General features: G+C 42.1%; 33 protein-coding genes and 2 long non-coding RNA genes across 50 annotated transcripts; 20 read left to right on the top strand and 15 right to left on the bottom strand.

The window, feature by feature from the left end:
• The first annotated feature begins 606 nt into the window (after positions 1-606).
• On the top strand, positions 607-3,149 carry LOC108054442 (uncharacterized). Its single transcript, XM_017137411.3, has 5 exons — positions 607-842; positions 1,175-1,490; positions 1,903-1,979; positions 2,041-2,470; positions 2,528-3,149. Exons 1-5 carry the CDS (start codon positions 622-624, stop codon positions 2,864-2,866), a joined length of 1,383 nt encoding a protein of 460 aa, XP_016992900.2. The 5' UTR covers positions 607-621; the 3' UTR covers positions 2,867-3,149.
• A 6,259-nt stretch (positions 3,150-9,408) lies between these two features.
• Positions 9,409-39,025, bottom strand: Tbh (Tyramine beta hydroxylase). 4 transcript variants are annotated; one of them, XM_017137410.3, is made up of 8 exons: positions 38,890-39,025; positions 34,929-35,264; positions 13,315-13,673; positions 13,106-13,257; positions 12,659-13,050; positions 11,624-11,973; positions 11,019-11,206; positions 9,409-9,879 (listed from the first exon to the last, which is right to left on the bottom strand). In XM_017137410.3, exons 2-8 carry the CDS (start codon positions 35,146-35,148, stop codon positions 9,576-9,578), a joined length of 1,965 nt encoding a protein of 654 aa, XP_016992899.2. In that variant the 5' UTR covers positions 35,149-35,264; positions 38,890-39,025; the 3' UTR covers positions 9,409-9,575. The 4 variants fall into 4 exon arrangements, with proteins under 4 accessions (XP_016992899.2, XP_070074790.1, XP_070074791.1 ...); XM_070218689.1 differs by having other exon boundaries at positions 38,819-39,017; XM_070218690.1 differs by lacking the exon at positions 38,890-39,025 and adding an exon at positions 38,235-38,252.
• A 21,424-nt stretch (positions 39,026-60,449) lies between these two features.
• On the bottom strand, positions 60,450-77,994 carry sn (fascin domain-containing protein singed). Of its 2 annotated transcripts, none has more exons than XM_017142134.3 (6): positions 77,372-77,994; positions 64,288-64,568; positions 62,686-63,106; positions 62,050-62,619; positions 61,738-61,986; positions 60,450-61,640 (listed from the first exon to the last, which is right to left on the bottom strand). In XM_017142134.3, the coding sequence occupies exons 2-6, from the start codon at positions 64,490-64,492 to the stop codon at positions 61,547-61,549; spliced, it is 1,539 nt and encodes a 512-aa protein (XP_016997623.1). In that variant the 5' UTR covers positions 64,493-64,568; positions 77,372-77,994; the 3' UTR covers positions 60,450-61,546. The 2 variants fall into 2 exon arrangements, with proteins under 2 accessions (XP_016997623.1, XP_070074803.1); XM_070218702.1 differs by lacking the exon at positions 77,372-77,994 and adding an exon at positions 64,609-64,752 and having other exon boundaries at positions 64,288-64,537.
• A 1,319-nt stretch (positions 77,995-79,313) lies between these two features.
• On the top strand, positions 79,314-92,074 carry sws (patatin like phospholipase domain containing sws). 3 transcript variants are annotated; one of them, XM_017142127.3, is made up of 11 exons: positions 79,314-80,110; positions 82,788-83,522; positions 83,775-84,661; positions 84,722-85,293; positions 85,571-85,989; positions 86,890-87,165; positions 87,299-87,485; positions 89,638-89,754; positions 90,374-90,585; positions 90,684-91,028; positions 91,087-92,074. In XM_017142127.3, exons 1-11 carry the CDS (start codon positions 80,009-80,011, stop codon positions 91,477-91,479), a joined length of 4,245 nt encoding a protein of 1,414 aa, XP_016997616.2. In that variant the 5' UTR covers positions 79,314-80,008; the 3' UTR covers positions 91,480-92,074. The 3 variants fall into 3 exon arrangements, with proteins under 3 accessions (XP_016997616.2, XP_016997615.2, XP_070074336.1); XM_017142126.3 differs by lacking the exon at positions 89,638-89,754 and adding an exon at positions 88,652-88,768; XM_070218235.1 differs by lacking the exons at positions 79,314-80,110; positions 89,638-89,754 and adding exons at positions 82,698-82,727; positions 88,652-88,768.
• Positions 92,075-92,903: 829 nt separating this feature from the next.
• Positions 92,904-95,679, top strand: LOC108057724 (DM7 family protein GG17593). Its single transcript, XM_017142118.3, has 2 exons — positions 92,904-93,099; positions 93,665-95,679. The coding sequence occupies exons 1-2, from the start codon at positions 93,075-93,077 to the stop codon at positions 95,632-95,634; spliced, it is 1,995 nt and encodes a 664-aa protein (XP_016997607.2). The 5' UTR covers positions 92,904-93,074; the 3' UTR covers positions 95,635-95,679.
• A 723-nt stretch (positions 95,680-96,402) lies between these two features.
• On the bottom strand, positions 96,403-114,245 carry Ubr3 (Ubr3 ubiquitin ligase). 2 transcript variants are annotated; one of them, XM_017142116.3, is made up of 11 exons: positions 112,643-114,245; positions 109,744-110,480; positions 109,016-109,244; positions 108,545-108,957; positions 108,331-108,489; positions 99,359-102,274; positions 98,675-99,098; positions 97,853-98,613; positions 97,655-97,786; positions 97,452-97,591; positions 96,403-97,387 (listed from the first exon to the last, which is right to left on the bottom strand). In XM_017142116.3, the coding sequence occupies exons 1-11, from the start codon at positions 113,283-113,285 to the stop codon at positions 97,270-97,272; spliced, it is 6,672 nt and encodes a 2,223-aa protein (XP_016997605.2). In that variant the 5' UTR covers positions 113,286-114,245; the 3' UTR covers positions 96,403-97,269. The 2 variants fall into 2 exon arrangements, with proteins under 2 accessions (XP_016997605.2, XP_016997606.2); XM_017142117.3 differs by having other exon boundaries at positions 98,675-99,095.
• Positions 102,884-108,291, top strand: orion. 2 transcript variants are annotated; one of them, XM_017142119.3, is made up of 5 exons: positions 102,884-103,484; positions 103,652-103,975; positions 106,353-107,071; positions 107,336-107,722; positions 107,785-108,291. In XM_017142119.3, the coding sequence occupies exons 1-5, from the start codon at positions 103,215-103,217 to the stop codon at positions 108,077-108,079; spliced, it is 1,995 nt and encodes a 664-aa protein (XP_016997608.1). In that variant the 5' UTR covers positions 102,884-103,214; the 3' UTR covers positions 108,080-108,291. The 2 variants fall into 2 exon arrangements, with proteins under 2 accessions (XP_016997608.1, XP_016997609.2); XM_017142120.3 differs by lacking the exons at positions 102,884-103,484; positions 103,652-103,975 and adding exons at positions 105,019-105,756; positions 105,825-105,989.
• Positions 114,246-114,529: 284 nt separating the features above from the next.
• LOC108057726 (small ribosomal subunit protein uS11A-like) lies at positions 114,530-115,491 on the bottom strand. The gene is made up of 3 exons (XM_017142121.3): positions 115,411-115,491; positions 114,897-115,161; positions 114,530-114,835 (listed from the first exon to the last, which is right to left on the bottom strand). The coding sequence occupies exons 2-3, from the start codon at positions 115,131-115,133 to the stop codon at positions 114,617-114,619; spliced, it is 456 nt and encodes a 151-aa protein (XP_016997610.1). The 5' UTR covers positions 115,134-115,161; positions 115,411-115,491; the 3' UTR covers positions 114,530-114,616.
• Positions 115,492-115,655: 164 nt separating this feature from the next.
• LOC108057715 (small ribosomal subunit protein uS11A) lies at positions 115,656-116,719 on the bottom strand. Its single transcript, XM_017142107.3, has 3 exons — positions 116,578-116,719; positions 116,074-116,338; positions 115,656-116,011 (listed from the first exon to the last, which is right to left on the bottom strand). Exons 2-3 carry the CDS (start codon positions 116,308-116,310, stop codon positions 115,793-115,795), a joined length of 456 nt encoding a protein of 151 aa, XP_016997596.1. The 5' UTR covers positions 116,311-116,338; positions 116,578-116,719; the 3' UTR covers positions 115,656-115,792.
• Positions 116,720-116,991: 272 nt separating this feature from the next.
• Dhdds (Dehydrodolichyl diphosphate synthase subunit) lies at positions 116,992-118,803 on the top strand. The gene is made up of 2 exons (XM_017142109.3): positions 116,992-117,784; positions 118,256-118,803. Exons 1-2 carry the CDS (start codon positions 117,128-117,130, stop codon positions 118,499-118,501), a joined length of 903 nt encoding a protein of 300 aa, XP_016997598.2. The 5' UTR covers positions 116,992-117,127; the 3' UTR covers positions 118,502-118,803.
• A 471-nt stretch (positions 118,804-119,274) lies between these two features.
• mahe (maheshvara) lies at positions 119,275-128,848 on the top strand. Of its 2 annotated transcripts, none has more exons than XM_017142125.3 (5): positions 119,275-119,403; positions 119,496-119,815; positions 120,427-121,961; positions 122,145-123,867; positions 123,929-128,848. In XM_017142125.3, exons 3-4 carry the CDS (start codon positions 120,444-120,446, stop codon positions 123,456-123,458), a joined length of 2,832 nt encoding a protein of 943 aa, XP_016997614.2. In that variant the 5' UTR covers positions 119,275-119,403; positions 119,496-119,815; positions 120,427-120,443; the 3' UTR covers positions 123,459-123,867; positions 123,929-128,848. The 2 variants fall into 2 exon arrangements, with proteins under 2 accessions (XP_016997614.2, XP_016997613.2); XM_017142124.3 differs by having other exon boundaries at positions 119,333-119,407.
• An 868-nt stretch (positions 128,849-129,716) lies between these two features.
• On the bottom strand, positions 129,717-131,018 carry Ykt6 (YKT6 v-SNARE). The gene is made up of 2 exons (XM_017142108.3): positions 130,655-131,018; positions 129,717-130,579 (listed from the first exon to the last, which is right to left on the bottom strand). Exons 1-2 carry the CDS (start codon positions 130,777-130,779, stop codon positions 130,105-130,107), a joined length of 600 nt encoding a protein of 199 aa, XP_016997597.1. The 5' UTR covers positions 130,780-131,018; the 3' UTR covers positions 129,717-130,104.
• A 387-nt stretch (positions 131,019-131,405) lies between these two features.
• Positions 131,406-133,065, top strand: hdm (meiosis specific with OB domains hold'em). Its single transcript, XM_017142133.3, has 3 exons — positions 131,406-132,344; positions 132,403-132,559; positions 132,621-133,065. The coding sequence occupies exons 1-3, from the start codon at positions 131,444-131,446 to the stop codon at positions 133,006-133,008; spliced, it is 1,446 nt and encodes a 481-aa protein (XP_016997622.2). The 5' UTR covers positions 131,406-131,443; the 3' UTR covers positions 133,009-133,065.
• A 302-nt stretch (positions 133,066-133,367) lies between these two features.
• Positions 133,368-139,910, bottom strand: snz (sorting nexin snazarus). The gene is made up of 12 exons (XM_017142131.3): positions 139,051-139,910; positions 138,854-138,993; positions 138,629-138,725; positions 138,425-138,559; positions 138,192-138,368; positions 137,421-137,593; positions 136,953-137,359; positions 136,154-136,894; positions 135,911-136,090; positions 135,708-135,845; positions 134,962-135,648; positions 133,368-134,493 (listed from the first exon to the last, which is right to left on the bottom strand). The coding sequence occupies exons 1-12, from the start codon at positions 139,164-139,166 to the stop codon at positions 134,167-134,169; spliced, it is 3,318 nt and encodes a 1,105-aa protein (XP_016997620.2). The 5' UTR covers positions 139,167-139,910; the 3' UTR covers positions 133,368-134,166.
• A 316-nt stretch (positions 139,911-140,226) lies between these two features.
• spidey (hydroxysteroid 17-beta dehydrogenase 12 spidey) lies at positions 140,227-143,585 on the bottom strand. Its single transcript, XM_017142143.3, has 5 exons — positions 143,037-143,585; positions 142,344-142,390; positions 141,287-141,362; positions 140,886-141,226; positions 140,227-140,829 (listed from the first exon to the last, which is right to left on the bottom strand). Exons 1-5 carry the CDS (start codon positions 143,200-143,202, stop codon positions 140,494-140,496), a joined length of 966 nt encoding a protein of 321 aa, XP_016997632.2. The 5' UTR covers positions 143,203-143,585; the 3' UTR covers positions 140,227-140,493.
• Positions 143,586-144,378: 793 nt separating this feature from the next.
• Positions 144,379-149,781, top strand: dpr14 (defective proboscis extension response 14). Of its 2 annotated transcripts, XM_070218881.1 has the most exons (6): positions 144,379-144,466; positions 145,244-145,638; positions 146,361-146,807; positions 146,864-147,041; positions 147,468-147,604; positions 147,663-149,781. In XM_070218881.1, exons 2-6 carry the CDS (start codon positions 145,557-145,559, stop codon positions 147,827-147,829), a joined length of 1,011 nt encoding a protein of 336 aa, XP_070074982.1. In that variant the 5' UTR covers positions 144,379-144,466; positions 145,244-145,556; the 3' UTR covers positions 147,830-149,781. The 2 variants fall into 2 exon arrangements, with proteins under 2 accessions (XP_070074982.1, XP_016997630.2); XM_017142141.3 differs by lacking the exon at positions 144,379-144,466 and having other exon boundaries at positions 145,165-145,638.
• A 41-nt stretch (positions 149,782-149,822) lies between these two features.
• Positions 149,823-152,103, bottom strand: bys (Bystin). The gene is made up of 5 exons (XM_017142140.3): positions 151,880-152,103; positions 151,696-151,813; positions 150,317-151,109; positions 150,131-150,250; positions 149,823-150,076 (listed from the first exon to the last, which is right to left on the bottom strand). Exons 1-5 carry the CDS (start codon positions 152,006-152,008, stop codon positions 149,926-149,928), a joined length of 1,311 nt encoding a protein of 436 aa, XP_016997629.2. The 5' UTR covers positions 152,009-152,103; the 3' UTR covers positions 149,823-149,925.
• A 604-nt stretch (positions 152,104-152,707) lies between these two features.
• On the top strand, positions 152,708-154,604 carry RpS6 (ribosomal protein S6). Its single transcript, XM_017142130.3, has 3 exons — positions 152,708-152,847; positions 153,071-153,275; positions 153,935-154,604. Exons 1-3 carry the CDS (start codon positions 152,842-152,844, stop codon positions 154,468-154,470), a joined length of 747 nt encoding a protein of 248 aa, XP_016997619.1. The 5' UTR covers positions 152,708-152,841; the 3' UTR covers positions 154,471-154,604.
• Positions 154,605-155,494: 890 nt separating this feature from the next.
• p115 (General vesicular transport factor p115) lies at positions 155,495-158,196 on the bottom strand. The gene has a single exon (XM_017142129.3). The coding sequence runs from the start codon at positions 158,105-158,107 to the stop codon at positions 155,624-155,626; it is 2,484 nt and encodes an 827-aa protein (XP_016997618.2). The 5' UTR covers positions 158,108-158,196; the 3' UTR covers positions 155,495-155,623.
• Positions 158,197-158,678: 482 nt separating this feature from the next.
• LOC108057719 (uncharacterized) lies at positions 158,679-159,172 on the top strand. Of its 3 annotated transcripts, none has more exons than XM_017142111.3 (2): positions 158,679-158,773; positions 159,004-159,172. In XM_017142111.3, the coding sequence occupies exon 2, from the start codon at positions 159,008-159,010 to the stop codon at positions 159,170-159,172; it is 165 nt and encodes a 54-aa protein (XP_016997600.1). In that variant the 5' UTR covers positions 158,679-158,773; positions 159,004-159,007. The 3 variants fall into 3 exon arrangements, with proteins under 3 accessions (XP_016997600.1, XP_016997601.1, XP_016997602.1); XM_017142112.3 differs by having other exon boundaries at positions 158,743-158,865; XM_017142113.3 differs by lacking the exon at positions 158,679-158,773 and adding an exon at positions 158,800-158,935.
• Positions 159,173-159,202: 30 nt separating this feature from the next.
• Positions 159,203-159,459, top strand: ND-MNLL (NADH dehydrogenase (ubiquinone) MNLL subunit). The gene has a single exon (XM_017142110.3). The coding sequence runs from the start codon at positions 159,203-159,205 to the stop codon at positions 159,371-159,373; it is 171 nt and encodes a 56-aa protein (XP_016997599.1). The 3' UTR covers positions 159,374-159,459.
• A 1,641-nt stretch (positions 159,460-161,100) lies between these two features.
• Nek2 lies at positions 161,101-163,631 on the top strand. Its single transcript, XM_017142146.3, has one exon. It carries the CDS (start codon positions 161,256-161,258, stop codon positions 163,407-163,409), a length of 2,154 nt encoding a protein of 717 aa, XP_016997635.2. The 5' UTR covers positions 161,101-161,255; the 3' UTR covers positions 163,410-163,631.
• A 388-nt stretch (positions 163,632-164,019) lies between these two features.
• Positions 164,020-165,530, top strand: Acat1 (Acetyl-CoA acetyltransferase 1). Its single transcript, XM_017142145.3, has one exon. It carries the CDS (start codon positions 164,144-164,146, stop codon positions 165,374-165,376), a length of 1,233 nt encoding a protein of 410 aa, XP_016997634.1. The 5' UTR covers positions 164,020-164,143; the 3' UTR covers positions 165,377-165,530.
• A 1,359-nt stretch (positions 165,531-166,889) lies between these two features.
• Ir7g (Ionotropic receptor 7g) lies at positions 166,890-170,123 on the bottom strand. Its single transcript, XM_070218536.1, is given in 3 exon segments — positions 166,890-167,891; positions 168,460-168,967; positions 169,520-170,123. Coding segments are annotated over 3 exon segments (1,938 nt in total). The 5' UTR covers positions 169,948-170,123.
• A 597-nt stretch (positions 170,124-170,720) lies between these two features.
• Ir7f (Ionotropic receptor 7f) lies at positions 170,721-173,387 on the top strand. Its single transcript, XM_017142105.3, has 3 exons — positions 170,721-171,091; positions 171,146-171,671; positions 172,389-173,387. The coding sequence occupies exons 1-3, from the start codon at positions 170,736-170,738 to the stop codon at positions 173,385-173,387; spliced, it is 1,881 nt and encodes a 626-aa protein (XP_016997594.2). The 5' UTR covers positions 170,721-170,735.
• A 1,607-nt stretch (positions 173,388-174,994) lies between these two features.
• Positions 174,995-177,389, top strand: Ir7e (Ionotropic receptor 7e). The gene is made up of 2 exons (XM_017142104.2): positions 174,995-175,795; positions 176,373-177,389. Exons 1-2 carry the CDS (start codon positions 174,995-174,997, stop codon positions 177,387-177,389), a joined length of 1,818 nt encoding a protein of 605 aa, XP_016997593.2.
• A 1,144-nt stretch (positions 177,390-178,533) lies between these two features.
• Ir7d (Ionotropic receptor 7d) lies at positions 178,534-180,636 on the top strand. Its single transcript, XM_017142139.2, has 2 exons — positions 178,534-178,880; positions 179,196-180,636. The coding sequence occupies exons 1-2, from the start codon at positions 178,534-178,536 to the stop codon at positions 180,634-180,636; spliced, it is 1,788 nt and encodes a 595-aa protein (XP_016997628.2).
• Positions 180,637-181,186: 550 nt separating this feature from the next.
• Positions 181,187-184,258, bottom strand: Ir7c (Ionotropic receptor 7c). Its single transcript, XM_017142138.3, has 3 exons — positions 184,222-184,258; positions 182,813-183,752; positions 181,187-182,291 (listed from the first exon to the last, which is right to left on the bottom strand). The coding sequence occupies exons 2-3, from the start codon at positions 183,665-183,667 to the stop codon at positions 181,269-181,271; spliced, it is 1,878 nt and encodes a 625-aa protein (XP_016997627.2). The 5' UTR covers positions 183,668-183,752; positions 184,222-184,258; the 3' UTR covers positions 181,187-181,268.
• Positions 184,259-185,674: 1,416 nt separating this feature from the next.
• Positions 185,675-191,500, top strand: dec (defective chorion). Of its 3 annotated transcripts, none has more exons than XR_011419723.1 (5): positions 185,677-185,907; positions 186,159-188,241; positions 188,305-188,582; positions 188,814-188,958; positions 190,771-190,788. XR_011419723.1 is itself a non-coding variant. In XM_017142136.3 (5 exons), exons 1-5 carry the CDS (start codon positions 185,752-185,754, stop codon positions 191,438-191,440), a joined length of 3,318 nt encoding a protein of 1,105 aa, XP_016997625.2. In that variant the 5' UTR covers positions 185,677-185,751; the 3' UTR covers positions 191,441-191,500. The 3 variants fall into 3 exon arrangements, 2 of the variants coding, with proteins under 2 accessions (XP_044252248.1, XP_016997625.2); XM_017142136.3 differs by having other exon boundaries at positions 188,828-188,958; positions 190,771-191,500; XM_044396313.2 differs by lacking the exon at positions 190,771-190,788 and having other exon boundaries at positions 185,675-185,907; positions 188,828-190,729.
• A 198-nt stretch (positions 191,501-191,698) lies between these two features.
• On the top strand, positions 191,699-194,026 carry Ir7b (Ionotropic receptor 7b). Its single transcript, XM_017142103.2, has 2 exons — positions 191,699-192,523; positions 192,869-194,026. Exons 1-2 carry the CDS (start codon positions 191,699-191,701, stop codon positions 194,024-194,026), a joined length of 1,983 nt encoding a protein of 660 aa, XP_016997592.2.
• A 6,638-nt stretch (positions 194,027-200,664) lies between these two features.
• LOC108057720 (uncharacterized) lies at positions 200,665-201,811 on the bottom strand. 2 transcript variants are annotated; one of them, XR_006412612.2, is made up of 4 exons: positions 201,675-201,689; positions 201,179-201,612; positions 201,047-201,116; positions 200,665-200,975 (listed from the first exon to the last, which is right to left on the bottom strand). It is a non-coding gene; the product is annotated as an uncharacterized lncRNA (long non-coding RNA). The 2 variants fall into 2 exon arrangements; XR_011419788.1 differs by having other exon boundaries at positions 200,666-200,975; positions 201,179-201,622; positions 201,675-201,811.
• A 284-nt stretch (positions 201,812-202,095) lies between these two features.
• Positions 202,096-202,783, bottom strand: LOC108057721 (mitochondrial import inner membrane translocase subunit TIM16). The gene has a single exon (XM_017142114.3). It carries the CDS (start codon positions 202,687-202,689, stop codon positions 202,252-202,254), a length of 438 nt encoding a protein of 145 aa, XP_016997603.2. The 5' UTR covers positions 202,690-202,783; the 3' UTR covers positions 202,096-202,251.
• A 4,463-nt stretch (positions 202,784-207,246) lies between these two features.
• Positions 207,247-208,921, top strand: LOC108057722 (mitochondrial carrier homolog 2). Its single transcript, XM_017142115.3, has one exon. The coding sequence runs from the start codon at positions 207,349-207,351 to the stop codon at positions 208,480-208,482; it is 1,134 nt and encodes a 377-aa protein (XP_016997604.2). The 5' UTR covers positions 207,247-207,348; the 3' UTR covers positions 208,483-208,921.
• A 7,643-nt stretch (positions 208,922-216,564) lies between these two features.
• LOC138913849 (uncharacterized) lies at positions 216,565-219,959 on the top strand. The gene is made up of 3 exons (XR_011419716.1): positions 216,565-216,680; positions 217,243-217,496; positions 219,845-219,959. It is a non-coding gene; the product is annotated as an uncharacterized lncRNA (long non-coding RNA).
• Positions 219,809-236,506, bottom strand: CARPA (Carbonic anhydrase-related protein A). The gene is made up of 8 exons (XM_017142142.3): positions 235,820-236,506; positions 226,544-226,591; positions 223,935-224,071; positions 223,654-223,845; positions 223,046-223,208; positions 221,489-221,643; positions 220,495-220,626; positions 219,809-219,948 (listed from the first exon to the last, which is right to left on the bottom strand). The coding sequence occupies exons 1-8, from the start codon at positions 235,905-235,907 to the stop codon at positions 219,862-219,864; spliced, it is 1,002 nt and encodes a 333-aa protein (XP_016997631.1). The 5' UTR covers positions 235,908-236,506; the 3' UTR covers positions 219,809-219,861.
• Between the last annotated feature and the right edge of the window lie 41,656 nt (positions 236,507-278,162).

Below are 278,162 nucleotides of genomic sequence, written 5' to 3'. Positions count from 1 at the left end.
AGATATGTCAGAAAAATTAAATAAGAAAGCGGTCTACGCCATCTAGACATAAGGAACTAAATTGATTGGGTGACTATATTATTTGAAATCTTAGAAACTTATAATGTTTTCTTAAAAACATAAGTTACTAAGTTCCTTAATAAATAGTTAAATAGTTTAATAGAAATGAAGTAAAAAATTGGGAAATGTTAAATTCAGATAATGTTAATGTATTTATTCTGTATTTCTTTTTTGAAATGATTGATCAATACAATGTCTATTAATAACCTTCACTCAGACAATTATTTGCCTTGAATTTAAGACATTTTGAGTCAATGGTGATTTGTATTTAATTTTAAGAACACATTTTATTCATTTAGTAAGTTTACTTTAGTTGTAAAAATTTTTTTAGGAGTAGATATATTTTCCAATGTCTTTAAAAATGCCATATTTTTTTCTAAAATTCAGAGCGAATACTTTTGTGAGTGTCGGGTTATCATTTCGAGAGCTCTACTCGGCGGAGATCTGTTTACAACAGCAAGTCTAAAAATGCGATAAGCCTTTTGCAGCGTCGGCAAAAGCTGCCTATAAAAAGGCTCCCCATCGAGGTTCCCATATCAGTTGAATTTTAAAGTCGTCGCGATGTGGCCGATCTACACTGTGTTCCTGGGCCTCTCAGTTCTCTTTATACTGCCCCAGGATGTAATAGGAACTTGTTCAATAAGTACAGAACCCAACGCTCCGATCGTTGTTACGCGATTCGGGTCCAAATTAATATTGTCCGATTCTGGTGGATCGTATACACGGGAAGAGGGCGAAACTATTGAATTGTTCTGCGGCAGTGGATTTTCGCGACGAAGCAGGTATTTACATTTATTACTAATCTTATCGGCGTTCTTTGGTTAAAATTAGAAACCCAATAATAATATATTCAATTACAAATTTTTATCAAACAAATGCAAAATGAAATTATCAAAAATATTTAGGTACACTGAGAAAAGTACTCAAGTATTCTGCATTGAAAAAATTGTACTCATAAAATAACTATGTACAAAAATTCTTATCTTGTCCAAACTGCACTAATTTCAAGAGAAATAATGTAGCTTGTATTTTTGATACGAGTATTCAAATACTTAATTTGAGAATGTTAGAATTTTCTTCGTGTAATTATATTTATATATTTATTTGGTTTTAGGAACCACTACGGCTCGCAAATGAACTTAATTTCCGGTGTTAAGCTTACAATGTACTGCGGTTCCAATGGTTATTTTCAAGATGAAAGGACTGGCGAAGCCATCATGAACATAAAGTGTCAGAAAGGCGTGTTGCAGATGTTCGAGAGTAGGACGAGTTTACAAAACTGTAAGACTGATATGACACTCGTTTTGGGTCAAGAATTCAATGAGACAGGTTCAATAAAAAGTGCGGCCTTGTGCTATGATATTGTAGCCTCCCAGTTGAAGTACATCGGCTACACTACATTTCCAACAAAGAACCGAATACTGGCCAAGGTGGGTTTTGCTAACTCCTTCTAACAGTGATCTTTGCATAAAAGTACATATCGGATTTCCTATAATGATAAAAAACGTCGTAATTCAATAGATTTAATATTAAATTGAAATATCTTTTGCTATGTTTTTTATTCATTTCTTTTTTAGTTTTTTTAAATATGAAAATATTTACTTAAACTATACTAGTATATTTAAAAATTGTAAACTTTAATTTTAAAGTGAAATTATTTTTTTAAAGACGTTAAATATGTGCAGTAAATATTGTTTTTCTACCTTTTACTCAAATATTTTAAAACTAATTCAAGCAATTTAATAACTTTTGTATTAAATATTACGTGTTTTATTTAATTTAATTTATTATTACGAATTTATGAATTCAATATCCAGAAACGTATTCATTTTCTGTTTATAGACCCAATTGGGCCAGCTGAATGACATCGGATTCGACATTAATGCTAGCTACCAAAAAGATCTCATAAAAGCCGTTAGGTAAGTTCCTTACGGAGAACCCATGGAAAAGCTACTTAAAAAATTATGTATTTTCGAGCAGCCAGGCGGAGATCGACGCCTACATGACGAAGGATAAGCAGCTGACGCAGTTGTTCGTGGGTGAAACCTTCCAGACGGCCAGTCTGGTTCAGGACGAGGCTATTGGAAGGCAGTTGGCCGGCTACGAGGACATGATGTCCACCATCTGGATGCGAACGCTGCGCTCGGGCAACTGGAAGAACTGGGTTGCGGCGATGCGCGATGCCACCGCATCCGGTGCCCATTTCGACGTCCGGCTGGGCGTCTCCGGAGTTCTGGAGCTGCCGATGGCCGTGGGACGACCCTGCAACGCCAGCCGCTCGCTGAGGATCGAACTGGCCGACGACAGCTCCTACCCGATTCCCGCCCACATTTGGGCCCATGTCCACGCCCTGGAGAAGACGGGCGGCGTCCAGGACGAGTTCGTCATCATTGGCCACAACTCGCCCTTTGTAAGTAGATCTGAGTACTCCCCTTATACATTTTAATCGGGACGGTGATCTCTGCAGTTCCGCGGCGACAACTTGAGCGACTTTTGCCCCTCGATGTGCGACCAGGTGTCCTGGCTGAGGAACAGCCTGTTCGCCGGCCTCCACGAGTTCCCCGCCTACGGACTGGTGCAGTGCTGCCGGGTCGAGGATGTGGCCAGCAAGCTGGACAACTTCCCGGGTGCCTTTGCGAAGGCAAGTGCGACTGCCACCGGGAACACCGCGAAGGTGAAGCTCCTGGACTTGTTCATTCCTTCCAGCGGTCCTTCCATCGATCCTTCCAGCGAGCCTTCTAGCGATCCTTCCATCGATCCTTCCAGCGATCCTTCCAGCGATCCTGATTATAAAATATATGATTAGCTTTATAAAAAAGTTCCAACAAAACATTTGCTGAAACAATTTCGCACTTGAAACAGCGTAATTTCCTTTTGACTATAAACATTTTTATACTCAAGAGTAAATACCGCTGTTTTTTTTAATAAATAGCTTACAGCGAAATTCCAGGTTTTGCATTCCAAATAGTTAGGTGCAAAAACCGACATTCGAAACATAATATGTGTTTACTTAGTCCCTTGTTTAACTGCAATCCCTTACTATATACGTGGTTTCAAAAATAAAGTGGATTATTGTGCACATTTTAAAACTTTTTTTTTGCTTTGGGATTGGTACCTCTGGGCTAGAACTCAATGATCTATTGACAAGACTTGCCTTAAAATATCCGTAACAAAAGAGTTCGTCCTGTGGGATCGACCTCCTTTCGCTGTCGCCACAGTCGACAGGTCAAATGAGCTTTGGCTTATCCCGTTCTGTGACCGCGTTTATTGCGAATTCCTGCCGGTGGTAGCCCCCGCCCTCCCCGAAAAGGGCAGGGGGCACGAGGTCAGTAGCGAGTACAACTAGAAGCCACCAGGGGGCGGAATGTCAAGTCACTTTCATTATCAACAAAACAAAAGAAGGATGGTCGAAGGAAGAAATCCAGCACCGAATCTGGAATACACTTCACAAACTCCATTTATCTGTGATTTAACAAATATTTTTATTTTTTATTGTAATTATATTATCACAAAATCAGGGAACCGAATAAAATCACAAATTTCCGATAATTTAATGAATATTATTCCTGCCTTAATTTCGTGCGAATTTATCGAGCCATAATCAAAGCCCTAATAAATGTGGAATTTCGGTTTTAATTATATGTATTTACAGACGAAATTAAAGTAATTAAATATTTTGCATAAATAATAAAAAATCGAATGAAAAACTCGAAAGTGGTGGCCCCTTGACTTCGCAAATACCCTTTTTGGCCCACAAACAAAGGCCACAAAGGCCATTAACGCTGGGCGGTGGGTGGTTTTTTTTTTTGTTTTTTTTGGGGTGGCAGAAAGCAAAGTCAAAGGCAAAAGGAATTTCTTGATTAAGTAATAGGAATGTTGGGTCCGTACAATGCGGAGCACACCAGAAATGTCAGCGGCCATGAGTGCCGTTATATCTCGACGCTGACATTCCACCAATTCTCCCAATGGGTGTGAGCTTCGGTGCGAGGATAAGCTTATCCTGGCAAAAAGTAATGGCGAAAGTCCTGCGAAGGACCAGCGACCATTCGACGGGCGAGTCAATAAAGCATACTGATTAATGTCAATTTGTACTTGGATATTTTGCATAAATTATGCATAAAACAAAGCGGCAAACAGCAAAAAAAGAGTGCTCACAATACGCAATTGGTCCCCAAAGTCCCATCCCGCTGCCACGCCCCCTAGCCTCCTGCGCCCCCAAATCATTGGGCGGCTCAGGGGCATTTAAGCCTACTTCAGCCGCCAAGTCCCAGCACACACAATAAATACTCACCAATTACCAGCAAAAATCACAGAATAGACAAATAAACAATCTTGAAAAATAGGATCTGTAAAAATTAATCTTATAAGTAATTTTATGGCATTATATTTCTAGTATTAAATGCCTTTTTGAATGAGTTTATAAAAGGGAAAGTTTTGTTAATATTTGATTAATGTAGAAAAAAAAGTATGACATTTTATAATAAATACAAAATACATTTTAAACTTGCTGTGCTAGGATAATAATAATAATAAAATAAAAATAAAAAAATAAATATCGACAGTTTGCTATTTCCCTTGAAAACATCTATATTGTGAAATAATCGACAAATATCAATAATTTAATTCGGTAATAAATTAATAAAAAAAATCAAATCCCTTACATACTGGGCATTTTAAAGTCGAACCTCTCGCAATACCTGATTTTATGTTCTCCTTAATGCCAAAAATGCGGAAAAGCCTTCATAAAAGGGAATGAAATTACCACAGGCTCCGCCGTTCCTCGTGCAACAACAGTGACAACAACAGCAACAATCAGCCACCACCGAAAATGAAAAATAAAATAAATGAAAGGACAAAAAGTGAATCTGTGTACAAATTTAATTTGCCCTTTTTTTGTTTCGCCTTTGCTCCCTTTATGCTCCCCACAAAAGCTGAACGAAAATGTCACATAATCAAATTTTTAAACGCAAGCGATTTAAGAGTTGTGGCCGCTTACAGGGAAATTCCGTGAGGTGGAATTTCGGGAGGTGTATGGGTATGCTGGGTATGACGGCGAACAAGAAAAAAAGTGTGTGTGAGGAGTGGAGTGAAGTGGCGTTTCTGGGACTCCTTGCGATGACATATGAAATATTAACAAGAGCACCGCTCGCTCGAGAAATTTCCAATGCAAGGCAAAAGCTGCGTGGGGGAAAAAGTGGCAAAATCTGGCTAAAAAATAGGGAACGAGTGCCGGGGGGTAGGGACTGCGGGGGGCGGGGTGTGGGAAGATCAAGCAAGTCGCACAATTCGCCATCAAGCGTGAAAACAAATTTACTTTAACGATTCTCCGGCAGAGACGGGGTGAATTAGGCAGCCCCACGGGTATGCTGATATTTGCATACCTTAAATAAAATTAAACAAGTATTTATTTAGCTTTTTGTACTCTACCAATTTTTGTATAAATATTTTAAAAATTTATTGATTACCGTTTCAAATTTTGTCAACATTACAATGGTTAAATAAATGATTAAACTAGTTTTTACTATTCCTAAAAATAGTCAAGAACCTTATGGTTTAATAAAGGGTATAGGGAGAAGATAAAGAAGCCGCGCTGTCGTCTACACGTCTGTCTATTTGTCTGTTTGTATATAAATTAGAACACATCAAAAGTTTGTGACATTAAATTTGGCAACCCTCCTCCGTTGCCCGAATTCCCAGAAACTCGTTCACACACGCCAGCGATTGGGCCGCAGATAAATGTTTTAGCAGAATGAGTCTGCGGTTGGCAACGAGAATGGGAACGGGAATGGAAATGCCGATGCCGATGACAGTAATGATGCTACGCGGGCGCGAGAATCCGGGTCTAAGCCTCAACCTCAGACCCAAAAAAAAAAAATAACATCCACCTTAACCGTAACCCCAACATTTACAGTTGAACTTGTGAAACTCGAATTTGCTTTGGTGAAACTATAAGGAACTCAACTACAATTCATTTTATGTATAGTATATGATTTAAAAGTGAGCTATCAAGTTAAGTGGCACTCTATAGGAACAAATATATTTTCTTATACTAAAATAATATGTTTAACTGATAAATAAAACATCCAACGTAAGGTTTCATTACTTATTTTTAACTAATGACGATTATCGGTTATTTTATATAAAATATTTCGACATCCAATAATTTGTTTGGCTTTAATAAATTTAGAAATATATTAAAGCTTGCTATAATTTTAGGATCTTAGTGTTAGATGAATAGATGCCCTAGTAATCACTTGTTCTTCTTTTAGAAGCTTCACTGTATCTTACAGGTTGTGCCACTAACCAGAACAAGGCGGTCACGATGAAGGTTGGGTTGATTAAATGTTCTGCTCCTGCCGCTGCGATTGTATGTGTGCGGGTGTGTAGTGTGTGTGCGAGCGTGAAAATGCAATGACAACAACCCGAAAAAGGCGATTACGCACACAGACACACACGCACACAAGATTTTTCGGGGGCGATGCCTTCACGTACGCCATTACGTTAGGTTACGTTACGCATACGCCGCGTACGCCGCGACCACTTGACTTTTCGCAGTCCCCAGAATCGGGAATCTGCCGCTGACTTCACTTGGCTTCAACGAACCACTCTGCCCGAGTGACACTGTCCCCAAAAAGCCCATAAAATAAAAACAAAAAATATTATAAATATGAATACAGCCTCGGATATTTTAAATGCATTTAATGCATTTATTTTTAATGAAATTATGTTATGTTCAGAAGGAATAAAATATTATTAAACCGTTTCTTGAATTTTTTTTTAAATAAAAACATTTTTAAATTTAAATATAATTATTGGCTTTACAAAGAATATATTTAATTTTAATTTACAGTCCACTCGAAGGCATTTCATTGTAATCCAGTGTCGTGAAAGTGTAAGCCTGAATTCCATTTCCCCACCTCCTTCGATTTTCATTCTTATCGTTCATTCTGTCTGACTTTTTCCTCCCTTCCTTTTACTTCTTATTTTTGCTAGCTTTTCCGGTGGAAAAGAATGGGGCTGTATGGAATGTACATATGTAAGAAGTCTGTCATCTGCTCGAAGGCTTCCACGTCTGATGAAATAATGCTAATGGAATGGAAGCTGTTATATTTTGTCTCCAAAAATAATCCATGCAAAAAATGGACTTTACGAGTGCCGCAAAAAGGAAAAAGTGCAATTTACCAGAATACAATTTATAATGTTTAAAGCCAATATGCTTGATTTTAAATATATATTTTTTGCTGTGTGGTGTGCTACTCTTTACGCATCTTCTCAAACCCCTTCTTTTTTTATAATGTAGTTTGTCTCATTCCCTTCACTTTTTTTTGTTCACCGCCCCCAAAAGTTTCGTTGTGTGCGTGTACGCCCGGCGCCAATGAATATTAAAATATTTGTTGTTTCGTTAAAAACTTTTAATTGGATTGCAGCGTTTTTAATACTCTCATGACTTTCCATCACCATCAGCACGTCGTGCCCTTCGATGCCCTTACCCCTTTTCACGTTGGTCACACGAAAACTGTGCACAAAACTGAAAAATCAATTAAAATGGCCGGTCGTCAGTCGACGCGTTGAAGGATCAAATCTGCAATGAGGACAATAAAAGGCGAGAGTCCGTCACTGGACGGGTTAAGCCCTCGAATAATGTCAAACACTCGGGGATTTCCGTGGTGCCAGAAATTAAACCAATTTAAGGGAAACTCGACTTGAATATGATATATGATGTGAGTTACTTTCGAGTAGTATTTTCGTAAGATTTTAATTAATTGATTTCCAGTTCCCCTACAATTACAAAATACATCATTATTTTTTCTGGTATGGTGGTCAGTTTTTATTAGATAAATTATACATTTTACTTTTTTTTTGGTTTCGCTTTCGATTCGTTTTTGTTTTTTATAAATATTTCATCTACATAGTTTATATATTCATGTGTATATATATTTCATCTATAGCCATAGAACAATTATCACATCTTACATATGTATGTTGGCTACACTTAAACGTATCCATTACATGTTTACTCAAATGTATGTTTGTGTGTGTGTTGGTGTGAGGGTGCCTTTCAGATAAGAAAAATATGAAACTGAGAGAAAAGCGTGAAGGAGTGATACAGATATGGAGGGGAAGTGCGAAAAACACATGGGTGCATGTGGAAAAGCTCCTGGCTGCTGGTAGCCCATCGACCATGTCCCATGATATCCCCCCCCTTCCCGTATATCCCACCCACTTGCCACATTTCCAATAAGATCCCATACCAATATTGTTTTCTTTTCCTCGTTTTTTTTTTCCAGATTTTTGTCCGTTTCTCTTCGGGCTTCTTGGTAATTAGACTTGGCAACGTCGGGTTGCATCAAAAGTTTGCTCATTTATATTGTATAAACAGTTGCCCCCTCTTCGCATTCTTGGCCTTCTTGGTTCCGGCCACTTCGTCCATTTAAGACCGTTCTGTTCCGTTCCGTTCCATTCAGTCAGTTGGCCATTTAATTTTTCAGCTGGCGCTGAGAAGTATGCTACAATTTCGTCGTCAGCCAAGTTCAGTGCGAGTGTGTGTGCGTGTGCAGGCGAGTGTGTGTGTAAGCTGCTTTGTGTTAAACGTTTTAGCCTGGCGGCGCTGTCAGTCGGCAAATTTCAAAGGCTGGCCAAGACAACAAGGGCAAAGGGCACAAAAACACGAGGGCACAAACAAAAGCAGGCCAAAAGCCAAGAGCCAAGGCGAAAGGAAAGTGAAAGTAAAAGTAAAAGGGGAAAAAAACATGGGCGGGATTGGTAAATGCATTAGTTATTTAAAGAGTGAAAACATTTGTTTTGGCCTGTTGCCCCTACGTTGCCTTCACTTTGGCCAATACACAAACACACACTTTCACATTAACACGCAGAAAAAAGACGATGATAATGCTAATGGCGATGCAGATGAAGAGGCAAATACAAAGCGACTACAGTCGAACTTCCCTAAAGCATAAGTTTGGCCACTCAGATCAAAGCTTATAAAATGTAAATGAATTTTTAAGAAATTTACTAATGAATCTGTAATTTTTTTATCCCTTTCGTATTACTCGTATAGTGTAAATATATTAAAGGAGCTTAAATTTATGGTAACTAAACAAATAAACATAAAATAACTTTTTTTAATATTTAAATTTAAATACAATATTTTCTAATTCAGTTTTTTTGCAAAATATTTAAATTTGAATAACAAATCTTCAATTTTAGCTTAATAATACAAATTCAGTTTTTTTTTCAAAATATTTTGAGTTTAAATAAAATATTTCATAATTCTATTACTTTCTATTATATTTAAATTTTAAAAAAATCTCAGAAAAATTCCATATAACAAAAAGAGTTCGGGCTATGGAAGTACGACTGTTGAAATCAAAATCCCCGTATAATCCATTTCGTTTGCAGGTGTGTGCGTGTGCCGTGTACTATGTGTGTGTGTTGTGCTTGTGCCTGTGTCATGCCACGCCCCCTTGCCAGGCCACGGCGATTACGCCCTCCGCCTAATGCCTAATGCATAATGCCTAATAGATGCACTCGCCGAGCAAATCGCACTCGCCCTTCTCCAGCGGCTTCAGCCACAGCGGATTGTAGTTGGGGCACAGTTTGCGGTGTATGGGTATGCGGATTTGCACGGGCGTCGCCGCCACGCCCTCCCAGCTGGCACGCCCCTCGAAGCGGCTGCCGTCCGACCTGTTGCACTGCATGCTCAGCGGCTCCTGCATGTACATGGTGTACAGCTGGTCGACGCGCGGCTGACTCCACTCGATGCTCCGGTAGTTGGACGACCTGGCTCCGTTCAGATGGACGCCGTGCTGGTGCTCCGTGCTGCGAAAATTAAAATAATAATATTTAATATGGAAGTATATAAAATTTTGAATTTTATTTAGTTTCAAAAAGTTCTCTTTCAATGATCGCTAGACAGAGTTCCTTTTCGATAAGTCCTAACGGTGCCTCGTCCTAGGTGCTATCGTACATTTATCGATAAACTAAACAAGAGTGACCCTGGTGTTGGGCTATTACAATAGGTATTTCACCATATAATAAATTTATAATATTAAATGGGGCCTTTTAAAAAATAAAGAATTTCCTTAGTGAACACTTAAGGTCTATTCCCTGCACAAGAAATATAATATAATAATGATTTGAGCTTAGCCAAGCGCTTGTGGAAAGGGCGAAAGTGTAACCGCAACAATAACTTGAGCTTCTGCCAGCAATTTCCCTTTCCTTTCCTTTTTGTTTTCCACCTTCCACCTGGCGGATACGGATACACAATGCTCCCTGCCAAGGCCGCATTCCAAGTTTCCCCATTTCCCCATTTTCCCATTGCGGTGGCCCTAATCTAATGCAAACTTTGCCATCAACCGATGCTCAACTGCTTAAACTTGGCAATTAGCGAACACCTTTTGGGGGCCAGACGCAGGAAATGGGTTGGGAAACTAGGGGATGGGGTGGGAAAATGGGGTGGGAAGTGAGGGAACAAAAAGCATTTCGCCGTTATGAATGCGCCAAGGAATCGGGCCTCGCAAAAGGAATGCCGAAAAGTTTCCCTTTGATGCACAAGGAGCCGAGCGGAAGAGCACCCTTAATGAAAGCCCATAATGCCCCTCGGAATCCCGAGCTATAGCCCCCCCTCGAAACCCCTAAATCCCCGCCCATTGTGACGTCGCCTGTCGTCGGTTTCGCTGCGTAGATTAAAAAATATTTCTTCCATTAACGCCGCAAACGCCCGCGGGACGGATGGATAGAATGCCATGAATGTGAATGTGAATGTGCATGGGCGTTATAATTGTTGAATAAAGACGGGGCAGAAAAAAAAAGGAATACGCAAAAGAACGAGCAAGTCAGGAATTCGCCTGAAGCGCTTTTCAAAATCAAAGGGCTTTCGGTGGTTTTTCTCAGACTCAGCGATCAACTCTAATCTAATCAATCTAAAGTGATTGTATTATCTTTAAGGTATCCCTCACCGCTTCATGTAGATAAAGTAGTTCTCGAGCGTCTCCTCGGAAACGGAGCTCTTGCAGACCTCCAGTTTGGTGGCCGGATAGTAGTGGATGTAGTTCACGCACATCTCGTCGCTGATGGAGAATCCCCCCAAAGCGGCGGTCTTGTCCTCCTTCGTGTTGTAGTAGCAAGTGGTCACCAAGGCGTCGCCCTAGGAACGAAAGAAATATATTATATATATGAAAGTCAGAAATAATGATAGTTTGCTTTTCAGAAAGGTTAAAGTTATATTATAGTTTGCTTATATTGTTCATGATGTTCAGGAGAAATCAGTTCCTAACTAAAACATGCACTGTAGTAAGAATATTTGGTAAAAATATAAATATAGGTTTTGTAGACATAATATATTTATTTTAATAGGTTTAGTATATAATATTTTCTTTAAAGTATAAAATAGGTTATTTTTTGGTTACTAATTTAAAAATGATCGATACTTTCGATATTTACACAATTTCGATACTATAATTTCGATGATTTTAAGGGAAAACTCCTTTAAAATTTTTAAGAAATACGAAACTGTCGATCTATTACTAAACCCCCTTAGAATTCAAGGATTTGGCTCACTCACCGGCAGGACGCGTGGCTTGTAGTGCAGGGTGCGCATCTCCTGGAAGTGGTTCGAGTAGAAATCGTCGCGGTTCACCTCCCGCAGTTCCTGTTCGCCGCGGAAGTGCCGGGTGAGGACGCGCACGCCGCGCAGGTGAGTGTGCAGCTGGGAGCCAAAGATGATGATGCCCGTCGCCGGGAGGGCGGCCCGCGTGCAGTCCGCCACGCAGTAGCCGCTCAGCGGGAAGGCGGTCTGGCCAGGAGGAATGGCCATCTTGTCGGTGTACTCCAGTCCCAGTTCCATGACGGCGGCATCGTACTGACGCAGCTTCTTCGACAGCTTGATGCGGAAGCCCGAGTTGTCCACCAGACCTGTGAAACAACGGGGCGGATGATTAATATTGATTGACACTAATGGCCTGGGTTCATTGCGTTTCTTAATAGCTCCCATTAACAACCTGCAACTGAGTAGGGATATTTAATTGAGCCCATTAATCTGCACTCTTAACAATTTTATAAAAATACTTTACTTTTAGCTGAAGGGATTACTTAATTATTTAGCACATTGCGTATACGTCTAGTTGGCTACCTTTTTGGCCGGGTTTGATAAATAAAAGTAATTTGGGGATTATCATTTTATTTTTATAGACTTTTTAGTCAAGTGTAAAATAAATGAAATTTTCCTTTTGGAATAAAAATCAAACTATTACTTTTAGTTACGTTTTTGTCGATTAAAAAATACAATTTATTTGGGGATTATCAATATATTTTTATAGACTTTTTAGTCAAGTGTAAAAAAAATGGAATTTTTCTAGTTCCTGAAAAATATATATATTTTTATTTTGATTGATAAACCCCGGTTATCATGCCATAGCCCAGACTAAGTGGCTTCCAATTGAGCTCCAATTAAAATAAATACATACAAAGAGTGTAATAAGCTTAAAGTTTGTGCAAAATCCCTTTACTGCGCCACGTGTGGCGATGCAGCTCATCACTTAACCAAATCGGGTTGGGGTAATCCTCTTTGGTCCACCCACTACCCTTCCCCATCACTCACCCGCCTGCTTCTCGGGATTATTAAAGTGAACCTCCAGCCGGACGTAGGGATTGAAGCCGGCTCCTCCGATGGGCAGGCCGGCCTCCGGGGGATAGGTGAAGGTGCCGGCGCCCATGGCCCACAGCACCATGACCTTGGAGCAGACCTTGGCCCGCGGCGGCATCTGCTCGCAGTCGCCGTTGTACAGGGGGATCTCTTCGTGCTCGGGGGCCTCGCAGTGGAAGACCTCCATGTGGTGGACGATACCCGGCGTCCGGATGAGCGGCTCGAACTGGACGATGTGGTGGCGCCGCCGCAGATCGCCCTCCAGTCGCTGGACGTGGCACCAGTAGGTGGTCTCCTGGCTGGGAATGGGCGCCTCCAGCAGCGTGATCTCCATATGGTCCAGTTCGCTGGGAATATCGATGATATTTATGCAAATTTATCTGTAGAAGTTCCTCCACTTACGTTTCGGGAATGAGTATCTTGTCGGCGCGGAGCAACTGCAGCATCTTGACGCCCGCCTCGTGCGGAGCCGTCACATTGGGCAGGGCGAACTGGTGATCCTCCAGAGCCAGCTCCGTTTCGCCACGGGCCCAGACCACGTACATGGTGCCCTCCTGGAAGGATCAAGGGTAAGTTATTTGGCAGAATCTCTACGCAACAGGTTCACCCACATGAAGTCGCAGATCCAAAGGATCGCAGGTGTCGAACTTGCGCCGGAAGGCCAGCGTAAACTCGTCCATCTTGAAGACCTCGCAGTCCTGCTGATAGTCCCGCCTCACCCACCGTCCATCCGGACTGGTGTACGTGTCGGTCACCGCGTTGAAGAAGCCGTTCTGGTTCTCGAAGAAGCAAATATCCGCATCCGCCAGGCCGCCGCGCTTCGAGAAGCCCAGATAGAACCAGCGGTGCTGCTCGTTGAACGCGTTCTGCAGGTGGAACAGCACCTCCTGCTTGTACCAGTCGACCATCCAGCTGAGCTTGATCTCCTTGTCGTCCAGATAGATCTCGTGCAGCTTCGTGTCCGACAGTCCTGGGCAAGATGGTCAGGGAAATGGTACAAAATTAAACGATTTCTTAATTGGGATTCATATGAATGGGAAGATAGATATATTATATTATACATTAGTTACATTTTTTGTAAAAAATTTTAACCCTACTGATATTTTTTTGCAAAAAAAAACACGGTTATGATTTTTGGCAAAAATTTGGATTATATCTGCGTGTTTTTCTTCGTAGCTTGGCCAAAAACGGTCCCAAAGTGGAAAGAATAACTGATTTGAACAACTGAGGTCCTTAGCTAACTTTCCTCATAATTTTCTGGCTGATTTTCGAAAATAAATGGTTTGGCTAATTTTTGCGTTTTTTTATAAGGGGTAAGGTAACAATTTTTTACAAAAAATTTAAAAAAGTTAAAATTTGCATATTTAAATGCCAATCGATAGGGAATTTAATTACGAGTTCAGAAAGGCATGGCATTATATACTGGGATTATTATTTGTATTGTTTTGATTATTTTTGGGTTAAAAATGAGTGTTTTATAATTTATAATTTTGAAGTTTTGAAAATGACACTTTTTACCTAATAAAGTATATATATTCTCAATTTCTTACAATTTCTTCGCTATAAAGCTTAGTTTCCTTTTATTATTTTCAGTAAAATGAGTATAATTTAGATTCAGGTTGCTGTAACTCCAGGGTTTCCGCCAGATTAATGGGTTGGGTCTTCGGTTGGTTAGAGCAAACGCCCCGTGGAAATGTGCTAGTTCAATTTATTAATTAGGGCAGCTCAGATTGAACGTGGCTCCTTGCGTTTGAATGCGATTGGATGGCCCAGCTGCAGGGCCAATTTCCCGCGGGACCCGATGGCTGTCAGTGTTATCCGACCTGTTACTCAGTGTCCTGGATGTCCTGGGTGTCCTATCCTCCTGGACAGTCCACGTCCGCCGACAAGCCGAGTTATTGCTGGCCATTAAGCCGGCTCGTCTGCTTTGGTTACCAATCTCGAATCTCGAATCCCGGCAACTGAGCACTGAGCATCCGTGGAGATGGCGCGATAATCAAGTTGCCTCGCACTAATTACCCAAATAAAAGCAGGCCACGCGACTTCAATTCATCCACTCGCCGGTCCATAAGCCCTCATAACCCTCAGGAACTTGTGTTGTTTCGGGGGAATAAAGGGAGTACAGGGAGTACTGGGAATAAAGGCACTTGGCAACCGAGGGGACAGCGTGGATTTATGTTGGCAGCGACTTGGTCGAAACGGCAGCACATCAGGCACATCAATTACGGCAACAATATCAACAACAACAGCGGCAATCGTGGATCCAGTGGAGCGGCAGTAACGAGAGCGAAGGAAAACCCAATAAAATGTCAAATCCAATTGGCAAACACACGCCGAGATCGAGGACGACAAGGATGAGGATGAGGAGGAGGCGGAGGAGGAGGCGGAGGACCATGGCCAGGACTCTGTATGTGGATGTGGCTTTGCAGCGCAGTTCGTGAAGTATATCAAACTGTTTGTCAGTGCGCAAACACTGGGAAAAACATTTGAAATAAATAGTACATTTATTTCCACAAATAAATATAAAATAATAAATCTATTAAATTATTGCTTTTTTGAAGATTCAAGAAAATATTTCAACCAAAATGATTAAAAGAAATCAAAAATTATAATAATAGGTCCAACAAATTAATTATGTTTTTAGACACAAATTTTTTGTTTTTACCAAAATGATTAAAAGAAAAAAATATAAAATAATTAGGTATTTCATTTGGCTCATAAATAAACATAATTAAATACCCTCCTTGGGTACTAATTATATTAAATTTAGCTAAATGAACTTTAAATTTTTTCCAGTGCAGCTAGATGAAGACACAGAAGGCAGAGCAACAGTGAGAGCGAGAGAGCGACAATAAAAACACTCGATTACAATCAAAAGTGACAGGGGTCCGTGGTTTTTTTTACACGGCTCGGGGGATGGCAGAAGGGGCTTTGACATGGGTGCGGGTGGAAGGGTGAAAGGGGGGGAAAGGGGGGTCCCTGGGATTTCGGGCAATGGTGCGTTGATGAATTTCGCTTTCCGCTCGCTCGCTGTCCGTAGCAGAGCAGTTCAATCAAGTTCGGCGGAAGTAATATGCCCCAAAAACGAGTTTGAGCTTCACGAGCTTCACTTGCGGCACCACCCACCTACAAACAACCGCCCACCGCCCCATTACCTACCAATTTTCCACCCACTTTCCCAGACCCTTGTGTGTGTTTGCCACTAAAATTGATTTGTTACTGTACATATGTCTCACTTCACTTTTACAAGCGGCCCACATCGACCCAACCGCAAGGACCCCCAACGAACCGGAACTGGAAAACCGTAACCCAAAGGCCCCCCTCCTTCTCCGCCGAAAGTTTGGTAATACGAAACAAATCGGTTTTGCCCTTCCGCTCCCACCATTTTGGTCATTTCGCAATTGTTTCGGTGGAATGGAGTTCAAACGAAACGAGTTCAACTCATAATTGGCTGGCTGATCGTTAATTACCCGCCATGTGTGTTTATTTTTGAATTTATTTGGAATTTAGGGCACAAAATAAATTTAAATTTTCTACACCCTTTTTGAGGAATATTTTACTTAAAAAAATTTTTTTTTTCTATTTTACAACCCAATTTTCTTGGAATTCCAATTGAGTTATCCCTAAACCTTCCGCCCCTTTAATAGTCGTATTATACGGGTAAGTATAACCATATCCACCTAAGTAATTCAATTTGTATCGCTTTTTTTTTGTAGGTTGAAATGGGTTCGTGGCTCATAGCTGCGAGTTCATTGTAGATTCAGTTGGTGGAACTGACCCAGTTGATTTGATTTGATTTGGCATTGATTGGGCCGCCGCTCCCCATCGCATCTTCGGAATTTACACTTTTCCCTTGGTCTTTTGGCCATTTGATTCCCGCCAAACAATTGACAGTCCACACATAGAGTATGAGTGTGATAAAATTTAATAAACTCGAAGTTTATTGCATTTGCTCGACTGCACCTCGGTCGTGTTCTCGGCTCTTATCCAATCGAAAACTTTTCCGATTTTTCCGACCCGCTTGAACTTGAAATGCCACTTTGACGCTCCTCCGCTCCTCCTGCGAATGGATGATGTTCTTTGTTTTTGTTTCCGATGGAGGAACTACTATGGCAGATCCTTTGGGGATGCGCCGCATAGTTTTGTGTCTCCGGACTGATGACGGGAATGATGAGGATGTTGGCGCGGAAATGCCAAAGCGCACAGGAATTTTCTTATTATTTACTGGATGCGAACGAGCGGCACTCGAAGGCATGTCCAATTTCTCTCCACCCCCATTACTTTGAATCTGGCAAGTCCCCATCGAACATACCAAAGTGCTTGTCAAAACTACACTGGGGAAAAAGGTTTTCGGGTCTGATAAATATTATTATTATTGTAAAACCACTCTATCTGCATGGAAAATATTCATTAAATATTGAAATTATTCAAAATATATTAAAGTGGGAAAACAAAATTTGGCACAGTGTTAAATTTTTAATTTTAAAAATAGTTTTCGTTTCTTTTTAAGATTGTAGTGATGTATAATCTATAATCATAATCTATTCCTGAGATTACATGGCTTTATCGCTAGAAAGCTCTATAAGAAAATCCGGAAACTATTTTTTTGGGCAGTGTAATTTTTGCATTTGGACCATTGGCTGCCACAGGCGCTTTGGGATGATGTCATTATAATAATGTTATATGCACAAATCGTCAATTGGTTTGGCCCGGGGACGATTTAGCTTGGCTTTAGTCGTCCGTCGTTTTAGCCAACCCCTCCCCCTCTCCTGCCCCCTCTCATTTGTCGCATTGCCAGCATTTCCCTTTCCCATTCGCATTCCGATTCCCATTCGTTCATTCAAATTGCCGCTCAAGTGACGCAAAAGCATCTGGGGAATGAAATGTTCGTGCTTTCTCCGGACTTTCCCCTTTCTCCGTTCTCCATTCTCCGCCTCTTTTTGGCTGGCCCACTTAACACTTTATTGGATTCCTTTTGTGCATGCCCGTTGGTTGTTGTTCTTGTTCGCCAGTCCCGTTACTCTTATCACCTATCATTATCCGCGCTCTCATCTGTCCAGTTCGATTGCCATGTCCAGGACATTGGCTCATAATATAAATTGACTGCGTCCTTGGGTCCTTTTGGGTTGTCCGTTTGAGTTATGAAATGGTTCGACATGAGCACTTGACAATATCCATTATCCATGTTGGTATTTCAAATCATAACCATAAACAAAACGTTTAAATACATCTGGAAAAGGGTTAGTTCTACTGAACTTCCCCCTATTTATTTTAACGAACTCCTCAAAAGTCTTGTCTACTTATCTGCGATGAACCACTGTGATATTGTCGCGCCTCCTCTTTGATTGAGACAAATATTTGAACAAATTTCGCTTTCGCCTAGACAACACCCACACACATTCCCTCCCCCTACATCCACACCCGTCCCGCCCTTTCCAAAAACCTCGGAAATGCGGTCGGGGCTCTATATAAATTATTGCGGATTTATTGGGTGCACTGCTTACTCGCTCACACTTACACAATATTGGCATTTTGATAGACATCCTATCGCACCCACGAAACACACACACTCAAACGCCTAGAGATGGGAGATGTCTAGGCAGGTGTACCTGTACCTTTAAGTAAAGTATGTAGGTACTCTAGGTATTCTTGATATTATATAATATATTTTATACTGATTTCCCATCCCAGCAATCACGAAACCATTAAAACATTTTAAAAATCAAAAGGAAATAATATGAAGTAAAAATATTAAAAAATAAATAATAAAACCTTGTATTTAAAAGATAATAATACCACTGATAATAGATTTTTAATTTTATTAAATATTTTTCATTACCTTAAAGAGAAAAGAAAATAGTACCGCTCCCTTCACTAAATCACAACCAATTCGCACATTGTCTAGAACAAACGAGCGCACGTTTAGTTTATCATAAAGCTTATTTATGGCAACCACTTTGCGCCACCTTTCGATGATGATTCCCATAGTGATTATGATGACGAACGATCTTGGGAAAGGTGGCTGCATGTATATAGTATACACTACATACACTTATGTATAAACAGTGGCTTGATTAGGGGATGTAGGCAGTGGCGGGGGAGGGGGCGGTTCACCAACTGCCGTGACACATTGAGTAATGACACTCTCAAGTCGATAATCCATTAGGATGTCCAGCACTAAGCCCTATGAATCGTTAATGCCTCCGGGGAGAGGGGTTTTTCTTTCATTTTTTTGTTCTGGGATGAGTGGCAAGGAATTAAAACCGATGTCCGACCAGCGTTTTCCTCATAACTCGAAGGAAAGTTAAATGGCCAACTGTCAAACTTTTCAAAAGCAAACAAAAACAATTTTTTCCCCAAAGCTTATAGTTTGTAAATGCACAGAAAATAATATATTATTTAGATATTATATATTATAATATATTTAGATTTAGATTTAAATGAACCTGAATAAAAATTTATAAAATGCAATAAGAAATTCTATTAAAATTCTTTTACTTTAAAATATTCTTATACAAAAGCTATTTGGCACTTAAAATATTAAAATATTTCAAATATTTTCTTTTGAAGTGTAAGTTTGTAAATAAGCCATCCGAAAACTGCTTTGGATTAGTTTGTCATCTTCAAGGAACTTTTGAATCCTTGGCAAATTCACCATCGATGTGAAGGGAACCACACCAGGATGGCTTCAATCTTTTTCCTTTTTTTTTGTGTGTTAATTTAGTTTGCATTTTAGTGGGCTTTTCGCGTGGCATATGGACGGCCCCCAAAGGCGACATTTGGCGTCCAATATAGCGAAGGAAGCGGAAAACGGGAAAACGGGAGCTGCATATGTTAGAAGGGGGAAAACGTGGCCAAAACGCACGTGAATGTAAACTGCCGCAGGCTGTTGCATAAATAACAAAGCCGCCAAATTGCCACGGCCACGTTCTGGCCAAATGACGCTTTGACCACTAGAAAAAAAAAAAACCAAAAAAAGAACCATAAACCAAAAACGAGAAAAAAAGAGAAAGCCCAAAACTGCGGCGGAGAATGCGGCCTCTGATAAATAAATTAAAAGGCACACGCAAAACAGCGGGAATAGCCCAAAGTTCCCCATGCAACTGGAACCTAATAAAGCCGACCACGCACCACGGGCGTAGAGGGAGGGGGCAGGGTGTGAGGGGTCAGGGGTCAAGGGGGTGGGTGGCACATGTGTGGCCACATCCAGGCAGCCGACAAAAAACCGCCAACGCGTGGCCACACAACGGCCCAAAGCGGCAAAAACGCTCCAAAAGCGAAGCTGCAAAGCCACAGCCCTAAACAAAATTGATAAAACCGAAAAAAATAGCCAAACAATGGGGTATACTCGAATTAAGAAATACTCTTACCTTTTTAGGGCGCATTTAGTTAAGATTATAATTTAGTAAAATATATAGTTCTAGGGTTTAAAGAGCTTAAAGGTTTTAAAAACCAATACAACAAAATAATTAATGGTTCTTAACTTGAATAAAATACAACATAAATTAAAATTAAATAATATTTGTTATTTGTTGTTATTTGTTGTTGTTTATACATACTCATAATAAATAAATTGAATAGATTTAAATCCTCAACTTTTAAAGATAAAAAAGGATCCTAACATACAAGTTCATATAGGCAATTAAAAAAGTATTTCAGTGTGTAACTAAATAAACATTTTTTATATTTATTTTATATGTAGACACCTGGTATATTTTGAATATCAAAGTTATTTAATTGAACAAATTGAATAAAACGATCAACTTTGTGATCTGGTGGTAGTAATGAATTGGCAAAGTTTATCCTAGCTGTTGATGCAAATGAAAAAAGGTTTTTGTAAATACTTTTGCGCTGTTGCAAACTTTCTATCCGCAACAAAACAACCAATTTATATAGTAAATGCCCACTCCAAGGGGATAACAGCGATGTCCGAACGAGTGCAGTTGGCAAAAAGGGGCAGTGGCTGTGGATGTGGAGGTGAAGGGTTCCGAAAGGAGTGAGGAACGGCCAAGGACCACGTTTTCATTTGGTTATTTGACGCCACCAGCAAAAGCGGCTAAATCGGCTGAGGAGCTAAGGGCAAAAGCGAAAAAAACAAGCCAAAGTGATCAGAAATCCCACTGGCAGAGATGAAAGGACTCATAAAGAAAGTATATTGGATTTCGAAATTCGAAAGGTTCTACAACCAAGACTAAAGGATAATTTGGGTTTGCTCTTGAAAGAAGATTTATAAAAAAAAATCCATTTTTAAAGGACGTGATTATAAATTTACTTATAGAAAATATAATTGCATCATTATAAAAATGCAAATTATAGATGGCATAAATGATGATTAAATAATATTTTTTAATACTATTAATCTAGTCTGTAAGTAAAATGTTGTATTTGCATAACGTTGATCTATAAAAATATGTTATTAATAAATCATTATATTACTTTTCAAGTTATAAAGGATAAACAACTTATTTAAATATTTTTAGAGGCCAGTTAGGAATATATTTTTAAAAATGTCACAAAATTATACCACAAAATACCCCAAACGTAACATAGATTTTCCATTCTTTATGTTACCACAGATGGAGAACCTTTAGTCAAGTTCCTGAGAGTTAATCTTGAGATCCTTAAGTCAGCTTCTTGAGAGTTTATCTGTCCACCCAACTGGTTTTGGGTTTTATGAAGTACGTAAAGTCCCCTCGACGTACATGGCTACATGCCACTTGTCCCCTAAACTTCAGGATCAGGGAAGTGGCAAGCCAAAAAAAATAAAGAAAAGGGGGAGTGGCACACCAAGTGGACGGTGTGTTAGTGGCAAGGCAGAAGCCTTATCAATGTGCCTGAGTGAGTGTGTGAGTGACTGTGTGTGCGTGTTGGGTAAATTAGGTTTCATCTTTGGCCAATTTTCCTTTTGCTATTTTGCTGCCTTTTTTGCACTCTGTTTGCAAACTAATTTACCGTTAGTTATTACTCGGCATCTGTGCGTGTGTGTGTGTGTTAGTGAGAGTGTCTATCTCAGCATGCATATGCCGGCCATTTGTCTGCCACGCCTTGACCATAAATAACACGTTCTTTAGGGTCCTGGATCCTGGATACACGGAGATACACATACAGAGAGACTGGAGCACGCACACAGCGACAAAGTTGTCACTTATAAATGTGCAGCTATTTCCATTAAGTTGTTGTCATCACTAACATTCCTGCGAGCCTCATTTGGCCATCGCCAAAGGCAAAAGGCAACGGCACTTGGCCCAAACGAAATTTCAAACTGCCAAATACCCTTTAATTTTTGTGAGGGAATTTGCATTCGAATTGGGAAAATTATAGTATTTAAACCAAGGAAATGTGGTATTCAAAAAGTAGGCAGCGAAGAATTTGTTCAGAAATCTTCCCCTACAACATACAATTTTTGCTAATTTAAAACCTTTTAAAGTAAATAAAAAATAGTAGTATTTTATTTATAGAACATTTTTGAATTCTATATATTTTTAAAAAAATTAATTCCTTAGGTCAAAAAAGTTAGGAAAGAGTATCTGCTCCGTTGACAATTCGGTTTTGGTTTTTTTGACTCTTCATTTTGTTTTAGGTTTGTTTAGGCCGGGCCAAGAGAAGGAGAAAGGTCAGGGGAACAAGTCAGTAGGTAATCTACGGCTAAACGGCAAATGGTCGGGGGAATGGGAATGGAAATGGGATTCGAATGGGTGGCAGGGGGAGGGGGAGGGGGAGGCGACTCGTGGGTAACCGACTTAATCACAAGAAAAGGACGTCACAGTCTTAACTTGGCCCTCTCCTTCTACACTCCCTCCCTTTCTGTCTCTGTTTCTATCTCTGTTTCTCCCGTTCCACTCATTCGAATCTGCAGTGTCAGCCATTCATTTGGTTAATGACATTGTGGCGGTTGCTGCGCCAAAAGCCACAGAGGGCCAAGTGAAAGGGGGGCGGGGGGATTCATGGCTAAGAAGGAGGCAAGAAAGTATCTCCAAGATACTTTTCAACTGACACATAAAGTTTTCGGTCGGCCCACCGCCATATGAACACGTAGAAAAAAAACTTTAAAGGGTACTTTATAAGAAAATAAATATATATTTTTGTAAATTGTTAGAATTAAATATTTGTTGTAATAGAATATAAATATTCTATTGTTGAAGAACACTTTAAAAACTGAGTATAATATTTTAAATAAATGTTTTAGAAAATTTGGAAAGAAGGCACAATATTATAATCAGATATTTATTTTGTTCAAATTAAAAATCAAGTTATGCACACAGTAATTCAGGTCTCAGGAGTCCATTTCCAATATCATTTGTCATCTAACCATTTTTTAAGAAGTGATTTTTAAGAAATGATTTACGATATAGAAACCCAGATTTGTGTCCTGCACTTAGGCGTGCAATTTGCAAGTGTGTCAATGGAGCGCGTTAAAAATGTATGATGTATCATACAAATATGAACAAAAACAAACTGTGATTTTTTCCTCAGTGCATGCCGACATGTGTGGGCTTCGTGTTGTTCATGCTGCCGCTTGTCTGTGCATATGAAAGTGGTCCGAGCTCTGGTTGAATTATTTTAGCAGCAACTGTTGTCTGCCGATGTTGTTGCCTTTGTGCTAATGCAGCAGCCCATTCACATCTGCACCACCTCCCCCTCTGAACCCTGCAACATCTACCCTCTTGGGAAGAAGCAGCAAGAAATGGAAATGAAATATAAATTAAAAAAAGAGAAAAAATTAAAATAGACAAACGGACGAGAATGTATGGAATGTAACTGAATTGAATTAAATGTACAAATGTCGGGGGCTGAGCCATACATATATATATTTGCATTTGCATAACAGTTTTGTCTATATTTCAGTTGGTTTTCCCACTACAATCGAGGGTTTTCAATTGAATTTGGGGTTTCCCATTCTATTTTTCTATGAAGAGGGAAGTATTCTTTCTAAAACCATTCCTAAAATGATGTAAATGTATAATATTATATTATTTCAAGAAGAATAAAATGAATATTAATAAAATAATAGGACAAACAAGAACCTATTTACTTATAATATAAATAAATAAATATATAATATTTGCCTATGAAGAGGAAAATAATATAATAATATTACAATTTTCCAAAAGAATAAAATGAATCCTATTATTAAGAACCTATTTACTTATTAAAAAATCCTTGAAAGGGCATTTAAGCTTCGGTTTGTATGGAACCACTGAAAAAAATGTCACTAATTAATGCGCTGCTGTTAATGAAATGTAGGCCAGCAGCAGAAGAAGAAGCGAAATTGCCGAGTTCTGGCGGGGTCTTGACCAATATAGCCGCCCCTTGCAGAGCGCTTTAGTGACTTAATAATGGCTCAACATTTGCATGGCTAACACACACACACATGCAGCTGCACTTGGCTAAAACACACACACACACATGTTTGATTCAATTTGGCTGAAACGAAGACATTGACACGCCCCCAGGCTCACATGCCAATCCCCCCTTTCCCCTCCACAACATTCCTCACATCCTCCTCCACTTGGAAACTCCCACTTTCGACCCAGCTGAACTCTCACTAATGAGTTTCAAATGGAAAGTACTCAATGAAAGTGTACCCCTTGTGCTCCAGCCACGCCCCCTTCCCGGCAGAACCGCCCTACCGCCCTCGATTTGGAATTTTTTTCCATTCTTCGATGCCGGACGACCGGAGGACGACCCTTTTGGGCACTTGGGCACTTGATGCATTGCACTCGAACGCCTGGCGATGCGATAATGGCAGGAATGGAAAATGTTGAAAATCTAGAAAACGTGGATTGTATGCAGAATGGTGGATGTGGGGATATGGGATGTGGAGTAGAGGATGCAGGATGGATCGGCTGATGATTCCCGATTTCCAAATGGTTTTCCTTTTAATGTGCGCCACATACCATAGTTGACCCAAATCAGGGGAGTGGTTGCTTGGTTGCTTCGTTGGTTCATCGCTGGTTTGTAAACCAGCCAACGTTCCAACCTCCCAGCAACCCAACCCCCCAACAATCCAACCTCCCAACTATACTAGCCGCCCCCCAAAAATGACAGACTGAAACGAATTTTCAATTTTGCATAGAAAATTTTGAAGCCAAAATAAATCCGCACAAATGCTGATGCTGCTACACAGAGAAAAATTTAATTAGACACTAAAATTATACCAAAAATAAAACCAACTATACCAACATTTTGACAGTATTTTAAACCTTGATATTAAAAAATATTTAATAGTAGTCAGCACTTTTCAAAAGGATTTTAGTCGTATTTAATAGATATTGTCAAAATATCGATCAGTTGTAATCTGTAATTTATACATCTACTTCGAAATCTTTGAAAACAAATTGAAATATTTATTGCAAAGCGATGTATCCAAAATTCAAAAATATAAAAAAATACAGTCAAAATTCTTGGAACTTCAAAGGCCTAATTTTTGATTCAAATACCGAATCGTTATCAATTTGCTCTCAGCGCAACGATTCCTCATTCCTCCTCTTTGGCGACTTTAATGAGTTGCGAAATGTTCCACATGGAAAAATTTGAGAACGGAATGAAGCCCGCCAGCATTTTGTAATTGGCTAAAAGAGCGCGCGGGTTTTGCTGGTAGAGGGGGTGGTGGATTCAAAAATGAAATTATATACCGCAAGGACAAGCCCCGAAAGGATAAAAGGGGGCTGAAGGCAGGGGCAGACTCAATTTAATCAGGCAGCGAAAAATCAATTTAAAATAGATTTACTTCGCCACGCTAATTGAGGCGCCGCCAAGTCGCTTTCAAGGGGTTGGGAATTAACAAATATTTGCCGAAAACTAAACGCGGCTATATGGGTAGCAGTTAGTTAATTAAACGCTTTTCAACGCCCCAGAAATAACAACAACAAAGAAAGCAACCACAACAACAACAGCGGCAGAAACAACGCGTTAACAAGCAGAGTAACGGCAACAACAATAAAAGTTGTTTAGACATAAGTAAATTACTTGGAAGCGCCATTTTGACACTTGGCTGGCGGCGGCAATTCCGCAGTCCGTCGCCTCACCCCCCTTTCCGCCCCTCACCCCTTTTCCCGGAAAATCCCCCCTTCGTTTGCCACGCCCCCTCGCCGACCACGCTTCTCTGATGGATTTAAGTTCCCAGCGTAAACTGTAAACAAGAAAGTGGGCTTTTAACTACCAGATACCCTGTAAGTTTGGGTTCTTTTTTAAGGGATTTTATTTGAGAAAATCCCAAAATATTATGATAAGTTCAAAGGTGAAGATCATTCTAATTTTAAGTAATACCAGATACCAAAAAAATAAAAACGCATTATAATAAAAAGCTTTAATTGAAATAACTCATACGCAGCGTTGGCACTTTATAAATTTTTAAACTATTTTACCGCTTTATGAAAATAATTATCATACGCTGCTTGGGACTTGCGAATGCATATTATGCATCAAAATACATCAATATAAAAAAGCACACATTTATAAAAAGGCAATAAATTATAAGGGCAAATGGAAAATTATCAATCATACGCAGTGTTGTACATGGCTTTAGAATTAAAATATATTTAAATTCAAATATTTCACGAATTGCACTTTAAAGTGCTTAAAAATAATATACCCAATAATTTTCGTAATACCTTTTAGGCAAGGAGAAGATGAAGAAGCGCCTTCGCGAAGCGGCTAAGAAAAAGACATGGCCAGAAGGGGGGAAAGCAGGGGAAAGCGCGGGGAAAGCAAAGAAAAAGCAGCAGCCAAGTGCCCACAAATACATTCAAATTTAATTGAAATACAAATTGGCAGCTTTTGTTGCCAATCGTCCGCATAAAGCTCAAGCAGAAGTGGAAGCCGAAGCGAAATAACAAAGCAAATAAACAAACAAAACGGAACGGAACGGGCAAGGAAAGGACTAAGGACTAAGGACTTCGAAGGACGAAGGACAGCAGCGAATTTCTGCAAGTGGAAAGCAATTTGAATTGAATCTAAATATTTATGCAGCAGTTGGATGAAAAGAAATGAAAAGTTGCTTATGAAACGAAGCCCAAAAAGAGCCGCAGAAAAAGGAAACGCAGGAAAGTGCGCAGGAAAACTTCGAGTAAATAAAGGAAAGGCGGCGCATTAACCGATCCGTGTTACCCGGTAAATATTAAGGTCAAAGGTATCAAATGCCCGCTCTCCATTTAAATCGAAATTCAATCAAGTGCACACACTTCAGTCGTAAAAGAAAATCCGATTTTACTTGCGGAACTGCACATTTATATATTTAAAAAGGAGCAGAGAATATTCTTTGACTGCACAATGTAGCATAAATATGCCAAAGTAAATTTGCATTCAGCTTTTAACTTTTAACTAGCATTGCAGGGCAAACTATCAAAATGACTACGAAATCAATAATTCTTATATTAATATTTAATCGACTTCTCTTCTGCGGACTGTGTTATTAAGGATTATTTATTTACGACCTAGTGCTGTCAAGTATTTGTTATTAATTAATGCACTGTGAGCGCTGGGAATATGGCAAATATGGAAATAGCAAAGAATAAAATAGTTGAAAAACCAACAGAAACCATTTAAATGCCTTTAAGCCCCATCACTCATACGCAGTGTGAGGTTTTGAAATTCTAAATTCTGCTAAAAGCCGTTGGAGAATATATTACACTAGATTTACTCTCAACTAAATTCCCGTTCTTTTCAAATTGATGAAAACAATTTTCCAAGTCAGTGATAAGCCCATCCAAATGGCCGCAAACAGGATAAAGTCATCCTCCGAATATGTACCTTAAAATAACATTGAAATAAATACTTTTTCAATATCCAAAGACCCCGTTTATCCCCACTACATTTTTTGCTACCCAGCTTTGGCTTCTTCATCTTCTCGATGTTTGTATACAAATAAGATCAAGTGGGATTCGGCCCTGGAGCGTAGTATCTAGTGGGTTGCATTCCGTGAAGGTCTCGCGGTCGGGTTGCCACCCACCGCAAAAGCCCCTGCTCATCCCATCCCGCTGGTCATCTTAAATCGCATTAAACTTTCCCCGCCACCATCGAAGTCGGCCAATCGTGGTCTCTTAAGAATCACATCGACATCCTCACGTCCGCACACATATGTAGGGATTAAGCTGCATCAAATGATTTGCCCAATTTAAATTGCTGACATAAGTATCTACGCTCGGGGTTGAGATAGTAGCAGTCTTAGTCTTTCTTGGTATTAAAAAAAAATATTAAAAAATTACAATGAGTATAATTCAAAGGTAGATCGAGTATTTATTGTGTTTCACACTTTTTAAATACCACATTTCCTTTTATTATTCACCCTAGTGGAAGGTATCCGCATTTACTATTAATTTTAAGTTTATTAAAATTATAGGGTATTCTAAAAAAATAAATATCGAAGAACCTTAATGATCTTCGGTTATAAATGATACTTATACTATTTTTTTGACCACCGCTGTGGATCTGTATGCACACAGACTTAGCCTGGATTTTTTCCTTTTCGGCGAGGTGGGTCTGGGGGGCAACAAAACATTTCGATTTCTTCGCTAACTGGAGCAAATTCAAAGAAAATTTCCCTCAACGGGTTTGGCTTGCTTGAGCGCACTTCAAGTGGCAAACACACACTCGAGCACTCACCACACACACACACACACACACACACGTGTTGCAGGAAAAATTCAGGGAAATGGGAAGCGGAAAAAGTGAGAACGGAAAATGCAACAGAAAAACTAGCGACGCTTAATAAAGCCACGCGAAGCGGAAATGAGCGTGTAATGTAAACGGAAATGCGTCGAATGACGCCATATTTGTTTGGGCTGCGAATGGCTTGGGGATGGGGATTGGGATTGGTTTCGCAATTGAAACGCTCCTCTAGCTTCGGGGGACACCAACAGTCGCACTCGCACCCGTCCAGTTATCCTAGTTATCCCCCCGAGCGGCGACAAAGTGTTAAATTGTGTTCGCCAAAGAATGACAGAATGCCGGGAAGACAACAGAGATCGGGGGAATACCCGTTTTATGTCACTGCTCGCACTGCAGGCAATCCCCGCGGCACAGTGGGTCCTGATTATATTTACTTTATAATTTTAATCATAGTTTTAATAGATTAATTCTCTTATTCCCCATCTAAGAAATTTTCATAATTTGTATTTCTAATTGAAAAACATTTACAAATTTTATTTGTATTAAATATTTAAGAAAATTAGTTAAAATATAATGGTATATAACAGTAAACCAGTATTTAGCAAATTAATTTAACATTTAAACTTAATATTATTAATTAATATAATATTGGCTAAAATTATAATTTATATATATTTTTTTTTACAAATTTCCCATAATGAAAAAGTTGACTATATTATATGTTGACTTAATTAAAAAGTCAAAGCTATCCAACTTTTTCGGTAGTTTTTCGCCACTGTGCCCACTGCACTCGGGGGACCCAGTTGTGCCAGTGTGTGAGCAGGACATACAACATTGGTTATTTATTGGTTTCCACTAAATAAATCGAACTGGAATTGGCAAACGTCGCAGAATGGCCATCATTGGCCTCTCCTGACCCCCTGACCTGTGCCATCCCACAACCCACGTGCTACATACATTCCCACATAGTTATAGTAGTACTCCTCACGTAAGCCCCGAATCCCGGACATATTAGGGTTGCCACCGAAAGGCGACACGAGGAGCCCAAAGTTTTCCCTTTGGCCGGCCAGCGAACGCAACGCAACTCAACTCAAGTCAAGTCACTCCAATAAATGTTGGCCAAAGTTTTTGGCCCGCTTTGGTTCGAGTTTATTATTTATTCAGTCAAGTTTTCACTCTGACACCGAATCCCAATACATGTCCCCCGTTTATTGGGTCCATATGGGCCAAAGTATTTTATATACAATACATATATACTACATATATAGAGGAGCGTATCTCATTAGCTGTTTGGGTTGCTCTTAGTTAGCGGATGATTTGCCCGATTGTCAACTGATTGCAGTGGCCCAAAAGGTCCCGAGTTCGAGTCCCGAGTACCGAATCCCGAATCCGGATGAGTGGGCCAAAAAAGGCGCCCAGATTTAAAGGCACCTGCTGTTAGCCGGCAAATTTGCTGTCAAGGGGATTCGTGAACAAGGGGGGGGGGGGGGGGGGGACAAACGATGCCGGCGATAAGAAAGGTAATAACTTTTAAAATCGCTTTGGGCCACCTTGAAAGTGACGGAAAAAGCTGGGGTAAATGGGGTGGCCGCTTCGCTTTTGGGCAAATCATCTGACATTATTTTCGGGCCGGATTAGATAACTGTTTTGTAATTTTCACAATCTGCCGCAATGATAAATGAAACATTTTAGCATAAATAATAAAGTCACATTCAGCCGGCTGACATAATCGGAAAATGTGTTTTATTGATCTTAAATCAATAGAAATTTAAATATATAAATCAACTGAAATTTCGGTTCAATGATCTTGAATCAACATCGGTTGGATTTTATTTTTTGCTTATTTAAATAAATAAACACGGCAATGTTGGCTACTTAATCCTTCTATGTGGATACATACATATGACCAAAATGCCAACAGAATTTCCCAAAAATCGATGTATAATTCGCATGCAGTCGTGCTAATTAAATTTTCATAGCATACTTTATCGGGCGTTTGCTTTGGCCATTTTGGCTCTTGATTAAAATTAATGACAAGTTTAGCTACCATTGAATTTTTGCTAACGAAAACGAATGAAATAGCACTAACACTTTTGTTTTGCATTTTAATTATAAACTCTGTTGATAAGTGTTGAAACTATTTCGTTTGATGTGAATTATGGGCTATACTATTTATTTAGCATAATCTTAAAAAAGAGATGATAATAAATAAGTCTCATTTTTATACAAAAGATCGATTTCTAAGCAGTTTACATTGATTGTCTTGAAGATATTTAAATTTATTTAGACTATAAGATAATTATAATAATTTTTTTAGGTATTTAAACTTTTGGAAAAAATCTCAGTCGGAGAAAATCTCGCGCTCTCCTTCCAGTCTCTTAATTTTCCAGTCAAGTCCAGTCAGCTTAGTGCCAAGCAGTCTCGGAACAACAATAAGAACAACAAAAGTTCGCCGGGACATTAACAACAACAACAACGACGACGACGGAAAACAACAACAAACATAAACGCGAGCACTTTGCACACAACAAAAGTCTCCAAACAATAACAACAACTAAATCAACACTAAAAACAGAGCAGAGCATAAAGAACAACAACAACAACGACAAAGACGAAAGTCAAGCGGCGAGAGCAAAAGAAGGAGACAGCAAGAGTGGGAGAGCGCAGAAGGACAGGGGAGAGGGAGAGGTGAAAGAAGAAAGCGAGCAAGAACTGCAGCTGAGCACATAAAACAAAAACAATACGGCTAGAGAAATACAAAAAAATATAAAAAACAACAACAAAGTTAAGCTCAAACAAAGGCGCCGCTTGCAAAGAAGGGGGGCTACAAAGGGGAGAAAGGGGAGGCCAAAAGCCTCAAAGCGCACAGCTAAACGCTCGTAAAGCTTTCAATTAAAATTAATAAAAATGTACGCGAATTAAATAAACACCGACTGGGCTCAGAGGCAGTTGGTCAGGACAGGTGCCACAAAAGGTAGGAGCTGCCAGGTAAGCAGGTAAATCAACAGACGGGAAAAGGGGGGCCAAGGGGTGAGCGAAATGTTAAAGTATTTAATTGTTCCTCCACGTCAATCGATTTGATTGCAATTTTTGCAATAAAATATAGGTTTTTCATCAGCGTCTAGCGATAAAAAAATATTAAAAATCATTATTTTATCAGACATTTATTTTTATTTGTGCTTTGATCACAAAAGTGTAAAATATTATAAATATCCTATATCTCCTATAGCAATAACCATGTAAAATATAATAACATTTGACATACAATCTTCTAGTCTTGGAAATATAATATTTTAGAATTTCGAGTAAAATTTTTTTAAAAATGGCAGAAATTTATCATATATTTGCCATAGGCATAAAATGGTACATTCTTTAATTATAATCTGTACTTTTATATGAAATAGCTGTCATAAGAACGATCCTTTCTTGATTTCTTACATTTTTATCGAGCTGTTATATTTATAATTTTTTTTCATTTTTACCACATGTAAACTTCCGTGTTAATTGCGCATAACAAACTACAAAGTTGTATAAAACGTTTAAAATACAAATGAGTATATTTCATTATGAGAACTGTTAAACCTATTTGCGAGCTATAATTCAATTGGTCATATTTCTGTGACACAATGAGGCATTATCTTTGGCGACACGTGCCGAATGCTGAATTGATTTTGCAATTAAGAATAGTTTTTAGTTGTATTAAATTGAAAATCTCTTGGGGCAACGATTAAAGCTTTAATTGCCAGATTTTAGCTGTTGAATAAATGTTACATTTTTTTGTTATTCCAACCGAAATTCAATCAAATCTGCGTTTGCATAAATGGGGTTACACAAGTCAAATGCAACACGGAGAGCTCAAAGGATGAAAAGAAAAAAATATATAAAGGGAGCAAAGCAATATGTAACACGCATCCGGTTACGTGATACGTTTAACGTGACATTCGCATCCTCCGTGGATGGGATGTCTGTCGGTGACACATTAACCTGGAATGGAGGAGGAGCAGCGGCACCAGAACCACACCACACCATCACCCACTGTCCACCGGATTATATAAATTGAATTGTTTGGTACAACATGGCCCTGGCCATTAAGCAGGAAGCTAGAAGAGCGGAACCGAGAGCCGAGAATACGAGTGAGTGCGTGTGTCTGGCGTATAGAAAATGGCCAAGGGTTTACGTTTATAGGGGGGGAACTCCCGACTCCGGACTCCTGGCGCCCCGCTGATCCAAAGCCCTCGTAAGCCGGGCAATCGGCAGACATAAAAAAACACACACAAGATATACACAAAAAGATATACAAAAAGGGAAGCAAAGTGATTTCACTCGAGCTTCCTTCGGTTTTGTCAGTTCCTTATGGATTTATGAGGCCCACCCGTCTCGAAGGTAAATAAGTGGAGTGGCGAAGCCCTCTCGCACTAATCAGACACTTATGTCGGATTTCGGATTTTGGATTTCGGATTTCGGATGTCCGACGCGTCGGCTTGGGATTTCCAAGGTCCGAGGAGCGTCCACACGTCGTATGCGTAATTTGAGCAAAAGGACGACATAAAAATAACAAATTATTTTGCTTATTCCGATGTTTACGGTTCGCATTCAAATTTTGTTTTATGGACATTCAATGGCCAATACGAAGGAACATATAAAGTTTCATCTGCATACACACACAGGCACTTACACTGGGAAAAATAACAAGGTTAATTTAAATTAAGAAACAAAAATATAGGATTCGCTTGAATGATTATTTTTAATACTTGAATATGTATTTTATTTTATTTTCTTTTCTTTCTAAATCATAGGAATATCTTTTTTTTAGCAGTGCAAGCATGTGGAGCCCCAGCTAGGATGGCCATTAAGAATGTTTGTCCCATTTATGATTCATGAATGCTCTTTGTTGCTGCCATCGGACCAATGAACTGTCATCAAATAGCCGGCGTAACTTGAGCATCAATTTGGACTTGTTGCCTTCGATGCTCGGCCATTCCAAGAGTTTACTTAGCATCGCCACAAGAGTATCGACCAAATGGATTTACTTTAAGGCATAGAAATGTTTTCGATGTAAGCGAAGCCAAATTTAAGGTGTATGCTTAAACAAGAGATTTTAATTAGCAAATTAGGTATATTAAATTGCCAAATTAAAGGATAATTAAGAGCAAGAATCTGTAAAAATGTTCAAAAGTAAGCTATCTATCTTTTATCGTGCTTACACCTTTTTTTTGGCTTTCTAAACTAAACTACTACACTAATCGATCTTTAATCGCTTCGATAGTCGGGCAATCGATCACTTATCGCTGACTTGCAAAGTTTTTATCGTTTCCACGCCGGGCGGATACATTCAATCCCATTCCATTGGACCATTGTGGCTGGGGATCTGCAAAATCAGTCGTCCGATGACGTTGGCGCACCTGCATGGTCCATAGTTCCCACCCCCGGAACACCTTTAACCCTTGTAGCGTCCGCCGTTGAGGTCGTGGGCAGTGGAGCATCGAAGCAGTAAGGCAGTCGACCAGTCGACCAGTCAGTTAGTCAGTCAGTCAGGCTGTCAGCGCACAAATGGCGCCACAAATGTTTTGCCCTTTTTTCCCAATGGAAGGATACATTTGTAACTTCTATTGATTTTTAATGCACGCTTTCTGTTCTGCCAGCCAAGGCGTCGTCGTAGTCGTCGTCTCACTCGGTGCTCGGAACAAGCCACCAAGCCATGAACTTTACGAGGAAGCCACCTACTCGGGCCCAGACTCCGTCCTTCGTCCTGGTACGTCTCAATTTTACCCTCTCCGGCGCTCCTTACGACTGTGAATGGGTGTGCGGGTGGGTGTGAATTTTAATGCTTGTAGCTGAGAAACAAACAAACATGTCACAGTCGAGAGAACTGGCCGCAAATCCGCCATCTTCTTTGGCGATGCCAATGCCATCGCTCCACTTGATAACTTAATGCCCCACGCATGCTTCCATATCCACGTCCACATCCACATCCACTTCCACATCCACCCAGCCAGCATCCACTGGCACAAACTGGCACTCTCTCTCGCACACACACATACGCAATTACCCGTACACAGGGACTGACACTCACGCAGACGGACAGCCATACGGACAGGCATCCATCCGGACGGACAGCTTTATAAACAAGTAGGCAAACAAGCAACTGAACTTGCCCTGCCGGAATGCCGCCTATGCATTTGCGTTTTGGAGATGGGCGCGTGAGAATGTCTATCGAGGATCGAGAATTAATCGACGGAATTTGATGATCGATAACATAATTTGAAAGTGAGTAAATAGCCAAGGCCACCTAAATTATTTTTCTAATTATATTATTTTGAGAGATAATTTTACAGATATTTCGGTTGGATGACATTAGGGAACGAATCGACAGAATTTACCAATCGATTAGTGATCGATAACTTGATATAGGGATAATCAAAGTGTTTTAAGGCAGAACTAACTACTTTTGGGCTTTAACCAGAGAATGTTGATAACTTGATGCATTTTTTAAATTTAATAAACTAAGTTTAAGGTAATACTGTGAATTATCGATGGACTTTGGCTACCGATATCATTGTTTTGTTATTAGGATATGAATACATACTATTAAGAATACATTTAGGGCTCTACTTACGGTTGGAGAATGCGCTGAGTGGACGCGTGAGGAGCGTGGCCATCAGGAGGAGCAGCATCACTGGCAGCAATGCCGGCGAACGTCCTTGAAGCACTTGTTTTTGCTTTTGCTGTTGCTCCCGATGATGATAAGTCAGCCGCTGTTGTTTTTGTTGTTGCTGCCGATGTCGGGGTGGTAAATTCCCATCTTGACTGCTCAACTGCAGCCGCATTTTCAGCATTTTAAGCGGATTGCTCGGCCTGCTGATCGATTCTTGATTATTGTTCCTCAGATGTCGGATATCGTTTATCGGTAATAGCTAATCGCTTGCAATTTCGGTGTATCGGTGTTGTGTTGCTGCAAATGTTGATGTTGCAAAATCATTGATACGGGGAAACAAACCCATTTATTTGGAAATCAAATTGGTGATGTGTTCACATAAAATCACACTCCACTCCAAACGAAATCGAAAATAAAGCAAACAGGCGCTTGAAACTTTTAGACTAAGTGGACTGAGAGATACCCATTACTTATAAAAGATATATATAACTTTCTACTAGTCAAGAATATTTATTTAGAATCACTTTTTCAAAATCCTAGTTATAAATTTAAATATTTTTAAAACTTCATAACCAAAATGCTCTTTATTCTAACATTCCCTCATTCCCTTTCGAACAGCGGGTATAATAAAACAAATCCGTGTACAATTTAAATCAGACAATTGACAGATTTGAGCATTGACAACAACAAAATTGTAAGCACATAATAAATGTTTACACGTTCATTGTATTGTATTTACATGACAAATTTATCTGGCACCATCTACGGCGAATGGTTTGGGGGTATTATATTGTGGGTCGTTGAGTGGGTGGGTGGTAATGGTAATGTACCGATGGGATGGCCGCTGGGCGAATTTCAGGAGGCCACCCGCCTGCATTAAGAATTTTCGAATTTTTGTGGCAGCGCACTTTACTTTACAGCATCGCCGTCGTTTTACGAGTTGCCACACTCCTTCAACTTACTCCGAAAAAGTTTTCAACGTGCCAGCATCACAGCGGCGACGTGTAACTCACTTTCCTCGCAGCCTTGGAAATCTGGCTACATAACGCCGGATTTGTCAGGCATAAATGGCATTAATCAGTTTGCGGTTTACTTTCCCAAGTCATCCAACTTCCTGTTGGGAAAGTAAAAGTGTCAAAGTGTAACTTTATCGTTTAGCAAAGTTGCATATCGAAATCAGCGAGCTTTCGCTGAGGAAATGTTTTACTTTCCCATTAAGTCGGAATCATTTTGAGACTATTACTACAGAAAAGGTTTCCCAAATGCACTTCGAATCAGCGTCAGTAATAAACAAGTGCGGGATAACAACTTGAACTAAACTTTCCTTTGCATGGAAATTCTGAGAAAATAGTTTCAATTTCAAAAGCTTGGTATTTATTCAAGATTAAATTGCACACAGGAATTTCCAACGCCTCGTGTGCTCGACCATCCGCCTTTGCTCTGAAATTTCCAATTAAACGTATGTCGATATAAAGCCAGACTTGGGAAAATACAACGTGTCCTGCTTAAGGGAGATGGCAAAGAAATAAGAGGATTTCAGCAACTGAATTGCAGGGCAAATCATGTTATGCTTTCATAGTTGAAAGAGAAAATAATATGAATTACATGTCAGGCGAGCGGAAATTTAGCACTTTAATGATTTATGCGACGAAGACTTATTAAGTATTTTCTCTGAAATTAAATTGTTTTCGGTATATTTGCATAGAGACAACAAGTCAAACGGGCCGAAATTGCCAGAAAGCCAATTTAATTTGCTTGTTTTAAATTAAAAACCATATAATATGAAAAGCAATTTCTTCTTTCCCATTTAATGTCATTTCTTGTTAGATTGTTAGAATCTAAATGGTAAATAATGGAAATGCCTGACTTGCACGAAGTTTGGCTTTATAAACATTGATTTGAAAATATCAGAGCTGAATAAACACAATTAATTTCCATCTATCGTTTTATATTGCTGAACGTATTGTGGTTGGGGCATCCGCCAAATTAGCTTCTGTGAATGAACTTTGGCCAATGAATACCCATGGAGTGGCCCAAACCCAAACCCAAACCCAAACCCAAACCCAAACCCTAACACAAAACCGTGCCAAGTTTAATCGCCTTGCGGGGGATCTGCGTATTTGCTGTCAACTCGGGCATGAGTTAAGCAATCCTCGAGGCATTAAGTCTGCCCTGCGGTTGGTTAGACCAAATTGAAAACGAATTAAAATGAAATTTCAAACGCTTTGTGCCAAAAGTTTTAGCCAGCTTCTCTGCATCGCGCCACACGCCGAAATACTTTGGCAAAGTACTTAAATTCCTACTTTTTTTTTAACAAAAAAAGGTTGCAAAGTTTTGTACGAGTATATTCTCAGGTTTTTTCATTGCGCTCCATCACTAGAGAATGCAATTTCCATTTTGATTGGTTTATCAAATGGAGGAGCTCAACTATTCCAAGGGATTTAAAAAGTTTGAGCCTGGGTGTGATCATACTTTGATCAGATTTATTACAATAGTAATATTAAACTGCTTAAAGCGAAAGACACATTTTTGTCTTAAATTTAAAGACCTTAAGCGAAAAACCTCTCTCATTTTATAATAAAAACGCATCTAGCATAAAACCCCGAGTTTAAAAGTTTACTACGCGCAGGATTTGGCCAAAAAATAAGATTTTAAAGAAGCGTATAAAGAGTTCCAGTTCCAGACGTGCCTTTAATTTTCATCTGCTTCGCTGGAGTTTCAGACGTTTTACGAGTTTCCCCACTTTGCATTGTTAAGTGCAGGAGTGTCAAATTGACAGCAGAAAGTGCTAAAAACATAAATGTTTAACGCAGGTGTTTTCCCCCTGTCCAGTTGTTTGAAATATGCTTGTGAAAAAGAATGAAAAACATTTTTCCCGTTTTTCGTTTTTTTTTTGGGTGGGGGAGGCGGTGCTAACATGGCTGATAATGGTGAATTTTATATTGATATCACGAACTGCACTAAATCATCAATTAAATGATTTTATGATGCCATTTTGGGTATTTTCCCCCGAGGCAATTTCGACTGTGGTTTCTGTTCTATATCTCTGGCCCCGTCCCCTTTGTTTCCGTTCGGATCTGTTTTTTGTGCTTTTACGCTACAGTTTACATTCGCTTTAACGAACATTTCTAAGATGATTATGATTATTTGGTACAGAGATCGGTGATATGTACTAACATTTTTGCCCATTTCTTTCTAACTTACACGACACAATTCTTTTGAAACTGAAGACAAATCTTTAATGATTTAGGGACAGGATATACATACATTTGTACATAGGTACGTATACTTAATATTCAGAATGGGAAAACTTTTTTTTTTCAAATCGATTGTAATAATTCTTCATTTTATAATCATTTTCTCAACAAAAAACAGAACCATTTTTCCAGATCTAAAACATTTGCGTTTTAGTCTGCACATTTTTTAAACTCTTTCCCATAATCAAAACCAAAAGTTTATACATTTTTTCAAAACTTTTCGCCATATTTGCAATGAAAGTTCCACTTAAATTAGTTCGCCTGTACTCATTTTTTTTTAGCCAACACCTGCGGCCATTTTGCCGCGGCCAAGATGCTAACGGTAATGGAGAGACCAACGGCAACGGGCAACGGCAACGGCAGCAACAACACCAACGATCCACTCGGCGGAGCGACGGAAATGCAACACTTTTCCTTTTACGCTTCCGCTTTGCGAATTCCCGTTTGTTTTACTAGCTTTTGTTCCTGTTATTTCTTGGCCACTGTTTGAACAACGACAAAAACAACAACACAACAAAAAAAATGGAAATAATGTGGAGCGCACAGGAGCGCAACAACAACGGCGCAAAAAAAAGGGGGAACACAAGGAATTACCAACATCAACACAAACACAAACACAAACAAAGCGCCCGCCGGATTTATAATGGCAAAGTAAACAAGCTTACGAGTCGCGCGCGACTTTTGTCCCGTTAGTTGGCTTTTTGTTTTTGCGCGCGCTTTTTTGGCGCGCTTCTACGCCTTCGCCAGAGAAATCGCGTGGAGAGAGCGAGCAGCAAGTGGAGAGCGCGTCCTACGCCAGCCGAACGCAGAATGCAGCCGACAGCGCGGCCAGCAGCGGCTTTTATACGCGGCCTTTGAGCCGAACGCTCGTCGTCCTTCGGCTCGGGCTTCGGCTCCAGCGAAGAGGTGGCAGTGGGTGGGTGGCTGGCATGCTGGCGGCGGGGGACGGGGGGCGGCGGCTTCGGCTCGTTTAGCATATGTCTGCTGCCATCGACATGGGCATGGTGAAACTATACAAGGTGGTCTCGTCAGCTCTGCTGAGGACGTTAAATATGTTTACCTCTCTGTCTCTCTTAAGCGATAGAATGAGAAAGCTAGATAGAGACTGGCTCAAATAACGTCCTCAAAAGAGGGCAGCTCTCGCGACGAGATCACCTTGTATAGTTCCACCATGGACATGGGCATCACTGGCACACGTGTGCGTGTGTGTGTGCACAATGGAGTCCAGGATAATAGTGCTGTCCGCATACCGATCTAAAACCACTCGATGTCCATTCGGCTTAACAAAAATATATTTTAATTTTATATTTTAGTTCTGATGCTATGAATAACTGCAAATTGATTTAAAATATCCTTAAACTATTGGAGTAAAAAGTAAGTTAGAACATAAACTCCAGATACTTCTTGGAATTCTTTATGGTGTTAATTTAATTGAATATAAAATTTTATAAAAATGTTTTTATATATTATAAATATTCAAATGTAGTGCACCTAAAAATATTCTATATCGCGACTCTAAGTCCTCTCCTATTTGCCTATCCCCGGCTGTGGGTGAGTGTTTGCATATTTGCTTTATGAATGTGTTTACCAGCAAACTTTGGCGCGGAAAAGAGACAGGCGACGGGAGCGAGCGAGAGGTGCGTGCGAAAGTGCCAACACTCGCATTAATGACGCCAGCAACAAAGGCAACAATTTGAATTGTAAGCCAGCCAACAGCTCAATTAACTATCCGTCCGGCGGATCGTCCGTCTCCGTCCGTCGTTTGTAGGCTGTCCCCCCTGTTTGGCATCGTGTCCGTGTTGACTTTCTCATACGCATAATTCCCATTATTTTGGCAATTACAAGGATGTAATGGCAATTGCACATGCTTGATATTATTTAACCTGTAAGTACGCCATCTCTTTCCGGCGCCAGTGCGATGCGGAGGTAAATATGAAAAATGCATTGCAACGCTGGCATTGTCAGGATCTCAATTATTAATATGCAGCATTGCATGTGCACAGGTTTTATTCCCAGTGTGGAACTCTTCAGGCTTCCATTTCTAAAGTGGGAAGCAATGATTTACTCTATTTACATACCCTGAATCAATACGGTTTTGTAACTCAAACAATAAACAAACTGAAAAACATCAAAAAAGAAAGCAGAAAATCAAAAAGGGCGAATAAACAGTTAAAGTTTTTTAAAAAGAAATAGCAAATGCGTAGAAAATGTAATATTCTTGTGATTGGCACCAAGCTGAATTTAATTCGTTCGACTTCATTTGTTTATAAATGTTAACCATTTAAAAAAAATTAAACTTTTTTTTTTAAATGGTTATATATTATAAGAGCTTCATGATACCAACGTTTCACTGTACTTTGTGTGTTTTCCTGCTGTGCATCCGATTGTTTGTAAGTTTTCGGAGCACAACATAAAATGAGCAGCAAGTAATTTACATGTAAACAGGTTAAGGGATAAAGTTCATCACATGTAAATGGATATGCCTGATTAATGGCAAATATAAACGACATACAGGGACCTCTGCATATGTATGCGGTTGCTCCTTTCCCTGTGTTTACCCTTTATTGCATCCGATGGGATGCTCCATATTCCGGCATTCAAGTGCCACCATAACAATCAGGATTGTATTTATTTATTTATGATTAAATATGCGGAGTTAAGAAATACTTTTTTATGTTAGCATCTAATTATTTGTATAATAACAACTAACAAAGGCTTGTCAACACATTTAATCCAAAGTTTTTAACCTGTTAGTTATTAAGAGAATCTAATCCCTACTCTCAGCACTCAACCCACTCTGCTAAAAATGTGTAGAAATTACTTGTAATTGCTTCAACTTTTCACCAGGTCCTCCGAACATTAGGAACTCGAATCGAAGTCCCCTTCAAAGGCGAACCACTCAAACTTGAACTTCCGTGCAAGGACTGCATATGCGGGCCAAATTCGATGCCAAGTTCTGGCCAAGTTGGTAGTTTCATAAGCGACCTCAAGCTGAACAGCTCAAACTTGAACTGCTTTCCTCTCCTGGCAAGATGGTGAGATGCTGAGATGGCAAGGTAATTGAGATGGATCTGGGCTGGTTGGCCTCGCATCCCGCGGCTTCACGCAACAAACACTCCGCACCAGCCGCACTTTCCCGGTTCCACCTGCATTCCGTCCGGAGAATCTCGTGTCACCTGGTCGGAGTGCGGGAAAGTTCGGGGAGGTGGGGGTTTCTGACAGGCCCCGACATTCCTTCGATACCTCAAATTGGGTTGGCCCGTATGGGTGCACTGGAAGATAAATAATAAATACTATAATAATACAGTAAATAAGAATGAAGTTTTTCATCACATAAAATAAATATTTTTTATTTTATTTATTTATATAATATTATGTTAGTTTCCCTTATTATGATTAAATTTATGTACCTCTCAACTTTCGAATCATTTTAGAACATCATTTATTCATCATTATATTATTTTCCGACCGCTGTTTGAATACATCACATATGTACCTACTATATATCAACACAAACCAAACTCGCCGACTAAATAGTTTAAAAAGTATCACAACATTGCAGTGCCAAAAAAAGGGGGAAAACGATACTTTTTTGCGAGTGTGCATAGCTTGTGCAGTTTGCGTATATTTTGCATGGCTGGGATAACTTTTGGGTTCATTGACAATGGCCACCACCCATCAGAAGCCCCCGCATACCTCGCAGCCTCAAGGATTTTCGGGGAACATGTCTCGCATTTCACTTTCACAACTTGCCAACTGGCAAAGCAAGCAGATGGAGATAAAGAATTCATGAATACATCCCGAGAAATGCAAGAGGGAGGTATATCTATACCTTATACCGTATACCATATATATATATATGTATATATACTCGTATAGCCAGAGACTGGGGAGGACATCGAGGAGTCAGCGAACAATTTGTATTCAAACGATTTGAGAGCTCTCCTGAAAGTAACATCATTAAAAAATTCCCCATCGCCTTGAGTAGCTTGACTCGGCTTCATTCTCAGGACCTTTCTTTTTTTTATTTCTTATTTTTGAAACCGGGAAAATCGCACCCCAGAGGCCTCCATCATCCGTCCCGAATGGCGCCCACTTTCACTCCCGTTCCCGCGAGAGTCGTGCGAACTTCATTCAAATGCAATATCTCGTAAGCGGGCGAATTGTTGTAGAAATACATACCTACAAGCGTATATGGTATGTGACATTCCAGCGCAAATACCGCGTTTATGCTTTAGCGTATTATGATTTCTGAAATATGCGGCGGGGAAATTTTTGGCTGATGAATTCCATATGCAAATTTGTGAACTAGCTAAAATGATTTAATTTATGTTTAACGAGAAAGACTGTAACTTTAAGTACTACGAAAAGTAGATAAATGTAGATAAAATGTACATAAAATGTAGATAGTGTAGATATATCAAAATTTGGGACTTTGAAATATTTTTAATAAAAATACTATAGCATACATTTATGGGCCGCATAAACTTGGCTGCAGAAAACGAAACAGAAACCAATCCAATCCAATCCGACCCCAATCGAATCCAATCCAATCGAACGCTCGTTACCTTTCCGCTGCCATTCCGATTCTCGCTGCAGGCTGTCAATCGAAGTTTACACGGGATATCGATACCTATGCCAGCTGCCCTAACGGGACGGGAATCAATTGGTAAGTAGTGGTGGTAGTATGGCATGGGCCATGAGGCACAGGAATCCCGAACTGAACCCAGAATCCAATAGAAAGTTTCACCTGCACCGCAGCAGCGGCAGCCAAAAAGCCGTTGACTGGCAGTTCGGTTAGCTCGGTTCAGAGGGCTCAGAGGTTCACTGAGGATACTGGGGATGCTGAGGATTCAGGGGTCAGGTTGCCATCGCTGCCAGGCAAATAGCTAAAACATTTTTGCCCAGGTAACTTTTTAATTAAAGCTGGCAACGAGGTGGTCGTGGGCAGGGGGTTCTTGTGCAACAAGCTTCTTTTCCTTCCTCTTCATCGTCATTATCATCATCGTCGTAGTCGTCATCTCATCGGGCAACAGTTAACAACAGCTTCCTCGATGGCCACAATAAAATGCTTCTGCAGCAGCAACAACCACAAATCCCCCATTTCCCCCTTGCGGTTTCCATCTCGATTATTACAGTGGAAATTGGTTATATAAAAATCCCATTATTGTGCAGTTCATAAAAGTTGCCAGTTTCAATTTCAGGCTCTCACTTTCCGATCGAATTCTCGAGTGCAATTTGCATACATCGGGCTATCTGGTTAAAAGGCCAGCTCGTTGGGTTGAAATGTGAAGAAAATATGTATAATTCACTCCATTCTATCCCTCTTAGCTAGGCCCACTGTAGGCCATCCAGCTCGTTATTGTTATTGGGATTTTTGCATTTTATTCATAAGCTCAGAATCTGGCCGACTGTGTTGAAACCAATTTCAGTTTATACAAATAAAATCAATTTCATTTATGGCCGGCTGCATCTCCCCCCTTTTATTTTTTATGGCTCTGCAGCTGCAGTAAGCAATTTTTAATTGAAAAAAAAAATGAGAGAAAACGCACAACACATGTTCGGGTGAAATATTCCCACAGCTAGCCGATCTCCTCACTCTCACGCTTCGGCAACTCCCATTGCGATCTCCCACTCTCTCGCCGTCCCTTTTCGTTGGCCAAAGTGCTGAATTATGAAAAGTCACAGGTTACCGTTACCTTTACCGTTGCCCTGCTGCCAGCAAAATAATCAAACTGCACAAACAACTCGACCTCGTAAATAGTTAAGAGACAGAGAATACGGAAAAATAAAAATGTTATTCCTAGTCCCACATCCTGAGGCCTGGAGGCGTCTATGTCCAAAGTCCACTGGACTGGCCATCGTCCTTTCTCTCCCTTTCTCCCCTGCGTCTGTGTGCGTGCGTCTGCACTTGTGTGAGCACCGGATCGTTGTTATGCCGGATGAGCTATTTTCCCGCCAAAACTATGAGCAAATACTGATTCAAAGTATCGTTATTAAATTTCCTAACGATTGACATTTAAACCTTGACAATTTATTTATTTTTAATTTTTCGAAAAAAATCATGGGGTACCCCCTTATAAAAAAATTAAAAATTGGCGAAAATTTTATTTTTCCAAAATCATACGGAAAGTTTTATGGATTTATAACAAATTTTGTTATCTGTTCAAAACAGTATGAATTTTTGGTGTAGGACCATTTTTGGCCAAGTTACAGCAAAAAAACCAAAAGAAAAAATTCCAATTTTTTTCAAAAACTGAAATCCCGAATTTCCAAAAAAAAAACCAAACCCGTTTTTTTGCTAAAACGAACCAGTTTTTTCGCTATAACAAAGCAAATACTGATTCAAAGTATGGATTGTCATACCTTTCTGAACTCGTTATTAAATTTCCTAACGATTGACATTTAAACCTTGACAATTTATTTATTTTTAATTTTTCGAAAAAAATCATGGGGTACCCCCTTATAAAAAAAATTAAAAATTGGCGAAAATTTTATTTTTCCAAAATCATACGGAAAGTTTTATGGATTTATAACAAATTTTGTTATCTGTTCAAAACAGTATGAATTTTTGGTGTAGGACCATTTTTGGCCAAGTTACAGCAAAAAAAACCAAAAGAAAAAATTCCAATTTTTTTCAAAAACTGAAATCCCGAATTTCCAACAAAAAAACCAAACCCGTTTTTTTGCTAAAACGAACCAGTTTTTTCGCTATAACAAGGCAAATACTGATTCAAAGTATGGATTGTCATACCTTTCTGAACTCGTTATTAAATTTCCTAACGATTGGCATTTAAACCTTGACAATTTATTTATTTTTAATTTTTCGAAAAAAATCATGGGGTACCCCCTTATAAAAAAATTAAAAATTGGCGAAAATTTTATTTTTCCAAAATCATACGGAAAGTTTTATGGATTTATAACAAATTTTGTTATCTGTTCAAAACAGTATGAATTTTTGGTGTAGGACCATTTTTGGCCAAGTTACAGCAAAAAAACCAAAAGAAAAATTCCAATTTTTGTCAAAAACTGAAATCCCGAATTTCCAAAAAAAAAAAACAAACCCGTTTTTTCGCTAAAACGAAGCAGTTTTTTCGCTATAACAAAGCAAATACTGATTCAAAGTATGGATTGTCATACCTTTCCGAACTCGTTATTAAATTTCCTAACGATTGGCATTTAAACCTTGACAATTTATTTATTTTTAATTTTTCGAAAAAAATCATGGGGTACCCCCTTATAAAAAAATTAAAAATTGGCGAAAATTTTATTTTTCCAAAATCATACGGAAAGTTTTATGGATATATAACAAATTTTGTTATCTGTTCAAAACAGTATGAATTTTTGGTGTAGGACCATTTTTGGCCAAGTTACAGCAAAAAAACCAAAAGAAAAATTCCAATTTTTGTCAAAAACTGAAATCCCGAATTTCCAAAAAAAAAAAACAAACCCGTTTTTTCGCTAAAACGAACCAGTTTTTTCGCTATAACAAAGCAAATACTGATTCAAAGTATGGATTGTCATACCTTTCTGAACTCGTTATTAAATTTCCTAACGATTGGCATTTAAACCTTGACAATTTATTTATTTTTAATTTTTCGAAAAAAATCATGGGGTACCCCCTTATAAAAAAATTAAAAATTGGAGAAAATTTTATTTTTCCAAAATCATACGGAAAGTTTTATGGATTTATAACAAATTTTGTTATCTGTTCAAAACAGTATGAATTTTTGGTGTAGGACCATTTTTGGCCAAGTTACAGCAAAAAAACCAAAAGAAAAATTCAAATTTTTGTCAAAAACTGAAATCCCGAATTTCCAAAAAAAAAAAACAAACCCGTTTTTTCGCTAAAACGAAGCAGTTTTTTCGCTATAACAAAGCAAATACTGATTCAAAGTATGGATTGTCATACCTTTCCGAACTCGTTATTAAATTTCCTAACGATTGGCATTTAAACCTTGACAATTTATTTATTTTTAATTTTTCGAAAAAAATCATGGGGTACCCCCTTATAAAAAAATTAAAAATTGGCGAAAATTTTATTTTTCCAAAATCATACGGAAAGTTTTATGGATTTATAACAAATTTTGTTATCTGTTCAAAACAGTATGAATTTTTGGTGTAGGACCATTTTTGGCCAAGTTACAGCAAAAAAACCAAAAGAAAAAATTCCAATTTTTTTCAAAAACTGAAATCCCGAATTTCCAAAAAAAAACCAAACCCGTTTTTTTGCTAAAACGAACCAGTTTTTTCGCTATAACAAAGCAAATACTGATTCAAAGTATGGATTGTCATACCTTTCTGAACTCGTTATTAAATTTCCTAACGATTGGCATTTAAACCTTGACAATTTATTTATTTTTAATTTTTCGAAAAAAATCATGGGGTACCCCCTTAAAAAAAAATTTAAAATTGGCGAAAATTTTGTTTTTCCAAAATCATACGGAAAGTTTTATGGATTTATAACAAATTTTGTTATCTGTTCAAAACAGTATGAATTTTTGGTGTAGGACCATTTTTGGCCAAGTTACAGCAAAAAAACCAAAAGAAAAATTCCAATTTTTGTCAAAAACTGAAATCCCGAATTTCCAAAAAAAAAAAACAAACCCGTTTTTTTCGCTAAAACGAACCAGTTTTTTCGCTATAACAAAGCAAATACTGATTCAAAGTATGGATTGTCATACCTTTCTGAACTCGTTATTAAATTTCCTAACGATTGGCATTTAAACCTTGACAATTTATTTATTTTTAATTTTTCGAAAAAAATCATGGGGTACCCCCTTATAAAAAAATTAAAAATTGGAGAAAATTTTATTTTTCCAAAATCATACGGAAAGTTTTATGGATTTATAACAAATTTTGTTATCTGTTCAAAACAGTATGAATTTTTGGTGTAGGACCATTTTTGGCCAAGTTACAGCAAAAAAACCAAAAGAAAAATTCAAATTTTTGTCAAAAACTGAAATCCCGAATTTCCAAAAAAAAAAAAACAAACCCGTTTTTTCGCTAAAACGAAGCAGTTTTTTCGCTATAACAAAGCAAATACTGATTCAAAGTATGGATTGTCATACCTTTCCGAACTCGTTATTAAATTTCCTAACGATTGGCATTTAAACCTTGACAATTTATTTATTTTTAATTTTTCGAAAAAAATCATGGGGTACCCCCTTATAAAAAAATTAAAAATTGGCGAAAATTTTATTTTTCCAAAATCATACGGAAAGTTTTATGGATTTATAACAAATTTTGTTATCTGTTCAAAACAGTATGAATTTTTGGTGTAGGACCATTTTTGGCCAAGTTACAGCAAAAAAACCAAAAGAAAAAATTCCAATTTTTTTCAAAAACTGAAATCCCGAATTTCCAAAAAAAAACCAAACCCGTTTTTTTGCTAAAACGAACCAGTTTTTTCGCTATAACAAAGCAAATACTGATTCAAAGTATGGATTGTCATACCTTTCTGAACTCGTTATTAAATTTCCTAACGATTGGCATTTAAACCTTGACAATTTATTTATTTTTAATTTTTCGAAAAAAATCATGGGGTACCCCCTTAAAAAAAAATTTAAAATTGGCGAAAATTTTGTTTTTCCAAAATCATACGGAAAGTTTTATGGATTTATAACAAATTTTGTTATCTGTTCAAAACAGTATGAATTTTTGGTGTAGGACCATTTTTGGCCAAGTTACAGCAAAAAAACCAAAAGAAAAAATTCCAATTTTTTTCAAAAACTGAAATCCCGAATTTCCAAAAAAAAACCAAACCCGTTTTTTCGCTAAAACGAAGCAGTTTTTTCGCTATAACAAAGCAAATACTGATTCAAAGTATGGATTGTCATACCTTTCTGAACTCGTTATTAAATTTCCTAACGATTGGCATTTAAACCTTGACAATTTATTTATTTTTAATTTTTCGAAAAAAATCATGGGGTACCCCCTTATAAAAAAATTAAAAATTGGCGAAAATTTTATTTTTCCAAAATCATACGGAAAGTTTTGTGGATTTATAACAAATTTTGTTATCTGTTCAAAACAGTATGAATTTTTGGTGTAGGACCATTTTTGGCCAAGTTACAGCAAAAAAACCAAAAGAAAAAATTCCAATTTTTTTCAAAAACTGAAATCCCGAATTTCCAAAAAAAAAACCAAACCCGTTTTTTTGCTAAAACGAACCAGTTTTTTCGCTATAACAAAGCAAATACTGATTCAAAGTATGGATTGTCATACCTTTCTGAACTCGTTATTAAATTTCCTAACGATTGGCATTTAAACCTTGACAATTTATTTATTTTTAATTTTTCGAAAAAAATCATGGGGTACCCCCTTATAAAAAAATTAAAAATTGGCGAAAATTTTATTTTTCCAAAATCATACGGAAAGTTTTATGGATTTATAACAAATTTTGTTATCTGTTCAAAACAGTATGAATTTTTGGTGTAGGACCATTTTTGGCCAAGTTACAGCAAAAAAACCAAAAGAAAAATTCCAATTTTTGTCAAAAACTGAAATCCCGAATTTCCAAAAAAAAAAAACAAACCCGTTTTTTCGCTAAAACGAAGCAGTTTTTTCGCTATAACAAAGCAAATACTGATTCAAAGTATGGATTGTCATACCTTTCCGAACTCGTTATTAAATTTCCTAACGATTGGCATTTAAACCTTGACAATTTATTTATTTTTAATTTTTCGAAAAAAATCATGGGGTACCCCCTTATAAAAAAATTAAAAATTGGCGAAAATTTTATTTTTCCAAAATCATACGGAAAGTTTTATGGATATATAACAAATTTTGTTATCTGTTCAAAACAGTATGAATTTTTGGTGTAGGACCATTTTTGGCCAAGTTACAGCAAAAAAACCAAAAGAAAAATTCCAATTTTTGTCAAAAACTGAAATCCCGAATTTCCAAAAAAAAAAAACAAACCCGTTTTTTCGCTAAAACGAACCAGTTTTTTCGCTATAACAAAGCAAATACTGATTCAAAGTATGGATTGTCATACCTTTCTGAACTCGTTATTAAATTTCCTAACGATTGGCATTTAAACCTTGACAATTTATTTATTTTTAATTTTTCGAAAAAAATCATGGGGTACCCCCTTATAAAAAAATTAAAAATTGGAGAAAATTTTATTTTTCCAAAATCATACGGAAAGTTTTATGGATTTATAACAAATTTTGTTATCTGTTCAAAACAGTATGAATTTTTGGTGTAGGACCATTTTTGGCCAAGTTACAGCAAAAAAACCAAAAGAAAAATTCAAATTTTTGTCAAAAACTGAAATCCCGAATTTCCAAAAAAAAAAAACAAACCCGTTTTTTCGCTAAAACGAAGCAGTTTTTTCGCTATAACAAAGCAAATACTGATTCAAAGTATGGATTGTCATACCTTTCCGAACTCGTTATTAAATTTCCTAACGATTGGCATTTAAACCTTGACAATTTATTTATTTTTAATTTTTCGAAAAAAATCATGGGGTACCCCCTTATAAAAAAATTAAAAATTGGCGAAAATTTTATTTTTCCAAAATCATACGGAAAGTTTTATGGATTTATAACAAATTTTGTTATCTGTTCAAAACAGTATGAATTTTTGGTGTAGGACCATTTTTGGCCAAGTTACAGCAAAAAAACCAAAAGAAAAAATTCCAATTTTTTTCAAAAACTGAAATCCCGAATTTCCAAAAAAAAACCAAACCCGTTTTTTTGCTAAAACGAACCAGTTTTTTCGCTATAACAAAGCAAATACTGATTCAAAGTATGGATTGTCATACCTTTCTGAACTCGTTATTAAATTTCCTAACGATTGGCATTTAAACCTTGACAATTTATTTATTTTTAATTTTTCGAAAAAAATCATGGGGTACCCCCTTAAAAAAAAATTTAAAATTGGCGAAAATTTTGTTTTTCCAAAATCATACGGAAAGTTTTATGGATTTATAACAAATTTTGTTATCTGTTCAAAACAGTATGAATTTTTGGTGTAGGACCATTTTTGGCCAAGTTACAGCAAAAAAACCAAAAGAAAAATTCCAATTTTTGTCAAAAACTGAAATCCCGAATTTCCAAAAAAAAAAAACAAACCCGTTTTTTCGCTAAAACGAACCAGTTTTTTCGCTATAACAAAGCAAATACTGATTCAAAGTATGGATTGTCATACCTTTCTGAACTCGTTATTAAATTTCCTAACGATTGGCATTTAAACCTTGACAATTTATTTATTTTTAATTTTTCGAAAAAAATCATGGGGTACCCCCTTATAAAAAAATTAAAAATTGGAGAAAATTTTATTTTTCCAAAATCATACGGAAAGTTTTATGGATTTATAACAAATTTTGTTATCTGTTCAAAACAGTATGAATTTTTGGTGTAGGACCATTTTTGGCCAAGTTACAGCAAAAAAAACCAAAAGAAAAATTCAAATTTTTGTCAAAAACTGAAATCCCGAATTTCCAAAAAAAAAAAACAAACCCGTTTTTTCGCTAAAACGAAGCAGTTTTTTCGCTATAACAAAGCAAATACTGATTCAAAGTATGGATTGTCATACCTTTCCGAACTCGTTATTAAATTTCCTAACGATTGGCATTTAAACCTTGACAATTTATTTATTTTTAATTTTTCGAAAAAAATCATGGGGTACCCCCTTATAAAAAAATTAAAAATTGGCGAAAATTTTATTTTTCCAAAATCATACGGAAAGTTTTATGGATTTATAACAAATTTTGTTATCTGTTCAAAACAGTATGAATTTTTGGTGTAGGACCATTTTTGGCCAAGTTACAGCAAAAAAACCAAAAGAAAAAATTCCAATTTTTTTCAAAAACTGAAATCCCGAATTTCCAAAAAAAAACCAAACCCGTTTTTTTGCTAAAACGAACCAGTTTTTTCGCTATAACAAAGCAAATACTGATTCAAAGTATGGATTGTCATACCTTTCTGAACTCGTTATTAAATTTCCTAACGATTGGCATTTAAACCTTGACAATTTATTTATTTTTAATTTTTCGAAAAAAATCATGGGGTACCCCCTTAAAAAAAAATTTAAAATTGGCGAAAATTTTGTTTTTCCAAAATCATACGGAAAGTTTTATGGATTTATAACAAATTTTGTTATCTGTTCAAAACAGTATGAATTTTTGGTGTAGGACCATTTTTGGCCAAGTTACAGCAAAAAAACCAAAAGAAAAAATTCCAATTTTTTTCAAAAACTGAAATCCCGAATTTCCAAAAAAAAACCAAACCCGTTTTTTCGCTAAAACGAAGCAGTTTTTTCGCTATAACAAAGCAAATACTGATTCAAAGTATGGATTGTCATACCTTTCTGAACTCGTTATTAAATTTCCTAACGATTGGCATTTAAACCTTGACAATTTATTTATTTTTAATTTTTCGAAAAAAATCATGGGGTACCCCCTTATAAAAAAATTAAAAATTGGCGAAAATTTTATTTTTCCAAAATCATACGGAAAGTTTTGTGGATTTATAACAAATTTTGTTATCTGTTCAAAACAGTATGAATTTTTGGTGTAGGACCATTTTTGGCCAAGTTACAGCAAAAAAACCAAAAGAAAAAATTCCAATTTTTTTCAAAAACTGAAATCCCGAATTTCCAAAAAAAAACCAAACCCGTTTTTTTGCTAAAACGAACCAGTTTTTTCGCTATAACAAAGCAAATACTGATTCAAAGTATGGATTGTCATACCTTTCTGAACTCGTTATTAAATTTCCTAACGATTGGCATTTAAACCTTGACAATTTATTTATTTTTAATTTTTCAAAAAAAATCATGGGGTACCCCCTTATAAAAAAATTAAAAATTGGCGAAAATTTTATTTTTCCAAAATCATACGGAAAGTTTTATGGATTTATAACAAATTTTGTTATCTGTTCAAAACAGTATGAATTTTTGGTGTAGGACCATTTTTGGCCAAGTTACAGCAAAAAAACCAAAAGAAAAATTCCAATTTTTGTCAAAAACTGAAATCCCGAATTTCCAAAAAAAAAAAACAAACCCGTTTTTTCGCTAAAACGAAGCAGTTTTTTCGCTATAACAAAGCAAATACTGATTCAAAGTATGGATTGTCATACCTTTCTGAACTCGTTATTAAATTTCCTAACGATTGGCATTTAAACCTTGACAATTTATTTATTTTTAATTTTTCGAAAAAAATCATGGGGTACCCCCTTATAAAAAAATTAAAAATTGGCGAAAATTTTATTTTTCCAAAATCATACGGAAAGTTTTGTGGATTTATAACAAATTTTGTTATCTGTTCAAAACAGTATGAATTTTTGGTGTAGGACCATTTTTGGCCAAGTTACAGCAAAAAAACCAAAAGAAAAAATTCCAATTTTTTTCAAAAACTGAAATCCCGAATTTCCAAAAAAAAAACCAAACCCGTTTTTTTGCTAAAACGAACCAGTTTTTTCGCTATAACAAAGCAAATACTGATTCAAAGTATGGATTGTCATACCTTTCTGAACTCGTTATTAAATTTCCTAACGATTGGCATTTAAACCTTGACAATTTATTTATTTTTAATTTTTCGAAAAAAATCATGGGGTACCCCCTTATAAAAAAATTAAAAATTGGCGAAAATTTTATTTTTCCAAAATCATACGGAAAGTTTTATGGATTTATAACAAATTTTGTTATCTGTTCAAAACAGTATGAATTTTTGGTGTAGGACCATTTTTGGCCAAGTTACAGCAAAAAAACCAAAAGAAAAAATTCCAATTTTTTTCAAAAACTGAAATCCCGAATTTCCAAAAAAAAACCAAACCCGTTTTTTTGCTAAAACGAACCAGTTTTTTCGCTATAACAAAGCAAATACTGATTCAAAGTATGGATTGTCATACCTTTCTGAACTCGTTATTAAATTTCCTAACGATTGGCATTTAAACCTTGACAATTTATTTATTTTTAATTTTTCAAAAAAAATCATGGGGTACCCCCTTATAAAAAAATTAAAAATTGGCGAAAATTTTATTTTTCCAAAATCATACGGAAAGTTTTATGGATTTATAACAAATTTTGTTATCTGTTCAAAACAGTATGAATTTTTGGTGTAGGACCATTTTTGGCCAAGTTACAGCAAAAAAACCAAAAGAAAAATTCCAATTTTTGTCAAAAACTGAAATCCCGAATTTCCAAAAAAAAAAAACAAACCCGTTTTTTCGCTAAAACGAAGCAGTTTTTTCGCTATAACAAAGCAAATACTGATTCAAAGTATGGATTGTCATACCTTTCTGAACTCGTTATTAAATTTCCTAACGATTGGCATTTAAACCTTGACAATTTATTTATTTTTAATTTTTCGAAAAAAATCATGGGGTACCCCCTTATAAAAAAATTAAAAATTGGCGAAAATTTTATTTTTCCAAAATCATACGGAAAGTTTTATGAATTTATAACAAATTTTGTTATCTGTTCAAAACAGTATGAATTTTTGGTGTAGGACCATTTTTGGCCAAGTTACAGCAAAAAAACCAAAAGAAAAAATTCCAATTTTTTTCAAAAACTGAAATCCCGAATTTCCAAAAAAAAACCAAACCCGTTTTTTTGCTAAAACGAACCAGTTTTTTCGCTATAACAAAGCAAATACTGATTCAAAGTATGGATTGTCATACCTTTCTGAACTCGTTATTAAATTTCCTAACGATTGGCATTTAAACCTTGACAATTTATTTATTTTTAATTTTTCAAAAAAAATCATGGGGTACCCCCTTATAAAAAAATTAAAAATTGGCGAAAATTTTATTTTTCCAAAATCATACGGAAAGTTTTATGGATTTATAACAAATTTTGTTATCTGTTCAAAACAGATCGAATTTTTGGTGTAGGACCATTTTTGGCCAAGTTACAGCAAAAAAACCAAAAGAAAAATTCCAATTTTTGTCAAAAACTGAAATCCCGAATTTCCAAAAAAAAAAAACAAACCCGTTTTTTCGCTAAAACGAAGCAGTTTTTTCGCTATAACAAAGCAAATACTGATTCAAAGTATGGATTGTCATACCTTTCTGAACTCGTTATTAAATTTCCTAACGATTGGCATTTAAACCTTGACAATTTATTTATTTTTAATTTTTCGAAAAAAATCATGGGGTACCCCCTTATAAAAAAATTAAAAATTGGCGAAAATTTTATTTTTCCAAAATCATACGGAAAGTTTTGTGGATTTATAACAAATTTTGTTATCTGTTCAAAACAGTATGAATTTTTGGTGTAGGACCATTTTTGGCCAAGTTACAGCAAAAAAACCAAAAGAAAAAATTCCAATTTTTTTCAAAAACTGAAATCGCGAATTTCCAAAAAAAAAACCAAACCCGTTTTTTTGCTAAAACGAACCAGTTTTTTCGCTATAACAAAGCAAATACTGATTCAAAGTATGGATTGTCATACCTTTCTGAACTCGTTATTAAATTTCCTAACGATTGGCATTTAAACCTTGACAATTTATTTATTTTTAATTTTTCGAAAAAAATCATGGGGTACCCCCTTATAAAAAAATTAAAAATTGGCGAAAATTTTATTTTTCCAAAATCATACGGAAAGTTTTATGGATTTATAACAAATTTTGTTATCTGTTCAAAACAGTATGAATTTTTGGTGTAGGACCATTTTTGGCCAAGTTACAGCAAAAAAACCAAAAGAAAAAATTCCAATTTTTTTCAAAAACTGAAATCCCGAATTTCCAAAAAAAAACCAAACCCGTTTTTTTGCTAAAACGAACCAGTTTTTTCGCTATAACAAAGCAAATACTGATTCAAAGTATGGATTGTCATACCTTTCTGAACTCGTTATTAAATTTCCTAACGATTGGCATTTAAACCTTGACAATTTATTTATTTTTAATTTTTCGAAAAAAATCATGGGGTACCCCCTTAAAAAAAAATTTAAAATTGGCGAAAATTTTGTTTTTCCAAAATCATACGGAAAGTTTTATGGATTTATAACAAATTTTGTTATCTGTTCAAAACAGTATGAATTTTTGGTGTAGGACCATTTTTGGCCAAGTTACAGCAAAAAAACCAAAAGAAAAAATTCCAATTTTTTTCAAAAACTGAAATCCCGAATTTCCAAAAAAAAACCAAACCCGTTTTTTTGCTAAAACGAACCAGTTTTTTCGCTATAACAAAGCAAATACTGATTCAAAGTATGGATTGTCATACCTTTCTGAACTCGTTATTAAATTTCCTAACGATTGGCATTTAAACCTTGACAATTTATTTATTTTTAATTTTTCAAAAAAAATCATGGGGTACCCCCTTATAAAAAAATTAAAAATTGGCGAAAATTTTATTTTTCCAAAATCATACGGAAAGTTTTATGGATTTATAACAAATTTTGTTATCTGTTCAAAACAGTATGAATTTTTGGTGTAGGACCATTTTTGGCCAAGTTACAGCAAAAAAACCAAAAGAAAAATTCCAATTTTTGTCAAAAACTGAAATCCCGAATTTCCAAAAAAAAAAACAAACCCGTTTTTTCGCTAAAACGAAGCAGTTTTTTCGCTATAACAAAGCAAATACTGATTCAAAGTATGGATTGTCATACCTTTCTGAACTCGTTATTAAATTTCCTAACGATTGGCATTTAAACCTTGACAATTTATTTATTTTTAATTTTTCGAAAAAAATCATGGGGTACCCCCTTATAAAAAAATTAAAAATTGGCGAAAATTTTATTTTTCCAAAATCATACGGAAAGTTTTATGGATTTATAACAAATTTTGTTATCTGTTCAAAACAGTATGAATTTTTGGTGTAGGACCATTTTTGGCCAAGTTACAGCAAAAAAACCAAAAGAAAAAATTCCAATTTTTGTCAAAAACTGAAATCGCGAATTTCCAAAAAAAAACCAAACCCGTTTTTTCGCTAAAACGTTGCAGTTTTTTCGCTATAACGAAGCAAATACTGATTCAAAGTATGGATTGTCATACCTTTTTGAACTCGTTATTAAATTTCCTAACGGTTGGCATTTAAACCTTGACAATTTATTCATTTTTAATTTTTCGCAAAAAATCATGGGGTACCCCCTTATAAAAAAATTAAAAATTGGCAAAAATTTTATTTTTCCAAAATTACACGGAAAGTTTTATGCATTTATAGCAAATTTTGTTATATGTTCAAAACAGTATGAATTTTTGGTGTAGGACCATTTTTGGCCATTTTGGCAAAAAAACAAAAGAAAAAATTCAAATTTTTACCAAAAAACCAGATCCCGATTTTTCCACGTAAAAATAATTGCAAAATTACTTTCCGATTTTTCCAAAAGTGTTTGACATTTTTTTTTGTTTGGGCTTTAATGTCCTATATAATTTTAAATCGTTTTATAACCAACAACAATCATATTCTTCTCCTAGAAAGCTGACAGCACTGACCATTGCTGTGCTCCCTTGGCAGTTGTTGTTGTTGATATATTGTTGCTGTTTTTGTTGCCTGTGCTGCTTCCATTTTTATTGCCCGGTGGCCACATGCGAGTGGAGCCCAAGCTCCTTGTTTACACTGTCCAAACTAATTGGATTGGCAGCTCGCAACGCAAGAAGGAACCGACGATATATTACTATTGCCCCTGCCTCGTGTTTGCCTTCCACGTTAGTCCTACTCAGATGATCACCGATTGCGTCGAAATGACAGAGTTTGATCGGAGGACCGTCCGGATGAAGGATTTCAAAGAGCTCAGAGCCTCACTCATTATGTGGGAATGCCGCTTCATCGTTGTCTTTCCCGTTAAAACATTCTTTCAAACCTAACGTCAACACATAAACATCTTCCTAACGAATCACCACAAAGATGATAGACAGGATGAATCCACGTTTAAGCCTGAAATTCACACTGCAGTGCCCTTACACAAAAAATGTGCCCTTTGAACTTCTAATGTAATTAGTTAATGACTTACTTACTTGTCGCAACTGGAGTAACTCTAATTAATTCTGTAAGTATTGTCACCAAAAAAGTGAGCTGAATGAAATGTAACTAACATTTAATGATATTTTTTGTAAGCTTAAATATGATTTTTTATTAAGAAGAGTTAACAGTCCCTAATTATTAGCCAAAGAAGTGCAAATGTATTAAATAATCCACTTAAATTGTTAGGACCTGAGGAATCGTATATTTTTTAATTAAGTGAACATTTTGTGAAACTTTCGGTTAAGGCGCCTCAGACGGCAATTTAGCAAATTAGACCATCCACAGGGCGGGTCCCTGGCACCACCTCCACTACCACCTCCTCCTCCACTCACTTTTTCTGCTAACGAGCGACGTTTGGCGGGGTCAGGTCATCCACATCCACGCCATCCACTTGTTGGGCCCAGGACCTGGAACTGGCCTGGTCCGTTGCAGCCGCTTTCAGTTGTCCTTACACATTTCGCTAAACAATAAAAATGCAAAAAGGAAATTGAAAGCCCCGAGTTGGAGCAATGGAGCCATAAAGTTGGTGACTTTGGCAAACCGTTTTTCCGCCTTCAACAAGGAGAAAAGTTTTGGGGTTTCTTAAATAATATTATCCTAAAATATTTGGATTAAAAATATAAAAAGATAAATGTTTTTTAAATAGAACCATGATTATAAAAAAAACTTGATATGAAACGCTGATCAATTTGATATTATTTGGTATCCATTTTGATATGCGGCTTGTCAGATTGATGTGCTCGAAATAAATTTAAGAAAATTTATCCTTAAATGTGGTTTGGAATTTTCCCTCCGTGTACCACTGCTGTTGCTACTTTGCTGCTGGCAACTTTGTTGCGAAATGTGCAGCAAGTAAGAGGGCAAAAAATGCGACGGAGAAAGTTGCAGACCGGGATTGAGATTGAGTCCGGGGGGCAGTACGTTTCATTTCGTTCTGTTTCGTTTCTTTTCGTTTCGTCACAAACATTTCGCAACGTCGCTCCGTTTTAATGGCGACCCGTAGCCGGAGTCGCGGCCCTTTTGTTGCTTAATTGGCGGCCGGCCGAGGAGAGCCACCAGCCACCGTCTGCACTGCCACAAATTGCCGGGCCAGTTGGCTACGTGCTGCCCCGGATCCGGTGGGTCCCTGCTCCTCGGATCCCTCGAATGCCTCAGATCCCCGGCTGCTGCGCCTGATTGCACAAGTCCGATGGCCAAAGTTGCATATAAATTTTCGCGCCGTGTTCATCTATCCCACGTCCGTGTGCCATTTGCATTCCGCCATTGTCCTGCGCCAAGTCGTTTTGCCGGGTGGGTTTCGATGGGGTTACGGGGTGTTTGGGCTCAATTGGGTGGACTTGTGGGTGGAGAAGGAGAAGGCTAAGGGGCAGGGAAAGGCGCAGGCGGAGGTCGAGGTGCCAGCGTGGGCGTGTGCTGGAGTTCCTCTACGTGTGTGCCATATAACTTGGCCGGCGTCATTGTCATCGTAGCTGTCCATTGTGCACCAAGTGCAGTACGTAATCACAACAGCACAGTGGTCTGAAGGCGACAGTAAATCAAAGAGTTAATTGGATTTTATTCAAGTACTAAAGATTTAGCTATCTCTCAAATATCATTCCTGAAGAACTCGCGGATGCTGTTAAATAAACAATGGAACCAATTTAGACAGTAAATCAAAGAGATAATTTGATTTTATTCAAGTACTAAAGATTAGATCTCTTAAATATGATTCCTGAAGAATTCGCGGTTGCTGTTAAATAAACAACGGAACCAATTTAGACAGTAAATCAAAGAGTTAATTTGATTTTATTCAAGTACTAAAGATTAGATCTCTTAAATATGATTCCTGAAGAATTCGCGGTTGCTTTAAAATAATCAATATAATCAATGAACATAGCTTATATTATTTAGTTTGAAATGGACAAAAATCTTCAAAAAGACCTTGCCAAATAATCCTTTTTTACTATAGAAGGAGGTACATTTTAAACGGGAAAATAGATTAATCTTCAAAACGGTGTGACAAAAAAATCTTAAGACAAAACCGAAATTCTGAAATAATTTTAAGATATGTAAACACTTTCTTTTTTGGTAATTTTTTAAATAAAAATAAACACAATATGAGGAATGCTAGAACCACAGTGCGGCGGCCAGAAGAATGACAGCTACGAAACAATGTGGCAAATGTGCAGGGTTGGCTTTCGGTGGCAATGGTGGTGCCTACTTTTGCTGTCGTGGCAGAGGCTCCTGCTTCGCCCTGCCTTCTCAGGGAGGATCTGGGTTCGGGTTCGGGTCTGGGTCCTGGTCCTGGCCATTGCAGTTATGTCACATGGCTGACTTAATTCATTCATTTAGACGACGCTGACAATTGTAGGTGTCGGATGCGCGCCCTCTGTCATTTCGTTTTTGTCAACGTCGCAGCGACGCAGTGCACCAAAGGGCAGTCGGAGGAGGAGGAGGGGGAGGGGGAGGAGGTGGGATAATGGCTTGGCCCCCAATGCAGAATAGTGGGAGTGGAGAGCCATTATGGCACCGACATTGTCAATGACTGGCGAATTATTATTGCCTGACGGAGGCAGTTGGACGCCAACAAAGTGCCCGCCCACCGCCTACCGCCACGCCCCCACTGCCACCGATTGCATACATATAAGTACAGGTATATGGGTGTGTGTGTGTGCTCCATCTTGTTATGACAGTTGGCACCAATTTCCGCACACGTTGCAGGTGGCCCCGTGGCCCGTGGCAACGTGGGCGTTGCAAAGTTCCGAAGAGGGGCCAACCATTTGTCAGCCAGTCAATCAGAAGCTGGCGACCCTCAGACTTATTGCATTACGCGGCTTTCCTTTATTCCGGTTGGCCAAATTGATTGCTCTTTAATATTTACTATTGGGAATTAATTAATGTAATGTAATGTCTGAATTGGTATAAATATCCACTTGTAATATAACATACTACTTAAATAAAATATAGTTTCAGTAGCAGTACTGTTTTAATGGTATTACAAAAAACAATGGTAATGATTATCGGCGCAATTCTCGTAATAAGTTTATAAAACAAATATATTGAAATTTTAATTTAAATACTTGGCGCCATATAGAATAGCGGTTCATGCAGAGTTGCTTTGGGCGTAGAGTTGCCCACGCTTGGAAACAGTGATGCCAGATGTATGTATTTAGATTTCAAATTTAAAACTTTCCGCAAACTGTACCGTTAAACCTGACGAAGAAAAGCCATGAATTGAGAGTTTGTTTCTAAAACACTTTAACCAACTTTCATCGCGTAATACCCCCAGAACTCAATTTTAAGGCTAACAACCCCAAACCCATAATAATAATCAAGAGTCTTGTATATATGTATATATTTCATATGTATCATACAAAATTTCCATTTTAAGATTTAGCAACTAAATTGGTTTGAGTTTTTTGTTTCGATTTGAAGTGCACAAATTAAAAAAAAAAAGATTACTAATTAATTAAGAAATCGACGCAAATAAATAACAAAAAACTAATTCAATATATGCATATGTTAGATATAGTGGAGATGATTCCATTGCAAAATCGCCGTACGGAGAGATTTGATGTTTAATTTTTGACTTTGTTTTTATTACAGATTAATTTTTAAGGTTTGCTTAGTGGCTAAATTTTGTTTTGCGTATTAAAATTGCTTGCTTGGGTTTGTGGGTTTGTGGGTGTGTGGGTACATGTGGGTACGTGTGCGTGTGTGGGGTCGTGTGTATGTGTATGTGTGTGTCCGTGTGTTATCGTTTATATCAATATGTATATAAATATATAAATAAATTTATAGGAATATGTGTTGATTTATTTTTATTTTTTTTCTTTTTTCATTTATTTATGTTTTCTTGCTCTTATTTCCCTTATCTTTTTTTCCGGTTTTTTATTCCGCTAAGCTTTACGAATCAAATATGTATATTTAGGTGTATATATGATGTGCTTGTATAACCATTATGTCTTTCTTCATTTTTGCTGGCCTAGTTGCTGATATATATTTGATAAAACGGAAGGACTCGCGACAGAAGTTTCGTTTCGTAGTCTACGCTAAAAAATTTGTTTCTTGTTCTTGTTTCGTAGATATTCTCATCTCATATAAAACGTATAAAAAGCTAAATAGGTTGTTTAAAAAAAATCTCTCTTTCTATGTATACGTAGATCTTTATATATAAATATATAAGTTTTTGTTTGTTGTTGTTTAAGTTTTCATTTTCTCCATTCACTCGCATCTCTCCTTTTCTCCTTCTTTTCTCGTTTCAATGTTGCAATTGCTGTTTAGGATCTCAAATTCATTGTGCGACGACTTCTCTCGGCGCTTCAGTTGCGCGGATCGATAATTAGGGAATCCCCGCCTGGATGGGAAGTGTGTGTGTGATTGTGATACTGATGACGCGTGCAGCAGCCCGTTCGGGAGTGGGCGTGGTCCCGCCCTAGAACTCCCACTGGGTGGCCGAATCGGTGCCATCGTCCAGCAGCTTGAACGCCCCGTTCTTCGTAGCGCCCAGATACTTGCCCTGCTGCGATCTGTAAAAAGTATATATAAAACCAGCATTAGTAACAAATAATAATTCAAAATAGAAGCACAGAAGTTTCCAATTCAATTATTCCGATTTCCTCGAACCTTATGCAGATCCTGGTCGGCTCGCGAAGCTCCAGGAAGAATCCATCGCTGGGCGCATCGGCGTCCACCGAGATGCTCTCGCCCTCGATGCGCCAGTACTTGCCGCTGTGCGCCTTCAGGTGAACCAGCCCCTTTTGGGCGCGCTCCACCAGGATGGTCTCGTAGGTGGCCTTGTTGCACTCCAGCTTCAGGTTGCCGGGCGTGCGATAGCCCACGAATCCCTGCTCGCACTTCAGCACGAGAATTGGTCTGTGAATTAAAGGATAGAATCCAAATGAGTACAGAAACCGTAAGAATATATAAGCTACCAACCTATTGATCAAGTAAAAGTAGAACTTGGCTATCTCCTCGATGGACTCCGAGGTGGCGAACAGATGGCCCGAGCGCTTGGTGGCCAAGAACTTGCCGTTGTTGGCCCGGAACGACAGTGATCCGTCGCCGTGCCAAATGAGCTCGAAGAGGGCGTCGGCGCAGCGGCGATTGCCGGTGGCCTGGATGCCGCCGCCGGCCGAGAGGCACCAGTAGCGATCCTGGGTGGTGCGCAGGGCCCAGCGGTGCGCCGACCAGTCGTACTCCAGCTGGAACGTCTCGTTCTCGCCCACCTCATCCTGGTTGGCCGTCACATCGACGCCCTGCTTCACGCTCACATATCGCAAATTGAGGCCCGCGATGAACGAGGCCTGGGGCAGCGAGTCCTCCAGCGAGAAGAGCTCGTCCCGCGTCACCGACGACGAGCGCGACTTGAGTACCGCCTTGGAGCCAATGGGCGACAAGTATTGACCGCTGCGATCGCGCAGCGCCAGATGACCGCCATGATATTCGGCGCTGAACAGGCAATCCTCGTTGCAAACCACCTGCAGTTTGCCATTGGCGTTCAGATATCTAAAGGGAAATTGAGGAAATAGGTTAGATCGATAGTACTTTTTTAATTCCGATTGAACTACTCACTTGTTGTTGCACGTGTGCAGGGCATATCGACCGCCCTCCTCGGCACGAAACTCGAGCGTAAAGAGCGTATCCTCGCCCCACGGAATGTTGGCGTCCACATGGATCTCGTCCTGCGACTCGGAGAGATGGGCGAACCGCTTGCGTCCGATGGAGCGCAGATTCACCTGCGGCCGGGCAGCCAAATGTACCGTCCAGAACTCACTGGCGCCGGGCGTCTTGGCCGTGCAGACCAGTTTGTCCGGAGTGCCGCCGAGGAAATAGCCGCGCGACTCGTTCTTCAGCGCCCAGCGGCCGCTGCCGTCCTCGCTGATGCTGATCTGGAAGCGGCTGCCCGCGTCCCGCTCCTCGCTCTCGCACAGCACGTTGCCAAACTGATCGACCGAAAGGTACTTGTTCAGATGAGATCGTAAGTAGATAATACCTGGAAGGAATAGGGCGAATTTAAATCGAATTTTCATAATAATAAATGCGACTAGAAATATACAACAGCTATCGATTTCGATTCGGCTCGCTTTCCAAACATTTTGAATGCTATCATCTATTAAGCCATTTGGGAACTCTGCGCCAGGAGCCAACGCAAGCAAGAAATTTTCAATTTGGATGAGCTATTTTAATGGCCACTGCGAATACCGGCTGACTTATGGCTTTGGTATTATAGAAAATGTTTATTAATTGCCAGTGGCAACGACCAGAGTGGCGGCGAATAAAAAACCAGTTGCTGGCCAGCTTTAATTGTAATTGCTGGCCACGGACACAACGGACAGCGGACACGGACAACGGACAAGTGCAAGTCCGACTCCAAAGCCAACTCCAAATCCAATTCCAATTCCAATGCAGCCGACGCTTGATAAATGATGCCAAATTCGTGAGGCGCTTTGTTTTCTACTCTCCAGCACGTCAAATTAGTGCAACTGGAATTATATCGGCCTCTGCCAGACGGGCCCCAAATGATTTATGTTGTAAATAAAGAAAGAAAAGAAAAAGACCCCACTAACTGGCCGCGATGATAGTGATTACGGTTGGCAAATGGTTTCGACTCTGCCACTTAAGCCCCAGAGTCGTCGGGGTAACTGGTTCGAAGTAATGCCACCACCACTCCCCAGCTGAGCAAAAACAAAAAATGAAACAAAAATCACTTGCAGCCAGGGGATTAACATGCTTATCGCCAACTGCAGATAACGGGCACATGGATATTGTTTGCCATTTAAATGTTAAGGTGTGCCATCGATTAGCCAGAAACCGAATGGCCAATAGCGTGTGGAAAGCCACAGCTGTGATTGAAAATATAGAGTCTAGTAAAAATCAAGGCGAATTTCTCCTTATTTTGAATTAAAAAATCCCAAAACAACTAGAGCTTTTTTAAAGGCGACCCTGAACTGACCTATTCATATCCTATTTTATTCTATGGTGACCCCGAAACATAGTTTTCTACTCACTTTTACTGTGATTGAAAAAGATCAGTAAAAATCAAGGCGAATTTTTCCTTATTTTGAATTAAAAATTCCCACAAAACAAGAACTTTTTTAAAGGTGACCCAGACCTGACCTATTCATATCCTATTTTGTTATGTGGTGACCCCAAAGTTTATTATTTTTCACTCACTTTCACCGGTGTTCGAGGGTTCCAGCGTCCACAGCTGCTTCTTCTTCAGACTGGCGCCATTGGCGTTGAGCTTGAACCCAAAGGTCTCCGCGGTCATGTACTTGTGCTGGCCGTTGATCAGGCCGATGGTCCACCATCCCTTCTGTTGGTTCTGTGAGATGATGTCCCCGTTGCTGTGGCCCAGCTCGCAGCCCTGGCCGTTCATGGTGCTGATGGGAGCAATCTTGGGGCTGTCTCCGGATTCCGGCTTCTTTTCAGAGGAAGAACAAACTTTACTATGTCTGCAATGAAAGAGCGGGAGAGGCGGGTGAATATACTTACAGTGGCGTAGGCAAAAAGTATCAACAATATCAACATAACTGAGTCATATACAATAATCGAAAAGGTTTTAAGATTTTATACAACCAGACGTGACATTTAAGATTAAGATGAATTGATAACTTTATTTGTTGTTTTCATCAGAACAATTGTTCATAATAATTCGTCATTCAAGATTATCCTTTTGTTTTTCAACACAGAAATAAAATGAATATATTGGAGATATTATGAGAATATATTATATTATTCTCAATTCGAAATTCCATAAAAAGCAATCTTTCATTTTAATGACTAATCATAATAATGGTTCATAATAATTCAGAATACATGAAAAGGAAATGCTTGAGATATCATTAAACAATATTTAATATTTAATTTAATGACATAAGCTCTGGAGTAAAAATGATCTATCAATTTCCCCTCCTTGCCTTTTTATTCATAATAATTTTGCAATTCGATCCCCTCCCGTGACGCCACTGGGTGAAAACATTGATTATGCGTTTAATTATGTAAAACTATCCGCTTGATTGATGAACACTTTGTCGAGGGACGAAAGGGGGGGAGGGAAAAGGGGGCTGCGTGCAAGATTTATGGGTCGTCTACTCGACTCTCGACTACCACTGGCTGTCAAACAGGGTCTCCACTGTCTCGGTGTCTTTAGTGTCTTCACTGTCTGCCATGTGTGCTGCATGCATGTTGAATAGCAGTCGGTTCTCGGGAGGGAGGGGGTTTCCAGTGGGGAAGAGGAGCTCTCGGGACAGGGATCTCGATTCGACGGCCTGGCTTTGCCATTCATCCCAACAGGAAATGCAGATAACATTTGCATTACATGGCGACACATGTCGCTGATCCACAGCTCCAACTCCTTTCTGTGCCTCCCATTTTTGTTCTCCACTCTTTGTATTTTTTTCTTATTTTATTTGTATTCTCCACATCCAAGTCGGCTCCAATAAATTCAAACTCAACAGGCAGCAGTCAGCTGTCAAAGCTTCGATGACACTTCTATCGTGCCATCGATAAAACCGCATTAGATTCAATTCGTAGCAGGTGTTTGGTGGTTGGCACTCGAAAACGGGTATCAACACCTACTGGGAATTCCCGCAGATCCAATTAATAAATCTGGAGCAGAGCGACTAATCCCCGGCAATCAATTACCGGTTGGAATTAATCAGCTTTTAATGAACAAAACACACCAGCTGAAAGATAGAGTGGAGTAACACGGAGGTTTTGGATTAAAAAACTACTGTTTTTGTCACTTGTTGTCAGCTGCTTTTGTCCGCCTTAAAGAGATTTAAAATCTCGGACTAAAATAAATAAAACAATCCCCGTTACTATTAGATTAAAAGGATTTATTTTATCCTTACTTATTTTGTAAAAGTGTAAATGCCATCTTGTTGTGTTTCTCAAAACCTATCGAAATGTAAAAGAATTTTTTTAATCGAACCATTCATTAAGAAGTTATGAGAACATTTATAGTAATACTCCATTATGGAATGCAAGCAGTGCAAGCAGTCCCTTGCATTCCTTTTGTCTTACGTTAATAGTCGATAGTCGTGTTTTTACTTTCCAATTGAATCATTCAAACAACTGATCTAAAAACCGTTCCTGCAACCGTTAGCCTCTCCACTGATAACCAAGTGTTTCGAACCAGCTGCAACATTAAGGCCATTAGCAGTTGCAAAAGATAAATAAGCAGAATCATAAACGTAAACAGAATCGGAATCGGAATCAAGAACAAGAACAACTCATTAGCGTGACGCGTGCCTGCTAATCAGAGCTTATGAATCGCCGGGCCCCGGATGAGTCAACAACTCCGACCAGCCGACAATAAAAAGCCGCAGCCAGTAACGCTAAACATAAATTAAGAACATCATGAAAAAACTATAAAGAGAAAAAAGAATAAAATATATAAAAAAAAAGTATGGTAAAGCAGAGACACTAAAAAAAAAGGGAGGAGAGAAAAACAGTCACGGGGGCACAATAATCATAATAAATAAGCAGGGGAACAGAAACAGAAACGGAAAAGGCAAAAGAAACAGTTGATGGCACAAAAGGTGTGTGTGTGTGTGAGCGGCAGAGGGGGGGCAGATTTTGCATTCTAATTTCTCAAAAAGGCAAACGCAAAGGGGCGTTAAAGGAGTTGAAGACAAAAGCGTGACAGCGACTCCTACATTTCCCTGTTTTTTATTTCATTTTTCATTTCTAGGCGTTGGCTCCTGGGCAGAGAAAAAAATACATTTTCCCGAGGACGATGGCCTGGGCGTTGGCTAAAAAGCAAATCGCAGATGGCAGATTATCATCAAATAAAATGCAAACGAAAATGAAAACGAAAATCCAAATAAAAACGAATGGCCGAAAATTAAACGAAGTTTGCACAGTAAAATATAAGATCATCTTTAATCAGATACAAAATGTTATTAAAATAAGTAATTAACAAAAGTGAAGTAATGTCAAATGGATATTAGTTTTCTTGAGATGGAATGGATTTATATCTAGTATATTAGCTAGTAATTATATGGTAATAAAAAGAAAACTAATAAATAAATACCATATTTTAATATGATTTATAATGATTTATAGATCTTTTAATATTATGTTAATATTTCCTCATATCTTATTTATATTTCTTCATATCTGCGGGGTTTTCGGAGTCAACGATCGCTATATGAGCCGCGTCAGCTTAAAGCTCTTCAACTGCACAACTACACCTCTCACCTTTCGCCGCTTGTTTTTTGGCCAACTCCCTCCTCTTAACGTCTTTCGACATTTATTTTCAGGTTAAATGCAATTCGATAGGCGAAAATGTTTGGACAATTTCGCTGGAAAATTAATTATTGCCATTTACAAGACGATTTCCACACACTTGAGCAGTGCAAATCATAATTAATTATGCAAACGAGTCGAGTGTGTTGGTGGTGGGGGGTTTTCCTCGATTTTGTCAGTTTTATACGGAGGTCAGACTGCGGATCTCCGGCGAAGATACACAGAGAGACGTCCTCAAGCAATTAGACAAAGCAATGTTGGCCGGCGCAAAACACAACAGTTAGGCGGCAGGCACCGTTGCAGCAGCGGCAGCATCATCAGCTGCAACATCATCAGCTGCAACAGCGTCCCCATCATCATCATTACCATTATCATCATTATCGGGGGCCTTGGAGGCACAAGCAGCGCCAATTACTGCAAATGGAGTGCCGGGCATCGCCAAGCGGAACAAATGCAGCCACACTGCCTCCACATCCACATCCATGCCACATTATCTAGCCAAACATCCACATCCATGTTCGTGTCCATCTCGATGCCAAAAGGCCCAGAAGCTGTTGCCAAGTGGCCCTGATTCGCTCTTTGTCTGCTTTTACTACCCTGCCCTTGAAAAGGGGCTATTAACTTGGCTTTAAGGCAGGGAAAGTATTTTTTAGAGTCTGTTTAAGGGAATCATTTAAGAAATGAGCCACTATAATATCAGAAATCTATATTAGAGATATTATTGAATCTTTTTTTTTGTTGTGTTGTTTAAGGGAATATCCTAAGGCCTTTAAAGGTCGGCAAGGTTTCAAAAGAACATTTCTTTTAAATAACTAGAGCTAATGTAACAAATTTCTGTATACTAATATGTTTAACCATTATATATAAATTTGCAAAATTTCCCAATAATCGTAGGAGAATTTAGTATTAAATCCAAAGAAAATGGGGTTTTCCCAGGGTATTTCGTAGCTCGATCTTTATAGGCGACGCATCTTCTTGTCTGCTCATTATTATTCTGTTGTTGCTGTGACTTTTTCTTCTTGCTGCTCTGCTCTGCTGGCAAATCAATTAAATTACACTATCAATATCGGCGATTGAATGTTGTATGTTCCCATGTGCGATTGTGTGCGAATTTTAGCTGATGTATCTGTATCTTTTATCTTTCCCTTGATGAGTATTTCTTTGTGTGTGTGTGGCATTATTAAAACGCAATCTAATTAAATGAAATTGCACACGCACACTATGTTGTGTTTGTGTGCTCTTTTTTGTGTGTATGTGTGTTTTCTGTGTGCTTTTAGCAAATTACGAAAATGTAAAATATGATGGAAGCTTTATCGCATCCAGCGCACCTTTCACCAATTGACGTGTTGCTCTGCCCGGCTCTCCACCTCCTCTTCTTCTTTCTCCTTGCTCTTGCTCCTACTCCCCTTTCTTCTCTTCTTCCATCTCCCCCTTTTGGAACGCCCAACCTGCTTTTATTTTGCGTGTGTTTCGCTCTCATGCGTGCTCTGCCGGCGTCGCTGCCTCTGCTTCTGCCTCTGCTTCTGTGCTTTGGCTTTGGCTGGTTAATGATAACGGTAAAGCTGGCTAGCTGATAAACGCAGTCGCATTCAAACAATGCGAACAGATCTAAAATGCGAGATCTAAAAGCCGAGCTTCATTTTCGCAGCCAGGTTGCTTTTCCAGTGCAGCTGTTTGGCCGTTCAGCTGTTGCCACTTCATCTTCATCATTGTCGCTGGATCTTCTTCTTCTCCTTCTTTCACATGCAAGCACAGTGAACCCTCGAAATACAGGACTTGAAAAAACAAGGACAAGCCACAGTTTCTAGACTAAATCCTCAAATGAATTTCCATATTAGTTTAATATATAATTTTAAATAAAACAAGTAAAGAATTTCTTAACTCTTTAAACTAACTTTGAAATGTAACATCTAAAACTGGAAAACATTTAAAAATGATTGATCGATAGTTATGATTCTGATCAGTTATGATATTTAAATAGATTTATTTTCTCAGTTATTAGGATAGATCATGGTGCAATGAAATAATATTATACAATATCTATTTAAAGTGTTATATAAATTAGATTTGCCCTTGTCATCGAATGGTCTTAAAAAGTAATAAGCTTGACTCTTTCTTTATCAGCGCTCTATTTGCACAATATAGTTAAACTTGCAGCCATCACTAATGGGTGTTGCGTAAAAAAGCTAATGGCCTTTTCATCAACGAGCTTCCACTGTGGTTGGCCAATTTCCATGCTTTATATTTTTTTTTCGCCGAATTAAAGAGCTGACATGGTTTCGGCAATTTTTCTCATAAGCGCAATAATAAATCAGCGACAAAAGACCCAGACATCGATTGTGCGATTGTGGATTTTCTTTCTTTCTTTCTCTTGCTGGGGGCTCTTTTATAACATTTTATAAACAGCCTTAAATGAGGCGGACAAGGGGGGAGGGGAGGAGGGGTGGTGGGAGAAATATGCTGCAGCATACGGTATATTTTACTGTAATGCAGCAGCAAATGGAGCAGCATCGGTGTTCTAAAAATACGAACACAAGCACAGATCATCTACGCCTAACAAGACATTAACAGGGGGCCTTGAAGCCCCGGGTTCTAAAGACTCTCTTCTTCTGGCCAAAGAACTAGAAGACTGCTACAGTTAACGAGTCTCCCCTTCTCTTCTCTAAACTTAACTCACTCCACCTGTCTCTGTTGCACTTTCTTCTTTCTAGCTATCAAGTGGCAGGCAGCAAGCAGCGAGTAGTGCCCTCCCTTTCCCACTCGCCTCTGACGCACGCGCGCACGCGCTCTCAAGCGTTGCAGCATTGCATTGTGATCGTGTTCGTGTTGCGACTTTTATGGCTGTCAAGAATGCGACGCAACAGACTCAAGGAGCCAGCAAGAAATGGGGGTTCCAAAAACCCGAATACCCTTTAGATAACTGGGGCAAACTAATCGGAAATTTGAATATACTAAGGTATTTTGAAGTTGTTGTTCTAGAAACCGTTAGTTCCTTCAGAACCCCTTGAAAACTACGATGAAAATTAAGTAGCATGATCAGATCTATGAGTATTACGTGAATCTTTGAATAATTACTTAAAGTTTGTATAAATTTAAAAATTTTATTCCGTAAAACCTCAGATTTTTTTCAAATTTTAATATATTAAAATTATTTCGATAATGCGAGTATAGAGTTTTTATGAATCACTTGAATCTTTCTTAAATATGTAACTAGCCTCAATAGTTTAATCATAAAGAAAACATCTGAAAACCAGTAAGCTACCAACTTCCAACTACAAGTTACTTTATTTCAAATCTTTGAGGTCCCTGAAAATATTACAATACCCCCACTGCTTCAGGGTAGCATGGACATGGATGGCAGCGGCCCAAGTGGAGATACTCGAAAAGTGAATAGTGAATAGTGAGATGCAAAAGCGTTTACACCGCGCACACACTCTTGAGCTTGATGAGTTGCCTTGGGCCTGTTATTTATAAAACATTTTGCGGTGGTTTATTGTTTTTCCCCAGCGCAGTCGATGAAAACAAAAGAAAACAGCTTTCTTCGTGTTTTTATTTTTTATTTTTTTTTTTGGCGAATTGGAGAATTTACATGCTGCTCTCGCTTGCAGATGAAATTTCGCCAAACAGAAGAAACAGCATTTTTGCAGGCGAGAGATGAGATGGGAATCGAATCGAATAGAATCGATGGAGCGATAGAAACCATTATATGGCCATGATCAGTTACGATAATTGCGGACATGTCGTGATGGCACACATTTGTTTGCCCGCTGCTGTGCCCGCCAGCAAATTGTTACATATCCATAATGAAGCCTTACAAGAGCCACAGCGACCACAATTCAATTAACAACGAATTCAATAGCAGATCTGGTCTATAACCGGCGATCGTTTGTCACGGCAACCACTCGCACTCAACTAAAATCAACTCAACAGGTCACCTTTCCAATTGTTTTATAATTACCCACCGCAAAGCTTTTCTTTTCTCTTCTTCTTTACTTTGCCTCACTTTACACTATCTTTTGGTTTTTTTATATTTTTTTGCAGAGTTTGCATTTTAGAAAGCGCCAAAACAAGTGCAGCAATCAATTATTACGAGGCAAAAGATCGACGGCTTTAAAAGTAAAAGTCCCCAACGACGGACGACCAGACAAAAGATTAACAATTTGTTGTATTTCGGTTTTCGGCGGTTTGCCAAAAACCGTTAGAACTTAAAGTTTGGGGCCATTGTTATGCAAATTCGGGGCCCCAGATGATGATAGTGGCAAACGGCATCCCCAACGGCGCTACCTAAAAATAACAAACCGAGCTCGGATTTAACGATGTGCACAGCAAGAAAAAGGGGAGATATAATCATAAATTTATGGTAAAATTATATAAGGATCTATCTTACAGTTTACCCATCATATATGATATTCGGATATGATCTATTTGAACTTTTACTGAAATATTTCAGATCAAATTATAAAAAAACTTAAGAAAATATTTCTCTCTGTGTATTCCATCTAAACAGATACAATCCACTGCAATTTACAGTTGAAACGAGACGATCGATCGGATGGACGGCAATCAAAAAATCAAAATCAATAATGAAATGGAGTGATTTCAAATAGAGAAATCAATGAAAGCCACCAAAAAGCCAGACCAAACTGAACGAAACAAGACAAAACGGTTTTGGGTTTTGGGTTTGGGTTCGGGTTTTGGTTTTGCTTTTTCCTCTCTCTCTCTTTCTTTGGGAGATTAGAGCGAATGATGGGGGGATGGGAAATGGAGAGGGATCAAATAGACGGGGGATGGTATGGGTCTGCAATTAAGTCGAGGTTTGGTTTATTGAACGCATCTGTGTATATGAAAACATCTGTGGCATGAGATACAAATGTATCTGAGGCAAAACAGTTAACGGTCTTCTTCGTTTCGTTTGCCGCTTCGTTCGTTGTTGTGGCAACACTGAAATTACCGCTGTGCTCTCGGCGAAGCAGGTAAAATGATTTATGCGCCAATTATATATGAACGCCGACAGCAGAGAGCGCGGGAAAGTCGCTTGGAAAATCTTCGAAGCGTTCGAGCCACCGTCTACCACATTTAAGCCCCCTGCCCCACCCCCTTTGCACATTAATAATTTGTTCGCATTTTCAATACATAATAACAATGCGCATAAATATCACGGAGTCGAGCAAATTGCATAGAGCAGATGCCTCTGGCAGGCATGAAAAAATGCATTTTACCCTGGATAAATGATCAATATTTTTCCATCTTTCACAAAGAATTCCGGGCCATGGATTTAATCGAATTAAAGGGGCTGGCTTGGCGGAGGCCATTCAATTCTAATTTATTATTTATTATTATTGCCATGAATTATTCGCAGAGCTTGGGATCTGCATGTTTTAGAGAAAATAAAAAAAAAGCAGCCAAGAAGTTTATAATTTCTGTGATATCTGTACCAATATTATTCCATATTTTACAGAGAGCTAAATACTTTATGATTTAAAGATTATGCTAAGATCAAAACGGCAGAAGTACCGAAAAGTCTTAGAAAATGGTGTTCAATTTTGTTAGTTCAACTGCCTTACAAATCTTTTCGTTTTGGCTAACCTCAAACTGAACCTGAAGATGAAGTTGAAGATGAAGTCTGGGGCCAACGCCGTGGCATTTATGTCTCACTTGACAACCAGCTGGACCAGTTGCATTGGGACTCGGATTCGCATTCACACTCGCATTCGGATTCGGAGTTGCAATGGCCTCCAGTCACTGCTGCACTTCACCCAAAAGCATCTTTGGCATCTGGTTGCGGTTTTTTTTTTCAGCTCAACAAGTTTATCAGCCACTGCAACTTGCACTTGTGTGGCATGCGCCAGTGTTGCCACGCCCCCAAGTCTGGCGCCCTCTTAGTTTCCCGCCCCACAGGTAAATGCAAAAAGAAATAGATTGCACAAAATGAATTTGCGGCGACACCTCTGGGTAAAACCCCAACGCCATTTACCATTTACCACCCGTGGGTGAAAAAATTAACATAAATCGCTCAAAGACGCAAACATAGTTGGGCCTTTCAAAACATAACTATTTAGTTTTATGAGGTTGAGAACCCAAATTTTCATTTAAAAACTTTAAAGTGCCACATAAAGAAATCAAATTATTTTAAAAATATTTTTGACTATTAAAACTCTGACTAATGGAAGTAGTTTTATTTTTTACAATTTAAAAATATAAATTTGGGAAATAATAAAGGTAGTTTTATTTGTTTACTATTTTAAAATTTAAAAATATAAATTTAAGAATTTTACTCTAATTAATCCGGCTAATCAAAGAGTTCTTCTTGGGGCGCAGAAGTCAAGTTTGTTGATAATACCGCATTATATTTATGCATTTCGCTTTATCGAACGGCAGCGCTGATATGTTTGGGCCTGCGATGCCAAAAGGCCGATGAACCCGTAAAATATCAACGGCTGAAAAATCGGAAAAAGGCTGACGGCAAAGACCCGAGAGCATATCAATTATTTGTACTGCAATCGCAGGCAGGGAGAGGAATACGGAATACTGAATACGGATGGAAGTGCAGCGAAGACGCGAAGACGACAGGCGGGCGCCTTCGTAGCCCCCGTCCAAGATTTCAGAATACCATGCCCATTTGCATTGATAATGCCCACAAGTCGGGGAGTCAACGCGGGCCATTGATATATGGGCCTTAAGTGAGTTTTTTAAGTTGGCAGGAAAGGCAAAACACAAGAGGCCGTCTGAATCACAAGTAGTCGGGAAGTCGGGAGGTTGGGAAGTTGGAAACTTGGGTATTCGGGGAGGTACGGGCAGTAAGGGCGTGCCGTTGAAAGCGAAACCAGTCAAGAAGAAAAAAAACCGAAAAATAAAAGGAGTAAAGAACAAGAATAGCAATGCAAGGGGACATGACTCAGCAGCAGCAACAGATATACGGGAGTACCGACAATAAAACCTAGAAAACTTGGGGGAGTTGCTGCTGCGTTGCCCAAGAAACTAACAAAGAGCCGATATCAGACGGAACTGAAACCCTTTTGTACCCCGCAGGGATTACGATTATTGCCAGAAAACGCACAAAGAAGTGCCAACTAAATGGGAAGTAAGTAAGAGAGAGGCGATAATGAAAGGGAAATGTACTTGCAGGCGGTATAAATTTAAATAGACGGGCTGATATAAAGTTCAAGTCACACAAAGAAATTCGAGTTACATATGGAAATGCTGAGTCAAATATAAAGATTATTAAAATCCAGAAATATGGCTCATCGAAGAAATAAATGCAAAATCGAACAAAGAAATGTGAGTTAAATGCAAGAAGTGCCCCTTGGGGAATCTTTCTGCAGGGGATATAAATAGCTTATCCAGTGGCTGGCATTCCGTTCAACCCTAGACACACCCATCCCGCCCCCACCCCCTCAACATCCCTTCCAGCCCTTCCACCCCCCTTGACAATGAGTGCGTAAAGTGCGTTCAAGGACGGGCGACAGCTGCAATTGATGACAGATACAAAGGGGAAGGGGTTGGGGTTGGGGTTGGCGGTGGAAATGGGGGTGGGGAGGCGACACAAGACGGGGGTGTAATGCGAGCATATGCAGCCGAAATACAGAAACAAGTACATAGGCACACTTCCATAAATAAGCGCATACATACAGTGGCGGGCACAATTGTAGGAGGTATTTAAAAAAAAAATTCTGAAAAAATAGGTTTCAATAATACATGTTTTTATTTTAAAATCCAATTCACCTAATTTCTTTCATAGAAAAATGTCAACTGAATATTAAATAAAGTAGAAAGGTAGACTTTATAGCTTTCAAATATTTTCAATATTTAATAAAATTATTTTAAAAAAAATTTTAAATTTGGTTGTATTGAGCACACTTTTTGAGTAACTTCTTTTTTTAATATCCATTTTAATTTATCGTTCAGATATTTTTTTGGAACTACAATTTCTTATCAGAAACTACAGCTGTTTTTCATGTACTTGGTCTTCGGCAGACTGTTGCGACAATGGCTTCTGCGGGCGAAAACTTCAAGAAGCGAAAAAGTGAAGAAGCAGCTCGATGGGTGGGATGAATGAAGGTGGTGTGAGGGTGGAGATGGGGGGTTGTCATTGTCGGTGTACCTGATTTCCGGCGAGCAGCGGAAGCATTCGATTGCCATTCCACATAAGCAGCCGAAAAAGGAGCGGGGAGACTATATATTATACAAAGGTACCAATACATATATACATAAGATATGGGAGACGTTGCCATTAGCCCAAGCCAAGTCACACAAACAAAATGTGACTCAGTGGGTGGGGTTTTATGTGCTGCCAGTCTACCTTCCCACCATCACCATCCGTTTTCAGGGGAATTTCGCTCCTGGCATACTAATTGATCCCGAGAACCCAAGCGAAAAGCCGGCTAAAATGCAAAATCCTCATTGAAAATTATTGATTTGCCATTTTACTGGGGTAGGGCAGGATACAAAAGGGGGGAGTGCCGCGGTGCCAGGGGTTCTAGGGGTTCCAGGGGGTGATTGTGCAAAATGAGGCAGAAACGCACTGCGAAAACAAAAGAAATATCCATGACGTGTCGTCGTCCGTCGTTCGTCGCCCACCACGGGTCCAAAAAATGTTTGTCAAAGCCAAATTGCAATTTTCCAATTGAATGCAATTTCTGGACAAAAATAATACCCTTCTCTGTGGCAGTGGTGGTTTTGGAATTTCGGAATGCTTTTCGGATTTATTTAGAGTTTAATGGGTTTGGCAATTTATTTTATAACCAAATTTTTAGAAAAGATTATTTTGTTATTTTAAAATAGAATCAAAACTTGGTCATTGCAAAAATTACCACAGATTTTCCCTTTTCATTTAAATATGTAATTTTTCGATCCTTTAGGGCCCGTCTTTTTTCGCAGTGCATACGGACAACAGGACAAACGGAACTTGCGGACGGACAGGAGCGGAAGAGCAGACACGGATACATACACACCAAAACACCAACACCAACACGGATGGATTTGGATTGGATGCGTTTTTGAGCTTGGAAACAAAGGAACAAAAAGAAAGGAGCAGGAGAAAACGTAAACAAGGCAAGGCAAAGAGAAATAACAGTTATGTAGAAAGGGGGCGGGGCCACGAAAAGGGGGCGGTGGCACCTTGACTGCGTGTTTATGTCTGTTTATAGTTGAACTTGAATGATTGAAACAGAAAAAGCTAAAGAAACAGAAACGAGACGAGTGCAGAGCCGAAGAAATGAGAGGAGGAGGAGGACAGGGAGGAGGAGGAATGCCAATGTCAAGGCAATTAGCCAGCCGAAAGCCGGTTGGAAAAATCAGCGGCCCGGCTGAGCTGAACTGAAAAACAATGCCACAAGGTGGAGCAGCCGAAGGAGAGCTCAAAATGAAATGCTAAAGTGAAAAATGCTAAAGCAAAAGAGGCGGACGGGGCGGGGAGGGGAGTTTCGGTTTCGGAAAGACGGAGGAAAAAACAGAAAACTCAGAAAACGGGCAGCGAAGCGAACTGACAACTGCCATAGATTTTATGACTTGCAAGAGGCCCGGAGTAAAAACCGTGGCCATTGGCTTTACACCTGGAAATGGAGCAGCAGCCGGCTCTGTCTAATTTGCACAAGACGTCTGGAAGTAGAGAGGGTTGCGTGACACGAAAGGCTACTCTCTTTTTCCAATTAGGAAAAATTCTAATTAACCAAAATTAGGAATTACAAAAAAAAATGTTACCAACCTAATTTTTTATAAATAAAATGTTATCCCTAACAATTCGAGTTCGCATTTTGGTAAACTTTTTATTTTAAAAAAAGTTTGAAATTATTCGTTTCGTTTTTCGAGCAGTTGGAAAGGATTCTTTTAAAAGAACAAACTTTTTTGCTTTTTTCACTTTCAACATTTTTTAAATTTCCTGTTTTTTTTTTGACATTTGTTGAGAGCCAAGAATATATATTCCTGCGTGACACGACTTTGGGTCATCCCTAGCCTGGATGAGAGAGCCAGGGAGAGCCATCTTTGGGCAAGGAATTCCACTTACTTTCTGCCTTCGCTGTTGTTGCTGCCGCTGCCGCTGCTGATGTTGTTGCTACCGCTGCCGCTGTTGTTGTTGTTTCTCGGCGAGATCGAGATGTCACTTAGTCGCTTGTTTTATAGTATTAGTTAGTTGGTTATTATCCTGTTTTTGCGTTTTCTATTTAGCACTCTCTCGTCTCGTCTCCTTTTCGTCTGCCTTTTAGCCGGTGTTTTCTCAGTGCGTTCGTGTGCGTGTGCCTGTGTGTGTGCGTCTGCCGTCACACCCTTCACTTCGCCAATTCGAATTTCGAATATATCTAGGGATAACTGCTTCGGTTCACACTCACAATGCAAAAAAAAGTTGAAGAAAAAAACGTAAACAAATCACGGTTCGGGGCGGCTTAATTAATTTGTATTTTCCCTTTATGTTTTACCCTGCTCGAAGTCAGCAGAAGGCAATCGAACGCTTTGCTTTGTCCGGCTCTTTTTTTGGTATGGCAGAAAAGGATTTTCACGATTCGAGATTTCTGATTGCAGGTTTTTCTGAGACGAGACGCATGCGCGCACAGTAGCTTTGCCTTGCTGCGAGAGAGAGAGAGGAGAGAACGACCGCTCACGAATTGCACTCGAGTGGGAATGAAACCCGTTGCGAGCGAGGCCGCGCTATTTGTATCGCCCGCCAGAGATGCCGCTGTTGCGGTCGCGGCGGTTTTCCGCCAGATTGTCTCTGGCCGCACTGGCTGGTTTTTAGCTAATGCAGCTTTTAATATGAAAAGTACAAATGTTTTTTTGAGAAAAATTATCATAAAGAAAAGTGTGTAATAAAGAAAAAATAAAACTAATAATGAAATAATGGAAATGAGTTTGGTAATCTTCTTTTATTTGACATGATAATTAAAATGAGAACCTAAACCGTTTTAGCGGAAAAACCGCCAATATTTCAACACTGGCACAAGCTGTTGGCTAACAGAGAGCGGCCTCTGTTACTGTTATCCAACAGCCCTGTTAACTTTCGCGCGGGATTTAAAATCCGAAATCGTAACGGTGCCTGGGCAAAGGAAATGTGCATAACTTAAGTGCATTGCATATTTAATTGCAGCTGCAGCCGAAACTGCATCCGAAACTGCAGCTGGCCACCCGAAAGACGCGTCTCGGCCGCTCTGCTTGGCTGGCGACCGAGACTTTAGTCGAGATTCGGATTCAGATTGAGACTGAGCCCCCGGTGCTTTATGCTCTAATAACCCGCGCTGCACTTGCTTTTATTGGATGTTGCACGTTAGTTTCGGACCTCCACCTCCGCTCCGATTCGGGTCCGGATTTCACCAAAATCCTTTAAATCAACACACATGAATATTTATACCGATTTTAGATTTTACAGTTGTTAATCACTGAATATTACCGGCGGCCGTCTCCGCTCTTCACGGCTCCTTGGCTGCCAGCAATCTTAAGCGGAGTTAATTATGCCCGCAAATTAATGTTTGACTGCATGCCAAGTCATTTTCGAATCATCTGTGTTTTCTTTACAATTTAAACTTTAACAGCGCGCGCTGTCCACAGAGTTTGTCGCCCCTACAGCGCTGTTATTTAAACTGGTCTACATTCTCCTAAACTTATTTTTCTATTCTTCTCAATCCAAATGTAGTTTTTTTGCTGTTAATCATTTCTAAATTGCCTTCCACCATCAAACTCGACTCACTGGCTTTCCATTTTAAAATGGTTTCGCCACTCTTAAATGGTTTGCAATCAATGATCTATATTAAAATAATGATGTCAAATACTGTTTTTGAAACTTATTTTGAAAATAACCGAAACTTGGACAACATCTGTTCTGCCGCTTAACCCATCTGGGCACACTGCTGGAGACAGCTGTTAAGTAATCGACTGCCGGACTATCGATGGCTTTAATTCTTAAGTCGACTACTCCCATCTCTAGCTATTAGAACTAATAACAAAAGTATCGATTAACTTCTCAAAATGAATGCTATCGATTGGGCAAAAACAGAGTGCATTTGAGTTTATTAGTTGTAGTTTATATAGCAAAATGCTCGTCTTTTTCGGCTCACTAAATTAAGGAAGTTCTCGTTGCACGCTGCCACGCCCCCCACCCGTAACAGCCAACCACCCCCGCCACCGCCTGAAAGCAGAGAGAGCGAGACAGAACGAGAGAGAGAGGGACAAGAAGCAACAACAACACGTAAAGAAAACGAAAGATTTCCATTTCCGCAAGGAAGGAAGCAGCAACAAAAACAACAATTCGGTGATTCTCGTAACGGCAAAAACAACAAGAGAATAAATCGAAATAATAAAAAGAACTGTGCTCTCTGGCGTTGTGCGTGCGTGTGTGTGTGTCTGTGTGTGCGGTGCGTGCATTACAATAATTGCACAAAATTCAAGACAACCGTGGGGCGGGGGTGTCCGTAAGTGTGAGTGCGACAGAGCGCGACAGAGAAAGAGTGACGGCAACAACAAAGGGCTGTGATTTTTGGCCCCCTCCCCCGCCCCCTCTTCACAGTATTTACCAAATAAACGGGACATACATAAGTCTTAACAGACAGAGAAACAAAAACAACAGAACAACAAATCGAATAGTTTGGAGAGGAGAGAGAGAGTGGGAGAGCTGGAAAACTAAAGCTGGCAGCGTAACAGAGAGTGAGAGAGCGCAATGGATGTCCTGGAAATGCTGCGCGCCAGCGCCAACGGCGGCTACAATACTCTCTTCTCGGACGCCTGGTGCCAGTACGTTTCCACGCAGATCACAGCAACGGTAAGTGCACTTCAACCTTTCTTTGTCTGTTTGTCATTTGCTTTGGTTTTGGTTTTGGTTTTGGCAGCGAGAGTGAGTCAGTTGCGTTTTAATTGGAAGAGAGTCGTTGGAAAGCTTGGAAAACGTTGGCGGGGGAGGGGGTCAGGACTACAGCTGTTAGGGGTTTGGATCCACGCTTAAAGAGAGCCCAGTGTGGATCGTATGTGTGCAGGATAACAGCTGTAGCTGGGCGAGGTTCATGTCCAGGCTAAGGATGAGAATTTAAGATTTTAATCTGCAAATTCATCCTTATACTTCAGAACTTTTCTATATAATTTAACATTTTCATAATGAAGTGATAACATCTATAAAGATTAGGGTCCCTGATAAAAATCACTGAATGAGCGATAAAGCAGCCTAAGCAGTTAAAATAAACAAAACAAACTTTCTTAGAAAACCCACTCAAGTGCTGAACACCTGTTGAAATCTTCAATTGTGTCAGTCTGCCATTTCTCACAATCCCTAATCAAGAATTTGACTTTCCAAATAATAATCAAAATCATTATTTAGCAGTTGTAAAGTAGAAGAGTAAAACAAATCGTGGAATTTTTAGCTGTTTCTGATTAATTTTCCATGAATTTTGTAAAACCTTATCAGCTGATTGGGATTTGTGTACCAGCTAAAGATTAGAAAGAGAGGGCCAGATGTGGATTGCAGGACTAGGTTCGGGTCCCAGCTAAATGATAAGGAAGTAAAAGGCGGGGAAAAGAAAACGGGGAAACTTCCGTGTTTTGATTTGTCGCCTTCAAACCGAAATTGTTTTGTGGCCTTACATAAAACGAAAGAAAAACAAAAACACGAAGCCCACTGACTACAGTAGCCACATGATAAGACCACACGGCCACCCAATACTATTGATAATGGCAGCCTGACCCCGAGAAAAAAAGAAAAAAAAAACTAAACCACACAGCCTGATAACTATAACCGATTGCTAATCAGAAGCACGTGCAACTGTGGGCGGGGGGTGCGTACCAAATCAGTTCTCAATAATTCAATTAACCCCTTGGGGCCAAATCAATTTAGCCGCCTTGTGACTGCGCGAATTTTATCGTTATCGTGTTGCCAACTGTAAGTGTGTGCGCGTGTGTATGTGTGTATCGTTTTATCTTAGATCCAAGGAAATCCAATTGGACATCTGCGTAGCTTCGGCTTCCAATTAGACCGACCGAGTCAATTGAAATTTATGGCATTTTTCTTGTACATTTTGCAAACCTGTTGTAAAAATAAACTGTAAACAAACAATAATTGCGAGAGGTAATATAAAAGTAACACTACCGACGCACAGAGAGAAAAAATGTGAATTTAATGGGAAAGCACTAAAAATAGAAATCTCAACCATATCAATTTGGTTAAAATTATGATAATAAAACATAAACAAATTATAAATCATATAGAAAAATCTAATTTTTTTTCCTGTGTAGTATCAAATGCGAACGTAAAATGCGGAAACTGCAGACAATAACAAACAACAACAAACCAGCAGAGAAACTACTGCCACAACAACAACAAAAACAATTAACAAGAACAACTCGCAGAACCGCAAGCAATAACAAAAAAAAATAGAAGAAAAAAAAACAAGTGCAGCGACGACGCGTCGTCGTTTCAATGTCCAAATGCTGAATGCAATAACAATTGCGATAGGGAAAAACAACAACAGAACCCAGCTGATGGATGGGTCTGATTATAGGGGCGTGACACTCGCTGGATATCGAGTTTTTGGGAAATTACAAGTGTCTACCTTCTGAATAATTCATCAAGTGTCACTCAGTGACAAGAAACAACAAATGTAGATTATTTTTTTGATATTTTATGATATTTTTAAAAATAAAATTCCTAATCTTCTTTCTAAAAACTCAAGAACTTTATGTTTTTAGTATTCCACTATTTTAATAATAATTTTGTAATAAAATAACAACACCGTTTACATAAATATTTCTAGTAAAGACCTAAAGAATTCACGAAATTGTTCACCTATCGACATTTCACTGATTATAATTACAGAGCCACCTAAATCACTTATAAAGTTTTGTAGCAAAAGTTATGTTTTGCTGAGTAATCGCATTAATGGAGGCGTGAAGTCTTGCTGCAAATCAGCTTTTGGGAAAATGCAAGTGTTCGTGCTGCATAATTGATTAAGTGAAAAAGGCAGAGCAAACCACATGGAATCAATAGGTTCTTCAACTGAGTTGGAATTCTACCTCATTTCGCATTGGACGCAGTTTTCCTAAAATCATCTCAATAAATAGTAAAATGACAAACGGGAATAGTATAGCAAAAAAAAAATAAAATAAAAATATATATTACTGGGATTTCAAAATCGATAAAAGTTCGATATAACATCGAAAAGGTAACCCTAAATAAACTTGGAAACACTTTTGAAAAATGTTATAGATATTTCACGCATGTCAAAATCGATAACAAAAAATATAGTTCGATATATAAAAGTTAGAAAAAACTTTTGGTATATTTTATAGATATTCCCCGGATGTCAAAAACGATAACAGTTTGATTTAATATCGAAAAAGTTACAATATTTAGTGCCTCGAACTGTAATAGTTAACATATGAGAGTTTTTAAAGTAAGGACCCAGTGAAAACCCCACTAATTCTCTGTTTTCTTTATATTCCCTGCCCCCCAGATGTACATGTACTGCGCTCTGTGCGTCCTGGGCATCCTGTTCATCGCCTGGTTCATGTACTTCAAGCGACTGGCGCGTCTGCGGCTGCGCGACGAGATTGCCCGCTCGCTGAGCGCCGTCACCTCCTCATCCGGCGGCGATTTGCGCGGCCTGCGCTTCCGGAAGCGGGACAAGATGCTCTTCTACGGCCGCCGGATGCTGCGCAAGATGAAGAACGTCAGCGGTCAGATGTACAGCAGCGGGAAGGGCTACAAGCGGCGGGCGGTGATGCGATTCGCCCGCCGAATCCTTCAGCTGAGGCGGGACAATATGCCGCTCGAGATGCGCACGGTGGAGCCGCCGGCGGAGTATCTGGAGGAGACCATCGAGGGCAGCGATAGAGTGCCGCCCGATGCGCTCTACATGCTGCAGAGCATCCGCATCTTTGGCCACTTCGAGAAGCCCGTCTTCCTGCGCCTCTGCAAGCACACCCAACTCCTCGAGCTGATGGCCGGCGACTATCTGTTCAAGATCACCGATCCGGACGACAGTGTCTATATCGTGCAGTCGGGCATGATCAATGTGTATATCTCGAATGCGGACGGCAGCACGCTGTCCCTGAAGACGGTGCGCAAGGGCGAGTCGGTGACCTCGCTGCTCAGCTTCATCGACGTGCTGTCGGGGAATCCCAGCTACTACAAGACGGTCACGGCCAAGGCGATTGAGAAGTCGGTGGTGATTCGGCTGCCCATGCAGGTGGGTTTTTAGTCCCCTTTACTCGTAAAGTAACGCTGAGATCTCGGAAAGTACAAAAGCTAGAAGGTTGAGATTTCCTATGCCTATTCTTGGGCTTCCTACGCAGCGCAAGTTTATTTCATCCGAGCGCCACGCCCCCTCTAACGCCCACTAACGATTTTATAAATGCAATTCTATTGTGTATATTTATACCTATCGAAATGTAGATTGTAAATCAGTATTATCAACTCTCTTTTCCTTCTTTACCCACAGGCCTTTGATGAGGTGTTCCAGGACAACCCGGACGTCATGATCCGCGTCATCCAGGTCATCATGATCCGGCTGCAGCGCGTTCTCTTCACCGCCCTGCGCAACTACCTCGGCTTGAATGCCGAGCTGGTGCAGAATCACATGCGCTACAAGAGCGTCTCCACGATGAGCGGACCGCAGGCCTCGCAATCCTCCTCCTCCCGCCAGGCGGTGGCCACCCAATTGAATTTGGGATCGGGTGTAGCGGTGACCGTGACGCGACCACCTGCCTCACCATCGCGGCATTCGCGCGAGGAGCACACGCTGTCCGATCCGAATCCCAATCCGGACGGGAGTGTCCCGGGCACGAGCAACCTATTCACCGAGGTGCACGGAGATGCACCAAATGCGGATCTCTTCCACCAGCAGCAGCACTCGGTGGGGAATCTGTCCACGCGTCGCGGTTCCATCGGCCAAATGACGCCCGAGGGATCGCAGGGAAGGGAGTCGGCAGCGGGAGCTCCTCCCTCGATTGACATGCGACTGGTGCAGTCCTCGGCGGTGGACAGCCTGCGCAAGGAGCTGGGCCTGCCCGAGGAGGATGCCCACATCATTGAGCCCTTTGTGGAGGTGCGCGAACTCGAACCGAACGTAACCCTCATCACCGAGGGCAATGCGGACGATGTGTGCGTGTGGTTCGTGATGACCGGCACTCTGGCCGTCTACCAGAGCAACCAGGATGCCACGCGGGCCAAGCAGGCGGACAACAAGAGCGACCTGCTCATCCACTTTGTGCATCCCGGCGAGATCGTTGGCGGCCTGGCCATGCTGACGGGCGAGGCGAGTGCGTATACGATTAGGTCGCGGAACAACAGCAGGATAGCCTTCATCCGAAGGGCGGCCATCTATCAGTGAGTAGAAGCTAGGGTATTTCAAATTCTATATATTGTATTTACTACTTTACTATTCAGAATCATGCGACAGCGACCGCGCATCGTTTTGGATCTGGGCAATGGAGTAGTGCGCCGTTTATCGCCGCTGGTGAGGCAGTGCGACTACGCCTTGGACTGGATATTCCTGGAGTCTGGAAGAGCTGTCTATCGGCAGGACGAGAGCAGCGACAGCACGTACATTGTGCTGAGCGGACGAATGCGTTCGGTGATCACGCATCCCGGCGGCAAGAAGGAGATCGTCGGCGAGTACGGCAAGGGAGATCTCGTGGGCATCGTCGAGATGATCACAGAGACGTCGCGCACCACGACGGTGATGGCTGTGCGCGACTCGGAGCTGGCCAAGCTGCCCGAGGGCCTGTTCAATGCCATCAAGCTGCGCTACCCCATCGTGGTGACCAAGCTGATTAGCTTCCTCAGCCACCGCTTCCTCGGCTCGATGCAGACGCGCTCGGGCAGCGGGGCGCCGGGCGCGCCCGTCGAGGCCAATCCCGTCACGCACAAGTACTCCACGGTGGCCCTGGTTCCCATCACCGACGAGGTGCCGCTGACGCCCTTCACCTACGAGCTCTACCACTCGCTCTGTGCCATAGGTGCGTAATTATGGTTAAAAGATAATTGTTTCTACAGATAGCAGTTAGCTTTATGATTTATGTATATTTTATAAAGGGATAAGCATGTTATATTTCCCTTTCCTTGATTCCTATCGAGTAAGTTGCAGGAATAGAATATAGAATAGAACATTTTACACTTTTTCCGCCAAGATTTATTCAGAAACACGATGGATAAGTCCGGTAACGTTTCACATTGCTGCCCTGTGGCACTCATATTCCAGTTGATCCTAATGCATATCTTCTATTTCTTGGTTAGGACCCGTCCTCCGTCTCACCTCCGATGTGGTGCGCAAGCAGCTCGGCCCGAACATTTTCGAGGCGGCCAACGAGTACCGGCTGACCTCGTGGCTGGCCCAGCAGGAGGATCGCAACATCATCACCCTGTATCAGTGCGACAGTTCGCTGAGCGCCTGGACCCATCGATGCATGCGCCAGGCGGACGTCATCCTGATCGTGGGCCTCGGCGATCGATCCCATTTGGTTGGAAAGTTCGAGCGCGAGATCGATCGGCTGGCGATGCGAACGCAGAAGGAGCTGGTCCTGCTCTACCCGGAGACGACCAATGCCCGGCCGGCGAATACTCTCAGCTGGCTGAATGCCCGGCCCTGGGTGACCAAGCACCACCACGTCCTCTGCGTCAAGCGCATCTTTACGCGCAAAAGTCAATACCGCATTGTGAGTCAGGGGATGTGTCCTTGAAGTCTTTAGTCGTGGGATGTTGTCTATGTAGTTCCTAAATCTAAGTTCTATATCTATAGTAGTACATTTTCTGGTGTCATGTTTAGCTAATTGAATCATTGTATTTTCTTTTTTATTTTCTAAAAATTTTCCTAACTCATGGTTAGTTTTATATATATTTATATTTTCTAAATATGTCCCAACACTTAGTTAGTTTTATATCTATAGCAGCATATTTTATAGATCAATTTAGTATGTCATGCTTAGATAATTGAACCATTGTATTCTCTATTTTATTTTCTTAATATTTCCTAACTCATGGTTAGTTCTATATATATGTTTAGATAATTCAGCCATTTTATTCTCTATTCTATTTTCTAAATATTTCTTAACTCTTAGTTAGTTTTATATCTATAACAGCATATTTTATAGATTTCTCTAGTGTTTCATATTTAGATAGTAGAACCATGATAGTTTATTGCTTAACAATGGCCACTACATTCAATTAAACTTCCGTGGCACCACTTTCATAAAGATAACGCAATCAGATTTCGGGCCAAATAACCCATTATCAAATGTTTTCACCAGAAATCACAAAGACGTGAAATGTTTTTATTTCCCTCATATCTAAACTTGGACAACTAACACTAAAATAATAAAATGGACATATAGTATGAAGTATTAGTATGATAGTCCCAGTGATTAGGTCTTTATAGCCACCCTTCATAAAATGTATGCTAATTTTCGAGATAGTGTTATCACTCATGATGCAAATTTGTTATTATATATAAGGATTATAAATAGATCAGTGTTTTAATGCAGAACTAAACACTTTGAAGGGTTAAAAATGAAACCCTTTATTTGGTATATCAAACTTATTGATCTCATTTCTTGCAGAATGATCTCTACAGTCGCGTCTTGCTCTCCGAGCCGAACATGCATTCCGACTTCTCGCGTTTGGCCCGCTGGCTGACGGGCAACTCGATTGGCCTTGTGCTGGGCGGCGGTGGGGCGCGCGGTGCCGCCCACATTGGCATGCTGAAGGCCATCCAGGAGGCGGGGATACCCGTCGACATGGTGGGCGGCGTCAGCATCGGTGCTTTGATGGGAGCACTGTGGTGCTCGGAGCGTAACATCACCACGGTTACGCAAAAGGCGCGCGAGTGGTCAAAGGTATTTTTGGTATTTAATTTATTTTGTATTCTCTAAAAAACAATAATATTTGAAGCTTCATTTTCATAAATAAATACCAGGATGGGCACTAAAATTGTATTTTAAATAAACTATAACTTGATTATTCCATTAGAAAATGACGAAATGGTTCCTACAACTACTGGACCTCACCTACCCGATCACATCGATGTTCTCCGGACGGGAGTTCAACAAGACGATCCACGACACCTTTGGGGATGTGAGCATCGAGGACCTGTGGATACCCTACTTCACCCTCACCACCGACATAACCGCCAGTTGCCATCGCATTCACACCAATGGTGAGTCAGTCGCGCTCCGCATTTGCCTTCTCTCTCTCTCTGTCTCTCTCTCTCTCTCGCTTTGTATGTGTCTGTCTCTGTCATTATCTGTCTCTTTCTATTCTGTTTTAGTGGTAAATAGGGGTTCTTGGTTATTGGAAAATGATTTGCAATTTAATTTGGGTTTCATTGAGATTTTTATTTTATTACATTTACATCAAAATCATTAGTGTTCATATTTTTATCAATCTTAAAATATTGAAAGCCAGTAGATGTAAAATACTTTAAATTTTAATGAATCTTTGCTTATTCTTTTACCAAATTAATTTTACTTGGTTATTTAAGTAATTATAACATTTACAATTTTACAATGGCTTACTTAACATTAATTGCTTTAACGATAACTCTATTAGAATATTTCTAATATGCTTTTTATTTTCTTTGCTTTTGGTCAATGAGTTCTTTTGTTTTATGTTCAATGCGTTCCTGCGATTTCCATAACTTATGCTCCTTTAGTTCCTTCTTCTTTCCAATATGCTTTTGTATCGTTCTGTGGTTCCTGATCCTTTTGATCCTTTGGTAGCCTTAGAACTGAGTGTACCCAAAAATGAAACCCCAGACAATGAGACACCCACACAAGCACGCTAACACCCAGCCACCCACACACACACAGCCTCATTCCATGGCCCGCAGTTTATTAGAGGCATTTCACATTTCTAACTGTTCTTTTCTGCCGTGGAATCGACTAGTTATCGCCGTTGCGCTGCCAATCGAATGTGCCGTTATGTTTGAATTTGAAATTTAGCAAATAAAATCAAATCTCATTGTTGTTGCTCTTGTCGATGTTGTTGTTTGGAAAGCTTGTGCCCAAAAATTCAAAAAAAAAAATCGGCTCTTGTGCTTTTTGCTAGAGGCTAAACTTGTTGCTCCCCCCTAACAACCTCCCACCGCTGCTCCCATTAAAACCCCCTCCATTGGTGCTCCTCATCCCGATAATCTTCATCCCATTCCCCATATCCTCGACCAAAAAAATAAAAGATAGCTCAAAGCAATTTTCTCTCAATATCTCTTATTTTTCTCTTCTCCTCCCCCGAAAAACACACTACAAAAAAACACACCCAAAAACACACACCCACCGACTTATCATTGCTGGCATGTGTCTGTCGTTGATTGATATATAATACCAGGATCTCTGTGGCGTTACGTACGCTCCTCCATGTCGCTCAGTGGTTATATGCCGCCGTTGTGCGATCCTAAAGATGGGCACCTCTTGCTGGATGGCGGCTATGTGAATAATCTGCCAGGTAATTAGCACTTAGCACTTAGCAACTAGCAAATACGATTTAACAAAAAAAAAACCAAAAAAAAATACTTAACCCCGAGCGTTAATCCAAATTCTCACTTTCAATTTCCAATCTAGAGCTGAGTTTTTTGGCACACAGAGCGCGCAGAGTGTTGGAAATTTCTCTTGTTCGATCATGCTTGCCTGCGTTCCGAGCTCCACGTTCCCCACGTTCCATTCCATTCCGTTCCGCTCCGTTTCTTGAACCCGTTTCCAAAGATCCTTGAGATGCTGTTATATTTGTTGTTCTTGTTCTTATAGATGTGTATAAAAGTTTGAGAGTTTTTTCGGGCTGGCAATGCTGTTGCTGCCTATCGATAAATAGTTTTCGTGGCCTGCATTTCTAACGGTAAAATCGCATTTCTTTTTACACCCTCTGTCTCATTCCCGCCCACATAACCACACACCAAACACGCACAGTTACGAACTTACACCTACACCTACACACCTAAGACTGAGTGCACAAAGTTTCTTTGGTTTTCCTCCCCTCTGTTTTATTTAGTTTTCGATAATGGTATTTTTGAGTTGCTTTTTAGTTTGTTTCCCTCCTTTTGTTGTTGTTGGCCATTTTGTTGTATGCGTATAAGTAAACCCGATTTAATTTGTAGTTGTAGCACTGAAATAAACCGTTATTTCGTGGATAAAAGTGTGTCTTTCTCTCTCTCTCTCTCTTTATCTTTGAAACACATGACCTCTCTCACACACACACACACAACAACTGAATAAACCCAAAAATAAACACAAACTCACGTGTCCGTGTCATCAAATACAATCCACAATGTTGTTTTGTTGTCGTTTTGTCCCACCTGTGGTTTGCTAAAAAAAAACCAGGACACCTGTGGCGGTACTGCCGCGCCAGCATGTCGATTGCCGGCGTCTTCCCGCCATTTTGTGATTACCGCGACGGCCACCTGCTGCTCGATGGCTGCTACACGAACAACGTGCCAGGTAAAATGAAAAAAATAAATAAAAAAGCAGCCATCTCGGCGTTCCACGATCCACGCTCCAACATCCACAACAATTGCAATTCCCCTTCCAACGCTCTGCGCCGCCCCTGCGTCCGCTCCAGTTTTGGGAATCGAATTCCAAGAAAGTCCCCCAGCATCCAGGGTCACATTCCAAAGCCCCTTTCCATTCCAATTGATAAATTTCCAGATTTTCCAATCTAGATCTGAAGAATTCGCGTAATAATAAATGAGATAAAATTGGAAAGAACTTTGAAATAGGCCCTAAATGCTGTGGAAGCCAAGAATACTATTCAAAAAGCGTTTATAACTGCGATCTTAATTTTTAAATGTGAGTTCTAATAACTTGAGGAATTTCAAAGTTTGTTTTAATTACCACTCAATTAATATTTTAAATCTTTCAATACCTTTTTACTTTAAAAAGTTTTAAAGATTTTATTCCCAGAATCGCAAGTGTAAACGCTGTTTAAAAAAATGATTTTTTTTTATATTTTAACTGGTAATACCAATAACAAAAATTAACCAAACATTTGCATCCCACATTGAAAACACGACACGCATGCTCGCCACTCCATTTCCTTGGCCACCACTTCACCATTTAGCCGATGTGATGCACAATCTGGGGGCTGCTCACATAATCGCCATCGATGTGGGATCTCAGGACGACACCGACCTCACTAACTACGGCGACGACCTGAGCGGCTGGTGGCTGCTCTACAAGAAGTGGAATCCCTTCACGTCGCCCGTGAAGGTGCCCGACCTGCCGGACATCCAATCTCGTCTCGCCTACGTGTCCTGTGTGCGCCAACTGGAGGTGAGCTACTTGAAGTTGTCAAAAACTTAAGAATTCGCGTTTTTTTTTTGTATGAAAATCAGATCGCCACTTATCCGATTATTATTTATTCCCCTCAGGAGGTCAAGAACTCCGACTATTGCGAGTACATCCGACCGCCGATTGACAAGTACAAGACCCTGGCCTTCGGCAGCTTCGACGAGATCCGCGATGTGGGCTATGTGTTCGGGAAGAACTACTTCGAGAACATGGCCAAGGCGGGTCGGCTGGGCCGCTTCAACCAGTGGTTCAACAAGGAGCCACCCAAGCGGGGCAACCACGCCTCGCTCAACGAGTACACGTTCATCGATCTGGCGCAGATCGTGTGCCGGCTGCCGGAGACGTACGCGGTGAATACGGCGGAGCTCTTCAGCGAGGACGAAGACTGTGATGGCTACATTTCGGAGCCAACGACGCTCAATACGGTAGGTGTACCAGGATAATAGCTTACTCAATCTACTTAATTATTATACCTTTGCACAGGATCGACGACGCATTCAAGTGCCGCGCGCCGGCAACTCGCTGTCCTTCTCGGAGACCGAACTGGATTCGGACGTGGAGCTCGATCTGCAGCTGGAGCGCAAGACGGACAAATCCACGCAGTCGACGCCGCCGGCGACCAGCAGGACGAGTTTGCGCGGCAAGGAAGAGGCTAGGCATAAGGAGGATCATCATCGTGATCGCGACTGGCACTGGGGAGCGAAGCACAAGGATGCGACTGACGGCGGACCCTCGGCAGCCGCCGGACAGACGCTAACTGAGCAAGAGCAGCAGCAGCAGGAGCTGCAGGATCAGGGCGCGAGAACGGAGCAGCTGGTCGACAAGGACGAGGACAAGGAGAACAGGAGCAGCGCGAATAACGAAACCAAAAACTAGCTATATAGACAAGCCACATCGAGGCGGGATATCTACTCAACAGAATGCAGCAACAAGCCGAGGACGACCAGGTGCCTTCCGCTTGCCCGACGCCCAACAGCCCAACGGTCCAACGGCCACCACATTACCAAGAAACCAAGAAACCAACCACAAACTACTCAAACTCAATCATCCAATCTCCAACGAAACAAACTAAATAGCAATGACAAGGAAATTTGTTAACCTCTAGGTTTTATAGCAACCAAGACTTAGGCTTAGCTTAGCATATGGAATGATCCCATCCCAATCAATCCTCATTCACCTCACACACACCCCACACACACCACACACATTGTAATGGAGGCACAACAAGTCCACAAACTTTGTATATACATATAGTTATATATTTTTACTGAAGCAACCGATATTGTAGCCACGTAGCCACGAAACTGAGACTCCTTTGCAATGAAGCCCCCAACAAAGTCCCGCCCCCTATTTGCCGCACACTTGTGTAGTCTCTCTATTAATTTAGGTAAGCAAATCGTTTGTTTAATGGTCGGATTTTTTTTGTAAATGCAAGCAAATAAATTTAAACAATTGAAAGTACAAAAGCAAAGCGCAGTTTTCTTCCCTGTGGTGTGTTGTTGTCTTATGTGATTTATTTAAGGATACGAAACATCGTCCTGCACTTACTGACGGGGACCATTTTTGACCAAGTTACAACAAAAAAGGAAAAATTCCTATTTTTACCTAAAAACCGGATCCCGATTTTTCCACGCAAAAATAATTAGTTTTTTGGCCGTTACAATGGAAGTATTGATCCAAATATGGATTGCCATACCTTTCTGAACTCGTTATTAAATTTCCAATCGATTGGCATTCAAACCTAGGAATTTAAATTGTTGTAAATTTTTCGCAAAAAATCATGATGTACCCCCTTATAAAAAAATGGAAAATTGGCGAAAATTTCATTTTTTCAAGATAACGCGAAAAGTGTCATGGATTTATGTATTATCTTGTTATCTGTTCAAAGCAGTAAGTATTTTTGGTGTGGGACATTTTTTGGCCGAGTTACAGCAAAAAACAACAAGGAAAAATTCTTATTTTTACCAAAAAAACGGATCCCGATTTTTCCACGCAAAAATAATTACTTTTTTGGCTGAAACAATGGAAGTATTGATCCAAATATGGATTGTCATACCTTTCTGAACTTTTTATTATATTTCCAATCAATCAACCAAGCACTCAAACCTGGGAATTTTAATTTTTGTCAAGTTTTTGCAAAAATCATGATTTTAAAAAAATTGAAATTCGGAGTCCAAGTTGACTTTGGGAGTTTAGCTGCCCTGGAATTCGGAGTCAAAGTTGGTTTTTGGGATTTTAGCCAACCTGGCCTAGTAGCCCTCTTCTCTACTGTCAATGTCATTCCGTATATATAGAGCGACACCGGGTCACAAAATCTCAGTATTCACGAGAGTTTTCACGTTTATAAACCTATCACTCCGTTCCAACTGCAAACACAATTTCTAAATTATTTTCACTAAATAATATAGCCATATATTTTTTTTCGGTCTTACGTTGCTGCTTTTGTGTATTGTTTCCCACAGTAAATAACAATGAAGAAGCGTGGAAATAACCGTGGTAAGAAAAAGGACAGTCGGGGTCTCAATCGGATTCTTCTTAGCTTTAGCTCATCGCGATTTCCGTGTCTCCGCCGAAAAGTTTTAGTTTCAGCATGTGGAATTCAGTTTTTTTTTTCATTTTATTTTATTACTCTTTTTTTGACGTTTGAGACTCCTATCGAACTGTCAAAAAAAAATAATCCTGTAAACGAGGAATCTTCCGGAAATCGCGGAGCGCTGAAGATGGCTGGAATTCTTCTCCACTTCAGCGCATCGCGATTTCCATAGCAGCGAAAAATAGTTAAATGCTAGCATGTAAAATTAAGTTTTATATTATTTTTTGATTTTACTACCAAGCTGTCAAAAAAAAGTAACTTATAAAGAAGGAGGCAATCCTTTTTATAAAGAAGGAGGAAATCCTTTTTATAAAGGAGGGAATCCTTTTTTATAAAGAAGGAGGGAATCCTTTTTATAAAGAAGGAGGCAATCCTTTTTGAGAAAAATATTATAAAATAATACAAAAAAAATTTTTTTCTAAACTCACCTACAATTAAAATACTTGACTCCCATTTTGGTAACTCCAGGAAAGCCCGGTTCCGGGGTGCTGGAGCTGCACCAGGTGAAGCGCGTGGAAGCGGCGGATAAGATGGTGGTGATCAAGAATCCCAAGTACCTGCCCAATCTGCACAGTCTGGTGATGCCGCAGATCTGCTACGAGCACAGCAACCGCATCGTGGCGGCCCGTCTCTCGATGGAGATCCATCAGCACAATCCCGCCGCCGCCCTCTTCTTCGAGGGCTGCGAGGCGCCCCACCTGACTGTCCCCCGCTCCCTGTTCCCGAGTCGAGCGCCGCTGGACAAGATCATCTTCATGCCCAAGCTGCTGCTTCCCGTGGGCTTTGAAGCGGGCGGAGTTTTTGGACCTGGCGTGATTCCACGACGCTTCTATCCCACCGGACTGATGCCGCCGAATCACAAGGGACCCACGCCGCCACTCTTCGTGGGGCTGCGCTCCGTGGACTTTCAGATGCCGCCGGAGGTCAAGAAGCTACTGGAAACGGTGCCGGCTGCCCTGACCACAGTGGTGCCCACTCCCACACCCACTCCCACTCCCGTTCCCACACCCACTCCCATTTCCACTCCTCCGAAACCGGAAGTTCTGATCGGCTACACGGCCAACTACACGCCTTTTTCCACCCAGGATCATTCCGCCGAGGTGAGCGCTCTGGAGGATCGCCTATTCCGCTACGAGATATCCCTGTCCATGGTCTACAACCCGGCGGAACCGCCGAAGCCACCGTCTCCCTATCCACTGCGCATTGTGCCCGTGCAGTACAACATCTACACGCCGGATCTCAGCAATGTGGTGATGTTTGTGCCGCTCAAGCGGAAGCTAACGGTGGCCATTCTCTCGACGATCCTGCATCCGCATGTTCCTGCCGTGGCCCTGGCCACCATGAACGACGAGCAGTGTCCGCAATTCGAGCTGCCCGGCGACATTTTTCCCCGGCTCGAGGGCGTCAAGCGTCCCATCTTTCTGCCCAAGCGTTTCCTGCCCAAGGGATTCGAGGCCTGCTGCGTCTTCAAGCCGGGCTCCCTGCCGGAGCCTCTGTTCCTGACCAGCATCGGCAAGGACGGCACTCCGCAGCCGCAGCACAGCAATGCCATAACGCCGCCACTGTTTGTGGGCAAGTTCTTGGAGCAGGAGGAGGAGGATCCTCTGATGGAGACACCCTCGACCTCGGGATCCGTCCCTTCCGTGGAGTTCAAAACCCCGAAGAGCACTCGCCGCCCGTCGGCCAAGCTGCCCAAGGGCTTCCTGGTCCTGGAGACCGAGGATCCGGAGACCCCGCCGGGCGCCACCGATTTGCTGGACTACGAGGATGCCTACAATGAGGGTGGCTTTGTGCGGGTGATGCGTCACGAGGCCAGGGAGTCCAGGGAGTCCAGGGAGTCCAGGGAGTCCGAGGAGGAGTCCCCGGATCCCAACCTAGCAGCCGATTTGGCCACCTTAAATCAGCTGTATTTAAGAGTTTTTGGTGATGAACCAAACCAAAACCCTAAGAAAAAGAATAAGGATAAGAAACCCACCGAGAACCCCTACGAATTGGAGGACGCAATATTGGCGGAATTGCGATTGGAGACGACATTGCTGAAGGAGAAATACGAAGCGGAATTGGCGGCGATGCCGAAACCGGAACCGGAAACGGAAGCGGAAGTAGAAGAGGCAGCCGGAAACGAAGCGAGCACATCGGAGGACGGCAAAAAGAAGTATCTCAAGCACTTCAAGATCGATAGCGACATCGATCTAATAGCCGATGCGGTGGCCGACTTGGGCAAGTCCGAAATGGAGATTATGTTCGAGGACACGCTGCCCGGGGTGAATATCGATCGGGCTTTGGATCAACTGCAGCACGTGCTCGAGGATCGCAACATGATCCGCATGGCCACCCACCTGGAATTCGAGCAGCACATCGACAGGATGGACAAGATGCTCAACTTGGCCCTGCGCCAAACCAAGCAGCCCTGCTCCGAATGCGGCAAAATGCACTGAAATCCACTGAAATCCGATTCGAATTATAATATTATATGATTTTAATGATTTTCAATTTTATTCAGGGTTTTCGGTTTGTCACTCAGAATGCATGTTTACATTACATCTTCTTTTTGTCGGTGTACTAGAGTACTAGGGGGTGTGTGTGTGTATATGTTTTGTTTTCAGTGTATTGCTGTGCTGTGCCATTTAATCTCTTAAATCATGTGTGTGTTTCTGTATTTCTGTATTTTTGCAGAGTAGTATATTTAGTTAGTCTAAAGGAGGCCAACCGAAACATCTAGATTTGTATAACTAGCAAAAAAAAAAAGGAAAGGTAAAATGTGATATTTAATATATATATTAATTATACAAGATGCAGCTTCGTTTTCAGTGTATTTACAGTTCGCAGCCATTCTGCCAATGTCTTTTTGCGTAACTCTCACATGCATTTGCTCTATAACTCGATGGAAATATATATATATATATATATGTATACCAATTACTAGACAACCAGGTTCAACTTTTTGAATTTCTTGAAAAACCTTATACTAGTTCTTGAAATATTATCTAATCTTTGCAGTGGGTCAGTTTGATCGCTCAAAATAATTTTTGTGTTGTGTTGAAGCAATACCGAATTTCCATCGCCCACATAACACACAATTTGTAAAAACTAATAACAAATTCACATCCGATCCTAGCGTTTCCAATTCAGATTTCCTCCCTCTCGCTTCCACACTTAATTACATAATATATTTATGTTTAATGGGGTATTTGCAAACTAATTTCTACGCATTTCACAATTCGCTTTTCGTTTATTGGTTTTTTTTTTAAATATTTTTTTTTTGTCGTTTTTGTAGCATTAATTTTAGTGTATATTGTATTTATATATATTAACTATATAATCGTTTTTTTCATTTTTTACATGCACAAACTCATGAGGCCAAAGTAGACAATTGTTATTTATATCGTGTGTGTTGTGTTACATTCGTTAAATTGTTATTTTCCTTCTTGCCTTTGTTTTCCTAAAAAAAAAAACCTATAAAGTTAGGGACTTAAGACTTAGTTTAGGTAGAACGCAACTAGAGAGACCCGCGCGGTGCTTAAATTTCGATTTATCTTCGGGTTTTATTCTTCGTCTTCGGGTGCATATTTAAATATTTATAGCTTGTTAAATATTCATGATCCTCGCGAGATTAGTCGGATTTTGGATTATTAGGCGCGCTTCTCAGTTGAACAAGAAATAATCTTTTAGCTGTGGTTTTTCGTTTTGCATCCATATTTATAAGTATTGTTTATATATAAAAATGTGTGTGTAATATCAATTAATTGCAAATTGCCGATGTTGCTTCTAGGTGCGTTGGGGGCTGTGTGTTGGGGGAGGGATGCGGATGCGTATACGGACTTGGATACCCAAAGGGAAAGCGGACAGAACGTGGTCGGGTGTCCTACTACTCCTCCTCCGCGTCAAGAAGCTCCGAAACAACAGCGAAACTCGCTTAAAATAAGGGGACAAAAGGGGTGTGGGATTTTGGATTTGTGTCAGTTGCGGGTGGTTGACTGGTTCGACTAGGCGAGGAGCGGCCGGGCATCCCATCGGGCATCTCAGATCTGGCCAACCAACTCCTGGATGCTGCGCAGTAGATCTTCCATATTTCACAAGAGATCCCGGTGGAACACCCAGGTGTGTTTTGTGTGAGCAAACTTATGGGACAGCCACTGCGACTCGAGCAGGTTGAAGCGATCTTGGCTCAAATACAAAGGCTTGCCGCGCCTGCAAATCGAATAAAAGGGGTTTACTATCTTGTTTTTTAATCTCTGGATAAGCAAACACTCACTTGAGATCGCGATCCTCCTCATCAAAGTCGTCCAGATAGAGTGAACCCCAGAGGCAGGCTCGTCGTCCGCGGATAACGATGATGTACGTGGAGGTGACCACCAAGAAGATGCCAATGCCGCCGCCACACGAAAGCGTATGCTGTTTTGCAGGAATACAAACGTAAATTAGATTAAGTTTCAAGCAAATATATAGACTACTCACCCGCACAGCCTCGCAGCAGTCGTTCTCCGCACAGCAGTTCTGCTTGAGGCACACGATCGTCCCGCACAGCAGGCAGATGGAGCTCTCCTTGGGCACTTTGTAGCAGTTGAGGCACGGTCGTTCGTGGTAGTACTGCGTTATAGAAACAAAAACTCAGTTATTGCTCATTCAAATTAAAGCCAAGCCATTAAAACCAACCGTGAACAAGCGTTCGTACTCGCGCGGCAGCTCAAGAAGTCGCGGCTGCTGCCACAGCGAGTGCTGATTGATGAGCACCAATTCCCTGACCGTATCCGCCGGCGGACGCACTTCCATTAGCTGCTGGCACCAGAACTGCGGCAGCGTTTGCTCGGTGCCGGGTATGAAGCACAGTCCCTTGCTGGCATTGAAGCAATCCCAGTCCATCGAATCGGTGACCAGTTCCAAGTAGTAGACCAGACGCACAAACTCCAGCCCAGGCGCCGAGATCTCTGGCATCTCGTGGCGATAGAGATGCTGGCGCAGCAGGGCGGCCACGCGCAGGAAAGGCAGGCAAAGCGACTGCAGCTGCAGCTCCATGGACTTGAGGTTGACCTCGTGCGGCGAGGAGGATGCGGAGGAGGAGGAGGTAGCTGTTGCCGAGGCGGAGGATGAGCCAGCTGCCGCTGCTGCCGCCGCCGAGCTGCTGGTGCTGGGTATGCAATCCCGTCGCAGGTGAGCCAGCTCGTTGGTCTGGCTGAGCACCAGGGCCATGGCCTTGCCCAGCTGCGAGGAGCTCTGCTGCTGGCTGCCAGCACGGCGACGATTGTACGAGCTGCCCGAGGCTCCGGCAGCGGATTCTGGCTGCGATTCAGCGCCACTGCTGCCGTAAACTTTGAGAATGTGATCGCACTCCAGGTCGGTGAGCGTGACGCACAGCTGGACGACAATCTGGTAGTACAGCAGGTTGTACATCACCTTCACCATGCAAGTGAAGTAGTCTGTAAGGCAGGGAAGGTATTACAATAATGTTTAACGTATATATAATCCAGCTAAACTCACCCTGATCCAAGTGGAGCGGAGCCAGCAGAATAAACTTGAGCAGCAGCGCAATGGGATCGGCCAGTAGGCTGGGAATCAGCTCGAGGCAGTGCGCCGGCAGCGGCTCCGTTTCGCTCACCGGCAGGCCGGCCAGCGAGGCCCAGCTGCTCCACAGCGGCCACTCGACCAGGACGCGCACATGCACTGAAAGCACGTGCAGCAGCGGCACAATGCAGTCCCGCTTCGGCTTGTAGCGCGTCGCGTTCGCCGAGCAGAGCGAGCCGCCCCGCTGGATGATCTCCGCCTCGAGATTCGTGCGCGCTATCGAGGTGACGAAGATGAACAGCTTGCGGAACGTGATCGAGGCGTACTTGACCTTGCGCTGGGCTATGTTGGTCATCACCTCCATGGCATGGCCCATGGCCTCGGTTAGTTTTGTGGGCTGCTGGAAGGTAAGAAGGTAAAGTTTCAAAAATGGCTTCTACATTTCGATAGGTATAAATATATTTCTCGGAAATCTTTAGTGGGCCATTGTGGGCGTTAGAGGGGGCGTGGCGCTCAGCTGAAATAAACTTGCGCTGCTTGGGAAGCCCAAGAATAGGCATAGGAAATCTCAACCCTCTAGCTTTTGTTGTTTCCAAGATCTCAGCGGTTTACTCTACAAGTAACAGGTATAAAAAGATATAAAAAGGTTACTGTTCCTACCGGTATCGTTTCGTTCTCCTTGATCAGATCGGTGAGGTCGGCGACGAGGCGCTCGAAGGGCTGATTGCCCGATCGCACAATGTGCGTGGGCCTGTCCAGCTGCGGACTGAGCGGCAGCACCGAATTGGAAAGCTGCCGGCAGACGGGACAGTAGAACTCGCCGCGATCCTGCACCGGCTGCCGCTGGGTGGTGTACAGCGTCTTGAGGTACGCCTCCAGGCAGCTGAGATGAACGTGGTGGCCGCACGACTGCACATGCACCCCATTGTCGTAGGCCATATTGTTCGACAGATACCACGACTCGTCGCCGAACTTGAGGCTCAGCAGCTCGGTGCGCCGACCAAACTCGGCGGCCAGTCGGGTGCTGTGCCTCAGCCGATCCTCATCCTCCACATTCAGCGGCAGCGGCAGTCGCTCGGCGATCCGCCGCCGATGGCCCACAATGCCGCTGGACTCGACCAGCACCACCAGGCCGATGGGATTCGATTCGGTGCTCGGCGTTGTGCAATTGCAGATGATGCAATCGTACTCCTTCTCGCGCGGCTGCTCCTCGTACAGCAGCTCCTCGTCATCCTCGTCCTCCGGCCCGTAGTCCATGCTGCTGGCCGCCGCGGCGGCGGACTGCATGAACTGCTTCTGCTTGTTGGCAAAGTCCTGCATCATCTTCTGCTGTCGCTCGCGCGCCTTCTTGCGTCGCTCCTCCTTCTCCTTGGTCTCGCGCGCCTTCGCCTCCGCCTGCCGCTCGCGCTGATTGGGCCAGAGTCTCGCCCGGATGTCGTCGATGCTGAGGGCGCACTGCTCATCCTGCTTGGCTATCTTGCGCAGCAGGTTGCCAATGAAGAAGGGCCCGTCGCCGATGCGCGAGGCGGATACATGGATGTTCTTGTAGTTCTTGCGCCTGCTGCGTCCTCGTTCGGCCAAAGCGGTGCTCGAGGTGCTCGCCTCGTTGCAGTCCACATCCATGGAGGAAGAATCCTCGCCAGACTGCGACTGCTCCTCGCCGTCGCTCAGCGAGAAGCTATCCAGGGTGCCCGAGAGCTGGGAATGCAGCTTGAGCAGCAGCGACAGAATGCTCTCGTCCAAATGCAACTCATCCTTGTTGCTCCCGCCGATGGCAATGTCCACCGATCGCTTGCGCGCTCCGCCCGTCTCGTAGTTCATCCTGCGTCCCGTGCCGCCGCCGCCGCCACTCACGCCCGAGGTGAAGCTTCCGCCGGCGCCCAGGGCATTCGAGGGCACAATGTCCATGTTGACGCTACTTGAGGGCACCGCGACGGGCTGAACCCGCTGGAAGGGCAGCAGCATACCGCTGCCCGTGGGCGTGGTGGGTGAGAACATCTCGTTGGAGGCCACGCCGGGTGTTGTGGCCGAAGGATTGGCTCCTCCGCCTCCGCCTCCCCCTCCGATGGCCCCCATATTATTGGTCTCGGCGAGGAGAAGATCCCGCCGAATGGCCACCTCCATTCCGCTTTCGGGCAGCGTAATCTGCTGCAGCGGGAAATGGAAATCGAGGGCTGCCGCCGGACTCATGTCCATGGCATGATCGCCCTCGCGCAGCAGCTCATCGTCATTGCTGTCCTGCCGGATCACCACGCCCGTTTCGGCGACCACGGAAAGATCTGGCGGCAGAGCCACCTCCATGCCAGGCACACGCATCGGCACCAAAGCCTGCGAGACATTCCTGCGACTGAGGGTTCCCGGTCCCAGATTAGCGACGCCACCACCACCACCGCCACCGCCGGTGGCCTCATCTCCCTCGGAGTCCACGTGGCCTATCATGCGCATCGATTGCGACTCTGGATCCGCCTCGACATCAAAGTCCAGATCCGAGTAGAACGGATTGGAGCGATAGCTCGAGGTGATCACCTGCGGATCGCGTGACTTGAGCGACACCTTCTTGACCACATGCCGCAGATTGCAGCTGAGATTGTCCGTGGGATAGCATTGGAACAACTTGGGCGGCTCCTGGCGACCCGAACCGTAGCCATGGTAGCCCGGTCCGCCCGACGACTCCACCATGGCAGCCAGGGCAGGCGGAGCACGATCACCGGGACCACTGCCCACATCGTCACTCGTCTCCACGGCAATCTCCAGTAGAAATACGGCCAATGCAAGCAGATGTTCCGAAACATCACGCGTGTGAACGGCACGGAAAAATATCGACAGAATGGTGGAGTGAAAGACGCGCGAGTTGAGAATCTTGCAGGGATCACTGAACGAGCTGGTGGCGGGCAGAGCCTGCGGCAGGCGGAACGGTGGCCAGAGATTTCCACTCGCCGGCATCTTCTCTTTGCTCTTCACATAGTTGGTGAAGCGATCCAGCGAGGATTGGAAGTCCCGCCGATGGACCGCTCGCAGGAGGACGTGAAGCGGATCGTAGTGCTTCTCCCACACCTCGTCGATGGGCGTGAAGAGACCCTGCTCCAGGTTCTCGCTCCCACTCGACGGAGCCTTGTAGACGGAGAGCTTCTTCAGGAAGGTCTCAAAGTTCTTGGTGTGCACATTGCCCGATCGCTCGGGCATCAGCTCGAGGAGCTGCGAATGCGTCTTGTTCTCGGTGGCCAGCAGGGCGCTGATCTCGATGATGCACTGGGTGGCCTCGTCGTTGCCCAGGTTCGTGCGACTCGTCACCAAGGTGGCCAGGAAGGTGAGGAAGCCCTCGAGCATCGAGGACTGCTCCGCCTTCTGCGGCTGCTTCAGCGGCGCCGTCTCCAGCCACTGGCCCACGTCGAAGAGCTCGATGGTGTTCTGCAGGAAGAAGTACTGCGGCAGGTTGGTGGCGCAGATCTGCAGGAAGAACAGGTCCATGTCCGCCATCGAGTTGCAGAAGTTCGCCTGGATGTACGTCATCGCCTGGCCCTTGATCTGCAGTCCGTTGCGCACCCATTTGCCGGCCAGGATCTCGTAGAAGAAACTCTGAAAGAAGCAGGGGGAATGCATATTAAAATTGGTTAAATTATTAAGATCAAAATATATGGTTTAAAATTTGGTAATAAGAAATATTTAAAAAAATTAGATATTTAATATGTATATAGTAAATAAAATTTAAATATATTTTAAGGGTTTAAGCTTCCAAAATGAAAAGATTCATATTTTTTTTAACAAGATTAAAACGATTAATCATGAAATATAGAACATTGCTAAATAGTTTATATGCAAACCCAATACAAAAAATTCTTAAAAATAAAATAAAAAACTTGACACAAAAATTAAAAAAAAAAAAAAGATTTTTAAATTTATTTTTTAAGCCAAGTAAAAATAAAAAAAATAACGGTACACCACGAGTGCGATAGCCATGACACATCGATGACACGCACGCAGAGTTATCGAAACTCGTTTCAAAAACTCAACTCTGAGCCTGTCATCTCGCTCCCACCTATGCTGTGACCTATGCTGTCGCTCTGCCCTCCCCCTCCAACCGAAAAAGAACCGTACAAAACAAAGAAACTGAGCTGCTCTCTTCACATCTGACTGCTTGTGTGTGTGTGCGAGACGGGGTGTCTGCAAGCGGTAAAAAGAAAAAAAAGAAGACAAGTAAACCCACATCTGTACGTTTGTTAATCAATCTCGGAGCAGCGAGAGCAGCGCAGCCGATTAAATCCAATCCCAGCCAAAACTCGACTCTCTGTTTTTGTGGCTATGGCATTTGCGTTTTGATTTTCAGCGGGCGCAGTTGCGTGCCAGCCTGTGTCAGTGTGTGTGTGTGTGTTTGCACATAACATTTAATCATAATATTTAGAAAAGGCACCCCCATCATCAGCACAACATCCCCAGCGATCATCGGATTCCACAGTAAATAAATACACCACAAAACTCAAGTAACACCATACAACACACACGCACAGCCGGCTGCAAAATGGGCTTTGTGAAATGGGGACTTCCCCTGCTGCTGGCCACTTTGGTGGCCTTCCAACAGCCCACACAAACGGAGGGGCTGATCGAGGATGTCCTGGACATCATACATGTGGTCAAGGAGGTCACCTCTGGGGTCCTCAAGGCCTGGGACATTGTACAATCCTCCCCCCTGGCGGCCAACATTGATTTCCCCCTGATGAGGGAGAAGCAAAAGAAGGTCTTGCAGCGCCTGAAAGAAGTCAGCAAGCAAATAGACCACACCGAAGATCAGGTGAGTCAGCAGTGGGTTAAACCCGATCTTAAACTCTGTTTCTATACCCTCACAGTGGGCATTACCACATTGGTTAGCTCTTATATTATTTCATTATTTAACTGCAAGGGTATAGAAACTTCGCCATCTCCCAAATCACGACTAACCTCCCGAAAAACCCACTTCAGCACGCTCAATACGTTGCCTTGGCCATCGAATCGGTGACGAGTTTCATGCACAACAACGCTCCCATTATGGCCAAGATGAACGACATCTCGGATACAATCAATAGGATCTCATCGCGCTATCAGCAGATGCAAAAGTACGAGGCTTACAAGGATAAGTTGGAGATGACAACGCTCATAACATTTGCCGAGTGGACGGTTTCGCCAAATGCCCATTCGGTGCACCATCTGATGGATCGCCTGCATATCACACTGCTCGGAAACGAGGATAGAACCTCGAATACAACGTCCACCAATCTGCTCCAGCAACTGACCACCGCCTATGAGGTAATATAGTCTAACTTTTATGGTCGAATTTTGGGTTTACAGTTTTCTAGCTGCAAAAACTAGAAAACCAGAAGAAAGTCGGAATTTTTTTTGTAGGGTGGTTCGAACTCGGGCACGTCCCACTGTAATAATACGGATCGTGAATGGGGTGTCAATTTGCGAATTGCTTCCTGCATGCCTGCTAACCGGATGATTCACAAATGATGTTCGCCGGGGATTTGATATAGGTATAGTCTCTAGGTATTAAGCGTTGTAAACTCGACTTTCCGGTTGACGCGTCACTTAAGTCTCTCTTCTGGTGGCGGTTTTTTTTTCGGCAAAAGAAAGTCGTGCAGTGTATTAGTCACCGTTTCTTTTGTCGCCAAATAACGGTTAAAGCCTCAAACGCACACACACACACGCATAAGTTCTCCCCCCTTTTTTTGCGGTTCTCGAGGGGTCTGCGTTTGTGTCTGTGTGTGTGTTTGCGTGAGGTCAAAGGTCTGGTGTCAACAAAAGACTGCGAAACAAGTTAAACAAAACAAAAAGTCCACAAACAAACGTCAGAGGGCAATGCAGCAAACCAGAAGCAGCGCTGCCCCCATGCTGCGAAAAGAGAGCACGGAGAGAGGAGCCCCCATCTCTTTGTTGGTGCAATTGCGTCAAAGAGAGAGAGCTCTCACGCACTCTCACCTCACACAGCTGTTTGACATACCAATTAGAGAGAGTAACAAAAACAAAGCCACTACAACTTTCTAGTTATCGATTGCTGGGCTTACAAGTGCCAAAATGATCGCCATCGATTGTATAATTAAGCTCAAAGTGTAGGGTATTATTTTGGTGTGTGCGGTGCAACCGAAGAATCAAACAAAATTCGCTCAATTCGTGATTGCTGCCCACAGTCAAACGGCGTGCGTGTGTGTGTGTGTGTTTACGCTTCTCACATCGGCTGGTCGTCGAAAGAACAACAACAATGCACGAAAAAAGAGCTTCAGTCAGCAATTTTTTTATATTTTTTTCTTGTATTGTGTTTCCAACGAGCACACCAACACAAACACTCGCCGAGCGTGGAGCGCTTTAAAACAGAAACTGAAAAATTACAGTAGCCGAACAGCACTCAGAACAACAACACCCAGCTGAAATTATATGGCGAGAGGCGAGGCGAGCGCGAATTAAAGTAAATCGCAAATAATAAAAAATCGTGGAATCTGTTAATCGGGAAAGGGAATCCTAAAACGTGATTCGATTCGGCCTCTTTGTTTCCAGTTTCCAGTTCAAGGAAGTGTGGAAAGCTAGCTTGCCCTTTCCACTGGAAAGTCACTACTAAAATCTAGCAGTTGAGAAGAAGAAGAAGCTCAAGGCTAAACTATTTGGAAATACAAGGAAGTCCCCGTTTTTTGATATTCGCTGGGCGGATATAACTTATCGGGCGAGTAAATATGGCGGCGCCTATCGCTCTGTTTGTTGTTGTTGTTGCACTTGTGTTTTGTGGAAATACGAAATCGGCATCGGCCGAGAAATGGATGCATCCACGCGTTCCCACACTGGAAGTGGACGCCCTGCGCACCGAGTATATTGCCCTGGAACGCTCCCTGTGGGATTATCTGGCCAAAACGGCCAATAGCCAGAATAATAAGGAGACGCAGATAAGGAAAGTGTACGATTCGCATCGGGATTTCGATTCGAAGACGCTCATGGGTCGCAACTTTGAGGAGCATCGCTACGAGATCCTCAATCACTATGAATGGACACTGCTGGAAAAGGATCTCATCTATATCAGCAAGCTATACGAGGCCTACAAGGTATTTTCTGCCTTCTAAACTGGGCTGAGAGATCATAATAACTCAAATCTCTTTACTATATCACATAGGACACCTTTGTCAAGCAGAACAACAGCGGTCAACTGGATGAACTGGCCGTTTTAAATCTCGCCAGGGCCATCCTGCAAAACGATAACACCGCCTCGATACCACGCATCCTGCAGGAAATCGAACGAGTGATGGTTGCCCAGACCCTCTACTACCGGGCCATGATAGTTAGTTGACCCTTCTCAACAAAAAGTATCATAAAAGATCATTCAGGGGTTTATAAATAGTTAGGGTATCTTTTAAACACAAAGAAGAAGTTCCCTTTTTCTTTGTTACACAATCCCGAAACCGATTCAAATAATCTTTAATTTATCGAATTTCTATTGTAACGAAGGCTAATCTTACAGCCCCACGCGATCCGTAATTACCGTGTTATATGTACATTCTACTACAAGGGAATGCCAGAGATTTTTACAGCCAGATGTGGACGGCTAATTAGAGCTAAAAACAAGAGTTGCATTTCACAAAGAATGCCAAAACAGCTGGTTATTAACCATATTAATGACTTTCCCCATAACTCCCGCTTGCAGGTGTCCACCAATCAGATTTGCAATACGATGCAATCGGCCCAGCAGTTCATATACTCGCTATATGCCGACATAGCCCTCACCGAACTGAAAGCCTACACCATGATGGAGTTCTCGTGGATGATGTTGCGGGTCTACGGCAAGGGCAACTACACCCAGGAGGCGGATCTCATGCGATCGGATTACGAGAAGCGGACGGAACGCACACTAAAAGTGCTCAAGGATGTAATGCTGCGAGCGGATCGTATTGTCTATCGCTGCGATCCGGCGAAGCATGTAGCAGGTGTAACCTACGACGAGGTCACGCGACTCCTGCAGGGCTACATCGAGAACGAGGTGGATCTGAATAACGAGGAGACGTGCCGCGAGACCTGCGGCTTCTATCAGTCCACCCGCAGCGAGGGCTGCTTCAAGGATCTCTACTGTTCCCGCCAGCCAAAGTGCACGGGTCGCCTGTACAACTGCCAGTTCGTCGACTCCGACATGTGGGTGTGTCCGTCGCCGCAGAACAGCGTCCGGCGCTACGAGTTCATCGAGTACGAGAACGGACGCGTCCTTGGGCAGCGCGGCAAGTGCACCAGGGGCACCACCAAGGTGGACAGCTGGTGGCGATACCTCCTCTGGCACTGCAGCTACTGCTTCTGCCTGTGCGATGAGCAGGGTCTCAAGTCGGATCGCTTCTTCAACCTACGCGACACGATCGCCGATGTGAAGCGCAACAGGTGGGTTACTCACAGAAAAAAAAAAAACCGATATGAAATAGGATTATTTCTACCTTATTTCATATCAATGAAGTTTCAAACATATCAACATGATATTTTATCATATCATAAAAAATACCAAATGTAGTATTTTTTGAGCAAATGCATATCAAAATGATATTAACAACTTGATCTTTAAAAAATATCAAAATTACCATTACCATTTTTTTTCTGTGCTTACTAAATCTTGAAAGATCACAAAACTAATCACTACGTATCGTTTAGAATCGTGACTGGCCTGCGTTTCGTGAAGAAAAACCGCATCTTTCACCTGCAAATCCAGGAGGGCGAACTCCTGCCTCGCGGCGCCGTCAATCAGAGCACTCTGGAGTGGAAGCCCGTGGAGACGTACAACTTCTTCGATCGGGACGTGAAAAAGGGCGTCGACTATCACATGCTCAGCTACGAGAGTCGCTCCATCGATCTGGACGACGTGGACACGGATGACAATAGCTTTGTGATCACCGGCGTGCGGTTCCGTGTGATTGGCACTCATCTAAATTTGGAGGCCTACTACAGCGAGTTCGACTTCAAGACGGGCCAGCTCATCCAGCCGGAGAGCAACAGCTATTGGAAGTCCAACGATAATACCGATGTCAGCGGGGCACGCAGGTATATATATATATAGATTCTTACTTCCACCGAAACCAACTGAAACTAATCTTCACTTTCAGGGAGAAACTGCGCCTGGATAACGCGGACGTGTCCACGCGGACAATCACCCACTCGATACCTCTGTCGCGCCACAATCAGTGCATCGACTTCACCAACACGGGCCTGGACAAGGATGCCGCCCAGAGCACCGTGCCCTTCGTGGACATTCAGGACGTGATCTCGAATCCACCAGTTCCACTGGCCGGCATTGGCATCTACTACAAGGGCCGCAACGGCTACGGCGGCTTCTTGGGCCCCAAGATCATCACCTACGACTTCACGCCCCACGTTCAGGTGCCAAAGAAGAAGTTCTAGAGGGTGCTGTTCCAACCCGCACACATATGTCATAGCTTTCTTAGTTTTACACTACCTATCAATACACACTTGCAATTACTGTCGCGTAGTCTAAGTGAGAGACCGAAGGAGGAGGACGCAGAATCAGGCGAGACAAAAGAATATAACTAAAATTATATTGGAATTTAGCCATACGAAAAGAGAAACAAATAAAGAGAACCGAGAGAAACGAAGCACTGCTTGTATTTAATGCTGATAATAGGAGGACTCACCTGGACACGCAGCGGATGGATCATCAGGAGGGGCAGGAGATAAGGCCGCGAGGGCAGCACGTCGTTCAGACTTATGCCCATTTTGGTGACCGCCTGGCAGACGAAGGCGGCCAGATACCGATGCAGTGGAAAGTGGAACGAGGCCTGCATCATCTCCTCCTGCAAGAACATATGATATATTATATATTTTTTTCAAGAGAAAGTAAACACCCACCATCGATAGACGCGCCTCCATGAAGTAAATAGAGTCCAGCCACTCGTGCAGCGTCGTCACACAGTAGTTGATGATCTTCTTGGCCAGGTGGGCATGCGTTCCGTCCTGCAGGTGCGAGATAATCGACCACATGGGATAGGCGCTGGCCTCCAGTTCGCAGGAGAACGCGGCATAATAGCTATTCGGCTCGAATTCCACATGGGAAGCCGTCTCCCGCACATTGACATTCATGCCCTGGAGCATCTGCAGAAACTGGAACCACATGTCGATCAGGTTGTCGTCCCGCAAAAAGACCAGGGCCACCGATTCGTGCGATAGGACGTTGTTGAAGTCGGAGACTAGCGGCCAGTAGCAGTGGTCCTTCATCACCTGACGCGTGCAGTCGATGACAAAGTGGAAATTCTTGCTGGGATCTGGTGGGGAAAATCATATTCTATCAGTTCAGTTTAAGAATGCAAACAAAAAACTCACCATGCAGCGTATTCTGTATGAGTATCTTGGACATCATCAGCTTGAGACTGATGATCATCACGTGCAGCAGCGACAACTCGTTGACCATCTTGAGGGCCAGACTTTCGTTGGAGAAGAGCTGGACGCTCATGTGGACCACGCGGTTGCTGAGCGTGTCGGGATCGCGGGACATTTCCAGCACCGACGGTATGCGACTGTAGTGCATCACAAATGTGCGGGTGAGGTGTTCCTTTTGGGGGCGAGAAAGAAAATGATATAAGTATCAGACTTAAGAACCAATTTTGTTCGAATATAAAATTGAATATCCGTTGTGACTAGGGCAGTTATTTATAAGTTATACAACTTGTAGCGTTAAGAAACAAAAACAATAAAAAAAAAAAACTCATTGTTTCATCCTAAAGCTAATCGTCATTCTGTATTATATTTTATGTTATTTGTTCATATTCATTTTTGTACTCTTCGTTTTATAGCCATTAAATTGGCTGATCAATGTAATAAATTCCATGTGTTACAATCCAAAAAAAAAAAAAAACTCCTTGTTTCATCCTAAAGCAGTAATTCGTTATTGTATTGTTGTTGTATAAGTTATTACAAATTTTTAATAGCCATTCTGTATTGTATTTTATGTTATTTGTTCATATTCATAATTGTACTCTACGTTTTATAGCCATTAAATTGGCTACTAAAAAAAAAAAAAAAAAAAAATATTAAATCCTATCATCACTCACCTTGTAATCCTGATCGGGCAGCATGTTGAGCAGGAAACAGACCAGCGTCTGTGGGAACTCGAACTTGAATGTCCAGAAGATGAACTCCTCGAGGAGCGTGGTGTGCACCAGCTTGTCTCCCAGCGCCGGCAGATCCCTGTACTCATCGGGTGGCTCTGGGTTGGGGAATCTGTTGACGGCATCCTCGTACTTCTCCCGATTTGCCTTCAGGAATCGTCCGTTCCGTGTGTCCTGGCATGGTGCCTCCATGAAATAGGCGTAGACCTCCGGATTGATCAGCGTGCGCGTCATCACCTTGCGCATTATCTCGCCCATGTTGTTCAGATCGATCAGCATGTTGGCGAACTCCTCGCACGAGTACGAGGTCATCGCGTGCACCTGCAGCGCGGTGTCGCTGTGCTCGCGGAAGTGCTGCAGCAGGCGGAACAGGAGCTTGGGCATAATGGCCTCGGCCACCGCCAACAGATTATTGGGCACGGGATCTCGGTTGACCCGGTTGTTGATTCCATGATCGCTGCAGAAGCCCTCCGCCTTCATGACCGAGGTGTCGCCACAATCGCAGGCACCGCCCGCCTGCGACAGGAACATATTGAAGTCGTGGTTTGTGTGGTTGCCCTTCTTGAAGCAGTCCCGGCATATCGACATGCAGGGCGAGATGCCGCAGGTGCGGCACCTGTAGGCCACCACATGGGGCACCCACACCAGTCCGCACTTGGCGTGGTTGTCATAGCTGCGCACTGCAAAATACAATTTAAACATTAAAATTTAATTCAGCAATATTTTAAGGATGCTTAAGAACAAATAACTGTTATACATATTCACACGCCCAGTTTGTAAATAAAAAGGCAAGGACATATATTCATCGACCGCAAAAGTTTACAAACTACCAACCAACTGATACATTCACAAGCATTTAAAAAGTTTAAACTTTACTTGGTATTTATCTTTCGGAAAAAGACCCTGGGCCAACTATTGATTTTCGTAAAAACGATGTGTCATTGAAATAACCGTTTATTAGCCACAAAGTAAATCAAGAAATCAGTGCAATTTTCAATAGTAATAGCTTTGTAATTCAAGGACTTTATTAGGACTAATTAATTATTTTTAGTGCATTCATTGTCATTGACGTCAGATATTGTGTGTCTATAAAAATTACTCATCTTAAGTTATAAACTGTAGCTAACTGTAAACAAAGTTGTTCAAACATTAAAGGTTGTCACTTTTTGTTTGAGTTCATAACATTTTCCGAGAATTACATTTTTATAGCTTTACATTAGATAGTCCAGTCAATTTATGACGAAGTCATTATTTTTTAACAAAATGAAAGTTGGCTGTTTAATTTCAGAGAGTAAAGAATGTCATTTATCATTTTATCTAAGGTCATTTTACTACAAAGCTGATTAAGTAAAGGGCAATGTCATCGAAATAATCGCTCAATTGCAAATCTTGGTCCCACCAAACGATAAGTTATCGATGCCAGAATTGCGCGTGTAGGTGAAATCGAGAAACCTGTCGAGGCCAGCTGTTCTGCTGTGGCCGCATTGCCTTGCTATTGCTATTGATTTGATTGAGTTCCAAAAATAAAATGATGCACTCATTGCTTAGTTAATTTCGCTTGTTGCGTGACTCTTAGCTTTTTTGTCTTCGGGCTGCGTTCTGGGCCATACATATGTATGTATTTACGAAAGTATTTCGCATTTTGTTTGGACCTTGTTAGCTGAAAAGGTCAACGTTGTCGGCCGCCGCAGGCGGAAGGAAATCAATTGGCCAATAACAACGGCAGTGCAGCGAAAAGTTGATTGACAATCTTGTAAATTTGTAAATGGCGATCGATCGACAGACAACTTGGCAACTCTCTCTCGCTCTCCCCGGCCGCCGTCCGTCTCTTTCTAACTGAGAACCTTTTGGACAAGGTCCACTGGGGGAGCGAGGGAGCGAGGGAGAGGGGCTGAGCTCCATAGCATAACGGTCTTTCGGTCAATTGCCGATGACAGCTTACAGTGGGCCACATCACACCCTTAACCGCCCCTCGCGCCCACTGTGCGTGTTTTTGTCAAATCAACAACAATGACGGTCAATCAACTTTTCCCGCCCCAGTGCAATTTTGCAATTGTTCTGTGCTGCACTTTGTTGCAACAGAGTAACAAGAAGAACACATAAAAAAAAGAGAAAAACGAAATAAGAGGAGCACTTAGCGGTAACAAAAGGTGCCAGCATATAAACAAGCCCCAACGGCATTGGTGTGCGTGTGTTTTTGGGACGGATGCTGCGGAAACATTTATTACGCAAGGCGAACCGAACCGAACAGCTGACACACAAGGTGCAAGTTGCATTCCACTGTGCGTGTGCGTGTCTGTGTGAGAGAGCTGACAAGTGGGAAGTGGGACAGGCGACAGGCGACAAGCGACCATAAACGATAAAAGCAACTTTGGCGACATACGCAGGCTGGCACAAAAAAATAAGTAATCATAAACAATATGCACAAATACAGCATGGCAAATAGATGAGCAGTTGAGATTAAATTGGGCTAAAGTTGACTCCCCTAATCAGTGCATATGTTTATGTCTATGTGTATGCGGCGTGTGCGAGCGAGTGCGCCTGATTGCTGTTGCCATGGTGGTGCACTCGCCCTCGCCCTCGCACTCGCACTCTTCACGCTGCCTTGCACCTTGCTGTTATGCTCTCTCTCCCTCTCCCTTTTTGCCTTGCGTGCCCTACAACAATTACACACACACACACGCACGCATACAGGTATCGCACAGGTAACACACACACACACATACAGAGAGAGTTTCAGGGGCAACGGACTTGCGATCAGCTGTTTAGCGATAGAAAATGCAATGCAAACACACATATATCGATAGGCAGCACAGCATGCACATTTCGGATTTTAACGTACCAATTTTAACAAATTCCTGCGGCGTCCGTCCGCCGGCAATGAGCCATCGAATCCACTCGATGTTGTCCAGATTGTCGATGGGCGTGCCCGGATTGAAGAGGGTGTCCATGATGGAGTCGAGATCGGGCGTGGGGCTGCCACGGCAGCATTCGGTGTTGATCAGGGCGGCCACCTCCTTGCGGCTGCGCAGGCTGAAGGAGGAGGCGCCGAAGAAGAAGCTCGGCTTGGCCCCGGCATCGCTGGCTGCTGCTCCTGGTCCAGATGCTCCTCCAGATGCTCCTGCTGCTCCAGATTCCGAACTAGATGCCGCCGCTGCAGTTGCTCCCCTGGGCGGCGGTGGCGGAGGAGCAGCGGCCGCCACACTGGAATCCCAGTCGTGGAAGGGGGAATGCGAGTTATCGGCGGCGGTGGCTGGAGCTGCAGCTGCACTGGTGGTCGTGGTGGTGGTTCCTCCACTGATGCGCACTGCTGGCATGGAGGAGACTATGGGCGGGAGGACGTAGACCGAGGAGAGATCCACATCGGAGGACTCGTCATCCTCCTGCTGATCCTGCTGCATGGCCGCATCCTGCGGGCGCTCCTCCGCCGCCTCCTCGTCATCGATGCTGATGTCGGCATTGGACAGGTTGTCATCCTCGTCCATGGTGATATGGTGGCGTATCTTTTGGTGACGTCGCCGCTCCGATCCGGTGATCCGTTCTTGCTGCCGCTGCCGCTGCTGCTGCTGCTGCTCTTTTTTTTCTTTCGTTTCGGCCTTTTTCAAACAAGTTTTCTTTTCGTCTTTTTTTTCGGCTGCTGCTGCTGCTGCTTCTTCTTTGCTGCGTGATTTTTTTCTTTTTGTTGTTTGGCTAGTGCCCGAATTTAACTTTTATTTCTTTTTTTTTGTTTATGGCAGAGTTGCGTTCAATTGAAAATTTTGACAGGTGAGGCGAGGGAATTCGATTGCTGGGTCGTCAGGGGGGAGGGGGGGTATGGAATCTACGCCGAGAGTTGGAGACGAAAAATTTCACAACACCAAACACTTGACATCTCAGCTTCTCAGCTGCGTTCCTGCTTTTGATTTTTGATTTGTGATTTCCGATGTTTGATTCTTTTTTTCTACCTTGCTGCTGCTGCTCGACGTCGCCCAACCGACCTACTGTGGCGCGGTGGCTCTGGGGCTATATCCCCATCATCCGTGTCCGTTTTTCAGAGCGAGGATTTAGAGTTCTTTGGCCGCCCGTTTTCCCGATTTCCCGATTTCGCTCACTTTTCACGCTGTTTCATCCGCGAGTCTTGCAAATATACGAATATACGCACACATACTCGTCGCGGCCGCACACGCACACACACACGGACACGACACCACACCACACGCACACACAACACTGGCACACCAAATATATTAGTCGTGCATTGAACTTGCCAATTACGCTGATTTTTGCATATTAATCGCCGATTAGAGGACCTCTTGGCCAGCTAGTTAGTTACTCTGGTGCGTGGGCAGCCCTTTAGCCGCTGCCTTTGCGTTCGCGAATGCTTTTAATCCTGCCAATTTCGATTTGCTCCACGAATCCACACACGGTCCGTTCGCGTGTATGTGTATATGAATTAGAGCTGGGCCAACCACTTGCGATAGTATCGATAGATCGAGTGTTGGCGTTTTTCGATAGTAGGCGAATGCATCCTATGGAATTTTTAAAGGCTCTGCAGATCGGGGTATCTTTATTACTTTTAAACCTATATGTATAGCTTATAAATTTATGTAGTTTTAAATATAAACTATAATGTCCCATTTCAAATACAAATTTCGTTTTTTAAATAATCGATAGCTGCCGCGAGTGCTGTGTTGCCACTGGTCAGAGAAACACCTGAGACGCAAGGCAGCCCAAAACAAGCCATTTCCACTGCATTTTCATTTTTTATTTCTACATTTAGCTGTACTCCATAGTATAAAAAAACAAACGCAGCGTCCGAAGAGGAAGGCGCACATTTTTACAGACGACGACCACGGCGACCGCCCTTCCTGCGGGTGGAGTCCGATGGGATGGGGGTCACGTCCTCGATGCGGCCGATCTTCATGGAGGAACGGGCCAGGGCGCGCAGGGCGGACTGGGCGCCGGGTCCGGGGGTCTTGGTCTTGTTGCCGCCGGTGGCGCGCAGCTTGATGTTCAGAGCGGTGATTCCCAGCAGCTTGCACTTCTCAGCCACGTCCTGGATGGGATTACAAACGATTATTAGGGGTTTTCCAGGCATGGGACCCACAAATGCTCACCTGGGCGGCCAACATAGCGGCGTAGGGCGAAGCCTCGTCACGATCGGCCTTGACCTTCATGCCTCCGGTGACGCGGGCAATGGTCTCGCGTCCGGACAGATCCGTGACGTGCACGAACGTGTCGTTGAAGCTAGCGTAGATATGGGCCACTCCGAACACGACCTCTCCGTCGCGAACCTGGGGGCCCAGCTGGACCTGCACCTCCTCCTTCTGAACTTTAGCCTTCCTGGGAGCCATTCTGCAAACTCGGGTCGTCGATCAGCAACTGCAAGGGGCAGAAAAAAAAACACTGTTCAATTGCCGGCTCAAGTCACTCGCGAAAACAACAACAAAAAACAGCGAAACACAATTTAATTCAGCTGCATCCACACCGTGCCAGCGTATTTTTCGAATTTGAGTTTATTCATTTCATTGGTAGTCATTTCCACTGGCTGCGGCGTTCCTGCGTTTTTGGCGCCGAATTCGCAAATTTCAGTAAATCACAAAATAATAGGGAAAAAAAATCGCAACGAACCAATTGCGTGAACCGGATACGAAAAAAGAAAGCAAAAACAACACAGCTGCTGAGGCGATAGTTATCGGCGGCAGGGCTGCTTGCGCGCCGCTATCGGGCTGCCACTGAGCGGGTCCCCGCGACGGGGTGGCAACTCTGCGGCCAGAAACCGACACATTTTTGTAAACATTTCGGCAAAAACCTTGATAAGTTTTAATCAAAACTAGTTTCAGACCCCAAAACCGCACCATTAACACGCACAAATCTCTTGTAATCATTTACATCGTATTTCCTGGTTTATTACAGTGCACCTATGCACACAAGCAGAATAACCTTCTTATCGCATACACAAATGCAGTATTTCGACCGAAAACAGGAATTCCTGCCCTCCAGATTGCGCCGCTTACAGACGACGACCACGGCGACCGCCCTTCCTGCGGGTGGAGTCGGATGGGATGGGGGTCACATCCTCGATGCGGCCAATCTTCATCGACGAACGGGCCAGGGCGCGCAGGGCGGACTGGGCGCCGGGTCCGGGGGTCTTGGTCTTGTTGCCGCCGGTGGCGCGCAGCTTGATGTGCAGGGCGGTGATGCCCAGGGTCTTGCACTTCTCGGCCACATCCTGCAGGGCGATTCAAACGGTTAGAGGGGCTCTTAGAGGACCGAAGGGCGGGCTCAACTCACCTGGGCAGCCAACATAGCGGCGTAGGGCGAAGCCTCGTCACGATCGGCCTTCACCTTCATGCCGCCGGTCACACGGGCGATGGTCTCGCGTCCGGACAGATCCGTAACGTGGACGAAGGTGTCGTTGAAGCTGGCATAGATGTGGGCCACTCCGAACACGATCTCGCCGTCGCGCACCTGGGGTCCCAGCTGGACCTGCACCTCCTCCTTCTGAACTTTAGCCTTCCTGGGTGCCATTCTGGGGTTGTTGTTTGTCGATCAGCAGCTGCGGGGAATAGCAAGGGAAGGCACATTTTTACCACACTGTCGGTTCACAAACAAAAACAAATGCATGCGCACAAACAAAACAAAAAACGTAAAAAAAATTCAGCTGCCGGGCAGCTTTTCCATCGTTTTCCGCCGGCCCTTTGAACACTCTTGAGGGGCGCACATTTCTGGGGTCTCAAAAGGGCTCAAAGTCGGGGTTTTTGGCAAAAAATTACGGGGCAAAAGTTTGGGACGAACCACTTGCGTGAACCGGATATCAAAAAAGAAGGCTGTCGTAGCTGTCAAAATGCCAGGGTTGCTGCGTTTTGGCAAAGTGTGCCGATAGTTGATCGATATTCAATCGAGCGGGGTTTCAAACCTTAGGCGATTGCCGTTTTTGGTTGTTTAACTGGATTTTTAGGATAAACTTTATTTATTGCCTGTGAAAAGGCCACGTCAGCGAGATAAATTGCATTAAAATTGTTGAGTCACGTTTCTTTGGCTTGATTTCTGTCATGGGTTCGAGCCTCGACTAAATTGTTATCGATGGTTTGGGTCTTCACTATATTTATCGAATGGTTCGTGTCTGGGATTCCACTGTATCGAATGGTTTGAGTCTGGATTTAGGCACACTGCACCAACAGTCACACTGGCTTCGTTAGAGATGCGAGACCACCGATAGCCCCGCAATCGATAGGCGAGGGCCCGACGGTGTCACAGCTCTAATCACAAGACACCCAAAAAATAAATAAATATATCCCAATATTATAACCACCGAACCTGCACAATAGCGGAGCACCCAAAGGCCATGTCGTGGGTCTCCGACTACAAGTACACCTGGACGGAGCGGCTGGCGCTGCGGACGCTGCGCGCCTGCGGCCACATTCCGCACCACGTCGCCTTCGTGATGGACGGCAATCGGCGGTTCGCCCGCTCGCAGCAGATAGATAAGATCGAGGGCCATTCGCGGGGCTTCGAGAAGCTGGCCGACTGCCTGCGCTGGTGCCTGGACGTGGGCGTCCGCGAGGTGACCACCTTTGCCTTCAGCATCGAGAACTTCAAGCGCTCCAACGAGGAGGTCGAGGGTTTGTTCAATCTAGCCCGCGAGAAGTTCGCCCGGTTGCTGGACGAGACCACCCGGCTGAACGAGCATGGCATCCGCATCCGGGTGATCGGGAACATCGAGCTGCTGCCACTGGATCTGCAGAAACTGGTCGCCTCGGCCATGCTGAGCACGGAGCGCAATGACAAGCTCTTCCTGAACGTGGCCTTCGCCTACACGTCGCGCGACGAGATCACGCAGGCGGTGGAGACGGTCCTGCGGCACGGCAGCCAGGATCTGGGCGCCGCGGACATCAGCGAACGGCTGCTGGAGGAGTGCCTCTACACGCGGCACTCGCCACCACCGGACTTGGTATTCCGCACCTCCGGCGAGACCAGGCTGAGCGACTTCATGATGTGGCAGGTGATAACCCAAAGACCTTGATATTTCTATCCAATCTTTGTTTTTTCTATAACCATTGTTCATTCTGATTGTTTTCTTACTACTGAAATGCATTTAAAAATTAAGCTTTTAAGTACTTTGAACCTTAATAGTTATAACACATTTTACTAGAAATATATGATTTCGATTGTTTATTTACTGATGAAATTTCATATCAAAGTTTACCAATATATTCTAATATTTCTATTCAATCCTTGTTTTTTCTATAACAATTATTCATTAGCAATTCCGATTGTTTTTTTTGCTACTGAAATGCATTTAAAAATTGAGCTTTGAGCTCATTTTAAGTACTTTGAAACTTAAAAAAAAGTAAAGATTTAAATTGTATATTTACTGATGAAATTTCATATCAAAGTTTACCAATTTAGTCTAAAATTTTGCAATATTTTTTACATATTCCTTGAGAATTAACGTTCTTTTAATCCCTTCCAGCTAAGCACCTCCGTGCTCTACTTCAGCAACGTCCTGTGGCCGCAGATCACCTTCTGGCACTTCCTGGCCAGCATTCTGGCCTACCAACGCGACCGCTGGCAGCTGGAGGACTTCCGGCGAGCCGAGAGGATGCAGAGCTACCAGCTGGCCAAGACGAGCGACTTCTACAGCGAGCGGGTGCAGAAGTTCCTCGCCACCATCGACGAGGACCGAAGGAAACTACTCGTCCGACTGGCCGCCAATTAACGTCCTTAAACTCCCTCCGATTTCAGCATATCGTCGTTTGTGATATGACTGGGGAATAAATCCGTGTAAATAACATTTATGTATGTACAGCTGCGACTGACTTGCAGCCTCCTTAACAAGGTTTTCACATGGAAATAGGTGTTCCGTTGGAGATTCCTTCACTTAATGCACTTGTTTAAGACATTCAACTCATGATTTGTGGCCGAAATGTGCGCTTACCTAGATTATTTGCAATTTTCAGTTTTAAAATAAGTACCACAAAGTGTTTGCCCTTCGTTTGGTTAGTAAATTATAAAACAGAAGATCAGATTGAATTTGAATTGGTTGGGGAAATATGGGAATTTGTATAAAATTTCTATAAATTTTTTAATGACGCCAGTATCCTTAAAATATAATATTATATTATTAAAAAATATGTCAAATGTTTTCTTTCAATGTTTGACATTATTTAACTATAAATTATTAGCTAGAAAGCTGAAATTTGACAGAAACTTATCGAAAATGTATTGGACTTTTATACCATATAAAAAATTGAAAAATACTTCGTACGTTGCTATTCTAAATTGGGAACTTTAAGTCACCTTTTTATGTAAGACAAATTACAAGGTAATTATTGACTTAAAAGAAATAAAATCGTTGGGATTTCAAATGTATTTATTGAGATCCAATAACATCGATAGTTAAACAATTTTAGGCAACATCGATACTATCGATAAGACGCCCAGTATTTTTCCAGCTCTAGTGTGGCTGTCTAAGAGCGATAACGATAGACGGCGAGTGGGACCTTTTCCTGCTGGCTTTTTTGTTGTATTTTTGTGGTATTTTTATATCAATTATCGGTGCGAAAAGCAGACGGAAGAAAACAGAACACAACAACAAAAAAATAGTTGCAGCAACAACGTGTGTGTGTGTGTTTGTATATGTGAAGAGCAAGAATGAGATCTAACCTAACACAACACTAAACTAATTTAATAATTGATAAATTTACGGTTAGTTTCCCGCGGCGAAGGCGGCGCCAGTTGCGAATAAATTGCAAATAATCACCTCTCGGCAAAAGTTGAGCAGAGCGAAAAGCGAAAGAGAAGGCGTGTGAGCGTGACGAAGAGAGCGAGAGAGCGGACTACGGAATACGGAATATCGAACGGGAATAGGAATATCGAGGCTTCGACTAGCAAACGGCAAAACCCAACTGGCTGGGGAGCAAATGTCAAATTGCGGCGCATAAATACATTAATTTGAAGCCCCCCGCACAAGTCAGGCTCATCCAAAATTACACACACACACCAGGCAGCAGTTGTCGCAACAGGAAAAAAGGTGAGTTCGTGAGTCCGAGGCGTGAAAATGCAGTGCATTTTTTGTAAGTTTCCACTCGTGTGTGTGCGTGCGTGCCTCTCTCTCGCTCTGTCTCTCTCTCTCTCTCGCCGCGTCTCGTGTGCATTGGCGATGCTGTATTGATTTTTTCGGTGGTGGCTAGTGGGTGGGTGGTGGAACCGCCCCTCTCTCGGCCTATCCCCCTTCTAAATTAACCCCCCCTCCGGTCACGGGGCTGTAAGTCAAGCGCGTTTCTCTATTTATATCAAACAAAACACCTCTTGGCGAGTTGAGAAGCTAGGGACGATCGCACCTTTAAGATACAGAAGTTATAATTTTGTGACGAAAAATAATTAAATATTTGGTTAAGTAAATACATTTTCTAGAGTTTTGCTGAAGAAGTTCAAAATTTTTAAAATTTTCAAGATTCTTACCTACACAGTTATTCATTTATGTATTTAATAGTCGCGGTGCGCTTCGTCACTACGTGATTCACCCTCGCGAGAGCGGCAGAATCGAGAGAGAGAGAGCGAGCGAGAGAGCGCTGAACAGTTACAAAAGTGCAAAGTCTTTGTGTGCGTGTGTCGACTGATCTTTTGTTCATTTCTCGCCAGGATTTCAACAACACACGATGTACGCCGGAGCATATGCACCCAACGCCGGCGGCGTTCAACAGCACACAGGCGGCGGCTACTACGGCAACGGTGCCGCCGCGGGAGCGGGCGGAGGGGGGAACGGAGCCCCTCGCCACGAGCGACCCTACTATCCGCGCAGCAACTTTGCCGGCACAGCCGGTGGAGCGGCCCTCAACGGAGCCGCCGGTGCCGCCGGTAGCATGCACTTTGGCCAGCCGTACGGCGTGATGGCCTACGGCATCCAGAACGGTCTGGGCATGGGCGCCGCTGGCGCCGGCGGCGGTAATCCGTATCGCCAGCAAAACGGCGTCGCCTTTGCGGGCAACGGTCTCGGCGGAGGAGGCGGAGGAGGCGCCGGAGGAGCCGGTGGCTATGGCGGTCCACGGGGAAAGAATCCCAACTACGCACAACGCTACCAGAAGCCGCACAACGGAGGCGGCGGCGGAGGAGGCGGTGGTGGCTACCAGAGCAACAACTACAATGCTGCCGCTTTGGGCATGCTCTCCAAGGAGGAGCGGGCAGAGATCCAGCGCGAGAAGGCCAAGAATCCCGGCCGCAACCTGGTCAAGCCCGTGTGGGAGAACCTGGAGCCCTTCCACAAGGACTTCTACAACATTCACCCCAATACGCTGGCCAAATCGGAGCAGCAGGTGGCCGATATACGGCGCGAACTGGAGATCACCGTTTCGGGCAACGAACTACCCCATCCGGTGGTCAGTTTCGAGGAGAGCTCGCTGCCGGCCCACGTCATCGATGAGATGAAACGCCAGGGATTCACCAAGCCCACGGCCATCCAGTCGCAGGGCTGGCCCATCGCCCTCAGTGGCCGCGATCTGGTGGGCATTGCCCAGACGGGATCCGGCAAGACGCTGGCCTACATGCTGCCGGCCATTGTGCACATCGGCAACCAGCCGCCCATTTTGCGCGGCGAGGGACCCATCGCCCTGGTTTTGGCTCCCACACGTGAGCTGGCCCAGCAGATCCAGTCGGTGGTGCGCGACTATGGGCACCTGTGCAAGCCCGAGATCCGCCACACTTGCATCTTTGGCGGCTCCTCGAAGGTGCCGCAGGCACGCGATCTCGATCGCGGCGTCGAGGTGATCATCGCCACGCCAGGACGACTGATCGATTTCCTCGAGAACCGCAACACCAATCTGCAGCGATGCACCTACCTCGTGCTGGACGAGGCCGATCGCATGCTGGACATGGGCTTCGAGCCGCAGATCCGCAAGATCATCGAGCAGATTCGCCCCGACCGCCAGGTCGTCATGTGGTCCGCCACCTGGCCCAAGGAGGTGCAGGCCCTCGCGGGCGACTTCCTCAACGATTACATCCAGATCAACATTGGGTCGATGAGCCTGTCGGCCAACCACAACATCCGCCAGATCGTCGAGATCTGCACCGAGATGGAGAAGCCGCAGCGCATGGTGCGCCTGCTCAAGGAGATCGCGCCGAGCAACAATTCGGCCAACAGTGGCAACAAGATCATCATCTTTGTGGAGACGAAGATTAAGGTGAGTTGGGAAGGGATTGTATTGCGTTGTCACAAGATATTCCACAAGCAAACATAAATAATATGTGAGGAATTTGTTTAAAGTAGCCAGTCTTTGGTTACTGGCGACCGAAATATGTTTATGCGAAACCAGAGGCTACTTTCTTAAGTTCCCCTATTAATTTCGTTTGCTTTCCCCTTCCAGGTGGAGGACATTTTGCAAATCATCCGCACCGAGGGCTACACCGCCACCTCGATTCACGGCGACAAGACGCAGAACGAGCGTGATTCCGTGCTGAAGGACTTCCGCAACGGCAAGTCCAACATTCTGATTGCCACCGATGTGGCCTCTCGCGGCCTCGACGTCGAGGATCTGCAGTATGTGATCAACTACGATTACCCCAACTCCTCGGAGAACTATGTGCACCGCATCGGACGCACTGGCCGCTGCCAGCAGCTGGGCACTGCCTACACCTTCTTCACGCCCGACAATGCCAAGCAGGCGCGCGAGCTGATCTCGGTGCTCGAGGAAGCCGGCCAGACGCCGTCGCAGGCGCTGCTCGATCTGGCCCGTTCGATGCCCAGCTCGGGCGGCTATCGCGGCAACAAGCGGTGGAACAACAACGGCGGCGGCGGTGGTGGAGATCGCAATTCTGGCGGCCACAACGGCGTCTATCAGCAGCGCAACAGCAATCCGCTGAACTACCAAGCGGGCAACAGCTACAACAACAATCGCGGCGGTCCACCAGCTGGTGGTGGCTACCAGCAGTATGCCGCTGGCGGCAATAGCTATCAGCAGAACGGAGGAGGGGGAGGCAACTGGAACCGAATGAACCAAATGGGACAGGATGGCGGCCAGCAGCAGCAGCAGCAGCGCAACGGCAACACCTATCGTCCGCGGGCTCCGTTCAATAATGGAGGACCACGTGCCATAATGGGTCACCAGGGCGGCGGTGGAGGAGCAGGAGGCGTGGCTGGTGGCCCGCAGCCGCACATGGCGCCCCAGCAGGGCGGTCAGTACATGCCGCAGGCATATCGCAGCCGCGGACAGTTTGTGCCGCAGGGAGCGGGAGCTGGGGGAATGCCGCCCAGATTCCAGCAGTATCCGAAGAGGGAGTATCAGCAGCAGGGAGTGCCGCACTATGGACAGCAGGCTGTGCAGCAGCAGCAGCAGCAGCAGCCGCCGCCGTCGGTGGTGCAGCCAAAGCCGCCCAAGGATGAGGGCAACAAATATGCCCAGGCGCAGCCGCCACCGCAGGCTGCGGTGACCACCTCGCTGGTCCATTACACGCCGGCCAATTCGCCACCGATAGCGGCCGTAGCCACTGCCACGCACGGAGCCTCGTACATCTACGATGCGGCCGGAGTGCTGACCTCCAATCCGGGCACCAATCCGTATGCCAATCAGTTCAGCATGCCGGCCACCTACTATGCCGCCCAGCACCACCAGTTCGCCCCGGCGGTGGCTGGACCCGGACCGGGACCAGGACAGGCCATCGAGCAGGCGGGCCACCAATAAGAGGAAGAGCAGCAGCTTTAGCAACAAACAACAACCAACAAGCAACAACTAGAACAACAACACCAACGACATGGACAAACAATCAAGCATAAACCACAGTCATGAAATCCAAATGCATATGAGAAATGAATGAAAGAAAGGATATAAGTTGCCAAGATATAAGAGCACCAGTTACTCTTTAAATTCTAAGCGAAAAAGTTGCCTTTTTGTTTGTTTAATATTTTATTTTTCTTTCGTTTTTTTTTCACCCCACTACTACTATACTATTATTAGTATTTTTTGTGTTCTCTTTCGCTCATTCAAGCATTCGCAATTTGTGTTTGCCATACAAGTTGACCTTTTAATCCCCCTCGACCTTTCGTTCGTCACTGTTCTTTGGGCAAACAGCCGCAAACATCAATAGCCAGGGGTGAGTTATTGAAAATATCTAAATAGTACCTAGTTTATAATGTACTTTTCTATTCCATCAGGATCATCGCAGGATCATCGCCCTCGAAATCCATTTTATGTTTTCCAAAACAAGGTAAAACTAAACAAAAAACACAAGAACACCTCGAAAGTGAAAAATTAGGTTAGTTTTTAAGCTTTTTCACACACACTGACAGTTGCATGTTCTTCGAATGTTTAAAAAGAATTAAGTAGGCTTATTATTTCCGCCAAGCAAAATCAAGCGAAATTAAATCTAGAGACACACACACACACACAGACACTGTTAATTAAGCGATACATACACAAGTTGTTGTGTATGATTATATTATGAAGACAAAGAAAAATCAAACACGGAAAACACACAAGCACGCAACCAAAAAAAAATTTTAATTCGAAAATTGTCAAAAACATAAGAACAAGGGATCGAAAAAAAAACCCTTTTCACTAACTTGGTTGGTATGAAATGAACGGTTTGCTTATAATAACACACATCTAAATACATGTTGAATTATTTTATACACATTTAACCGAGCGAAATTTGCAACAAACAATTACAACAAAGGGAAAACTGACTAAATTCTACACAAATTCCATTTAAGAAAACGCAGCTAACGGTTGAGATATACATACATATATACAATACCTGTATTTTGGCAAAATCCAGAATAGGGGAAAAAGAAATGGACAGCGCTGCTTTGGTAGGAAGTATGTAAAAGAGAAACTAACAAATAATAATGAAACAATTGAAGCAATGGGAGAACACTCACACAGCCACATAGAACCCACACAAGCACACGCACACACACCCAGACACCGAGACACACACACACACACCCACACCCCACGAACACCACAAGGACAAGCAAATTTAACGTTATCATTTAATTTCCCATTTTGATACATATATGTGTGTATTCTATATAGATATACACATACGTATGTGTAGATTCGAGCTTGATTTTTAATGGAGATTAAAACAAAAACTCATTTTGTTTAAGACACTTTATAGAATTCGATAATAATCCCCCTAACACAACATTCGCATAAATTAACGAGGTTTTTTCAAAAGTTCTATGCAAATACTTGAAAAAAAATTACAATTACCTTTTTCAATTATTCCAAGACCAAAGAACAGAAGCAGTTGAAAAAAAGAGAAGAAAGAAAGCGAAGAAAAAAGAAAAGACGCCACATTCATCCATAAAAACAAGTAAAGCGAACACGAAACAAGAGGATTAGAAGGAGGAACACAAAACAAGGGTAGAAGATCGAATAATGCCAAGCAATGCCACACGAAAATAATGATAATAATAATACAGCAAACATAATGCATACTTCTGACTATTCCAAAAAGCTCTTTTCCGTTTCCCCATATGTTTAATTTTTGATTTTTCGTAGTTTTTTTTTTTTCTCTATTTCCAAATTGCCCTATGATTTTCCTCTTTCGAAAGCCAGAGTTCAGTACGAGTAAATAGGTAGTAGTAACACTAATTGGCAGCTCCAGTTATATAGTTAGCAGTAATATATCCAAATATCGTCTGTCCAAGCCGTTGTCCAAGTTGTTGCAAGCAGTGCAAGCAGTTGTCCTCCGCCACGGGAGATCAGTACAAAAAGACTAAGAATTTTTGGTAGACGTAACGGACACAAGGGAATATTCTACAGAGGAAATGTGTGAGAACCACAAAGCAAATAGTTGAAAATCATGTAGATTATATTTATATATATATTTGTTAGCCGATCGGGGGAGTGAAGGGAACATTTCTATTCATTTTTTTTTATTAGTTTTCTACGTGTACGGTTTCCTTTTAGCAAATAAAAATCATCTGGGAAAACAAATGGGAATATTTATATACGGTATATCGTCAACACAAGGATCTCTTTTTTGAAAACAAAGTGGGGACGACTCGACTCTTTTATATAGACCTTTAATTCATAGAGAAGTTCATTTCATTTTTGGGATTCCGGGGTTTTTAGTTTTGTCATACATTTTGAAAATCATTGGAGACGTCGGGAACGAGGGAACTACAACTAAATGAAGTTATTTTTTGTATGTACTCTAGGCGTATACGCAATGTTATGTACTCTAGGCGTATGCGCAATGTTACCAAGTGAATTAACGTTTTTATTTTTATAATTTCCTACTTCTTAATTATGATTTCGATGCAACCGAATTGTGATGATGTGATAGACTTATATAAACAAACGAAAATACAAAAATACTAATTAATAACCAATTTAAATGAAGTAAACGCAGCGCCCCCAAAAGGCCAGGCCAAAAAACCTGAAACTGAAGCAGAGGCAGCTGAAACTAAAGCTGAATCTGAATCGAAATCAGTATCTGAATCAGAAGAGGACTATGAATATATGTTATGTATTTGTATTATTGTCGTTGTCGTTGTCGCTTATAGACAATGTCTGATGGCTACAATATAATGTATTATGGATGACTTGAGGCATACATTCTTTTTTTGAAGAAATAAAACTATAGAGCGCGATATTTGTATTGTATTTATCTATAAGTTGTTGTGTACACACTGCGAAAAACAAACAAACCAAACAACAAACTAAAAAAAAAGCAAAAAAAACACGGAAACACACACAAAATCAAAACAAAAAGAAAAAAACGAGAAAAAAAAGAGCAAAAGAAGTTGAAACTGATAAAATTTAAGAGTAACTGAAACCGAAAGTCCCGAAAAAGAGGATGCGCAGAATTCGCTGTCCCCCTCGCACTTTTGAGGCAAGTCCTTCGTTAAGTCCTGATCGATCGCTCTATCTCTGTCTCTATCTCTCTACCAATCTCTCTCAGCCCCCGCCCCACCCCTATACGATATATTTCTCGCTCGCAGTCTCTTCTTAAAACGATAGATTTAAAACGATAGAAATTCGCAAATACATATATTTTTGAAAGTATAGAATTGCAACTTTTGAAAAAATGCAACCAAAAACAAAGACGGAAAGACTAAAGCCAAAAACAAAATGAATTCAATTGTTTGAAGCAAGAACAAGAGAATAACGGAGAAAGCGCAACGAAGTGCCGTTATTTCGATAGTTTGTATAGCTGTTTTTTTTTTCTGTTTCGTTTACTTAGAGAACTAAAAATCGTTTACACACAACCACACACCCACACACATACGCGTTTTTGGTTTAGTTTTTGTTTTTGCGTTTGTTTTACTTTTTTATTTGTTTCGTTTTAAGCTTTTCGTTGGTAAACCAAAATATATATGTGTATGTATGGGCATACATGTATCAATGTCGATAAAGTCGATAAAGTGAATGCATTTACCGTTACAGTGCGACGCGCACAAGTGCCAAAAATGCAGCAAAAACACCCGCACACCCACGCACTCTCACACACACAACAAACAAACACACACACACAGAGACACATCGAAGACACCCAGCGGGAACATTCCTCTGGAAAATAACATATTTTCAAGAGGTTTCTCCATACAAGCGGAAGGGACAAAACCTCATTCACCCCTTACATTTCTTCCGTCTCTGGTTTCAAAATACACGGGGGTGACACAAAAAGTAAGGGGGAAATGAGGTTTCTATGTGGTTTTCCTAGGGAATTTACATTTTCCCTACACCGTCGCCTGCTGAAAGAAACAGGATTTCCAACACTTTCTGCTAAAAGGAACAGGATTTTCAGCACACAAAGAACCACCTTCTGACTTTCCCGGTGGGCACCCACACACAAATTTCTTATAGATGATACAAACACAAACGAACATATTACATATATACGGTGGACAAAAGGAGCCAATAGCGGACTTTTTGGACCTCGCACATCCTGCGTTGCCCACTGTGCATACAAGACCTACAAAACAAGCATACGTTTAAGCGCCAAAGTTAGGAGCGGCTTTTGAGGGTTCTAAAAAAAGCGAAATAAGAAACCATAAGACACCAGACTTGTTGGGCAAAAACATTTAGCAGCAGCAGCAGCAGAAGCAGAGCCAGCAAATAATATGTTATAAGCTAAATTTGCCTTCGGCATACGGAACTAACTTAAAAATAATAAAAAGTTTAAACCAAAACCCATTGTGATAACAGCTGCGTAAACGAAACACGTTAGAACCTTACTTGTATTTCGATTGCAATTCGATATTCGATAAAACGGGGATCCCCCACTAAGTCCTAAATAATACATAATACAAATTCAATCAAAAGCAAGCAAGCCAACAATTTATCCAAACTAGTTTTTAAACGAATACAAAACTCACCCAGCCGCACACACACGTATTTTATTGATTTGAAAAGGACGAGAACTTTTCTTGATTTTCATTTGTTGTGTTGATCAATGCAAATTTTAGCGAAAAGAAAATACAAAAATACAAAAACCAGTAAACACGAATGCAAATTCTTAGCCATTTCGAAGGAGCGTGCATTTAGAACATTACATCAAATAATATTTACACTGCATATATTCAAAGCAAACCATTTGAATAAATTCTAAATATTACTATAGATCACTAACACAAAATGCAACTGAGGAGTCAGTCGATAAACATATACAACAAATATGCATACAAGTTAATGCAATTAATAAACGAGGAGCCAAGCAAACGCGTTTGAATGAATGTTTGCTGCCTAAGCTAAGTTAGCACACACAATATTATATTAATTATAACAGAACGATATAGGTATGCAATATAATGCATAAATTTATAGTGCACCGCCTCCCCTTATTTCCGTCGCAAAACAAAAGAAAACCGGGACGGAAGAGGGGCGAAAACTAACGGAGACATCTAAATTGTAATCAATTTACCTATCTTATACTAGGTTATACGAACCCATAAACATAACCCCCCGTCCTCATCTAGAAATGGGACAACCAACCTTCCCCTCCCAAAATGTTAAACGAAAACGTAAGAAAACGCATAATTATGAAATATGTAACGGAAATCTTTACAAAAAGCGAAATAGATATCTTCTATATAATAAATAAACGCCAACAAAAATCACTTTTGAATTTGAATATTTTTTCTTGCACTGTTTTGGGTATTTTGGGTTCTTAGTTTTGCCGACTCACGTAAATCTGAAGAGAAATGGACTGGTAAGTACACAATCAAATATATGTAGAAGAAAATATCGAGAATATATATTATAATGTTATTATAATTATAAATTATAAAACACTATTTTTAACCCAAAAATAATACGTTTTTTGACCAAAACAATAAAAAAAAAAAATCCTAGTATAGAATGCCATACCTTTCTGAACTCGTTATTAAATTTCCAATCAATTGGCACCTGGAAATTTTATTTTTTGTCAATTTTTCGCAAAAAATCATGAGGTACCCCCTTATAAAAAAAAAGGAAAATTTGCGAAAATTTAATTTTTTCAAGATAACGCGGAAAGTGTCATGGATTTATTTATTATCTTGTTATCTGTTCAAAGCAGTAAGTATTTTTGGTGTAGGACCATTTTTAGCCAAGTTATAGCAAAAAAAACCAAAAGAAAAAAGTCCTATTTTTGTCAAAAACCGAAATTCTGATCAAGAATGGGATCGGAAACGTCTCCTTCACTGCGTTGCAAACTTCCGACTGAAATACCCTCTGCAAGGGTATATTGAATAGTAAAACCACTCTCGATTCGAATCACATTTCCCATAATACTTCTTTATTGAAACGCCCACACATTCCGATCGCCAGTTGCCCGGATCGAAAGTGCGACGGCGCATGTATAAGTATGAGTGCTGCCTCCCGACTTCATAGATCCGCCGGGAAGGTGATAACAAAGCCCACAACATCAATAGGTAGCGGAGCGTCAATTTCGGAGCTCCGGAACAGATAAGAGAAGATTATGGTAAACACAGAACACAGCTGCAGTACATGGGTTAAGATCGTATTTTGTATTGGTAGTAATTAACATCCAGATATCCAAAGCGTAGACATATACAGACAGGACCCGAAGATCCGCAGACGAGTAAACATTGGGTTAGCGGGCTTACATAACTGGCAACTGGCCTTCCTATTCATACAGTATAGTGTATATAGTGTATAGTATATAAAATTAACTAATTCATTTATAAAAAGCAATCATCAAACTCCAAGCCACGCCGCTCCCTAGCAGTTTGTTTGTTTGTTTGTTGGTGTTATCGAGTGTTCTATCCTTGATCCTTTTTTGTGTTGTCTTTGATTTGCATTATCTGGTGTTTCCTGTGGTTGCTTGAGGGGATCAGAGTGAGGAATGAGATGTGTGGCCTGTCGGCGGTGCCTAGGTGAAGCTGCAGCACGAGTTGGTCTTTTTCGCCGTCTTGTAGAAGGCCTTGCTCTGCAGCGACAGCTTCTCCGACTTGCTGACCATGTCGTCCAGCTTCTCGCCCCGCTCCAGCACCGCCTCGATGGTGTTCTTCAGTATGATCTTCGTCTCGTCCAGGTCGTTTTGCATCTTCGTCAGCGGATCGGCCTCGACGGGATTCTGGTAGCGCGCCAGGAACGCCGGCAGCAGGTCGAACGAAATGGTGGCCTCCGAGCCATTGGGCCACTGATCCGCCGACACCTTGGCCGTGAAGTCGTCGAGGATCTTTGTGATGAGTGTGTGGGCCACGCGATGCGGATACTCGTGGTCGGCGATTAGGACCCCGGCCAGGTTGTCTGCCCGCACATAGACATGGCACATGTAGGCGTCCTGCTTCACCGATTGCCGCAAAGCGGGCTGTGTGCGCTCCACGATGGTCTTGGATGCGAAGCTGCCGGAGGAAGAGGGGGAGGTTAATCAGGGGGGATGACTCTTTGAGCCTGCGCCGTCCACGGGCGATACTCACGTCATGAACTCGTTGACGGTGCCACGTTGGAAAAAGGAGAAGGACTGCAGGTCGGCGGCGGTCTTCAGGAGACGCGCCTCGCTGGCGCCCTTGTGGAAGATGCTCAACGCGAACAGCTTGACCATTTTGCAGGGGGGGGGCTGGGGGCTGCGTGGATCTGCGGGTTGCTGCGAAAGTTGTTGCGCTGCTGCTCCTCCTTGCTCCTGGCTAATCCTGCGCTGCTCCGGCGGGTGGGGTGGTGGGTAGCACTTTCCGTTTCACTTTCCGCGCACTGGCATCCGTGGAAAAGTGCGACAAGTGAGTTTGTTTAACGCAGCAAATCTCTGCCGTCCCTTATATCGCGTATATGTGTGTGTGTGTGTGTGTATGTGCAGCTGAGGCGTTGCCAGATGATGACGAATCGGCTTTCCCCTGAAAGCCCATTGACCAGCCCTGATTTGTTGATAAATTAAATATAAAAACTGACTGAAATAAAATTATTAAGGGATTTTGTAAAAAAAAAAAGTTAAGCTGCTAAAGTTTCTATTGTAATAAAATTTTTTAACATAAACGTAATAACCTTAAATATTACCTTTGCTCTGTACTTTGTTTTTAAGTAAAAATGTATAAAAAACTTAAGTACATTTCAAATATTTTAATTAAGTTTTTAACTTTAATACAACCGCCACTCAAAACTATCGGTGCTATGCCATCGCTACAAATATCGATAGCAACTAATCGGCGGTTCTTAATGTAACGGTTTTCCTGGGCTTTCCAACTTGGTTCAACGAAATTTCCCTAATAACTTTAATGGCTAAGCGCGTGAAATTCCAGCGCCTGGCGGAGATGCAGCCCACGATGACCCACTTCGCCGCCGTGGCGCTGATCGTCTCCAAATCCTCGCCGAATATCTTCTACGACAAGATGAGTGGCACCGAACGCGGATGCCTCACTCTGACCATCCGGGATTCACCCAATCACCTGACCAACTGCAAGTTGTGGGGTCAGCGGGCCTGCGTGGATGAGTACGCGGCCATGCTGCAGATCGGCCATGTGGTGGACATAGTGGGAGCCAAGGTGATGACCATTCCGAAGGTTCCGCCGGGCGAAAGGCGCTATCAGCCGCAGGCGACGCTTCCCTGCGCCCTGGTGGTCAACGAGGGATCCGGCTATGTGGTGCGACACGACGGCAATGACTCGGATGGCAGGATGAAGTACCTGGCCCAGCTGCTCCATCATCCCGTCCAGCCCCTGGGCGCCGTGCTCAAGCTATCGGATGTCCGTTTGGGGCTAGGAAACCCCGAGCAGATGGTCCCCGCCCATGTGAACCTACTGGTGGTCGTGGCTACCGTGCGTCCAGTGCGTCGGATCAAGCGAAAGCTCACCCAGGAGGCGCTGCAATGCCTGGAGGTGATTGTGTTCGATGCCAGCTATCCGGAGGGCATGCTCCTCTCCATTTGGCAACCGGATTGGATACGCCGTGCCCAGCAGTGGGAGCCACGCGGCACGGTGCTTCACCTGGTCGATGTGCGGGTCTCTTACTCGGACTTCCATCGCTGCCCTGTGCTCGCCCACTCCAACTGCACGCTCATCTGCGAGCAGCCCCAGGCGGCTGGCGAGGATTGCCGTTTGCTGCTGGCCTTTGCCGCCACTGTGCCGCCCCAGAGCTTCGATGGCAGCGCCCAGGCGGAGCTGGACAACCTGCCGGCAGGTGGGATATAGTCGCTTCTTCACTAGAGTTATTTATCTATATTTTATGTATCTTTTAGCCAGCAGCATTCAGGCCCAGATGACCGTCAGGCAGTTGTATTCCCGAGCGGAGGGCGAACTGCAGGAAGCTTCCGCCATTCAGTTCACTGCTGTGCTCTTTGGCATGGTCACCAAGTTCGACCTGGATGGATTGGCCTGCCATGTCAACAGAAAGTGGCAAGTTCTTGGGTTACCTAATGATTATACCAACATTAATGATTTATTTCCCTATTCTTAGCACCGTTTGCCTGCGACTCATTCCAAAAAACCGCGAGGATTGCGCCGGGGAAGCCTGTCAGATGGAATTCGTGCTGGGCAGCAATGGCCCTCGATACACCAGCCACTTCAACATTAACATTCACTTGACCGACCAGACGGGCACCCTGATCGAGACCCGTTTGGCTGGCGGTCCGGCGGAGAGGATCCTGGGCATCCGAGCGGAGGACTTCGAGCAGCTGGCGGAGGGCGACAAGAGCCAGCTGAAGTGGCGCTTCCTGCTGAAATATTTCGAGGCTAGATTGCTGGTCAAAAAGCCCGCGGGAATGCGCAAAAATCTCGTAGTTGTGGTGGTGGATATGCAAACAATTCCACTGGAAACGCTGGTCGAGAAGTTGGCCATTTTCTAGTAGTAATGAAAAGACTGGTCGAGCAACTACATAAATAGCGATCTTTATTTCGCATTTTCACATAAAAGTGTACAACTGCAATACGTAAATAGATTGAAAGCGCCTAGAAACTCTGCCAGGATGTGGGTGTGTCAAGTGGGATACGTTTGGCTCACTGGGATGGGCTATCTAGGTGCCTAGTGCTACAGTGGATGGGTCCAAAAAACCGTTTTACGAATTTCGATTTGCGTTTTTTAGGTTGGTATCAAAATGCTGTTGGTTTTGGGATTATAAATGGTTCTACGAATTTAAGACAGCTTTTAGCAACGCTTAGTCATTAGGGTTATTTGATACCAAAGCACTTAACGATTAAAATACAATTTTTGGTCAGTTGGGAAACGTTTTAAAATACAATATTTAATTCCAGAATACAGGGGTTTAACAAATAAATAATTAAAAGTAACTATTTGTTAAGGAAAAGGGTTAAAAAGTTAAAAAATTAAAAACATACAACTAAAATCCTGCCTTTCAAAAATCACCAAATGGAATACATATCATTAAAGCCCTTAGTTTTTACAAGTTAAAACAAAACGGCAAAAGCAACACAAGTTGTGACCTCTGAACCTGGCTTATGGCCATGGAATCCCACCTGTTTTGTGAACTATAATCTTTGCTTTTTGCGGGGGAGATAAAAATCTAACTGCATCCGCAGCTGGAGCGGATGGGGGATCACAAGCACCAACTTTGGACTCAATATCTGCTACTAAACTATAGTCATAATCATAAACATAATCAATCAAAGCTGAGTGTCACATTTTTCACTATACGAGTACGAGTATATAAACAACAATTTGGTACAACGCTTAATACTGACCTATGTACAGACATATACACATACAAATAACAATCGAATCTGGCCTACAGGAAGTGGGGGACAGGACAAACGAGTCAACAAGGATCTGCAATCTGCATTCTGCATTTGTACAGGGAATGATACTGGTAACTACTGAGTTGTGTGGTCTCCTACGTAACTACTCTTTGTAATCCCTAATCTCCGGCTAAATCAACAATATTCTCCGAAATAGAAAGGGAGAGAGAGCATTAAACATCGAACATAAAGTATAAAATCGAACGAAAAAAAAAAACATAAATAAAATATAAAGTTTAAGTTAAGGTAAGCTACTTGGAGCTGCCCGCCTGCGAGTGGTGGTGGTGGTGGTGGGATGCGTGGTGATAGTGCGACTGTCCACTTGCGGATGAGCCACTTCCTCCCGCCGAGGATCCACTGCCCGTTGAGGAGCCCTGATGGTTGTGGTTGCCCCCCGCGGAGGCACTGTGATTCAGCGAGGGCAGCGAAGCGGAGGCTGTGGCCGCCACCAGTGCCGCTGCAGCGGAGGCAGCTGCCGCTCCAGCGGTGGCCGTGTTCAGCTTGCTGCCATTGGCATTGTTCACCCGCAGCTGGCGGATTTCGGGAAAGAACTCGATCATGAGTATCTCCAGCAGCTCCTGGGGATTTAGAGTGATATTTTAAGCAGAATAATAATACAGAATATTCATAGTATAAATAGGGACCGTAACTGTTATAAGTCTTATGTTAAAAATCACATTTTAACAGTTATTTTTTAAATTTTATAATAAAAGTTGATAATAACAGTAATCAAAAATAAAATTCAAACTTGATTTATGGTGATTTTGTGGGTTAAACAAATTTAAAAAAAATATAGTTATACAAAATGCATGGTTGGCTTTTTTTTAAGATTTTTAGTAAGTTATATAATTTTAATTATTTAATTTTTTTTTTAAATGTCAAGGAAAAACTGTTATACATAAAAATCATTACGGATTTGTAAACTACAGTGGCTAACAAAAATATTGGTAAATTTAAAAAAATTCTAGTACTCTTCTAAGTGCATGATTTTTTTGGTAAGAAAAAAAAAACAATTATTTTCAGTCCCTAATTTATACAGAACTCACGTAGAAGAGCTGCTTGTTGTAGGCGGGATTCTGCAGGGCCTCGAACACCTTGAGGACGCCCCGCTTGGCCGCCTGGGCGCCGACCAGATTGCACAGCACCTCGGGTATGTGGTCGGTGAGCAGCGCCTTGGCCGCCGTGGTGGTCATCTCGCGCATATCCTCCGATCGCGTCGGATAGGCGGAGGCCAGGACGCCGCCGGGCCAAAAGGATTTGAGTACGGCCGAGAAGTAGTTGTGCAGCATGGACTCCTCGAAGAGATAGGCCACCGACTCGCGGATCTGTCGATTGATCGTCCGACCGTAGGTGATTTGAACAAAGGAGATGAGGCTCTTGCGCAGCCACTTGAACACACCGCCCATGTCGAAGATCTCGCCCATTAAGGCGTACATAGGTTCGGCTATCGAATCCTTGCTGTCCAAATCGGCAGCCAGCATCTTGGCCTCGACTCCCGACTCGCCGTCCAGGTAGGTGGATATGTCCTCGTCGTCGCGCTGCAGCCCCCAAAAGGGATCCGTGGCCCTGCTGGCCTCGTGCGCGGCCTTTCCGGCATCGCTGCGGAAGAGCGTCGCCAGCGAGAACTTGGACTTCTTCGGCGAGGGCAGCGATTGCTTGAGGTGATCCGAACTGGGACTTAGAAACGTGTAGATGGCCTCGCTGCCATTCAGATGGTCGTCCTCTAGGATGAACTAATCGAGAAGAATGGTAAATCAATGCCGAAATGTGATAATATACGTCTGCTGCTTACATTCAAGAACTTCTGTATCTGCAGCTTGGCCTTCTCCTGGCCATGACGATCGGTTTTGAGGAAAAAGAACTTGAAGTTCGTGGGCAGGTCAATGGCCTTTAAATTAGAGCTCACATGCCTCAGTTTTCGCTGTAGCTCCTTGAAGAGAAAACAAGCCAAAATGTTAGTGGTCCTTCGAGCAGATTCTTAATGGAAACACCCACATGCACTTGGTTGAGGGAGCGCATCACCACCCAGCCGCTAGAGATGCCCGAGGGTCGCTTGCGCAGATTCGCCTGCCCGCTGTCGCCGTTTTTCGAGGATGTCGGCTGAGCCGGCGCATTGATGTCCTCGTCCACGTGCACCAGGATCATGAACTGCAGCGATTCCTTCTCATCGGAGACCTGCGACGGGCGGAAAATATGATAATAAGTGGTTCTTTTGATTGGTTAAAGACTAACACTCACCTCCACACTCTGAATGGTCGCCTTCCACTTGCCCAGGTGCTCCGTCCAGGCGTCGGTGCGCCGCAAATGCGCCTCCGTCTGGCGCTTCTCGCTCTTCAGCCACTCCATCTCCTTCTCCAGAATGGAGAGTACTTTGGACTCCGGCTTCACCGAGTACTTGAGGGCGTCCAGCGCCTGGTTCTTCTTGTCAATGCGTTCCTGTATTTGCTCCAGTTTTCGTCGTGCATACGACGTATGGGCTGCCACATCGATGGCGCCACCGGCCCCGCCATTTAGACCATCCGACGCCTCTGGCTGCTCGTCCGCCAGCGGCTCCAGCGGGGCATCGCCAATCGAGTGGCACATGAGCAGCGTGGGATCCGCAATCTCATTCGAGTCCAGCGCCTCCTTCAGCTGGCGATACTGGTCGCTCAGCACGAAGGGCGGATAGTATTTCTCCTCCAGCGTGCGCAATATATTGCGCTGAATGTCGTAGAAAATATCCGGATCCGCGTCGCCCAGCAGGAACGTCTCGATCAGCTTGCGCTCGTGCTTGTCGATCTGGATCTCCGACTTGGGCACCCGGATGTAAGTGTAGAAGATCTCGGTGCCCAGCTGATGGCTGGCCGACTTGTGCGCGTGCTTGATTTCCTCCACGGCCAAATAGAAGCCGATCAGGGCGCTCGCCTTTAGAGGCTCCAGGAACAGGGTGAAGTAGCGACGGCCCACCGCAGTGTTGAGGATCTCGACGAGCGTTAGGTCCTGAAAAAACATAGGTATTTTACTGAATGATGAGTTTCATTCCAAGATCTTATCTTACTGTATCGCTGGAGTAGTTGCCATTCCAGCCGAACTTGGCCAGGTTCTTCTCGCACTCGCCCTTGGCCATCGTCAGCTGGCGAACGTAGCGCTTCAGCCGGACGGCGGCCGTGAGCTCCGACTTGGAGAGCGAGTGGTCCTCGTGATCGGGATCGAGGCCTTTGGCACGCTGCAGGTTCTGCATGGTCGTCGCATGCATCAGGTCGTTCACAATGCTCTTGCGGATGAGCGAGAGCTCCTCGAGGTTGCCCGAGTTGTTGATGATCTTCAGGAAGTCCTCGAAGCTGGCCGCGTACTCGTAGCTCCGCTTGCTCATCGCCGCCGCCGCCAGGCGGGTTTCGATGTTCTGCACCACCTTCTGGTTAATGTAGTCCGGTGCCGTGAGCATTTTGATCATCGGAAAGAAAACTACAAGTGGGATGGGAATATATAGTATGTTAATGGCTGGATATCTAAGTTATCCACTCACTCTTGTAGGAGAGAATCTCGCTGAGCAGCACCTTCAAGGGCGGCAGCGAGTAGCCGCGGGGCAGCAGCAGAATCACCATAATCTCGCACAGCTTGCGCAGGAACTCCATCTCCTTCTCCTCGTCGGCGAGATACGGATTCGTACTGAAAACGGGCGGCGTGTTGGTTTCGGCTCTAAAAAAAAGGGAAAATTAATAGGTAACCTGCATTAATTAAATATATAAATTAAATAGACTGTTTTGTAGCATCTACAAAAGTGTGATAGTCGTAAAAAGAATAACAAATATAAGGCTAGGTAATCACAGGTGTTTCCACTTATTGATTACCAACTTAATGACTCGTGATATACGACTATTCTCTGACGCATATAAATTACATTTAATTCTAAGCACTGCATTCTTCCATGATTTGAAAAAAGTATTCAGATAAAATCGAGGTATAAAACAAAGAAATATATTGCATATTATATCTTATTATATCTTATCAAAAATACTTTGAATTGGATTTCTTTGTTTAAGGCATGATTAAAATTAAGAGTTATATTAATCTTAGTGTTTTATGTGATATTTTATACCGTAAAAGGTTAAAGTGCAAATGCTATTTTGTTCTTTTTATTAATATCTATTGAAATGTAGAAGAAAGTTTTTAGATCGGACAACCCATTAACAAGTTATGATCAAAAATTCTCCCTCGCTCAGCTGAGTAATGGGTATCTTCTTCTTTATCTACCTAAATACCTAAAACCCATACGATTTTCAGGAGAATCACTCACGCTCTGGCCTCCGCAATGCGAATCTTCTCCAGATGCACCGTCACCCGGTTGACCATGTCCACGGCTATGATCTTGGCGGCGTCCATTCGGGTGGCCCGTTCGTGTATCTTCTGTATGGCATTCCACAGATCCTCGCGCACCACATCGTTGATCAGCTTGGGCTTGGTGACCACATATCTGTAAAGCAGGGAAACCATTACTAAAGGTTCCAATAGATCAACTGAGGAACTCACCCCAACCAAGGCAGCATAAAATCCCGCAGAACATATTCAATGATCTGCTGAAGCTGCAGGTCCACTGTTTTGCCGAAAATCAATGGCAGATTCGATGGATTCTTGATGGGCTTGGGCAGATCGAAGATGTTGCTTCTGCGGGTCAAGGGAGATATCATATATCATATATCATATATATAGTGGAGAACAAAGTCCGGAACTCACTTGGTGGCATTGTAGAGAAGTCGCGAGGGCACGCGACTCGGTGGCGTCGGCTCGTTGGTGGTGAATATATAATGGATATAGACGGTGCCCGCCACAGCTGTCGGCGAGATAAGAGCAATTAGATATTTGGCAATTTTAATTAGACCGTTCGAAACTGATTGCCTTGATAAGGTGACTCATAATCTTGCCATGGATTGCAGGTGGAAAGGCGGAAGGAAGACTTACCCGCAAAGACCAAGACCAGCGAATAGACGACGAAGGCGAAGAACAGAAAGAAGGTGGGATAATACCAGATGACGGCCAGAAGTGTAACTGTGATGCCCGAGACAATAATCCTCCAGTTGAGTTGCAAAGCACGCAGCAGTCTGTAAGGGATTTCAGGGTTATATCTTGGGATCTCTGGATCTCTAGAGACTACTTACCGGGTCGCCAGGAGCGTCAGGCGCTGCGTCGCCGTTACGGAGGGCTCCGGTTCGATGGGAAAGAGCGGCAAACGGCGATTCTCCATGGCGTCCACTGCGCACTCCTCCGATTCCATCGGCCAATTGACTCCGCTTTCGATTCCTCTTCCGATTTTGGGACCTCCGAATCAGTGGCTCGGCTTATTGGCTGCCTGTCTTCTGAATATTTGATGAGTTTCGTACATTTTCGACCCGCCGACTATTAAAAATAGTTCTCAACAATTGCGTCAATTCCGCTTTGGGTCTGGTGTCCACCTCCTCCTCCTCCTCCTTCTCCTCCGCCTTCTTTTCTATCCACCTCCCCCACGAATGAAAAACGAACACAAATATGGTATCGTATGGTATTGGTTTTTGGAGAAGCGTCGTATTATCGTATCGTTTGTAGAATATATATGGCTGGGAATCGAAATCCGAATCACAACTGTCGGCTATATGCGCTAAATCAATACTGGGCGACGCAGCGGTTCCGCAACAAGTTGATTCGATTGGCCAGCTTTATCCGGAGCGGAGTTTCATTTCATTACGATCCGAACCCGAATCCGAATCCGATTCTTTTCGTTTCGTTTCATTTCGCTTCCGAGGAAATTCGAAATCAAAACAAGGCGACTCTGATTACTGATTATAATAATAACACTCCTCTCCTCATCTACGAATTCAAATTCTGCTTGTGTTTGTTTTTGTTGCTGGCGCTGCTGCTGCGCAGTTGGGATCGGCGCCTGACGTAGCGCTTATCGCATCGGCCCTGATAACACGTCACAAGTCCGCTTTCACGCCCGGCTATCCACTATCTTTACTGTTATGTTTATGATTTTCGCCAATATATATACATCTCGCTCCCCTCACGCCGATAGACCAAAGGGCCGCCTATCGATGGCCCAGCGATAGTTTCGCTCGTCATCGGGTTGAGTCCTATCGATTTGCATTCAAATTCCAATTTAAATTCAAATTTGATTTTGAATATTTGATAATGGGAAGGGAAAAGTTAAGGGAAAACTGAGAAATAAAATAATAATAAGAATAAAATCATTACCAATTTAAACATAATAAATAAGACAATATGTATTTAAAAAATCAAACTATGTTCCAAGCTCTGACCTTTAGACTCAACCTTTCGAGGGCTGTAAATAAAAGACACTGTTTGTCATTAGAAACTAGATATATCTCTAGTTTGTATTTGCTTTATTGTTTACATGACATGGCTGTTTGCGAATCTCCAATGTTATTCAATGACAAAAACTAACTAGACTTAGTTTATTTGGGAAACATTTTTGGTATTTCAAGCTTTCCGTGTTTGTTGATCCGAACGATGCGCGGTGATTTCATAAGCTAACTGACTAGCCGGATTTTCCCCACAACCCAACTGACGCTCCACCCCAACCGACTCCCAATAAATGCCGAATCCTCCTACTGCTCCTTGGCCAGGCGACGCAAAGCACGTTTCCGGGTGCCCAGGATGTTCTTCAGGACCACATTGCGGGCGAACTGCTCGCCGAAGACCGCCTCCGTGAAGTGGATGACCAGCTGGAGCAGCGCATGGGGCAGATAGCCAGCCGTCTGGGTGGCAATGCCCAGAGTGGAGAGCGCGGAGCGCACATAGGTCTCCGGCGAGGGAGCGAACACGCTGGCCTTGCGGATCTTCGACATGTTGGTGGCCACGAAGCCCGGCTGGACGCTCTGGATGAGGATGCCGTGCTCCTTGTACTCCGTCTGCAAATCGTCGCTGAACTTGTTCACAAAGGCCTGCAAATCAAATGAAATAAGTAAGGATTTCAATATGATATTTGTAGTTTACTCACCTTCGTGGAACTGTAGACACTCAGCAGGGGATTGGGAATGACGCCGGCGGTGGAGGACAGGTTGATGATCACTCCGCGGCGCTGGGCAATCATGCCCGGCAGGAAGAGGGCGGTCATGTGCGTCACCGAGTGAATGTTGGCGGCCACAATGTTGCGCAGGAACTTCGGATCGGCCTTGTAGCAGTCGAGGAAGTACTCGGGATGGCTGTAGCTAATGCCCACGTTGTTGACCAGCACTCCAATGTTCAGGCCAGTGGTCTTCTCGCGGATCTTGTCGTAGATCTCGGCTCCGCCGGTGAAGTCCACATCGATCACGCGCACCTCAACGCCGTATTTATCTCCTGAAAGTATGTTATGTTATATGAAGTCATTCCTTAACTGGGTTTGCTGAGTGGACTTACCTATCTCCTTGGCCACCACATTCAGCTTCTCCAGGGATCTACTGATCAGCACCAGTTTCAGGCCCCGGCGAGCCAGCTAAAATGGGTTACATAGATGTTATTACAATATTCTTTAAATATATACTTATTATCTAAAGCTTCTTTAGTAGAAAAATATATCCTGCCTATATTTACCGACTTTTGGAGAGTGTATTTCTGAATCAGTGATATAAAAATCAAACAAAAATCACAGAATTTGGAATAATTAGACACAAATTTCAAGAAATATAAATCAAATATTTAAAAAAAAATTCCTGCCTATATTTACCGACTTTTGGATAGCCGATTCCTGAATCAGTGATATAAAATTGATAAAAAATCACATAATTTGGAATTATTAGACAAAAATGCAAGTGATGTTCGAAAACTAGAAGCTTTAAATCGTAATAAGCCGGCAAAGCGAAGAACAGGAAGCAATTTCAGCCGGTAAACGTGAATAAATAGAAATTTTGGAGTGAACATTGAACCATTTTCTGTGCGTTCGACGCACATCGAATGCTAATTTGGCCGAAGCCTCGGGCGGGGCCCTATATGTTTATATATATAGTGTAGGAAAGCCACTCGGACGACACGTGTTCGCCAAAGGTTCTAGCTTCGAGTGCTCCAAGTGGTTATTACAAAATAAAAACCGGGAACCGCCCGTTTTCCTAAAAATAACAAAATAACCACTGCGACTGCACTTTGTGAAAATAAATAGCAAAAGGTACAGGTGCAAATGTAGCAATTTGTCGTCGAGCAAACACTATTAGGGAATGTTTGCGCCTGAACTGGAGACTGGGGATCGATTTCAAAGTGCAGATTCACTTGGCTAATGCATCGGCGAGCGCAGAACCAATGTCCAAGTCATCGTGGGCGACACTCGATTCGGTAATTAGTAATTACTAATTGCTCATTACTAGTTTTTTTTCGTTTCGTTTGACCCGCCTCCCGTTTGCCATAGTCATTAGTGGGACCTGGACGGACTTTGCTTGCTGGCCAAGATTGGGTCACCTCCAAGTCGTCGTCGTCGTCTACGTACCTCCTTCGCGTAGGCCTTGCCAATTCCATCGGTCGACCCGGTGACAACTGCAAATTATGAAAGTTAGCCAAGGGTTCTGCGGGTTATCAGTGGACTAATGGGGCGTGGGGAACTTTCTTATCGCGCACAGTGAAAAAACCAGGTATTCCATTGGAAATTATTAAATATTTTAAATATTTCTTAAGAGCAGGTATTTAAAAAAATAATATTATCAGGTTCTACAATCATCCACTCATTGTAGATGATAATGAAAAAAGTAGGCAAAACCAGGTATTCTACTGGAAATTATGAAATATTTTTAAAATTTCTTAAGTTTAGATTTTTTAAAAAATAAGTTATTCACGTTTTAGACAATCGGAATATTATTAAAATATTTTTAGAAATATTAAATAGAAAGTATTTTTTGCAAATAAAACTTGAAGGATTTTTTAAAAGATTTTTTAACACGCGTTAATCATTACAATCGGAATATTGTTAAAGTATTTGTAGAAATATTATATAGAAAGTATTTTTTGCAAATGAAACTTGAAGGATTTTTAAAGATTTTTATAACACGCGTTTTAAGATTTAAAGTGACCGTATATTTAAAACGACTTTTATTTCTGATGACTGTACGCTTTTTTTCACTGTGCACTCGAATCGCCCTCGTTTACCACTCCTTTCCGGTGTGTTTCTCTCGTAGCCCCGACTCACCTGCCCACTCGCCCATTTTGGAGAGATCCACGGAGGAGCCAAAGACCTTGGGACCCACGACATTGGCGTAAATCCAGGGCAGGACCTTCCGGAAGACCTGGAAGCCCACGATTCCGATGGCCAGACCGCCCAGCAGGCTCAGCACTCGGGAATTGTTCTCCTCCATGTTGTTGGGGGGGTATTATTTCCTAGTTATATGAATATTCCGCGATTGACTGCCTATAGCCTCTGCCGGCTGATTAGTTTCTGATTCTCCGATTTTTGAGCTGCAACGCCGAAATGGAAGTGCTGACGCCGCTGCTTTTTTTCGTTGCCTCTGCTGACTGCGCTGCCTTTTTTTGTGCCGTCGTATCGTAGTAATTCCACACCCTTCGGAATTCAGCACTGATTTTCGATTTCTTGATTTGAGTTCTCGTTCTCGGCTGATTTGTATTCAAAATGCGTTTTCTTCGACAGGAGAAACACAGGCAGAAGGGGAAAATAAAAACAAATGGAAAAAGCGATTGAATGTCAATTGTCAGCGGCACAGAAGCGAATGAACGGTTCTTTTCCGTATCCATGTGCCCCCATGAGGGGTGTGCGTGTGTGTGTGTGTGTGTTTGTATGCCCGGCCCACTTATGTCATTCCATATCGCGAGCACACACACCACCGAACACCAAAGATAAGGGCGGCTGCAAACACTGCCCGCCAAAAATAACCACCCCAAGAACCGTTATGTTGCACTGTGATTTAAAGATGGGTTAATTTCAAGATTTCTGATCTGAACGAAATTTCTATAATTTCGGTTTCGGAAAAATAGCAATTTTTTCCATTGGTTTTTTTGCTATAACTTGGCCAAAAATGTTCCTACACCAAAAATTAATACTGTTTTGAACAGATAACAAAATAATAAATAAATCCATAACACTTTTCGTGTGATTTTGGGAAAATTAAATTTTCGTCAATTTTCACATTTTTTATAAGGGGGTACCCCATAATTTTTTGCGAAAAATTAAAAACAAATAAAATGTCCAGGTTTAAATGCCAATCGATTGGAAATTTAATAACGAGTTCAGAAAGGTATGGCAATCCATACTCTGAATCAGTATTTTCATTGTTTCGACGAAAAAACTGTTTTTTTTGTGTGGAAAATGGGAATCTGGGTTTTTGCTTTAGCTTATTTAACCACAATTCTGTGCAAACGTTTAAATTCTAAGAAATTCGAGTTTTTCGTGTATGTTTTCTTGGAAAAAATATGCCTATGCGCATATTGTACGCCACCAGTGTAAGTTCTATGTTCTCACCAATACATATAAAACTGGGGCAACCACCGAATTAGTTTTACAGATTTACTGCACATGCGCAGGAAGCATAAATAAGTGCGATAAACAATTTAATTTGTGTTTAGTGGCTGCGACAATTAAAGGCAGTTAAATTCCTGATACTTTGAGTAAAGTCTGCTTCGTTAACGGTAGATTAATAACAAAGCGAGATGGCAATAGAGGCTATCTTGTGCCAGGATAGTCCTTTGCCTATCGATAACTATCGGTTCTCTATCGGTTTTTGAATTCGAAGCTTTTTTGCTTGAAAATTAAATGTAATTTTTTGTATTTCAGAACTTGAAGTCTAATTAAATTTCAAATTTATTAAATTTATTCGTTCAGACTTTGTTTACTGTACATTTAAAGACTAACGGATTTTTGGAACCCTGTTTAGTGGGTGGAAATCTCTAGGTTCCGAGGATGCCGAGAGAGATGCTTGCTTTTCGGAGCGGAATCAGTGCCGCAGCAATTGTGGGTGAGGGTACAACAACGTCGACGGCCCGGCAAACGCGTATTTCAATATTTAAATATCTATCTCAAGCATCCGCCGAATTAAAAAGAGCTTTTTTTGACGCAATGCAAGTAAAACTCACCTGCCGAAAGCATTAAATCAGGATTTTTGGCAGGAAAAATAGATATTTGTAATTGTTTGAGCCCAAGAGGTGAGTCTCGTCTCCTATTTATTTCGGGGTTCGGTTCGTTCGGTTTCTACGAACTACGGATAGGATAATAGGGATGCGGATGCTGGCCATGCGCAGAGCATCTCCTGACCTACATTCCCGCTTATTGGCCATCCAAGCAGCAGTTGCAAAAGGATAAATACACACGCAACACGAGCTGGTTAATAAACGCTTTTCCGATTTTCCAATTTTCCGACTTTCCGACTCTCCTCTACCCCCCCGCAGCAGCAGCAACAACAAGATATTCGCAAAAAAAGGACCCTCTGGCATTCAGATCCTTGAGTGCAATATGTCCAATTTATTGGCGCAGTGCAATCGATAAGCGAACCAAAGTCCGCTGGCGATGCAGTGGGACGCTGATGCAGTTGGATTTGGATTTCGATTTGGATTTGGATCGATATAGAACAGATTACAGGCGCTCGGGCGCTCATATCCTGCATATATCCTGCGGTGAGTGGCGCCAGTTGATGCATCATCCCGTATCCGCATCCCGATCCCATCGTATCGTACTGGCCTATGCAGACACTCCGTTGCAGTGATGAGATCGAGGCTGTTTTGGATACTGGCGATTATATACTCCTCACTCCATCACATCGGCTCGGGCTCCACGTCGACCACATGTGAGTCTGCTTATCCTTATGCTTGTGCTTCTTCTTCTGTCTCAACTTCCCCCTAATCGCATCGAAAAACTTTTACCCAACTCAAACTTTGGCAATTTTCATCCCAGAGCTTAACTATTTGTGTTTACTTTTTGGATTGCCCGTAGGGAAAATATTTATTTAAGCTAATTCGATGTGAATAATATAATGCTTATGAAGTGAATCGAATATATCTTAATTTTTTAGCTGAAAATTAATAAAATAAGTGTCGAAAATTTAATAAAATTTTATTTTTTTATATATTTTTAATGCGTTAAAAAGTGAATCGAATCTATCTTAATTTTTTAGCTGAAAATTAAAAAATAAGTGTAGAAAATGTAATAAAGTTTTATTTTTTAATATATTTTTAATGCGTTAAAAAGTGAATCAAATCTATCTTAATTTAAAAAAAAAATTTTATTTTTTTGTATATTTTTAATGCGTTAAAAAGTGAATCGAATATATCTTAATTTTTTAGCTGAAACAACTGTACATCAATTTAATAAAATTTGTTTTTAATATTTTTATATATCAGTAATATTGAAAGATTTATTTTTTCCTGACATTTTATTAATATTGTAATCAAAAACAGTAATAATGAGCAACTGAAATACTCCTTAATAAATTTAAATCCCATATTTCATACATTTTTTGAACTCAAAAATATAATTTTCCAATATATTTAAATACTCTATTTAAACTAGTAAAGAGACCTCGAGCTGGCGATCCCTTCGACTCGTTCCCGAAGAACTTCTGGCAGGAGTTCTCGTCGCCGTTCACCGACACGCCCGAGGATGAGGAGCTGGAGGTCACCGAGACGACCACCCACGAGCCGTTCCCCTTCTTCGCCGATCCGTACACCACCCTGAACATCAGCACCCAGCTCTCGTCGAGCGTCTATCTGCACTGCCGGGTGAACGATCTGCAGGGCAAGACGGTCTCGTGGATGCGGCGACGCGGCGAGGACCTCACCCTGATCACCTTTGGCCAGCACACGTATAGCGGCGACTCGCGCTACTCGCTGGAGTTCGAGGAGCCCAACGACTGGAAGCTGCTCATCCAGTTCGCCAACGAGCGGGACGAGGGTCCCTACGAGTGCCAGGTGTCCTCGCATCCGCCGCTCGTCCTGCTCGTCTACCTAACGATAATTGGTGAGTGGTTACTAGTTATCAGAATCGATCTTACCTTACTCCTTCTCCTCGCACAGTTCCTCACGTGGAGATCCTCGACGAGCGGGGCTCGGCCACGCCGGAAAAGTACTACAAGGCTGGCAGCACCATCGAGCTGCAGTGCGTCATTTCCAAGATTCCGCATCCCTCCTCCTACATCACCTGGCGGCACGGACCGCGTCTGCTCAACTATGACACCAGTCGGGGTGGAATCAGGTAGGATTCTACTGGGTTGTGGAGTTCTTGATATAATATTGAGTTCATATAAGGAAATGATAACTTAGAGTCCACTTAAGAATGTGATTTGTGAAAATAACATTATAATACATATTATTTGATTTACTTTTATTTATCTATTTAAAATGTAAGTCCTTTTTTTTAGAGAATTTATTTGTTTACCTCAGTAAGCTTGATAAATTAGTTTATTAGATTTCTACTTTGATATCCTGTCAACATTAAGCTCTTTAGTTTGGTCCTTCAGACCACATTACAATTTTATCGAAACGAATATAATCGATAAGTTTCAAGCTCTAATACGATAGGATCATATACACTACTACAATAGAAACCAACTCCGTTCATTGATCATTATAATAGGTCTTAAAGTGCACAATAATTTTAAACCTCCTACCATATTTACAGTGTCAAGACGGATATGCTGCCAGGACGAGCGCTGAGTCGCCTGTACATCGCCAATGCCAATCGCCAGGACACCGGCAACTACACCTGCATGCTGGGCAATGAGATTACGGAGACGGTGGTGGTCCATGTGCTGAACGGTGAGTGGGGAACTCGTTGGGAACTTAACCTCATAAGTGCCAAAATCCAAAATTCCAGGTGAGGAGCCCGCCGCCATGCAGCATGCGAATGGAAGCCACCAAAAAGCCGACGCCTCCACAATGGTTGTGTTATTTCTAGTGTACGTGTGCATCTCGGGATCCATTTCCGTATCCGGAATAGGTCGGGATTTAGGATTGGGATTGGGATCAGGAACGGGGCGATGACGGCGCGGCGGAAAGCGGGGATCTTAGATCCCAGTTTGTGGCGCGGGAAATGCATACACCAAAAGAATCTTGTCCAGGATTGCATTTTCGACTTTTACTCTAATCATGGGTTGTTTAACATACGATACATAGCATAAACCGAATACTAAGCTTAAGTCAAGTGTATTTAAAAACCGGAAATCGAAAGATCAAAAATCTCGTATTTGTAAGGGCGTACGCGAAATATAGAAATGAGAAAATGAAAATGATTTTTAGCGCTAGAACATAACATTATTATCATAATCGAATCGAATTGTACTACCAAAACGGCCGTGTTTATGTTGGCTAACATATTGATCTTATATACATACACATTATTGCATCTAACGTATCCATTTAGCTCTTTGTTACCTCCACGTCATTATGGAACTACCTAGATTTGTAAGGTCCAACAGTCCAAGCATAATTGTTTCTCGCTCGAATCGCCTTCCAAAGGTCGTCTCAAGAACCCCGAACCCCGAAACCCGTAACGCTCGTGTGTATCTGTATCCCCTATTAATATAGCATACACCTCCGATCCAAGGCCTTGTTAATGAAAAAATGGTTGTAGCTTCTTGAAATCAAACAGCATATCAGTTGGGATCATTCTAATCGTAATAATAATCAATACCGATCAAAATCGTAGCTTCATCCTTGATTCGATTCTTTAACCGTGTCTCAGATTTTTGAATCCATCGATAACTGCAGAGTTTAGGAAGCCAAAAAAAAATAGGAAATACATAGATAAAAGTTTGTTAACTTATGAAATAATTCGAAATATTATGAATGCGTGAGCTTGATCAGAAATTAGTTTTATCCTGAGTTAGTCCATGATTTCCAAATTTATTGAAAACCAAAATGTAGAAATGTAAAAGAGAAACACTTAGGAAATGTTTAACGTTAACATAACTGTGCCATTCAAAATGGATACATATCGTTTAATTGTTGTTAATTCGGTTGCGGAACCAATGACCATTTGAGGCAGAAGAAATTAATTGTATATTTGTATCTTTTTGAAATCGAAAACTCAACACAACTCGGACCAATGGGTAAATACTTGATTGTTTGATTGAAGACGGTCCCAAAGCCAAATCCAAAATCAAAAAGGAAAACACTTACTCGGTAATTCAATTAAATTAAATAAATAACGATCAAGAACAAGAAGCAAATGAATAATTTTCACTTTCATTTCTCGATTTGGGCGCGAGGTGAGGAGCATCCGTTTAGCCAGTGCCCACTGTACCCCCTCCACATGCGAGTATATCAATTTATGTCTTTAGCTTTAGCTTCAAACGATCACCGCCTATAAAAGCCCCAAAAACTTTCGATATCCTCACTCACTGACGGCTTTCCAAATTCATATTGCTTTCAAGATCGGTTACTATACAATACACTCTCTTTACAAATTGTATTTTGAAACCAAAGCTCAGCTTGGAATACACAAAATAAAAAAAAAGAAAACGAAAATATTGATAAGGCTCGAGGCCTAAGTACTTGGGTAAACTAATTTCAAATGGTCCAGTGTAGTTATTGTAAATTATTCAAATTGATCCCGACCCAAATCGGTCAGAGTCCTTGGAGTATGCCCTTAAATAAAACACAAATGATAAACAAAACAAATGTTGGAGTGAGATAACGAAACAATACTTAGAGACTAATGAAAGTGACGAAACGAAACTTTTAGAAAGATTTTGGTTACAGAATTATATTTAATAATTGCTACATTTAAAATTGAGATTATAAAACTACATACATACATAATGTATAACGCGGGCGTCCTCTGGTCAATAAACGACGCGACTGCGACGGCCCCAAAGATACCGTCATTGTCAAACAAAACAAGAAACCAAAAAAGAGTAACTAAAACTTAATGCAAAATTGTATAAAAACACACACACATTTGTTTTTTCTATTAAAACATTCAAAACATCAAAGATGCCTTTTCAATTGTCCCCAGAAGAACATCTCAATTCGGTTTTCACTGCATATGTAGGTATATATTTACATATATAAGGGCTATCGTGTTATTAAATAGTAAAACAATATCATTCTTAAATTAAGCCTAGGTTAATCCCGCCTCAGCCTTCGTACTCCACGTCGGCATCTGTGTACATCTTGGCCGGCTGCCCAGCCAGGCCATTATCCGTCTCCATCATCTCGACATCGCGGCAGCTGGCCGCCTGCAGCTCCCTCCTCACATCGGGAGTGATCTTGAAGTGGCTCTTCTTCCTGCAATTTCAAATAGTTAGTTAAAGTACTGGTTCTCAATAGATAAGGTTTTACTTCAGGAGCTGCAGCAGTGCGTCCCTCTGCTCGGAGGATATATCGTTCTTGTAGCGCTGAGCAAAGGTGAGCAGACTCTGGTGCCATAGCACCGGCAATTCACGCTTGTCGTTCTCAAATCTGCAAGAGAAAAGGGTTAAATTGATTATAAAATTGGAAAAAATCAATCAAAGCTGCAAAACCCACCTGAGAAAGTGAAAAACAGCCGCATCCACGACCCTATAAGGCAGAGCATAGCGCTTGTCCAGGAAGAAGCGGATGAAAATCGAGTTGGCGCCCGAGTAGGCCATCTCGCAGATCTTCAGCAGGCAGGCGGAGGAGTGCAGGACGGGAATGGAGCTGCGGGCCACCACGCTGCCAAAGATGATGGCCTCGCGCAGCGTACAATCGCCGCCCTCGAGCAGCGGCAGGATGATGCCCTTCATGAAGGCGGCCGGCTTGAAGAGGGCCCTTTTCAATGCATTATACAGATGCATATTCAGCTTCTTGTACTCGCAGAGATCGTCGCGAATGCGGGGAAGCAGGACCAGGTTGTAGAAACGCTGGGCCATCGCTTGCGAGAGCACCGAGCAGAAGATCCGGGTGCCCTGGAACATGGCAGCGGCGCTCCAATTGTGCGGCTCCGTGATGAACAGGATCTGCTCCCAGTTGCGCAGCTTGGGTATGATCTTGAAGGCCTTCGGGATCTTGCCGCTGCGATAGCGCTTCAGCACGTCGCGCACTCCCTCGTACATCTCCTTCACCTTGGGGTCGATCTCCTCGATCTTCAGCGAGCCCTCGTCGGAGATCTTGGTGTGTATGTCGGCCTCCTTCTCCTGGATCTTCTGCATGATCATCTTGGAGAGGTGCAGCGTGCGCTTGCCCTCCTGCGCGGGATTCTGGAAGCGCTCGAAGGCGGCCACGTCGTCGTCATCCATGTCCAAATCGGCCATGAAGTCGGTCTCGTTGACCTCCTCATCCTCCTTGGCGATTCCGTCGTCTGAGGAGGAGAAATTGAAGATGTGGGGTAAGTAGGTGTTTGATAATCTCGTTTTCTATATCATTTTCTCACTAATTTGGATAATTGAACTATGTATATCCATTAACTGGCATAGAAACTATATAAATCTAAGAATAACTCAGTTGTTTTTAGTGATATATGAATACAAATTGAGATGGGGCTGTTTTTAATGTTTCTAAAGGTACATCTTCAAATCTACCAAAATCGGTCGTCGGAATCGGGAAGATATATTATCAAAATCAGACGACTTTATGATATAGCTGTCTTAAATTAATGAAATTAATGATGTAGAGTTAGTGAGTGGTCAAAAATCCTTGATAATCTAAATTCTACATAATTTTCTAGCTTATTTTGATAGTTTATAAGATTATTTTAACTATATACATCAACTGGCATAGAAACTAAATAAATCTAAGAATAACTCAGTTGTTTTTTGTGATATATGAATATAAATTGAGATGGTGCTGTTTTTGACGTTTCTAAAGGTACATCTTAAAATCTACCAAAATCGGACGTCGGAATCAGGAAGATATATTATCAAAATCATACTTCTTGGTGGACTTACTCAGACTGAAGTTGACTTTCTTGACGGTCACCAAACTGGGAAAGTTCTCCTCGTCCAGTTCCAGCTGCTGCAGCTTGGCCGCGGCCAGAATCTTCTGGCTGCTCCTGGCATCGATGTTCTGCGGAAAAGGTGTTTAAATATATAGTTTTTATTTCCAAAAAAAGGCTTTAACTCCGCGTCCTACCGACGATTCCTCGGCCCGCAGTTTGACCTTATCCTTGGTCTTGTTCTTGGCCACCTTGCCCTCGGTGATCTGCTTCTCCAGGTTCACATTCTTGATCACCGCCACATTGGACTTCTTTGGCTTGCCCATTTCGCCGGGATTCACTCAAATATCAATCGTTATAATAAAACCAAAAAAAAATTGTAATCACTACACGTGTTGCAACAAATCAGGGGCGAAAAACAAAACACATTTTCCGTCCGTCTGGCAACGCTAAAACAGGGCCGCTCACTCGATAGGCCAGGGATGGTGATGTTTTCGGTAACGCAATTGTGAAGTGACTTTATAAAAATAAATATTTTTTATAAAAAGTAATAATCATTTCTGTGTTTTTAGTGCCGGGTGTGTGCAGATTTAATAAATGCAGACAGAAAAGATATGGGCCAAGACTGTTCAACTTTAAAATCATCTATTTTAAGCCTAGTAAAAACGAAAACCCAAGAATTAAACTTTTATTATATTTTGTTCTGCCTAGAAATAATTACCTTAATCTATCTCTAATAAGTTATTTTTAAAATATTTACCAAGTGTTGACCTGGGAATATCTTTGTTGTAACCCCAAGTAAACATTTAAAGGATACCTTACCCAAACTAATTGTTAACAAATTGTATTGAAAACTAAGAAAATAAAGAATTTGTCTAAATAAATAAATAATGTAATATATGTTATGCTCTTTAATAATGTTTTAATTGAAATACTTTTCCAACTTGCTTATAAAAGCGAAGAATTCGCAATAAAAATTCGCCATTTACCACACAGTGAAAAGGTAAACAAATATCACCGTGACCGCAACTATCGATAGGCACCACTACAACCCCATCCCCCATCGCTACTTCCTCCAATCGGTCTTTTCCAACCCTGCGCTGGCAGCCAGTAGACCGATTCTTTTTTTTTCTGCGTTGCGTGCAAACAGTTCGACAATATGAAGGTGTGCTGAAAATTTGTGAATTTGAACTGATAAACCCGGTGAAGCCTGGGAAATATTGCGAAAATGCGAAAGCGCAAGCACTGGCGCGTGATCGGATCGAATTGCGAGCGAAAATGACCAGTGATTGCGTTTAAATGAGTAGATGATATTTTTTATCCGACTCGGAAATTGTGTACTTTGTATACATTGTGTGTGACTCTTGTTTTTTTGTTGTGTGTTGCAGCTCAACGTTTCCTATCCCGCGACGGGATGCCAAAAGCTGTTCGAGGTGGTCGACGAGCACAAGCTGCGTGTCTTCTACGAGAAGCGTATGGGCCAGGTCGTCGAGGCCGATATCCTCGGTGACGAGTGGAAGGGCTACCAGCTGCGCATCGCCGGCGGCAACGACAAGCAGGGATTCCCCATGAAGCAGGGTGTCCTGACCCACGGTGAGTTTGAATCTGGATTGTGGGATATATATACAGTGATTGGAGGGATCTAGGTGGCCATAACTGAGTAGCCGGTATGCCATATCTTCTATAAGCCTTAAAAACCCAATGCAGTTTCCCTTGAATGTTCAGTATTTGTATTTTCAATAAGATATGATGATGAATTTTGTATAATTCACTTAGAAAACCCCTTTGTACATGATAATATTCAATATCATATCACAGAGATCTTGAGGATCTAGAGATTTAGCGTTTTATCTCTTCAGAATATAGTTCCCTAACATAACCTAGGTTTGCAATTTTCAATTTCGTTTATATTTTCATTCAGTATACTAAATAATCAATATATCTCTGTAATACCTAGTAATTTAGAAAACCTTTTATCATTAAACTCTGTTTAGAAATGGGGAAAAGCATCAGTAGGACATAATTCATCTAGAATTTATTCAATCAATCTTAAAAAACACATTTCCCAACATAACCTAAGCATGAGATATAAAGAAAGAAGGAAACTTTTTTGATAAATGATAGTATGAATATGGTTTTTTATATACCAACTAGTCTAGACCCTTCCCATCACTGGCTATATCCACAAACCCTTCAATAAAACTTGGCAACTAACCAACTCTTTTTTCCCCCCAAACCCAAACCCAAACCAGGTCGTGTGCGCCTGCTCCTGAAGAAGGGACACTCGTGCTACCGCCCACGCCGCACTGGCGAGCGCAAGCGCAAGTCCGTGCGCGGATGCATCGTGGACGCCAACATGTCCGTGCTGGCCCTCGTGGTGCTGAAGAAGGGTGAGCAGGACATCGCCGGGCTCACCGACACCACCATCCCCCGCCGTTTGGGACCCAAGCGCGCCAGCAAGATCCGCAAGCTGTACAACCTGAGCAAGGAGGACGATGTGCGTCGCTTCGTCGTGCGCCGCCCCCTGCCCGCCAAGGACAACAAGAAGGCCACCTCCAAGGCCCCCAAGATCCAGCGCCTGATCACCCCCGTGGTGCTGCAGCGCAAGCACCGCCGCATCGCGCTGAAGAAGAAGCGCCAGACGGCTTCCAAGGAGGCTGCCGCCGACTACGCCAAGCTGTTGGTGCAGCGCAAGAAGGAGTCCAAGGCCAAGCGCGAGGAGGCCAAGCGCCGCCGCTCCGCCTCCATCCGCGAGTCCAAGAGCTCCATCTCCAGCGACAAGAAGTAAATGCCGCGGACACGGAACCCACATTCTTCGTTTAAGCAGAAACTGAACGCGGATCACCTCGAAATGATCTGCGAGAGGAGAAAAGAAACTTTGTAATCATTTATGTTAAATAAATGTGAAAAAATGGTATACAATGTGTTGGAGTCTCTTTTTTTAGTCATTTTACCAGATTTACCAGATAGATGTGTTCCAAAATACAAACGATAGGCTTTGAATATTAGTTTTCATTTATTTATTTAATTTTCCTTCGGGTAAATGCAACAGTTCTCTCAGAATAGTTCAATTTCAACATGGTTTGGCATTCTTAGCTGATGAATATATTTAATATATTTAATTTCTAGTAAAAGGAACATTCGAATAGAAATAGATAGTAGAAAGCTGGGTCCAAAAATAAGTTTAAAGGAGTATTCCTAAAATAAATAGCATTGTATATTTTTAAATACAAGATTCTCCTTTAAAGCGTATTGAATAGTTAATTTATACTAAAAGGAACATACCAATAGAAATAAATTAAAGAAGGCTGGATCCAAAAAAATCTTTAAAGAAGTATTCTTAGAATAAATAGCATATTAGGAATATTTTTAAATAAAAAATTCTTCTTTAAAGGGTATTGAATAGTTAATTTCTACTAAAAGGAACATACCAATTGATTTACATTAAAGAAAGCTTGAACCAAAAAAAACTTTTCAGAAGTATTCTTAGAATAAATAGCATGGTATATTTTTAAATAGAAATTTTCTTCTGAAGGGTATGAAATAGTTAATTTCTACTAAAAGGAACATACCAATAGAAATAAATTAAAGAAGGCTGGATCCAAAAAAATCTTTAAAGAAGTATTCTTCGAATAAATAGCACGGTATATTTTTAAATACAAAATTCTTTTTTAAAGGGTATTGGATAGTTGACCCTTTCACAAAGCAAACAAAGTGAAGAACAGATCGGAAAGAGATGGAAGTACGAAAACGTGCGCCGATATTAGCTATCCCTTGCGATTTGCTGCGGTTCCCGCCAAAACAATTTGAAATTCCGATCTAGGCATATATTCTGTACGTAGGTAAAATATATATAAATAAAAACAAGTAGAATGTGTGTATATAAGATGGTTAAGGGTTTTCGGGCAGTCGAGCAGCTTCCAGTTGTGATATCCTCATCCCTATCTGCTGGCGGTGCCACTTGGGATGGGACTCTCCTCCGCTTCATTGGCAGCTGGTAAAGATGTCGCCGCCGCCGCCGCCGCCTCCTCGTAGCGCGTCAGCTTGGCCTCCTGATCGGCCAGCAGCTCGAGCAGATCCTCCTGATCCTTTTGCGTGGCCGCCAGCGATTCCTGCGCCGCATCCGCCCGCTGCTTCTCGCCGGAGAACTGTTGGCGCAGCGTCTCCAGTTCCTTGGTCAGTCGGATGTTCTCGGCGAAGTACATGTTGGCCTGGTAGCGAGCCGCATTCAGCTCCTCCTCGTTGGCTGCTCCTGTGCCCTCCGATTCCTGTCCCGCTGAAGCTCCCAGCTGCGCCTTGAGCAGTGTGTTCTGGTCCGAAAGCTGCGCTCGCAGCGACTGCTCCTCGCCGAGTTTCTCCTTCAGCTCGGCATTCTGCTGCTCCAGTTCTTTAGAGGATTGCTGCAGTGCCTGTATTTGCCCATCCATGCCACGGATAATCCCCTTGTACTGCGAGACCAAAGCAGAAGCCTCCGAGCTGAGCGTCAGCTCGGTCAGTTCGATGCCGTCCACATCGAAGCCGCTCACCAGCTTGGCAATCAGCGCCTCCAGTCCCTTGTACAGCTTGCAGTACTCGTAGTCGAGCAGCAGTTCGCCGGCGGACTTGGCCCGGATCTGCGCCTGTTTGCAGGCCCGACTATAAGCCTCGTGGCGCGACACCTCCGCCAGCTTGCTGCAGAAGCTCTCCTGTCCGATGCGCTTGATGATCAGCTGGCTGATGTCCTCGCGCTTCTGGCCGGGCAGCGAGTTGTCGTTGAACTGGATGCACAGGCCCATGAGGAAGGCGCACATGCCCTGCACGAGGAACTCGCGCTCGTCGTGCTCATTGGAGCAGAGCTGGGCCGTCAAATAGGCCATGGTGCCCTGCGTCTCCAGCAGCGCCTTCACCGCACCGGGGCAGTGGGCCAGCCAGAGGCTGAGCAGCATCAGCAGGCCCACCTTGCTCTGCAGGCGGTAGCGCTCCTGCTGCATGAGATTGCTGCACTGCTCGAGCAGCGTGATGGGCCTCTGGCCGCCAGGAGTGGCCAGCAAAACGCGCAGTAGTTCCTCTTTCAGCGCCACATTCTCCACGAGCGAATGCATCAGGGCCACGGCCGAAAACCAATTGGCCAGGGCGTCAGAGGAGAAGAGTCCGGTGCAGAGGAGCTGACCCGTGGACAGGGCACTCACATCGGAGGCACTGGAGGGCAGCAGCGTCTGCACCACCGCCCGCTGGCCATCCGCGTTGCGGTAGAGGAAGCACTCGAAGCAGTAGAGAACGGCGCAGCGCAAAGCGAGCAGCTGTTTCTCGTTGATCATGGACATTAGGAGCACCACAATGGCCGGTCTGGGTGGACTGCTGGGCGCCATAACCCGACCCAATTCATCCTGATTGTCGCGATCGCCGCGCACCACCTCGGCCACCGCATTGATGGTCTCCGTGAGTATGTCCGCCGGCACGCCGCTGCTCATGAGGATCTCGCAGAGGGCGTGAAGCAGGCGGGATTTTTGCATCACCCGCTGGCAGGCGGCCACCACCTGCTGCTGATTGCTGGGCGTGACCAGAGCACGGACGACCTGCAGCAGGCAGTGGAAGTTGGAGACCTTCTGCGGCGACCAGCCAGCTTCCTCGGCATCCGGCGAAAGTTGGAACATCGGGGCCAAACGCTGGATGTAGCTGCCCTCCTTGAAGAACTGCTGATTGCTCGAGTTGTTCTTGAGGAGGTTCAGCAGCAGGATGAGGCAGTCCTCGACCACAATGCCGCCATCCGAGCAGCCCTCCTCGCGGACAATCTCGAACAAACGATCGAAGGCATTCTCGAAGGCCACAATCTTCTGGATATTCGAGTTGCCCTTGGTCAGTTCGATCAGAAGCAGCAGCACATCGTTGCGGATCACCTCGCGGCTGTCGGTCAGCAGATCCATCAGCTTGGACACGCCCATCGGGCTGACCAGGACCAGATCCTGCAGCTCCCGCGTCTTGTTCGAGATTAGGGATGTTATTAGCTGAATGGCGGCACGGCGCACCCGGAAATCGTACTCGTCCAGGTAGCCCATCACCACGGTCACATGCTCCGGCGTCTTGATGAACATCTCCGTGAACTGCTCGCCCACATTCACCGAAACGGTGGGATTGTCGGCCTCCTCGTCGAACTCCTCGCTGGTCACCACGTTGCACAGTGTGTCCAAAGCATAGCTAATGATCTCCGCATCCTGGCCATCGTTCTGGAGCACCTGGACCAGCGGCGGCATCCCCTGGGCGCCCACCTCGATGCGGTACTTGCGGGAGAGGGCCTTCAGTGCTCGGCAGGCATCGCGGCGATCCTCCAGGAGCGTCGAGGAGTAAACGCGGTCCACCAGCTTCTCCACCGTCTCGGCGGCACTCGGCTGCTGGCCCGGCTCCGTGCCGCCCAGCACCGTCTTTATGCCACTCTTCAGGAACTCCATGCGAGTCTACGCTGTTCTGTTTACGGTCTATTCTGCGTTTTTTCGCATTCGACACGACACGTCAATTCATGAAAACAATTGACGGGCGGCTGATAATCGATAGATGGAGGCCCACTTATCGATAAAAGGCTGGGGTTTGAATGTTTACGCGGGCTAGCTATAATTTGTATGGTTTAATTTCTTTTAAATTTTATTGTAAGCTTAAAGCATTGTATTTTAAGTTTTATTTGTATATTATTATTTTTATTTTATATATTCGCTTAATATATAATTTAGCTATTTTCTAGCTGATTTCATGATTCGTTCAATTCTTTTTAAATTCTATTGTAAGTTTCTAAAATTATATTTTAAGCTTAATTTATATATGTATATATTTTTAATTTATATATTCGCTTAATATATAATTTAGCTATTTTTTAGCTGATTTCATAATTCGTTTAATTCCTTTTAAATTTTATTGCAAGTTTTAAACATTATATGTTAAGTTTAATTTACATATATATTTTAGATTTATATATTCACTCTAAATACAATCTAGCTATTTTCTAGCTAGCTTCATGATTCTCACCCAGTTGGCAGCCCCGCCCAGAACAATCGATAGGCCCTCGCTGTCAACTTCATTCAACTAAAAACGAGTCGACAGCCCTGGTGCTATCGATGCTATAAGTAAGTTAAAAACAAACCTAATTTAGCAAATTGGAGTGCAAAATCCAGGAAAAATACCCACAAAGTCCAAAACCAAGACTTGGCAGCAGCAGGTGTGAGAAGGGTTCGGCGAAACCGACTAAATAAACACGTCGCTCGGGAGATTTCAGTCATTTTCATTACGTAACATAACAAAACCCCCATTTAACATTACATTCATAAATCCCCCAACTCGTGTGCTTGTCTTGCAGACCCATGGGCAGTGGGATTGTGGTGCAATTGGCTCGAAAGTACGGCGCAGTGATATTCTTTCCCACTGTTGCAGTCGGCTCGATATACGCAGATTGGTCGCACACCCGCGAGTGGAAACGCCAGCAGCTCCAGTTGGCACACAGCGCCCAGTTGAGGGATCAGCAATAGAGGATCGAGGATATAGGATATACCATCACCATGGTCTTGGGACTGGACAAGCGTGCTTTGTGGGGCGCTTTGCCCCTGCTGGGCTTCGCCATCGGGCACTTCCTGGACAAGAAGGAGACGGACCGCATGACCATGTTCCGGGACAAGAGCGCCCTCTACGGTCGTCCCGCCGGCAGCGAGGATAAGGCACCATCCTGGTAGTCCTACCATACTTTTTTTTCCCCCACACAAAACTCACTGTTAACCAATAAACCGGAGAAATGTGAAAATCACCCATTTACCTGGCAGAGATCTGCGGTTAGGAACGTGATTTATTTGTGAAGGATTGCGTAGGCATTGTTTGTTTTACCCGGGAAAACCATAAAAACATCAACACACGTCTAACGATAAGCCGAAAACCCTGAAAATCCATGCAGATAACTCGTTTTTCGAGGGATTCTACCTGTGTGTGAGTTCTGCTTAGTTCGGATCAGGGGCGTAGCTAGGATATTTCAGGAGGGCACTTGTAGACCGAGAAATTCTTGTTATTTATTGCAGCACTTCTAAAAAGAATGTCAAATAAATCAAAACAATAGTAGCTAACCAAAAATGTTCTCATAATAATAGGTCTAAACATTTTCTAATATTTTTTTAAAGATTTTAAGACAATTTTTTAGAAACGTTTAGAAAATTTAAGGTGCCTGTTATTTAATTTGTCTTTGTTACATTTATTTTATGTACCTCACTTTATATAGTAATACTATCTGCAGAAAAGTAATATTTAAATGTACATTTTACCATATTTATTTTAAAGTAACCGAATAGTATTTTTTTTTTTAATTATTTAAATTTCCTTAAAGTAAAGACCCCCAAAATCCTTCTTTGCACGCCGCTGCTTCAGTTTACAAGTGCTCCCAGTCGAAACCGTTAGACAGAATCCCCTTCAGATATGGAATATGAAATCCGATGAGGACATTTCCACTTTTCCAAACAAGGCAGCAAATTGAAATGCCAATGCAACAAAACTAATTTATTTTTATGGCTAGCCAGGGTTAGGGGTTTCGTATTCGGGATCGGATTTGGGTTCGAGTTCAGAATTGAGCGTGATGAATCGCTGGAATTGTGTTCCTGGGCGTGCTGCCTCTTTCTAGCCCATTGTTTCCATGGTCAGCAGTGTGTACACAGGCGCAGTGGGATCGAAATTGTGGGAAAGGGGGTGGGGTGGGGATTTTCCAGATTTTCGCCTCACAAGTGCACTCTCCGCACAGCGGGGGAGGGAGATGCAGGCGATTTGCAAGTGCGTGCGAGCGAGTGGGCAACAGAACGATCTTCATTCCTGGAAGGAAACAAGAGAGAGGTGGACGTGCTGGAAGAACAGGACAGTGCTGGCGGCCTTTGGCGGGAAACTAGCTGAATTGTGCATTAACAACTAGGTGTGAAGGGATTTTATTTAAATTACACTGACGTTTCGAATGAAGGTCAAGGTTAGGTGCGCTCTAATGACTACGCTAAAATGTAATTAAGAATAAATGGAAATTTTAAGGAAATTTGAATAGCTCTTTTCATATAACCCATCGTAAATATGACTTAGTTTAGAGCCGTTTTCTCGTCCGCCTGTTAAATTTAAAGAAAGCTTTAAACTCTGATTTCCCTTACGATTTCAGGGTTTTATTCCTACTTTTAATTATTATTATTTATTAACAAGGATGATATTGCAAATAAATCTGATACCTGTAATTACCAATCTTTGGGTATTCAATAATAAGAAGGGACCGAAAATAGTAATTACTTGAAACTTTAATTTTGTATATGAACTAAATGTGTTTTTTTTATATTTCTTGAGATATTCAGAAAGAACAACTTTTTTTTCCAAGCCAGATTTAGCGGGTCAAGCCAACGACTCAGTTCTTGAGCCTCTCCCTCCACTTGTTCTCGTTCTCTCTCCGGTTTTTCGCAGGTAGCCGAAAATGGGAATTCCAGAGAGGCTAGACTCCCGAAATCCTGCATCCCAAAAACTTTCCAGCATTCTCAGTTTGGATCTCGAGGCGAGCGGATCGAAAGTAAGCGGATCGAAGGACCAAATAAGTGAACGATTCCATCAGAAATGAGTGGTGACCCATCTGCCGGCATGGACTTCTCGCAGAAGACGCTGCAGGACTACGAGGTGCTGGCCGTGATGGGCAACGGCTCCTTTGGCACCTGCTACAAGGTGCGGGACAAGAGCACCGGCGAGCTGTTCGCCTGGAAGGGCATGAACTACGACGAGCTGGACGAGGCCAAGTGCGAGGCTCTGGTCTCCGAGATCAGCGTTCTGCGGCAGCTGCAGCATCCGAATATCGTTCAGTACTACCATCACCTGGTCAACCGGGAGGCCAAGTCGGTGTACATCGTGATGGAGTGCTGTGCCGGCGGCGATCTGGCCCAGATTGTCCAGCGGGCGCGGGCGCACCGGCAACGCTTCGAGGAGCCCTACATCTGGCGGGTGCTCTTCCAGCTTTGCCGCGCCCTCCAGGTGTGCCATAATAAGATACCCAACGGCACCATCCTGCATCGCGACATCAAGCCGGCGAATATCTTTCTGGATGCGGCCGGAAATGCCAAGCTGGGTGACTTCGGTTTGGCCAGAATGCTGCGCAGGGATCAGAGCTTTGCCGCCTCCTTTGTGGGCACGCCGCACTACATGAGTCCCGAGCTGGTGAGGGGCAGGAAGTACGACCGGAAGAGCGACGTCTGGGCGGTGGGCTGCCTGGTGTACGAGATGTGCGCCCTGCGACCGCCGTTCCGCGGCCGAGCCTTCGACCAGCTGTCCGAGAAGATCGCCCAGGGCGAGTTCAGCCGCATTCCGGCGGTCTACAGTGCCGATCTGCAGGAGATCATCGCCTTCATGCTGGCCGTGGATCATGAACAGCGTCCCGGCATCGAGGTCATCATCCGGCATCCGCTGGTGGTGCGCAACATCAGCGAGCTGGATGGTCAGTTCCCCAGCCTCATAGAGGCTGGTGAGGATTTCTACACCCTGCCTACGGGCGGCAGACTCTTCGGCGAGGAGGAGGAGGCGGAGGAGCCGGAGCCTGAGCTTTCCAGCACCCTGTTCACCGAACAGTATAGCTTCAACGAGGGCTATGGCCAGCGGAGGCTCAGTGTGACGGGCGTCTTCACCCCGGACTTGAGAACGGAGCTCTTCTACTCGGCCAAGCGAAAGATCTTTCCCGCCAAGAAGCTGCAGCTATCGGATCCCGCCCTGTACGAGAGTATAAGGAGGGAGGAGCAGGTGGAGCTGGAGCAGGAGGAGCGGCGTCGCAAGAAGCAGGAGCAGGAGAAGGATCCCAAGGAGCTCACCCAGAACATTTTCGATGAGGTGCTGAAGACGCGCCTGCATGCCATACGCGCCCAGGAGTCGCTGCTGCAGCAGAGGCTGGAGGAGCTGCAGGCGAGGGAGCAGCAGCTGCAGCTCGCGGAGCAGCGCGTCCAGTCGCTGGAGCGGCAGCTGCAGGAGAAGATCCAGGAGAGGCACTCGTGCAGCTGCCGGCAGCCAATGGCGCCGCCGATTCCGCCAAGGAAGCCGGTGAAGTCGCAACACGATGATACCTACTGCACCATTGAACTTAATGAAACCTCTCCTACGGTGGCCAAGCTCAATTTGGCCGCTCTGCCGGCTCCCAAGTCGCTGGGCAGCCTGCGCAAGGTCACCTTCCAGTCGCCCCAAAAGTTCGTGACCTACGGGATCGAGAATATGCCTCCCCCGGTGGTGAATCAGGTGGTAAATCCAGCTCCTCCAGCCGCTCCCATGCAGATGAGCGTGTCCAGCAATGATTCAGGGGACAGCCAGGCCTCCTCCACGCGCCGCAAGTCCATCCTCTCGCTCTTCGGCCTGAGTCGCGGCTCCAAGGCGGCCTCCAAATCCCTGCCAGCGGTTAATCAGGCACCTCCGGCAGCTCCAACGCGAGTGCAAAGACCTCCGCTGGCCGTGAAGCCACCAGTTAGCCAGGAGCAGCCGGCTGCAGCTCCTCCGGTGGCCAATCTCTGGACCAAGGAGCAGAAGAAACAGGCCTTCGAACTCCTGGCGGCCATGAATGCGGCGGAGAGGGAGGCGGGCGGAGGAGGAGGAGGAGCCGGAGGAGGAGCACGTCGCCAGCATCTGCGGCAGTCGGTGAGGGAGCGCAACTCGACGCTCCAGCGGAATCGCATGCGGCGATCTCTGGTGGTGCCCAGCGGCGGCCATCAGAAGCTATCAACGCGCGACCAGATGGTGATCTGATCGATCCGAGGCATTGTCCAGGAGTCCAGGAGCCCAGGAGCCATGGCAACCATGGAAACTACGAGCGTTGTGATGTGGAATAAGTTCCGTAATATATATGTATTCCTTTTTTTATACACCACTTTTTTTTTTGCCATATTTTCGTATTATTAGCTGTAAGATTTTTGCCCTTTTCGCTGCCATTAATTGTGCAATTTGAATTAAGTAGTTATATAAAATCTAGGTATGCAGGTTTTTTGAACTGAATAAAATAATAATTACTACCATAAAACATTGGACTTTAAATATATTTATTTTTTAAGGAGATTTACATTTAATATTTGTTAAGTGTTTATAAAAAATGTAAATATTTAGCCTGTAACAAGTTCCGTTAAATTCAATTAGCGCATTTTCAGTGCTGCATAAAGGTAAAAATAAGCTCACATCAAATCTAGCTAGTAAAAAATTCTTGATAAAAAAAAAGTTGGAAAAAAAATAATTCTCAGAATATGTTTCAACTTTTTTTGACAAAACCTCAAGTATTTAATTAAAAATTATATATTTTCTAGCTATTTTATTATTTAACAGTTGCCAACACTGCCGCCGCGCCAGCTGTTGCCTATCGATAGGCCGATTACCGGTTTGTTACGCAAGCAACAGGTTTTCCAGTTGGACTCTGATTAGATTCTTGTTATTTCCAAGTGTGTTTTCCGCGCTAGTTAATTTCATTTGATTTAATTTAAATAAATTCCAAGATGTCCGCCCGACTGCTGCAGGCCACGCGTCGCTGGAGCGCCCAGCGCAGCTACAGCTCCAAAATCGCCGAGGTGGTCATCGTTTCGGCTGCCCGCACTCCAATTGGCAGCTTCCAGAGCCAATTGGCCCCGCTGACGGCCACCCAATTGGGAGCCCGGGCCATCGAGGCGGCTATCGAAAAGGCGGGAATTTCAAAGACGGACGTCCAGGAGGTGATCATGGGCAATGTGGTTTCTGCTGGCCTTGGCCAGGCGCCCGCCCGCCAGGCGGCCATCTTCGCCGGTCTGCCGACCAATGTGTGCTGCACCACGGTGAACAAGGTCTGCTCCTCGGGCATGAAGTCCGTCATGCTGGGCGCCCAATCCCTGATGCTCGGCTACGCCGATGTCGTCGTCGCCGGCGGCATGGAGTCCATGTCCAATGTGCCCTTCTATCTGAAGAGGGGCGCCACTCCGTATGGCGGCGTCAATCTCACCGACGGCATCGTTTTCGATGGCCTGTGGGATGTGTACAACAAGTTCCACATGGGCAACTGTGCCGAGAATACGGCCAAGAAGCTGGAGATTACCCGTCAGCAGCAGGATGACTTCGCCATCGAATCGTACAAGAGGTCGGCGGCAGCCTGGGCCAACAAGGTCTTCGCGGATGAGATTGCCCCCGTGAAGATTCAGCAGAAGAGGAAGCCGGAGATTGTGGTGGCCGAGGATGAGGAGTACAAAAGGGTGAATTTCGACAAGTTCGGTCAGTTGGCCACGGTTTTCCAGCGGGAAAATGGCACTGTGACCGCCGGAAATGCGTCCACCTTGAACGATGGCGGCGCCGCTGTGGTGCTCATGAGCGCGGAGGCTGCCCAGAAGGCGGGTCTCCAGCCGCTGGCCAGGATTGTGGCCTTCCAGGATGCGGAAACCGATCCGATTGACTTCCCCATCGCCCCCGCCTTGGCCATTCCCAAGCTTCTCAAGCGGGCCGGCGTTCGCAAGGAGGATGTGGCCATGTGGGAGGTCAACGAGGCCTTCTCCCTGGTCGTCCTGGCCAATATCAAGAAGCTGGACGTGGATCCCGCCAAGGTGAATGTCCATGGCGGTGCCGTGTCCATTGGCCATCCCATCGGCATGTCCGGAGCTCGCCTGGTGGCCCATCTCTCGCACAGTTTGAAGAAGGGCGAGCTGGGATGCGCCTCCATTTGCAACGGCGGCGGCGGAGCCTCCTCCATTCTCCTCGAGAAGCTGTAGGATGGTCACCTGCCTGATCCTGCTCTCAACCAGAAATGCATTTACTACGTGGAAAGCTCTATGTTTTTTTTTTGTTTTTAAATTTTTAAGCATTTATCGAAATCTTGTGATTTGCATAATAAAATTATGAAACAGTGAATAATTAAATGGAAAAGCGGTTTTTTGATGAAATGTTTATGGGTTCAGGATCTGAATAATTGATCATTTAGAAAAATTAAAACTTTATGGGTATGATCAAAATAATGAGTTCATTTAAATAACTAATATATGTATATGAATCATTTAATATTGAAATATTTTGTGGGTAATGAATCTTTAAATATTGAAATATATTATCGGTTCCAGATCTTAATAATCAAATAATTCGTAATTATTAGTAATCGTAACTTGGCCAAAAATGGAAATTCGGAATTTTGGTTTTTGGCAAAAATATGCATATTTATACCCGTTACTCGTAGAGTAAAAGGGTATACTAGATTCGTGCAAAAGTATGTAACAGGCAGAAGGAAGCGTTTCCGACCCTATAAACTATATATATTCTTGATCAGGATCACTAGCCGAGTCGATCTAGCCATGTCCGTCTGTCCGTCTGTCCGTCTGTCTGTCTGTCCGTCTGTCCGTATGAACGCTGAGATCTCGGAAACTATAAAAGCTAGAAGATTGACACTTTGCATGCAGATTCTAGGAGTTCCTACGCAGCGCAAGTTTGTTTCAAAAGAGTGCCACGCCCCCTCTAACGCCCACAATCCCTTATATACGATTTTAAAAATTTCAATATTTCGGAAAAGTAAAAATGCAGTTTTATGGTGTTTATCAATACCTATCGAAATGTAGAAGAAATTTTTCAAATCGGTCCATTCGTTAAAAAGTTATGCGTGATCAACGTTTTCTATCTCTATCTCCATCTCCCTCGCACTCCCTTTACCTGAGTAACGGGTATCTGATAGTCGGGGCACCCGACTATAACGTTCTCTCTTGTTTTTTTTTGTTTTTTTGTTGTAACTTTCCCAAAAATGGTCCTACACCAAAAATACATACTGTTTTGAACAGATAACAAAATAATAAATAATAATAATAAATAAATCCATGATACTTTCCGTGTGATTTTGGAAAAATTTAATTTTTGTCAATTTTCAATTTTTTTATATGATTTTATGAAAAAAATTGACAAAAATTAAAATTCCCAGGTTTGAATGCCAATTGATTGGAAATTTAATAACGAGTTCAGAAAGGTATGACAATCCATATTTGGATCAAAACTTCCATTGTTTCAGCCAAAAAACGAATTATTTTTGCTTCGGTTTCCGGTTTTTTGGTAAAAACATGAATTTTTCCTTTTAGTTTTTTTTATGATTAATCATAAGTCATAAAACCAAAAGTATTTTCTTTGCTTCCCCGTAAAAATTATAACAGAAATAAACCAATGATAATTCCCATTTTTTAGTGGTTTTTCACTAGAATTTATTTATCAGCTATTTGAAATAGCATTTATAGAAAAGCTAATAAGCTTTGCCTAGACCACGACATTTGCAGCTCGTCGGGCGGCCAGGAGTTCGCCGATGAAGACGACCAGCGACAGGATGTAGAGTGCCGCGGCCAGGATGTAGACCGCCCAGAGGTCCGGCTGCTGGATCCGCTTCTCCCGGTAGAGGAACCGACTGCGGAAGTACCGCTCGCTGGCCACCTGACCCGCCCAGTGGTGCAGCAGACCCACCGATCGAATGGACATGACCAGCTGGTCCAGGTGGCCCACCAGGTGCGAGTGCTTCTGCAGGTAGATGGCCAGCTGCTGCTCCAGGACGTGCTGGTCCATCAGGTGATAGGCGCCCGCCCGATGGCCCCGCTGGGTGAGATGAAGCAGGGCGTCCTGGGAGAGCAGCCCAAAGAAGAGGGGATGTGAGCCGGCTCCGTCGCGCAGGGAGCAGCGATCCAGCTGGCGCAGCACCTCCTCCTCCCGCTCCGAGGCCACAATGAGACTGCGGAGTCCCAGCAGCTCCTGCAGACTGGGCACCTCGCGCAGATCCTGCCACGTGGAACGGCTCATCACGGCCGCATAGTCGCCATCGGCCAGATCCTGCAGACTCTCCGGCAGCCGCTGGTGCAGATGATAGCGCAGGATGAAGAACAACAAAGCCGAGTACATGGAGCGCACGACCAGGCCAAAGTACAGCCAGCTGGCGAAGAGCCACTGCAGCGATGGACGCTCCGGGGGATCGACGGGCAGTCCCAGGGCGGCGGCATAGACCGCCAGCAGGAGGGCCACCCGATCCCCCGCCCCGCGTCACTGGAGCAGCGCCAGGCAGGCGATGCTCAGAAAACTGGACACCAGGCAGATCCAGGTGAGCGCCTGGAAGGGAAACGACCAGATCTCCAGGCTGGTCAGGTTGTGGGCGTTGAGCAGCAGGCAGCCCACCAGGCGGTTCGAGTAGTGCGGGAACACGGGCGTCAGGTTCGAGGAGTACTGGATGCGCTTCCTCACATAGCCGATCGCCAGGTGGGCTATGCGTCCCTGCACCTGAAGAGGCAAAAAAAAAGCATTAAAAATAGTTTTAGAATTATTTTTCCGATTTGAAAACTTAAAAATCTTCAATAATATAAAAATAACGAAAATTAGAACGGGAATTAAAAATAAAATATAAATAATAATAATACCAATTTCCTATATATGTTTTTATTTAAAAAGTAAGAATCTTAAAAAATATATCAAAAATTATATAAAAAAAAAAAACAAACAACAAACTAAATTTAAAATATTAAGCTATTATAAAATAGTTAAAAAAATGTAGATTCTGATATAAACAAGTAAGAATATTAAAAATAAACCAATACAAATATTAAAAACCTAATCTTAAATCTTAAAATCTTAATCTTAATTTTAAAAGAATCTTGAAAATTATATCAAAAATAAATATAATAAACATTAAAAATATAAAAGTCTTAAAAATAATTAAAATTAGAATAAGAATTGAAAATAATAAAAATTTCCTATTTGTTTTTTTTTTTATTTAAAAAAGTAAGAAACTTATAAATAACTAAAATTACAAATTGGTTTCTCCTATTTTTTTAGGAAGCTAAGAACTCACCAACTTCTGGAGCAGCTGCTTCTCCGACCAGGTGGTTCGGTTCCTCTGCTGATCCTGCAGTCCCGCGAACTGAATGCTAAAGTTCATCCGGCGCGACAACTCCTGCAGCAGACGTCCCTCCAATCCCCGCAGTTCCCGCTGCCCCTCGTCCAGTTCGAAGAAGGGCGACACTCGCCGGGCCAAAACCACCAAGGGACACCCCTGGAGATTGTGCAGCTTGGAGGGAAAGTAATCCCGATGCTGCCAGGACCTGCCCAGGAACGTATTGATCCTGGTGGGCTGCGAATCGTTGCATTGGCCGGGCGCCGCGTAGGGAAAGTACGTGTGGAGCAGCACCTGGCCACCGGAACTCTGCGTCATCACGTTGCAGTTGATCAGCTGGTGGCGCCAGCAGTAGGCGAACACACCCTGCATGTCCTGCGGAATCAGGGCATCCCTCTGCTGCAGGAAGATGAAGTAGTACTCACTGCCGTCCGACTGCGCTGTGTATGTGTGGATCTCAATGTCGCTGGAAGGGGATGAAGGGATTCAGAAAAGGTGACCCAAAATTGCCATTCTATAAAATATTACTTTTATCAAATTTAAGTTAGATTTATAAAAAAAACAGCCGTAATTACTTATTTCTTGTATTTAGCATGCATTTTGTGTGTATATTTTATATAGTATATTTTAGTATGTTTTAAATGCCGATGGCTTACCGAAATGGTGACCCCAAACTTTATTTCTATATGCCATAGACAATTGACAATTTAGATTCGTTCTATATAAAAGTACCTCAAATATTGGTTTCTTAATTCTCAACAATCTGTATTGTATTTTTATCTTTAATAAAAATAGGTGACCCAAAAATGCAATAAAGACCTGATCAGTTATCATCTAAAACAAAAAACCTTTAAGCATGTGTTTTTAAATTCTCTAAAAATCGGAATTATACTTATATCTTTCCGTATACTTTAAATTTCCATGACTTGCAAAAAAAAGGTGACCCAAAACCGCACTTCAAGAGCCAATAACTTAATCAACTTAAGTTAGCTCTAAAATTCAACTCCTAATCTCTTACAGCAGCGCATCCAGCGAGTCCACCAGCAGCAGGTTGTGTGTCCTTGGTCCCTCGATGCGCCGCGGACGACCCAGCTCGACCAGGACCAGCTGGACGATCATCGTGTCCACGCTCTCGTACAGCAGCTGCATGATGTTGCGGTAGAAGTTCATGGGACTGGGTCGCCGGCAGGAGAGGACCACGATGAAGGCGGGGGCGATCCGCTGGTAGAAGTCCTCGATGAAGACCCGAAGGGCCTGGGCCACGTGCTGGTTGATGGCCGCCGCCTGCGTCTGGGCGCCGATGTACTTCATCGACTCGAACTGCAGCAGGCTGGTCACGTTCATGTCCGTCTGTCCGGGAGACCGGTAAGAATACTGCCGCTGCTGGCTAGTAATCCCCTTTTGCTGAATTCCAGACCTATTTCGGGATCTATGTTTGCATCTCATTAGGTCCGAAGTCAAACAAAACTATTGTGGGTCACGCACCAAGGTGGACAATTAGCCACCAGCTGGTCACTCGTAAATATCTACTACTTATATAAGGTGGTGGTTATGTCGATAATCGTGTATTTATATGGGTTTTCAGGTCTGCTTTATTTTTAAGGTGGTGGGTATTTCTTGATTTCTTGTTAACTGGAATTTAGATAATCTTTATTCTTTTATGATGCCTTCTACACTGAACTTTGAGTTTTGATACTGATACTGAAAACTTATTAGATTAAATATTATTATTAATAAATATGAAATATAATAATTTGTATACCTATAATATAGGTCCTATATTTTTTATTTTTTCCAATTTAAATCAGTTTTCAGTATCAGTATCGAAAACTCAAAGTTTTAAAGTATTTTAAAGTAATTAAAAGTTAATATAAAAGATATTACTGGGCCCACAAAAGTATATTTTAATATTATTCTTTGGAAAATAAATAAAAAAAAAAAAAAATTAAAAAAAAAATAAATAAAAAAATAAATAAATAATAAAACGTATTTTAATATTTTTTTTCTGTAAAATTAATAAAAAAAATAAAAAAAGAAATAAATAAATATTAAAATATATTTAATAATAATTATTATTCCAAATAATATAACACATTTTTTGTAAGCCCATTAATATCTTTTATATTTACTTTTAATTAGTGCAATCTCTCTTGAGATCTAAGGAGCGGAACAAGCAATCACCCAGTCCCAGAGAATGTGTCCTTTCCTCACAGTCGCGCCTCCAACTTCGCACCATGAACACCAGCTCCACTTCCAGTGGGAGTCCCAATCCCAGCTCGATCTACGCCAGCTACCTGCAGCACTCGAGGATCGACATGCAGGGCGAGGACGCGAATGCCCATGTGGCCCGCGCTCTGCGGCTGGTCATCGAGAATGTGCTGGCCCAGCTGAGCACCACGCTGGTGGTGACCATCTCGACCCGCCATTTGGGCACCGCCCAGTGGTTCGAGTACATGATGAACAACCTGATGGACTCGTGGCGCATGGTGGCGGTCCAGCTGCTCCGCTTTCGTCCCGATGTGGTGGCCAGTTCGGTGCCAGGCAGAAAGAGGGTCAACCTGCTGATGGTGGACTCCTATCTGGGATTAATGTGAGTAATTCCTTATATATAAATTATATTCTTAATACTTATTTTCTTACGCAGGGACACCAACATCACGGAAAACAATGCGGACTTTGATGACCCCGACTACTACTTCATCTTCCTGCAGGCCAGGGATCACCTCATTCCCCGGGAACTCCAGCTGATCCTGGACCATTGCCTGGCCCACTTTTGGCTGCACTGCAACGTGATGATCCAGACCGCCCAGGTGGAGGTGCTGGTCTACACCTACTATCCGTATACGGCGACCAGCTGCCAGGAGGCGCATCCCGTGAAGGTGAATGCCTTCGATGGTCGCCGCTGGTGGCGGAATGCCAAGATGTTTCCCGATAAACTCGACCAGATGCACGGCTGTCCCCTGACCGTGCTCACCTGGCATCAGCCGCCCTTCGTGGAGCTCTTCTCGGATCCTAAGGATAATAGTCAGCGCGCCGGTGGCTTCGAGATTCAGCTGGTGCAGCACATGGCTCGCCGGATGAACTTCAGCCTGGTGCTGGCCAATATTTCGCTGCTGCGACCGAATGCCTATCGACTGGCCGAGGGCGCCAAGGAGGGACCCATAGAAAGGGTGAGTTTGGAGATCGCAGATCTGATATATTAGTTATAGAACAATATTGAGAAAATTTAGATTAAATATGGAGATTCTGCAGGGTTTTAAATTCTTAAAATGTTTTAAAATATTTTTTACAGTTTCTTTAAATACCTTTAAATTCTCGAAAAAGCTTGAAAAAAATTTAATTTAACCAGAAACATTTTTAATCTTAAAATCTTAAATAAGTTAAAAGAAATGCAGATCTGGAATATTAGTTTTAGAAAATTATTGAGAAAATGTAGATAAAATATGGAGAATCTTCAGGGTTTAAATTAAATTAAATTAAATTAAATTTTACAATATTTTAACAATTTCTTTAAATAACTTTAGATTTGCAGAAACACTTGAAACTAATTTAATTTAACCAAAAACATTTTTAATATTAAAATCTTAAATAAGTTTAGGGAAACGGTAGATCAAATATGTAGATTTTTTTAAGATTCTGGTAGATAAATTTGACATCAAACGGAATTTTTTCTATATTTTAACGGGTTTTTGAAATACCTCTAAAGTCTTTGAAAAAATGTTTGACAACCATTCAAAACTTGTAAAGTTTTTTAAATATAAGTTTTTTTTGAAACATTACATTACATTACATAGTATTTTATACTGCTAGCAATCGACTATAGATTACCTACTATACTATATCCCTTACACCGAATAATTCTGATATTATAATCCTGATTTCCATAGCTCCTGGAGCGCAGTGCCAACCTGAGCATGGGCTATTTCCGTAAGACGGCGCGCCGGAATCAGCTGCTGACCACGCCCATGTCGTACTACTCGGCCAATCTGGTGGCCGTGCTCCAGCTGGAGCGCTATCGCCTCAGCTCGCTGGCCCTGCTGGCCTTTCCCTTCGAGCTGTCCGTGTGGCTGCTCCTGCTCCTGGCTCTCCTGGTTCACCTGGCCATCCATCTGCCGGGAAGGCGATCGAATCGCGGCGGCGATGGTGGTGGCGGTGGCCTCCAGGTGGTGGCCCTGCTTTTGGGCGCCGCCCTGGCGCGCCTGCCACGCCCCTGGAGGCATCGCCTCATCGCCGCCCACTGGCTGTGGGCCAGCATACCCCTGAGGATATCCTACCAGTCGCTGCTCTTTCACCTCATCCGCCTGCAGCTGTACAGCACGCCATCCTTCTCCCTGGAGCAGCTGCTGGCGGAGGGATTCCAGGGTATTTGCACGGCGAACACGGAGCGACTGCTGCTCGAGATGCCCCAGCTGGTCCGCAATCCGGACAGCTTTCACTCCCTGGACACTCCGTCCGATTGGGACGTTCTAAACGCCCTGCAGCGGAACAGGAAGCGCAAGATATTCGCCGTGGCCAATCAGGATGTCACCCAGTCCTTCCTGCACTCCTCCGGCCAACCGAATGCCTATCACGTGGTCAAACAGCCGGTGAATGTCGAGTATGCTGGCATGTACATGCCCAAGCACTCGTTTCTCTACGAGAAGCTGGACGACTGCATCCGGCGGCTGGACGCCAGTGGCTTCATCCACGCCTGGCGGCGGGCGGCCTTCGCCGGCGTCCATCGAGGGGAGCGGGAACGGGTGCCCCAGACCAGCCGGCGGTACATCAACCACGCCAAGCTCTCCGGAATTTACATGGTCATGGCGGGCATGTACCTCCTTTCCTGTCTTGTTTTCGCTGGGGAGCTCATCCTCCGGCGGAGGAACTGGAAGGTCCTTAAGTTCTGAAAAATTATATAAAGTATTAAGATAAGATTTATATAACATTTATATGAGGTTTATCTTGTTTGTTTACCTAAGCGAATTTTTAAAAATTATGTTTATAAATGAAAAATATTTTATTGTTAAATCTAGTGTTATTTTCAATAATGGTTCTTGAAATACAAAAAATAGTTATATTAAAAAACTAATAACACTATGCAGCATCAAAAATTTACCTCGATGGATGCTATATTTTTGGATTCGTTACGAATTCCCAAGTTAAACTGCGTTTTCCAAAAAGTTCCCCGACGCAAGGATTCTTAGCAAAAGGAAGTTCGAAAAATGGTGAAATTGGCCTACTTTCCAGTGCTCTCAGAGGCAAATGGATGCAAGGTTTGATTCGATGTTAAAGTTTTTTAAAAGATACACTCTTTATCTTTCAAACCCCATACTTAGAATAATTTTAGGATTTTTTTTAAGGCAGAAATAAATTCCAAAAAACATAGTCAAAAAACTAAAAAACTTACAGCTGCGGTAAAAATAGTAGTAGTGTTGCCGCCCTGTGTTTTTAAAAGTTTTTTTGTTGTCACTTTTCTTATCCAATTAGTCTATTAGTACAATTATAATCAATACAATATTACCAGGAGAAGATAAATTACAACAACAAACCTTTAAAAACACAGGGCGGCAACACTACTACTATTTTGACCGCAGCTGTATGCTTTTATGTTTTTTGACTATGTTTTCTAAAATTTGTTTCTCCTTTAATAAAAATCCTAAAATTATTCTAAGTATGGGGTTTGAAAGATAAAGGGTGTATCCTTTAAAAAACTTTAACATCGAATCAAACAATGCATCCGTTTGTCTCTGAGAGCTCTGGAAAGTTGTCCAATTTCAGCATTCTTCGAACTTTGAGGTCCTTTTGCTAAGAATCCTTGCGTCGGGGAACTTTTTGGAAAACGCAGTTTAACTTGGGAATTCGTAACGAATCCAAAAATATAGCATCCATCGAGGTAAATTTAAAAAGCACTAAAAATGTTGCACAGTGTAATCATTATTATAATTATGATTAAAATAAATGATTTGGAAAAAAAGATTTGACTAAAATGTAGTTTAGTTTATGAAATATTTTTAAAACTTTTCCAAAAACTTAAAAGTTTTTTAAAAAGTCTTTGAACATTGTTATTTAAGATATATGCCGAATAGTTAAGTTTATCAATTTGGTAATATCTCGAAAAATAATTATAAATAATGGTATTTAAAATAAAAATGTATGTCCTTCCTTAAGCCTTTAAATCATCTATGGTTTGAAAAAGAGTCTTATATATTTAAATAATTATGTTAAACTTTTCGAAATATTTTTCAACAATTCTAAAGTATGGGAATATTGATTATGTTTTATTAAGAAACCTGCATTGATATTGATTTTTTCCCTATAAATCGAAGTGTTGACCTAATTTCGCCGGGTTACCTTATAGAACCTATTTAGTAACAGCACAACCATTAATCATGGAAAACTTTTCGGGGTAATTGGCTCGAAAGTCACACAAAACTCACCGAATCCTCAATTCGGGGATTTGGACATGGCCAGGGAAAAAGTGTCGCCTCATTGGGCAACTTCCAGTCCCGGCGGGATGAACATCAGCGCGCTGCTCAACTCGTACTACGACCTGTCCGGGGAGCAGATGAACCACATCAACGAGTTCGTGGCCCGGGCCCTGCTCCACGTGGTCCACCACTACATCCTCAGCGTGACCCCGTCGCTGGTGCTGACCCTCTGCTGCCGCAGCAATCACACGTGCAACTTCTACAACGAGATGATGAGCACCCTGTTCCGCGAATGGGGATTGGCCCCCCTCCAAATTGTGAATGTGGAGCGCGGAGTTCCGTGGCGTCCAATTCCGGGTCGTCGGCACTACAACGTCATCTTCACCGACTCCTTTGCGGCCTTCGCCGAGATCCGGATGGAGTACTATGCCCGGGAGTACAACTACAACGAGCACTACTTCATCTTCCTGCAGGCCCGCGATCGCCTGCTGCAGGGCGAGATGCGTCTGATCTTCGACTACTGCTGGCGCTACCAGCTCATCCACTGCAGCATCCAGGTGCAGAAGTCCAACGGGGACATCCTCTTCTACAGCTACTATCCCTTCGGGCAGCGGGGCTGTGCTGATATGGAGCCGCAGCTGATCAATCGCTACAATGGCAGCATGCTGGTGGAACCGGAGCTCTTCCCCCGGAAATTGAGCAACTTCTTCGGCTGCCCCCTGCGCTGTGCGCTGTGGAATGTGCCGCCCTTCCTCAAGGTCAGCGAGGAGCAGGTGGTGAGTGGTGGCTACGAGGGTCGTCTGCTCCTGGCGCTCGCCGAGAAGCTCAACTTCAGCATCTCCGTGCGGCGGGTGCATGCGAATGTGAGGGATGAGGCGCTGGAAATGGTGAGTTGGAGCAAAGTTGCCAAATGAAAATTCAGGATGACCCTAAAAGATCTTAAACTGTCGATATTTCCCTAAAAAATTTAGTTTCCCCCTAAATTCAAAAAAACATTTAATTTCGTACATGTACAATAAATTAGAAATATCACAATATGACGTTGTAGAAATGTTAGGATTGGAAAAATCTGTGTACTCGAAAGGAAAGTCGTGTGTATTGATTTTTTTTTGATGGTTTTGAAATGTTTTAGGAAGTTACTTAAACTGTCGATATTTTCCCCTAAAAAATTCAGTTTTCCCCAAAAATTTAAAAAAACATTTAATTTCGAACATGTACAATACATAAGAAATATCACAATATGACGTTGTAGAAATGTTAAGATTGGAAAAATCTGCGTAATCGAAAAAAGAGTCGTGTGTGGGTAATAAAATGTTCGGAAAAAAACCCTAAACTTTCCCCCTAAAAATCTCTCCCTCCTAAAATTTCCCCTAGCACGTCAAAAAACTTCGAAATCTAGGGAATAACCCCTGGATCAGGGAACATTTTCGATAATAAATCGATTAAATTTCGATACTTTTGCAGTTGCAACGCGGCGAGGCGGACCTGACGCTGGGCGGAATCCGGCAGACGGTGGGCCGGAGCTTGGTGGCCACCTCGACGCACAACTACCACCAGACGCGGGAGGTCTTCGGAGTGCTGGCCTCCAGCTACGAGCTGAGCTCCTTCGACATCCTGCTCTACCCCTACCGCCTGCAGATCTGGCTGGGCATCCTGGGCGTGGTGGCCCTGTCCGCCCTCCTCCAGTTGGCCGTCGATCGGCTGCTGAGGGAGCGACTGGGTGGCTCGCGGACCTGGCTCAATCTGGAGCTGATCTTCGTGGGAATGCCGCTGCTGGAGACCCCCAGATCGCACACCGCTCGTCTCTATTGTTTGCTGTTGATGATGTACACCCTGATCATACGGACAATCTACCAGGGATTGCTGTACCATCTGATACGAACCCATCAGCTGAATCGATGGCCACAGACCATCGAATCGCTGGTGCAGAAGAACTTCACCGTGGTGCTGACGCCCATTGTCCAGGAGGTGCTGGACGAGATTCCCAGTGTGCAGAACATGCGGTTCCGTCTGCTCGAGTCCAACTCCGAGCTGGATCCCCTGTACTTCCTGGAGGCCAATCACCAGCTGCGCCAGCACGTGACCGCCTCGGCCCTGGACATTTTCATCCACTTCAATCGCCTGAGTGCCGAGCGGGTCCACAAGAGGGGCGAACAGGGATCGGGAGCCCATTTCGAGATTGTGCCCGAGGACATCATCAGCATGCAGCTGACCATGTACCTGGCCAAGCACTCCTTCCTCATCGACCAGCTGAACGAGGAGATCATGTGGATGCGGTCGGTGGGCCTGCTGGCCGTTTGGTCCCGCTGGGAAGTGGTCGAGAGCTATCTGCGCAGCGAGCAGACCTACCAGATCCTGGGCATCATGGAGCTGTATGCCATCTTCGTGATGGTTCTGGTGGGCCACATCCTCGGCCTGGTCGTATTCGTCCTGGAACTTGCGTCCCGGCGATCGCTTTATTTGAGAAAACTTTTTTTGTAGCTAAGATCTAAGTAAGGGAAATATTTTTATCTATAAATTAGTTATTTATGTAAAGTTTACATTGTAAACCTTAATTTACCTAGCCTTAATTTAATTTAAGAAAATGTTTTTCTTTGTTTTTTAAATGTTATAAATGTAAAAAGTTATATGGGCTACCAAATTTAAATTTAAAGTGGGCTTTAAATTCTGAATTCCCAATTGCTTTCAAGGTCGCCCTTAAAACATAACATTAACATAAATTACCTTACTAATCGTGAGTTAATTTAAACTTAGTAAAAGGTATTCTAATTTTCTAAGCTAAAGATAGATTGTTGTTCCGAGTGTGGGTGACTTTCAGGAACCGTGTGGTTTCGTTGGAGGCCAGTACATTATCCGGCTATTTGTAAACCTCTTACGGACGACATGGCGTTTGCATGAACCTGACACTGACGGGGGTTTTCACCCCCTTGCCAACTCCACCACCCCCCAAACGCCTATTCTCCACCCACAGGTGAGTGTGTCTGTGCCGCTGATGGTGTTAATTTATGGTTATGCGCCTCATGCATAATACTGACACCGAAACCTGTCACGCACATGCCTCTGGAGCGGGTCAGTGGGTTGGTGGGTGGTTGGGTGGTTGGGTGGTGGGGTGACTAGGTGGTTGGGTGGCTCGCCTGTACGCAGCAATTAGTTTAAGTGATGAACACAGATTTGTTAATGCATTACCTTTACAGGCACGGTCCTAGAATTAATTTCAATCGCAAGGGATTCGATTTTTGTTGGGAAAAACAAATAACTCACTTTTGAAATCCTGTTAAGGTTTATAAAAATAGTAAAATATTTATTTCCTTTTGTTTAATTACCAAAGAAAAATTATTTATAAAATGTTAAAGATATATTTTAAATTCCTCTAGCTTTTAAAATTATTAAAAGTGATTACACCACATTAAAAACCATTTATAAGAAAAAGAAAATATGTTATTAAATTTAAATATTTTTTTTGGCAATTCATAAAATTTTGAGCCGCACTGTAAGCTTTGCAGATTTAAAAAAAAATTGCTAGTCAACTCCCAAAGTCCCTTGCCAAAACGAATTCTGGCCCTTGGAATGCGAAAACAGAATCGAATAAATTCTCGAAAAATATCGCCAATGTTTCACTTTGACCATGGAACTGCGTGGCGTTGCAACAGTGCTCCTGGCTCTTTTTGGTGTCCAGGCGGCTTTGTGGCCCGACCAACATCCTCTCGAGGAGCACCTGGCCACGGAGATCTCTGCCACGCTGCAGAAGATGTTCACCAATGGCTTTGCGCCCTACAATCTAAGTGTCTTGATTAGCACCGCCTATGAAAAAATGGACAGGGATCGGGTGATTCTGGTTCAACGAGTCCTGTATCGAAGCTTGTATCGACCTGGTTGCCCAGTGCCCGTCGTCATGGCCTCTCATTTGAGCCGGAAGATGGCTCCCCAAGTGCTCACCCAGTTGCTCTTCGTCCAGAATGCCGAACAGGCCATGTGAGTTGCAATATCTTATAAAATAATCATACATTTATAATACTGTTTAATATTAAATATTAAAAATTATGATTTTTTGTGTAAAATTTGGTATTATACCATGTAATCTGATACCATAATTTGAGATTTTAAAAGTATATAAAATAAGTTTAAATGTTTATTAGTTTCTTTTATTGATTATTATTTTATATTTGGTATTATACCATGTAATTTGACACCATAATTAAAGATTTTAATGGTTTATTAGGTTCTTGTTTGACTATTATTTAATTTAATATATTTTAAATATCACCTTTAATGGAATCTACCTTATAGAGCCATTGTCAAGGACGTGGAGGGCAACAAGCTGTCCGTCGTCGTGCTGCTGACATCCGAGCCTCCCCCGGAGCAACGTTCCATTATGTCCAGGATTTTCGGTTACTTCCTGCTGGAGCGCTACAACATCAACGTGATGATCCTGGTGCCCAGTTTGCAGGGCGTGCGGGCCTTCAATGTCCTGCCGTACACGAACAGCAGTTGCGCGAGCACGGAGCCCGTGGAAATGGATCTCAAGCAGGCCGGTCTGTGGGACATCTTTCCGGCGCGTCTGAAGAATCTGCACGGCTGTCCGCTGAGCGTCATCGTCTGGGATATTCCGCCCTACATGCGGGTTCACTGGGAACGCGAGGATCCCATGGAGCGACTGGAGGGCTTGGATGGTCGGCTATTAAGGATATTGGCTCGAAAGATGAACTTTACGTTGAAACTGGTGCCCAATGAACCTGCTGGTCTCCTAGGTGGCTCCAGTTTTGTGAATGGCACCCTGACGGGAGCCTACCAAATGCTCCGCGAACGGAGGGCCAATATGACCATAGGATGTGCCGCCTGCACGCCGGAGAGGTCCACCTACTTGGCCGCCACGAGTCCCTACAGCCAGATGGCCTACATAATTGTGATGCGTGCAAGGAGTGGCTATAGCATCTACGAGGTGATGCTGTTCCCGTTTAACCAATACACCTGGCTGCTCCTTGGCTCTGTCTTGGGTATTCACTGGATCTTTGGCAGGTGGTGGCGCATGCCCTCACCTGTTCTCGCCGGTTGGATGCTCTGGATCTTTGTGATCCGTGCCAGTTACGAGGCATCGGTTTTCAATTTTATACACAACGCCCCGGTGAAGCCATCGCCGCAAACGCTGGAGCAAACTTTGGCGGGCGGCTTTCGGTTCATCACCGATCACGCCACCTATCGGATGACACTGAAACTACCTGCCTTTCGGGGGAAAACTAGCATTACGCCGGGGCAACCGGTGGACGTTTTCGATGCCCTCTTGAAGGCCCCTTGGAAGACGGGCGCCTTCACCAGTCGCGCCTTTCTGGCCGATCACCTGGTCAAGCATCGGGCGCATCGCAATCAGCTGCTGATCCTGGCCGAGAAGATCGTCGACAACATGCTGTGCATGTACTTTCCCCACGGCTCCTACTTCGCCTGGGAGATCAGCAACCTGCTCTTCAATATGCGCAGCTTCGGCCTCTTCCAGCACCACTCGCAGATCCTCGCCTGGAACAGCATGCCCACCACCTCGGATGCCCCGGGGAGGTCACTGCATTCCGCCCGCGAGAGCCTGGCCACGGGCTTTGCCGAGTCCATGGGCTTCGTCCTGGCCGCCCTGAATTGCCTGATGGCCGCCCTCTGCCTTTCCATCGGCGTCTTTGGCCTGGAGCTGCTCAGCCAGAGGCGCCGCTGGCCGGGATTAGCCTGGCTAATGGAGAGGATCTGAGGGGTTTTGATTCGGCTCGAAACAGAGTTGGTATTTATTGACAAAGAAGAATCGACGTAGTGTAGTGTCGAAAACAAGGGAAATATTGATCCAAAAATGGATTGTCATACCTTTCTGAACTCGTAGTTAAATTTCGAATGGATTGGTATTTAAACCTGGACATTTTATTTTTTTTGCCATTTTTCGCAAACAATCATGTTGTACCCCCTAATAAAAAAAATTGAAAATTGGCAAAAAATTTTATTTTTTCCAAATGCACACGAAAAGTGCTATGGATTTATTTATTGTTTTGTTATCTGTTCAAATCAGTTTGTATTTTTTGCGTAGGACCATTTTTGGCCAAGTTATAGCAAAAAAAACAAAAGAAAAAATTCATTTTTTTGTCAAAAATCGAAATTCCGAATTTTCAATAAAAAAAAAATCAGTTTTTTCGCTAAAGCAAAGAAAATATAGATCCAAAAAATGTGCAGTGTTCGTAGTGTTTTAATTACTATTATTATTTTTTTTTTTTTTCAATATTATTTTATTGTATTTTATATTTATGTGTACTTTGATTTTAAGCGATCTTATTATTATATTTATTTAACTTTATTATTATTCTGTTTGTGCTATTACTTTAATAAATATGTAACTCAAGCGGTGTATCGATTGATGGCATTCAAAGTCCTGCGTAATCGCCGGTGTTTTGTGGCCAGAAGCTCCAGGCCAAAGACCAGGATGGCCAGCAGCTGTAGGCCGGCGCAGCACATAAAGACGCCGCCCAGTCGCCAGATGGTCAGGGGCCGGGGTTCCATGTTGCGCCGCTTGGCCAGCCGCTCGATGCGGTCTATGTACATCCGGCGATAGCGGTAGACGATGCCCGACGACATCATGGCAATGAGCAGGCGGTCGATGCGGCGCTTGAAGTAGGAGTGCGGTCGCATGTAGAGGGTCAGGGGGGCGGTCATCAGAGGATCGGGCAGGGCGGTCAGATGCCGCATATTGGGCCCCGATCGATAGTCGAACATGTAGACGGTGGGCTGGAGCAGCGGCACCGCAATGCCCGGATCGTCCTCGTCCCGCAGGCGAATCAACGAGGCCTCCAGCGAGAACACCGATCGCACATTGGTCGTGGGCATCGAGTCCCTGAAAACCGTCTGCAAAGCGGGCAGCATGTGAAACTCATAGCCCTGCGACGTCACCTCGGCGAGGGTCTTCAGCGGCGATCGCACCTCCACGTCCTGCAGCATTAGGTACAACTGACCCGTGTAGGCGGCCCGCAGGACCAGGGTTTGCAGGAGCCACATCATCAGGAGATATCTGGCCAGGTTCCTGCGCGGATTGTGCAATGCCAGTCCCCCCAGCAGACTGCCCCACATTCCCAGGCACGGACCATGGTTGTGCCTGCCCAGCACCAGGTTTCTGAGCAACGGACCAGCGGCAATCCTCAGCAGGGCCATGAGCAGAAAACCGAGGAGCAGGCTGACCAGGATGCAGGACCAGATGATGTGGCGGAAGGGGCGCGTCAATCGCTGCATGGGCGACATGGATCCTCCGCTGGGAATCAGAAGGACGATCGGGAAACTCGTGTACGAAATACTGGGCAGCATCAGATCGGAACGGGCCTTGTTGTACATGAAGCACACGAACGTCAGGTTCGCCTCGCCATCGACCATCTGCAAGGCATTGCGTATACTTGATGAAATATACATAGGTGCATTACGTATACGACGATACGATTTATGGCGTTCATAAGTTACAACAAAAATGCAAACAGAAAAAATTCCTATTTTTACCAAAAACTCATTTCCCAATTTTCAACCAAAAAATTAGTTTTTTTGGCCGAAACATTGGAAATATTGATCCAAATATGGATTGTCATACCTTTCTGAACTCGTTATAAAATTTCAAATCGATTGGCATTCAAACCTGAGAATTTTAATTTTTGTCAATTTTTTGCAAAAAATCATGAGGTACCCCCTTATAAAAAAAATTGAAAATTTACGAAAATGTTATTTTTCAAAAATCACACGGAAAGTGTTAATGATTTATTGATTATTTTGTTATCTGTTCAAAACTGTTTGTATTTTTGGTGTAGGACCATTTTTGGCCACGTTACAGGAAAAAAACAACAAAAATAGCTCCTATTTTTTACCGAAATTTTCAAAAAAAAAAAAAATTGTTCTCGAGCACTTACCATTTTGAGAATGCCCGTATAGTTTCCATCGGGCAGAATTTCGCCGCGGTCCTTGTCCTTTCGCTCCACCATCTTGATGGTGAAGTTCATCCGCTCGGCCAGGGCCCGGACAATCATGCCCTCGATGCCGCGCATGATCCTGCCGCCCGGCGTCACCGGATCGTCATCGATGATCACATACGGCGCGTGCTCGAAGGTGATGGCGACCAGTTCGCAGCCGTGCATATTGGCCAGTTTGCTGGGGAAGAGCGGCTTGGTGAGCCCATAGCCCCGTGCCGGAGCCGGCAGATCCTGGAAGGCGGTGTAGTAGACGGGCAGCGAGGACTGGCAGCGATGCGGCCCATAAGGATAGTAGGTGTACAGCTGCACCGTTCCCTCGCGCAGCAGGAACACATTCACATTGAGCACATACATGTTGAGCAGCCGCCGGAACATGATTTTCACCGACTCCATGGGCTGATCCTCCAGTCCGGTGTAGACGACCACAAAGTAGCCGTTCCGCTTGTACGGACTGCCCAGCTGATTCAGGTACATCTCCAGGCGGAAGTAGGATCGCAGGCTGTCCAGGAACCAAATGGCCATCGGTCGGCCGGTCAATCCGCTGGGCGGCGGCAGTTCGGCATTCGCCTCCGTCATCTCCACGCGATCGTCCTCCAGCAGGAACTGAATCCGGCACGTCGCCGAGGATCTCACCAAAGCGGCATCGATGAGGTCGTTGTGGAGCCCTCGAGTCTCCCTACTCGTGGCGAACTGGACCACCGCCAGCGGAGTGCTGCTCGCGGTGCCGTAATAATTGTCGATGGCCCAGACAAGAGCGTAGACCAGGCTCACATTGTGCACAGCACTGGGCAACATCGTGATCCACCACTGGCCATCGGCCAACTGAGGTCCTGGTCCTGCACTCGGCCAACCACCATTACTCGCATGATGGCTGGACACACTGGAAGTAAAGAGGTGATGAAAAATGGTGAAAATGTTTAAATAATCTATTTAAATTAAAAGAAATTAAAATTTAAATTGAAAATGATTCAAGTATTTTTCATTGATATTTAAATTGGTAATATTTACAAGTTTATAAGCTTTTTTAATACTGAAAAGTCATTTAAAGCCTTATTCCAATGTTGAATTAAATATTATATGCTTGTATATTTAAAATATTTAATTAGAAAGTATTTTTCATCTATACCTAACAAAGGTAAATATAAACATTTAAATGTATAATTTTTGTTAATGCTCAAAGGTCATTTAAAGTCTTATTCCAAAGGTGAATATAATATTAAAGGATTTTTTATCAAAAATATTTTATTTTATCGATGACAATATTTTAATTTTAAATTTTATAACTAAACTAATTTTTGCCTGTGCACTAAGCTCATTACTATTATCTAAACAGGAATCACTTAACTGACGGGCCAAATTGCGTGCTGAAAGCTCTATCGGCGGCATCTGGAAATGCAAATGCACAATAAATTAACATCAAATATATAATATTTAAAAATCTATACAAACATCCGCTGCTTATTGCTTTCGCATTCTTGTGTAAATACAAAAAGGGCAAGGTAACGCAAGCAAAATGTAAATTATTACTGAATGTAGGTTATGGAAAATATTTTTGTTAAATTTTGATTACTTTGCCAATTTACCAATGGACATATTTAAAAGGTGTTAACTTTGCATTGCGTTTTTTTTCTGGCAAGTCAGAAATATCTTTTGAAAAGTTGGAGGAAAATAAAATGCAAATACTTCAGAAAAATGTTTAAATATATTTAGTAAATAAAATGTATTATGCCATACTTACAATACTTCTTTGTAAATGATTTTTATTCAATGAACTTTAAGCTGGGCTGCTTACGCATCTTAGCCGCAATAATCGTGATTAAATACAGATAGCTGTGGGCCGTGAGTAATTTGATAATGATCGGAGTCTGTTTAAAATGGATCTGAGCAACCAAAGGTCGCTGTACCGAGCTAAAGAAATGCAATACCTCTTTCTTTTCTTTCGCACTTTTCGCCGACCTTTGCAAAACCACCCGCTGCGATGACAGAAACTTTTGTTTCTTGTGTCGCTACAAGCGCACCACCGCTGACCTCAGCAAACCTCGGTGGTTGTGGTTGTGGTGGTGCCGCCGTGGTTCTGGTGACACACAAACGATAAGACAATTGCAAGAATTCCGTGGATCGACGCTTGAAGGGCAGCCCCACCACGGCCCCCAACAAAAAGCAGGGACGGATTTGGCCAGAAAATAAAAATGATTTAAATATATAGCTAAAAAAATATTTAAATATAATATTTTCTTAGGGTAAAAAAATGGTCAAATGAGTAGCGAAAAATAACAAAACAAAAGTACATCTTTTATTTTCATAAAAAAAATATATAAAAAATACCTTTTTTTTAATTTTACTTTTAAAAATATTAGAAAATTAACTTTCATTTTATAAATACTCCGAATAAATTAGATCTTAAATCTTAAATTCTTTACACTAGAGTTAGAAAGGTATATAATTTTATAAGATATCGTTCTTTAGAAGATACCCCGACCAAATTAGTCTGGGGCCCCTTCCGCGTGATTGCAGACCTGATTTTTCCAGCCATACTGTTTAGCGTGCATCATTTGCGCTGATTTCGTGGAAAAAGCTGGCGAGCGGAATAGTTGGGCAAGGTTTTTTGCAGCACTTGCAGCTGCGGCGGCTGCTGCGCTCTGGTTTTGCGATCGGGGGCACACACACGGAAACACCGACCGATGCCCACGGCGATGTGCGTGTGGTGGACCCGGGTCCGGGTCACGATCGAATCGCAGACGTCTGCACTTTAATGCCGCCGACGCGGTGGCAAAAAATCTATTTGGACCACCGACCGGCAGCAGTCGGCAGTCAGTCGGCGAAAGAGCTCCGGCGCACACACCGAATAGATCAGATCAGAAGCGATCACCGAGTTCAGGATGAGATTGCACAGCCTGCTGCCGCTCCTGGCGCTCCTTGCCGTCCAGGCGGTTGCCCAAAGTGATACGATCACCGCGGAAGATCCACCCAAGGATGCCGGTTCGAAGACCAATTCCTCCACGGAAACCAGACTGAGGTATCCCTCCAACGATGAGGTGAGTTCATCTAGTGTCCCTGAAAGTAAATGATAATTATAATTACAAGTAATTTCAGCCTTTGGAAAGGTACAAAAAATTATCTTGTTTTTAGGAAATTTGCCTTTAAATCTAGAAATTTTCTATATTTCAAGGCAATTTTATTAAAAACAAGTACAAAATTTTGTCCATTTCCAAAGGCTAGATTTCTAGATTTTAGAAATAAATGTTTATGAGTCTATAAACCATATTTTCCAACCATTACCTTGCAGATCCTCGGCCAGATGCCTCCCATCTCGCCCATCCGCACTGGCAATCCCCAGATGGACGCCTTCTACATGATGTTCCCGGCTCTGGGCAGCCTCCTCCGTTGGGGCAGCCTCTTCCCGGCCTACTCCATCCTGGGCGCCATTCCCGATGGCCTGCAGCCCACGGCGGCGGCCTCCAAGGTGGTGCTCGTCCTGGCCGAGGATGCCACGGCCAAGACGCGAGTGGCTCGTCAGAATCCTGCTGTACCGAATCCTTTTCCCCTGCTGACGAACTGGCCTAGTCTGCCGCAGGAGTTCCAAATACCCAACATGGACTTTGCACCTCAAGTGGGCGCCTTTTTGGCCCAAATGCCGCAGATGCCGGCGATGCCTGCCCTCCTGGGTGCCGCTGCTCCAAATCCTGCTCCCGTTGCTCCAGCTCCAGCTGCTCCGGCAGCAGCTTCTCCAGCTGCTCCAGATGCTCCACCAGCTCCGGCAGCCGCATCTCCAGAAACTACCTTCCAACAATCGCTGCTTGGTCAAATGCAAAGCATCATGAATCCGGCCAACTTTGATGCCACCACTCTACTGGGTCAGGGAATACCTGCATTGGCTCCAATCCCTGCCAACATGGACTTTGTTTCCCAAATGCAGAAGCAATTCTTCCCACAAATGTCTTCACCTGCTTCCGTTGCCCAGGCCTCCGACATTTCCGAGGTGCGAGTGCGTCCCGAGATGGCTCAGTTGGCCCAGCAGAAGATCAAGGCGACACTGGAGAAGGAGCAAGAGAAGCAGGAGGATCAGGAGCAGGTGCCACTCCTCTGGTTCCGAATGCCCAGCGGCGGCGAGGGTCAGGATGCGACGGAGGAGAAGACACTGGAGGATCTGCGGGTGGAGGCCAAGCTGCGGGCCTTCGAGCGCCAGGTGATAGCCGAGCTGAAGATGCTGCAGAAGATCGAGCTGCTGGCCAAGCAGATGCGTTCGAATGCCGCCCAGTCGGGAGATCCCAGCTACAGGATCAGCTATCCGCTGAGTCGCACGCCCGTTCACAAGATCACACGTGCGGATATCGAGCAGGCTCTGCGGGATGACTACGTGCGGCGATTGGTCAACAAGGAGGCCCAACGCAAGGCCAGGAACTCGGGAGCCGGTGGCCAGAAGCGACAGGCCAAGGCCCAGGATCAGCAGCAGCTGTCCAAGGAGGACATTGTCCAGATCATGGCCTATGCCTATCGCATGGCCAACGAGCAGATGGAGGGTGAGAAGGGCAAGCAGGACAAGATGTACGCGGCCTACAGGACGGGCGAGAATCAGGCTGCCCAGCAGAAGCAGACCCAAGAAATGATGCAGCAGCAGCAGAGGCAGTGGTCAGAGGATCAGGCCAAGATCGAAAAGAATCAGCAACCCATGATGCAACAACAGCCGAGGCAAATGATGCCGGATCAACAACAGATTCAACAGAATCCCATGATGCAGCAGCAGAGACAGTGGACTGAAGAGCAGGCCAGGATCCAAAAGGAAAGACAGTGGACGGAGGATCAGGCCAAGATCCAGCAGGGTCCCATGGTGATGCAACAGAGACAGTGGACGGAGGAGCAGGCCAGGAGCCAGCAGATGGCTCAACAAGCCCCCATGATGATGCAGCAGAGGCAAATGGAGGCACAACCGAATCCCATGATGATGCAGCAGATGCAACAGAGGCAGTGGACCGAGGATCCCCAAGTTGTGCAACAGATGCAGCAGAGGCATTGGGCAGAGGAGAATGAGCACCCCGGTATTCATCCACAGATGATGATGCAGCAGAGACAGTGGTCCGAGGAACAGGCCAAGATCGAGCAACAAAATGCCATGATGATGCAGCAGATGCAGCAAAGACAGTGGTCCGAGGAGCAGGCAAAGATTCAGCAGCAGCAGCAGCAGGAGAGGCAGATGATGAAGCAACGCCAGTGGGCCGAAGAGAATCCCCAGATGATGATGCAGCAGCAGCAGCAACAGCGAATGGAGGATCCAGAACAGAACATGCCCAACAACCAGGAGATGGACGAACCCACAGTTGGCGATGCTGGTCCCCAGATGCCGGAGAACGAGGGTATCGCCCGGCACAAAGGTAATCTCTTCGGTGTGTTTCGCCATCCTCCCGACTCACCGCCCTCCTCCGTCTCTCCCACAGTGGATTCCCTGGGATTGGGCGGCAACAAGCGCAAGAAGTCCAAGTCCGCAGGCCACACGGTGGTCAACTACTACTATTCCGCTCCGGCTCAGCGTCCGGCCGTCCAGAATTACGGAAGTAGCTATGGAACGAGCTACGGCGGCGGTGGCTACGGATCGAATGCCTATGGGGTGCCCGCCTATCCAGCCAGCTCCGGCTATCAAAGTCAGGGCTACCGGGCAGCCGTGGGTAACGATGAGGTCGATGACATGCTGCGCCGGCACCAAACGATGGCCAGGGTAAGTTGGTGGCTATGTTGATGAACCAACCACTCGAACCACTGAAACACCACATTCAGCACCACACCACACCAATTCACACCGAAACTCTCTAAAATAGAGTTTGAAATATATCGAAACTATCGATAATATCGATAGCTTTCAAGCTCTACTCTAGAACACGTAGACCAATTGCCTGCATTTGATCCATTTCATACGATTCATTCGCCTTTTTCTCATGGCATTAAACAGGCGACGCATTTCAGACAATAAACCCCCAGCAACCGGGCCAAGTTGGTGGATCGGAGAGCAGCTCTAATCCTCCATTGGCGACGACCCCAGCTCCCCAGGAGCAATCACAATCACCGCAACCGCAAGAGCATCGAGTCCACAAAAGGTTAGCCATTTTCCACAGGTTTGGGCGAGGGTTAGGGGATGGACAGGGTAACTCCACAGCCAAGGGTTGCGGATGCGGCAGGTTGGATTGCCGGTGTGGCAGGAGTTGTCAGTGCGGAAGATCCCGAGGATCCCAAAGATCCCGATGCCAGTGCAAGTTAAATCGCCGGAGCAAGCGGAGCGTCGAGTACGGAACCCTGGAGACCATCGACGAGGGCTCCCTCAACGAACTGCGGCGGGAATACAAGCTGGGCCTCAAGGAGATCACCCTGAGTCCCGACGAAGATCCCGCCGAGGCCCTGATGCGCTACAATGCGGCCTCCATTCGCGAGGCTCTGGAGAGGGCCAGCATGGAGCCGCTGGAGATCGGTGGCGATCAGTACGAGGAGGGGCAGGAGCAGCAGGAGCCCGTGCAGCAGGAGGAGGTGGAGCAAGTGCAGCATGATAGCCAGTATAATCACCGGGACTTTGTGCGCCTGACCACTTCCACGGCAGCTCCCACGATGTCGACGACGAGCAGCACAGAGGCCACCACCACTTCGGGAGGCAGGGACTCCACTTCAGAAGCTACTCCCTCAACCACCACCGAAAGTGGTGGTCCCAAGGACGAGGACAGCGAGATGCAGCAGGATTCGGTGGCCCACGAGAGCTCCCACGTGACCAAGTCGATATCGAAGCAGGAGCAGGAGATCCACCACCTGCACACCATTGTGGATGAGCTGAAGGTCGAGCTCATCAAGCTGAACCTCAGATGCAGCCAGATCATATCGAACAATGTGACCAAGGAGGAGCCACCCAAAGAGGAGGAGAAGCAGGAGCAAACCACAGTGGAGCAGGAGGAAGAGCAGGAAGAGGAGGAGGAGGGCACCTCCACTACCACCTCCACCTCCGCCTGCACCACCACCACGACCACAGAGACGCCACCGCCCAAGGCTGAGCCCAAATCCAATGCAATCTATGGCCCGTCCAATAAGCTGGACTACGAAGACGACACCAATTGGCAGCGCATTCTGGCCAACCGGGGCTACGACACGGATTACCTGACCAAAAGCCACGAGGCCCAGTTCTCCCAGGGTCAGAATCTCGAGATGACGAAGCCCTGCAATTACGAGAACAACGCGAGTCAGGAGTACTCCCCCTATCCGGAGTTCCAGGCGGATGAACCAACGAACGCCGATACGGAGGGCAAGGCCAAGAGGGCCCTGAGTGTGAAGCAGCAGGCGCAGCTCCTGAATGCGGCCCTAAACGATAGTGGTGGCTCCGATTCTAGTGATGCCTCCCCCACCACACCCACTCCCTACGCGATGAGGGGAAAGTTTGTGCGCAGGAGGAGCACGGCGAGAAGGATTCCCAGCCCGAGGATCACGAAAGAAACTAACGATGGCTGGGTGAGGTCCACTCGCCAGGTGAGAACCCCCCAGCGACCCAAAAAGAAGGTCACCACCAGCTCACAGGTCACCACACAGGCCACCGTGAGCAGCACCAAGCTGGACAGTTTGGTGGATGTGCTCAAGGATCTGTTGCGCCTGCAAATTCAGAGGGAGAAAAAGTCCAGCCTCCTGAGGTCCCAGAGTAACCCCTCGAAAACCCCAACCACCAAATCCATTAAACCCATCAAAGTCATCAAGCGAAAGAGGTTGCGCAGAAGGCAACACAAACCCATGGCCACCACCATTAGAAGCTCCATCCAACCTAAAGCATAAGAACCCAAAACAACCCATAGAACTAACCCACAAATCCTAACCATTATCTAGATAAGCATATTCATTCATGTCCATCTCTCATTTTGCATATCCTCCGTCCATTTCGTCAGTTCATCATCAGCACCATCAGAAATCGAAAACGAAAACGCACCATCATCCGATCCCGACCCCCAAGTGGGTTCCATTTACACCTACGGCGAGGGACTGCTGCATCCGTTCATGGGTCTGCTGCCGGTGGACAGACCCGAGGATCCCTGGCACCAGAGACCCTACGATCTGCACCATCCCCTCTACGAGGGCGGCGGGAGCTATGCTGCCTACCTGAAGGACGGTCGTCGGCGCAGGGATACGCACATCATGGGTCAGGCATCCTCCTCGCCGTCGGGCATCCTAACTCCTGGGATGTTGGAGAGACTTCTACGGATTAAAATCGACTTCCAGCGTCGCTTTCCGCATCTCTACAAGGGCATGCTGAATCACCATACGAATCTCACCCGGGTGGAGGTACAGCCTCCGGTTCTGGGCAAGATATCCAAACCGAAAGCGAAACCAAAGTCCAGGGATGAGAGTGAAGAACCTGTCTTCGAACTGGGAGCCGCCGAGCGCAGCCTGTTCGAGGAGGAGGAGGAGGCCAACGACCCGCTGGAGAAGGAACCCCAAACGGAAGCCGAGGAGGAGGAGGATGACCGGGAGGCAGAGGAGCCCAAGGAGAGCAGTGAAACCAGGCATAACAACGATATAGACTACTTCAGTTTCGACGGCGATGATGTTGATGACTAGACTTTTGTTTTATAAAGCCAATAAAAGTGAATATTAAATATTATTAATGTGAAAACGAAAGTGTTTTACTAACTTACAAGTAAATCTCTATCACTAATAGCTAACCAGGTAATAAGTTCCCCAGAGGAATCGCCTTTAATGTGGTATGATTAACGGTATTGTAATAACCCCGGCATTACCTAAATTTCCCCTGGGATCTGAAAGGTCTAGTTACAATTCCGTTTTGGACTTACGCATTCCTCCGGCAACTCTTTCGGCATGAAGTACTGGTTGTATTTACTTTTCTGTTGCTCTTTGGTGACCGGAATTCTGGGATCCATTTCGGATAAGGACCTGGCAGAAGCCCTAACTCAAGTGGTGGTCAATTCGGAGATGGGTCACCTAAAGACCCTGTACATTTACACCCACATAAGTTCGCAATCGACGGAAGGCCATTTGGAGGAGCTGCTCGACCAGCTGCTGATTACTCTGCCACCCACTTTGCAGGCTCGTAGGTTGTTCCTTCAGCAGTCTATGGATTACAAACCCTATGTGCATGTCGTGCTCGCTTTGGTCGATGATCTTCAGGCTTTAAAGGCGATTTATAAACGCATTCGAGCCACCCAGGATCTGTCGTACACCCTGATATACATGTCCCTGCCCACGGATGCGTATGGTGAGCAGATCCAGTTGGTCCTCCAACTGTTGTGGCGTCTCAGTGTGCTGAATGTGGGGGTGGTACTCCGCCCCCCGGGTGGCCAACTCCTCCTGGTCAGCTACTTTCCGTTCAGTGCCTCCCACGGGTGCCAAGTGATCGCGGCCAATGTGGTGAATCGGTATCAAGTGGAGCGTGGCCATTGGGCTAGCCAGGATTACTTTCCCCCCAAGCTGGGCAACTTCTATGGTTGTCTCTTAACCTGCGCCACCTGGGAGGACATGCCCTATTTGGTCTGGCGTCGCGATGGCAGCGGATCCTTCGTGGGCATCGAGGGGGCTCTGCTGCAGTTCATGGCCGACAACCTGAACTTCAGCGTGGGTCTCTACTGGATGAACAAGGAGGAGGTGCTGGCCACTTTCGACGAGTCGGGCAGGATATTCGATGAGGTGAGTTAATGATATTTACACCTACACCCAAGAAAAAAAAAAAGATATTAAACGTAGATAGATTTTACATTATTTAAGATCAATTTTAATTTGATATGCGGCCGGTAAATTTAAACTGGTTAAAATGTTAAAATTACCTGAAATTTACATGGCCATATCGATTTTACGGTGATATGTTGACACATTCAAAACCCAGGTCGTTTTTACATGACCAGATCAAATTTACCTAAGGCCAGGAAAAATTAAAATTGATCTTAAATAAGGTAAAATTTACCTACGATTCATATCGTTTTTTTTTAGTGTAGCTAATTGTGAAAAATACTAATAAAATTCAGTGATTTTCAGATCTTTGGCCACCATGCGGACTTCTCGCTGGGCGGCTTCCATTTCAAGCCGAGCGCCGGAAGTGAGATTCCCTACTCGCAGTCCACCTACTACTTCATGAGCCACATCATGCTGGTCACGAACCTGCAGAGTGCCTACTCCGCCTACGAGAAGCTGGCCTTTCCCTTCGCCCCTCTCCTGTGGCGAGCCATTGGCCTGGTCCTGATCCTGGCCTGCCTGCTCCTCGTCGCGGTGAAGCATTGCTGGCGTGGCCTCGAGTTGCCCAGGAATCCCTACTACGAGCTCTTTGTCCTGACCATGGGCGGCAATGTGGAGGATCGTTGCCTGCCACGCAGGATTTCCGGGCGTTTGGTGCTGCTCACCTGGCTGATGGCCACTTTGGTCCTGCGGAGTGGCTACCAGTCGGGGATGTACCAGCTGCTGCGGCAGGACACCCAGCGGAATCCGCCGCAAACTATTAACGAGGTGCTGGCCCAGCGCTTCACCATCCAGCTGGCGGAGGTGAATGAAGCGAGGATTGTGGCCAGCCTGCCGGAGTTGCGACCCGAGCAGCTGGTTCACCTGGAGGGCAGTGAGCTGCAATCCTTTCCAGCCCTGGCCCAGCTCAGCGGCTCCTCCGCCCGCGTGGCCATCCTTACTCCGTACGAGTACTTTGGCTACTTCCGGAAGGTGCATCCGATGAGCCGGCGATTGCATTTGGTGCGCGAACGCATCTACACCCAACAGCTGGCCTTCTATGTGCGGCGTCACTCGCATCTGGTGGGTGTGCTGAACCAGCAGATCCACTATGCCCACTCGCATGGCTTCCTGGAGCACTGGACGCGCCAGTATGTGAGTGCCGTGGACGAGGCTGACGAGAGTGTGGCCCGGATTGCCTCCACTTCGTATAGCACCCTGGACGGGATCGATGGCGATCCCCGGCTGACGGAGGCGGAGGAGCAGCAGGTGGCCCCCGTGCGCCAGAATGTGCTCTCCATGCGGGAGCTGGCCGCTCTCTTCTGGCTCGTTCTCTGGGCAAATCTGGGAGCGCTGGTGGTCTTCGTCCTGGAACTGCTGCTGCCCAGGATGAAACTTAGGAGAAGGATTGCAAAAATATCGCGAACCAAAGAAGAATCGACGTGTGCCCAAAAAAATGTGACACGCATGCGAATAAAGTAATCAGTTGGTTTAAATTATAACAAAATACATCGTAGTAAATTAAAAAAATATATTGAAAATATTTATTACATTTACACCCAAAAAGAATCGATATGAAACGTAGATCGATTTTACATTATTTAAGATCAATTTTAATTTGATATGAGGCCAGGTAAATTTGAACTGGTTGAAAAGAGTATTTCATGTAAAAACGATATGGGTTTTGCATAAACTGAAATTTTCATGGTCATATCGATTTTACGTGAACATGCTTTTTTTCGGTGTAAGTGGTAATTAAAAACAAATTCAACAGAACTATAAAATTTTCATGTAAAATCTATGAAATGTCAAAAAAGCGATCTTTGTCTTCTTAAAGTGACCTAAATTAATTCTGACAAATAGGTTTCAGCAAGCACTCACTCTCTGCAAAAGAATAATACTGATTACCCGGTCCGTAGATGTCACGTTTCTCCTGCGAGGCGGCATAAATAATGCCGGATTTATTTGCGGGCCAGGCGTTTTAATTAAATTACTTCATAATCCACAGAGTCGGCGGGGGGCATTCCCACAACGCCCACAACCCCCGCAACTAGGCACGCCCCCTGCCACAACAAAGGACATCGCATCCCCTCCAGCTGCAGGGAATGGCTTCCAGGATAGTTGGCCAAAGTGTTCGCTGCTCGTATCGTAAAAACGCAAAACGTTTTATCTAAAAGCGATAAATTTTGAAAACCAAAACTTGCGCTGGCGAATCAACCCCCACCGATCTGCCGTCTGCCTCCCACCAACCCTCGCAATAGTTGTCCTTCGGCCACCCACAATACACCCACCCACCGCACACATAGACATCAATTTTGTGTGTGCTTCTTGCCGGCAATCCTTGCTACATTTGCGGCTGCCGTTGTCGCCATCGACTGGTTACATGTAAGTGCTGCCATTGCCCCCTGAACCCCGGAACCCCTTACAACACCCCCTACCCGATCCCTTACCAACCCCCTTCCTTGGCAATCTCTTGCTGCTTTGCTTATCGCCTCGCACATTTGAGCTTTTTGAAATTTCTCGCCACAAAAACTGTCTGTAATGGGCACAACGTTGCCCGGCTTTGGCTTTCTACACTGAAAAAAATGTTCAAATTTCTTAGAAATTCTTAATTATGATTTAAATAAATAAAATTAAAAAAAAAATAAAATACTAGAGAGGTTTAAATACATAAGAACAATACAAAATTAATGAAAATAAAACCTTAAAATAATAAATGAAACCATAAATAAATCTCATAAAACAAAATAATTTTAAACAGTAATATTTAAGTCAAATATATAAATAAGAATACATTTTCCTCTGTGTTCCTCTACAGCTTCCTGGCTTCCCACCCAATCCCTGTGCCCCCAATTTTCCGACTCATCCTTGGGAGCCAACTAGTCAACGACATCGTCTTCGTCCTTGTCGTTCGCTGGAAATTCAAGTAAATGTATTGAACTTAAGCTCATTGCCTGCGATGTCGTTTTCGAAGCAGTCGCAGCCAGCGTCTGAAGCGATACATCCCATCCACCATCTACCATCTACACCATTCCCATCTCCATTTTCCATTTCCCAACCCATTTTCCACACCCACTCCTTCCGAACCTCTTTAATACGCTGCGCTGTTTAGGAGAAAAGCAAGCAAAAGGGAAGAAAACTTTATGCAATTCCTTTTATAAAATGTTTCCTATTTTTGGTTTTATGTATCATTCACGTTTGGATTTTTTTTTGGTAATATAAAGAGAATTTTAAGAAGAAGTGCCTAGCAAATTCCTGATTTAAAGATCTTTTCCTATCGGTAGAAAAAAAATTGTTGTTTTGTTCCACTAAAATATTTAAAAAATGTGGAATATGAAGGAAAATTAATTTATAAAATATTTAAAAATATTTACTAACTTCTTCTCATCAGCCGACATCACTCATACGCCATTTAATCCGAAATAAATGATTTTTCCCATGGTGTTCCGTCCGAACGCGCGACTTGAGGTTCAGCTCAACTTTCAGATCCGTTACCCAGCTTTTTGCAGCTCTCAGTCTGGACTACTCTCGGCAATTGCCACTGCCGCATCCACTGCCACATCCACTGCCACATCCTCGACACCAACCCCATCTCTATCCTCCTCCGCTGCGGCAATACTTTGGCTCGTTTGGCAATGAATTTTTATGGCGCGACTTTTACGTCAGCAGCATCCAAGGGCCAGGGGCGTGGCTCCAAAAGGGGCGCAGGGGGGTTGTTCCTAGTCTGAAAGTCTGAATCTGATGGAGCGGAACGCTTCAAGGCGAGACAAGGCTGCTCGCTAAACAAACATATTCATGACGAGATTATGCTCGCCCATCCAAACTGCTGTTGCACTTAAAAATTTGCATGGAGGGGGCGAAAATGCTAGATGCTACTAAAAAGGGGGAAGGGGGGTCTAGAAATTGTCCTCCTAATGGCTGCCCGACTGCAGCAACTGCCAATTTCCGGCCGCGAAATTACATCTAATTAGCTAATCAACACAATTATGGTGCAACCTGCGGCCTCACCCACACATAAGCGGACAGGATAAAAGGACATCGGCGCATATACACTGGCAGGATAAAGGCAACACGCACACATTCACCGATTGTTGCTGCAACGGAAGTTGGCCAGACACAGCAGCAACATCGACATCACCATCATCCTCATCCTCATCCACATCGCTATCGACATCGACAACATTCGATGAGGACGCGGCTTAGGAGCGCGAGTTCGAGTTCCACAGCCGCCACATCCGGCCACGCCCCCTCTGCCCCCGCCCCTGACCCCTGGCACAGAACGGGAACAACCGCCGCACAATGTTGGCCACTCATTACGGATTGCCGAGGTGCCACTGGAATCTCTGGCCGAGTCTTAAATACAGCAGATGATAGGCACTTGCAAAAATTAAACTAAATTAAAATTAAGGGTTCTTTTATATTAATTTGAATAATTAATGCCTAAATATATTCATATATATATATATCATAAATTCATACGCGGATCCACGGAGGGTAAACAACAACAAGAAAAAATTCATATTTTTGTTAAAAACCAAAGTCCCGAATTTCCAAAAAATAAGCCGTTTTTTGACCGTAACAATTGAAATAGTGATCCAAATATGAATTGTCATTTTTGAGCTCGTTATTAAATTTCCTGTCGATTGGCATTTAAACCTTAAAATTTTATTTATTTCTAATTTTTCGCAAAAAATCATGGGGTACCCCCTTATAAAAAATTTAAAAATTTTCGAAAATTTTATTTTTTCAAAATCACACGGAAAGTGTTATGGATTTAATAATTATTTTGTTATCTGTTCAAAACAGTATGTATTTTTGGTGTAAGACCATTTTTGGCCAAGTTACAGCAAAAAAACGAAAAGAAAAAATTCATATTTTTGTCAAATTCGAATAATATAATATTACTATTATATTTATTATAAATGATTTTGAGTTAATAATAAGTATTAAAATTTGTAGCTATTTAAATGGTTAAATCCCCGGGGAGCGCCTGGTCCGATCCACGTGGGAGTTCAATGATCCCGACCAGGTCGCCCCAGCTGGCCAGCTGCACATGTGGTCTCCACTCAATTATCCGCCGTACATTCGTTAGCTCATTAAGGCTCCTTGCGCGGCGGGCGCCGCGTCCTTCGCCGGATCCTTCGCCGTCTCCTGTTGCTGGCCATCGTCCATGGTTAATATCCTGTGTCAACTGTAGTCCATTCAATTTGCATTTTTGCAATTATTTCAATTAAATCGACAAAAGGAAAGCGTCTGCTCTCCGCAAGGCAAGGCGAGTCCGCCAAATGAGTCCATGGAAAGTGGGTGGAAAGGGGGTGTAAAAGGGGGTGGCAGAATCCTCGAATCGGAAGTGACAATGAATACGCATTAATAAGTGCATACAAACAGACAAACGCTTATAAGTTGTTACAGTGTAAACGGTAATAAATAAATATCCAAAAAAATTAAAATTTTAGTATCATAAAAATTTTTTTTTTATAATATTGAAAACAAATTCTTTTTTCTGAAGTTAACTTTTTTTCTTTAATATTTTTTAGCCTTTTAATTTATATATTTCTAACTATTCAGTTGAAGAATCTTGATTTTGTTTTGTGAAATTTCTGAAGTGCCTGCAATTTGTGTGCCCTTTGCTGTAATTTATTCATGGGATTTGCTGGTGGGTGCGGAACCCACGGTCCGGGATATGTTTACGATTTTTGAACTCCCGCCGAGACGGTGCGAATCAAACCGAATCGGGTCGCATTCTTTTGTTGCCGCTGATGTTGCTGCTGCGTGCCTTCCGGTGGGTAAATTGATATGGCCTCCGTTCCCAGGCGAACCCACCCCACCCCACCCCCCTACAAAAGCTGCCCATCCACATCCAGCAGGCACACACAAGATGGCATTCCGACATTCCGTTGAATGCGACATGAATGGCGGGCTAATTTTGTGGAGCGCAACGGGCGGCTCGCTTTTAACAATATTAATATGCAAAATAAAATAAATGCAGGCAAATGAAGGATAAGCCGGAGACAAAGCGGCGGCAAGAAATGGCATACAATAAAGGAATGAAGCTGGCAATTTTCGTTTGCGCAGCGGGAAATTGGATTTGGCCCACTCCACACTCCGCACTTCAGAAATCCAGTTCCGTTTCGCCCTGTAGTTTTATATGCGTGGTCCTGCGGTCGTATACGTAATGTGATTATAACATGCTGCCAGAGTTGCCAACGTGCGTCATTGAGATGGAATTATATGATTTGAATAATAATTGAATTAGGAAATCACAGAGAGGCACATATTGTACATGCCCTGCATTTTTATGCCGACTTTAAGCCGCAATGCAATGAATTTATGCAGTATCTGAGGCTTGTTCCTCAATTTAACAATCGATTGGCTGTGACTTATCGTCATCGATTTGCGAGCCAACTTCTGTCAAATATGTGCAATTAAAAGCCATAAATTTGTGAAAACTAGCATGTCCCACAGGCAGCTGCCATCACCCCTGGGATGCATTATCCTTGGCCATTTGTTTGCAGCATCTCAAGTGGAGCCAGATCCTAGATCCCAGATCCTGGCAAGTGGCGACTGGCGACTGGAGCTGAGGACAGGCACAGTGGGGTGCAAGCAATTATTTAGCGAACAAAATTATTTTATTTTTTATTATTATTTTCATTAAGATAAAAATATAATATTATTTATATTTTATCTTAAGAATTTGGCAATTTGATAAAATTATTATGTCACATTTATTATACCGCGCAAATTTAAAAAAAAAATTTCCTTGAAATAAAATTCTTTTCGGGTTTTTTCCCACTGTTCCCTTCTAACTATGTCTAATGCTCTCGACATTTGTCGCCTTCAAATGGTTAACAAGTTTCTGCAAACATCGACAGACATCATTACTTACTGCTTTCTCCGCTTTCTCCGCCTCTTGGCTCCACTTTCTCCTCTCCCTCCGCTCGGTTGTAATCATGTGAATCCGCTTAAACTGTCGAAGTGTATTGTGCGTCATTATTCTCTTTCGTGCCATTAGACTTGAATAGTTTTTCCACACTAAGAAGTTAAAAAGAGCGCTTGGGAAAAAAAACAGAAGAACGGCTAAGACGAACGCAAATCGCATCGTCGACTTTGCTGCTCATCATTTGGTGCTGCACTTCTGCCAATATCCGAAAGTGCACTGGAAAAAATAATTGTAGTTAGGAAATTTTTATATTAAATCAAAGTATTTAATTTCAATGTTTTAAATATTATTTTTTTTTTATATTATATTTAATTTTAAAATAATTGATAATGGCTATGAACTATTCCAAATTCCAAATCAATAAAAACATGTGGTAGTCGGTTTTTTCTGCCTGTAAGAGTGTCGCCCTTCTCGATTTTCTGCACTTGTGTGTGAGTTTGCTGCGATGTCCCCTTGATGATGATGACGACACTCGACTGCATTTCCACTTAAGTGCTCGCCTCTTCGTTTTTTTTTTGCCCCATCACACACTTTTCCACTCGCACCACTCATTTGCCGCCATCTTGATCGAGTCTGTTTTTCTTTTTTATTCAACTGTTTTCCGTTTTCGGTTTCAATTTATTTTGGTTTTTATTTTTGTCGTATTTTTTGTTTTATTTTTCTCATTTTTGCCTACAATTGTGGCCAATTTGGCTTAATTGTTTTTATTAAGAGTTCGCCTGGTCCACCGACACCCTTCGTCCCGCCAATTTGCAGTCGTCGAACAATGCGTATAAATAAATCACTTGAATTTTATTGAGCCTTGCTCTCGCTTTGCCAGGGAAAATGGGAAAATTGCATTTTAAATGCACACACAAATTGAAAATTGCCATAATACAATATGCATGTGTGTGAATGGGCGAACTTTTGCTTTGGTAAAACGTGCCTCATTATAGAGATCAATGACATGTCCCGAACAGATATTAAACGCCATTTGAATGTAAATTGTTGCTCTTTTCATTTTCGTACGCGCGTAGGCAAATAATAAAAAAGAAATTAGTGTATATACTTAAATATTTAAAGTGGTGCTTGGAGTATGCAGCATTAGCCCATTTTATTATCAATTATTAAGTATCGGTTAAGTATTGGTTATACTTAAGAGAACTTTCTTTAAATAACAGATTAAGCGATCTAGTTTTTTTTAATGCATTCCATATGTATTTCCATTTTCTTGTTAATCAATAAATCTTGACTGATATACGTGATTCGATGTGTGTTACAATATTAAGAGTTAACTGTACAATTATATAGTTCAAAGTGTAATTTAGTTTATCGGGCTATGATAATATGATTCCATATTTAGTTTAGTATCTCCTGATATAAATATATACTTCGATGTGTAATTTGGTATGCATATAATTCGATGCATATTCAAATATTTGTTTTGCGAGTACGATGCAAAATCAGTCCGGAATCGCGCAGCCCCTATTGGTGTGTAGATTCCTGGAATAGCTGCAAAGATAGATAGATAAAGATAAAGATAAAGTTAATCTATTTTCAAATATTTGAATTCCAATACCAACCTCATCCTCAGGATAATAGGCGACGTCCTTCCTCCATTACATAAAAAATCCATATATATGCTTAAAAATTCTAAATGGATAGTTAGATCTTCGATTAATAAATCGTAGTTAGATTTTCCTTAATTCATTTACCTAGTTATAGTCCTTGATGACTTGGTCCCGTGTTATACAAGTAGAAGCAGTATACAAGTATTGAAGTATTTAAGTACAATAAACAGTGTTGCGGGTAGCCGGCGATATTCCATAACGATTTTGCATTTATATCAAATTTATCGAATTGGCTTAAAATAGTTGCCAAACCAAATAGTTCCTTAATTGATTCACGCGGTGGAGCTCTTCTCTTCGTGTCTTATTTCGTGTATGTATCATCAAGATTAAATCCATTAAGTATGGTCACGTTTTAGTTAAGTTATAGCCGCCTTATTTGAGGGTCTTTCTCTGGTTGTGTGTCGTTTTGTGTACGAAAGGGGTACTCCTCCTCCTTTTTATGGCGAAGGACTCGTCCCATTTTATCCTGGGGCTATTCACAGGTAAATGTTCTGCGTTTCCACGTCACATGACTAAAACTACAAAAAACTAATGCGTTTGTTAGGCCGGAATAAAAAAAAAACTTAACTTTTTCACTTACTTTTTTGTGTTAAATAAAACACGGGAGATGTTGCTCCGTTGAGCCCAAAAACGAAACTGAAAATATTTCGGTCTCTGGCCCTAAGGTCCAAATCCAAATCGAAATTCGATTTGACAGTTGATATCATGGCCGCCTCGATTTCATGACTCACTAGATTGTTGGGAAAATTTGATTCGTTTTATAAATAATTTAAATACAAAATAAGGGTGCACCTTTTCCACTTTAATAATTTTTTTATTTTTGAAATTTAGATATAATATATAATATTAGTTCTAACTGGTTTTTATGTAAATTCGAGAGCTGGTGACTGAGAACTTTTAATCGGTTATACAATGGTTTACATTTTATGTGCCCTGTTTATTAATTTTACAAATTCATAGATTTTATTAATATTGATTTTATTTATAAATTTTTACACATATTTATATTTATATTTTATATTACAGAGTTTGAAGTTATTTATTTGACGATTTACATATGCACACATGTACTTGAAAGACGATTTGGTAGTTAACATGACAGGACAGATCGATTGCACGCCACGGAAAAGCCAGGCCGGGAATTCAGCCGGGAATGATCACCGGCTCTGATGACCCGGCTCTTTGGATTGGTCTATAGATGGCGATGCTGGCGGGGAAGGGGGATCGATCTTCGTTTTGGCCAGCTGCTCCAGCCTGGCCAGTTCGTCGTCGATTCGCTCCTTGGCCCGAAAGACCTTCGACTGGAGGTAGAAGGTGCCGCCGGAGGACTTCTCGTTCGCCTGGAACAAATGCCGGTAATGCGAGTCGATGGTCTGATGGTCACTCAGGTCCTTCACATTGAGGATCTGCTGGGCCTCCACCAGGGTCATGCCCTTGACCTTCGCTTTGCTGCTGCTGGGCAAGTTGGCGCTCATGGTCTCATGCATTCGCGCCGCATCCTCGAAGGCTTGCATCTCCTGTCGCAGCGTCTTCACCAACGCCCGCCCCACCACCTGGGCACCCAAAATTATGATCTGCGCTAGGTACCGTGCCATTGCCTGCTTGTCTATTGGGAATTTTGCTTGCGATTGCTTAGAGATCTCCGAAATCAGAACCTGAACATAATAGGAATTAGAATAGAAGTGAAGTGAAAACTTTTTCGATTGTTGCTTGAAGAAATACTTTAAAAATGTAGAAACGTGGCTTATACAAATAAGAATCATAATTAAAATGTCTAAAATATCCTTTTTAATGTATATTATTTTTGCAATATTTTATTACCTTTGTATAATTTATTATCTTTCCTTAAATTTCCCTCGACTTTTTTGTTTGCATACATTTTTGAAAATATTTTGCCAATAAATTTACCTTATTCTTATAAATCTACCCATAGACTCTCAATCAATTTTTTGTGTCTTACCACAATTTACCCGAAATTGATTCACTTCATGCAGACAATACAGCTTTGGCAAACTCTCGAATTCCATTCCATTCCATTCCAAGGAATTGTTTTCCGTTGAATTCACCTAGACTTGTTTTAAAGCCTTTACGATTTGACTGCATTTGTTTTGGTTTAAATGTTTAAATTGATGCTTTCATTTTTAATACACTTTGCCACATGGCGCCACACCCGATGAGCTCCTGACCCACTCAAGTGTTTAAAAATGCCAAGGAACAAGTGTGTCATAAGCTCACAGTTGCATTCGGAAAAGTAGGGAAATAGTTTAGAAAATAATTCAAATAAATTATTATTATTATCTAAATTTAATATATGGCTTTGTGTAATTTATTTCTTTCCTTATTATTTTTAAAGAAATATAAATATTTCAGGATTTAATTTAAATTATATATGAAGTGACTTTGGCGTTTAAAGCTTACATTATATTTATATTATTAATAAACCCAAAGAGTGCTATTATTTTGGCAACCATTGTGCTTTTGAGACTCAGAGACACGGAGGTAGCTGAATGAAATCAAAACGTTTCCTTGCTCTGATTTCCAGCTTCCGTATCCGTTCGTTCTGGAGGCGTTTTTGCAGATGTGTGTGTGCGGCGTGCGTGTGTGTGTGCGAAGCTCATAAACAAATTATACGCAAATTGACAGACTTCCGGCCTTATGACCAGGCCATCAAGCAGTTTAGTCTCCAGTCTCCAGTCTCCTCTCGGCTGTCACAGCCCCATTTTCCCGGGGCACGTACTCTCCCCGGAATGCCCTGCGTGTGGATGGAAATGGGGATCGGGGATGTGGATTGGGTGAATATTAACATAATTACAATAATGACTTGTTGCCGTGCCCTTCACTGTCGGCTTGTCCGGAATTTCGGTCACATGCTGCTGCAAAGATGCAGCTGGCAACCCTGGCTGCCAGAGTCACCATCTACCATCTGCCATCCACCATGCCCGCCGCAAATGCACAACAATGGCTTTCTGGCCATTTGCCGTTAAAATTCACAAACTGTAATTGATCACATTTGCGTTTGTCGTTTGATTTCATTGTCTTGTGCGTGAGACCAAGTCGGCTCTGAACCCTCGCTCTCCCAGCTTTTCCCATTTTTCCATTTTCCAGCCACCCACTTTTGCAATTCGGGAGCCGCAGTTGATGGTCAGCGGCTGTTGTTGCCGCTGGTTGGGGCTCATTCATTATGCAAACACCTCCACATGGCTATCTAAACGTGGCCATGTCCGATGCGCTCTGCCACACAGAGAGAAAATGTGAAAGAAAAGTATACTTTTATTTTTAAAATTTAAAAAAAATATATAGAATATTTTTGGTAAATCAATAGGTTTAATTTAACTTTTAATTTACCTTATACATAGGTAGGTATATTATTATTATATATTAATAAATTGATATATTATAATTGAATATTGTAATACGCTTGAAATAAATAATTATAAAATTTAAAAAGCATCTCGATGAGGGAGTTCTTTTTTTTTTTCTCTGCACGAGAGCTTGGAGCTACTGCCTTTTGCGATTAGTTGCCATTTAAACTGCTGTTACCGCCCCCGAATCCTCGATTGTCCGTTTCCCATTCCGACTTCCATTTTGATTTCGAATCGTTTGGGGGCTTTTTTCCGGGTGCCTTTTTTTCCGGGGAACGGGTTTCGTCCTCGTCCTCGGTAGCGAACTCCATCCGCCTCGTCAGTTGTGTCCGATGGCTGGCCGCCATAGCATTTTGATTTCCGCACTGCATCCGGCAGTTTTAATCCCCAGACAGCAGCGATGTCCACTAACTCTCAGTACCCTCAGTGCCATCAGTTCCAAAAAAAAAAAAAGAGTTTGAGTGCAAATGCAACAAGAAGTTGGAGTTTTTTTGGACATTGAGTAGAACTCTAGATTGGCTAACATGTAATTTTCATTGCTAAAAATATAAATAAATAAATATAATAAGTTCAAAAATATTTCAAAAACGTTAGATTTAATTATAATAAAATTTAGCAGGTTACATAAATATATTTTGTTAAAAAAAGACGTATAAAAAAGAAAAACATATAACAAAATATCAATACGAAAAACAAACAACATATAATAGCTAATAGATCTCTTTCTTATAGAGAACTGCAGCAACCAAAGCGAGGGAGTCAGGGAAAATGCGAACAGTTCACTATTTACCACACACGCAACGTGGGATCCGCTGCAGCGCGGTGGTGTTGGTGAGTGGGTGGTGCTGGTTGGTGGGGTGATGGAGTGAAGGGGTGGTGGTGCTCTATTGGCGGTGGCCATCGGTGATGCATGGCCATGGCCATGGCGCTGAAAACGTCCAGTTGGTCCGCCCGTCCAGTGTCGCATTCATTGCCATTCATTCGCTGCTGCCGTTCGTGGTTGCCCAGTCACCCCACCACCCACTAGCACCACCCAAACTACCCCCTTTGGGATGATGCTTGCTGTTGTTGCTTGTGGCTAACATGCAAGCTTAGGATTTGGAAAACAATTTCACTGTTAGTGGAATGTCAACGTCAGGTCTCGCTCTGCCAACGGCTACCCCACCCACACCTCACCCACCGCCCACTCTGGATACCCATCCCTTCACCCTCCCACCGCCCCCTTTGATGGTCAGAAATTTTAGGCGCGATGCGTCGCACACATCACTAATTAGTGATGTGCAATAATCGTGCCAGTGTGTGTGGAGAAGGGCGCTGGGTGGTTGGGTGGTTTAGTGGTGCAGTGGGTGGGTGGTACAGAGAAAGAAACGAATGGGAAGTGGTTTATTTTTTAAAATTTTAATCGGTAAGGAGGAAAGTACATTAAGTTTTGATAACAAAGTTTAGCTAAACTCAGAAAATATATAGGTATATTTTTTAAATTAGTTCTTAATAATAATCTTGTAATAAATTTTCGAAATACAAATATTTTTTAAAATATTTTATTTACATGGGTTTATCAGAGATTATAATTTCATCTATTTTTCCATTACATTGAAATAAATTATAATTATAATATTACATAATTTGACTTATCAAATAGTTTTAGTACTAAAAAAATTCTATTTATTATTTAGTCAGGTTTCGTTTCCTTTTATAATTAAAGTTCATTTTTTCTTTTAGTGTACTTTAGCCGTGGGTGTGATTTCGACGTTGGTTCGGTTCAAAAATTGCGACATTGTTAATCAACTGTGCGTGTCGCATAAGTTGCATTTGCTTTCGGTCGCTTGGTCGGAATGGATTGCATGCGATTGCCATTGGGGGGTTAAGGCGGCGGCGGGAAAGGGTTAAGTGCGGGGTGCTATTGGGCATTGGGTTGTGTGATTGGTTTCCATGCTCCAGAGGCCGGACTCAACTGACTCAACAGAACCCGGACCATCTAAGTAAGTGGAAAATTGCTGTGGGCCATCAAATAATGATATGCAGCGGGATAATTACTTTTGCCAGGGTTCAAGGTCGTTTGGTGATGTCTTAGATAAATATTTTTAGTATTTCTAACGTAATTATTGGAAATTCGTATCAAGTTTTTTCGAGTATTTAAAGTGCTTGCTTATTCATATTTCTGTTAGCAGCATCATCCCTTCATTTCTCTTAACTGAATTTTAAGCTTTCTGTGCACTTGATTTGCTCGATTTTGGTACTAGGTTTTAACGGCTTTCGCAAAAAATAAAATGCAATCCAATGAAAAGTGGAAAGGTTATGGGGCAAGAGGGGCAGGGGGGGCTGAGATGAGGCTGCGAAGTGCAGGAGCAGCCAATATGGTTGCATTTAATTGACCAGAAAAACAGCAAAAGGGCTGCGGGGTCAGCCTAATTGAAATTTCATGTTGCGAAAGTAAGTGAGAGCCGTCGGCAGGGGAGGAAAATCAAGGGGGGTGGGGGGATGGGCTGCCATTTTCCGGGATTTGTAATCAAGTGGAGAAGAAAAGCGCAAGTTGGGGTACGAATGAGGAGGAGCGGATGAACCCAGTAAAGAATCGTTGGGAAATTTAATGAGTTCATTGCAATTCTTTAAGGAATTTTTTATAAGAATAAATACAGTACACATAAAATACAGAATTTTACAGAAACGATTATAATAATATATTTTTTAATTTTAATTTTTTATTATTACACATAAAATGTATTTGTAAAATTCCTAGTGATTTCTGGGAAATCCAGTTAACTTCGCTTCCTATGTCAAATTCTTTTTGCCCATTGATAAGCCTTAACTTTCAATGAAAAATCAAAAATCCGGTTAAATCAACTGAGTGTTGGACTAAATTCGAGTTTTTGGCAAAGAGATAGAGAGACAATGGCCCACTTGGAGTACAATCGTCGCGATTCGCAGGCAGCTGGCTTGGGATTGGGTGGTGGTGGCGATGCGGATAACAGTGCCTTGATGCGCCGCACCACTGCAGCTTTAGCAACACCACCACCGCCGCCAGCGGTGCAGCGCCAATCGATGGTGGTGGAGCCGCGATTCCAGGATGAGGAGGTGACCAGCTGCCAGGAGGTAACCACCAAGGGATCCCCAGCAAGCAACCATGGAAAGCCCAATCAACTGGTGCGCTTCTGCCTGCGCCTGGGCTACAATGCCCTGCTCTATCCCTACGAAATGGCCAAGGTGCTCATCCAGCTGGGCCACGAGCCGCTGCCGGCTCGTCCCTTCCACCTGCCGCTGCTGCACCGGCGTCCGCGGCTCTTCCTGCCCGGCGTCCACCAGTATGTGCAGCACATCCGGCGGCTGGATGGCCACGGTGGCATGTATCGTGGCCTGACCGCTCGCCTGGCGGCCAGCACAGTGGACTATTTGCTGGGGGATCTCCTCCTGGCCCTGCTGCACTTCAAGCCCTACAAGCGGGGCGCCAAGGAGGAGCCGAGCCTCAAGGAGTTCGGCTGGAATCTCGCGAGGAACAGTCTGCGCCTGGCCACCGCAGTGGCTCTGTCGCAACCCTTCTACGTGGTCATGGTGCGCCAGGTGGCCCAGTTTGTGGGTCGCGAACGCGTCTACGAGGGTCTCTGCGGCAGCCTGATGACGCTGGTGAAGCAGGAGGGATGGGCTGGACTCTTTGCCGGGATGATGCCACGCCTGCTGGGCGAGATGTGCGTTCTGGGGGTGACTAGCCTGCTGAGCCACCTCTGCCTTCGTTTGATTCCGATGAGCCGCCAGCAGCAGCAGTACAACGCGGTGATCATCCAGATGCTGGCCAGCCTAGTGGCCTATCCCCTGGAGGTGACCGCCGCCTGCATGGCCGGCACGGGTGCTCCACTCGCCGCCTGCGAGCCGCCGAGCATGCCGCTCTACAACCACTGGGCCGACTGCCTCAGCGATCTCTACGCCCGCGGCGGCCACAATCGCGGGGCCATTCTCTTCTGGCGCACCGTTCCCAGGATCCAGTTGGTCAAGCGCCACCAGGATGGGCACCCCGTGAGATTGGGCCAGTGACGAAGGCAGCCTGGAGGTGGAGAGTGTGAAGTCTGAAGAGTGTGTAGAAACTGGAGAAGTACAAGAAGTTCAATCAGAAAACATCAAATAAAAAGATGGAAGAAGACAAAAGAATAAAAATAAACTAAAGACCATAGAAATGAAGGTTCAAAAAAATAATTGAACAAATAAATTAAAAGAAAACCAAAAAAAAAAAGTAAAAGAAATTGGTTATAGAAGAAATTTTAGTGTGAAGAGAGTGGATATTGAAAATAATGTACATAGATGGAAGAATCTGACAAGAGACTGGAGTGGAGAGCAGACTAGACAGCAACCACAAGCGATCGATCATTGTTAATCGATAAGGAAAACTTTTGATAGCATGTCCAGATAAAATTTGTCGTTTTTAATCGAAATGATTTGGTTTAGTGATAAAGAGAAGACTCTATGTTAATATTAATCATACATTTTATTTCCCCATTTTTGACACTAACTGCAACTGTTTAACCCGACATATTCGAGCTCAGCTGGCTGATGAAGCTGCCTGGCAGAAGTGAAGAGCCCTATTTTAGTTGTAGATTTGCACATCCCCCTGTTGTTTTCGCATTCATAAGCTTGTAAAGCAGCCGGGCCGCTCTTTATCTGTCGCTTTTCACTGGAGGCTGCTGCTCCTGCTGTTTCACCAAATGTCAGCAGAGATTAAGCGACTGAAATCCGGGCAGAATGGAACTAACCAAGGCCAGGACACATGTACGACATTCTATGTACTCCTTGGCCCCCAACCCATTTACGTATGTGTAGAATACATATATGTACGAGGGCACACCCACACAATGAGGCGTAACTGGCAGATGCACGTAATGAAAATATCAAAAATCTACAACGAAATGTGCCAACAGGATTTCAGTGGCCAGTGGCGTGCGGAGGGGGGGCTGATGGCTCAGACACAATTCAGTTTCGGTTCATTTGAATGCGACACATTTGCGGGCCACACTTCGGTGGGCAGAGGGTAGCATTTGCGTCTCGGACCTTCTGAAAGCGAGTCAAAGCTTAAATGTCACAGGAGCTTGAAGCCAGATTCTAGATGAACATTTTCTGTATTAAGCGGATTTTAATTTTTACCTACTTTTTTAAATGAATAGTATAAAGAAGTAATATTTGAGAATTTTTTTCAAATTTTCAATCCTAACAAAAAGGTTATAAGTTTATAGAAAATGCAATATTATATTTTGATCCCACGTATCATATTTATAATATTTTGTATTTTCCATGGGTCCGTTTAAAATATAAGGAATATCAATAAAAAATAAAACTATTTTCATTATTTGAATTTATAATGATTTACCACTAAAAAACATACGAAATTCAGGATATGAAAAAATTTAATTTTCCAATATCACCTGATTTTACAGGATATCCCCAGGACCATTGACAGCCCAATCGATTTTCTAAATGCCAGTTATGCTCGGTTGTTGCTATTGCTAGTTGGTCAGGTTCATTTGGGCCAGAGAAATCAAGAGTCAAAAGTTGGACCTCCTCCATCTTCCATAAACGTTGCAAAATTACTAGTTATTACATGGGTGTGTGTGTGTGGCTTTGGGTGTTCGTGTGACTGTGTGTGTGGCGATGACGGTGCAGTGGGTCCAAGTCGTATCGTCTTAATAACCAAAAAATGCCATCAGCCGTCAGCCTTTGCAGAACGAGGACTACGTGTCCTGTTGCCCGGCTGCCTTGATTCCTGCAACATTCACGCATGCCTGCATACACATATATATATATATATATATGTATTACTGGATTTATATGTATATCCGATATACTCAGTAGGTCCTCATGTGTGTGTCCGGGCAACTGTTGAGCAGAACACGAATCTGTTGTTACTGTCGCCTGGCAAAATGCAATTAGACTAACGATGCAACACAATTTTGTCTTCAGCTTCATAAAGATGCGATGACTGGGATAAAGGAGGCGGCGCTGTTGGGCCAGTTGACAGAGTCAGATGGTCAGTCGAAAATCGAGGGGCTGATGTGGAGTATTTGGGAGAGTTCTGTGAAACTGCTACGACTCAAAAGGCAATGTGAAGAAAATTAGATGATTTTTTGTTTTGTGATTATATTTCTAAAATATTTATTTTATTTTTAGATTTTTATGTCCAGCCGTTTTGCCTGCAGGGGCTACATTCGGGATTTTTAAACCATTGTTATATTAGTTATACTTTTGGTTTGGATGGGAAAACCCTATTTTTCTCTGTTTAGGCTGTTTCTCAATGACTTTATTTTAACAAAATTAACAAAATTGGGAACTATAATAAAATATGAATATTTACTTTAGAAATTCAGAAGTCTTGGCGCAACCCTCGGACATCTTGCTGAAGTCTCAGGCTCAACAATTTCATGTTTCAATTTTTGCTCATCTGTGTCTACATACAGACATACATATGGAAGTGTAGTGGAAATGCCGAACAAAGTCATGCATTTGCATGGATAACTTGAGGCTTTGTCTTGGCCTCAACTTGCAAAGCTGCTAGTTTCTGGGCCCAAAACTAATTGCCCTGCGTTCGGGCTTAATTAACATTAATATCGAGTCCATTATTAAGTCAATTATGAATTATTATTGGAAACAGATCAAATTAAAGCCACATCTGTATCCGTTTCAGAAGCGATATGAATATATATGGGCTGTGTGTTCTAAGGGCGGTCCTAGCAAAATTGCAGGATAAATGTCATAATTAACACAAGCCACTAAATGCAATGTGTACGGTTCTCTAGGTTCAGACTGTTGTTTTTTTTCTGTTTCGTATGCCAACATATTGGTAACATATTAATATTAATGGTCAGCTATGTTCTACTCAATGGAATCTCTTTGAAATGTCTGCATTTGATTGGACCAGTGGAATTATGCTGAACAGTAGACAATAATTGATTAAAGGAATATATTTAGCTTAGTCATTGGATCTATTGGATCATTGTATTTTTATTTTTCTTTAAAAGCTCTTTAATATATAAATATTTATTTATTAAAATATTTGGCTTATTTAAAATGTTTTTAGGCCTGGGAACACAGATGGTTTTCATTGCGATGAAGGGCGAAAGGGCAAAAGGGAAAAGGGGAAAGTCCTCGTTTTCCGGCGGTTCTGAAATATATTACGCATACGCCGCATGGGCTTCCGACTTCCGACAACAACGTCGGCGGTTTCAATTTTATAACGTTAAACCAATTAACAGGTTTTACACACAGCTCTACACACTGACACACACATACAGGCATTTATGAGGTGTTAATCGACGTCATTCTGATGTAAAGCGCGATGAGAAGCAATATATATTTTATGGGTTGCGTAATTAACGGGCAACAACAATAACACACCAGACACCAGCGACAGGTTAATGAGGCTCCATTGATTATGCATATGAGTTTTGCGGGTGCGGAATGTGAGTGTGGCGGTAAAAGGGGGGCTTCCCACATCAAATTAAAATGTTACATATGCTAATGAAATCAACCGAAATTATGAGCAATTATGAATAGCTTAATGGGATTGCCAATGACTGGCATTGGTTTCGCTCACTCGTTTCGTCCTTTGTTCAGACAACCACGACCCATCCTTTGACACGATTTCCCCTTTGAGTTTAGCCTTAAAGCTGTATTATTACAAAGTATTTACTATGTAATTGGGGAGTTTAGAGGATATGGGGTATTAAAAAAGTATGCAACGAAAGGTTTGTTCTGAAATCCACCAAATTATTATTACTCTTTAGTTATTAAATTTTTGTTTGTAATTTTTTGTAATGCTTTATTTTGAATTATTCCCTTTGTTTGTTTTACCACTGATTTCCAACCTTAAAGCAGATTTTTTGAGATATTTCTTTGGGCAGGGGGAAATACGATGTGGGCAGCCAGGTGTAAATTACAAAACTTGTAAGATTCCGCCTGGCATTTCCTCCTCTGCCGGCGGAAAGGGGAGGGGGGGGGGGAAATCATGATGATGATGATGGCACTCCCGGCACACGACTGTCGTCATAGCTGGCTGCCCCGGATCTCGACTCGAACGTAATGCCAACAATTACGCAGCTGAATATTTTATGAGCCAAGCAGATTAATATGAATATTTTATTATCATTTTAGATTCCTTATTTCCCTCTATCGCAGTCTCTTTTTCTGGCCGAAAAGGACGAGGAGCCAGGAGGACGAGGGGCCGAAGCCAAAGGCGGGCGAAACCGAAGGCGAAGTCAACTCAGAAATATGCTTTGTTTGGCTTTTCCCTGCCAAAGGAGAGGCCGACTCAAATGGAGCTTCTTTCCTACTAAATTGTTTAGGCAAATCTGATAATTTGGTGTAAAAATAATATTCAAGGCTGAAAGCATGTGTCAATAGAATTTATTTAAATTTAAATAAAAACTATAAGAAATCTAGGGAAAGTTCCAAGGAGGAATTCTCTGGTGAGAACTAATTTTAGGAGCATATCAAGTTAAGATGCCGCATTTCAAGTCAAAATTGATACCAAATTGATCATAGCTTCGTGTCAATTTTTTGTTGGGTGTAGTATTTACTTTCTAACCCATAATAATAATCCATAAAAAATGTTCTTAAATATTACAGGGCATTTAAGGCTCGACTTTTTGCTCGTGGAATTAAATTTTTAGCTGCCACAGTTTTTTTTGCACCTTGGCAGACGAAAATGTTTGTGCCGGCCCCTTGCCAATGGCAAACAAAAAGGCGGCAGGGAAAACGAATAAATGAAAAACGCAGGACTCGCAGGAAAAACGGGCGGCAGAAGGGGAAAGGAAAGGGCAGGGAGAAAATGTGGTGAGAATGGAATTTATGACCACGAGCCTTCAAAGGGCCAAGTTGCCTAAATGTTTTTTTCTTCGCAGCCTCACCAGCTTCAGCTTCAGACAGCCAAATAAAAACGGGCCAAAACAAATTGTGGCCCAGAGAGCCGGCCTCGTCCTTCGTCCTGCATCCTGCGTCCTTCGTCCTTTTGCTCCTGCCTTAATTCGCAGTCAAAACCAGAAAGCCACTTGGAAATGTGTAGGGTGCAAAGTAAAAAAAAAAGTGAAATAAAATAAAAGAGAACTTGGAAAAAAAACCGAAACATTTTCTTTCATTTGTTGCGTTTTAAATTTTCATGCGCAGCGAGTGTCGGCAATTACCAAGGCCTAAACTATACATATATATACTACGTAGGTACGTTTGTATTTATGTAGTTTTCGGGTGGCTCCCAATAATAACGTCGTCATGTATAAATTGCCTGCCACGCCCACCGACGACTCGGTGGCTCTCTGATTTATGCAGCCCATAAAATTGCCTGGCGTGAAAAAGTGGAGAAAGTCGAAGCTGAAGAAGTGCAGCAGCCATCGGAGGGGCAGCCCGGGATCTCCGTCTCACTCTCGGTCTTAGTCCGAATCCAAGTCGGAGTGGGCTTAGCCCCGGGCTGAAAGGAGCTCAACCTGTTTTGGGGGCAGGCGCCGGGATGCCTGTCAGCTCGCATCGAGATGAGTCGGCAAAGGGTTCCTCTAATCCTGCAGGAAAATACTGAAAAGGAACTAGTTCGCTGTGAAATAAAATATTTATATTTGTTTATTTATTTTAGAAAGTATACCTACGATTTTAAAAGTATATTTCCATATTTATTTATTAATTTTTATATTTTCTACTTTTAAAGGTAACTTTTCAATTTTTTTTATCAATAATCCCTACTATGTGGTATAGATCTCACCCCCGTTGAAAACTAATTAATTTAAATTTCATTTGATGCAAATTATGCCCCAAGATTAGCAATCAATAAATGAAATAATCAAATCGAAATCGAATGCATATTGGATTCTAGCTTTCGGTCTGGGAAACCCTGCGAACCAGTTTCCTGGAATCCCTGCCAGCAGTCCTGGCCCGATAGTCACGTAGCTTAAATGGAGTCCCTGGAGGATCCCGGAGGACGGAGGCGTTCGTTCGTTCACGTTCACGTTCATGTCGGTTGGCAGGCGGCATTATAATGCATTTTTTTGCAGCCCGTCTCTCCGGCTTTGCCTGGCACTCATTATGCGTTCGTCTTGAACTCCGGACTGCGGACAGAGAACTCCGGACTCCGGACTGCGGACTGACAGGTCCTGAATAGGCAACAGGCAGAAGGTCTCGTGCGATTTTTCCTTGGCCGCACATGCCTGACTGCACTTCAATCAAAATCAAATATTACACCCGGCGGAAGGAAGAGGCAGGTGCAGGCAAATGCACGGAAAGATAAAATGTTCAGTATTGAGTACTCACATGTAAGAAAATTATTTAGCTTTAAATTTTAATTGATTACAAGTTTTTAAGATTTTCCTAAAAGAAGTTATTGAACATTTTGTGCGAGTGACAGTAAAATTAACTGGGCTCCAAAAAGTATGCTATACAATATGTTTTTTGAAATATTCAAAGCCAAACCCCTCTGTTTTCCTCTCAGTGCACCATATGTGCCCTGGCATTGGCTTTTGTTGTGTGCCTCCGACATTCAGACAGATATAGCCGGGCCCTGGCTTGATTACGCACGTTTATTACTGGAAAAGGAGCAGGAATTGGAGTCAGATTCAGGATCGGAATAGGATTCGCAACCAGAATGGGCGCCTGCCATCAATATGCGCTGTGTGTGGCCTGGAAATGTACAACATGATTACTTGCAAATCACCTGAATGCGATGCGGATTATGAATGGCAATTGGAAATGGGAGCTGGCAATGGCAATATGTGCAACCCGACTCACCTGTTGGGAGCAACAAGTGCTGGAATTATTTATTTCTAATTAAAATTTGAAGAGGTCGCGCCGCTGGCTCATGAATATTAATTTCGATTTTGGGGCCGCAAACAATGCAAACTAAACATGAATTACAACTAAATATTTATAACTCATTTTCAGCGCGGCGCGCACACACAAAAAAAAAGATAAATAATGGACAAAGTTAAATAAAACGGATTTGTGAAAAGGGAAGGAAAGAGTGTGAGGGTGTGAGAATACACAAAAATTAACTTGTATTTAAAATTTAATTAAAACTTTTGCTGTTATTTACATGTCCGGCCCTTTTGGCAAATGCAAAAACTTTCGCTGCGGGGCGGGCCAAACTGCAGCTAAAATGTGGCCAAAATCATAATGCATTACATATGCATGGCCATCGGCATACCAATTTAATTGAAATATCGTGCACAACTTTTGGTTTATCGCAACGCAGAAAAATCCAAAAAAAAAGAAAAAAACGAACAACTGCAGAGGCGGAAAAAAGAAGCGGACGGAAAGGGGGTTTTGGCCATGGCTAACTGGTCGTTGCGGTTTTGGCGTTTAGCATAATTAGTCCTTTTGACCGCATTCCGTAAAATGCGGTTGCTGCCTCAATGCCCCGCCCCCTTTCCCGCCCAAGGCTACCGCATCTGCGTAAACAATGCATCTGCCCAAAAATCAAGGGTAGTAAAGAAGCATCGCTTTCGACGGCCTAATGTGCCCATCAGGCAAATGTCGGCCAAATCGCTCAAATATAATTCGGGCCGAATAATGGAGCCCAATGGCAGAGTTTGAAATGTGATTTCATGAAATGAAAAACAAAGTTCAGCCCGAGACCAGTTATAGTATTAAAATGTAAGATCATTTTGCTTTTTAAGCTAAAACAATTTTGGAGAATTTATTAAATCTTTATTAACTTTTTAGTTCATTAATAATCATGTTTAGATCTTGAAATCAAAAGTACAAGAATAATGCCAGAATTTAAAATAAATTTAAATATATTTTTATAAACTTCTGCCAACGCTACTGTTTACTGTACATTTCTCACCTTTTCGAATCCAAAAATCAACGGATATCGGGAACCCAAGCCACTGATTGCTGGAATTAATTCCCTTTTAAAACGGGTAACCACTGTGCGCGAATTTTGAGGGGCGCTAATGAAGAGGCTTTATTTGTATATATGGCGAGTGGAGAGGTCCGACATTTGGGGCGACTTCGGGCCACTCGACTGACCAGCCGCGCCCAGTTCTCGGTACTCAGTGCAATTTATGGTAAATTAATTTGTAATTAATTTTTATGCGAAACGAAACGAATGAATTTCTATGGCTCTATGGGCTCCACGGCCATATGGCCGCAAGCAGCGATTCTATTTGTGTTTTTATTTCTATTTTACGCTAGTTTAGTTTCAATTGCGTCCAATTAAACATGCGGCCGTCGCCCGACCGCCGCTCAAATCCGCCATTTCCGATTGCCTGGTAACATTCAACATCAAATTTTACATCCTCCCAATCGCCACCGGTTTTCCGCTTTTCCCCCTGTTTTTCCTCACCCCACCCCATCCATAGCATTTCCATTTCCATCCAGTGAAATCCTGAGCTGTGAATCCTCTGCGTGTTGCACGCGTTTTGTGTTTTTCGGAAATTGAAATTGCATATTTAAACAGGCCATTCCCACTGTGTCCATCGTACTGGGTGTTTGTATGTGTGAGTGAGTGCATAGATGTGTATGTGTGTGTGTCGTCATTGTGGCAGCAAACGGAAATAAAGTGTGTTTTTGTTGCTGGGCCATTTCTAAGCTCTTGACTGCGTTACGCATTCGCTTCTATAATTATTATTGTTCTGCTGCCCAAGGACATTCCAATTGGGATTACACTTACAGAAATATATGGCATCTAAAGTTGAAAAGTTAAGTTCTAACATTGTACAAATAAAAACCATTTTAATAGGCGAGTTTCTGACTTAAATGGTTTTAAGATTTGTTTATAATTATAATATATATTAATTCTGGATATCATAGTTAATTTCAGTGTTATTTCAGTGGTAAATCTACAACACGATACGACCGCAATTATATCGAACTAACTTCGCAATTCTTGTCTGGGAATTCCCGAGAAGCCATCAGTCATCAGTCGCCAGGATGTTTGGTTTATTAGCAGTCTGTAAAATCCTTACCTCTCGCCCCAACTTCGATTCGATGATGATTTAAAATTTCATTTCTATTTTGAGGTCCGGATATTGGAATGACTGGCAGCTGGAAAGATTACCCACCCTGAGAACACAAAAAAATAAACAGTAATTTTGGTTTTCATATAATACTTTCGCTTTTCATTTATTAGTTTTGCATTCTCCAATTTCGTTATTCTCGGGTTCCATTGCCGCTAACCCGTTCTTTGCTTAGTAATTCTTGCATTTATAGTTACATATATATATAGAATTTGTATAATTTATATATATAAGTATATATATAGTTTCTGCTCCATTTTTGTTCTTTGTTTTTTGTTTTTCATATGGCAACACAATAGTAACTTACAGTCGTAGCAAAGTGTTACCGAGTCGAGGAGCTCGTTTCGATCCCCCTAGCCTTTTATACAAATAGTTAATGCTCTACATATAATCGGGGGGCCTAACTGGTCGGCTAGTTAGTATGTTCCTTAGTTAGTTGTTGGTTGCTTGGTTGTTGGCCCAAAGAAATAATTGCACAAAGTGTCGCTCGACAGCTGCGAATGTGGGAATTGAACGGATCTGATATACATATATATGTTTTCTTTTCTTTTTCTGGTATTTTTGGTATACTATATATTCGTGTGTATATTATACAAACTCAGGTGGTGCTAACGGCTAAATGCTATTCAGTAACTTAGGTTCTACATTAGCAATAATACTTGTCTTTACAGCACTTTACAACACTGTTTTGTCTTCAAAAAAAAATGTCGTTTATATATAGATCGTTCTGGTTTTTTTCTCTGGTTTACTCATTAATTCGAATTTGATTTTCTTGGGTTTTTTTTGCTAGCAACACGGCTAGTAAATCAATTATTTAGTTAATTCTAATGCTTGCCCTCTAGATTTAGATTACGTTCTGTAGCCCCTTCCATTTAGCTAGTTGAATACTGTCCATGACTGGTGAATAGATTTACGGATTATATAGATGGCCGCTTACTAAGGATGGGATCTCCTGCCAGATCATCGTGTTTGAAGCCACGTATATAGACGCTTATAGATGCCTTGGGTGTATGAGTGTGGGTGTATCTAGGGGGAGTTATACATAGCCATCGTATATATAGAGTACCGAATTTGTTCAACTTCCTGGCTGCATTGCTTAGTAGTTTTATTTTTTTGTAGTTACTGCACTTTTCCGATCATCTTTATAGTGTGTATATATATACAGGGAGGCCGCAAAAATCTTTAGATTTTTAGAAATGCATCATTAATGATATCATATGGTATCATGTCATATCCTCTATGCTCTTGAAGATATAGAAACTTGAAAATCTCTAGAAATTTCTGCGGTTCCCCTGAGTTTTGAGTGATGTATATATGTGTGTATATATATGCTTTTATATAGATACCTTTACTTTGGTGTATATTTATATGAATATTTTTATTTTTGTTAATTTCTGTTGCCATTTGTTTATATTTCGCCTCCAACTCTTCGTTTATCTTTCGTTACGTTTCGTTTTGTTTGTTAGTTATTGTCCACCCATCCAGTTTACGGAAATTCTCTTATTTCACTTTGTTGTCACTTTTTTTGTTGCTTATATATTTTTTTTTATTCATTTTTTGCTGAATTCTTTTTGTATTGGCATATAACAAAAGGAGGCGAATCAGAAATAATTATAAATATAGAAGATGCATTGAATCGAAAATGTTTAAATGAGCCCAGATTAAATCTAAGCCTTTAAATCGACCAGATTTCCTGTTCGACAAGAATATCTATTGAAAACTAGGTGATTACAAAGCGAGCATCCTTGTTTATTTAATTAACACGCTTAAATATATGGAAAATTTAAGCCCTGCATAAAAAGTGTGATGGACTCGTGCTCTTTGTTTTATGCATAAATATACGAGAGTCCAAGACAAAAAGGAATTGAATTAAATTTCATTGAATTAAGTTCTCAATGCCGCCCATAAAAACATACAGTACAATATTTTTACGCAAATTTTCAGCTACTATTTGCTAGTTTTTGCTATTTTTTGCTATTTTTGCTAGTGTCTGTGTGTCAGCTTTTTGTTGAATGTTTGTTAAATTTAGCATTTGCGCTTGGCATGGAATTTACTCTATTGTTATTCCCGTTCTATAAGCATTCTTTCTCTTTTTCCGCTTTTTGCGTGCATTTGTTACCTAAAATTGTCCCGTTGTTGTATTATTAATAATAATGAAATAAATAATACAAATTGCTGCTGTAGGAATATTGCAATTGCAAGCCAAACGAATCCTGAGTTCGTGTTGTAAACATGAATATAAAAATTGAATGCGACATAAAAAATGCAAAATGCGTTTTCGTTGCCAGCCTCAGTTGTTGTTGATGTTTTTGTAACCAGTTGTTGTTGCTGTTGTTGTCATTATAGTTGTAATTGCTGTAACATTATTTACCACACATAATAATAATAATAGCAATAATAATAATTGCTTTTCGCAGCCCTCGCAGCCCAGTTGTCAACGTATCAAAAGGCCCGTGTCGGGTGACCATCGATTCGCCCGATAGTACATATCCTTGTACATCGAGGGGCACGCATATTGATTCTACGGATGTTTTTCAATATTTTTGGAAGCACGGAAGAAATTGAAAAGAGAAATTGCAATGCTTGAGTGATTTTTTAAGGGAGAGCGTAGATTTAATACACACGGTTGCAGGACTTAAAATGATTATAAATATATAAATATGACCATAAAAATATAATAGATAAAAATAGATAGATAATAATAACAATTTTAGAAAAAGTACACCTAATAATACAGAACATAAAAAAATAGTGCAAATTATGTTATAAATTTAAAAGAACAAAATTTCAAAGCAATTTGAAATCGCTACAATGTTTTACAATATGCAGACCACCCCTTTCATTAAAAATAAATTAACAAAATGAATACTACCAAGTAAATACTGTGAAAAAATGTAATCAGAGATAAAATTGGCGCCCAACCAATGGCCCGCCCGGCATTAAAAATAAATGAACAAAAAATGTGCAAATACTATAATGATGTGACCGCAAATAAAAACGCTGTCCACGTGTCCACTTGGCAACCGTGCGGTAATGCTAATGGGTTAATTAAAGCGATGCCACTCACCTTGTTGCGCTTAAAATCTATGTTCGTTCTTACGGTTCTATGGTGTAAACTTTGCACGGGTCGCGCATTATTACCTAGTGGAGCTTTTGGTGTACTCTCGGAGCCTTGCATCAGTCGTCGGAGTTGGTACAACTGCAATATAAATATAGAAAGCAAAAATGGTAATGGTAATTGATTAATATTTGGCTGTTAAGCGGTTTGTCCAGCTGGTTAAACGAGCCACTAATTCCCAACAAATTAAGTGCTAAATTCCCGGTGTTTAAGTGTTTAATTGACAGGACAACTATATTTCCGTTCAATTAACTTGGAATTTTTCTAGAGCGTACTTGAAATTTTATTAGGGTATTCAAATTATAAGTTTGAAAAATATTTAATGGCAGTTTTTAACATAATATCCAAAAAGAATATTTAAAAAGTCATTAACCACACTTCCCCATAACCAAACCTTTTGTAATTGCGAAAAAGTTTACGAAAATCACACTTGTCATTCGTTGACTTGTTTACATTCCACTTAATGCATTTTGGGCCAACTTTTTGCCTGTCCTTTTTTATTGTTTACTCATTTACTTTGAGTATTTTTTCGCAGCACTTTTGACCCCGGCGGCATGGCCATTACACATGTTTCATATGCATTTATGCAAATTGATTAAACTAACCAAATATTGTTTTTTAATTATGCACAGAGAGCGGAATATTGACCGCATTTCCACCGCGATCCGACCGCTGCCCAAATTGATGAGCAATTTTATAATTGCATTTATGCGATTTCATTGTACTTCCAATCAGTAACCAACAAAAAAAAAAGTAGGGGGAGTACAAAGTAGGAAACAAAAAAATAGTGAAATAGTAGGGGAAATCGAATCGATTCGTTTCGATACGAATCGAACATAAATAAACCAGCAAGTACAAGCCGCTCTAATTGCAATTGAAAAACACACGAAATGCATTTAATTATTTGCGGTTCGTAAATTGAGGGAGGGGCTCGTGAACTCACCTCCTGTTTGGTGATATAGATGGGCTTATTAACTATGATCCAGACGGTGCTCTCCCAGCAGCCCGGATGCGTCGTGGAGCCCTCGTAGGTGATGTAGTGGTCCGTGTTCGGCAGCAGCGACCTCACGGATATGTGGCGGATGGGCGTGGAGAAGCCTGGTGAGGGGGGAGTCCATAGAACACGTTAGAATGCTAAGTTCAAGGTGGGTGGCTATTTATGCGCATATCGCGCAAAAAATATGAAAACACGTCTGCCGCGGTTCTAATGAATAATTCAGGCCACCAGTTCCCAGTTCTCAGTTTGCAGTTCTTAGTTCCCCGTTCGCAGTTCCCAAACCTGACCACTTCAACGTCAGCGCTCGGCTTTATTCATACAAATCATTTTGCCAGCCGGAAATGAAGCAACTCGCGGCTTGGAGCCCAAGTCAAACTGAATCCGGAGCAGGCGGAGAAGGTATGTATTTTCCCCCACGAAGGGAGTCGCAGTTTTTGCATCGCAAGTGTTAGTTTTACTTTCTGCGGGGATACTCTCACATCAATCAGCTGATTGGAAGGAGGAGTATCTCGGGGGTATTTCAATCGGGATTAGAAGGATTTCCAGTGGTAGGGTAGTAGAAGGCAAAATGTCTGTCGCGCACTTCCGTTAAAACTCCATCAATATTCAGGGCCAGCTATATATCTTTCTGCAATATTTTTTAAATATTGAAATACGCATGAAAAACATGTAAAAATCTTTTCCTATTAAAATATCATTTAAATTGAATATGAATATTTTCTGTATTTTAATTATTGGAAAAATGTATTTCTTAAAATCGAGATTTTAGATGAATATTTTAAGCTAGATTATTAATATTTTTAGTATCATTATAATATTAAATTCTATTTATTTTCCCAAATTTTTTATATTTTTCCTCCAGCTCCCTTTTCTTTTGTAGTAGGGTATCCATAACTTGACTACTTTAAACTCTATATATCTGCCTTATCCTGTAGGTAGTATGGTTTCCTGGCTGTTGGCGGCGAGTGGCCTGGCATATTTCTTGGCCCTCGGTTTCTGCCTTTCGGTCGCTTCGCCCTGGCATTTTACAAATTAAGGCTGGGGCCGGGCTACCATAAAGTTGTACGACCTGTAAAAAGGCTATTAAACTGGCCAAGAAAATGCCAACGAGACGTGCAATGGGTTTTCGGGGAGGGAAGTGGGGGAATTATTAAGTGTCGGTTTAGTGTAATTCGAGGTTTCATTTTCGTCACTTTGTGCCGGCCGGTCTCAATTTGGCCGCCCCACCAGCCCCCCGACCCCCTGACCCTTCGATTTTTTATGGCCCGCCTGGACATAATTATGGCCCTCTGGAGTTGTTGCTGTTGCTGTTGTTGCCGCTGCAATGACATCATAAAAACGAGCAGCCGAAGAAGAAAGGGCAACTTGCAACGGTATTAACATTGCAACATTTCCGGTAGCATTTTGCGTAGACGGAAATGAAGGTGGTCAGTGGTTTGGGTTCGGGTTCGGGTTTTACTGTACTGGGGCCACTAAAAGATGGGATTTGAGAATAGCACCCACCTCGATACAACACCTTGCCGAAGGTGCTCGTGATGATCCGCAGCTCCGGATTGGGCGTCTCGCCAATTTGCACCATCAGCGACAGGCCGACGATGCCCTGCGACTTGTGCTGCGCCTCGGACATGTTGTGGTACAGCTCCTTGTTGAATCCGTAGATTTGGATCTGGAGGTAATGAATTTGTAAGGAAATAAGAAAGGTTAAATTTTACAAAATATAGTGCATAACATTTCTGCAAATAAAAGCATTCGAGTTTAAATAATTGCCTATAAAGATTACTTAGCAAATATCTAAAAAAGTCCTGAGCAAAAATATTCTTTAACTTATAAATTTAATTTTAACTAAATTGTTTAACTTTTTACAAAATTGTCCTCATTTATTAATTTGTAATTGTTGTTTAAAGTGCATTTACAACATTTTTCTAGTAATGAAACAATAAATTTATCATAGAACTGTAAAATCCGGTAAACTAAATTTTTTTGTAAATTTCCGAGTTTTTATAAAATCTTTTACTTAGAAGTTTTTAAAAATTTCCTTGTAGTAAACATAATAAACCCAATTTCTATAGTTTTAAATTTGCAATAGTGTTTTTTATTTATTTATTTCTCACCTCGCCGGGGAAGCTGTAGCCCTGGATGAAGTGCTCGGATCCGCGGACGTTCTCCGTGCCGTAGTGGATGTAGATCTCCTCGAACTGGTAGCGGTAGGCCAGGGGTCCGCCCGAAATGTTCACGTGCTGCTTGGTGTCCTTGTCCACCCGGAAGACCAGCGACTGGCCCGTGTTGTGCAGAGTGCCGGAAACCTGGAGTACAAACGGAAAGAGGAGGGTTTATGCATCCGGGCCAGGTTCAGTTTGGGGCCTAGCAGCCATGGGCTATACCCTACACGCACCTTGTGCTTGTCGATGTGCAGGGGCCGCAAATAGGGATCGAAGAGCAGCTTGTCGGGCACCACGTCGATGGGCGATTGGCGGCGTCCTTTGTTGCACATATTCCACTGCGGATTGATAAGGCCCCAGAAGCTTGGTCCTGCCGAAAAAAAAAGTAGGCGAAGGGATGAGTGGCCGCCGCTCAAACACAGACACATGCGCAAAAAGTGAGCAAAACAATATCTTTCAATTCGATGCGTTCTACACTCTATTTTTCAGGAATTTGTAGAGCTTAAGATTAAAGATTTGTATATTTTAGACATAATGGATATATTATTTATATTTTCTGAGTATTATAATAAAATGCAAGATTTTACTTATTAATAATAATAATTTTTAAATCCAAGTAAAAATTGTACAGTTTGATTTTCGTAACCAGAAAGGGTAGAAAAAGTACTCAACCTCTGACCATGGCTATATACATTGGTTATTGGCCCCCCCTTCAGTTGGCTGACCCTCCTACCCTGCCATATATGCAGTGTTCTGTCAATCGAGCAAATGGAAAACGTGTCTTCGCCTCCACGCCCCATGCAAACAGAAACTGAAACAGAAACAGAACTGAAACTGCAGCAGCAACATCGATGACAATTCCAAATGCCAAATGAAATTTCATAAGCTCCACAACTGCCCCCTCCCCCTGATTCGACCCCCTTTTAAATGGCAATTAAATGCACCGATGGGGGTCAGAGACACCCCCACGCCCCTTGTTTGGGTTTTCGGCCGGTCTGGTGGTCCGATGTGACGGGCTGAAAACTGTCGAAAGTTTTCAAAACACAGCTACACCATATATGTATCTCCATATATTGGCGATCTGAAGGGGCTGGTATGTGGTTAAAAGCGGGAACTGTGGTCTCTGCTATAAAAAAAGAGCGAGAAGCAAGGGGAATTAGGCCTTTGTGCCTTATACAAAATTTAATATTTTCCTTTAACGAAGCTGGTGTGCAAATAAATAGGTGTACGCATGGCTGACTACAGTGTATACTCTCTATTGGTGGCAGGTAAAAAGGTGAAATATAATAAGTGAGATATAATATATTTGACCAATACAATGGAAAGTTTTATTTTTGGTGTAGGACCATCATTGACCAAGTTGTCGTTTTTTGACCGTAACAATGAAAATATTGATCCAAATATGGATTGTCATACCTTTCTGAACTCGTAGTTAAATTTCCAATCGATTGGCATTTAAACCTGGATATTTTATATTTTTTTAATTTTTTGTAAAAAATTATGATGTACCCCCTTATAAAAAAAAATAAAAATTGACGAAAATTTTATTTTTACAAAATCACTTGAAAAGTTACATGGATTTATTTATTATTTTGTTATCTTTCCAAAACAGTATGTATTTTTGGTGTGGGACTATTTTTCCCTAAGTTACAGCAAAAAAACATAAAGGAAAAAGGCCTATTTTTACCAAAAACCCAGATCCTAATTCTCCACAACAAATAACTCCTTTTTTGGCAAAAATTGGTCGAAATAGTAATTTTGGGAATAATTTATTGGTTTTTTTCAAACTCAGTTTAAAAACAAACCCAAATAGACTTCAGGACTTCCAGGATTTGAATTCCGTTTTCTACAATTTTTGGTTTCGATGGCTTACTGTTTGTGAGTGTGTGTGGGAGTGTGGTTGTTTTCCCTGCATTTGTGTGGGTGCTTTGATGACACGCGGCGGCAATAAATGCCAAAGTTTAAAAACGGCTCCGTGATGATGCAGCTGACCCGCCCATTGTCCAGTTTGGCCCAATAGCCGCCCACCTATCAGCCATCCCATCCGCCCATCGAAACCACCCACCACCACTCTCACCACCCCGCAATTGTCGCTTTTGTGGCCGCTGTTCATTTTGTGTTTTGCATTCATTTGTTGCTACTGTTGCAGTTGCATGTTGCTTGTTTCTCTCGTTTTTTTTTTTGTTTTTTGCGAAATGTGCAGCAGGGGTTAAAGGGAGAATTTGCAGACAGTGACAAGCAACAATTACAACAGCAACAACATCCCACACCCACTTTGTTTGTTCGTTCGTTTGTTTGTTTGTTTGTTTGCTCTGTCTGCGTTTTTGTTGCCAAACCATTTGAAATGTAATTAAATCAGCCACAGCATCCGAAGGAAGGGGTGCGAAAGTTTTACCAATTTATTCACATATAAAGATTTAAACGTTGGCTATTTCACAAAAGGAATTGATTAAGGGAGGCTAAACAAAAAAACTATAAAAATTGGATTGATAAATGTTGGGCCATAATTTAACAAGATTTTATTTTGGAATATGCATAGGTTTCCTAGACCTAAAAACTATTTATAGCTTATGAATTCTTTATCTGTTTTGTTTTTCAATTTTTATTTTATTTTAAAATACTATATTTTAAAGTGTTAAATATTAATGGTTATATTTTTTTTTTGTCAAATAGATTACGCATTTTAAAGTATGGTTTAATTGAACGGAAAAAAGTGACTTAATTTTTTCTATGGTCTCCTAAAAACTGTTTCATAATATTTATTTTATTTTATTTTTTCCTTTTCTGTTTTGATTTTTACCCATTTTTGGCAGAGCCCTAAAACTACTTTTGAAGCACTTACCGGATATGCCATCGTATGTCCACCACTCCTCCCAGCTGGACAGGACCTCTGAAAAGAAAGAAGGGAGACAAAAAGTACGAATCAAATTGAGAGCCTTAAAGCAGAAAGGTAAGCACCGAGGTGCCAAAGAGCTTAAAGTCTAGACAAGTTGGGAATTTGACTCCAAGGAGCAGTCAGGATCCCAGTTCCCCTTTGCATATGCAGGATAGCTTGGAGTGCAGGATTGCAGGATGGCAGGACGACCACCCGCTGGCAGCCAAATCTCGGTTTTTCAATGCGCATAATTCGCTGCCAATGTAAACAGCGCATGAAATCAACTAATGTAAGACTTCCTCCCCACATTTCCCCCTTTCCCCCTATTTTCCCCCGCAGACTGAGAGTCACCGGCGAAGTCAGACAAAACAAACAAGCGGCTTCTTTCTGGGGGGTAAACGATGACTTTAGTTGCCAGCCATCGAGACGCCATCGGATCGCAGTGGAGGTCCTTTTGGTCCTGCTTATCCTGCGTGTCGCATGAGTCAACGTCCAACTGGGCCACAAAAAAGCAGCCAGGATGCTGGGACACTGGCATTCGGGATTCGGGATTCGGGACTAAGGGCTGAGGGCCAAGGGATGAGCATGACAACAGCGATGTCGCCAGGCAGTCTGGCGCCAATAAAGTTTACACTCAGTTGCCACATTTCGTTTATGGGCAAGTTCTGCTTCCGCTTTATCAAGCGACAGACAATTTTCGCTATTTTTTTCTTATATTTTTTGCCAGTATCCCCGAACCCCCGAACCATCCCCCTTTGAGCAGTTTGAGCGTATTCAAAATTTATGCTATATGCGTCGTAACGGAGCTTTTCGGCAGTGGGAGTGAAGGGGGAGTTGGGGGGTCGGCAATAAAGCCCAAAGAAATTGCTGCAAGCCAAAGCGGAAGTTCAAAAGGGAGTCGCTGGAACTGGAACCGTTGCCCGCTTCCTGTTCGCCGCCATCACTGCGAATACCCTCCGTTTATCGAGGGGATCTACGACTTTGAGCAGCCTGAGTTGGGATCACTTTCTCATCGATATGCTTCGTTATTTCATGAGTTGTTTTGTTGCTTTGAAATATTTATTATAAAAAATTTTACCTATATATTTTCTATCACATCTTTTTAAATTTAAAACCAGAATGTTTCCTCTGAAAAGCACAATTATGTAGCATTTAAATACAAGATTAAATTTTGAGTATCTATATAGTTTTTTTTTGTATTTCATTTTAATGATGTTATCCCCTGTAATAAATTCTAAGTATTGCTATTAAGTTTAGTTACATATTTTCAATTTTAAATACACTTTCACTTACTTTAATTATTATTAAATAGGAAACATATTTGTCAATTATAAATTGTGTTTATCCCATTTATTTTATTTCTTTTGTTTTATTTATTTACTTTTTTATTGAAAGTATTTTGATTCTATTGCAATAGGGTGCTGAAACATCCCTAGCAACCCAGATAGTGTATCTCGAATTTGCCATTGGATCCCCGGGCATCTGGGGCCTTTGTCTCTGTTTGCTTCTGTTGAATTCCTTTTCGGGTCGTCGTGTTGCTTTTCTTGGCATAACAATGAACGTCCGTTTTTGTGAGCCGCGACTCGGCGACGTCACTTCATTTTGTTTGTTTGTTTGTCGCTTGTCGGCGATTCCCCTTCTTTTTTGTCTCTTTTGCCTCTTATTTGCGCTCTGTTGTTATTGTCTGCTTAGCGCTGTAAAGTATGCTATTAAATTGGCCCCAAAACGGAGAGTCAAATGGGTGCAGAATAAATGGAGTCATCTCGACGAACTCCGAACTAGACCAAAGGCTCTCTAGAAGAGAAACTCATCTCCAGCGATTCGTCAACCGATTGCAGAGTCCCCAAATCATCCAGTCCAATCCCCCTTCCCTTTGAAATACAATTCAGTCATTTGGTAAATTCGTTTTTATGCTGCAACAGCAACTTAATTTATTGTTATAACACTTTTATTTCATCGACCCACAAAATTTGGATACACTGGAAGATAACTATTTAAATCCAATTTTTCTATCGTTATAGAGATTTAAAATGCATACAGTTGAATACATTTTATAAAAAAAAACCATAATAATTTAAAGTAATATTTCAAAATTAGAGAAATATATCGAATAGTAAGAAATAGAGAATTTTAGATTACAAAAAAAAATGTAAAAAAGTACAAAATATATAAAAAATTGAAAAATTAAAAACTGATTTTTCTATCTCTGGAATAGATTTAAAATGCATACAGTTGTAGGTATTTTTTATGATATTTAAATGAAATCTGATTAAAGATGTTGTACATTTTTTAATAATAAACTAAAATAATAACTTAAAAGTGTGAAATAATAATCAGGAATAATAATTTTATAAGGTTTACTGTAAACCTTATAAAATTAAATATATTTTTTTGTGTAGCAAAAGGGTGCTGGGTTTTACGACGGGGAGGATGAGGATGGGGTGTTATGGTGATGGTGTGCCAAAGACAGTCAGTCTGTCGCCACAATTGTGTGTATATTTGCGAGTGTGTGCGCTTTGGCCAATGGTTTATGGGTTCCTGTTGGCCATTCAAATGGAATCTGGCTTTCGGGTTATTGTCTCTATCGCTCCCCGAAACCTTCTACTGTCTATATTTATAACTATCTATTTGGCCTCCCTGGCACTCGGAGTATTAGGCCTTTGTGCCACATCCAGCTGCTTTAATTCGTATCTGAGGCTGTTTATCAATTCCAGCGACCAGAAGTCGATAGACGTTTAAGTGTATCTGTTTATAGTTATAGGAGTTATAGGGGGCGTGTGAATAGTTCATGGGATGTCTGGCTTAAATTCAATGCGGTCAATGTGCTTTAGGTGGCAGTTGCATTTAAGCCATTTCTTAACAGTTGTATCTTCAATCTTAGCTTTAAAATAAGGAATATAAAAAATCCAATTAGATTTAAAAATATTTTTAAAAAATTCCCAGAACATCAAACATAGCAGAAAATACCCTTGGTGTTCTTTTCTCTCTTAAATGCTTTTCCCTGTCAATAAATCTCGTCTGATAAATCCATAAAAATGTCTACAAATATCATGAATATTTGAAGATAATTTCTTATTCATTCCCCCTTTTAACCTGAATGTTATTTTCCTTGTCGTCTGCTTGTATCCTTTGCAACCCTACCCCCAATTTATTACTCTATCAAAAAGGACATATTAATTGCCGTGTTTTCCCCTGGAGGAGCGTGACTCACTTTCTTATCAATAACAAGCGCGTTTAGATGACTAAATTAACTGGGATTTCCATTTCGGTTGTTTGTTGTTTGTTTCTTGTAATCACTATACGCTGGGCGTTAAATCAGAATCAGAATCAAGTGGGCAAAAGAAGGCGGACGTGTGTCTGGTTCCTTTTTGCCATTGTTATTTGTTTGTTTGTTTGTTCGGTTGGTTGGCGTGGGCATGAAAATGGCGTAAAGATGGAATGTTTGGCTATGAAATGTCCTCGACTTTGGTCCCGCTCTATATAAACTATATAGTCACGCACATCATATCGTGCGTGGGACCCATCAAAAAGGCCAACACGCCCCGGCCACATTTCAATGTCTAAATGAATTAAACAAGCCAAAGCCAAAGCGAAAGCCAAACAAAGGCTGCTTAAGGCAAACGATGGGGGATTGGGGATTTGGGGACTTGGGGTTCGAGGTTTGCCATAGCCCTTTTATGTGTAAATTATGGGCTCAATATAATATTGACAGTGAATCAATAAAGGAAATGTCCTTAAAATTAATAGGCGACATTTTGATATTGAATTACTCGCTGTGTCATCGCTTTTAATTAAAATTTCTAGACAAGGGGCGCGGATATACATATATATACATGTATAAGTATGTATGAATGTGCATATATCCTGGCATGTCCTGGCAGAATTTATTGCTTCCTGTGAGGCGAACAGCGGAGCGCTGATTAGTATCTGAAGCGCTGCTTCAGTTTATCAAACTGTCGCCTTGGCATCATCGGCCCCCTCGAAAGATTGACGACCATAACTCGCGTTTTTACCCCCTTTATAAGCCCCTTTACCACCCCTCATATCAAGCCAACCCCCTCATAAAACCTTTCAGCGAGTTAATTTGCTCGCAAACATTCGATCAGATTCCCTCGCGTTTTTGTTTGCGCATTTTTCACTTACATTTTTAATTTGTTTTGCGCGCTCGAGCTGAAAGCTTACACTGGATTTCGATGGAAAGCGCATTAAAACTGATTAGCTGCATAATGCATGGCCCGAATGGGGTAACTACATACATAGGTGGCCGAGGGCCAACTGGTGCTTTAAATATTTTACCCACCGAGCTGAGGGAACTCGGAAATAACTCTCGAAAATGTTCTTAATTTTATTTTTGTTTTATGCTAATAATTCTAAAATTTTACTCTCAAAATAGCTATATTATTTATACTTGAATTAAAGCTTTAAATTGAACACTTAGCTTTATATTAATCACTGATTTAAATGTATTACCAACTGAGTTGAAATTACTTTTGAAATTGTGCCTAATTTTATTTTTATTTTATGTTAACAATTCTTAAATTTTGCACCCATAATAGCTATAACAATTAAAGATTCAAATTTAACATTTGTTTTTATATTAATCGCTGACTTACGAAAACATATTTTCACTCAATAATTTGGCTCTCAAATAACTACACTTTATTTAGGGGAGTTTAGAAACTTTTTGTTTTCAACTGCCACACAATTTGCATTTAATCGCTCAGCAAATTAACCAGCAATTGGGACAGAAACAATTTCCTCGCCATTACATGATTTTGTCTAAATAGTTAGCAAAACTTTTTCCATTCCACCGCCCGAGAAGAAACATTTTAGGAATTCCGCACTTCATTTCTTTTCGTTTTCTATGCTTTTGCAGTAGAAATACTTTTGTTGGTTCTTGGCGCCAAAAATGAAATTCCCATTTCATCTTCTGGGGTAAATTAAAAAATGGGTCAGAAAATAAAATGAAAAAAGAGGGGAATGCTGATGAACAAAGTAGAAAGAGAAATAAACGTTCAACTCACACGATGAGTTAACAGCAAAAGTTGATGTTTGTGCTGCTTGATTTGTTATTTTTTCGCATGCTGTGGCAATGCGTTTAAATGCTACCGAAAACGTTGATTGAAAAGCAATTCCATTCGGATAAGGATGTGCTCCAAAAAATGAAAAAAATTTAACCAAAAAGGGGCCCGCCCTGAAAAGTATTTAAGAAACCTTGGCTTTTATTTGGTCTATTTATTTATTAAAAACTAAAGCAAAGTGTAAGGAATTTATTCAAAAACAAGAAGAAACAATCTATAGTGGAGTATTTCAACTATAAGATACCCTTTTTTTTAATTTTCTTTGAAGGTTCTTTAAGGCGCTGCAAATCTTCGTGTTCTTCCTAAAAACCTAGGACATTTTTCCATTATTTTACCGAATCCCAATGTTTTTCCCTAGTGCATTGGGGTAATTGCCAACAAAGTAAGCCAAAGCTCATGTTCAGGAAGGATCGGGGCTCCGTTGGCCCCGTGGCGAGCAAATACAACGTTTGAAAACCATAATTTGGCTAAAAACCGTCTAGACATTTGCCGCTCGCAACTAACCAACTATCTTAATTTGTTGGTGCCAACAAACTTTTACCTACTACCAACTACCAACTGCACCGCCTGAAGTTCCCCACTCTCTTCTCCAAAAAAAATAAAGAAGTCAGGGGAAAGGGGAAAGACCACCTGACAAAAGTGGCTGAAAGAAAGCGACGACGAGGAAGGCTCAAGAGGAAGTTGTGGCCGCCGCTGCTTGGCATATACAATTTCGATAATAAGCAACAGTACATTTTCCCCTTGCAGCAGGCGAAAGTGGGTGGTTGGAGGTCAAAGGTGAGCGGTCACAGGTAAAAGGGGATGGGGGGCCTGTGCAGACACACACGTGTTCAGTTTTCAGTTTTCGGGGGCTAATGCGAGTCACGTCAACGCTGCATGCGAAATCGTTTTTTGAAAACTTTTTCCAGCTTGTGCAACTTCATCTGCGGGTATCTGCGCTGTCTCAATTAGTGGCATTGGCCTCAAAAAGGGCAAAACTACTCCATATATCTGCATATAGCTGCGGTCAAAGTGTTAGCACTTCTTTAAAAGTCTTTTAAGTTGTTTTAATGAGATTTTAATGGTAGATAAATGTGTGTAGACTTAGAATATACATTTAGTTAAACGTGAGGAAGGGAAAACGGCATTACACAACTAAAAACAACAAAATTTTAGAAAATGCAACCAAATTGATATTTTGTAGAGATAAGAAAATCTTCTGGCATTCTAATAAATCTAAATGCTTTTAGTTTAACATGAGGAAGATATAACGACCCATAAACTCCTATAAGCTCAAAAATGTGCTAGTTTCCTTTAAAATGGAATCAATATTATATTCATTAAATTTTAGAAAATATTTCTGTCATTCTAATAAAAATGAATTGGCTTTTGTTTACCATAAAGGTTCTATAACTTAATCTTTGATTACATCTTTTTAATCTACGTCAGTGCTACTTTCTTGGCCGCCGCTGTGGCTCGCAGCACTTGCAGCAGATTGGGGCAGCCACTTAAAATGGATCGGTGGTCAAACGAGGCGTATTGCCCGCCGGCTGACATATGTATTGGCGTCTGTAATACGACAGACAAAAGCACAATCAGCTAAGCACTTCTTGGAAAAGCGGAAAAACGGGAAAAGTGGGGAAGCTGAAGGAATACAAAAAAAAGGAGCGGGGGAAAAGGAAAAGCGCTGCCTCTTGGCTGGCCATGTCAAAGTGATTTTTCACCTCAAGGGCAAATTTAACACAATAATTTGCACAATTTGTCAAAACAACCCTCCGGCTAAATGGTATCATAAACCACACACACACACACTCGCATATATAGCATATCGAGTATAGTTAAACTGTATATGTGTTTGTGTGGAGAGTTGATTGTCCTGCATGCATTTCTGCCATATAGCATATAGCTCGCTTTTGTTACGCCCCACAAAATGTTTTCCGTTTTTCCTTTTCCCGCTTTTCTCGCTTTTCCTGGGCTTCCCTGCTTCACTTTACTTTTTATGGCCTGCCTTCCATAGAAAAAGGGCCTTTCGATTATTATCAGGGTGTTTTGGCCACATTCATATGATTAGTCGGCTTTTAGATTTAAAGTGACCTGATTTGGTAAAAGCTTTTTTTCGGCTGGCTCATCGCTTAAATTCGGGAATAAATGGAATTGATTTGGGTTTCTTTTTCTAGCTCTAAGTTCCACTTAAAGTTAATTTATCATTATTTTTAGAATTTTAAGAAAAGGGTTTCAGTATCCTAATGTTGACAACCCAAAATGAATGTACAGATTATTTTTGAAGATTAAATGGAATAAAAAATATTACATTTTGATGGTTTGAGAAACTAAATATTTTTAAAACATCAAAATATTTAAAGGATGAAAAATAGATTACTTTACTAAAAATATTTCCTAAGATTCCTTTTCTTGGTGGGAATATTTTTAAGAAATAGTAATATTTTTTGTCACAATTTACAAAATATTAAGGAGAATCCCTAAGATATTGAAATTAAATCATATAGAATTTTTCTGAACACACTCAATATTTTCACAATGAAAAGAGCATTCGGTGCTCGGGTTTTTTTGCGGATAATGTTAAATATTTTCATATTTATGACTGGCAATGTTTTGTCGCTGGTGCCCCGCTTTTCACACCACTTTTAATTCGCTTCACTCGTTTTTCAGTTTTGCACTTTTCAGTTTATGCAATTTCAGTTGCTGCCACCGTTGTTGTTGTTTTAGTTGTTGTTGTTGTCTGACCGCACTGCCACTGCCACCGTTGTTGTTGTTTGTGTTTCGCTTATTTTTATTTGCACTTGTTTATGCTGCAATTTTTATAACAAACGCCAGAGTGTCCTGCGTCCTGTCCTGTGAGTCCTGTCCTGTCCCCCGACCACCTGACCAGCCAACCAACCTCGTAGCCCCGATTCCAAAAAGGCCCTGTACCAAAAACCGATCTGTCTGCGGTTTTTATCACTAATGCGCTGTTCAATGTGTAAAAACATTATGAATATAAAATTTAAATATATAAATATAAATATATATTGCAGCCATCAACTGCAAAGCTGCAGTGCGAAGTCTGCAGAAAAAGTGTGCAAAATTCATGGAATTAAATCAGCTTGATGAACTGTGTCTGTGCTCGGTTTTGCCGTTTAATTCGCCTTCTCCTCTCGTTGCCACTTTAATTGGTAATTGCTGTTGATTTGCAAAGCTATGAAGAGTTTGTGAGTGCTTCGGGGGATTTTTGAAGATTTTTGAGTAGTTTGGGCAAGGGATTCGGCTTGAAAAATATGCGCAAATTCTTTTTGAAGGGTTTACTTTTTGGGAGAAAGGATTTATGATATTCTATATTCCATATATTTGGGTAAATTCTTTTTGAAGGAATCGATTTATATTCTAGAAATGGTTCTAATAATTTGATTCTGTTTACGTATACTTAATATTAATTTTATTATTTGAGTTTCAAAAATATCCTATTTCTTTTAAAAGCATTTTAACTTTTTAAAAAGTCTTGGTTTACAAAAATACCTTTGATGCTTTTACTGAAATTATATTAGCACAAAGGAAACCCCATTTTGATCTGAGGTTGGGGTTAAGCTTGGGTTACTTCGGCGTTAATTTGTTTCCTCATGAAGCACATTTTTAGTGGCAAATATATTAACGTTGCTTCTTTTTTGTCATTTTTGTGTGAGAGTGCAACAAAATGCATTAACTCAGCTGAAGTTGTCCGAGAACATCCTGCATGTCCTTAGGTTCCCCCGTCCCCCCGTCTCCTTGCCCCTTTGTCCATTTGTCCAGACCTTGGCTGTGTTTTTGCCCAGGACTCTCGTCCTTTCACTGTGCCCCTTTCTTCTCTGTTCGCTCTTCTCTGTTTGTGGCAAGTGTCGGTGCGTTTTTGTTGCGGTGGTAGGATTCCTCTAGGATTCACTGCATGTGTCTGTGTGTGTGCCACTGCCAAAATCCTTTTAAACTTGCCTCGCAAAACATTTTACATTCGATGACGTTTCCATTGCAAGATGCAACGTCAACAATAAACCAGAAGCAGCAGCAGAAGCAGGCGAAATCAAATTTGTTGGTCAACAGAAAAGAAATCGAGGCAGTGAGTTAAGGGTTAAGGAGTGAGTGAAGTGGAGTGGAGTGGAGTGGTTCGAGACCTTCTCTGGATCCCGAATCCCTTTGTTGGGCATATTTCACTTACCGGAACTGCACAGCAGAACGATTGCTGAGCAAGCGATAAATCCTGCCGTGGAGCAGCAGAATGATGTGTGGTGTCCTGGCGACGGCATTTCTATGTGGCTGGACTATTGGATTGGGCCGACTATCTCTTGGATCTGCAACTACTGGACTATGCTACTGGGATTTCTCTGGGGTTTTTTCTGCTCCTTGCTTTCGATTTTTGCTCGACTTTTCGGCTGGTGGGTTGGATTGCGCACGAGTGAGTCTGCAGTTTTAGATCTGGCACTTGAGTCTTGTTTCGGTTTCGGTTTCTGTTTCGGTTTCGGTCAGTTTTGGGTTCGCTTTCATCTTAATTTCCATCTTCATCGCTCACCGCTCGCCGCTTGCCAACCGCCCACCGCCGCCCGCCGCCTTCTGCATATATGCAAATTTTAATTTCCGTTACTCTCTCCGATATGCACACAACTTGCTGGCTTCATTTCCGTCTTCTCGTCTCGATTTCTCGTTTCTCCTATTTCTCCGCGCCTCTTTTTTTCACACTGCACACTCGAAAAAAATAGTATTTGTTTTAGTAATCACCTTGACTGGTGAATAAATGGCTAGGAGCGATTTATGTATTTATTTTGGAAATCTTCAGTTTTCGCGCTTTTTCGAAACTACAAAAAGCGAAACTAACGGAGGGCCGAAAGGACGCGTCCGTCTGTCTCTGAATGCGAATCGAAACTGAACGGCGCCGTCAGTGGCATCAGCGCCAAAGGATATGCAACGGGCTTCTCGGCAGGCGCGCAGCAGCAGCAGCAGCAGCGGCAACAGCAACAGCAGCAACAGCAGCAGCAACAGCGGCGGCTACGGCAGCAATACTACGAAGCGAAGCCAACGAAAGGATGTTCGTGCCAACGAAGGAAAAGGACGAACGGTGCCGAACCACCACGAGTGCTCGCCACACGAATGGCTTGCATTCGAAATACTGGGACCGAAAGCGAAAGGATTCCTTCTTATAAACGTTGGGAAATCGACGAGAACTGAGAACAGTCTAAAGGGGAAATAAATTTCATTGTGCAGATCAGTTTTTACCGAGTGCTTTTACAATATCTTTCAAACCAATTTCTTAAATAAGAAAAATTCTTACTATTTGTATACTTCATTTTTGTTAATTTTAAAAGAATTGTAAGATAGTATAAATAAATTTTAGTTTAAGAAATGCTGCTAATTTTATATATTTTTTGTATTTAAACTTCTAGATTTAATTATAATTTTATTGATAACTATTATGTACATTTTAAATGGCAAATGGTAACATTTTCTATACTTCAAAAACAGATTAATTGTACGAATTATTCCGTTAGAGATTTAACAGTATTTTAAAGAAAAAATGCCAATTTGTTTTTTTTTTGTATGCGTTTTAAGAATTTAAATAATTATAATTTGGCACAAATATTTAATTTGATTGCAAAGCGGAACCCATTTAGCTTACTGTTCCCACACTCGCTGCCCATCTGTTCCCACCAACCGCACCACTCTTATACTTCCTACTCTTCGAAGACCCGAGACTTCGGAGGGCCAACTTCGGGACAGGACACGAGGTCCTTGCGTCGCTGCCGACGCCTGCGCGACTTTGGAGCGACGAATCCCGCGGATCCGGCGAATTACAACGCTTGCCAGCCACGTGCTGCGTGTTGTTGTTGCTGCTGCTGCGATTGTCCTGGGTTATGGTTTCGTCCTTTTTTCCTTGTCTTTTTCTGTTTCTTCCCTCCCATTTCTTTTTTTTTTTGCAGTCCTTGCTGCTGGCAATCAGCGAAACGTTACGTGCGTTGCCTGTTTTTTGTGTTTTTGTCCTGTTCCAGGACGGGTTTCTTATCAGTGAAGAGCAAGGAGGAGTGGAGGAAGGAGCCTCCGACCACGAGGAGCCCTCGGATTTCGTCGGGAGTCGTGGCTGGGCTTCTCTGGTTTCTGCTTGGCAGCCGGCGTTGATATAAATTCTTATTGGCGCATTACAAATTGCCGTCTTGCCGGGAAGATGTGTGTGTGTGTGTGTGTGTGTTTGGTTGTGAGTGTGGGAAGGTCCTGGCACATAATGTAATCGCCTTACATAACACAAGGCATAAACAGTTTTTCTTACTTGATTCGCGACAGACAACGGATTTGGTCCTTTGTTTTGCGGTAATTAGATTTCCACCTCATTTGCATACAAATGAAAGCGAAACGAATCCGCGAATGAATGGCGAATCAGCCATTCAACAAGCGCGCATAAATTAGCGGAATAAATATATAAACATATATACACATATAGTTGACAAGTCCTTTGTGGAATTAAATGCGGCGCGATAACATATTAATGCCGCTAAACCAGGCGTTACACCGTTTTCATTTTACCCCTGAAATTCCACGCGATTTTGCAACCGCCACGCACTTTGCATTTCACATCGATTTCAAGTTTTCGGCGGCTAATCCATAAAATCGCTTTCGCCGCTAATTCAATTCGAGTGTCTCGCTGCATTATTAAAAGCATTTCAATCAAAGTCAGTCAGCAGCCGGCAGTCGGCGGCATTGGGAAAGTGCTGGGAAAGCGGGAAAATCGACAGGCTCCTGCTGGGGGTCTTAACCCCACAATGCGCCCGCTCGTCAACGCACTGGAAGCCAATCACTTGACATTGCAAAAGCAGTGGCGCCAACTAACAATAACAATAGCGGAAATAAGTGGCTTTTTTTTAACCCGACTTTAGTATTACTCTGTAATTTGAGTAGATTTTTACTAGGTCCATTTTCCTTTAAATGTTTTAAATGTAAATATTTTTTTAGATTTATTTTTTGAGTTAAAAAAGAAATAAATCAAATATCCCAGTATATTAAGTGATACAATTTTAATTCAAATAAATAGATTGGACATCAACTTTTCCACGTACTTTAAAATTTCTTAACATCTTGGAATTTTATTTTTACAGAGGAATTATTCCTTTATAGATTTTAAATATAAATTATATATTTTTGAGAATATTTTTATTCTTTGAGCTTAACTTTAAAATAAAATAATGCGCTATAAATGTGAAATTTAAATTTAAGCAATCTACACCCTCTTTCCTAAATAATTTAAAAATCCCTTGAAAATCTCCTTAAATTCCCAGACATGTTTATAGCTCGGAGATAGAGAATATTTGAAAGATCGAATCAATCGCATTGTATTTGTTGTTCATGTAATTGGCAGGCATTCGGAATTGATTAAGGCCAGTGACGAAAAAGTATGCAACGCATTTTGCAGCACTCACTCACACACAAACACGCTGACAGACACACGGATACACAAGGACATGTACACTCACACTCAGATACAGATTCAGATTCACATTTACACTTGCACTTGCACATTGCAATTGCAATTGCAGGCAATGCAATTGAATTCGTGGCAGTTTTAATGTAATTAGTTTTTACACCTTGCCAAACCGAACGAGAATGAGAGACAGACACGGCGAATTGAATGTGTGTGGGTGGGGGATGGGGGATGGGGATGAGCAGGGGGTGGCTGAGTGGGTGGTTTCCGCAGACAGAGCGCATTTTCTAATTAAAAACGCCAACGGCAATTGCCATTGGCCTGCGACCTGCGAGGCAGCAGCATCGCCACAGCCATGGCATTTCCGTGTCCCTGGCTTTTCCACCCATCCACCCACTATCCCCACCCCTTTTTCACCACCCCTAACCCACCGTCGACGACAGGAAACGGCGGCTAATTGGCAACAAGACAAATCGCTGTGGCAATTTGCTGAGAATTATGCGACAAGATCAATTTGGCCATCGAATTGCTTGCGAGGTTCAAGGTCTGCAATTGTTGTAAATTTTCATCTGCCAGCGGAAAAATTGGGCCAGCGGATAATGAGAGAGGAGGAGAAGAAGAAGAAAATCCCCGGGGGGGAAACTCATAAAACTTTTACGGCATTTTCGGTTCACGCCTTTGGCGAAGTGGGGTGTGATTTGAAATTAATATAACTAAAAGGTTTTACGGCGCCGCATTCAATCGTTCTATCATGGTTTCCCATTTTCCTGTCTCCCTATTTCTTATTTTCCTAGTTTTTCTTTTCTATTTTTTTTATTGATTTCCCCCCTGCGTTGCTTCGTTATTTCCCCGATAGATGTATGTATAGTTTTTCTTTTCGCGGAAATCCAGCTCTTTTCCGTTCCGTTCCGCTGGCGGATCCGTTCCATTCCGTTCCGTTCCGCTTCATCGCCGGCGGTGCGTTTAGTTGGTTTTTCCTTTGACGCTGCCGCTTCAAGCGGAAGTTCGGATATGCCGGTGTGAGTGTATGAGTGTGACCACACAAACACACACAGCACACACACACCCACACTTTTTGACGAATAAAGCCCGGCCTTAACCCTTGGGCGGTCAACGCAGTCGAAAAGTGGACAGCGTTGCACTCGAACGGACCGCAAATTAAATTGGAACTTCAACTCCAGGCGTTGGCAATTCATTTCGGGTTGATGGACTAGGGACCCTTGGGGAAGCAGATGGCTTATTAGCAGCACTAAAGGTGTAAGTTAGCCCGAGTTCAACTCCCAATACCATCTTAAATATACAACTAAATATTTCCTTAATACTTATCTACTCTAAAATAAATTCTAAAATAGTAAATTATATTTTCCTATAATTTTTCAGGAATAAGTAATGTATTTTAGTTATATTTAAGTTAATATAATATGTATATCCCACAAAATATTTTTTAAAAAATAATTTCTTAGCAGAATAAAACTATTTATACAACCACTTAACCGCACAAAAGATAACTCATCACAAGGGTTAAGGGTTACGGGTTAAGTGGGGCTGTCCCCGTCGACTGGCATTTCAATCATATTCGATATCAAGCATTGAAATGGTTATTTATTTATTTATGCATTCAGCTGAACATCAGAACAGCCACCAGCTTCTTGGGGAATTTATCATAGTGGAAAAGGGGCGGTCGAGTGAGCCACTTTTGCGCTATCAGCTCGGGTTACCGGGGTCCTTGCAGGACCTAGCCAGGATCCTGTCCACCTGCTGCTTCCTTTTAATTCGGTTTACACAAATATTTCCGTTTTAGTTTAAGGCGCCATATCCGTTTTCCTTTTTTCCCCGCTTTCCCCTCAGTGCAAGTGCAACACAATCCTATTTTCTTCTTTTTCCGCCCGTGTTGTTGTTGTTGTTGTGCTTGTGTGGCCTTCAGGTGTAAACATTATCTGCATTTTCACGCTCCGAACAGAAATTTATTGCCGATGCTGGGCAAAGGCAGCCACATCCCATCTTTGAGGTGGGTCTCTCGGTCTGGGCAATCGAGGAGCAACTTTATCGCTGCAATTGCGTCTCATCTTCCAGCACTTGACTGTTGCTCTCTCGTTCTCTGTTTGTGTGTGCATTACGCTAAATTACATTTTGAATATTGAATTGACGCTGCCAGCAGCCACCTGACCTTACTTGCCACCCCCTAAGCCACCCTGAACCACCCGAACTTACCCCACCTGTCTGGGAAATCGAATTCGTTTGTTGCATTCCTTCAATTGAATTTTTGCGGTTCCTTCGCCTTGTCGTCCTTGTCGTTTTCACTTGGATGTCTTGGGGTCGCCTTTCTTCCTCCTCCTTTCACCTATTTCTCCTCTTCTCCTTCTCCTTCTTCATCTAATTTGATGGTGACGCAAACAAATTCGCTGCACAACCTGGCAATTTTCCGAGTTTGTCGAGCTTTCCCCGGCATCGCTTTCATTTCGCCATTTCCCCCCTGCGATCGAATTTGGGTTGCAACTTCAGGGGCTAATGAAATATGAGTAGATTGCTTTTTGCCGGGCTTCGAGGATATAATCAAGTGCAGTTGCTGCTTATCAGGCAGATTGAAAGATAGAGAGATTTTCGAAAACAAAAAAATACAATACCATACGTACAAAATTAAATTAGGTTGGAAAATTCCCAATAATTCGAAGCTCAAAATATTAAATTGATTGTAAGATTAAAAAAAAATAAATAAAATCAAAATAAAAAGTATAAAAAAGCCTTACCATTCAATACAATAAAATCAAATTATAATAGATTTTCCCAATAACCAAAAGCCCAATTATTCGAACATCAAAATATCAAATTAATTCTGTTTGCCTTATTCCTCTAAGCCCGCATTTAACCCTTAATGGCCTCTCGAGTTTCCACATGCCGTCTATAAATCATTATCCCCGGCTATCTTCGACTATTCCCATTCCCCCCAACAAAAGCAAGAGCTGGGCACAAATCAAAACTCCGGACATTAGTAGCTACTGATTTGGAGTCCACAGTCTTTAGTCAGATTAGGGCCGGCTTTACTTGGCCTACGTGTGTGGAGTGGCCTTTGGGGAGTGGGTGGCTCAGTTGGGTGGCTCTCCAAGCCTGAAGAGCCTTTCTCCTTTCGGTCACGCACATGGTGAAAAAACATTTCACAGACACGCAACACCTGACTCCCTCAGCTTGTGTGAGTGTGAGTTCGAGTGGGTGAAAGTGGGTGGACCACCCACTGGGTTTCATTGGGTTCCTTGGCTCACTGCCTTCGCTTTTTATTGCCCAACTTTGGCCTTACAGCCAGCCAGTGACGAGCTTTTTGTTTGCTCTTATGAGTTCGACTTGACTTGTAATAAAATGTAATTTTAATGTGTTAATTCAGTTGGTTTTTGTCGTGTCAGGGGTCAGTTGACTCCTTTTGTACTTCGGCTCGAAGGGAAAGGAAAGAAGAGCTTAAGGAAAAGCCCTGGGAAAACTAGAGGAAATGGCCGAAGAAACATTCGCCGTTTTCAATTAACAACTTTCTGTTTTGTTTGGTTTTTTACCGCTCTTTTCCCTGAGCATTTTTTTTTTTTTTTTTGCAATGTTTAACAACGCGCTGCGTTGCCTAATTGATTTGCAGGTCCTTGGGAGGAAGTCCAATAGCCAGACAATGCAGCAAACCACCCGACTTCGTGCTCATTTGTTGCCAATTAGTTGTGGAGCACCGCAGTCAATTGGAAATTCTCCTCGCAGACAGGAACAGGTAGCTAGGTGGGCGAACTGTTGACCAGTCGATGGGGAGATGGGTTGTTTGGGTGCCTTGGCCACAATGACAACACAAAGTTGGCATCCCGGAAGGACCGAGCATCCCAGCATCCCAGCATCCTGGCATCCTGCTCCTGTTTTGGTTATCCATTTATCGATGCGGCAAACTTTCGTAATGACTTTGAAAATAAAAACAGAAAACAGTGAACAGAGGAGGGCACAACAAATGGCAAGAAAACTGAGCAGAAGGGTAGGGAAATAAAACAATGGGCCAAACGAGATTCACGGAGGCCGCAAAAGGTCTCAAATTATCTACCAACTATTGACAATAATGAGCTTTCCTAATGAGTAGTGAAATGGAATGGGTTTTGCAGGGGGCCAGCCGATGTGCAAATGACAAAAGTTTCGTCGGACATGGGGAATGTTTGGGGAATTATATTGTTTGGTGTTAATTAAGTGAGACCCCAAAATGCTGAAATGGAATAACTTTTATGTGGCGAAGAGTTACGATCGGAGTTTCAGTTTCGGGGGCTGCGAAACCTTATCGATGCGCCAATCAGTTTGGACAGTTCGGTAAACAGCAGTGCTAGAATAAATATAGAAATAAATCCTATATTTAATTAGTTTCCATTAATACTAAACAAGTTGTTTTCGCAAGGGCTTAGCAAATTAGAAAAATATTTAACAAAACGTTTGCAAAGTCCTGAGGTCAACTAACCGCAGCTGCAACATCATCACCATCGTCATTATCAAAAACACCAACAATCACGGCGCCAACAATGGCTATAAGGCAATAGCAGTAGCAACAGCAATAACAATGGCAACCTGAAGGCTAAAGGCGAGGGCATTAGTTATTTTACAAAAGGACAGCAGACACACCTAAGACATAAGCCGCTATCATTCACCCTTAATCCCTTTAAGGACACTTGACGTGTGCACGACCAACAACAGCAACAACAACAACAGCAGCAGGATCTGGCACACCTCCGGCCAAGTCGAAAAGGCCATGTCCTTGCTCCTGGCCCCTTTTTGCCTTCTCCCTCGACTGTCACTCCGAGCAAAGCCACGCCCCCTTCCGCTAAAGCCAACTAAAAGTCAGTCAAGTTGACCAGAAGTGCTGGAGTTTATAAAATAAAATGACGACAACGATGATACAGATGATGATGATACGGAAAGAGATTCACAAAGGAAGCTGCACTGGAAAATAAATATGTTACCTTATTATAGATAGCAAATAGGAATATAATGATTTTATTCTATCAAGATCACTCGAAAAGTGCCATGGATTTATTTATTATTTTGTTATCTGTTCAAAACAGTATATATTTTTGGTGTAGGACCATTTTTGGCCAAGAACCAAATCCGAAAAATGCTAAAATTGACAAAAAAAAGTGGTTTATTTAAATCAGCCGGAAAATGAAGGGGGCATTTTATAAGATTGTTTCAAAAATTCATAAGTTAAGAAATTCTTTCCCTGTATCGTATTTAGAATGCTGATGATGATGATAGTTGTTGGGGACAGAATGCTGGAAGAATGGAAACATAAAGAAAATAGATGGAAATAGAAACAACAAGAGGGCCCGCATAGAAAGTGAAATAAAACAAAATACCGAGACAAGGGCTCCACCTCGCCACTTCACCTGTACTTCCACCTCCACTTCGTCATCCACTTTCCACTTGCCAACCAACTCACCTCCCCACCACTTCACTTCACTTCACCACCTGGCCAGGTGTCCTTCGCATCCTTGTGTGTGTGTGTGTGAGTGTCTGTGTCTGTTGTGTGTGTGGAAATCTGAAGCCTGAAATCATCCACTTAAAAGCTAAGGGTCGATAAGTTACTGATGCCTGACAGTTTATGGAGACTAAAATTGCGGCGACGGGCCTGCCTATTCCAATTCCTATCCTCCTATCCGTACCCGAAATCCCCGGAATGCCCGGAATCAGGTAACTCCCCTCCAACATCTCCGATCTCCACCTAGAGCCACTTGAAGTGGCCAGACAAGAAGACGTTTTATTTATGGTCTGTTGTGGGTTAAGGTTGAGCGGCCTTTCAAGGTGTCGTCTCGTCTCGTTTCGTTTCATTTCGTTTCGGCTCGTCAAACGTTTCACAAGTGGGCCAAAAAGGGTGGATTGGGCGGTAAGCTGACCTTATATAAATATATGTACATGGAAAAAAAAAAACAAATTAAAATAATTCATACTTTAAATCTTCAAGGTTTATCTGTATTAATTCAAAAATGTATTTAGTTCATTTAACTAGTAAAACAAATATATCTTACTTATTTTAAGGCAAAATAAATATATTTTTTATATCAGTGTATTTCTAAGTTAAAATCTAAACCCCCTTTGAGCCTTTTGCTCTCGGAAAACTCCTCCCGAAAACTCTTTAGCAATGCAGTGCTTAAAGTTTGTTGTATTTTTTTTTAAGTTTTCATTTGAGAGTGGGAAAACAGGGGGCAGAAACCAGGGGACAGAGCCGCACTGGCTACACTTATTGTGGTATAAATTTGCACTTTGTTGTGGTTTGCCGTCTGGCGATGTTGTCATCAGGCTCGTCTTCATTCGCATCCCCATCCCATCATCATCATCATCATTATTCCGGCAGCTTCATTGTCACATCTTGCTGGCGTTTTGTTATTTAGCCGGCAAATTGTTTTATGTTTTGGCTTGTCTGGCAATTTGCGGCCTGAACTGAACTGACGAAGGGGATGGGAGATTTTAAAGTCGAAATCAGCTTAAAGGCCGAACTCTACGCACATATTCTCTCCTTTTTGCCTTGGCGCAAAACAATTAAAAAATTGGCGGGCCAAAAATTTTGGCGGCTGCCTCAAGATGAACATTTTGATGGCTGGAAAACTCAACTTGTGGCACGTTCTGGGGCACAAACAACAAGGACAACCAGAGCAACTTGGGGGAAAAGACAATGACACAAATCAAAAAGTTTTCCCACACTCTTGGCCTTCTTCTTCTTCGTCTACTTCTCCTTTTGCCGGCTTTCTGCCACTAATTGCATGCTAATTGCTGCACTCACGCACTAGCAGCAACATGGCGTATACGTGATTTATTTGCGCGCTTTTCTTCTACGTATTTTTCTACTTCTCTTGTTATTTTTTGGTTTGGTTTGGTCTGGTTTTTTCGCTTAATCGGTTGTGTCAATATTTGTAAAATATTTTTAAACTACGTGGCGGACAAAGTTGAAAATCAATTGGCCAGACAGCTGACAGATGTTGCTGCTGCTGCTGGCGGCGGGTCAAGAGTCAAGAGAGAGAGCTGTGTTTGAAAGCCAATCCCCAATCCGTTTACTTCCATTGACAGCTCCTGCGACACATGCGTTGGATGGAGTAGGTTTGGTTCTAGGTTGGGGTCATTCAATAAAACAAGTATCGCCATTTGTTGTTCGAGCCCATTTGTTGTTGGAACGAACGGGCGAGCGTGTCAAGCGGCGGGTGGAAATGGAAAGCACTCAAATTAATAAACTCCATAAAATGTGAGGCAGACAGTTATGAAAAAAGACGAAGGGAAACGGGAAGGAAAAAAAGCAGCCAAGGAAGCGTGTGTGCAGCGTTAAGTGGCTGGCCCTTCTGTTTTCCGATCTCCCCCCATTTTCCCCACTCCCCACGTAAATCAATGTGAAAACTGGACCCAGACAGACTGACAGGCGGGGGAAAAGCTGCGGGGGAAAGCCAGGGGGGTAGACCTCCACCATTGCTCTTGGCCTTTCTCACTGCCGCTCACTCAGTCAGTCAAACTTTTGTTTTCACAATGGGTGCTCCGCCATTCCCCCAGGGGAACTGAGAATTGGTACGGATCGGATTGGATTGGGTTGGGTTTGGGTTTGGGTTAAGGGGCGGTTGAGTGGGGGTTGACCTCAAACCCCTCACAAAACCCAACCTCGCCTGTCAATTGGGTCTGCTCTCGACAGGCAATGCTATCTGTTTGTCAATGTTTTCCATTTAAATAGTCCCCACGGGCTTCGCACAAAAAAAGGGGTGTGCGAAAAAAGGTTTGAGGGCATCTAGCAAAATCCTGCGATTTAAAAATCGTTTAATTAACAGCTATTCATTTGCCGCAAATGCAACAGGTTTATACCTGCCCTCCCAAAAAAACTAAGACTAAATGTTTTCTCTAATAAGAAATGGTAACTGACATGGTCTTGCACTGAAACATCTTGGAAACATTTACACAAAATATATAAAATATATATGAACAATTTTTATCAGAATTGAAAAATTAGAACAAAGATTTTTTAAATATCTGCCTAAAATAATAATATCAATTTTCTAACTAACTCATTTTTTGACACCTATCTTCAAATTTAATCGTGATTTTACTATTTTATATATTCCTCCTATATTCTATTATTTTAGAACCACTAAGAAACCTTCAGTAAAAGGTTATTAGATTTAGCTTTGTTTAAATTTCTTATAATTTAACCTATAATTTAATCAGTCCCCATTTTTTGTCAGTGTCGAAAGACCAAAGATAGTGACAGAGTCACTGGCAATTCAATTTGTTAACCAGTGGCAAATTGAGGCTGTTTTTGTTGCTGGGCAATTTGCCAGCCAAGAGAACAGAGCAAAGCGGAGCACAAGAAAATCTTGCAGCAGGTGAAAAGTGGGAGGGAGCAGGGGGAAAGGGAAAACCCGGCGGAAAGGTATGTTGCGCACTGGCAGCATTTACTTAGGGCCAAGTTTGCATCTCCCCAGCCTCCGTCCTTCGTCCCCCGCTTTTCGGTGGCTATCAACTGTCTCCAGTTTTGGCAGCTGGCAAAAGTTGCCGCCGACACTTTGCCGCTTCTTTCTGGGCTTCTCTGTTTTTTTCCCCTTTTTTTCAGACAGATGAAGATTCTACAGCAGCGACTGCATTTCATTAGCCAACAACAGCGGCAACAGCGGCTGGCACTTTCTGCATAAGTTAGTAAATATGAAAATTTTGCACTAAGCACAACAACAACAACAGGAAGCTGAACAAAAAATCAAAGAAAGAATTCTAAAGTCAAGAATGAGATGACAAAAGTTGTCTGGCGAAAGTTTGTAGCTCCTGGCTTGGCTTTTTATCCTCGCAACTGGCTGAAGCGAACGGGTTTTTCTGTCAGCGGCAGACCACAAAGCGTTAATTCCCTGCCTTAACCCACTTACGAAAATGCCCTTTAGGCCAGGGGAATTGAAATGCATTTTAAAGAAATTTTTAACGAATTTTTCAATGAATGTGTGAAAAAAATGAACAATTAGGTTGATTTTTCCAAAAAAAAAAATTTACCATTAAAAGATTAAACAGATTAATAATTCTCCTTCTTTGAATTTTATTTTTAAATTCCCTAAACATAAAATCTAAAATTTCCACGCTACTTCACCATTGCTCCAATTATGTCGGCGAAATTCGTATCAATTTGTGTAACAACTTTCCGTTGGCGGCCGCTCAATCTTGCAACTTATTGCCAAATGCAGGCCGCACATGTACTATACCATACATTTATGGATATATTCATGCATACATATATAAATTCAGGGAAAAGTTGGGCCAAAGTTGCGAGCGGCGGGAGGTTCACTCGATGAACTTGTGTGCAACTTTGCACCAATTAAACTTGTTAAAACGCTCGTTTTCGGTTATCCAAAAGCTGACAACTTCACTACACAAAACTCTAATTACATTTTACGGGGAGTCCCACACAGAACATATATATGTAGAATAAATATATATATCTCCAGCACACACATATGCAAAGCAGCCCTTAGTTGTGCGTAATTAAAAGTTATTTTATTGTGTGTCCGTATGTATTTGTTGTGCAGTAAATGTTTAGGGATTTGGGGGTTAAAGTATTGCAAGTAATTGTAGGACTTTAATGCAATCGAAAACAAGCAATTTGAAACTGGTTAAGCTTTGCTGAAATCTTAACGAGAGATAATTTAACATGCGCATATCGATTTGATCTCGTCCTGTTTTTTTTTTTTGCACGTAATTAATTTTTGAATGTATCAAAGAAAACATAAAAATGAAAAGCTAATCAAGAACCAAAGAAATTTCGGTTATGGACAGATAACAAAAGTATTACCCCCATTTCGATGAACACCACAGAAAAGGCAAAAGTTTCGTTTGATTTGGCAACCTTTAATCCGCATCGCATCAACTTTTAATTGGCAAAGTTTCCCTTACCATTTCCCCTACCATTTCGGCCCTGTTGCTGCTGGTTACTTTGTGGTCAGCCTAATGGCTAATAAACATAAAAATATGCCGCTGGCTGGCCTAAAAGCGCAGCTACATAAAAACCAAATTAATATATCCTTGGAGACCGAAAGTACATTAAAACCGACTACTGGCTTTCTTTGGGGGAAGTTTTCTTATATATAAATTTTTTTTATTTTTTTTTGGAACCAGCAGTGCACTTTGAATACGGCCAAGAATATTTTTCGCTTGGCCATTCGTTGATCGAAGATGCGAAACTTTATTTGGCCGACAAGCCGGCAATTGTTGTGCAATTTTCGGCAGCAGCAGCTGCTAATTCTGTCAGAATCACACAAAGCAATACATCACACATGCTCCCTGGGTTTTCCACGCTTTTCCCGACCCCCTGGCCACAATTTTCCGCCGCCCCTGCCTTTTTTGGGAGCGAGGGGTTGGAGATGAATTCATGGTAAGCGTCGGAGATAGATTGCCAGATGGCCCCATTTCGTCGTTCGTTGTTGCCCCACGCACTTGCAGCCCCCCTTAAACCATGGTTGAACCCCCCGAAAAACCCCTTTGTTGTGCATTTGCCGCAGCTGAGATTGGGTTGAGTTTGGCAGCCGAGTGGGCGGGGCTGCATGGCAAATTGCACGGCATTTGACAGCCGCATCCATTCAGCGGCATTTTCGTCCCATTTTTCTTTATTTTCGCTTTATTTCTTTTTTTTGTGATGCAGCGGCAACAGCGACTGCAACTGCAACTGCAACAGCAAGTGGCAAGTGCAACTGTGCCACTGTTTTTGCGGCCATAATGCAAATGGCCAACGGCGGACACCCTGAAAAGTAGGCTACTATGTTTCCATCTTGACAGGTGATTTGGAGGTGTGCAGCCATGAATTATGGCTGAGTCACTCTTCTGGACTCTTTGGGACTCCATTGAAACAGGTTAGCTATAAGGTGAAAAATACAAGGGAAAAAGTGGCTACGGAAGTGAAAAGATTAAATTTACCATTGATAATAAGGATACGATTTTAAGGAACTTGTAGTAACTTAAAAATGGGTGGCAAATGATGAATGTTTTTAGGTTTTTTCTTTTGGTTTTTTTGCTGTAACTTGGTCAAAAATGGTCCTACACCAAAAATTCATACTGTTTTGAACAGATAACAAAATTATCAATAAATCTATAACACTTTCCGTGTAATTTTGGAAAAATAAAATTTTCGCCAATTTTTAATTTTTTTTATAAGGGGGTACCCCATGATTTTTTGCAAAAAATTAAAAATGAATAAATTGTTAAGGTTTAAATGCCAATCGTTAGGAAATTTAATAACGAGTTCAGAAAGGTATGACAATCCATACTTTGAATCAGTATTTGCTTTGTTATAGCGAAAAAACTGCAACGTTTTAATTTTCGCCAATTTTTAATTTTTTTATAAGGGGGTACCCCATGATTTTTTGCGAAAAATTAAAAATAAATAAAATGTCAAGGTTTAAATGCCAATCGATAGGAAATTTAATAACGAGTTCAGAAAGGTATGACAATCCAAACCATTTATTTTATTAATCAAATCCCTCTAAAATGATTTCCCCACATTCGTACTTTTCCATCGAGAAACTTTATTTATAAATTCAAGATCTTTGTTTTTTCCCAATCGCCAATACAGCTTAAGTGAACCTAAAAATCAATAATTTAGTCAATTAATACTTACATGGAAAAAGCCATGTTGCCCTACGATTTTTTCCCCCTTAACCCCTTTTTCAATGTACCCGAATTAATTGCCATGTCATTCAATTAAGCAAAGATAATTCCCCCAAAAATGCTTCAGTTACATGCAATCACAATTAGCCAGTAACAAAACTGAAACAACAATAAATTCAAATGGCAGTAACAATAACAATAACAATAAGAGCAGAGGCAACAAAAAGAGGTGGAGCATTTTTCAACTGAATGCCTCGACATTTGCAACATTTTGCAACAATAAATAGGTAAATAAATAAATAAATAAATGCCTGCCCGTGTGCACACCGCACGTATTTAGAAAGAAACGGCAATATAATAAAATGAAACAAAATGAATGGAATACATTCTCTGTGTTTTGGCTAAGGCCCCGATAGCAAAGTGGTTGATAACGCTTTAGACAAATATTCAATAAATATTCGAGTTCGAGTCCGAGTTCCATCGAAATATTTGCATTGGAATTCCGCTTAAATGCAATTTCAGCCTCGAACCGATGTTTCATATTTTCCGTTCGCTCAGTTAGTTCATATTTTGCAAAGTTTGTGTTGGCTTTCCGACTTAACTGCGGTCGAAAGATGGCCAAAGGCAACCGGCCAAGTGTTTAAGCCAAGACAACTCGAACAGGCCAGAAGTTGAGCATTGATAATGGCTCGATTTGTTAATTGAATAACTGCGATAACCGAGATTAATGCAGTTATGTTTGCCAACTTACCGATTCAAAAGTATTGATTTTCCCGGCAATAAAATAAGATAAATATTTGGAATTTAAATAAAGTGTTTGTTTGCCTTTAAGTATTTGCAATAATTATTTTTTTAATATTTGTAAAATAAATCATTTTAGTAAAACTAAAATCATATTTCTTAATTTTTATGCTTGCCTTTTAATTTTTAATAAATTAATATACAATTTTTAATCAAAGTAATTAAAATTGCAATAATAAGTTATCAACTCAATTTCTCTAACCCTTTAACCCATGTCTTCAGTCACATTTCTGCTAACTGTTATTAAGTACTTATTCCTCGGATAGCCATCTCTTTTTTCTTAACCCAACCCGATATTTACCCTCTCTTTTCCTCTTCTGCAGCAGCAGCAGCAGCAGCAAGCGCGCTAAAATGTTTCAATTTAAATTAATTATTGTTTGCACCACAAGTGCCATGGGCGGGCGTTTTGGGGGGTGGCGAAGGGGGGCGGCCAGGCAGCACAACTTTTAATTATGGTTACAAAGATTTTTAGTCCTTGTCGATGGCTGCTGTTGCTCCCCACCGCCACCCCACTGCAAACCCCTCTTCAACCCAGCAAGTGTCTGTCTGGCAAACCAAAAAGCCCCCTTCTCACCCTCCGCCCCTGTGCACCGCCATCAACTTTGACCAACATCGATTAAAACGATGAAAACGCGGAAAATTGCGCCAACTAGAGGAAAACTGCAGCGGCGGCAAATGAAAATGGCAAAAGCAAAAGCAACGCCAGCAGGAAAAAGTCCAAAAAACCAAAGGAAAAAAGGAATTTAAAAAAAATAAAAGGGGAAAAGAAACGCTCAGAATGCAAGGCACTAGGCAAAAGTTGAACGTTTTTATTACGTCTGAAAAAGTTGTGCAAAAACGCGATTGCCGCCGCTTAAGAGCATCGAAAGGGGTTAAGGAAAACGAGGGGGGGGTTAAGGCAAGGGGGTGCGAAAAGAATTGAAGTGGAGTTAAGGCAGCCGACGACGTCATCCTGGAGTTGATTTAGGTTTTCCCTCCTTTTTGTTTGTTTGTAATTTTAAAATGCTGTTAACTGGTTTTTGTTTCTGGTTTCTTGCGGGCTCTCCTCGTTCAAATCCCCCTTTCTCCTTTCTCCGATTAACTCATTGCCCCCCCTTTTGCCGACCAGAAATTCACACCGCTCCTGCAATGTCCTCGACACTAACAAATTAAGCACAATGGTCGAAAAAAGAGAAGGGCAAGGCTGAGGAGTATAACAACTCCTGTAAACAACAGAAATTCTGCCTAAAACATTTATTTATCTTTCGTTAAATGACTGTCAAATCTTTTATAACCACATCACATTTTTAGATATTTAATAAAAGTATGCCACTTTTAGAAGCTTAAAACAAATTGGACAAAATAAATATATTCTTTAAATATAATGTATAATAATGTATAATTTTTTTAAATCAATTTCTTTAATCAATTTTATTTTGGCATATGATAAAAAATTTACCTCCTATAAAAAAAGAGTATTTTTTCAAAGATTTGATTCTAAAAATAATCAGTGTATTATTTTAAAAAATTAATGTATAATTTCATTTAAAAGTTGGCCTTTGAAAACTGATTTAAAGGCCAAATTGGTATACGAAAAATAACCTTAAAACGAATCGAAAGCCTAGGTTACCTACCAAAACGGGCGAATCGAGAAGCCAGCTTCCAAGTGAATCCCAAATTAGGCGCTGATTCCCGCTCATAAAACACTTAACCCTTTGTGGCCCATTGTGCCGGCACTTTATATTCTTCCCGCCCATTGTTGTTGCTTACTTTCCCTCCTGCTCTCACCCACTCACCCACTTTTTTATTTTCGATTTTTTCCCAACGCTTTTGTGGACGAACGAACCTTCATAACGCCAACGCGGCAAAAATTGTTGGAAATTCAATTTGTGCGAAACTTGAAAACGCCAGCGGCAGCGAATCCAAAGTCACCTCAGCAGTCAGTGGGGAGAGGGGGTTACTGACCCCCCTTTTTCCCGCCCAGTGTTTATCCATGAAATTTAATTGGCTGCACTTGGCGAGCGGCACAAAGAAATGCAAGAAGTAGCAACCGAAATCCACCTGGCGACGGCCACTTGAGCTTGCTTAATTAGTGCCCTGGCCAGGGCTTTAAAGTCGGCTCCCTTTCGAGGACTTCCCCCTGGTTTTACACTGCTTTCAACTTTAAGCTGTCGTGTGCTGGTGGCAAATCCGCCGCCAGACGTGACGTGACAATAATACCGAAAAATCTGTCAACCTAATGCGGGGAAGCCCACTTCACCGCTTTTCATTCCCTTCCTTTCCTGTCCCTCGCTTCGAGTACTTTACACTTTTTCCGGCACAGAGACAGAAAATAAAGGAAATTTATCAGTGATGCAGGGTTAATTTTCTTAATTGTTTAGTCTTTAAAACCGAATTTTCTCCAATATCACATTTTATTTAAAAGATTAAATATATTTGGAATTATTGTAAATATGTTTTATTTTGTTTATTGATTTTTTACCTAAACTTTAAAAATCTGTACCACTATTTAAAGTACAAAATATTTTTAAAAGTACAAAAATAAAATGCTTTGATGGCTCACAATTTTCTCACAGTGTGGCTTTCTCTCGCGCTGGCTGCCCCTTTGGGCAACTTTCATGGTGTCTGCCTTACATGTGGCTGCATAAATTTTACGCTCATCACCTGCCGCTGTTCCGCACCACCCATTTGCCACCCCCCTTGCCTCCCGCCCACCGGCTGTGTGACCTTGTTGTTGCTGCCGCCGAGTTACTTATTTAGCATAGCATACATTTGTGCGCGACTCTTTGAAAATGGCACAAGGCTGAGCGGAGACGGTTTCACACTTTCGGAGCCCTTGGCTCGTAAACAAATTGAATTGAAGTCATAAAAGTCGTCGCCAAAAAGAAGTGGGGTGGGCGGAAAGTGGGGGGTGGAGAGTCTGAGCCTTATGCTGCGTGTCAGTGATTGCGTTGTTCCTTCCCCCATATATCCCATATACCCATATATATATATATCTCGTTCCAGTTTGCTGCTTGTCAGCGCCATTATGTCGCACTTGTTAAATCCGAGAGTGTGCCTCACACACACCCAAATACCCCACACCTACACTCAATCACCCACACACACACCCACATGCGGCGCGGCAGCTTCCCTTTTTTTATGCCTCAATAAAAATACAATACGTTACAATTGAATTGAACTCAATTGAATTTGATTGAAGTTGTAAAGCTCAGACAGGCACTGCAACTGTCTTCGTGTGTGTGTGTGGGCGAGTGAGCGAGCGAGATAGCTGCTGGAGCGAAAGGGAGGGGGAGAGGTGAGCCGTGAGCAGAGCGAGCCAAATGCAATAACCTATAGCCAGGCACACAATCTACACTGTGTAAAAAGGAAACTCCGAAAATAAAGTATGCATAAAGAATATTTACTGTTCCACTTCGTTTTTAAGATATATAAATTTAAAAGGGGTAATAAAAACGGATTTGGGGCTTTTGTTTTTGAAAGGAGAATGTAATTTTATCAATTAGCTTTAACATTATCCTTAGAGAAACTAGAAATAAAAAGTTATATATCTTTAACAGAGTATTTTCTTTAATACCAAACCTTGCCTTTTTTTCTTATATAAAATCAAATAAAAATAAATACCAAATAACATTGATTTTTTTCTGATATAAAATTAATTCAAAATAAATTCTTAATGCAAATTTTCTCAAATTTTTTTTAAAAAATTAAAAAACTTCTTTGTTTCTTTTTTGGCAGTGTCCTCGGAACTCAGGACCTCGCTCCTCGGCCTGCCATCAATGAGGTGTCAATTCTGGAAGCGACAACGGCAGCGGCAGAAGGACAATAATGACAACCAAAGCTAACAACGATGATGAAAACGATGATGATGATGATATACCCCTGATGATTAAGTGTGCTGCCATAAATACATCTTTGAAGACAAATGTGTTGGTGGCCATGATGACGATGATGATGATGATGGTGGGGTTAAGCGGCTGCCCTGCACCGAGTGAACCCTTATTTGGGGGGCGGTTTGGGCGGGAGGGGGCGTGGCGCACGCAGACAGACACAGAGCCACAACTTCCGTTCGCCTGCAATCGAAGCCCAATATGTGCAAGGATATTCAGTGACATGTGAATACATGCACATCATTATATTCATTTTCATATTTCGCATTTCGCATTCATATATTAAGGTACACGAAGAGGACATGGACATGGCCACCTGCTGTTTAATATGATGCTCCATGCTTCATGACACCTGGAAAAGGGGCAAAATACTCGCATATCGGATTTCAAAGTTCACAATGTTTGTTAACTGAAGTGATGACTGTGGGCTTTGTGAACTAATAGATTTACAGGGATATTGTGGCAATATCCTTTATTCTGGGCACTGATTAAAATAAAATTATATTTTAATTAAAAATTGGCTGGAAAATATGTTTGTTAGAGGTAAAAACTGAATTTTAAATGAATCAAATTTAATACCTAATAATAAAACCAAAAATTACTACTCGGAAAATATTGAGCAATTTTTAGCTCTCTAAACTGTTCACATTTCTCCGATTTCTAATGCTAATAGACAGCTGCAAGGGAGACTGTGTGGAAAATCGTGGAAAATCCCCCGGAAAGATGACACCTTTCGCGCGATAGAAAGACAAATGGAAAATAGATGAAATTGAAAATAAATAGGAATATCGAGAGAGCGGCAAGAATCGGGAGTTGGAGCTTGGTCGTGGTAAATAAAAACAGTGTACCGAACAATAAACGTGTCAAATAAATAAACAAAAGCAATTTTTGCATCTCCAATTCTCGCTCGCTCGCCTGCCGTCTCTTTCTCTTCGCCCTGCTGCCGTCTCTTTCCAGCCCCCTGGTGGATTGGTGTTGATAACACTTTCGCTGGCGTTCGGCCAACAATAAGGAAAATAAAAAAAAGAAAGGGGAGTGCGGGGAAAGTGGGGAACGGGGCGGCTTGTTAATCCCTGGTTGTTCATTATTTTCCTTCATTTTTTCCGTTCCTGTTGCTGTGCTCCTTTTGGCCGGACAACCCGCTCCGTTGTTTGCATTGCACGCTTGGACATTTTTTAATTTCCGCTTTAAATGAAAACCACTTTCCCGGCAAGGAGGGGGGAAGGTCGGGGGAATAACAACAAACACAAAGCCCAACGCAAACACGGCAGGCAGGCGCAAAAACCAAAATTGCCATTAAGGGTCTCCTGAACGCAACAATTGAATGCTGGGCCTCCCATATATGTTTATATTCCGGGGCGACCGAGGAGTTGAGTGGAGCTGCGTTTCGTTGCATTGCCTCGGATGATTGCAAATTCTCGAAAGGCAAATGCAAATGCAAGCGCAAACGCAAGTTACCAAAATGTTCATTTGTCTTGGTCCTGGACAACCGCCCGCTGTTTGGCACATCAATGCCAGGACACCCGCATTCCAAATCACTCCCAGGCACACACCTACTCCAAAGTCCCTCCACAGATGGGGTAACACCAATAGGCCTTACTTGGGATATTTTGTATGCTAAAGAATTCGCGTTTCAAGGGGTATAAAAAATAGGCTTCAAAGAAAAAAGGTTATTCAAAATATTTTGTGTACTATTAATAAGCCTGACGAAAGGCGATCAATCTTATATTTTCCTGCCGGAAAAGTTTAATGCTTAAGAATGCGCGTTTTATGGAGTACAAAAAATAAGCCTTGAAAAAAGGTTATTTAAATACTGTGTTTACGAAAGGCGATAAAATATATTATATATACAAACCTATAAAGCTAAAGAATTCGCGTTTAATTTTTTCAATGCACTTTAAATATATAATTTCAATATGTGAAATTTTTATGAACACCCCGAATCTAATATATATTATTTTTAGAGCCTTTTTTATTTGATCTCTGTTTGCTTGACCCAATCTGTTTGAAATACCCTTGATGCAGGTACATAATGGCACACACTTGAGCACGTCGAGCAATGCGAACGGATTTCGGGTGAGAGAAGTCAGCCACCAAGCCAAGTCCTTGCTCCTGCCCCCTTTTGACCCACCGCCCACCTTCAGCCGCACCACTCCACCCCAACAACAGCAACAACAACGAGAAGAACAGCACAACTCGATTAGTGCTGCAGTTGCTGTTGACAATGCATTTGCCTTACATGTTTAATGATGTATTTACCTAGGCCAACTAAACTGAGCTCTGCGCCTGCGATTTCAACCCACGAGGAACAATGCCCGAATCCAGCTGAGACTTCCCCGGGAGGAGGCCGAGGATGAGGAGGCTGTTTTTGAGGAGTAGGAGGAGGACATCAGTGCATCGGTCAGAGTTCCATTCGGATCGGCAGTCAGGCCAAGTGGTCGCAAAATGGAGGGGTTGCACTCGGAAAATGGATAATGTTTATGCTTGGGATAAACAGAAAAATAACAACATAATAATATTAATTCTAAATTATTAAAAATGTTCTCAGAAATCTGAGTGTTCCAACTAACTGATTGGAATTATTTTAAAAAGTCTAACAATATTTCATGAATGTGTGTTTTCTTGCTGTATTTTGTCCAAAAATAAAAATCTTTTACTTTTTGGGTGTTTTAAAAAAGCTGTAACTTGGAAAAAAATTATCTAATATCAAAGATACGCATTGTTTCGAACAACTAACAACTTAACCTCTTTTACCATTTGGCTTTTTACTAGGTAATTTTTAATTGCTATTAATAATAATTGGGAAACACTATTTCTTCGAGTGCTCATTCGCTTTGATTGCAAGCGTGCAAAATGCCAACACCTTGCCGGGCCAGTTCCTCAACCGAGCTCAGTTCTCCAACTCAACATCCACCTCACCGTAGCATTTTGAAACCCGAAACCAAACCATCCCATCCCATTCCACAGCTCTTCAAAATCCAACTGCAGTTGACGTGAATTGTTCAGCTTGAAATCTATGATTGCAGCTATAACTGCACACACACGCCGACACACACACACAGAGACACGGATAGATAGGAGTGCAGGGGGCGTTGGGGATATTGTGGGCGTGGCAGCGTTAAGAGCAAGTGGACATGCATAAATTTCTGACTTGCTGCCTGCCATTTAAGTGGAAAATGGAACATTTTGAAGCCTGCAGCGAATGCAGAAGGAGTCGAAATATTCGAAGGATCAGAAGCAGGAGCAGAATAGGGATATAAGGAGGAGCAGCAGGACTTTAAAAAGCCATATGAACGATTCTGTTCGAGCCACATAAATGGATGAATGGAACGCACGTTGCACATGACATATTGATTGTTTATTGTTTATTGAAATTGATTACCATAAATTGATTGGGGGAATGCTGTGGCAGCGGAGTGGCCTCCTCTCTTCGGATTCTGGGGACTCGAAAAGATTAACGCAGTGGCCATGGGTCGATTGGCATCTGGAATAGCAGAGAGATGCCTGTGAATTAATTGTGATAATTTGGGAAATAAATGCCATACTAATTGGCAATATCTCGGATATCTTAGGAGATGTTGATAATAATATTTTGAGATTTTTATTCGAATATAATCATTTATAGATATTACCTTGCATTTGTTACAACATTTAGTAACTGAAAGCGTGCCAAAAAATAAAGTTATTTAGTGGTCTCTTTCGGGAAATCTTAAAGAAGTTAATAATAATATTTTCAGATTCTTGAATATAACTCATTTGTAGATAATAATTGAAAACTTGACAAAAAATATATTTCTGTTCTTTAAATTCCTGCGAGTTGCTTAAAGTAAACTGAATGTTTGTTTGGCCATGTTTGCCTGTGTAAGTGCGTGTGCCAAAATGTGTGCATGTGTATGTGTGGAGCACGTTTTTATTTGCGCTCACACATTTTTCCATCTTTTGCTGCACTGTAAACAGCAGGGAAAATTCCGCATCTGCCATGTGCCAAGTGCCAAGTGCTGCCGCTTTTCACCAACAGCCGCTTAAGCGGCCAACACACATACTAACACAAATACACACTCACACACACACACAGCTGCAACCATTTTCTAATGCAGTCCACACAGCGCCATATGCAAATACTTTTCCCATTGCAATTGAAAAGCCGAAAAAGAAAAAAGGAATGGGCGAAAAACAAAAACAAGCTCCGCCGGCTGAATTATCCAGGGACAGGGATCCGGAATCCGGTATCCAGTACCCAGTAACCAGAGTTCAAAAGCCAGAACTCGGGGGTCAGGGGGTCAAGGGGCGCAGAAGCGTTGGAGCATCAGTTGGAGATATAGTCCAAAATAAGCTTCTCTCTGTTGGCAATCCCCAGCGAAGGATCTTTACTTGAACACTGAGGAAAAATCAGTACTTTCAGAAATTATATTTTATTTTGTATATTTTTAAAAATATTGTGCCTTTATGTATGAAAAATATTTAAGTCAGTTGAAAACTTGTTAAAATTTAAACATAAATATTGTAATTGATATGAAACGATAATCAACTTGTTAAGCTGTTAGAAGAATTTCTGAAATATTTATTCTTAAATTTTATTTTGTATATTTTTAAAAAATTAGTAGTAAATTTGTAGAAAATAAATTAGAATTCGTTAAAATTTTTATATTTTGTATTTAAAGATATTTTTATAATATAATAATATAAAGTTTAAAAGATCCTCTATTTTTCTGGCATAATTAAAACTTTTTTCTTTTTTTCACATAATTTTTCATAAAATGTGTGGGATTTTCCAACTTGCTTGGGCACTGTTTATCTTTTTACGGCGTTGCCCCAGAATTCCCAGCACTTGCACAAACTGCTTTGCCTTCATAACCGGCAAATATTTGGCTTTAAGCAAAGCGGGCCGGGGCTCAAAGCGAATCAGAATCAGAATCAGGAGCCTCGCTGCTCAATCTTCATCAGGGCTGTCAGCAGTTGGCCAACTCACCTAGAGAGCCGCGTGATACCCGTGCCACCCTCGTCCTGAGATCCGCGTAACTCCCGACCCCGAAGAGATTTACTTTCTATTTGCGAAAGGACATCATCAACTTGATTATCATACAGCGGCCGTTCGTTCGATTTTGGCGCCCAGCGATGCCATTAAGCACTCAATCAGTCTTTATCAGGTTTTGACAACGATTAACGCTTCGGGCGCCGAATGCTTTTGATGGATAGTCGATGGCGATGGTGATGGGCGACTTGACTTGATGCAGAGGCTGGTCCAAAAGTCCCCCTGCTGCCAACCAACCAACCAACCGAACCACCTCATCTGCCAACCGATGTGGCAACTGTCAGGCGTCGTCCTGCGAAATTGATTTGCAACATGGACACGGATACTCACATTCGCATTTACCCCTCGCAAATAATACCCCCCCAGCCAATACTCAAACTCAAATTCAACCACATTAGCTTTCGGGTCTTAAATTCGTTTTGCGGTCTTGCACTCGAGCAATCGATTGGCCCGTCACGGCTCATTGACTCCGACTACTTGACTCCAGGACTCCCGGATTCCAAGGATTCCAGTATTCCGCACTTTTTGCGGTCAGTTCCACGTTATCCTTTGTCATGTTGACGCCGTTAAATGTTTACTACAAAAACGATGGAAAATCCCACAGCCAGACAGGCTCATCAATTTGTAACCCGAGCACGTGAGAAGGCATATCCTTGGAGCAACTCTCAAAAAAAGGGTTTAACTAAAAGCAATTTACTTTCAGCTTAAATGGATATTCAATTCAAAATTCATTTTATAATTTTTCATGTTTTTTAGAATTATTATTAGAATAATAATACCTATTATACAATTATTATAGCTATTAAAATTATTAGAATTTTTGGCTTACAAAATAAGCATTTTCCCCCCTTTTTCCACCAATCAAAAAGGGTTTCGATTGACTTTATTTAACTGCTATTTGGCTTTGATTTTGCCCATTTTGGCACGCTTCTCCTTGACTTGATGGCATTTCGAGGTTGCGGAACGATTTTGCGTGTTTAGTTAACATTAAAACGCAGCCAAATTAATTAATTAAAGCGCTTCGAGCCACGCACAAACACACAGACACCCAAAGCCCAAACACACACACACAAACAGACAACAAAAATTCAATAAATTTCAATTAGGAAACAAAGGACATTTAATTGTTCGGGGACCGAGGCAAAGAATGCAATTTGCAATGCACAGCGAGGCACAAAAAATATTCAATTATGATAAGTAAATAATAGAAATGTAACGCCAAAGCGTGCCAGGTCGTATTTTAATTATGCCAATAAAACTAGCTTTAATCCCTTCAGTTATATTTTTTTTTATTTTAGGAGAGGCAATACGAATACAGATACACATGCCCGACTGAAACTTTCTCGTGCCTTGTCATGGCCTGTGTGTTTTTAACGACTCGCCTTGAGTCGAATGGAACAAGAGCAATAAAAATATTCCTTCAGCCAGCAGAAGACATTACATCATAGTGGGGGCGGGGGAGTGGGTTTCGGGGGGCGAAAGTCTCATAAGTCATTAACATTCTAAAAGGTTTTTCTAGTCTATACGGGGCCGACATCATCATAAGCCCCATCAAAATATTATCCCCGTGGCAGAGTCATTATCATTCAGTTGCCTCTCTTTCCTTACTTTCCTTTCCTCAAGGTGCGTCGTCCTTCGCACAGATTAACATACCGACAGATACAGGATACCCAGGATATAGATATACACATACAGACACTGAGACAGACAGGACAAATCCCGCTGATGTCATTTCATTAGTTTCATAAATATTTATTCGATTTGTTATTGTTGTTGTCGCCTTTATCCATAATTTATCAATGTAAGCTGCAACATTTTCAGCGTCGTCTTGCCGGCGTCCTTGCGACAGAAACTCCACACCCCACTGGGCACACACACACTAGCACACATATAGGAAAAGGACCTCCCCTTCGACATTTTCGTTGACAATTTTCTAATCCAATTGATTTGTGCTGCGGGCCAAGACCCCTGCCCCTGTCCCTTCGCCTCTTTTTCTGCTCATCCATAACTTGGACAGCCGCAAAGCGCGTTGTTTATCTTCCTGAATATATATATATCTATATACATATACACTGAAAACTTTGTTATATCATTTGTAAATATTTTATAATATAATTAATCTTTCTATTAAAATAATTCTAATATCTATTGTAATCGATTTAAAAATTATTTAACAATTATTATTTTAATTTTAATAATTATAAAACCTTATCTTTATGAAAAATATGTTCTTCCTTTAAAATGCCGTCTGTTAAAAATGATTACTATTAATCCCACCAATCACTATAAAAATAGCAATTGATCTGGTTAATATAGGTAAGTTTAAAACCTTTTAAGAATTTAAAAAAATAAGTATAAATTTATTGAAATGATTAACTTATTTCTGGCATCACAGAAACTAATTTCTATTTTCAACAAATGCTCATTGCAGTGCACAAACATATATTTATATATTTGTGATTGTTGAGTGGGGGCTGCTTTGGGTATTTTATTTATGTACGTTATGTATTTTTGTAAATTTGTTATGAGTTCTTTTCTGGCTTGTCGCATTAGGAATGCAAAATTGCCGCACACAAACGCATTGCACTGGCGTTCACATAAATATATATAAGTATATGTTTAGATATGTATTTTATTTGTGCCCTCCATGTTGCATATTTATTGGCGTGATTGTAGTTCGCATAACCGGAGGACAATCATCCATCTGGCAGAAAGGCAAAGGAAAGGGAAGCCCCTTCCCAGAAATATCCCGGTCATATTGGATCGCCAAGTCGACAAACACCGGCTGATTGTCAACATTTATTAGCTGTAATATTATGAAAAGCCAGGCACAAAATACGGAATAATATTATCCCACTAACAACTCTCGGTAATTATCCAAACAATAAGTAAATGCGTACTTGGTGATAGTTATCATTGACTTATAGACACACAAATCCGTTAGGCCATTAAAACCACATTTAATACGGTTCCAAAGCGATTTAGTTGCAGAGAAAGAGAAATACTACACTCCAAAAAAAACTTGATATAAAACCATGATCAATTTGATGTAATGTGGTAACAATTTTGACTTAATATGCGGCATCTCAATTCGGTGTGCTCAAAATTTAAACAACAAGCTTTAAGTTCTTATACCAGAAATTTACCATGCGCATATCGGTTTGATCCCGGCGTCTTTTTTGTGTGTAGAAAACCTGATATTCAAATAAATTACAAATTTTTAAATACCATTTATGGCATTAGAATTTAAATTTCTCTGCGGCTGAAATGTGATTAAAATCATTGTCGATTATTGGGTGCCCACTGTGCCAACTTAATTTAAGTTGCAGCAATCGCCAGTAATTATATCCATATTTATATTCACATTCACTCTCGCATTTGATTTGGACTGCAGCTGGTGACCAGTTTCCACATTCCAAATTACTATTTACGTTTCAATTGAATGATTGATGGACAGATGGGGGAGTTGGCCAACATAATTCAGTTTTAATCTATTAATTAAGCATTTTGATTTCGACCACTGCGTAGTGGTAACACGAGGTACCCCTAAACCCGGCATAGCACATACATATAATCTAAACAAATACTGCGGTCGATTCTTGGGGTTAATTTGTTGATTGGGGCCTCTGTATAATTTCGAAAGGGGGTAGATAGAGGGGTTGAGGGGCTAAAGTCGGTCGAATTATCAAGATTGCTCAATTAGTCAATCAATATGGCAGCAAATTGAATATCTGACATGCGGCCATTCACTCGCCTGTCGGCACTAATGACAGTTTGCCGACTTTGATTGCCCATAATGCCCATAATATTGCGATTCAAGGACGAATCAAGCACCCCACCCCCTAATTGTTCCCGTAATATCCCTATGATATTCGATATCCTGAAAAGGTCTGACGGCCAAATTGATGCACTTTAACCAGTCGCTAAAGGTGAGGCTCAGAAAAAAGAAAGGAACAATTCTACACCCAAAAAGAAAATTTGGTATTGATATTTAAACTAGTTCTTTTCTCTCCCACTCACGTAACTTGAGAAATTTACCATGCACATATCGATTTGATCCCGGCGTGTTTTTTTGTGTGTACGTAAAACCGAAATCTGAAAAAATTAATACCAAACTAATGAAGTAGAATTGAATAAGCGAGCTAGAGAGAGCGATTGTGATTGAAAAAACCCAGTTGATTGCTAGGAAACATGCTCAGCGAACCAAGGCTAATTGTTTTGTCTGGCTTAACTTCTTATTCCTGCTCCATCCAATCCCCAGATAAATGCTCCATGGATTTATCTCCAATGCAGTCGATTGTAACCCGTCCATTACCCCTTTTGTACGGTCGCCAATGGAGAAGCAGTAATCAGTAACCCGTAATCATTTCGAATGGTCCATCGTTGTTGGCATTAAAACGGGCGTTTAGTCGATGGGTCGTTGGGTGAGGTGGGGTATACCCCCTTTTCGAGGACTTCATCTTGGGGCCAAAACAAACTGCGCCAACCAACGGACGCTTGCAGTCGCCAGTCGAACCAAGTTCATTATTTGCGCTACGTGACCTGCAGGCAGCATTTGCCGAAACTTCCGCCCACTCTGGAAGCCCCAATGGAAACCCCGTCTATAGAGCAGCCCCTCGCCGGTCGTACCAACATCATAATTGAGATGTTGTATGTGTGCCATAACTAAGAAAAGTAAGTGCGAATATAAGAGATGGAAGTGAAAAAAATCAGCCAAAAATAAAATGTAACTATTTAAAAATGTATTATAATATTTTTCCTAAGTCCGAGAGACTTAGGAAATATGTTAAAACATATTATTTTTCGATAAGTTAACCAAACTTTAATGCAATCACCGGCACAACTGTAGCTTAGAGTGTTCAAGAGTTGTTGGACTTTATAGCCAACGCCCCCATTTCACCTAGCCACGCCCCCTGAGCGAAAATACATCGGAAAAAAAACGCCACAAAAAATGCGGTGAAAAGTAAAAACCGCAAAGTTTTTAGAGAGCGCATAAATCATCTGCTTCTTTTGTTTTCACTTCCAGCGATGGACAAACAGCAGCGACTGGTCATAAAATTGGGAAGACACCTGCTGCTACACCCCCTAGGCCACCGCCCACCACCCCCTTTGCAGTCATAAAACTACCCCTCTAATTGAACTGTTCAGAGAGATTTAAAGTTATACTTAATACATAGTTTTTAGTAATTTTAAATCAGAAAAAATATTTAAAATATTGAGTTATTTTTAGCTAATTTTTTTTAAAGATATATTCAAAGCACAAAATATTTACTGCACTTTTCCTAGCCGAGTTTGAAAAGTCACCGCGAGATTTGCCTTCGACTGCGCCCTGTCATTCCGCTGTCATGTAAGCCTCATTTGAGCCACTCCTGATCCTCATCCACCTGTTTACCGACCCCTCTTTTTGGCCAAAAACACCAAGAAGCCAAAAACCAAACACGTAGCCCCACTGAGGGCACGAAAAGTAAAAGTTAATACGATATTCATGAGCTGCTAAGCGCAGATGTGACTCGCATTGTGATACAGTCTCGGTTACCAAATGCCAGATGCACTGGGGAAAACTAGGGTGCTCAATGGTAGTTTTATTATATTAAGAAATAGGTACATAATATAATATTTATATTAAAATTTATAAATAAGATTTAACATTTTCAAATTCAACCTTATAATATTATTTTATTTTTATCTGCTTATTTAACTTATCTTTTTAAAAAGTCCATTGTACAAATTTGTATGTAATACATACCAATAATAACAAATAATACTTCCTTTCTTCTGTAGCAAATAACAATAAATTTTCTTTTGGTGTAAAAATACGTTTAAATAGAGATACGATACCATTACAACTGAGCACCAAGCCACATCAACCCCCCCTCCGCTTCCACAGGCTGAAGTTTAATTAATTATTTAATTTTAAGCACTTGAGCGCACCAAGCGACGATGGTGAGACGATGGCTAGGGATTAACTTAATAATATATGAGCCATGTGTGCGAGTGGCCATGTCCTGCTGTCCTGTCCCATTGTCCTGCTGCTGCCGCTGCTGCTGCTGTGTGTCCTTGTTGGCCTGACCGCTTGGCCGCTTCAGTTAATGCAGACTAATGAGACATTGTGGAACGAATTAATTTCACGCATGATTAACACATCAAATGCCACAGTAGTTGGCCAAAAACAGAGGTCCTGTTTGCCGCACACCACCCACACCACCCACCACTCCTCAAAGGACATTAGTGGCGAAATTCTCGGGCACAAACTTTTGCAGTTCTTGGCGCTGTCAGTTTGCCACATTAACCCAGTTCCCAGCTTCCCGGCTTCCCAGTTTCCTAGCTTCCCAAGAGCAGATAACACGGAAGTGTCATCCTCAACATCGTCGTCCTCGTCGTCGTCTGCCAGTGCAGTTCTGAGTTTCCCGAGTTCCGAGTGGAAAAACCAAAAAAAAAAAAATGGGAAAGGGGAAAAAATACTGCAAAAACATTTCTCGTACGCCGCATAAAAACATGGAAAATCATGAAAATATGCATATACCCACACGTACGCGTAGAGGAATGTGCTTTAACTATAAAGTTGGTGCTGCAGTTGTAAGTATGTAAGTATGTGGCAGCCAGTGTTTTCCTACGCCCTGGAGGCCATAAATGCGGAAAGGTGTGGCATGTCAGTTATACGGCGATTTTTAGCTTTTTTCTATTGAAATAATACATTTTATCTATGTCTGCTGTCTAAACAGTTTATAGCTTAACAGTTCGGGTACTAGAACCTTTTCACTTTTATTCTAATTAAAAAGGAAATAATAAAGAAAATACAGCTTCAAAGGCTTCCATTTTAAAAACTAATAGGTTATTATTATTGTTTATACAAAACACCAACGAATTTTATTATACATTTTACGAAAGCAATTTTGTTTATTTTAAACACTTTTATTTTCTTTTTCTACCCATTTCTAATTTAAATGTATAGAAATTTATTTTCTGTTTATGAAAATCCTCTAATATTTGACAATAGATACAACATTTTAGATTTATTACTTACATTTTTCACCATAATTAACTCAGTGGGATTTCAGTTACTTTGACTTTAAAAATCGGAGAGTACATTCAAAGGTTGTCATAACCCGGCTGCATTTTTTTGTTGTTCATGGCTGTGAAAAGTGTGTTGGGGATTTTGTCGGCCTGACTGCCAAAGGTCGTCCCCGTGTGACGAGAGATAAATGCCAAATGCCCCAGTGAACAAATCTGGCAGTTGTGTGGGTCGCATTTAATTATGTAAGTAGCGTTCACGGCTTGTTTTGGCCTTAAATTAGCATATGTGGCGGCGCTTAAAGCTCAGCACCCTTCACATACATGTACCATATACACTGGATAGTGGGGCATGCCTCTCGCCTAATAAGAAATCAAATGGCCAATGGCAAATATTCAATAAATTCGACTTTAGTAGTCACGTGCGCTGCGAAGTGCGAACACGTACACAGGCCAGTGCAACTGATACCATGCCGAGCCCCATTCCATACCATCTCTGAGACGCGGCCAAAAACGGATTCCAAGCCAGGATATCCAGAAGATGGCCAGAAGATGCGGAGCTGTCTACATGAGCCAGGTGCAAAGGTCCTGAAAAGTGGGTGGAACATCAATTGCTGTCTCTGCCAACTGGCTAACCGGCCATCCCAGCTATCTGGCCAATAGACAATTCCCTTCGACGACCTCGCTTTTGGCAGCACGTGCAGCTCGCCTTCTCGGCCACCGGGAAGTTGGAGACGATTGAAATTGCTGGTGGCAAGTGGATAAGTGGACATTAATCAAAATAAATATGAGAAACGTGCTGAAATACGAGAACTCACACGTGAGTGCGATGCTTGGTCCTTGCAATCGGTCCAAACTGTTGAGTTCGGCGCCTAATGAGCTCCTTTTACCGGCACCAACTATTAGTGGAAACCATTCTTGAAGACCGTAGCTCCTTAATTCCCGTTTCGCCCAAATCTATCCATGTTTAAAAAGATTCAATATACTTGGGAAGAAGTATTGAAAAAACAAAATGAAAGAATTTATTGGTATTTTATTATATTTATTTGTAGATTTCTAAATAAAAACACACATTGATTTTCCGCTTTTCGGCTGTAACTTGAACAGATAACAAAATAATAAATAAATCTATGACGCTTTCCTGGTTATCTAGAAAAAATAAAATTTTCGGCAGTTTTCAATTTTTTTATATCATGATTTTTTGAGAAAAATGGCAAAAAATAAAATGTCCAGTTTTATATGGGTTCTTGGTAAAAATAGGAATTTTTTTCTTTTTGTTATTTTGCTCTAGCTTGCCCAAAAATGGTCCTTCATCAAAAATACATACATACAAAATAATATTTTTGGGAAAAATTTGTTATTTTTAATAAATTTGTATTTTATTATAAAGGGTGAAATAAGAAGCACCAAAGAGTTTAATTTATCAATATAGGTAACCAAATAGCCTGCAATTAGTCACCTGATATCTTATCCCGAAAGGTCCATCTATGGGCATTTCCCTTTCGAATACATGGCACACATGTCGCATTAAAATTCAAAACAGGTTTTTATAATCTGAAAGGAGGGATGACTGTAGAGTAAACACCCACAAAATACATCAAAGTTCAGGCTGTAACTTTTACTCAACTTCTAAGCAAATTATGCATGAGAAATTCAATTTGCATTTATTTTGCAATAATTTTATATCAACGTCAGAAACAAACATGGGCAAAAATAAATTATTTTCCCATGTAAATAATTTTGAATGCTCTTTATAATGGAAAAGTGAATTTTCGGATTAAATATGAGTTTAATGTGATATGACATTCAGAATATTAAATTTATGAAATCAATCAAGGCAAAATTAAAAAAATGTTTATGACTAAAAAGATTCGAGTCATAGACACTAGATTAGATTAACGGGAAATGTATTTTATCATAATTTTATTAATACAAATTTGATATGTATTATTATTATTCCACAATAAGCTGTTAAGATCTCGGTAACTCTCATTGCCTTAACACTTTTAATAAGAGATCCTTAGCTTCAAAATAAATATAGGGCAACAGACAACAGCCTCCCAAGCGAGCTGAGTTCGAGGAGGCCAGAAAAAAAAAAACGAGCAGAGGAAAAAAGAAAACTTTTTCAATATTTTACGAATCAGGTGTTTCCTGTCGAAGTTTCCGCTTAAGGACACGCACACGACGCACACAATGGCCCGAAAATGCCACAAGGCTGGGAAAAGAGGGGAAAAGGGGGAAAGCAGACGGCACGTAAAATAAAATTTAATGAAATGTAACTGGATATGCCGGGACCTACAGGACCAGCCTACAGCTGGCCAGCCTCCGCCTGCAGGATGTTCGCTTTCCCCGCTCACAGGATGCGAATAAAAGCCAGACAGACACGCGGGCAGACAGGTAGAATGTCAAAAAGCCTATTTAGCATATATTTACTGGCAAAAGGGAAACGGGAAATGGGAAACCAAGGACTGCAAACTTTTTGGCCAAGAAATCCTTTTCACGATTCCCCTTCGGCCAGGAGCCGCTGTCATTCGAAATATTATAAATCATGTGCTACATTAGCCAAGCATCGGCTCTTGTGGCTTCTGCAAATTGCCAGAAAATTTATAGAACAAACACAAACAGCAAAACAAAGTGGAAGGGGGCCGAAAAATTCGCAGGTTTCAAAGAAGCTCCAACACCCAGCGGAAATGAAGTTCATTGACGCAGCAAACTCTGGCCAAGAAATTGAGGTAAAGTACGGCGAAGTGAAGTCATTGTTATGTGCTACAAAAAATAGCAGAGGGGTATACAAATAATTCAATTTGAATTGTATTTAAAAATTTATGATTTATTAAAATAGGAAAGAGTAAAAAATAGATAAAAGTTAAAAGCAAAAAACAAAAATAAGAAACTATACAGAAAATATTAATTTAAATTTATTAAAGCGCATTCTAAAAATTAAAAAAATGTAGGTATTAATAAATAATATTGTTTTAATAAAATACAATACTAGAACATAGCAATTTAAAAATTTAAAAATTCAAATATGACTTTCCTTAATTATACCCGTTACTCGTAGAGTAAAAGGGTATACTAGATTCGTGCAAAAGTATGTAACATCTAGAAGGAAGCGTTTCCGACCCCATAAAGTATATATATTCTTGATCAGGGTCACTAGCCGAGTCGATCTAGCCATGTCCGTCTGTCCGTCTGTCCGTCTGTCCGTCTGTCCGTCTGTCCGTCTGTCCGTCTGTATGAACGCTGAGATCTCAGAAACTACAAAAGCTAGAAGATTGAGATTTCCCACACATATTCTTTGGCTTCCTACGCAGCGCAAGTTTATTTTAGCCAAGCGCCACGCCCCCTCTAACGCCCACAATCGCCCACTAACGATTTTAAAATGGGTCCTGCGCCCACATCTTTAAAGATTTCCGAGAAGTATAAATGAAATTTTGTTGTGTATATTTATACCTATCGAAATGTAGAAGACATTTTTCAAATCGGACCATTCATTAAAAAGTTATACGCTTTATAAATTGTCAACATATATCTATCTCCCTCGCACTCCCTTTAGCTGAGTTACGATTATTAGTCGGGACACCAACCCGACACAGCGTTCGCACTCCCTTTAGCGGAGTGACGGGTATTAGATAGTCGGGACACCAACCCGACTATAGCGTTCTCTCTTGTTTTAGATTACGTGGTATCAATTGAAATGTGACTTTCACCAAAGTGTGTCATATTTATTTCAGTGTTTTTTTCTGGGTGTTTGCTGTTGCTGTCGTCGCTTTGAATCACGCATTTGAAGCGGCCACGCCCACCACCCCAATTTTCCCACATTTTCCGCGGCACTTCTTGCACTCTTGTCACGCCAGGCACGGCCAGCAACTGCAATTCAATTGTTGTTCAACAACGCCTTGGCCCTTCCACCCGAACTTAGGGATACCAGGGTCCTTGGATCCTTGGACAAATGTTTGAACTTCTTTTCCCCGACAGCAATTTGCGGCGAAAATTGTGATTTGTCGAGGAAAAGTGAGGAGGAAAAGCGCGCCCGCGCTCGCGATTTTCATCAGCTGTCGTCATCGTCATCGCCTTCATCGTCCTGCGTCCTTTGGCAGCTTTGCATTTTGTTCAGATACTTATCACACAGTTTTGGCAAAATGCTGCACAAAGTTTTGCTTAATAGCCTGGAAGTTTTTAATGAAATGCTTTCGCCTCAGCCACAGTCACAGTCACATTCACATTCACAGAGCGATTCGGTTTTTCGGTTTTGGTTTCAGTTTGCCTTCCCTTCAATTTTTTTCCTTACCATTTTCTTTCCTTCCGTCCTTCCTTCCTTCCTCTTCGCCTTCCCTTGCCTTCCTGGCCATTTTGCAGGTTCGGCTTTAAGATGGAATGACCCCCATCAAGTCGAAGGCAAGATAGAAATTCCATTTGGAGACAAACAAAAAGGTGAAATGTCACACTCACATTTTTGCTTTATTAAAATAATACTTCTGTATTGGTCTGGTAAAAAAAAAAACACAAGAAAAAAGGGCGACTGGCAAAAGGGAAATTCTTTTCCATTCTCTTTATTATGCTCCTTTCCATTTTTCCATTTTGCCCTTGCCCTTTCCACTTTTCCCCACTGACAGCTGTCCAGTGTTTTGGGGGCCTAAAACTATTCCGGCCAAAGATTAAATGTTTGCCATGGAGAAGAAAATTAATTTGCCCCGGCATTAAGTTTGATTTTAATAAAGTGGCCCACAGGGTCAAGGGGCATCCTTTCAGAGGCGTGCGAAGAGGAGTTTTGAGGTTTACAAATTAGCAACGGAATAATGGAATTTAAATTTATGAAGCTGTACTCAATGAGATAAAATTACAATGTATTAAGTAGCAAATTAAAATGTAATTAATTTTTTAAATACTATAATAAATATTATTTAACAAAAAAATATAAAATAATATAATATTATTTTACAAATGATAAAATACGAAAAACCTAGTACGCCCCTGAATCCTTTTGTTTGTTTTCCGGTTGCAACACAACCGGAAGGTTGCTAAACTTAATAAACTGTAACCCACTCCGCTTTTTCGGCTGCCCTGGAGCATTTGTCATTTGCGCTAAGTACTCTTGGCCGTTCATTTTTTATTTGCTGGGCAAACATGACAGCAAACATTAATTTCGCCAGCGCTGCGCGGTAATTAAAAGCGAAAGTGTTTGACGCCCTCGAGTGGGCAGTGGGAAAAACGAAAAATTAGGGGACCTCTTGGCCGAGAGGAAAGTAAAATGCGAAGAGAGTCCTGTGGAAGTGCAGAAAAGAAATGCCCGCCAATGGGACAGACACTTTCCCTCCACAACAGATTTATGATGGCCTCATTAATTACGCCCCAAGTCGAGAAAAGGGCGACAAAGACACTCGAGGCCTGCAATTAAATGCTGCGAGTGCCACGACACGCAAATCAACATAAATTGCAGGCATTGTTAGCTCCATATGGAGGTCATAAAAGTTTTCCGAATAATACGGGAAAAGGCGATGGGACAGGGTGCCAGAATAAATTTGGCACGCGCCACACTCAATAAGCAATATAAATCCCTAAAAAATGCATGCGAATCTGTGACTGCACTTGGAGAAATATATATTAACTTGTAATGGAAAATAAAATATAGTATAATAATATATTTTAACAAAATTAATATAAATAAATTTTTTGTGATATTCCTTTTCAAAAATATAGTGCATTATTTTAATATTTTAATAACGGAACCTTGTCTAAAAAATCTTTCTTATAAAAGAACCTATCTTTTTTTCTGCACTGCATAGTGTTGTAAGCCATGGGCATTGCCAATTTGCCGGTTGCCCGATTTTTTATAGTCCAAAGGGGGTGGGGTGGGTGGAATGGATTTCGCCATGTCGAATGGGATGGGAAATTCATTAATTCCGTCCGTCGACGACTGTTTGGCAAGTTTTCTAATTAAAACAACAAACAAATGGGCAGCCGGGATAACAATACATATGGAAATCAAAGTGGGTGGAGGAATGGGGATTACCAGTTCCCCCTTTTCGGCCAATTCCAATGCTTTGTATGTGTGTGTGTATGTGATGGCCGGAAAGTGTCTGGCAAGATGCTAATTCGGTTAAAAACTTTTGTCGTCAAGTTTGCTGCAAAACGGAGTCAGTCAGTCCCCCTGTCAGTTATCCTGGCATAAACTTGGTTTAATTCCGATTCCACTGCTGCTGATGTCGTCGCTTTGTTCTGCGGCGCATGCAAATGGATCCAGATTCAGATTCGGATCGAGAAATCCAGAAGTCTAGAAATCCAGAAAGCGGAGTCAACTTCATGGGATATGCATCCGATTTGTACAAAAATATGCGCGTGCCACGCCCCCATTTTTCAATCCCAAAGGGCAGTGGCCATGACATCGTTTAAATGCCAGCAGTTTGTTTTCCAATTTACATGCTTCAAATGCTCGAGAGGCCATCAAAAAATTGTACCGCAAAGAATGCCACACTTTTCTTGCCGGCCAATTGGTTAAATAATAATGCGAATATTTCCCATTTGCGTGAAATGTTGGGGAATTGTCAAGACAATTAAGAGTTAATTAAATCCACTCTACAAATGGTTTCGGAAACCTCATTATCCGTTTGGGGTGAATTGAATAATAAAAAAAACGAACAGAAATATTCCGAAACATTTATCGAAGCTTTGAATTAAAATCGCTAAAATTTATCATTTATCACTTATCTTTAATCAAAGATAGCTAGGAATAAAATACATTTTTGCGTTTTATTTGATGTCTAGTTATGAGAATTATTTTAGTGTCGTATAGCTTTGATACAGACCTTATACAATTTTTTTTCAATCTGTTGTAAGTGGATATTATTCCCTTATTTCTTATTATTTTATCAGAAAAATTTCTGTAGCCTCAACAGATTTCCAAAATATTTTTACAGAGAGGGTCAATAAAAAGTATGATATTTGCATATCCGATACATAGAGCTTATCATTCCTCTAATCTCCTAAACACACTTGCACCCTCTGAACGTCATCGTTTGGCTCGGAAATGGAATGGGGATGGGGATGGCATTCTCACGCCCTTAGCTAAACATTTATTTTGCTAATAATTTATTTATATGCCCTGTCAATATACATGCTGTAAGTACACCACCCACATTTGCCCAACATTTTTGCCCCTCGGGGCGCACACACAATTTGCTGAAATAAGCAGAAAGAAACAAAACTGTTACGGCAACAACGAATTGATTTGCTTTATGGAACGTCAACGCTAGACTTATCCACGTTTTTTTTTCGCCCGATTATTATGCACCCCCCTCTCGATTCACCTCCCCCTCCCCCTTCGTTGGTAAGACGTCGGTTGTCGTTGTTGAGTCAGTGACTCATATCATTATGGCGCCCATGTCCTGAGGCGCCACGCGCCTGTCTCCACCCACTCGCCACCCCTCCACTTGAACATTTTCCGTTTTTTTTTCTTGAGTTCCCTGAAGAAAGAGGGTATTTAGTATTCGTTATTAAAATGCTATTTCTACCATTTTTAATTTAAATTAATAAGTCTTATTTATAGAGTTTGTAAACTATCTCTGGTTATTAAAATGCTAGATATACAATTACAAATTTAATTACAATTTAGGATTTGTTGGTAAGGTAAATGATTTTAATCCACAATCGCTGAATATTTAAATGCTAGATTTACCTTTTATAATTTAAATTAAAGATTCATATATAAAAATTTTTGGTAAAGTGAATAATTTAAATCCCCAATCTCTGGATATAAAAAAGGAAAATATACGACTATTAATTTAAACTAAAGATTTTTATTTTATAGACTATTTTTTGGTAAAGTAAATTGATAAAAATCTTTGACTAGTAGGTAATCCCAAGTCGAAACTCTCAACCATTTTTCCCCATTTCTCGTTATGTCTGCCAAGAGCCACAAACCGCACTCGATTTCCACATGAATAGGCCAGGCCAAGCTTAGGATCAAAATGGAAATGAGTCGAAGACGGCGATGGAGGAAAAGTGTCTGGGAGGAAAGTGGGGGGATACCTGGTCGCCATCTCGGGCATTCTTTCATTCATTTTTATTTCCCTCTTCTAGCCGTGTTTGCCCCATTGATTAATGCGTAAATATGCGTTCCATTGCTCCGAGTTTCCTGTTTGTTGTCTGTCCTTGACTCAGCTGCTTTTCAGCTCAATCGAATTGAATCGAATCGAATAAGGACACTTTTAAAGCCGGCAGCTGAAGGAATTTAAATACTTGGCAAAATAGAAGAGCTGGCAAAGAGAATTTAAAGTAAGGGACACTAAAATTATTTTAGATTTGTTTTATTTGATTTGACAAGTAACAAAATATATATTCTCAATAACAAATATTTGAACAAACCTCCTTTAAAAAATACGAGATATTATTTTTAATATTTCTCTTTATTAATTTTGCTTGCATTTCTTTCACTGCACAGAATATGCTGATAATTATCTGGAAATCACGTAAACAACTTTGTGACGGCTGCATGTCAGTGCCTCAAAAGCGGCAACAAAGTGTTAACAAACCCGCTGGCGCACCTGCAAAAATGATGGCTTTTTACGGCTTGAGTTCACAGGACTCTCACACACACACACCCATACACTCACACGCAGCCAGGACAGCGATTACGTAACGCGACAAGGGCCATCAATCATATTTAGGTGGATGGAAGCATACATATCCCGAAAATAAATAATGATGCCCATTTGTAGTTGTCGCGGCGGCATTTAACATTTTTAACTAGCCCAAATAATTACAAGGCTTTTCTCCCCCATTTTTCAGCTGGAAAAGGAGAAAGAAAGGAAATAGAAAGCAAAAAGAAAGGGCGGAAAATGAAAGATAACTCGAAAACAATTTCTTATGTGGGATTTGCAGGGCTCGTCGTGAAATTGGAAACGCTGCATGTTGGATGAGCTGGTGAGATGCTGAGCTGATGATAGTGATAGTACCACCCCCTTAACCCCCCTAACCACCCACTTTAACCCCCTAAGTACTCGCATGGAGCTCATCTTGATGGTGGCAGCGGATTAAGCAGCAAAAACGCATGAACCGCCCGGTGACGTCAGAGCGACGGGGCTAGTAACAAAAATAAAGCGCAAAAACACAAAAGGACTGAAAAAAAGCTGCAGCTGAAGCACAAGGATTACGAAAGGATTCGTTTCTAACGAGATTGACAACAAACCGCACTCTAATACATGTGGATCTGCCTGTGTGTTTGGTAGTGTTTGCGTATCATCGGTTGCAGCGTTTTTATTTCTATGCTCTCCCAGATCAAGGATATAATATACCCTTTTTATGATAAAGCGAATATGCGTTTTTCACTGGGTAAGTTATAGATTAACCAGCAAAATTATAGAAGGTATAGAATTCCTTGAAACTTTAAATATTTTATCTACAATTCAAATTAAAAACAAGTTATATATATTCTGTTCAACATTTTCTGTTACCGTTGTTACCTCAAAGGTACCAAAAACTATTCAAAGAATTTCTTCAAAGATTAAAATAATATAGAGATCATTTAATACAATGAAATACATTCTTTATGATTAATTGTTTAGTAAATATCTTTATATTTCCGCTAATGGTTTTAGAGGTGTGTATCTTCTTCTTTAAAATAAAATCCTATTTTTAAAGGGTATCCGATATTCGATTTGACCTCATTTAGGCCACTGGCTTTGCGGTTGGCCGCTCCCCATCCGCCCCCTTTGCCTTTCGCATTCAGCAAACAAAGCAAGTTTTGCCTCATAAAACTAAAACGTTGGATTTAATTTTGCAAAATAAACAAAAGAAGAAGAGAATCCAAAAAATTGGCGAAGGAAATACAATGAGGGAAACTAGTTTCTTGGCACAGATGGATGGATAGTCGGATATCTGCTGCGTAGATCTGATGATTGAAGTGGGAAGCTTTCGTTCGAGCCCATGAATTTTGCGATAAGTAATTCAGGCCCACGCACACAGAACGGCAGGCAGATGGAAAACAGAAACACAAATCCGAAAATGTGAAAATGAAGAGAAATTCATTATTCATTTGGCAGGCAGCAGAATAAAATAGAAAATGCAAATACTGCAGGCAGAGGGGAATGGGGATGGAAATTTTCTGTGGCGTTCAAAATCGTTTTTTGAGTTTTGCTGTTCTGCTGCTTTTGCTGCCTTTTTTGCTGCTGTTGTTGTTTGGTAAAAAAGTTTTCTAATTAAAACAACAACTGACAACGCAAAATTGTCAACGTACAAACATACTCACAAGCGCACATATATACATTTACAAAAACATGCAGATATACAGATGCAGATACAGAAGCACAGATATATTTGCCAACTACAAAATGCTTTGTTAAAACAACTTGCACAAAGCCGGCAAAATGCCGGGGGAAAAGTGGTAGGAAAATGGGAAAGGGGGGAAAAGCTGCCCTTGGCGTTTAGATGGCCCGCTAAAAGGGAAGCGGAGAGGGAAGAGGCTGGTTCTTATTGTTAGCAGTTGTTAGATTAGTTTGACTTTTCGACCCACCCTCCAAACCCTTTTGGCCAAAATGTAAATGTGCAACGAGCGGCGAGAAGGACATCGCAGAGCCGCAAAATTGTCAGTTGATGATGGCTTAAACTGAAATGGAACGGGGGCAAAAAATAAATACAGGGCAGAAAAAAGAGGAAACAAACAGGATCGGACAATTGTTTACATGTAAATTACCTGGGAATAACAGGGGCCAGCGGTGGTGAGCAACGTGGCCCGTTGTGAAAGCCTTAATTAGCCGCTTTCCACTCGCATTTCCACCCAGGGATTTGC

Source organism: Drosophila takahashii, chromosome X (genome assembly GCF_030179915.1).
Source record: "Drosophila takahashii strain IR98-3 E-12201 chromosome X, DtakHiC1v2, whole genome shotgun sequence".
In the NCBI taxonomy this organism is placed as follows: domain Eukaryota; kingdom Metazoa; phylum Arthropoda; class Insecta; order Diptera; family Drosophilidae; genus Drosophila; species Drosophila takahashii.
This window is presented reverse-complemented; position numbering and strand designations above follow the sequence as displayed.

Coding starts and splice junctions, on each gene's coding strand:
- LOC108054442 (XM_017137411.3), top strand. CDS start 622: ATGTGGCCGATCTACACTGTGTTCCTGGGCCTCTCAGTTCTCTTTATA. Junction 1,491..1,902: donor AGAACCGAATACTGGCCAAG/GTGGGTTTTGCT, acceptor TTCTGTTTATAG/ACCCAATTGGGCCAGCTGAA. Junction 1,980..2,040: donor GATCTCATAAAAGCCGTTAG/GTAAGTTCCTTA, acceptor ATTTTCGAGCAG/CCAGGCGGAGATCGACGCCT.
- Tbh (XM_017137410.3), bottom strand. CDS start 35,148: ATGCTGAAAATGCGGCTGCAGTTGAGCAGTCAAGATGGGAATTTACCA. Junction 13,674..34,928: donor ACTCAGCGCATTCTCCAACC/GTAAGTAGAGCC, acceptor CATCTTGCCCAG/GACTGTCGGACACGAAGCTG. Junction 11,974..12,658: donor TAATCCCGAGAAGCAGGCGG/GTGAGTGATGGG, acceptor GTTGTTTCACAG/GTCTGGTGGACAACTCGGGC.
- sn (XM_070218702.1), bottom strand. CDS start 64,644: ATGTTGATATTGTTGATACTTTTTGCCTACGCCACT. Junction 62,620..62,685: donor CTGCACACGTGCAACAACAA/GTGAGTAGTTCA, acceptor ATTTCCCTTTAG/ATATCTGAACGCCAATGGCA. Junction 61,641..61,737: donor CCGACCAGGATCTGCATAAG/GTTCGAGGAAAT, acceptor TACTTTTTACAG/ATCGCAGCAGGGCAAGTATC.
- sws (XM_017142127.3), top strand. CDS start 80,009: ATGGATGTCCTGGAAATGCTGCGCGCCAGCGCCAACGGCGGCTACAAT. Junction 80,111..82,787: donor CCACGCAGATCACAGCAACG/GTAAGTGCACTT, acceptor CCTGCCCCCCAG/ATGTACATGTACTGCGCTCT. Junction 90,586..90,683: donor CCTGTGTGCGCCAACTGGAG/GTGAGCTACTTG, acceptor TATTCCCCTCAG/GAGGTCAAGAACTCCGACTA.
- LOC108057724 (XM_017142118.3), top strand. CDS start 93,075: ATGAAGAAGCGTGGAAATAACCGTG. Junction 93,100..93,664: donor GAAGCGTGGAAATAACCGTG/GTAAGAAAAAGG, acceptor TGGTAACTCCAG/GAAAGCCCGGTTCCGGGGTG.
- orion (XM_017142119.3), top strand. CDS start 103,215: ATGGGCTTTGTGAAATGGGGACTTCCCCTGCTGCTGGCCACTTTGGTG. Junction 103,976..106,352: donor AACTGACCACCGCCTATGAG/GTAATATAGTCT, acceptor TCCCGCTTGCAG/GTGTCCACCAATCAGATTTG. Junction 107,723..107,784: donor GATGTCAGCGGGGCACGCAG/GTATATATATAT, acceptor CTTCACTTTCAG/GGAGAAACTGCGCCTGGATA.
- Ubr3 (XM_017142116.3), bottom strand. CDS start 113,285: ATGGACGAGGATGACAACCTGTCCAATGCCGACATCAGCATCGATGAC. Junction 102,275..108,330: donor TCCATCCGCTGCGTGTCCAG/GTGAGTCCTCCT, acceptor TGCTTCTTTCAG/AGTTTCTTCTACGAGATCCT. Junction 98,614..98,674: donor TCCGCTCCACTTGGATCAGG/GTGAGTTTAGCT, acceptor CCTGCCTTACAG/ACTACTTCACTTGCATGGTG.
- LOC108057726 (XM_017142121.3), bottom strand. CDS start 115,133: ATGGCTCCCAGGAAGGCTAAAGTTCAGAAGGAGGAGGTGCAGGTCCAG. Junction 114,836..114,896: donor CCGCTATGTTGGCCGCCCAG/GTGAGCATTTGT, acceptor AATCCCATCCAG/GACGTGGCTGAGAAGTGCAA.
- LOC108057715 (XM_017142107.3), bottom strand. CDS start 116,310: ATGGCACCCAGGAAGGCTAAAGTTCAGAAGGAGGAGGTGCAGGTCCAG. Junction 116,012..116,073: donor CCGCTATGTTGGCTGCCCAG/GTGAGTTGAGCC, acceptor ATCGCCCTGCAG/GATGTGGCCGAGAAGTGCAA.
- Dhdds (XM_017142109.3), top strand. CDS start 117,128: ATGTCGTGGGTCTCCGACTACAAGTACACCTGGACGGAGCGGCTGGCG. Junction 117,785..118,255: donor GCGACTTCATGATGTGGCAG/GTGATAACCCAA, acceptor AATCCCTTCCAG/CTAAGCACCTCCGTGCTCTA.
- mahe (XM_017142125.3), top strand. CDS start 120,444: ATGTACGCCGGAGCATATGCACCCAACGCCGGCGGCGTTCAACAGCAC. Junction 121,962..122,144: donor TTGTGGAGACGAAGATTAAG/GTGAGTTGGGAA, acceptor TTCCCCTTCCAG/GTGGAGGACATTTTGCAAAT.
- Ykt6 (XM_017142108.3), bottom strand. CDS start 130,779: ATGGTCAAGCTGTTCGCGTTGAGCATCTTCCACAAGGGCGCCAGCGAG. Junction 130,580..130,654: donor ACCGTCAACGAGTTCATGAC/GTGAGTATCGCC, acceptor TTCCTCCGGCAG/CTTCGCATCCAAGACCATCG.
- hdm (XM_017142133.3), top strand. CDS start 131,444: ATGGCTAAGCGCGTGAAATTCCAGCGCCTGGCGGAGATGCAGCCCACG. Junction 132,345..132,402: donor GCTGGACAACCTGCCGGCAG/GTGGGATATAGT, acceptor TGTATCTTTTAG/CCAGCAGCATTCAGGCCCAG. Junction 132,560..132,620: donor TGCCATGTCAACAGAAAGTG/GCAAGTTCTTGG, acceptor CCCTATTCTTAG/CACCGTTTGCCTGCGACTCA.
- snz (XM_017142131.3), bottom strand. CDS start 139,166: ATGGAATCGGAGGAGTGCGCAGTGGACGCCATGGAGAATCGCCGTTTG. Junction 138,726..138,853: donor GCTGGTCTTGGTCTTTGCGG/GTAAGTCTTCCT, acceptor TCTCGCCGACAG/CTGTGGCGGGCACCGTCTAT. Junction 135,846..135,910: donor GCTCCCTCAACCAAGTGCAT/GTGGGTGTTTCC, acceptor TTTCTCTTCAAG/GAGCTACAGCGAAAACTGAG.
- spidey (XM_017142143.3), bottom strand. CDS start 143,202: ATGGAGGAGAACAATTCCCGAGTGCTGAGCCTGCTGGGCGGTCTGGCC. Junction 142,391..143,036: donor CAAAATGGGCGAGTGGGCAG/GTGAGTCGGGGC, acceptor CATAATTTGCAG/TTGTCACCGGGTCGACCGAT. Junction 141,227..141,286: donor TGTGGTGGCCAAGGAGATAG/GTAAGTCCACTC, acceptor ACATACTTTCAG/GAGATAAATACGGCGTTGAG.
- dpr14 (XM_070218881.1), top strand. CDS start 145,557: ATGAGATCGAGGCTGTTTTGGATACTGGCGATTATATACTCCTCACTC. Junction 145,639..146,360: donor GGGCTCCACGTCGACCACAT/GTGAGTCTGCTT, acceptor TATTTAAACTAG/TAAAGAGACCTCGAGCTGGC. Junction 146,808..146,863: donor CGTCTACCTAACGATAATTG/GTGAGTGGTTAC, acceptor CTCCTCGCACAG/TTCCTCACGTGGAGATCCTC.
- bys (XM_017142140.3), bottom strand. CDS start 152,008: ATGGGCAAGCCAAAGAAGTCCAATGTGGCGGTGATCAAGAATGTGAAC. Junction 151,814..151,879: donor TGCGGGCCGAGGAATCGTCG/GTAGGACGCGGA, acceptor CCTTTTCCGCAG/AACATCGATGCCAGGAGCAG. Junction 151,110..151,695: donor GAAAGTCAACTTCAGTCTGA/GTAAGTCCACCA, acceptor TCTCCTCCTCAG/ACGACGGAATCGCCAAGGAG.
- RpS6 (XM_017142130.3), top strand. Junction 153,276..153,934: donor GCAGGGTGTCCTGACCCACG/GTGAGTTTGAAT, acceptor AACCCAAACCAG/GTCGTGTGCGCCTGCTCCTG.
- p115 (XM_017142129.3), bottom strand. CDS start 158,107: ATGGAGTTCCTGAAGAGTGGCATAAAGACGGTGCTGGGCGGCACGGAG.
- LOC108057719 (XM_017142111.3), top strand. CDS start 159,008: ATGGGCAGTGGGATTGTGGTGCAATTGGCTCGAAAGTACGGCGCAGTG.
- ND-MNLL (XM_017142110.3), top strand. CDS start 159,203: ATGGTCTTGGGACTGGACAAGCGTGCTTTGTGGGGCGCTTTGCCCCTG.
- Nek2 (XM_017142146.3), top strand. CDS start 161,256: ATGAGTGGTGACCCATCTGCCGGCATGGACTTCTCGCAGAAGACGCTG.
- Acat1 (XM_017142145.3), top strand. CDS start 164,144: ATGTCCGCCCGACTGCTGCAGGCCACGCGTCGCTGGAGCGCCCAGCGC.
- Ir7f (XM_017142105.3), top strand. CDS start 170,736: ATGAACACCAGCTCCACTTCCAGTGGGAGTCCCAATCCCAGCTCGATC. Junction 171,092..171,145: donor GACTCCTATCTGGGATTAAT/GTGAGTAATTCC, acceptor TTTCTTACGCAG/GGACACCAACATCACGGAAA. Junction 171,672..172,388: donor AGGAGGGACCCATAGAAAGG/GTGAGTTTGGAG, acceptor TGATTTCCATAG/CTCCTGGAGCGCAGTGCCAA.
- Ir7e (XM_017142104.2), top strand. CDS start 174,995: ATGAACATCAGCGCGCTGCTCAACTCGTACTACGACCTGTCCGGGGAG. Junction 175,796..176,372: donor GGGATGAGGCGCTGGAAATG/GTGAGTTGGAGC, acceptor ATACTTTTGCAG/TTGCAACGCGGCGAGGCGGA.
- Ir7d (XM_017142139.2), top strand. CDS start 178,534: ATGGAACTGCGTGGCGTTGCAACAGTGCTCCTGGCTCTTTTTGGTGTC. Junction 178,881..179,195: donor CAGAATGCCGAACAGGCCAT/GTGAGTTGCAAT, acceptor TCTACCTTATAG/AGCCATTGTCAAGGACGTGG.
- Ir7c (XM_017142138.3), bottom strand. CDS start 183,667: ATGTTGCCCAGTGCTGTGCACAATGTGAGCCTGGTCTACGCTCTTGTC. Junction 182,292..182,812: donor ATACGGGCATTCTCAAAATG/GTAAGTGCTCGA, acceptor AATGCCTTGCAG/ATGGTCGATGGCGAGGCGAA.
- dec (XM_044396313.2), top strand. CDS start 185,752: ATGAGATTGCACAGCCTGCTGCCGCTCCTGGCGCTCCTTGCCGTCCAG. Junction 185,908..186,158: donor GGTATCCCTCCAACGATGAG/GTGAGTTCATCT, acceptor ATTACCTTGCAG/ATCCTCGGCCAGATGCCTCC. Junction 188,242..188,304: donor GGGTATCGCCCGGCACAAAG/GTAATCTCTTCG, acceptor TCTCTCCCACAG/TGGATTCCCTGGGATTGGGC.
- Ir7b (XM_017142103.2), top strand. CDS start 191,699: ATGAAGTACTGGTTGTATTTACTTTTCTGTTGCTCTTTGGTGACCGGA. Junction 192,524..192,868: donor CGGGCAGGATATTCGATGAG/GTGAGTTAATGA, acceptor AGTGATTTTCAG/ATCTTTGGCCACCATGCGGA.
- LOC108057721 (XM_017142114.3), bottom strand. CDS start 202,689: ATGGCACGGTACCTAGCGCAGATCATAATTTTGGGTGCCCAGGTGGTG.
- LOC108057722 (XM_017142115.3), top strand. CDS start 207,349: ATGGCCCACTTGGAGTACAATCGTCGCGATTCGCAGGCAGCTGGCTTG.
- CARPA (XM_017142142.3), bottom strand. CDS start 235,907: ATGCCGTCGCCAGGACACCACACATCATTCTGCTGCTCCACGGCAGGA. Junction 220,627..221,488: donor TCTATATCACCAAACAGGAG/GTGAGTTCACGA, acceptor TTTATATTGCAG/TTGTACCAACTCCGACGACT. Junction 219,949..220,494: donor TAGATTTTAAGCGCAACAAG/GTGAGTGGCATC, acceptor AAACATCCGTAG/AATCAATATGCGTGCCCCTC.